The following is a 288,358-nucleotide window of genomic DNA, read 5'->3' on the forward strand; positions in this document are numbered from 1 at the left end:
ACATCAGTTTTCCTTTTTTAATACTTAATGATAGAGTCAGCTACCAATCCCAAACAGTTGAAGTCCTTCAGAGAAATGGGGAAATAAAATTCCAGGTAAGTAGCAAGGACAAGACTAAAAGACTAGTTTTAAAATGGTGGTTTTGGGACATAGGATGTCACAGATGAGAGTTTTACAAATGGATTTTTTTATTTTTTTTTTTTTAATTGGACAGACAGAGATCACAAGTAGGCAGAGAGGCAGTCAGAGAGGGGGTGGGGGGGAAGGGAAGCAGCCTCCCTGCCGAGCCCGATGTAGGGCTCGATCCCAGTCCTGGGATCATGACCCGAGCCAAAGGCAGAGGCTTAACTCACTGAGCCACCCAGGCGCCCCAGGATTTTTTTTTTTTTTAAGATAAATGTTTTCTTGAAAGTAGTTGGTACAGATGATGTCAGTGAAGAGGAGAGATAATGTTGGAACTGCTCTGAAGTAAAGCTTAGGTTAAATGGCACTGCAGGAAGTAAAAGCATTATTGTTTAAAATACACACTTTACTACTAAGAGCCATTAAGTTGACTGATTAACACAGGTGATATAACATGCTCTGAAAGATTTTTTTGTTCCAGAAAATTCTAAATAACAAATGCGCCTTCTCTTTTTTTTTTTAGATAGTATTTCCAGTGAAGTTAGACAAGGAACTAATAAAACATCTCCCAAAAGAAATTTTATTTAGAATTCTAGCAATTTTAGACTGAGTCTTGGTTCTGTGAATCTGCTTTCCAGAAAGTTCATTCAAGTTTCAGAGTCTTGTATTTTTTTTTTTAAGGGAGGTAAAACAATATTGATTTAAAATTATTTTCCTTCAGTTAGGATTTTAGCAGTTAAGTGTCTTTAAAAAGGATTTTAAAATTGTTTTGGTGCTTACATATGATTTTAATTGTTCCCATGTTTTCCAAATACCTTATTAAAATTTTAATGTAACTAACCTGTCCCATTAAAGCTGACTATAAAAGCAATTTCTTTAAAGCAAAATCTTGCTTTGCCATTATTTGCCATTATTGATTTGCCACCTTAATAGTTAAGAAAACTTGCTACTTGACTCTCCTCAAATAGCAAAAGTCAGGTTTTTGGCCTTGATCAAAGTAGTAAGATTCTGATCAGCCTTCTGGATGGTGAATGATGAAGTATGCCTGCATATTGGGATTTGTTAGGAGTTTTTGACCTCACAAGTGTTTCTTTTCCATTGCGGAGAACACTGTGCTGACCTACTTCTTATGGAGCTTTGGCTTGTGCCTGGGGGAGGGTGTCCTTAGTAGGGTACCCAACTTTATTACTCAGTCCTTTTTCTTTATTCATAATATTTGTATATTCCAGCCTAAATACTTTAAAAGTTGAGATTTCCGCTTATATGAAATAGGTTTTTAAAAAACTGTGTTTTGTATACTTTGGCCTAGAAAAAGAGATGAGATACTTAGGTGAATAATTCTCTGTTGTGGTATTTGTACAGTACAGACGACCTCTTGGGAAAAGCTTAACGCAGTATTAGAATTACAAAATTACTTTTAATTCTCAATTTAGATGATTAATATCACATTTTTCTCACATATATTTTATGATAGCACTGAATTTTCATAGAAAAATTACTAATGCAAACAAAGTTTGCAATCTTTAATATAAACCTAACTTTGGAATTCGTAAAGGAATGACTTAAGGTCTAATTTTTTAATGGTATCTGTAGGGATATTTTCTGCATCCTTTCTATGTTCTGGGTTAGTAATTCAGGTACCAGAAAGGAAATTTTATATGCATCTTGTCTGCTTCAAAATTTAAAACTTTGAATCTTGAACTCAAGTTCAAGATGCGTATTTTCATTGTTTAAAAATACTTAAACCTGAGCCCTTTAAATTTCATCATGCCCTTTAACCTAGTGCTTAAGTCCCTCCACTTCTGTTTGGAGCTCTGTTGCAAACCTTCTGCAAGCCAAAGTGAGCCACCCTTTGTCAGCACTATCCAAAGTGGATCACCATGTATTCACTACATTATGTATGATGCCTGGATTAATGTCCCAGTATTTCCTTATTGTAGTTTCCCCCACTTTTGAAATATTTGCAAGGTGATAAAAATCACCTTGCATTGTTGTAACAGTAGGAAACAAACTGCCTTGGATTTTTTTGTTTTTTTTTTTTTTCTTAAAGAGAAAAGAGGATACACAATTTTAGAGTCTCAATCCTTAACAATTGGACTCTAAGTAAAATGACAAATATAAATTTCTTCGTCCTCTTACTATCATGTACCCCCAAATAAGAGTCCCTCATATATAAGCTTTTTTCCTCATAGGAAAACTGTGGCAGCCTTTAAATATCACTCTGTTAGATTTGCTTTTGCTCCAGATAGAGCCAAATTACTGTATGAGATTGGATTTTTTTTTTTGTATTTTCATATTAAAAAGTGAATGAGTGATTCTAAATCAGCTGTTTGAATGAGATGTTAACTGGAGGTGATGGTGTTGGATTAGTATAAAGTTAGTAAGTTATCTTAAATGGTTTTTCTGAGTTGTATGCCCATCTGCTTCAACTTTTTCTAGTATTAATTGCTTTAGGTGGTGACTGTTTTTAACTCTGAAATAGTCATTACTGTATGTTGTGGGTAAAGAATATAGGGATTACCAAAACTTCTTTATTTCTTTTTTTTTTTTTTTAAAGATATTATTTGTTTATTTGACAGAGAGAGATCACAAGTAGGCAGAGAGAGAGAGAGGGAAGCAGGCTCGCCGCTGAGCAGAGAGCCCGATGTGGGGCTCGATCCCAGGACCCTGAGATCATGACCTGAGGCAGCGGCTTAACCCACTGAGGCACCCAGGCGCCCCCAAAACTTCTTTTTAAACATAGATACCTTTTCTTTGCACTTACCGTCCATCTTCTTTTCCCCAAAAGTAGAAGGTTCTTCTCATTACATTGTAATTGTATGTATTAGGCATCCAAATAATTGGAGTTGATGGAAAATAATTAGGGATTTTCTTTCATACCGATACCTATTTTTACTGCTTAATCATCACAGAACTTCATTTGTGTCATTTAATGCCGCAGATAAAACATGCTTCAGTGTGTAAATGTAACACTATTAATGGTATCTGAAAATGTTTAAGCATTAGTATCTGTGTGTTAAAATTTATACTCCTCTGGTAGTTTCTTTGGAAAATTCTATCTTTTTTCCTCAGGGGAGGGAGGAAATCTGTAGTAGTCAGCAGTTAAAGATACAACACTAGAAGAGGAAAACATTTTTTTAATTCAAACTTTCATTTAATCAAAAGTCAAATGAATACTTGATCAGTGGAATTTATGGAATTGGTGAAATAATCAAAAGATAGTAAATTCTTAAAATAATTATGTTTTATCCCATCTCATTGAATTATAACTTGGTTTCTTTTTATCATATCTGTAGTTTGTATCTCAATCAGTGTAGCTCAGAAATGTCATCTAGCCCTCTCAAACTAAAGATCACCAAGTGTTTTGTATCAGAGCTGGGTTGTGTGCCCTGGAAAGAAGTTCCCAGACCTTTAGGTGAGATTTGAAAAGATACTGCCCAGAAGAGATCCCCCCCAAATGCCCTTTATGGTGTTCAGAAAAATCTCAGGTAATACTGGACTAGAAGCTCCCCTTCAAGCCTTATGCACTATAACTATGTGCACATGCTTTCTGAGTATTACCAATTAATCTGGAAACTGGCCTTCCTTGCCAGTTTATGCTCGTGTAATTTTCTAGTAGTTGTGTTTTTTTTAGTTGCTGAGGCCCCAAATACTATATTTGAATAATATTCCATATTTTTAACATGAAATGCTGTAATCCAACATACACTGATTTCTCAAGTTCAAGAAAGTCAGGATAACAGTTATATTATTAATATAGGGATTTGAGAATAAATAGTTTTTACTAATTCATTGGTATTATACATAAAATATTTTTAAATAAAACAACACTTACTCTCTCAAGTGACAGTCTGTTAGTGAGGTCTCTCCTGCTGTACGTTGCACAGTTAGCATTGTGTAACTGGAATGATCAAGATACTAGCAAGTCCTGGTGGTCACAGAAGGGTAATCTTCCCCACTTCCCAGAAAAAGACTTTAACATTTACATTTATATTTAAAATTTTGCCTTCCTCACTGGCAAAGATCAGGGGACTGAATTTATTTATTTATTTTAGATTTCTAGCCTAGGACCTTCCATCAGTCACTCTCACTCTGAGGGCTGAGCAAAATAAACAAATATAAGGGGTTTGGTGACTTCAGTGAACAAAAAGGAAACTCCTGAGAGAAGGTTATCAGGAAAATGGGTGACTCAAAAGATTTAGAAATAAAAGTTGTCAGATTCAAATTATGAGAACTAATCTTACAAGCATAATCGGTACCAATGCAACTATGCTTGAGCTCTCCTTCTATACATAATTATTTACACCTAATTTTTTGTTTTGTTTTTTTAGATTTCAGAAATAGTTGAGGGAAGTGCTAGATGTGAATCCACTTTTCCAATTCTCCCAGCCTTCAACAGGTCTCCATGGTATAACAGAAAAGGACACTGAGATTTCAGTAGAGAACTATCTCTTTTACAGTATTTCTGAGGATGCAAAGATCATTCTTCCTCAACTTAATCTTGATTTTAAACCTTATACTGGATACCCCAGAATGATTCCAAGGTTAGAACTGCCTTTCTTTAGCATATTTCAACTTGTATCTTGTGTTCTTCCATGTTCATTGAGTCAAAATTAGTCCTCTGAAGAGAAAAAAAAAACCTAAATATGGACAGATAAATGTACTTTGGTGTTTTATATTCAAGGGCACAGAATGAGTATTAGGAAGCAATCTGGAAATTTTTCCTAAGATGTATGATTATAGGCTAGGATATGACTTCTCTCACTGAAATAAAATATATAGGTAAGAAACAGAGATGAAGACATGACACTTTGAGAGGTAATGAGCTTGGGTATATTCTTTGTTACTTCCTAATCTTGAGAACCACAGTTTGCTGTTTTAGAGGTATCCAAAAGGTTCCAGATAAAAGGAGTTTGCCGAATGTTCTTACACCTTAAGCGTGCTGGGTGCCCTAAAGTAGGAGAGGAATTTATAACAGAAGCTCACAATGAAGAACCAGACATTCCGAGCCATCTGAGATCTTGCAATGAGAAGGCGCCACGCGATGAGGAAGAGGGCAGTGTTAAAGAGGTAGTGAATATTTCGGAGCCTGGGGGACAGACATATAGAACCAAAGTTAAAACAGCACCGAAGACCTAAATGTGTTATCTGAAGCCTAAGTGTATTGTTTCTGGTTGTGACCAGCAAATTGTTAAGTGCCCACAGGTATGTGGCATGACCTTATGACCTTTTGATTTTTATAGCTCTTATTCCACAACATGCCTTCTGAATAATCAGATTTCCACAGTATTCCCTGACTAGTTTCTCTTTCCCGTACCTCTCCCTCCTTGAACTAATCTTACAAACATGACTAACATAATCTTTCTTAAATATACTTTGATCATATCACAAATCTTCGCTGGTTTTTGTTCAGTAGAAGGTAAGTTCTAAAGTTCTCAGCTTACTTCAAGGTTCCTCTCTGTTTGCAATTTACTTTTCCAAGCTTATAATCTCTGCATTAAAAGCCCTTTGCTTCTACAAGAATTATATCAGACTGTTCTGGTTCTTTGTCCCTTGTGGAATAAGGACTGAAAGGAATTTAAAGCAGTTTAAGGACTTCAAGACTGGTTGAGTGATTTGCTCATGTTAAAGAGCACAGTCAAGTTACGTGCTTGTTGGTATTCTTTATATCGCATTATGACAGGATGTGGTAGAAGAAACAGAGAAACTTGGATTCAAATCTGGTTCCTCTACTTCCCATGTCTTACCATGGACAAATTACTTAACCTTCTTTGAGTCTAAATAGTTGAATAAAAAAAAAATGGGTAACAAAATAACATCTCCCTCATACAGGTGTGGCGATAGCTAGGTGAAACAGTGTATTACAAGGGGAGAATATACAAGGAAGGACCTGTAATGTAGTAAATGCTCGGGAAATGTTAATTCCCTGGCTCAAATTTCATGTCTGGTGTAAAATCAGGTATTTGTGGTAAGTGCTTAATAAATATTAACTGACTAATTATGCTTACCTTTTCAAATGTTGTTTTGCTTCTGGGATCCCAGCCATATCCTCTTTCAGTAAGTACTTCTTAACTCCCAAAACATAATTTTCAATGTATTCCAACCAGTTCAACTGGCGCACATCAAAGTTGAATACCTGAAAGGCAAGATGAGATTATGGGTTGCCAGATTTTCACTGCTGGAGACAATCACCCTGTCTTTTTTGATGACGTTTCTTTTACATAAATGAGTGACGTTCGGTTTGAAAGACTTAGGTTGGACCCCTCCAAAGGAGATTATTAGAGCTGTTATTTCAAAGGCACTGACTATATGGGTTACCATTTACACAAATATTTAAGTATAGATCAAGCACAAATATTTAACTTTTGGGAAGTCTTGTGAGGCAAATTTAAAGGAACTGGCATTAATCTGGTGAAAGCTAATTTCATTTCAAGTAAATGGAGGTTAATTATTTCTAAAAGTGTTGGAATAATTTTGGTTAGGGAACAAAGCAAATAGTGCTTTTCTTTCCCATTCTCGAATTTTGGTGGTGTTCCCTTGGTCGACCATCATTTCCTACTTCATTTTGCAGATTAAGGTAAACTGTGGATAAGCAAAGCCTTAAGGAAAAGTTTAGCAGAATTTATATTCTGTATTTGTTTTAGAGGTGTTATCCACTATGTGTGCTGTTAAATGAAGCCCTTCAAACACATTTAGAGCTAAGTGGTATGAGTGAGGTGCTTGCTTCTCTTGGAACACTAGTGCATTTCCTCCTCTTGGACACAGAATGCCATGGAACTATATATGTATATTTTTAAAATTTTATTTATTTGACAGAAAGATCACAAGTAGGCAGAGAGGCAGGCAGAGGGAGAGAGGTGGAAGCAGGCTTCCCGCTGAGCAGAGAGCCCGATGTGGGGCTCGATCCCAGGACCCTGAGATCATGACCTGAGCTGAAGGTAGAGGTAAATATCTTACCTCTGCTAAGATATTTTGTAAGCATATGTTAAATCCGTAGCATGTTTGGTTTTTTCCACAAAATTTTTGGTTATTTTAGGTTAAAATAGTACTGTCTAAAAATGGAACTCTAAGCTTATTACCTTTTGAATTATTTAAAGATTTTATTTATTTGACAGATCACAAGTAGGCAGAGAGGCAGGCAGAGAGAGAGGGGGAAGCAGGCTCCCTGCCTATCAGAGAGCCCGATGCGGAGCTCGATCCCAGGACCCTGGGATCATGACCTGAGCCGAAGGCAGAGGCTTTAACCCACTGAGCTACCCAGGCGCCCCTACCTTTTGAATTATTTAGAGGGATGTATTCCATGGAGAGAATGCAATAAAAATAAGCCTACCTAAAACTTGAAGCTAATTTTAAGCATAATTTATGGTAGCTTTTTTTTTAAATAAGCTAATTTGATCATTAGCTCTACATTTCAAACACGTGCTTAGAATAATCTTTGTCGGGGGTGCCTGGGTGGCTCAGTGGGTTAAAGCCTCTGCCTTTCGCTCAGGTCATGATCCCAGGGTCCTGGGATCGAGCCCCGCGTCGGGCTCTCTGCTTGGCGAGAAGCCTGCTTCCTCCTCTCTCTCTCTCTCTGCCTGCCTCTCTGCCAACTTGTGATCTCTATCTGTCAAATAAATAAAATCTTTAAAAAAAAAAAAGAATAATCTTTGTCTAGACAAGGTATGTAAACGTTTCTGAAAATAGCTCTATTTCATGTCACGTTTAGAGAGGGTCAGCAATTTCAGTTAAAACATCCCTCTAAATCTCACCTGGTGTATTTACTGTAACATAGTGTTTGATTTACAAGTAACTCTTAGGTTCCATGACCCAAAATAATTCTAGAGCTTGGATTTGAATCATGTTATATGAGGCTGGAATGTAGGAGTAAATCCCTTAGCTGGCAAGTGAGGCAAGCTACTGCCTTCTAATGTTTCCCTCTCAATGTGACTTGGTCTCTTCTACATGCTGCCCAGTACTAGGTAACTCAAGAAATGCTTTTTTCAGGGCACCTGGTGGTGGTGGGCTCAGTCAATTAAATGACTGCTTTTGGCTCAGGTCATGATCTCAGGGTCCTGGGATTGATCCCATGTTGGGCTCCCTGCTCATTAGGGACTCTGCTTCTTCGCCCTCTGCCATTCCTCCTGCTTGTGCTTTCTCAAATGAATAAATACAATTTTTAAAAATGCTTTTTTCTTAATCAAGAGTGAAAACTTTAAAGTTTAATTGAAACCTAAGGCTTTGCTCTGGGAACACATGACTTCTTGAGAAGAAAAATGCTAGGAACATGTACAAAGTATGGAAGATTTCTGTTTGTGAATTTCAGAATATGGAAAGATCTCAGGACTTAATGTCTGCAACTGCCAAGAAGCTAATGTAAAGAAAGAAATGGCACTGATGCTAACCAATTAGAGTGAAGGCATGTTTTGAGAGACGCATTGTTGAAGACAGGTCATTAGAGGGAGAGAGAGGCTGTCTGGGTGTCAGTGTGCTAGAGGGAGGGAGAGAGGTCTTAGTGGGATGCACATGTGAGGAGGGTTTAGCTTTAAAAAGAAGGAAAGAACTAGCTTTGGAGATGCAGAATGATTTTGATTGAACAAGAAGAATGGATGCATTTATGAGTATTAAATTACGATTTTTTTTTTCATTGAAGTCCTATGTTGTGAGATTAGGGAAAATATAGAGGTTTGTTGAAAACAGCCTCCAAAGGCAAACAGAGATTGAAGCAAAGTATGTGAAATGTGACTGCAGAATAGCAGTGAGGATCTAACCAGTCAAGAAGCCAGGTCTCTTATCTACATTAATTTATATCCTGCAGTAATATCAATAGCACAGATTGGTTTTCTTAGCCCCCCCCCCCAAAAAAAAAAAGATTCCGTGTATATAACTAAAACTTCGTCAGATTTCCAGTTCAAAAAAGTTGCAAATGAGCAAGATTTTCCTGTTGGTTGTCAGCACTCTACTTACTCTCTGGTCTTCAGGACTCAGCTCAGACATCAGCATTTCCGTATTGTATGTGCTCCATTCCCAACTCCGGTTGATAAAATACTCCAGCATGGAAACTGTTCTTAAAAGCCGATTCATGACCTTTGTCATCCTGGGGTAAAGAGGTATCAGCAAATACCAGCACACCACTGCTGACTGCTTTCCTGTTACTGCTTTATAGGATGTGTGACAAATTACTTTTCAGAAAATAATTTCCCTCTTTCCCCCACTTCCTCATTAAAACACGTATTCTTTTTTCTCTGTCCACATTAACTGTTGAATGAAGGAATGTTGGCTCTAACGGAGTTTGTTTGATTAGTCATTTTACTACCATCGAACTCCTCTTCCTCTTTACTACCTTCTCTTTCTCAAGAGTAGCAAAAATTTTGGGGCACCAGGGTGGCTCAGTTGGTTAAGTGACTGCCTTCAGCTCAGGTCATGATCCTGGAATCCGGGGATCGAGTCCCACATCGGGCTCTTGGCTCAGCAGGGAGTCTGCTTCTCCCTCTGACCCTCTCCCCTCTCGTGCTCACTCTCAAGTAAATAAATAAAATTTTTTTTTTTTTTTTTTTTTTAGGAAACTAGCAAACATTTTAAAAGTGCAGCCTGATACCAGAAAAGAACTTACTAGGTGATAACCCCACTGTCTGGCACCATGCTGATGCTTCAAAAAATTATTGTCTCACCTAGTTCTCATAGCATCTCTGCTAGGTAGCTATGTATCTACATTTTATGAATGGGCAAAGTGAGCTTAAGATAGATTAAGTGGCCATGATAATATAAGCATCAAAAGGAAAATTCCAACCCAGTTTTGACCGACCTAAAAAAGCCTCTGCTTTTGTAATCTCACCACTCTTGTGTCCCCTTTCTTCGGATGCTGGCATCTTCCTGCCCTGTGGTCAGGACAGGGACCAGTTCACTGTGAACTTGAAAAATTTACAACAATTTATGGAAAACTTTCATATTTGATGCTCTTATTTGATCCTCACAGGTAGTAAAGATCTGTACTCTTCATCTTATAGAAGGATTAACAGGTTCAAGGTCACACAGCAAATGCAGCAACCTAGATCTTCTGGCTACAAATCACTTTAGCCTGTAGAACATTTACCTTAGGCCAGGTTAGCAGTGATTACTGTAGTTGACCCAATAATGACTTGTGATGCTATTTTGGGAATTTGGTCTTATTTCTGGTCAAATCCTAATACCCATTTACCTAATGTCTTCTGTGGGACTTCTCTCATTGTATCATGGGAAATTCTTAGGCGGAAGGTATACTCATTATTCCCTGATACAAGCATCATAAAAGGGTTCCATTTGGCTATTAGCATCTTACATTTTTACTATTGACAATATATCTCCCTCCCTCCTCTCCATATTCACATAGACCTATTCTCACCAATGTGACAGTATATGGAGAAGACTTTGGGAGGTGATTAGTGCCCTTTATAAAAGAAACCCCAGGGGTTTCTGGTTCAATGGGCTAAAGCCTCTGCCTTCTGCTCAGGTCACAATCCCAGGGTTCTGGAATCGAGCCCCACATTGGGCTCTCTGCTCAGCAGGGAGCCTGCTTCTCTGCCTGCTTGTGATCTCCATCTGTCAAATAAATAAAATCTTAAAAAAAAAAACAAAAAAAACCCAGAAATCTCTCAGCCTTTCCAGCATGTGAGGACACAGAGAGATGGCTGTTTAGGAACCAGGAAGCAGGTCTTCAGCAGATGCCAAATGGATAATGGCAATCTTTTTCCCTTCTACAGCTCTGTTGTCATTGATGTGATTTCAATAAATTAATTTTTGGGGCGCCTGGGTGGCTCAGTGGGTTAAGCCTCTGCCTTCGGCTCAGGTCATGATCTCAGGGTCCTGGGATCGAGCCCCGCATCGGGCTCTCTGCTCAGCAGGGAGCCTGCTTCCCCCTCTCTCTCTGCCTGCCTCTCTGCCTACTTGTGATCTCTCTCTCTGTCAAATAAATAAAATCTTTAAAAAAAAAATTAAAAAATTTTTTTTAATTTTTAAAAATAAGGATTGTAGAATGATATCCTATGTATAGGAATATGTCAGCATAATAGTATTTTTTCTTAGCATATATTTATGACTCTCAGGTACAGAAGGTATTTTTTTTTTTAAAGATTTTTTATTTACTTATTTGACAGAGAGAGATCACAAGTAGGCAGAGAGGCAGGCAGAGAGAGAGGGAAGCAGGCTTGCCGCTGAGCAGAGAGCCCGATGCGGGACTCGATCCCAGGACCCCGAGATCATGACCTGAGCCGAAGGCAGCGGCCCTAACCACTGAGCCACCCAGGCGCCCCCAGAAGGTATTCTTAACACAAAATGTAAAAGCCATAAAGGACTCTTCCTTTATTCATTTTATCATATAAAAACCTAAAGCTACTTTATTTTCTAAGATTTTTTTTTCTTTTTTTTTATAATGAGGGAGAGCATGCATAAGCAGGGAAAATGGCAGGCAGAGAGAGAAGTAGGCCCTGCTGAGCAAGGAGCCTGACACAGAACTTGATCCCAGGACTCTGGGATCATGGCCCGAGATGAAGACAGATGCTTAACCTATTGTGCCACCCAGTCATCCCAAAAACTTTAGTAATAACAGTGATTACTATATTCTATGTCCTGTTATATAAAACCTCATAAAATAGGTATGATTACTATCCCTTTTTATAGGTGAGGCAGTTAGGTATTAGAGACAGTAATTTAGGGCTCACATGGCCCTTGACTTGGTGAAGCCAGGATTTAAATGTGTAAGTCGGACTCTAAACTCCATGCTCTTAAGACTTACATTGTATGTGGCCTTCATGTATTAGAAAAAGACTCATTCATAAAGCTATGAGATAAATTGAGTTGGAGAAAATGCATTAAATATATATTTATGCACATAAATGAGTTTCTATGAATTAATAGTCGTCAATCCAATGGAAAAATAGGTGAGAAGCAGAGGCAGACAACTCATAAAGGAGAAACCTTGAATGTCCAATGAAAAAATGAAAGCCGAGCCCCTCCAGCAATTGGGAAGGCAAATCAAAGTAACAGAGAGATGCCATTAGTCTGACAATTCAAAAGACTTTTTTTTTTTTTTTTTTTTTGGTCAACTGCTGATGAGGGTAATTAAAAACATATTTTTACCCTTCTGTGCTGATGTGCAAATTGACAGAGGCTTCCTTTAGGGCAACCTAGGTAGTGACAAAATCCAGATAGCCTCCACCCCAGACCCAGTGGTACATTCTAAAAAAATGCAGGTGCACTGATATTCATTACCCCACCATAATAGGTAAAAACAACACTAGGCAGAAGGACTTAGATTTTCAAGGAACATTAGTGGAAAAAAAGTTGGAAAATATGTAGGCTTGATTTACATACACACATACACACACACCTCTCAAAGCAAAACTATATATATGTCTATATGTGATTGTAAATGCATAGAAGATTACACACAAACGTACCTGGGAAGGGAAAGAGTCTAAAAGCATTCTAGCATTTTTTGCTATAAAAATTTTTATTGGCTCCCTTTCGTCTTTTATCTTTTCTACTTGCAGAACTTTGCTCTTTATCCAGGTCTTCTTCCAACCCTGATAAATGTTAAAGTCTTCCACGTTTCTGCCTATAATATTTGATATTCCTCCTTTTCCCACCTTTATTTAATAAGCCCCATACAAATATTTACAGTGTCTCCTTTTCACCTTGCTCAAGAAGAACCTGATGATTACTGAGTTATGAGCTCTAAATAAGGTCTCTGGAAATTTGGATAGATGTAACACTGCCTAAGCTTTAGCCATTTGCACTACTAATAAGGATGGAAATTAAATATGCCGAGAGACTGCCTCCTATAAAGAGACTAGCATGGAAAGCTATTCATGCTTCCCACGCTTGCTCGCAGGGATTATGTTTGGTAATTACAATAATGATGTCTCTTCAGACAATACAAAATTCAAGGGAGACAGAAAGAAAGGGCTAGGTCCTGTCTTACAGCTAGATGGCGACAGAGCGGCCTCAGCGACAGCACATTTCATTCTACCTTGTTCCCTTTAATTTCTTTACTTGCCTCTAGATGGCAGTAACTCTAGTTCAGGTTTCTCCACTCTCCTCTTTTCCACTTCTACACTACTTTAAATTCTTCCTTAGCTTCTATTTCCTATTTGTAAAATTGGTGTTATGAGTACATCCTCTCTGGATTGTGCGAATGAAAACGAGATCATCCCACGTTATCGTGTGTGTGTGTGTTACCATCATTGCACAATTTTAAGATTACCTAACAGTTTAGAAAACCCCAGACTTATAGTCTCATTTGCTTTGCTTTTTGGATGAATACTTGCTGAATTGACCAAACAAGTTTCTCAACATTTACCTTCATTATGATAGAGGATTTTTAAGGTAGGGGTTCCTTTGGGACTTCTCATTAGTCCCATTACTACTGCTTCAGTTGGCCCTAAATTTATACAAGATTCAGTTGTCACCTTCAACCCCCAGATGAAAGGAGGGCTGTACTCTGGGGCCTCAGTCTTCCATGCAACAACACTCTTAAAGTCACTGGCTTGGCTTCTCACCTGGGCTTCCTTCCTGTGAGCCGCAGATAGAAGTCATAGATGATGGCAGGGGCCCGGTGGCTGACAGCATTCCAGTACTGGGTTGTGATGAGGTTGGTTGTGAAGTCTGCATTTGGCCTCCTAAAAGCTCTCTCAAACGGGGCTTTTTCAAAGGTTGCCAAGACTTGGAATCCTGGGGAAGAAAATAGAGTACTAAGTCTAGAAGCATATAAACCCACTGTAGTGGAGGGCATTTGCAATGGATCAAAATACCCATACCATATACTTTAATAAACAGAAAATAAGAGGTTTCAGCACGGAAGAAGACTTGAACTCCATCAGAAATGGAGTTTACATGTAGCATCTTTTTATTGACAAGCTTAACATAACTTGTTTGCTTCAATTAATGCCTCTTTTTATGAGTGATACCTTAATCCTGTTACTGAGGTAGAGGAGATGTATTTTTAATTCCAAATGTTTTCAGAATTACTCAGATATATGATCTAAGTAACTGGATATATGATCTAATGAGCTTTGATAGCAGTAGATAATTTCATTTTTTCTGAAATAACAACTTTACGAACAGAATAGCATAGGAGAGTGCTCTGAAATGAAAATCAGATTCTAACAAATTAAGTACATGTGGTTTTCGTCTATATCTAGTATCTAAGACTAGGTGATCTAAAATTTTCAGATATTTCAGAAAATCAACTAAATTGACAGTACAACACTGATTAGCTAATTTTCTATTACATGCAGGGTTAATTACTTCTATTCAATAAGATACTTTCAAGGTGACACTTATGGCTCACTGTATAAATCAGTGAAGAGTATTACTGACTCAGTAACCTATATCTACTTGTTATTTTTTTTTTTAAGATTTTATTTAGTCATTTGACAGAGATCACAAGTAGGCAGAGAGGAAGGCAGAGGGAGAGGAGGAAGCAGGCTCCCCATAGAGCAGAGAGCCCGATGTGGGGCTCAATCCCAGGACCCCGGGATCATGACCCTAGCCGAAAGCAGAGGCTTTAACCCACTGAGCCCCATCTACTTGTTATTGATGATCCCACAGTCTTGATGGTGTAGCTAGGGGACAAGGGATGTGGGTGTGGGAGCAGACCCCGCCTCAGCAGGAGGGGCATTTCCTCACTGATGTTACTTACAAGAACTGACTTTCACTCGGTTTTATGTATTTTAAAAAATCTTTATAGCCAATGAACCCCTTATTGCTTGCAATCATGTACATTATTCCCGTTGACCCCCCTTCTTTGATATTCCACAGCACATTCTAGTTAACTCTTACACATTGATAATTACTAATTCTTTTATCTTGTACTTATTTTTTGTCTTTTTCTCCCATTAGACTCAAAGCTCCAAGACACATTTTGCCACATTTTTCCCCTCTGGTAGACACTACTACTGTGTGGGCAGATGCTAATAGTTGTGTAGTTATATCTCTACAGGCACTTACCCATTTTGCCCCAATTACAAGGATTGAGGTTACCAGATGTACAGTGGTAGATTAATGTTGACTTAGGTCTGGAAAATGAAATAAAAATTAAATAAATACAACAAAATGGAGGACAAATGAAAGAAAGATAAGGAAAAACAACATGTGGGCAAGGATGTTTCAATAATTCCCATAACCAGGACAACACTTCCATTTTTTGTTCCTTCTTTGGGTAAAAATGCAAAATGGAAGAAGACGAGGAAGGTGTGTTTGTGCGTGTACATGTGAAAGAGATCTCAAATAAGCTGATGTATTTAGGGAGCAGATGGAGGTACCATGACAATGAGAAAGCAGATAATATCACTAACTTCTGGACATGTTTATTGGGCAAAATATAGGCTATGTTTTCTTCTAAGTCCAGTTAAGCCCTGTTGTATTGGAAAACATCTAAATGGCTGACTTCAAATAAAAATTTAATTCTGCTTGCCATTTACTATTAGAGTCAAATATACAAACAACCTTTTTTTTCCCCCCCTGTACTAGGAAACAGCCCCTTCCATGGTGATCTGAACTTTTGGCATATTGCAGGAAATGAGCAGTTGTATAAAATATAAAAGATGCCCTTATTTCACCCACTTTTATCTCCTTTGCCTTAAAAAGGGGAGCTGTATTTTAGACTATTGAATAGAAAGAAAAGCCTTTTTGGGTTATAAGAATTTTATGGTTAAATGATTTAGAGTTTGCTACTTTATACAAAATATGAAGCAGTATTTATAAAATATTTCCATGCATATGTGATAGCATATTTGGAACTACGTAAAATATTGAGACTGATCCTTTCTGACATTTGGGGTCTACTACAATCAAACGCACGTATTTTGAAACTAAGCCTAACATATTCACCCTCCTCCTCATCAAATATTTGAAAGCTGGCTTCCACATGCGCACCTGTGAACGGCTGTGTACCATCCCACAGCCAAAGTGAGATTGACGACTGTATCAACGGGAATTAAATCTGCCACAGCCATCGGAGTAGCTCTTATGGACCGAAGAAACCCTTTCCCGGCCTGCATAGGAAAAAAGAACAGTAAGTACTGAACCAAGTTTTAAGTAACAGCTGGGACAAATACTAAACTAATGCTGTTAGTTAACAACAGTTAACACTGACTCAGGGCTTACAGGTTATCATGCTAAGGCTCACTTCTCTCAGCCTATCCAACCCACCCTCACAACCAACCCCCCGCCAAGTCCATCTCAAATGCCGATTTCCATAGAGTCCCTCAGGTTCCTTTAGGGGTGGAGTTCCTCCAATTTGTGAGAGGTTAGTATGTTCAGTTAGTGAACAAACACCAAGAACAGTTCTTCTCATTTAAAAATTCATAAGATATCTTAAGAACTAAGGTTTCCCAAATTTTCCATTAATATTAGTTTACCATTTTATTTATTTTTTTATTTAACCTAAAGAGAGAGAGAGAAAGAGAACAAATGGGGCGCAAAGGCAGAGAGAGAATCAGGCTTTCTGCTGAACAGGGAACCCAGACACTAGAGCCAAAGGCACACACTTAACTGAGACACCCAGGCGCCTTCAATTTACCATTTCTTAAGTGATGTCATTTTCTGCTAGTTCTCACTACCTTACAAACAACAGTAGACCCTAAAAGTCTAAGAAACATTTTAAAGAATTAATAGAATTCTACCGTTCCATAAATACTCTTTATTACTTGGGGAAAGGCCACCACTTTTCGTTAAGTATCTTTGTTCACTTCAAAGATGTTATGTAAATGTAAGAATGGGAACTATTCACATTAATAAATAAGTCATACCAACAAATATATAGGTTAATAGTCATGTTCACTGACTTTATGAAGTTATTGATACCCTGCATATTTCCAGCATTGATTTGCAATGGTTAGCACTTTCCTACATTCCTAATCTCTATTTTCTTGTGACTGATTCCCCTTCCTTTTTATGTAAGAAATCAGTCTGAAAGATTTTAGAAAATCTGCATCCATGTGCAGCTTTGTAAATAACAAACCTCACTCTAGGGTCATGTAAAAATAATTATGTTCTAAGTTAACAAATGTTCACCCCAACTAACCTTTAAAGATGAAAGAGTTGGGGTGCCTGGGTGGCTCAGTCAGTTAAGCATCTGCCTTCAGCTCAGGTCATGATCCCAGAGTCTTGGAATCAAGTCCCACATAGGGCTCTCTGCTCAGCGGGGAGCCTGCTTCTCCTTCTCTCTCTGTCTGCTGCTCCCCCTGCTTGTGCTCTCTCTTCTCCCCCCTCCCACCATCAAATAAATAAATAAAATATTTTTTAAAATAAAAAAAATGAAAGAGTTGAGGACAGGTGGAGAAACAAAAAGAGAGGGGCTGCTAGAAAGAAATCAGAAGTTCTCTGCCGCTGTCTTTGACAAATAGTCATAATTCACTCTTATGTTTGTATGTTAGTTCACGTGGGACCTCGCTCTGAAGCACGGCATTTCTAATAAGATTTACACTCAGGGAGAGAAGTGAATTCCTATTCATCATCCTAAAGGGCAGAGAGGCGGTTCGGGTCCTATAGTGCTTCCTCCTGAACTGTGAGCTGGGGCATGCCTCCCATCACCTAGATCAGCCTTCACCACAGGGACCTAGAGGCTCCGCTGATGTTTCTCCTTGGTTGGGAGAGGAGTATTGGTGAAAAGCGTTTTCTCGATTCATTCATTTTTATAGGAGAAAAATTTTCTCTAATTGGTGGTTCTCTTTCTTGTATCTGTTGAGGACTATTTTTTTTATAATTTTTTATTTTTTTATAAACATATAATGTATTTTTATCCCCAAGGGTACAGGTCTGTGAATCGCCAGGTTTACACACTTCACAGCACTCACCATAGCACATACCCTCCCCAATGTCCATAACCCCAACCCCCTCTCCCGACCCCCTCCCCCCAGCAACCCTCAGTTTGTTTTGTGAGATTAAGAGTCACTTATGGTTTGTCTCCCTCCCAATCCCATCTTGTTTCATTTATTCTTTTCCTAATCCCCAAACCCCCCATGTTGCATCTCCACTTTGTTGAGGACTATTATTGATGTATTTTTATTATACATAAAATTTCTATCCATACACATTAACTCTTGAATGTGTTTTATAACGAAGAATAATCTTTGAGAATGTGATTTTTGTTGCCTCCCCAATTTACTGTATTAATTCAAGTTATTAATAAATAGTGAAAAGGAGGAAACACTCCCCTCTTGTGGTAATTAAAGAGAAATGCAGACATGGTCCTTGATGCTCAGACTTTCCAAAAATAAAACTCCTCAAGAGTAACTGATGATATCACAGTACTTCTGCTTTCCTGATAATAAAATCTACAAATAATAAAAGTAATTTCATCCTGCCTCTATTTCCCAACTAGCAGAATTGAGATTAAGTGGCTTCAATTGTAGTTACTAAAGTAACACTTACGGATTTGGATCAATGAAGCTAAACCAACACTAGGCATTTTATTACCATTCCTCCACTACCTTCCAAGGAGTTATTTCTACATTATTATACGTACCGCAATAATGAGCCCACTAGGTCCATTTAAGTTATCAACCCAGCCCTAAAAGAAAAAGATCTCTATTAATTACACATGTCAGAAAATCATTACACGTCTATGCAATGTGTGCAGTCTGATTTCAGTAGGTTTCAAACAAGAGCGCTGAGATCCCAGCTGATAGAATGGTCTCATCCAATATACCTAAGATCACAAACAAAGATCGCTGGCAAAGCACTGGATATTTCTGCACTTGTGCAAGAATGAAAATTCTGCCAGCATCTTTATTATAGGAGGGAGGAGTCATGGGGAGTTTCAGTTTGTTTTATAACATCTTAGAGGTTAAACTGAACCTTGACTTAATATCATAACTTGCTAACCGAGTCACTAGCCATCACTTTTCTTTACCTCAGGCCTGATTTTAACTCTCCAGGGGAACACTACATATCAAACATGATTTGTAGGAATGATCCATTTCTCGAAAATCTGAAAAGTCGAGTACCCATACTCTATTTGCATTAGCTTGCTCAGAGATGTTTGCGGGAAGAATATGTTATGGAGCTGTTGGAAAAGCGTCTGCTTGAGCTTGTCTCCTAAGCCCTAAGCAAGTCAGTTGACCTTCTTATGTCTGTTTCTTCATGTAAAAGTTAAAATGTGTGTTTAAATAGGAGAGGAGGGAGAATAGAGAAGAGGGAGGACTTAATATTCATTCGACTAGGGACCAGGCACTACACTAAACACTCCTTGTACATGGTCTCATTTGATTGGCTCTCCACCTGTGGGTCCAGTAGTGGGCTAAAGTAGCATGAGCCCAGGTTTATAGATGAGGCTGCTCAAAAGCCTGCATTTTCAGTAAGTCATAGAGCTCAATTTTTTTTGGCCCTAAAGCTTCACAGAATTGCTTCAAAAAAGATAGTATAATTCGATATACTTTCAAAAGGATACAGCAGTACACAGATGCAAAAATTAATTATTCCTAAACTGAGAACCTTCTGTGAACTTTGTGGTTCTTATTTACCCTGACAGTTATAAAACTACCAAAATGGCCACCAAGAACATTCTGGTATATTTAAACTATAGTGGGGAAGCCAAGAACTGAAACTATCTCCTACAGCAATTTTCAGACGCCAGTGAATGAGAGGCTAATGTAAGACCTCCATCCAACTCTGGGACAGACAGTATAACCTCCAGAGGAACCTCATGCTGGATAAATCCTGAACCAAATGTAGAATTTTGTCCTAATATAATGGGTTCGTATTTGATTTGCTGCATTCAGCTATATGTTCTGAGAAGACAGAGAGAGAGAAAAGGACCTCTTCGGAAAGTAATTGGGTGAAAAGGATGATGGTTTGGAAGCAAAGCAAGGAATCCAGGCAAGTGGACTTACTGGGAAAGGCTCCTGCCAGGTTGCTCCCACGATGGAGGGCCTTATGATGGCAATGTTTAGGTTCCCGCTCTCCTGCTGCACCACCATCTCACCCAAGGCCTTGGTGTACGTGTAAGTATTGGGCCGATCACCAATCAGCTTGGGGGTGATCTCATCAATAATAGCATCATCTAACCACCTGTGGGTAGTCAGAATCAAAAAGAATTCTAGTAACATGTTAGACAATAGACAGGAAGAAAGAAAGGAAGGAAGGGAGGGAGGGAGGAAAGAAGGGAGGAAGGAAAGTAAGAGGGAGGGAGGAAGGAACCCCCAAACAAAACACAATCAAACAAGACTTCCCCTTTCTCGCTTGAGTTCTGGAATTCAGAACAGTCACAGGATACCAAGGCTGAGTGGGCACCCGTCCAAACCCTGAGTGCTGAATGAGCTCTTGGCTCTGCACCATGAGGCCCGCTCTTACCAGTTGAGTCCAGCTTCCTCCCAACTAGACTGAGAAATTCAATAGCCATGCGATCTAACTACTTTATTACTCATGATCTCTAATTATCCTCAATTATTTCCTCTCCAACTGGCTCAGGAGTACACCCATGAGGACACCTGTGGGTGCCAGCCGTGCCCTGTAGCATGCCATGTGCTGTGTTCGTGGAGCTTGGAGGCTCCCACCCCAGCCTTCTGGGGTGTCCCTGTTCCTCCGGAGTTGTCCTGTTCACACCTAGTGCACCAGTCCTGCAACCTTTCGCTTTTTACTTTTAAAATTCCATTCAGTTTCTCAACAAATAAAAGCAATGACATTTGGCAGAGCTACAATCTGTTTTAGCAAATCTATGGAATGCATTTTGAAGCTATATTTACAGTCTATAGTAATAGCTCGGTAATTTTTTCCAGAGATTTCCCATGAATTCTGAGATTTTCTAGTAGCTATTAATAGTCTATCAGGAGGCACGATTATACTACTCTGAAGCAGCTCTGATAGTGACTGGAGAACACCTCTACTTACAAAAGGACTTGTATCATGAGAAACTGAGTTACCATGACAGCCGCCTAATCTCCTTTTTAAAGATGTCAGCACCCTTTTGATAATCCCAAAGTCGATCTGCCCTTCTCAAAGAAAGCGGTAAAATCACCGATTAAATATTTAATGTTTCTCTTAGTTGACAGATCTATTTGGTTAACCATTTGTTACGACATAAGTTTTCAAAAACCAGGCTACCTAATATGTTAGTGTGATTTTTATAATCGATGGGCTTGGTACATTTATTCCTACCTTAAAGGACTGAGCTCCGTCATACTCTTCTGATTATAGAAAAATCCTAGCTGTTACTGCTTTGCTCCCATGACAAATTATTGGACATTTACAATGTGCTTATGCCAGTACTTCTTCAGAGACACAACCCTCAGTTTTAAGAACACTCATTTGATGTTGGAGTGGGACAAGAGCACTGTCTATAACGTTTTGGTTTTCCTTGCTTTGCTGCTATTAGTGCTGAGTGTTTTCTAGATACTCAAATACCATTTGATTTAAATTGAATAGGGAAAGGTCAAGAAGTTCCTAGAACAAAAGCAACTCCACATACTTAGAAAAATGGAAGATTTTCTAATTGTACGGCCCCCCCGAGGCTAGGGAAAAAGCAAGTGGGATAATGTAGGCACCTCTCCATTTCATGATGATGTTACCATTACCTCATTTTATCTGATGGTCCACAGTGGATTAACTGACCTGAGACCATTTTCTTTCATGTGCAAACACACACAGATTGCAAAAACCAGGTCAGGAGAAATACAGCCTGATCAGGCTGTAAAGAAACAAATTCTAAGAATACATGAGAACATAACCAGGCACTAAGATGATACCTCACAGGGCTGGGACCAGCTGTTGTCATTGATGTTGGTGTGCATGGAAAGGGAGTTCACCTATCTTAGAAAATGCTGGTTTCAGGGCACCTGGGTGGCTCAGTTGTTTGAGCATCTGACTTTTGGTTTCAGCTCAGGTCATGATCTCAGGGTCAGAAGATGAGTCCCAGGTGGGGATCTACAGTCAGCAAAGAGTCTGCTTAAGGCTCTCTCTCTCCCCCCAGCTTATGCTCACATCTCTCTCTCTAAAATAAATTTTTTTAAAGAAAATCCTGGTTTCATAGATTACTAAGAACACAACTGTAAAAGAAGTTACTGTGCTCTGTGAATGACTTGCCTCTTCTATTTGTGGCTCTGTCTGTATCGCACTGAATTAGCTTCTTGATTCCTCAGTTTTTACTGGTGAAAAATGGCAATCATTATAGCTGTTCTAATTTTCAAGTTATCATGAGAACAAACAGGAATTTTCACAACTGCGCTTAAAGCTCTTTGATAAAGCCAAATGAGCCAATAAACTGAAAGAATTTTTGATGTTTGGTAAAAGAACCAAGGGGCATGTATCTACAAATGTAACAGTTAGTTTTAAAGATTATTTATTTATTTATTTATTTGACAGAGAGAGAGATCACAACTAGGCAGAGAGGCAGACAGAGAGAGAGAGAGAGGGAAGCAGGCTCCCTGCTGAGCAGAAAGCCCGATGTGGGCCTCGATCCCAGGACCCTGAGATCATGACCTGAGCCGAAGGCAGCGGCTTAACCCACTGAGCCACCCAGGCGCCCCCAAATGTAACAGTTTTAAATTATCTTTTCTGATGCAGGCAAACAGCCCTTGGCCCATCTCATCTAGCCACTTCCTGGGTTCAGAGAGGACGTTGGTATAAGAAGCACACACACCGGGCGCCTGGGTGTGGCTCACCCAGGGGTGAGCTCAGTGGGTTAAGCCGCTGCCTTCGGCTCAGGTCATGATCTCAGGGTCCTGGGATCGAGTCCCACATCAGGCTCTCTGCTTGGCGGGGGGCCTGCTTCCCTCTCTCTCTCAATCTGCCTGCCTCTCTATCTACTTGTGATCTCTCTCTGTCAAATAAATTAAAAAAAAAAAAAAAAAAGAAGCACACACACCCACTGGTTAAGTGGTGATACCCTTTACGAGACCTATACTCGGTTCATGCTCTTCTTTACCAAAGTATAATTTGCTCTTTGTTCTCAATTTTTTTGATGAACACTTTTAAAAAATGTATTTATTTGAGGAAGAGAGAGAGAGAGCATGTGTGTATATGAGCAGGGGGAGAGGCAGAGGGTGAGAAGCAGGCTCGCGGCTGAGCAGGAAGCCCGATGCCGGGTTCAATCCCAGGACCCTGGGATCATGCCCTGAACTGAAGGCTGATGCTTACCTGGCAGCCACCCAGGTGCCCATTCTCAGTTTGTTTTTAAAACAGTGAAGTTGGCATGGAAAAAGACACTCTATAAATAAAAGTACATTTCTAAAATTAACCAAATGCTCTTCAGGGTACCTGAGATGCTTTGAACCCATAGGTTCCAGATTCTAAACTTCTACTTACATTGCTTCAAAAGAAGGAAAAAGTTAGTGAAGATTTCAGAAAGCAATGTACATACCATATCCTGTAAATATTACTATCTTTTTCAGGGGGGCGGGGCTTGAAACTTACTGAATCAACCTAATATCATTAATGATTTCATAATTTAGGTACTTCCTAAACGAAATAGTAAGAGGAATATGTATTTTTCCTCCTAGTTTCATTAGACAACAGGGAGGCCAAGACTAGTGGTATTTCAGGTGAAGTTTTCTGCGGAGTAAGTACTGGACACACGGTCATGGTCATGTTTGCTCGCTCCTTCTCTCATCTGAATTAGGTTCTTCCCTTAATTCTTGCAGTGATCCTGCCATAGGTTCATATGTCAGTTGCCCCATTTTATAATGAGTCCCAGAGAGTAGGGATTAGGTTTCTTCTCTCTGGGTCCAATCACTTTATCCGCCCAGGCACCTACTCCCTGATTCCGTCCTGAAGGGCTCTCCCCCACCACAGTCTTGACTGGCCAGTTTGTGTTCTGAGTAACACTTTGGGAAGCTGAGATGGACATTGACAGGAGAGCCCGGGGGAACTCAGGAGGGGGTGGGGCTAGAAGGAGACTGTGAGGAAGGAAGGAAGGAAGAAGGAAGGCAGGAAGGAAGGAAAGAGGAAGGAAAGAAGGAAGAAGGCAGGAGGAAGAAAGGAGGAAGGAAGGGAGGGGATGTGTTTTTAGAGAATGAAGCAAAACTGGAAGTTAAAATATCAAGCTGGTAGTGATGTCAAGTGTTGAGAAGCTGAAAGACTACTTGTTGACTAATTTCAACGTGGCAGAATTGAATTTACAGAGCAAATTTACACTTTTTACAGGGGTCAGGGGTATTCTTGTGCCTAGTGCTGGTGGTGAGCTGGTCTCTGCATTTCCCCCTTGACTTCTACTGAACACCTATTCTGGCCTCCAGTGGCCTGATAATATGAAAATTATTCAATCTGTCTAGGAAGCAGTCTAACCCAGCTCTGATTTGTATTTAAAGCCGGATAACACTAAAAGTACACAGAATTTTCTGGGTTTTTTTTTTTTTTTTTTTTTTTTTTTTGTCTGCTGCTTAGATGCCATCTTAAACCTATACAATTCTGACAGTAAATGGACAAAATCAAAATGAGTATTTTCCTTTCCCCTGGAGTAGATACACTGTCTTAGTGTTAACATCGTGTTCTTCAGCACCCAGACAAGACTACTTTCCAACATCTGACTTCCTTTCATATTTCTGCCATAGCTGACTGCTGCCCACGTTTGATCAAAAACATCTTTTTTCACATGGGAGATTAACTGTGCTTCTGGAGGCCAGGTAGCTTCAAGAGCATGATTTTTAGTAGGTACAAATCTATCAGGAACTTTTCATCAAGGAAAGCCTCTAGGAATGGGGTTGGGGGATGGCAAGCGAGGAGGGGGGGAGGCTGGGGTGCATGGGTGACTGGAATATGAATGAACCTCGTGTCAAATGAGAGACATTACATGAAAAAGCACTTTGAGGCAGTTTTCCCCAAACTTGCCTGCTCGTCAGTAAGACTTATATGGGGCCTATGACAAAAGTTCAGCTCCCTGGGCATCATCTTAGAACCTCCAAACCAGTCTTCAGGGGTGACAGCTTGAGCACCTTGATTTGTAACCAGTGGAGTGGTGCTTGTTATGGTCAGGCAAGCTGAGGAATCACCAGTTTCAAAAGATGCCACTCCACAAATGTTAGCCTTGAACAAACTCTGAGAGAGGCATCACTTCTTGGAGTAAAACTTTCAGTAGACTTGAACTTTAAAGGATTTCAATCCTGGACACTAGAGATGGGATCTGAGGGTTGATTAGAAGGTATGTGCAAGCCGACGTGCAAAGCAGTAGCCACATCCCATTCAGTCTCCTGTCCCCGAACACAGAGGTGTTTTTGGTATCTGTTCTCACTCCCCAGTTCTCGGTCTCACCCTACAACATGGCAGGTCACAGCTGCCCCTGCCTCTGACGACTGCCCAGGCAGATCTACCCCCTTCCCTCGTGACCGTACTAACATTCCTAAAGCCTGCTTTCATCTGAGTCTTTTTTTGATGAAAACAAAATGGAAGCACCAACCAATCAAAACCACCCCCTCTACACACACATGCGTGACCTTCCTGCCATGGATCCCAATTTTCTCTAGAATTAAATACAGTCCTCCCCCACGGCATTCAAAACTCTCAGGACAGCCCCAGCCCTGCTTCCCTACAAATAACAACTGTGCTGCCCGGTGGATGGACGGCCTTACCCCCAGCACGCCTCCAGCCTTCCTGCTCCCCTGGCTGTGCCTAGTCTGTGCCCCCACCTCACCCCGCCACACTGCGCCTCCTCTCCCAAGTCCGTGTGCTGTGCCTGTCTCCACAGGGCCTTTCCACTGCTACCACAAACTCCATCTAACTTCTGCTACCACGCTCCATGTATAAAGCTACCCTGCCCTGTTTTGTGTTTTACTGGGAGCTCCTTGAGAACACAGTCTCTATTTTAAGAAAGCACCTTTTAATCTCTCATACAGTCAAGTGTGTGGGAGGATCGAAAAGGGCCGCGTGACCGAATCATGGGGCCATGGAGAAAAATGGTGTCCCTGTAACTTACTAGCTGGGAGAATTCCGAAGCCTTCCTCAACCTTTTGGAGCTTCTGTTCCTTTATTAGCCCAGTAGCAGCGACACATACCGGCAGCCCTACAATATTACGGTAAAGAACCGATGTCTGTGAAAGTGTCTTTACTCACAATAATTGCTCAGTGATGAATCAGAGCTGCCCTTCCCTTCTTAATGTGTACTTACTAGATTGATTTAAGGATGCTAACTAAAGCAGTAAATATTTACAGATCCATTTTTCTAGTTTCAGGCTCTAGTTATTTCCAGTTTTTATATAGGCACAAAAATTTTTTCCCTCTGTCTCTCCTAAGAGGAGTAAACATGAAACATGATCTGAAAAAGAGGGAAAGCAGCAATTTTTCCTGGTTGGTTAGGTGCACTTTAAAAAATAAACATTCTACTTGAGCCGTTATTCCAGAAAACTGGAATTTCATTGGTAGTCCCTCATTCATTTATGCACAGGAGTTTCTAAAGGTAAAAACCCCCAACTGCAGAAGCTAGAAATATGAAGACAGCGAGATGGGGAAGAATGGTGACATAATTCCATGATAAAATGCCTGCAATAGTTGGGACGAGGGCAGTGGACATGTGCAGGTGTGAGAGCTGGAGAGGTCCGTTTTTTAATGCTGATTCATGGCCACGATTATCATACCAATAAGAAGCATTAACTCCTAATTGGGCCTGGCCTCAGTTCAAAGGCTTCCAGAGGAGAGCTCTGATGTCAGAGTAGGAATTAACCAGGGAAGCAGAGGTGGGGGTAGTATCTAGAAACCGAACTGTCATAAGCCAAGGCAGAGCGGCAGGAGGGAGAGGAGTGATGACTTCAGTGTGACCGTAGCACAAACGTACACTGGGGGTTGGCGGAGATGAGGCTGGACAGGTGGTCCTGAATATAAAATTCTGAATTAATAAATTGTGGTTATGACTTTTCCTTGTTTTTAAAAAAGAAGAAAACCTTGGTTTCTTAATTATATGTAAAACGTGTTCTGTTGAAACAAAATTTATTTCATTTTTACTTCTGTTTGGCTGTATATTTTTCGGAATAATTATATTCCTTGGGGAGCAGTAAATGAGAGACATGAATTTTGTACAAATGCCAATTCCGGTTTGATCATCAATCATGTAGCTATCCCTGGCTTTCCCCAGGGGACACGGAGTGGGCAAGGATGGCAAGCGCAGGGCACCTGAAGAGAAACCAGCTCTTCTGGGAGGTGAGTTTATTCTTCTTGGAGACCTGGGGATCCTGAGGGGACGCAGTTTGGGAGGGAGGAAGTACTTCGGAGGACGGAGAGAGGCCGCTCACTGGGGCTGAACTGAAGCTTCAACTCCTGTTTCCTTTCTTTGGCAGTTTCTGCAAGACTTCCGTCCTGCCTCACATCGTGCTGTCATCTGTCAGCTGCTAGACGGGTCAACAGTGGAGGAAGACTCTGGGATCTCAGCACAGAGTCTGCAGTCAAACAGCTCTGCCCCTTTCCTAGGCATAGCAAATATGTACACACCACACGGACCAAGAGACAGCACTGTGAGAGGTCAGCTAACCAAAAACAAATCGATTCCACCCAAAAACATGCTGAGGCCTTCCACGTCCACTCTCCTGTACCGACTTGGGGCATCAGAGCCTCTTTTCTCCAGCTCTCCTGACAAGCTCTGTGCTCGGAAGGTCCCTTTGCACGACTTAAGCAAGTCACCGCTTATGAGCAACGTGAGGTAACCTCCAGGTCCTTTAGATGACTTTCATTCTTCTTTGTCCCGGATATTTTAAAATGACAGGTAAAAATATCTATTCTCAGGACTGTAGGAGATAAAAATGTTTGCCCTGAAGGGAATGAACTCTTGATTTAGCTAACTTCATTTTAAAGAGTCTATCTTAGAGATACAGTATTACTGAAATTAAAATCTGACAAATTTGATGGTGAAGTAGTCTATTTTCTCAGCTGGAATACCTTTTTGCAGTTGTTTTGTTTTTCTAAACAAGATAAACTTGTTAAACTGAACAGAAGAATGAAGACCCAGAAAATGAAAACACTTATTCTGAGACCAGGGCCAGTCCTAAGAACACAGTGGTTCCTGTTAGTAGGTGGGAAGAGAAAGATGCTACAGTTATTTTTCCTCCACAACAAGACAATAAGGAAGGCATATCTCAGCCTCCTAGACCAAGAGACGCACTTTCTGCCAGACCTGGGAGGATTTCCGCTTACCTATGAGGTCTTCTTCTTATTATTATTATTTACTCTTTAAAGATTTTATTCATTTATTTGACAGAGAGATAGGAGAACTCAAGTAGGCAGAGCGGCAGGGAGAAGGGGAAGCAGGCTCTCTGCTGAGCCGGGAGCCCAACCGGGGGCTCCATCCCAGGACCCCGGGGATCATGACCTGAGCCGAAGGCAGACACTCAACGGACTGAGCCACCCAGACGTCCCACCTCTGAGTTCTTCCTTATTAACCTTTGGATCAGCTGCCATTAAACACTCCCAAGCACAACAACTGCTTTCTGTCCCTCAACTTATCATCACTACAAGATGAGCACTGTTATCACCCCCATCTCACAAATGAAGGAACTGAGGTGCAGAGAGGCCAAGGAACTCACTCAGGGTCACACAGACCAGAAGCTGCAGAAGCCAGGTTGGACTGGCGCTGAAGGCTTGCTTCTTCACTTTTACACCGTACACTCTCCTTCCTTCAGGGACCATGCTGAGTTCAGTACAGAGTGACAGAAGCATTCCCATGTGCCCATTACAATCCTAAACTATTTCACAAAACTCTTCTGTGGCATTTTTTTTTTTTTATCATGTTCAGTTAGCCACCATATAGTACCCCATCAGTTTCTGACGTTGCGTTCAACCATTCACCATTTACTCATAACACCCAGTGCTCATCACCACTCGTACCCTCCTTGATACCCACCACCCTGTGGCATTTATCCATGCCCGTCCTTCCCCATCACCAAGCACCGTACTCTCCACGCTGGGATGAAGGGAACAGCAGGGATCAGACAGCGAAAGCTAGCACCTTTGCAAAGCACTCTGCTTCAAGAGTGTCTTGCTTTGTTACCTCATTAATGAATGACTACAAAGAATCAAAGAGAACCATGATCTGCCCACCTCCTGACCCCCTCATGTGACCCAACTTACTCCATGGAGTCGATGATTTTTTTTGGCTCCACAGGGCACGGGTAGATGACCTCATCGATGTGCTTCAGGTTACAATTTGAAAAGGCCGTGGAGATATGTATGAAGGCTTCAAGCTTTGGCATCTGACTGGCCATGAGCAAGAGCTGCTGGGTGGCAGTGACGTTTAGTTGCACGGCATGTCTGCAGGAGGTAAAGCAGAAGAAGTACAATGAGGCAACTCGGCGTCCTGCTTTGCTAGAACATCACCTACTCCAATAACGGGCACGTGCGTCTCATTTCTGTGGCTGCACCAAAGGCCCAGGAAGAAGAGCACAGATCATGGCTACACAGTTGCGATGCCTGGAATGCGTTATAGTTGATGCCATGTTCTGTGCACATAAATCCTAGTCGCTGAAGCACTGTTCGTATTGCATTTAGAGATGGCTTGGTTGTAAATCAACTGGAAGGAAAAAAAAATCACAATCTTCTGGATGTATAAAGGGGTTTCTTAAGCAGCCACTAAAAATATAAAGATACATAAATTGAGCGTCTAACTCAAGAAGCTGCAAAAATTCAAATGAATTGTAGGAGAGTAGCAGTAGAGAGAGAATGAGAAATAGAAATTTCTACTGCAGGGGTGCCTGCGTGGCTCAGTGGGTTAAGCCTCTGCCTTCAACTCAAGTCATGAGCTCAAGGTCCTGGGATCAAGCCCTGCGTTGGGCTCCCTGCTAGGCAGAGAGCCTGCTTTTCCCTCTCCCTCTGCTTGCTGATCTGCCTACTTGTGCATGCTCCTGCTCTCTCTCTCTCTCTGTCAAATGAATAAATAAAATCTTAAAAAAAAAAAAAAAAAAAGCCAGGGCCAAGAAGAATGGCTGCAATCACTACTACTACTTAATATTGCTCTGAACTTCCACCGGGTAATTAGAGAGGAAAACATAAGGAATTAGCAGATGTAACAGTTGTAAAGGCAGTCACAAAAATCCCTATCAGATTACATAATTGTGTATCTGGGGAACAAACAAAAGAGCTAAAAAAACCCAAAAAACAAAAAACCTACCCTGGGACATGCAATGATTCATTCAGTGAAGTGTCCATTTATAAAAGTTATGTTAATGGGAAAAAATGGAGAATATGGTAGAAGAAAGGCACATACTCAAAACAGAACATTTAAAAAATATATCCAGTTAAGAAAAAAGGAACAGACTATATACAAAAATAAAACTTCATTAAGGGTTATAGAAAAATTGAATAAACAATATATTGTTCTTAGATAAGAAGAGCCAATGTTTTAAATATGTTGTTTTTCTAAAGCAGTTGACATGTTCATATTCAGTAATCCTAATCAAATTCCCAACTTTTTAAGAAGCTGGAAAAACTATCTTAAGCAGATGAGAATAGTCAGGAAAATTCTATAAAAAGAGAATGATGTGTGTATACTTGCCTAATAAAGTAAAAAATTACTGTAATAAAATACTGTGGTGTTGGGAGAGAAAGCCTAAGTAATGGAACAAAATAAAGAGTCCAACATTGGAAATGCAGTATATTATAAGAGCTTCATTAAATAAAGGGTAAAAACAAATCATTTAATAAATGTTGCTTAAGAAGTAGCCATCTGTTAGAAATTTTTCAAAATCTACTCTATATTTACACCCACATCACTTTCCTTTTTATAGAATTTTCCTATGTCTCTTTATAGGCAAAAAAAACCCTCTAAATGGGTCAAAGATGTAAAGGAGAAAATTAAGCAATAAGAATTGTAGAAGAAATTATGAATAACTGAGTAAATAATAAAAATAATTGAGGACAAATGATAAAGTATTTTGAGCTTTGTAAAAGACCAAAAATCAATATGCTAACTATTCCAACAAGTCTTAAAATTGACAAGAAAAAAATGTTTCAGTAGAAAAACAGGCAAAGAGGATGAATAGGCATTTCACAGAAGAATAAGATGGCAATCAGCATTTCCACGCCCTCAACTGTTCTCATTAACAACAAAATCAAAATCAAAATACGGAATGGCATTTCCATTATATTGCCAACATTAAAAGTAAAGAATGATAATACAGTATGCCTGTGGGTGTCAGAAATGAGCATTCATGTGCCCTGGAACAACGGAAATCAATACTGCCCATGTGGAAAGCAATGTAGCATTATATGTCAAAATGTAAACCATTTCTAACCTGGGCACATCTGGTACATCTCTAACAATTTGACTTCTGGACATTTACCCAAAGTAAAGCACATGATGGTATAAAAAAAAATGCAAGCACAGAGATGTTCACTGAAGCATTGTTTATAATACTGAAAAATTAGAAAAATCCAAAAATATCCACCGATATAGAACTGGTGGAGTATACTACAGACACGTAAAATGGAATGTCATACAGTCATTAGAAATTATAAAGAATATCTATTCACAATGAAAGAGATCCAAAGATATAAGTGAGCAAGCTGCTAAAAAATTATCAGTATGATCCATTTTTTGATGAAGTTGAACATGAGTCTATTTTATTATGGATGTGTAAAGAAAAGCTGGAATGGATGCTCTCTATGATATTAAGTGATAGTCTCTGGGTGGCAAGATTTTTGGAGTTTGACTCCTTTGAATTTTTTTTTCATGGAGAATATACCTTTAAAAATTTTTTTTAATTTAAGTTCAATTTAGTTAACATGGAGCACCTTATTAGTTTCACGGGTAGAATTTAATGATTCATCGCTTGCGTACATCTTTTTTCTTTTTTAACAGAAACCGCAAGGAAACTGACATGCATGTGTACACGCACACACGTGCACCTGTGTGCGCCATGAGCAGGAAGTGGGCACGTACCTCAGATGATCGTCGAAGCGCACGGTGGCTGCACAGTGGAAGATAATGTTTGTACAGGAGAGAAGCTCTTCCATGTCCTCCTTGCTGATAGCAAAGTCATTATGATTGAGGTCCGCATAGATAGGTCTGATCTTCTCGTGCACGTTTGGACAAACTTCTTTGACTTTTTGAAACAGCTAAAACATAAATAGAAATCAATATGCACACAACGTCATCACCATCACATTGCTCTTATTTTTGTTGATGTGTCACGTTGCAATTCTCAAAAACTGGTTTTATCCGTAATACCACTCAAAGAAGGCATTTACTCAGGAGCCATTTGTTTTACCTCCTGCAATGTGGTCAGCTTGGTATAATTTCCACTCCTCTTAATTTGATAAACATTTTAAAAAGTCAGTTCTAATAACCAGTAAGGAGTGTATTTTGAGCCTTTCCTGCAGAGTTGAAAGAGTGACAGTGAGTCGTCCATATCCTGCCCCATCCTCTTTTCCCCATGTTTATACATGGTGATTGTTTCCATTTTTGGCTGGGAAATATGGCTTTCAGTGCAAAATTACCAGCCTTTGCAAATTACCAGCAAAATCACCAGCCTTTACAAGGGAGGTCTCATGGATACAAGTTCGAAACAACTTAGTTAACTGGCCCAGAGGAATAGTAGTAGGTCTTAGCAGCACAAACATAATTGGAAAATAACAAATTTGGTGAATCTGTAATGGGTAAAACAAATACAACTTTTATATAATCTCATTCCAATATCGATGGCAGTTATTGTCTAGTAAGAGAATTACATGAGCTCATGTACATTTTATGGGATATTAATTGATTTCTTAATATTCTAATTTCTTTATAAAGGAAAAGGAAAGAGCCCTGGCAGTTTTAGCTTTTATTACCCTTGTTCAGATGGAACAGTCTCTACTTTCCCCTCCACACACAAGTTCTTAGATTCAACTGGTATTTTCCATTTTCTCAAAGAATGTAATTTTTTAAAAAAAATGTTCTTGGTTTCAACATGTTTTGACAAAAGGAAATTCTACTGTAGTGTTGGCATGGGCTACTAGCAGTGAGGAAAAGTAAAGCTAAATGTTTAGGAAGGTTAGGAGTGGAGAAAATTAGTCTGTGGTTTTAATCATAGTAGAGTAGCAGAGCCTATTCCCTTCACCCTTTCTGCCCCCGAAGACAGTTTGCATGTCTTCCTTGATCCTGAGTAGCAGGCCTCTTCCCTCCACTGGAGATCTACCCTAGGCTCTTTTATTGGCTAATAAGAAATCGATCTAAGGTAGTAAGAGAAATCATGTCTCATCTGAATCAGGCAAGACCATGTTCAGAGGCCCTTGTGGGAATCCAGTGAAGATGATCAGAGAAGGAGGTCAAGTCCACATATTGGCCTGGTAAGCTAATACATTTCTGCTTTTGAGCTACCATTTTTTTTTCTCTGCAGGAGCAGCCTTGCATGGGACTAGAGTTCTGAAAAGCGTTTGGAGGTTAGATCAACCCTCAAAGGTTTTGTGACATTTGGGACTGATGCGGTGGATCCAGTGTCTGAGGGACATTTCTTCCAGAAAGATATTTAGCAGCTTTTGTAATCTGGATGAATCATGAGCAAGCTAAATATTGGTTTTCACCATCAAAGCTTTTCCTTCTCATAGTCCATGTTAGTCATAGGACAAATTGGATCTTTTTGGATAAATTTGTCTAAAATTTGCACAATTTCCCCTGTTTTTAATAATTTGATTTGTAGAAGGTTCTGTTTTGAGTCTGCATGACAGATTTTTTTTTTTAAAGATTTTATTTATTCATTTGACAGAGAAAGAGAGATCACAAGTAGGCAGAGAGGCAGGCAGAGAGGGAGAAGCAGGCTTCCCGCTGAGCGGAGAGTCCAATGTGGGGCTCGATCCCAGGACCCTGAGATCATGACCTGAGCTGAAGGCAGAGGCTTAACCCACTGAGCCACCCAGGCGCCCCTCTGCATGACAGATTTTATTCACAAGAAATTTATTTCAGGTTCTGTGGCGTCTTTGACTTTGACCTGTGATGATTTCTGGCTACCTTAGAGCAGTACGTGGAAAATGACTTCAGTGTCCATCCTTCCAGCAATGGAGTTCCTCCCACATGATGTAAGCTACCATACAGATTTTCTTTTGCCTTTGGTTTTTACGACTTTAAAAGGCAGAGAATCCCATTACACCATATTATACTTCCAGCCCACCTATGCAAATGTCATCAATGGAGATAATTACCATTTCAGGAAATAGTGTTCTGAGCTATATTCTATTTATTGATTATATTTTCCAATGACAGGGCATAGCTGAGTGCACATGGTGTAATTCTTTTTAAAAAGTCTAAGTTTTCTAATCCAGATGGGATTTATTATGGTCAATTGAAATAAATCGGAGAATTGGCTGCAGCAATTCAAACCACAGGGCTAAGTGAGGGTCACATTTTACTATGCTATCCATGCCCACTAATATGACTTGCCCCATCTGGCATCTCACCATTTTGCTCCAGCCTCTAACAAAATAATACCTCTTAAATGTTGCCACATCCTAAATAGACCGCTGAGATTACAGCCAACCATCATCCAATTGGTCAGTGCTTTTCAAAGTGTTACCCACCAAGCGAACTGGATCGGAATTACTAAGATGCACACTAAAAGTGTGTATTTCCGATCCCTGGCCCCACCCACTAAAGAAGAAATGACTGGGGAACACCCAGGAGTTTGCATTTCACATCAGGTTCCCTGGTCGTTTTTAACTGGTCCCAAGATGAGAACTTCTCCAGCTGGAATGTGAACATGGATTAATTGTTCATGAACAATGGTGTTTGGCTCATTTCTCTTTACAGGACATCAGTGGTTTTCAAACTGTGTAGGCGTAAGAAAGATCTAGGAACCAATTAAAAATGACTTCCTTGGGGCGCCTGGGTGGCTCAGTGGGTTAAGCCGCTGCCTTCAGCTCAGGTCATGGTCTCGGGGTCCTGGGATCAAGTCCCACATCGGGTTCTCTGCTCAGCGGAGAGCCTGCTTTCCTTCCTCTCTCTCTTCCTGCCTCTCTTGTGATTTCTCTCTGTCAAATAAATAAATCTTTAAAAAAAAAAAAAAAATGACTTCCTTACTCTACCCTCCGAGACCTTGACTCAGTAGGTTTGGCAAGTAACCCCAGCTCAAAGGATAGGTCTGCCAGTCCGGGTACCATACTTGGTGAAAGAAATATAATTTCAAAAAACTTGGTGAAACATTAACAGTGTTCATTTTTAAAGTCAGGGCTTGAATGTCCCCCTCTGGTTGGTAAACTCCTTGGTTCTTGTTTACCATTTTATGCTGGACAGCACCCAGTTCATTGAAAAGACTCAAATGTTGCTTGTTACATTGAAATTAATTACTGTAAGAACAGTGACAGAACCAGGAGTGGGAGCTTGATTCCTGAAATTGTTTCCTGGCTCTTTTGTGTTGGTGGGATAAAAGACAGCAGATAACTACCACAGGTAGAAGAAACAAAGTATTCCCTTGGGTCTCTGCATGATTGCAGATGGAAGCCGAAAAGGCTCAGAGCAGAACCTTTGCTTTTGTAATAATGACACAACCAAAGGACAGAAGAAATGCTGCAAATGAGTCCTCCTTGGACACCAGCTCTCAGAAAAGTCCCTGGGCTGATGTGAGACATTCATTAAGGGTAAGAAGAAAACAGATGGAACAGACATGAGTGAAGAAAAAATATATAATTTCAAAAATGTCATTGAAGGTCCACCAATAAAGAACTTGATATAGTTATTTTAGATTCTAAGAGTTCATCATATTCCTTTTCATATAGTCTTTATGGAATAGCACTGGACTGAGAAGGTGAAGAGTACAGTAGCTACCTGCCATTGACGAAGACTCAAGGAGGGACTACTCTGTTCCCATTTCCTGAAATCCTGTTCTTGACAGAGGCACGATGCTTATCTCTGGTCACTGAAAGATCACAGCTAAGAGGCTCTCTAGACATTTCAAACTTGGGGTGCCTGGATAAGCATCCGACTCTTGATTTCAGCTCAGGTCATGATGTTAGGGTGGTGAGATTGAGCCCGTGGTGAGATTGAGCCCGTGAGCCCTGCTTAAGATTCTCTCTCTCCCTCTCCCTGTGCCCCTCCTCCTCACTTTCTCTGTCTCCCTCAAGTAAGTAAATAAATTTAAAAATATATATATTTCAAACTGGTAACAAAACTATACATTTCTCTTGGGAAGTCTAGGACTATTCTATTGATTTGACATTACACAGCAAGGATTTCTCTCTCTTAATTTGTTTTAAACACAAGAGACCATTCCATATATGGTAATAGTTACTGATAGCCCAGACACAGGAGAGAAATTTTACATATCCCAAGTGAGAATTCAGCAGAAAGAAGACGAGGAAGAGAAATTTTCTGGATTCGATAAACTCCTTGGGTATGACTTTTGTAGCCAGACACTATGATTGCATTTTTATTAGAAGCGGGAACTGGGCAAGGGGTTGGGGGTGTAACAGTTATATCATGCTTTTGAAACAACGTAGAGGTCCTGAGCTAATGGATTTCTACCATTAGCTTGTTATCCACATGACCTCACTTTGTTTTTTCTCTTTTTAAAAAAGATTTTGTTTTTATTTATTTGAGAGAGAGAGCATGCCCACGTGAGCATGAGCGGGGCGGGGGGCAGAGAGAGAGGGAGAAGCTGACTCTGCCAAGTAGGGAGCCTGGCACAGGACCTTGGGTTCATGACCTGAGCTGGAGGCAGACACTTAGCGGACCGAGCCACCCACATGACCTCACTTTGGAGATACCTATAGAGGGTTCAGCCCCCACAGACAGACCGGTGAAAGTCAATTTTGTTTGTTTGTTTGTTTGTTTTAATTTACTTGAGAGAGAGCAAAACCAGGATCCTGGGATCATGACCTGAGCCAAAGGCAGACACTTAACAGACTGAGCCACCCAGGCACTCCAAAAGTCATTTTATATTTAATAATCTTGAGAGTCTGTGATCTTCACTATATTGAGTTCCTCTCTTTGAATATAACTACATTCTCTAGTTCCAGTAGCCCATCAAATTTTGCCTCATATTTTTAATTGGGAAACAGAAGGTAAGTTCTTTTAAGCCAAAGGGTGATCTCTGTGGAGTACCATGTGTCCTACAGCAGAAGAGAAGCTGTAACATTTGTCAGAGAAATTTGGGAGTGCCAAGTGAAAGCAAATGAACAGATTCTGCAAGGCATTAGCAAGGTAGATGCATAATCTAAGTTGAGAACCATTATATATCAAATCAGTGCAAGTAAATTAAGGCAGAAACTATCATACCCAATATAAAGATTCATGAAAACTTACAAAATGTTAAGGTTTTGCTCATTCCCTAATAACTCTCATAAGCTAGAAAGGATTAACCTAAAAGTTTTTATTATTTCAGTGAGGACCATTTCTATAGGACCATAAAGCAGTAGGGGTAGCAGTGTGATTATCGAACTTTGGCACGTAGAAGGGTAAACTAGAAAGTTATTAAAAACAAGCAAACAAACAAAAACCCAGATGTCCTGACTCTGGAGATTCTAATTCAGTTCTGAGTGGAAGCTTGGGCATCTGTACCTTGAACAAGCTCTCCTGTGAGCCTGATACACACTGTGAGAGCCACTGAGAAAGATCTCAGGCTCTTTGGAGTCAGGGAGGCCCAGGTTTGAATCCCAGTTCTGCTGTTTATTAGCTATGGGACTGGGGCAAGTTACTCACCTCTACGGGCTTTGGTGTTTTCATTTGCATATTTATCTAAAACGCTAATCGCTAAACTATCTCATTCTGTGTTCTCTGAGAACTCCTGTTTCAGCACATAATCTGCTATTCCTAAAAACAATTTTGCATTAAAAAGTCTTAGAACACTTTGCATAAAAATCTGTAACAAACACTACAGGGTGCTCAGCTCACTGTCTTGTTTTGTGCCCCCAAAGTCATTTTCACGGAGTTCTTTGAAACTAAGCTCCTAGGGCCCAAAAGGAGTAAGGGTAGCCAGGAAGAGGGAAAACAATCTGAAGATTACTCCCAACTCTCTAGCAGAATTGATGGCATCTCTGCATTATCCATGGGAAAGGATGGGAAAGGCCATGGTCCTAGTCCAGAAGCGGCCATCATTTTCCCCTCCTAAGGAAGTGGTCCTTGTCACTGGCAAACGTACCACCTGGCGACCAGGGCACGAGAATCAGAGCTTACAGGACGTGGTTTCTCAGGGGAGGCCATGCAAGGTGGTGGGGACAGCGTGAGCTTTAGAGGTAAGAGAATTGCGTGTAAATTCCTTGTCGCTTCCTTGGCATTTCCTTGGAGAGGCATCAACTTTCCTGGATGAGTTTCTCCTCTATGAGGTAGCAAGCATGCATGGCACAGAGGTTTGTGAGGGTGAATAGACTAATGAAAGTCAGATGCCTAGCAGAGTGCCTGCTGCTTAGTACATTCTAGAGCACAGGAAAACTCCATATATACAGCAGTGCTCAGTTTGCAAAAGCTGCTCATCAGACAGCTGTGTGTTCGTGTGTGCGCGCACGCGCGCGCATTTGTTGGGTCATCACAAGGTTTCTGATGTACCACGTGATGCAGCTATCTCTGCAAATTGTCAGATTCAGGCTAAATCCTGTGGTGTGGTGACTTTTTGAGTGAAAGGAGTGTAGGCAATTTGAAGCTTTGAAGAAAAAGACTTGAGGTGACTGTAAGAAATTGAAAAGGAAGGCAAGTGATCATGCCAGTGATCAAATTACCTAGTAAATTGTATTGAAAAAGAAAATAAGAGATTGAGAAAATAAATTGCTTCTGTTTCTGGGATTGTTATTATATCCCCAGGACTAAATCAATTTCTGTCTTTCTTCTTCTTTTTTTTTTTTTCCTTTTAAGAGAAAGAAAATGGCCCACAGTGGGGAGGCTTAACAGGCCTCAACTAATCTGAGTTGAAAACCTGTCAAACTGAAGGCCAGCTACATTCGCTTAAAAGTGTGTTTGTTAATCATCGGGAAATGTAAATTCCTGGCAAGATGATATCTCCTAGTTGTCCCGAGTTCATAGGAGCCTCTTGCTTTTTGTGGCCTAGTTTCTTAGGAAAAATAAAAAAACAGTAATGGAGCAAAACTGGCTTTGGGAATTTAAAATACAAACTTCTGCTTCTAATTGCCTTTGCCTTCTGTACAGACTTAACAGAATCATCAACATCAATCAGAATTTCATTTTGGAAGTGGCTGGCAACAAGCAGCTCTTTTAGACTGTAGCCTTGAACCAAACAGGGAAATGCTTTTCTCCTTATGAAAAAGTCTTTGAAAATTAACCAGGAACTTGTACGGAAAATGAAATGAACATTTCTGTTGGATGCTTCTTAGTACTCAACAACGTCAGATGCTGACCCTCCCTTTGCAGGTGTTACTTGGTTCAAAGTTGATCTAAGTGCCTTGTTTTTCTTCTCAGGGATTAATTTATCTAATGCATTCTAGAAATTACTACACAGAGACAGCCTTGTGAAAGGAGTCAATAAAGTATTTCATAAAATGTTCACTATCTTCTGTTGTCTTAAACCTGATTAGTTCTGTGAACTGAGAGCCCAGTGTGTGACCTGGCATGATTCATTAACCACCGCTCTCCAGGGTATTTCAAAGTTGATTTATCTCATGGACAAATGAGAGCTTATTGACTAATTCGCATTTTTCCAGAAAAGTTAACTTGAAATATCCAGCACAACCTGCCAAGCTCTGTCTTTGTTTATAAATCCATTTCCTGGTGACATCATACAAGATACTCCCACACTGGAAACCTTGAATTTTGCCTGGTCTTCTCAGATGATTAATTCTAAATCCAGCTTCATCTCATTGCAACCCCTCCCTTATTTGATTACTACAGATCAGTAGAAGAAGCCCAACCTTTTTCAGGATTCTCTCAATAAAAAATTTTTAGATACTGATTTCTCAAATACTCTTATTAACAACCTCACTCTTCATATAATTTCAAGGACCTGGTGTTTTCTTTTTCAAATATGGATACTGTCTCCTTGATATTTTCTTAAACAGTTGTTAAGAGTAGATTATGACCAATTTAACATACTAAATGGGTATAAATGGGACATGGTTGTTGGAAAAAGAAACACAGCTTTAAGGCACTAAAGAACCTCTCAACATTTCTTTGAACTTGGCAGCTGAATGATTTATTGGCAACTCATTATCTGTTGTCATGGGGAATAGCCATATCTTGTTAAGCAAGGCCATAAGCAATACAGCAAAATAAAGCATCGATCTCTTTCTCTAAAATTTTTTTGCTACAATGAAAAGCTGGTTGATGCATAATGAAATGAACACATTCTTCATAAGTAAGAGATTATGCAGCCAGCTCAGGGGCCCGGGACCCACAAGTTGAATAGCATGGACCTGGAATGAGCATGTTGACATTTTGGCACATGAAATCTTATTTTCCTTAGAAGTTTCTCAGATTTTAGGAAAGATACTAAAAGATTAAGAAAAGAATCATGTTGAATACCTGGAATCATATTTCTAATAAAAATAGAGCTAAATTATTTAATTTTGATAATCAGTTTCAAAACTCAAAATCAACTGGACTTATATCTGAGGACATAGTTATGGAAATTCATGATTGCTTTGCTGCCTTATTTCTTTATTTTAGAAAAAGTGGGTTTTTCTTCCCCCACTTGACTCGTGAAACGTTGTCACTGTATTTTCAAAACTTTGGAAAAGATTAAGATTACTGCTCTTATTTTTTCACTACAAAAGAGGGCACCTTTTTTCTCACCATAAAAATAAACATCCTTGTTATGATTGTAGTTTGAAAACTTGGAAGTGCCAAAAAAAAAAAAAGCAATAAAATTAATTCAAGATCCTAGCAGCATTTAAAGACATTAGTTGAGATTATACTGAATATGGTTTTGTATTTTTTTTGCACTGAATATAAGTATTTTCTCATGTCATTTAATAGTTTATAAAATATGAGGTTTAACGTCTTTATACTAGTTTAACACATGTATTATTGCTTATTTTATCTCTCCTTTATTATACAATATTCAGATTGGTTCCAGTTTTTGCTACCATAAATAATACTACAATAAGGTATCTGTATAATATTTGTGTGTCTCTGGTTGTTTTCTTAGAGTGCTTGCTTAATTATCTTTGTGAGGAAGTCCTCGAGAATCTGTCATTAATTCAGAAATCTTTCCCTCTATTGATAAGTTCCTTTAAGGGCCCTGAAAATACTTAGGAAACTTACTTATATGTGAGAAAACTGATCTGTTCTGATTCTCAAGCCCCAGTTCCCTGTGGCCCAATGATTTTAAAGAACCTTTTTTTCCAAATCATGTCCCACTTAATTGTCTCCCTCTGAAAGCAAGGAAACAGGAAGCCAGGAAGTGAGGGACTAGCTGTCCATACCGTGAAAGGAAAGGAATGAATCAGATGCTTAAGTTTTGATAGATACAACAGATGTTCTCTTGACTGTATTTCCTGGGCACTTAGTAGGAATCAAGGCAAACTGATAACATTTTAATTTATCATGTTTTAAAGAAATACTTCTAAGCTTCACACACCTGCTATGATTAAGCTACCTTTAAGAACACTGAATTAGGGCACCTGGGTGGCTCAGTGGGTTAAGCCGCTGCCTTCGGCTCAGGTCATGATCTCAGGGTCCTGGGGTCGAGTCCCACGTCGGGCTCTCTGCTCAGCAAGGAGCCTGCTTCCCTCTCTTTCTCTCTCTCTCTGCCTGCCTCTCTGCCTAGTTGTGATTTCTCTCTGTCAAATAAATAAATAAAATATTAAAAAAAAAAAAAAGAACACTGAATTACTTTAAAATGGGTTAGAGGTCACACATTACTATGTGCGACTGAAGAGAAATATTGCTTAAAGGTGACACCGGGCCCTACTTAGGAATAAGGAATGACTGCATGTCAGTCACTTTGCCTACATCAAAATAAAGTTAAATGACAGAATCTAAACTGGGTCCTGATTCATGGATATTTAATAAATATCTGCAGAATTAGAGACTTACCGGAAGTAATCCTAACCCAGACAGAAAGTAACACTAACCCAGACAGAAAGTAATACTAACCCTGACAGTAACACTAACCCAGACAGGAAACCAGAAGTGAGAGTGGCCAGATAATGGAACTAAGGCTTGGCCTGGGCCCAGGTAAGGCCACTGGAAAACTGGAAGGCACTAAACTTCTTCATTCAACAAATTTGGTTCATGACCTGTGGTTCGGTTGAGTGAACAGTAGTAACACATGTCCAAATTTGGTTGAGTGGACAGCGGTAACACAGAGAGTAACGACAATGGAAAGGTCTTAGACTTAAAAGTGAAAGGGAAAACACTGGGGTACTAAATGTATTATTGGTTTGGGCCAACTAATACACTTGGGAAAATGGTGTATTATCTGCCAAACCTAAGACTCTCTTACTCTCACTGGATCTGACATTAGGGGAGCATAAACGCAGACAGAATTACTAGGAAATCAAAGTTTTATGGGTGTATTCCCTGAAGTAGAATGCTGTCTTGGAAAGTCAATTGTGGCAGCCCACATATTTGGAATAATCGACTTGTAACATTCTCCCCAAATTCTAAGTGAATAGAGGAACATTAGAATCCATATGGAATAGTCTCACCTTTAAAAAAAGAGGATGCAAAAATGTTAAACTACATTATTTTGCTTTTAGGTAGAAGCCCAAGATCTGTCCATTCTGTGTGCCTCTATCCAATGACGTAAGTCAAACATTTATGAAAGAATAATGAATGCCTTTGCTACAAAATCAGAAATAGCTAGAAATATAAGACATTTCCATATTTTAATCTCTTGAGCATTTTGATGCTCTAGTAATTATTTCCTATTAAAACTATGAATCTCCAATAGTTTCACTATAAACAGTAAAATCAGTGTGGCTGCTGGGTGTCCATAGTGTGCTGGGCTAGCGGACACAGCTCCCTTAGATAGATGGGAGCCTTCCCACACACGGGAAAGGAGACTTTGTAAAAAAACAAAACAACCAACAACAACAAAAAAACCCCTTATTTACATTTTCCTTTTGTCAACCCTAAATGCCCAAGTATATTCCATACAGAACTCTAAACCAGACATGTGCCTTTTTTATTCAGCTCCCGTGGCAATCCTGGGAGGTCTCTGTGGTTGTTCCTATGTCGAACACTACAAACTGGAATGTATAAGGTAAAGTGGAATGAATTGAGAAGCCAGAATTTGAGCTCAGACATGCTTGAGACCAAAGCCAATACTACCTTCAAATTTGTAAAACATGGGAGGATATGCATAATCCTTTTTTGAAGGAGGGAGAGGGTTGGATACCCAAATGGTCATTTATACATATCATATTTCATTTTACATGTCTTCCCCTTAGAGGAACCTACAGCATCACAGAAATACCAAGCTATCCAGATCAAGTGTAGAACACCTAGACCTTGTGGAGTCTGGGCAACTGGAAGTATTATCACATGGCTACTTACTAACTGTATCTTTTTTTTTTTTTTTTTTTTTTTTTTTAAAGATTTTATTTATTTATTTGACAGAGAGAGAGATCACAAGTAGGCAGAGAGGCAGGCAGAGAGAGAGGAGGAAGCAGTCTCCCTGCAGAGCAGAGAGCCCGATGCGGGGCTCGATCCCAGGACCCTGAGATCATGACCTGAGCCGAAGGCAGCGGCCTAATCCACTGAGCCACCCAGGCGCCCCTTACTAACTGTATCTTATATACTAATTGTATCAGGATAGAAAAGAACAGATTATCCAAAAATGGGGGTGGTGCTGGAACTACCTTGAATTTAGAAGAAAGGTCGGGGCACCTGTGTGGCTCAGCCTTCTGCCTTTGGCTCAAGTCATTGTCCCTGTGTCCTGGGACCAAGCCCTGCATTGTGCTCTTTGCTTAGCGGGGAGTCTGCCTCTCCCTCTCCCTCTGCCCCCTGCTTGGGAGAGCACCCTCTCACAAAGAAAGAAGTAAATATTTTAAAAGAGAAGAAGAAGGAGAAGGAGAAGGAGAAGAAGAAGGAAGAGGAGGAGGAGGAGGAGAAAGGTTGGAAGGGGTTCCATTGAACGGTGATAGATCTCGAGCCTGAAGAGTCCACTCTGGGGGTTTTAGCATTTTGATTCTTTCTCAGTAATTTCCGGAACACAGAGTGTCTGCTCACCTGCCCTGGACAGGGCCTAGGCACTCCTCCTTCTTTTAAGGACAAAATCACAGATTTCTATGAGCTGTGGGTTGCCATCTTGTCCTGTCTCCTCTCCTCTATCTGCCCAGGCATCCTGGCCCCCACCTGCAGGTCTGTGGCAGTCAGGAAACATTATAGTGAGTCACCTTGTCCCAAGGCTCTTCCCCTATGGCATACCTGACTATTTAGGATCTGGAAAACCCTCTGCTGCGTTGTCTGGCCAGCCTTGGGTCGCACAAGGATGTAAACGACTTTCAGGTCGGGACTGGTGCGAAATAGCTTCTCCATCAACACTTTGCCCAGGAAGCCTGTGGCCCCAGTAATGAGAATGGACTTGCCACTATAGAAAGGTGCAATCATGGACATGATTCTTCCCTTGGTCTTTTACAGCTCCGGAAAGAGGTTCCTGAAAAGGAAGAGGAATAACAAAACTTTACATTCTCAGAAGTTCTAAAATGCAGTCAATCTAAAATGTTTCTGGCGCTTCCAGGAGTTCTGGATGCAGAAAAAGGTCACAGTGAGAGCATCATACTTTACTGACAACACGATTCATTTCAATCAGTATTTACTGAGCCCGTTTTGCATGCCAGATTTTATGTCAGGAATTGCAGGCCAAAAAAAAAAAAAAAAAAGAAGAAAGAAAAAGAAAAAAAACAAAGTAAGACATGGTTCCTGCTCTCAAGAGATTGCTCATAGACTAACAGAGGAGACAGACATCTAAATGGATGACTGAATACAATACGTGAGTGCTAAAACAAAGGGATTGCAGACACAGGGGGGACAGCAGGATTTAGAAATTTCAGAAAGGCCCACGGGTCTGCCGGGATGGGTGAAGGTGAGGTATACTGTGAAGGGAGGGCAGGAGCGGTGGGGGAAGGTGTTTCCAGCCCAGAGAGCAAGAGCAAAGGTGCAAGGTGTGGCAGGTCCTGCGGCCTGGAGGAAACAAAAGGACGTCAGTGAGACACCAGGAACATCAGTGATAAGGCTAGGAGTGGCCCCGTAACCCATGAAAACAAAGTTTAGAACAGCCATCACATTCTTTTTCAATTATGATATAATTAGTATTTCAGTTGCAGTTTTCTTTAGAAAAAATATTGGAGCAAATAACTTCTGGTTTTACTTGAATTCACAGGCCCTGGCCTACCCAGCCATTTCCAAGTAAATACATTTTTCTCTTCCTTGGGCTGAAAAGGGGTCTAGGGCCACCCTTTCCCCATGCGTTCCTCTCAGGGCTGAAACGCTGCAAAAGACAAAGGAAAGAGAAGGTTGAACAAGCGAGGCCAGGACGGGAGGCTTTGTTAAGCTCTGAAATATCACCGGATGACTGTAGGAGCTCCGTCCATTTAAGTCTGCTACTAGGAGCAGAGAGAAAGCAGATCTGGGAGTGGGAAGCCAGGTGCGGCCCTTAGGTCCTGGGCCTCCCAGAAAAGTGACCACATGCTATTGACATGCCACGTGAAGTGTCTGTCTCTTAGCTTGGGTTCAAAATGGTCCGTGGGAAGCAGCGGTGGAGAGCTTTGAATGAAACAGTGCAGTGGGCTGGGTGCAGACTTCCTCTCTGTCATAATAGGTCCCCTGAAACCTGCTGGATGACGGCGGGTGGATTGCACAGAACACAACTCCAGGGACCAGCCCTGCTGGTCTAGACCCCAGAGCTCACGAAGAAGAAGAAGAAGAAAAAAAAATTTTTTTTGAGAGTTAGCGCCCTGCCTTATTACCTCCAGTGAAGGTTCCCCTGCCAGTAACTCCTTAAAACTCCTTATCTCCTCAACAGTCATAATTTACAGATCATAATAATAGTCATAATTTAGACTGTAAGGATTTTGAGGCTGTTCTTGGGCAGCACTTTTTGCCTTTGAAGGATTCGTTCACCCATGAATTTACTCAACAAATAATTGTGAGTACCTGCCCTGACAGACTGTGCTGAATTCTGAAGATAAGCAGACGAATGAGGCAAACAGATCTCTGTGCTCCCTCTGGCAGAAGAGGCCAGCAATACAAAGATTGGTAAATACGTAAACAAGATGACAGACTGTACAGATGCAAATAAAATAAGGATCAATGACAGAAATCACATCCAATCATCGACCTTACCATTCAGTTTAGGAAATCTGGATTTCAAATCATGTTAGTTATATCCACTGAGTTACTATTTAAACTCTTTTACTGGGGCGGCTGGGTGGCTTAGTCGATTTAGCATCTGACACTTGTTTCAGCTCAGGTCATGATCATGGTTGTGAGAAGGAGCCCCATGTCGGGCTCCGTGCTCAGTGGAGAGACTGCTTGAAGATTCTCTCCCTCCACCCCTCCCCCCACTTATGTGCTCTCTCTCTCTAAAGGAAATAAATCTTAAAAAAAAAAAAAAGCCTTTATTGAAGGTTGAGGTGAAAAATATTACTTTGGAGAACACATTTGGATCTTGTGCAAAACAGCAACTAATCATAGTTTTTTTTCACCATGTTGCAAAATGTTACTCATATTGCAATCTACCCAATCACTTTCTAAAGATTTTATCCCTTGGGAAAAGTATTGAAGAGTCTTGCCTTGCTTGCCTGGAGGCTCAGAAAAGTGTGGAAGGCAGTACAACATCCTAGTTGAGCATGCAGGTTCTAAGCACGACTATCTGAAATACAATCCAAGTTCTGCCACTTATTAGCACTGTGACCTCAGGCACGTTCTTCCTCTCTCTGTGCTGTAGCTTGCTCATTAGTAAATGCGGATAACAAAAGTATCCACATAATAATGCTGTGGTAAGAATTATATGACTCAATATATTACTAAAACTCTTAGTAATCAACACAGTATTTGACTGACACAAAAAATACACACATAGGTCAAGAGAGTAGATCAGAGAGCCCAGAAATAAACCACGCTTACTTGACCAATTAATCTACAATAAAGGAGGCAAGAGCATAAAATGAGGAAAAGATGGTCTACTGATTAAGTGGTGTTGGGGAAACTGGACAGCTACATGCAAAAGAATGAAACTGGACCACTTCCTTATACCATACACAAAAATAAACCCAAAATGGATTAAAGACCTAAATCTGAGACCTGAAACCATTAACTCCTAGAAGAAAACACAGGTGATAATGTCTTTGCCATCAGCCACTGAAACATTTTTCTAGATGTATCTCCTCAGACAAGGGAAACAAATGCAAAAATAAACTATTGGAACCACACCAAAATAAAAAGCTTTTGCACAGCAAAGGAAGCCATCAAAACAAAACAACAAAGCAGCCTACTGAATGGGAGAAGATATTTGCAAATGATATATCCAATAAGAGATTAATATCCAAAATATATAGAGAACTCATACTAGTAAACACTAAAAAAACCCCAAATAATCGGAATAAAAATGCGCCGAGGATCTGAATAGACATTTTTCCAAAGAGGTCATATAAATGTCTAACAGACACATGAAAAAGATGCTCAACATCACTCATCATCAAGGAAAGTGCAAATCAAAACCACAGTGAGTTTTCACCTTAACACTTGTCAGAATGGGTAGAATCAAAAAGACAAAAAATAACAAGTGTTGGTGAGGATGTGGAGAAAATGGAACTCTTGTACACTTCTGGTGGGAATGCAATTTGGTGCCACTCCTGTGGAAAACAGTATAACGATTTCTCAGAAAATAAAAAATGGAATTACCATATGATCCAGTAATTCCACTACTAGGTACTTACCCATAGAAAACAAAAACACTCATTTGTAAAGATATATGTACCCCTATGATTATCGAAACATTATTTATAATAGCCAAGATATAGAAGTAATCTCAGTGTCCATCAACAGGTGGATGGATAAAGAAGATGTGCCATATGGAATATTACTCAGCTATAAAAAAATGAAATCTTGCATTTGCAACAATACGGATGGACCTAGAAGGTATAATGCTAAGTGAAATAAGTCAGATAAAGACAAATACTATATGATTCCACTCATATATGGAATTTAAGAAACAAAGCAAACAAAGACAAAAGAGACAATCAAAAAAACCAGACTCTTAAGTACAGAAAACAAACCGATGGTTGCAGGAGGGCAGGTGGGTGGGGAGATGGGCAAAGTAGATAAAGGGGATTGAGGGTACACTTATCATGATAAGCACTGAGCAATGTAAGAATTGTATCTGAAACTGATAGAACACTGTATGTTAATCATTTATCAATTAAAAAAAAACTCTTAGAAATATTCGTTACCCATACTATATACTCAATAAGTATTAGCTGTTAATATAGTCACTAGTTATACATTTTTCCTCTTAATAGTTCCTGGTTTTTCCTTTTGACATTTATTTTAAGTGCTCTGTCTTATGCATTTTATACACCCTCTTTTGGAAATAGGAGGTGATTTACAAGTCAGTCAGTCATCAAGCCAAGTAAACTGCTTTCCCCAAATGCAACTCTACTTGATGATGAACCTTGCCAGTTCCTTTTCCCACACCATACTCCTTTAGTATATTAGGTATAAATAAGCATGGTTGGCAGGAAAATACAGAAGAGAAACTGAGTTTGGATAGGGTTATTTCAAAACCTCACTTGTTCTGAAGATGTCAGATGCTTGTTTTGCACTCTTTTTTTATTTTCTTCAAAGATTTTACCCATTTGACAGAGACAGACAGTAAGAGAGGGAACACAAGCAGGGGGAGTGGGAGAGGGACAAGCAGGCCTCCACCGAGCGGGGAGCCAGACGCTGGTGATTCCAGGACCCTGGGATCATGACCCAAGCTAAAGGCAGAAGCTTAACTGACTGAGCCACCCAGGCGCCCTTTGTTTTGCACTCTTACATGCTTTGGTGGAGTCACATTTTCTAGAAATGCGAACATACTGTTCAGATATTTTGATCCCAGATACAGTTTTGTAACCTGTGATAAAAAATTTTAGGAAGCAGAAATGTATTTCTTTTTTTTTTTTAAGATTTTTATTTATTTATTTGTCAGAGAGAGAGAGCAAGAGCAAGCACAGGCAGACAGAGTGGCAGGCAGAGACAGAGAGAGAAGCAGGCTCCATGGGGAGCACGGACCCCGATGTGGGACTCGATCCCAGGACGCCGGGATCATGACCGGAGCTGAAGGCAGCCGCTTAACCAACTGAGCCACCCAGGCGTCCCCAGAAATGTATTTCTAATGAGCCCATTTCTCATGGGACAAAGAAGACTTAATATGTCCTCAAAGAATTGAATTTGCCTGCTCAGTAGGGAGTCCAAATACTTCTCAAGCAAAACCAAGCCATGGCAGAGTACGCTGAGTTCTTGGACAGGGAAACAAAACAAACCAGCATTCCACGGCCCTCATTCTCTGACTGTCAGAAGCAGGTGGCAGGAGAGTGTGGCCAAGGCTCTACGCAAGGCAAGTGATTCTGAAAAACATCTGAGAATTCCTCATCCTCAGATCAAAGCTGTATCAGAGATGTTTCTTCTACTTCTTGCCTCCACTCTCCACAAATGGCTTAGTTCCTGGCCGCAGAAACTCTTTTTAAAAATTTGGCTCCCAGGGTCCCTGGGTGACTCAGTTGTTTAAGGGTCTGCCTTCAGCTCAGGTCATGATCCCAGGGTCCTGGGATTGAGTCCCTCATTGGGTTCTCTGCTCAGCAGGGGGTCTCTCTCTCTCTTTCTCACTCTCTGTCAAATAAATAAATAAAATCTTTTAAAAAATGGCTCTCTGAATTCTGTTCCCTATATTAAACTTGCAAGTTCCAGGAATTATTAACCCTGAACATAATTCATTAAAATAATTCAGCTAATTATTTTAAAAATTACAGTAAACTCACATTCAGTAATGGATGATACAAACTCTAGAAGGAGGAATATGTTTAGGACCAGCTGACTGGTCATAGTTTGCCTTTCATATCTTGGGATTGCCAGTGCAGAGAGCAAAGGACAATTTGCTGTTCCTCATGCTCATGATATGGCTTGTGAGAAGCCTAAGCCACTTTTTTTTTTTTTATATTTTATTTATTTGACAGAGAGAAATCACAACTAGGCAGAGAGGCAGGCAGAGAGAGAGGAGGAAGCAGGCTCCCTGCGGAGCAGAGAGCCCGATGTGGGGCTCGATCCCAGGACCCTGGGATCATGACCTGAGCCGAAGGCAGAGGCTTTAACCCACTGAGCCACCCAGGTGCCCCAAGCCTAAGCCACTTTGACAATTTCCAGAATCATCCTGTATGAGGTAGGATATATGATGCTTGAATGAAAAAGGAGGGGGCCTATGAAAATCAGCCAGTGCATTTTTTTTTATAAAGGTTTTTTTTTTTTTTAATTTTATTTATTTGACAGAGAGATTACAAGTAGGCAGAGAGGCTAGTAGAGAGAGAGGAGGAAGCAGCCTCCCTGCCAAGCAGAGAGCCTGATGCGGAACTGGATTCCAGGACCCTGAGATCATGACCTGAGCCGAAGGCAGAGGCTTAACCCACTGAGCCACCCAGGCACCCCTAGCCAGTGCATTTTTATTGAATGTCTACTATGCGCCAGATACTGTCTAGACACTGGGAATAGTAGTGTCTAGGGTGTAGGCAGCAACTTAGATTCTTCCTTTCTTTTCTGGAGCATTTTTTTCCTCTTAAGATCATTCCTCATGGTCATGAGTAGAAATAGCTGGTTTTTACTCTTCTTTTGGTAGTAAAATGAAGCTGTTCTCGTTTCTAGAGAACAGATGTTAAAATACTGAATCATGATTGTTGTGCCAAGTTATACATTTTTTGCAGTTTTCAGCATATGGAAATTTTTCTTTGAGTAGTTCTTCCGAAAAACAAAAAATTGAGATTCAAATACTTAAGGGAGACAGGTTTACTGGTATTTCTTGATAGCCTTTTAGAGAAAAACATTTTAAAAAAAAGAAACAAGGTACTCTGTGCCTCGGGAAACTTACTTAACCAGGGTTTCTTGGTCTTGGTTCTATCAATATTTTGGGAGGGATAAATCTTGGTGGAGAGGTGTCGGGGTTGGGGCACTGTCCAGTACAATGTAAAGTGTTAAGCTGCATCCCTGGCCTCAACTCACTAGACGGTAATAATATCCCTCTTCCCCAGTCAGGTGTGACAATCCAAAATGTCTAGAATTTGCTAAATGTGCTCTTGGGAAAAATTGCCTCTTCTTCAGAGAAACATTGTTCTTGGACCTTCTTCAGTGCTCATTTTATAATATTCAGCACACACATTAAAATGTCAATATTCAAGGCTTAAATGTCTGCTTGTGAAACTAGGTACTAGATATGATCCCCCTGCCCCCCTATTTTCCCTACGCTAAATCCTTCATAGGTACGTACATTTATCAAGGAAATACATGCGTGGCATATCCTGATTGTGCTCAATGTGGAGATGAAGGAAGAATTCTTCAGAGAAAGATGTCCCACTTTTTATTTAACCAAATTTCTTTTGGTCTCTGTGCTTTAAGTTAGACTATGAACCCCACTTTCCACACAGACTGAGCCTCTCAATTTTATCCATCAAAACCAATTACAGGCAAATTTAGGAAAGAATGGCAATTGGACCAGCATGAGAGATCAGCTGAGGAAAAACCATTAGTATTGGTTGCTGTATATTAATAATTCTATGGATAATTGAGCCAATATCATCTATATGTAATTCTGTGCCTTTTTTCTGAAGATTCAAAGATGCTGTGTGTTAAGAGATAAGTTATGTTGGCAAATGGAGTGTTGGTTGGCAATGGACACAGTAATATGGGCTGATCTATTGAAGAAAACTGATGCTATTTTGGAAAATTCAGCAAATGAAAGTTGTTCTGCTTCATCAAAATTGAACACTTGAAATTCTTTCAATAAGTGTGCTGAATTAATTGCATAAATGCATTTATAAAATATTATTCAATGCATAAAAGGAGACCACAAACTTGTGAAAACATAATGTCCATTAAAAATCCCTATGGGAAAGACTGGGGTGGGGGGGCGTATGAAATAAATGACGGTAGCTGTATAACTGAGTGACAGGATTCAAGAGAAAGAATCTCATTTCATGTCTATAATTTCTTTCCATGATTTAAAAGGTAATTTAATAATACATTAAAAAAGAAGTTCTCAGAAAGTAATGGCTGCCAATATTTTTATAGTCTCTTCTTTTGCTGTGGGTACTGAAAGTACAAAGACATTATAAAACAAACCTTAGTTTAAAATGTATTTAGGGGCGCCTGGGTGGCTCAGTGGGTTAAAGCCTCTGCCTTTGGCTCAGGTCATGATCTCAGGGTCCTGGGATGGAGCCCCACATCGGGCTCTCTGCTCAGCGGGGAGCCTGCTTCCCCCCTCTCTCTGCCTGCCTCTCTGCCTACTTGTGACCTCTGTCTGTCAAATAAATAAATAAAATCTTTAAAAAAAAATAAAATGTATTTAAATTGTATATAAAAGTGTGGCTCAACTGACATTACACAATGTTGTAGACTGAATTATGTCCCTTCCAAATGCATATGTTGAAACCCTACCCCCTCAGTTAATGGTATTTGGATATGAGGCCTTTGGGTTACACAATGTCATCAGGGTAGGGTGCAAATTTGACAGGACTAGTGTCCTAATAAGGAGAGACACCAGAGAAAAGTCTCTCCTCAAACAGACACAGAGGAGAGGCTATGTGAGTACGGAGAGAGAAGGCTGTTGTCTACTATGCCAAGAAGAGAGCTCCCACCAGAAACTGAATTTGCTGGCACCTTAGTCATGGACTTGGATCCTCCCAAACTGTAAGAAATAAATGGAAGTTAAAGAGACCCAGTCTGTAGTATTTTATTGTAGCAGCTTGAGTAGACTAATGCACACACAAATACACATGAACAGAGACATCAACATTTCTGGGTGAGTAAAATAACTTGACAATATTTCTTTAAAGATTTTATTTTATTTATTTGACAGAGAGAGAGATCACAAGTATTCAGAGAGGCAGGCAGAGAGAGAGGAGGAAGCAGGCTCCCTGCAGAGCAGAGAGCCCGACGTGGGGCTCGATCCCAGGACCCTGAGATCATGACCTGAGCCGAAGGCAGCGGCTTAATCCACTGAGCCACCCAGGTGCCCCGACAATATTTCTTAATTTGGGAGTAAACCTGTGTCATTTTCCCATCATTGCAGATAAGGGTAGGATATTGATTCTTGCTATTCACATGTTTGTGAAAATATGGACAGGCCTTTGACAATAAGCTACAGAGACCTCATTAATCCAAGCTTTAAAAATCTGTATATAAGTCACATACCTCTTTGTCAGGTACTTAGCGAAAAAAAGTTTTCATCAGAGAGTTCTTTCTTTTTTATTTAGCGTTAGTTTCCAAATTATACAATTCAGCAATAAACTTAGATAACTTTCTGTGTGGGTTTGTTACACAAAGTCTTTCTGTGAGAACTTTCAAGTTCTTGATAGGGGAATACTGACCCTCAGGGGTATTGTAGGCAACTCTCCTTTGCGGGGGTGGGGGGGGGGAAGTAGTGCACAGCTCTCACTAATCAGATTAGCAATGGCCATAATCAAGAAAAACCAATTTGGAAAGAGTTCTGGGCAGGGATAAGGACAGCCCAGGGGAGCTTTAGTAACACAAAATTTACTAATTACTTCAACACACCTAATAACAGTCTTCCTAGTTTCCTTTTGCTTAGCTCTTTAGTAAGTCTTCAAAAAAACCCTCCAAATCTAACAAAAATTAAAAAGGAGGGGCCCCTGGGTGGCTCAGTTGGTTGAGTGTCCAACTCTTGCTTTCGGCTCAGGTCATGATCTCAGGGTAGTAAGATCCAGCTCCCTGTCTGGCTCTGTGCTTGGTGGGGAGTCTGCTTGAGATTCTCTCTCCCTCTGCCCTTTCCCCTACTTGCACACACTCTCTCTCTCAAATAAATAAACAAATCTTTTAAAAAATATAAAAGGAAAAGATACGAGCTAAACTCATCATTTCATCATAATTGATTAAATAGGTGTGCAGCCTGCCTACTATGAGCAACACTTGATGTCAGATGTGGATCATTAATATGTAAATATTCTCGCTAAATAGTAAGGCATTATGAAAATACATGGTATCATTGTTATCAATTACAGGTTAAGTCAAACAACAGGCAGCATGTGAAGATTCTAAAATGGTATCAAGAGAATCACAATCAAATGAAAATATTGATGTTTCCTATTTTGTCTTGATGAATTATAAATTGGGTCATGGTATAAATAAAAGAATGGTTGATTTATTAACACAATGACCAAAGGACCCCAACTGAATGGATAGTCAGCTAACCTACATTTTCCATGCTCTGCTTAGAACTAAAGATGTTTTGTTTTTAAGATGACATGACCTAGAATATCTATCATCTATTCTACCTACCTACCTATGAGACAGAAGGAGAGAAAGAGAGATAGAAAGGGAGGAGAGAAAAAGAGGGGGAGAGAAGGAAAGAGAGAGAGATGGGGCAGAGAGAAGGAGTGGGGGAGAGAGGAAGATGGGGAGAGAAATAGGGGGGTAGATTTAAGAAATTGGCTTGTGAGATTATGGAGGCTTGGTAAATCCAAAATCTGCAGGCTGGAGGCTCAAGGAAGAGCTGTAGTTTAAGATCAAATGCAGATTTTTTGGGGGGGGGGGGTGGGAGGGAGGTAGTGTTAGTTCCCTTAAGGCCTTCAATTAATTGGATAAGTCCCACTCACATTATGGAGAATAATCTGCTTTACCCAAAGTCTACTGATTTACATGCTAATCTCATTCAAATAACACTTTCACAGAAACATCCAGAATAATGTTTGACTGACATCTAGGCACTGTAGCCTAGCCACGTTGACATATAAAAATAAACATCATTAGTTCACTCTTGTCAACTTGGTGCCCATGCACAACTTTTTAAAACCATAATTTCCAAATAAAGATAATAAACTCATATTTCTGCCCAACATTATACAACTATCCTGAATACAAGTAAAACATACTAACCCTTTCCCCAGAAAAGGATGCAAAGTTTTGGGGTAATGTTTACTCTTCTTCTATTACTTAATAGATTACTTAAATACTGTATTTTGTATCCTCTTTGCCCTCCGCAAGCACATCAGCTGACCATGATTCTTTACCTGGTTGGGTAAAGGGTCTGGTCATCAGGAGCCTTCCCTGAACTGGGTTATTTTAGTTTTCCATTGACCTTAATCACAGGACATGGTAATACTCAGAGATACTTCTGTATTTCAGACATACTCTTCCTTATCTCCATTGTGAAGTAGCAGTCCAATTTCCCCTTGGTCATCCAGATCAGTCACCCCAGCCCACACCAAGACTCCCCCCCCACCCCTTTGCCTGTTGATTCAGAAACATGAGGAGTGCAAAGTGGCCAGGCCACCATCTTAACTTCCAGTTAGTTGCAATCAGTGCTGTGTTTCTGGGTGGAACCATTCTTCTCTTTGGAACTGAGATCTCTAGGCCAGCAGAACATAGGGTCATGGGGAGAGGGAGAACTTTTTTGCTAGTGGGCCACCTGGGTAATAATGAGTGGTGACACTCTCCTTTCCACCCCTGAACTCCTAGACTCATGAATCTGGGGTATGGGAGAAAATAGCACCATCTACTGGATACTGATTCACAGCATATACAGCCTTCTGGACATGCTTGCCTAAATCCTTCAAGGTTGTGCCACCCAGCTGGCACTATACACGAGGCTCCTACAAGTCATTTCAACCTTCTATTAAACCAGCTGCTTTGGGATAGTAGGGAACATGGTAAGGCCAGCGAATTCTATGAGCATGAGCCCATTGCCACATTTCATATGCTTTGAAGTGAGTTCCTTGATCAAAAGCAATGCTGTGCAGAATACCATGATGGTAAAGAGGCATTCTAGAAATCCACTCATGGTAGTTCTGGTAAAAGCACTATTTGCAGGCAAGGCAAATCCACATCCTCTATTTCAGTAAGAACAAAACACTGACCCACGACAGAAGTACAATTTGCCTCTAGGTAGCTGGCTTATACCCTGAGGACTCTGTGTTGGTCTCTGATGCTGGGAAATTGGGCATTCACCAGTGTATTTGTAGACAAGTTGGCCTTGGTGAGCCAAAGTCTATGTTGCTGAGCTCAACCTTTATCCCTGCCTCTATGACCACCTGGTTAATGAGCTATCAGCGCATAATAGGGGTAGTTGGGTATTCATAGACTAGGTCATCCTTTCCTATCCACTTGATTATTAAAATATTCCTTTGGTGAGGTCACTCTTTGGTAAACATTATGTGGTACACAAGTATCTTCATGTCTTCGCCCATTCCATATACCCCTTCCGTAGACTCGCTTGTCATCAATTTTCCAATCATGCTCTTTCAAAGTCCCTAACCACCCAGTCAAACCACTGGCCACAGGCCATAAATCAGTATACAGTTGCACATCGGGCCGTTTCTCCTTGCAAAGTGAATAACCAGGTGCACTGCTTGACATTCTGTTCACTGAAAGGTTCTCTCTTCTACTACTGTCCTTCAGAGGATGTCCCAGAGAGAAGCAGTTGTTCATCCCTCATATCATCTCTTCCATCAACAGACTATGGGGGCTTCCTCATGAGGCCATAGATGCAGGCTAAGGGAGAAAAGGTAGCGCAGCACCAGTGGGCACCATAGGCATTTGGGCCACTTCTTTGTGTAAATTACTGGTGTCTTGAGGTCTTTCTTGGGTCTGATCAGACATAAACAACACATCATGCCAGCAATGTAATGGGTCAAAATGATATCTTATGGAAGGACAAGGTGATCAAGATTCCTGCAAATTAAATTCTGGCAGAGAGCTGCAGAGCTGATAGACCCCTGAGGTAGAACAGTGAAGGTGTCTTGCTGGCCCCTGCCCCCTGAAAGCAAACTGCTTCTAGTAGTCTTTATCAATAGGGATGGAGAAAAAAGCATTTGCCAGATCAAAAGCCACATACCAGGCACCAGGCACCATTTTTCTCAAGCAATGAAATCACATCTCTCAGAGCAGCTGCAATCAGAGTCCCCACTGCACTAAGCTTATGACAATTCACTGTTACTCTACAAAATCCATTTGTCTTCTGCACAAGCCAAATAGGCAAGCTGAATGGGAATATGGTGAGAATCACCACCTCTGCATCTTTCAAGAGAATCAGAATGTGAGCAGGGTGGAGGGAAGGGGCAGAGGGAGACAGAAATAGAGAATCTAAAGCAGGCTCCACATCCAGCACAGAGAGCAATGTAGAGCTCTACCTCACCACCCTGAGATCATGATCAAAGCTAAAATCAAGAGCCAGACACTTACCTGACTGAGCCACTGAGGTGCCCCTCAATTACGCCTTTTTGAACTGAGGAAATGACAACAGAATGGGTTCAGACACCTACTGTGCCCACTGTGAGATGGTTCTAACCTAAAACTCCACTGATCACCTGACCTCCATAAACTCCTATTTTGACCAATGGACCACAGAGACATTTTGGGTTTCCTAGAATTACTGTCAGTTCAGAGCCAGGGTTAGTAATCCCTGAAAGCTGTCATTATTTTCTTTTTCCCCAAGGTACAGTTATCCTGGTTAAAGAATGCACGTCCCTTTGGGGATGGCTGGGAAAAAGATTAATGGAGTAAATTTTTAGCAATATTCAGGAGTTTCAAGGGGACTTGGCTTCCCCTTCATTCGGTCTATAAACTGGCTCATATCTGGGGATTGATGAAGGGGGTCGTAGCTCTGTTTTTATGATTCAAGTTAAATTTTGTTCAGTTGACCTAGAACTTTTCTGCTTCTACAAAGTAAGCAAAAATTTGGTGGGCTTCCCAAATATTTCACTTTGAGGAACACCATGATCAACCAGTCAATGACCTAGCCCTCTACAAGTCAGAATATTCTGATTTCAACTTTATCCTGCTGTCCATTATGGAACCATGATCACCTTGACTTTGGCATTTGAGGATCATCAGTTAGCTCCTGCCACACCAGGTTCTTCACTGCATTTAAGTTTCTCAATTTAATGACAGCAGTTCCCACTGTAAGTTCTGGCATACAGAGAAGAACGATCACTGAGCTCTTCAGGGATGCTGGGGCTCCCCTCACAAATTTACTTCTGTGGCCCAGCCAAATTAACACATAAAATGAACCATCACAACCATGACATTTTCTCCTAACACATTCACCATATGCAGGACTTCTGTCGCAAATTTTAATGAACAGAATCCTTGCTTGATGGCTTGGTGGTTGAACATTTAAAATACATATTGACAGGAAGGAAGTTTTCATTATTTGGAATTATTTCTTTTCTCTGTTTTTCAACCAAATTATTCATTACTGGTAAATTTTTTTTACCTCTAAACCGACTCAGCTTAAGTAACAACAATGAAAAAGTATGCGAGGTACGATACAGGCACAGTGAGAAGAACACTGGCTTAGGAATTAGCAGCAGAGCAGATTTTATTTCTAGATATTCTAATTGGTCATGTGACTCAGAATTTTGAATCTTGGCAGTTCTAGGACTCAACTTTCTCTTCTGGCAAATAATATTTTATCTAGTTCAGAGCCCTCTTAATAATCAAATAAAGTAAGAAACAAGTGAGATTATTACTCCAAGTGTCTTCTGACCAGAACAGAATGATGTTGCTTTTGCTCTGTATGTTGCATGCTATACTCTTTTTTTTTTTTAAGATTTTATTTATTTATTTGACAGAGAGAGATCACAAGTAGGCAGAGGCAGGCACAGAGAGAGGAGGAAGCAGGTTCCCTGCTAAGCAGAGAGCCTGATGTGGGGCTCGATCCCAGGACCCTGGGATCATGACCTGAGCCGAAGGCAGAGGCTTTAACCCACTGAGCCACCCAGGCGCCCCTACATGCTATACTCTTAATGCCACATTGACCCTGAGTCCAAATACCTCATGCTTCTTTAGTAATAGATGTTGAGGATACATCTTGTCACCTTAATTAGATAGTAAAACACTTGACACAGCTGTATGTATACATAGTACTGTGCCATGAAAAATCAATGAATGAATGACTCAGAACTGAAGGCCTGATTCATTTAATCAATGAATAAAAAATCAGGGGGTGGTTCACAAAGCCTTGTGGGTATTTGAATCATCTGGAAAGCTTACTAAAATGGCCCTTTAACCAGATCCCATTTTTTGAGATTCTGATTGAGAAAGTCAGAGGTATGGCCCAAGGATTTTTTTTAATTAATTAATTAATTAATTAATTAATTTTTTCAGTGTAACAATATTCATTGTTTTTGCACAACACCCAGTGCTCCATGCAATACGTGCCCTCCCTATTATCCACCACCAAGTAGAAGGATTTTAATGACTAGGCCACAGTTTCAGATGTCAGGGGGAAGAGAGATGCGGGTGTAGGGAATTTAACTAAGTGTGTTCTGGGATTCCCGATCATATTTTGTACCTCAGCCTTTATCTTTAATGTAAGCCTATGTTGTCCCTCTGACTCATTTTTTTCCTTAAAACAGTACATAAAATAACCTGCTTACTTGAGAATTCTTATTTCTAATAAGAGTGGGAGGGGGCAAACACAGTTAGAATGCTGTGGAGTGTGGCTACTGTCCAGCCAGGGCCTTTGTCTGAACTTAGTCTGCCCTCCTGCTGGCACTAAGGTAATTTTGATGAGAGACTTTCTACACGTTTACTACCAGATCTAAGTTCACAGGTGTGACCCACAATGACACATGTATCATAAGAGGTGGGATGGGGACACATCTTTTCAAATAAATAAACAAACCTTTATTTATTTATTTGACAGAGAGAGAGCGAGAGTGAGAGCGAGAGAGAGAGAGAGAGAGGGAAGCAGGCTCCCCGCTGAGCAGAGAGCCCGATGTGGGGCTCGATCCCAGGACCCTGAGATCATGACCCGAGCTGAAGGCAGAGGTTTAACCCACTGAGCCACCCAGGTGCCCCATTAACCAAACCTTTAAAATATTATTCTTTTCTCTGTGTTCTGGCTTCAACTAAAAGTTGAAACAAATAACTGTTTAAAGGAATTTTAAAATTATAGTTCAAATATATGCACAGATAGTAGAATAGCATACCAATGATAAATAAACATATTGCATTACCCCAGCGGGAGAAAGATTATATATCAAGGGGTCCTAACTTCCTAATAAGATATAGTCTGCCCCGTGTATGGGTTGAAAGACTTATTCAGACTCATTCAAGTAGAGTTTTGAAATGAGGCTGGAAATTCCTATCTCTCAGTCCAGACAACCATATCTCAACCTGTTTATTGAACCAGAAAAACAACATGCAAACAAAATGGTTGGAATATATAAAAACCTTTGACAGCAAGACCTGAGTAAATGGAGATCTACTGAACGTCATGAGCTCAATCCATCAAAAAGACAACTGATTCATAGAATAACATTGAGAAATGGCTGCAAAACCATAACACAAATTATTGTTTGCTCCCAAATATCATAATAGTAAACGTGACTGTTTTACAAACACGTGAGTTAGTGATATTTGCTACTGTCAAAGGTTAGAGGCAGTACTTATTAACTGTATCCATCCAAAGAAAAGACACAGCACTAGTCACTTCATACAGTGAGATTCCAGGAGTTTTGTCATTGCCACATACCAACTAATTATTCTTGAATCACATGGGAAATTATATTTTTGAAAAGGTTAATACGAAGGTCAGTTAATTATATATGAATCCATATGGTGAACTGGAAATCCTTATTTTCTGATGGAATTTACGGATCATAAACTATGCCAATAAATTGACAGTCTCTCTGCGAATATCTGAATAAATATAAATATACTATTTGGAAATGTGCAGTTAGGCCTTTGTAGGAGATTAATTCTGAATTAAGGCTGATGCTTTCCCTTTCCAGTTCTCTCCATAGGCTCTTACTGTGCACTGGAAATGCAGCAAGGCACAAACAGCACCCACTCTTCTCTGATAAGGTACAATGACTACAACTAAACCTCATCAAAAATTTTAGACATTAGTCTGTAAAATAAAGGTCCTTAGAGGTCTGAAAAAGTTACTTCATGTCCATATGAAACTGTGGGTAGTGGCTACACAAGACTAGAAGAAAAAGAACAGGTTTGGTACACCAAAGTGCAAGCCATCAGAAAGTCGCCGTCCGTCAGAGCTGCATGGGGTCAAGGTCCTTGGCCTAACTGTTTAATATCACTTTCACAGGTGAGAGAAGCACTCCGTTCTCTCCTCCAGTTACTATGCTATTTAAATGGATACGGACTGCATTGTACACTCTCTTTGACAATGTTCATGACTGTGTGCTCGCCAATCCAATCACCTACGTTTCACATGCTTTTTACAGTCTTATTGGAATATTAAACCCACTCTCTGTTCATTTTACTGTGGGCAGGGCTAGAATATCTTTCACGTTATTAAAGCTGCTGTTTCACAATTTGGACTCTGCTATCTAGTTCTAAATCTGAGCCATTATTTCAAAACGTATAAGCCAATGTAATTTATTGCTTCGTATCTACAGCAAACACCTACATCTCTTGCTCAGTCAAAAACAAATTTTGTTTCCCTGGTTTTTGTCTCTATGTCCCCCACCCCAAGTTCTACAAAAGATGTGGGGTGAATGAGAGGGAAGGTCTGAGACTCCCCGAGTCTGAATTCCTGCCTACCTTTTAAGGGCCTGCCTCTACGTAACACGTTCTATCTTGAATATCCGTGTACACGAGTTCTTTGCTGTACAAGAGTTGAAGTCCTTTAAGGACAGAGACCGTAATCGTTGTTTTGTGCCTCAGACATTATCACTGAATGCAAAAGTTCTGCTGGACCCTGTCTCCAGCTGCATGCGTGTTCATCACTGAGCTCACCTCGTAACCCTGAGCTCTTCCAGGGCAGGAATGGTAGGCTCACTTTTTATCCCGGTGGCTGAGAAACTCTACAAGGCCAATCAGTGTCACGTAAGGGACTGAATGGATGAATGGATATGTGAGGATGAAGGGCACACTAGATGCTAAGCCATATCTCTGGTCTTTGAACTCCTTGTCCCTGGGGACTCAGCCGTACAAAAGGCAAAAAGCTCTGCCTGTCAGGTTGACGTGTATGGTCTCTAAAAGCCTGTGTGAACCGACTGGCTTGGGATTAGTTTTGTGAAGTCATTTACATAACTAACATTTTTAAAGTTCAAATTTGGTACCACTTCACATGGGTGCTAATAAGAAGTTACTTTGAATCATCTTTCCTGTTCATTGAATAGTGCTTTAAAATTCCATTTAATGTGTTCATTTGCCATTCCTTTCCAGAATTCAGCATTTGGAGGAGGGGAAGGGGGAGGTGGCCAAAATACTCACTCATGACTAGGCCTATCATTATAAATTCTGTGAGTGATCATTCATTATATTTAGTTCAATCCTATTTTAGGAGTTCTGGTGAAAAAAAGAATGTACAGAAATATCTAAATTACATAGAAAGTAGTGGGCAAGGTGACACCTCTTATTTTCACAGTAGCTACTTGATGTAAGTTGGGAAATTCATCCATTCATTCACTGATTCATTCAACTGCTAGTTGAAAGTACATACTATGTTGCAGGCATTATACTAGGTGTTATAGAACTTCTAACACCTGCAATGGTTTTAAGCTTATTTGTATCCCCAGAATACATCCTAAAACTCAGATGAATTTAGAGACCCATAGGACCCTAGAGTTTCTTTAGGGCTTGGGCAGTTCCCAGAAGTGAAATGAATGAGATGGACAATTTCAGATTCTGCTAATGAATTCACAGGCGATTCACCTTCAACTGATATGCCATTTCAACCCTGACATAATTCCCCAGGGAAGGACCTACTTACACCAGCACAAGCTGGCTTCCCCCACATCCACCCCGTTCTGATCCGAACTCCGGCACTGATACCATGAAAAATGCACCGAAGAGTAATGGTTTCAAACATCTGTGGAGACTATACTTCTATTTATTGAGCAAGTGCTGTGTGATCACGCCATGATGATGCTTTTCGTGGGTGCAGCTGCAAGACTGACGAAACCAACGGGCAATGGCCAGAGCATGTATCAGAATAGAGCTTTGACCTACAACCTGCTGCACCCGCCCACGAACCCAAACCCTTACTGACAATAAACACCCTAGAAAGCCAACCTGATATACATCAGATTTGCCAGAAGTCAAATTGCTTATCTCTAGGAACCATCCACCCAGCTAAACTCTAACCTCTGGGATGGCTGGTCCAAAACAGCCAAGACATAATGAATAACTGGCCACTTCTCTAATGTTTGTCCCCGTTTCCAACTTAGCATCAACCAGCAAAAGCCAAATACATGTCACTAGCCAATCCCACAGGATGCCCTACTTCTTAGATGCCCACCTACAGCTTCTCTGTGTCAACAGCTCCCAATCAGGGGGCACCTAAAGCCTTCCCTCCTTCCACCACGAAGCTTTCCAGCTCCTTCGCCTGTTTCTGAGCCTGTGCCAAAATGCAAGGGCTGGTGCCTTCCAGACTCCTTTGCTCCAGCAAGCTCAGAATAAATAGCCTGTGAGTGTTTTCATTTGGTTAGTCTTCCTTTATTTCCACACAACCATTGTACTCATTTCACAGATAAGGGAAGTTAGAGATTCCCTTTGGAATGGAGCTGTCCAAGTGGCAGAGCAAAGTACTGAACCTGATCTCACTAATCCCAAAGTGATTCTATTCACCGTTACTCAAATGTAGAAAAGATGAGAGAAGCTTCTCCTCCACTGTCCTCTGCTAAACTTAATTTGTACTTTTGGAGTCCTTTTATTTTTTCTTCAAAGAAAGTGATCCAAATTTAATGAGTTATCAGTCTACCGGCCTGGTAGTTAAGCAGGGAAGTTCAATTCAGATGCAGAGTTTAAGGAGGTATCTGGGGTTGTAATGGTGACCCTAAGCCTGAATTTCATTACCATGATTTGACTACATGAACAGGTCTAGAGCCCAGTGGGTGGAGAGAGAGGAGTTGTTTGTGGGGGAAAAAGTCCTCTGACTGTCCTGTCACCGATCCTTGGGACCACAGAGCGGCCACCTCGGTGCATCTGACTGACTGAGGGCAATTACCAAATGTGAACTACTGTGTAACTTTAAAAGTGTTTAAAAATAAGAGGCTAGCTCTAGAATGCATCATTTTAGCGCATGTGTAATTATCAGTTTAGAGTACTGGCAAACATCCTAGTAAAATGGTGTTCGAGAGCAAGAGAGACAGTTGATTAATGATAATACAGTTCTAGGGAAAAGAAGTTTCCCTTTCAGTCACTACCTTTTGTCATTTTAAGCCACCTAGTTCTAATGGAGTAAAGGTTCCAAGGTTAAATAAGGTCTCAAATTCACACAGACTTTCCTCTCCAGTGCACAGAAATCCCTCAAGTTCTGTGTCCGAATCTGTGTGAATCCTTTTGTGCAACATGAAATGTTCTGCATTGCCACCGAGGCACAAAGATATCCCGAGGCAAGTCCATGCTGGGCCTTCAGATCCAGCCGCCAAGAACAGAAACAGAGGCCCCGCCCCAGCCGCATTCGCCATGATTCTCTGTTACTGAGTACACTGACTTCAGTGATTTCTCTGTGGGCTGGAGAGGGAGGGGAGTTTTCTCAGGACTCAGAGCAAGAGCACACGCCCTAGGGCACTTGGCCACATCCAGTGACTTTGCCCTCAGGGAAATCAACCCACTCCCTGGGACTAAGGTAATCCTCAGGGATGAAAGGCAGGAAGGACAGATAGCTGCCACTGGCCTGCTGCTGGAATTTGCAACAAGAAAGAAGAGACGACTTGCTTTTCATTTCAAATGTTGACCCAGGAAGGAAAGAAATAATTTTACAATTCATACTTTTTTTCTTTAAGAAGTAATTCGGAATATAACGTTAAAGGAAATGTTGGGAATATTATCTCGTTGTGATGAAGTCTGCAGAAACATGAAAAGTGAAAATAAAAAAAATAAAAGGATTGAGCTGGAGAGACAAGGGGTTGGGGGGCAACAATCTTTTTTTCCCTGAAGAGGACAGAACTGAGGAGTATATAAACACAAATAAGAACCACAGTTTTGCAGATTATCTAGGTAAGACAAATCTAAAATTTGCAGAAATTTCTCCTTCGTGTCCTTGAGAATGTATTTTTGGATTTCTGTCAAATATACAGTAAAAAAAAAATCACAGTACTACTAGAGGAAGAAAAAAGAAATGGGGAAATGCATTTTAGCATGTTTACATACGTACATAAACATAAACATACGTACATATACATAAACAGTATATCTGTACACATGTACATAAGCTTTATAAATGTAGTACATACATAACATCATCCTTCTTTAGTACAAATTCAAAATGGCATTTTCAAAACTAGCCTTTAAAAATTCAATGAGATTCCTAGCACTTCAGAGAAAGTACACGCTTGTCTATGAATAATGACATAGTTCAGTTACCCTTTCCAACGACATAGGATCTCCCTCCTGTCATCAAAAAACCATGTCTGGAATTGGTGTTGGCCTAGATGTTCTCAGAAGCTTTTTTTTTTTCCCAAAGATTTTATTTATTTATTTCAGAGAGCGAGAGGGAGAGCGAGAGCACAAGCAGGAGGAAGGGCAGAAGAAGCAGGCTTCTCAATGAGCAAGGAGCCCAACGCAGGGCTCCACCCTAGGACCCTGAGATCATGACCTGAGATCATGACTTGAGCTGAAGGCAGATGCTTACCCCACTGAGTCACCCAGGCAACCCTCTCAGAAACATTTTTAAAAAATAATAGTCTTTTCTCAATAAAAGCTTATAAAGAGAAGAAAAAAATAATGCTAATAAATTACACATAGAGAATTCTAATTCAGAGGAAAGAGGAAGGCAGGAAACTTCTAGGGAGATCCATTTTTTTCAAGAAAAGTATAGGCAAGTTTAGTCATAAGAACCATCGCCTCTCACCCAGTCTATGAAAGAGACAGAGAGAGAAGAGGAGGAGGAGGAAGTGCGGAGGAGGGGGAGAAGGGAGCAAAAGCAAGAAGAATTCCAGACTGGAGAGAAGGGGCCTGAGTATGATGGTGGGAGAAGGAACATGAACTGAAAAAAAATCTGTCCTTCTGTCCCGTACACAAGGAGGCATGAACAGTTAAGTGAAAAAACAAAAGAAACCAAACAAAAATAAACAAACCATTTTGTGCTATAATCTCTCTCTGTTACCCTATAACCTTAGGAAGAGTCTGCTATTCCTTTAGTGGAACTCTGTGGGGAAAGTGTCTGGAAGGAGCATGGAGCACTTGTGGTGAGGAAGTAGCAGAGACGTGAAGCATCCTGTGGGAGCAGGAAGTCAGAATGAGAAGCGAGCAGGAGCATGTCAGCCGGCCTGCCAGCAGTCCTTGGAAATTTGGGTGCAAATTCTGATTTTACAGAACATGAAAAGGGGCTCTAATCTATGTTATTTACATAGTAACGGGAAGGTGGACTCCAACCAGACACCTGGAATAAAAATCCCTGAAAAGGTACTTTGTGTAAGCAATGGTAAATCCAGTGATTCCCTGTTGGAGGATGGAGTTAGAAGAATATGAACATTTGTCTTCTTGATCTTGGAAGGACAATTTTGGAAGTTCTTGGAATAATGGAAGAGATAAGGCTAGAAAACTAGGGCAGGAGACACCATCTCAAATATAGGATAAAAGTAACACTGGGATTAATACCAAGATGACTGAATAATCATTGAGAAGAACTAACATACTGAACAAATAATTCTTTTTTTTTTAAAGATTTTATTTATTTATTTGACAGACGAAGATCACAAGTAGGCAGAGAGGCAGGCAGAGAGAGAGGAGGAAGCAGGCTCCCTGCTAAGCAGAGAGCCCGATGTGGGGCTCGATCCCAAGACCCTGAAATCATGACCTGAGCTGAAGGCAGAGGCTTTAACCCACTGAGCCACCCAGGCGCCCCCTGAACAAATAATTCTTAAATTATCTTTTTGTTTAACACAAAAGGCTAACTGTCCCTCTTTCATAGAAATAATAAATGAAATATTCAAAATGCAATGGCAAAACTTTGTGTCATCCAAAAGCAAGTCAAGGGAGATATATTATAATTATCTATTTGAAAGAATTTTCATGACCTCAGCTCACAAGTATAAAAGATTTGCCAAATTTTACATTGTAAGTGTATATTGTTGAAGGAGAATATTTCTCTGACTTTGCTTTTTGAAAAGTTATGATATCTTTGGTGATGATGACTTTGGTAGACAACTTTGTATTGGTCTGCCAGCATCTCTTTCTGCTTCAACTAGTCAAAACCTCCTTTTGGGGTAGCACCTCTCTCCCCACTCTGAGCAGTCCTTATGAGGCTGTACTCAAGATATTCTGTCCCACTTAGCCAAAGGGTAAGTTTTTAACTTTGCATAAAGGAACACAACATTAAAAAAATACATATGTACTGATATCCAAAAATTGATACCTAGAATAAATATAAAATATATAAACATAAAAATATATGGAGTTGATTCATCTAGTGGTGGCATGTTGACTAGTCAGTTAGTCGTTGTCTTCTTGATACCAAAGGCAAGTCTCTGATAGCTCTTAGGAAATGGAAAAGGCCTTCTTGCCCATTCTAAGGCTGGGTTTTCAGCCATTCCTTTCATTGTGTGACTACTTCATTTACTTTCAGTAACTTTCTTATTTGTTGACATCGCTATGGTAGGCAGAATTCTAAAATGACACCACTTCCCCCCACCCCATGACCACACCCTATATACTGTATAATCCCCTCCCCTTGGGAACGGGCAGGACTTGTAATTTGCTTCTAACCAACAGAATATGGCAAAGGTGATGGGCTCTCACTCCCATGATTACGTTACCTCATATGGCAAAGGCAAAGGGATTTTAGAGATGTAGTTGAGGTCCTTAACCAACTGACCTAATCATATGAGTGACTGTCTTCATAAGAGAGAGATCATTCTCCTGGGTTTGAAGAAAAAGCTTTCTTAGAAGAAAGAATTAGAAGAAAAAGAATTCTAAAACTGCATGGAAACTGTGAGATAATAATTACGTGTTGTTTTAAACTGGTAAATTATGGGTAATTTGTTGCATAATGGAAGACTAATCCAGTTGCCCTTGCTCATTTCTATTTTTTTTTTTTTCAAGATTTTACCTGTTTATGCTCTTGCATGCAGGATGGGGGCAGAGGGAGAAGCTGACTTCCCACTGAACAGGGAGCCTGAGGAGGGGCTCCATTTTGGGGCCCAGGATCATGACCCAAGCCGGAGGCAGAAACCTACCAACTTGTTGCTTTCAACCAAAGAATTCAGACTGATAAAGTGCTGGCTCACTTTAAAAATTCCTTGGTTGAAATCTGTGAAGCATATTTTAATCAAAAAACAACAAAACTGGGGCGCCTGGGTGGCTCAGCGGGTTAAGCCTCTGCCTTCAGCTCAGGTCATGATCTCAGGGTCCTGGGATCGAGCCCCTGCATGGGGCTCTCTGCTAAGCAGGGAGCCTACTTCCTCCTGTCTCTCTACCTGCCTCTCTGCCTACTTGTGATCTCTCTCTCTGTCAAAAAACAAAAACAAAAACAAAAACAAACAAACAACAAAACTGTTTCTATTTCTCTTGGGATTAAATGTCACAAAACACGCTGTCTTCTATGTACCTGCAGTTTTAGCATGAGTAAAGCAGTCCTTCTCTCATTACGACCAGCTAAACCAGCTTTGTTATCAAACTTTTTTTTGTTGTCTCCAAATCTCCTCATACTCCTAAACATTCTTGATTATCCCAAAGAGCTTGCATGTTGTTATATCCACCAATATTCAGCATATTTGAAAATAAAACTGAGACATATAAAAAATATTTACTTATCATATAAAACAATGGTAACAACCTATTAAATGCTAACAGAAATAATATATTTTTTTGAAAAGTGACTATATTTTCCATAATGAAAAAAATCTACATTGAGAGGATTGGCACTGTTTTACATTTTTGCAAAACTCTTTCATATATGCCTTAGCAACTAGCTTTTCATATCTCTTTCTGTATCCAATCTGTTGCTATTGTTTTGGTTGGATATATGAAGAAAATCTGGCCTCACACAGATACATAGTTGGAAAAGGGAAGAGTACTTTAAAATCCTTTCCAAATAATTGTGGATTTTTTTTATATTATACTAGAAACTTGGCGAATTGTAGTTTCTTAAAGTTTAGTACAATGGGGAGTCTAAAACCCTGTGAACATTTCATATTGTTACTTTAAGATCTATTAGTCTACCTCAATATTTAGATGGATCTTTTACTCATATGCATAATTTTACAACATTATGCATTGGTCACTTGGAAAATAATTCAGAGTTATGCAGATGTTCCAAATGTTGACACATTTCATTATATAATACCAAAAAATCATATTGGTTAATATTATCACCAATCACATCAGAGAAGTTTTTAAGTACTGGGAAGTTGTCAGACTCATAGTGACTGACACAAATCTTCCAAAACTCTAATCTTTATTTGAAGGCTCAAAGTTTGTCATTGTGAAAAAACAGCCAATTATTTACCCAAGTGACAGGTTCACTTAGTTTATTTTGAGGAAATGTCTGCCAAATACCCAAATCTGAATAACCATAGTTTGCCTGTGAGTCATTCTTGCAGCTAAATGGTGTTCTGTGAAATAGTCATTTGGTTCAGTTCTCAACCCCATCACACAGGTGCTTTTCTTTTCTTTTAAGATTCTTATTTATTTGGGGCGCCTGGGTGGCTCAGTGGGTTGAAGCCTCTGCCTTCGGCTCAGGTCATGATCCCAGGATCCTGGGATCGAGCCCCACATCTGGCTCTCTGCTTGGCAGGGAGCCTGCTTCCTCCTCTCTCTGTCTGCCTCTCTGCCGGCTTGTGATCTCTGTCTGTCAAATAAATAAATAAGAATCTTAAAAAAAAAAAAAAAAGATTCTTATTTATTTATTTGACAGACAGAGATCACAAGTAGGCAGAGAGGCAGGCAGAGAGAGAGGAAGGGAAGCAGGCTTCCCGCTGAGCGGAGAGCCCAACATGGGGCTTGATCCCAGGACCCTGAGATCATGACCTGAGCCAAAGGCAGAGGCTTTAACCCACTGAGCCACCCAGCACCCTCAAGTGCTTTTCTTTGGGACAACCAGCTTTTGGGATGAAGCAGAAGTTCTTTATATGTACTTTTCATGTCATCACATGAAATATTAATGACATGTAAGCAAGGGTTGAAATACAACTATTTTAACTGCTTCTTCAAGGACATTCTTAAATGAAACTGGTGATTTTTTTTAAGCTGTGAGAGCCTGACAATCAAGAATACAATGACTAGGGGGTGCCTGGGTGGCTCCGTTGTTAAGCATCTGCCTTGGGCTCAGGTCATGGTCCCAGGGTTCTGAGATCAAGCCCCGAATCGGGCTCCCTGCTCCCCGGGGAACCTGCTTCTCCCTCTTCCACTCTTCCTGCTTGTGTTCCTTCTCTCACTGTGTCTCTCTGTCAAATAAATAAATAAAATAAAATAAAATAAGAAAAAAAAGAATACAGTGACTATTAGTACAAGTTGGGGGTCACTGCCTTGATTTGTGCTTGTTTTACCCCTCATCACTTTGCACCTTCAGTGCAAATGTCAACACAGTAAAAAGGGCAGATAACATCTTAATATTTTTATGAAAGTAGGTTTGATCCTGTGGATTCCTGAAAGCATCCTGGAGACACAGAGATCTGCAGACCACACTTTTTTTTTTTTAAAGTAGGCTCTATGGTCAGCATGAAGCCCAGTGTGGGGATTGAACTCTTGACCCTGAGACCACGACCTGAGCCAAGATCAAGGGTCAGATATTTAACTGACCGAGCCACCCAGGTGTCTCATTGTAGACTACACTTTGAGAACCACTGATCTAAATTATTATGTGAGGCCCTACTCCAACCATTTTTGCACTTAGCTCAAGGTGGGTTTAATAATACTTTTCAGTTTGGGTTTAGAACATTTTAGGTATTTTCAAGTGGAAAAGAATTACTGGTAATATTCATGAGCACAGAAGTCCTTAACTTTATTACACAAATGTATTAAAACAAGGCAGGATAAAGAGCTTCTTTATATTTCAGATTGGGCTAGTAATTAGGAAGGGTCAGAAATACATTCTTATCATGATCAAGCTAACTAGCTTTAACTAAAATGTATCAGCAGTTTAACGTGGTTGATACTCTGTTGCTCTGGTTCTCCTGTTTCAGAGGTGTGGACATTTTGAATTGGTTGTTCCCCAAACCAGAAACGAAGGCACAAAGTTACCAAAGGATCCAGCTGTTCCTTTTTTCTTAGCTGTGTTCTGAGTCCCTCTCTGGTTCAGAGTATAATTCGGCATATCAAAAGGTTACAGAAAATTCTTTCTGAACGTTAAAGTTTTAACAAAAAAGCACCTCTGGTCCACCAGCCATGTGTCTCAATAGACTGACTCAATCCAAAAAAAGAATTCCTGTTTTGTAGTTCAACCTAGAATTCACTGGAATTATTAGAAATGCAACATGGTATTGACTAGCAGCCCTTTATTTCTTGACAAAAATATAACTCTTGTCTCATTTGCTCCCATCACCTACCACATATTTTTTCCCCTAGAGCGGGGTATAGTACCTTCTACCAGTGATGCTTTGTGCATTGTGGATGCCCAGGAATACCTGGTACAAGGGCCAGGGTGCATTCAGAAAAGATAATGTGTGATGACAGATTCTGGTATGGCTTCCAGGTTTATTCTAAGAGAAGAAAAGCCCAACCACTAGTAAATGTATATTGACTACAGATTTACCAGACCCGGACTCCACAGCTTACCTCTTATTTGACCACATGCTTCAAGACTTCTTACAGGAAGTGGCTCAGCAACAGTCAACTTTCCTATGAATGACTTGTGGAAAAGTACTGAGAGATGCACAAAGGTACATTTCCACAACACACAAACCTGCTAAACTTGCATTCCCAGCATGTACTACAGGGAAAATATGATGAGAGTTTTGAACTTGCACTGAAAAAATTCCAACCACTGCTTATTCTGTCATCCTGACTCAGAATCTTTATTTTCATCCTAGTCTATTAATCTTACCCAGCTTCTTCATGATCATCTTTCCTACTGCCTAAATACTATAAAGCATGGATGGAGAGAGGCCCCCAAAAGAGAAGAGAGAAATGCACATGCAATGCAAACCGAGTTCACAAATTAACTTTTGACAGGAGGAGAGACATCGATTAATTCGGTGCAAATAGTGATAAACACATGCAGGTACATGGCTGGCAAGGGGCGAAAAGAAGGAAGATGATGAACTGTGCAGTTTCTCCTTGAGAAGAGAAACTGACAGAGTTCCTATCTTGAGGCTTCTATTTTCCTTGGAAAGGGGAAAAGAAGTCAGGTGCTGAGAACAGCGTGGGAAATTACAGGGTGGAGGGCTTGAGGGGGACAGTGAAGGAGCGAAGGAACCATTGTAAACGCTGTAGGAGGAAGATGACCAGGGCAGGCAGAAGAATTGCTGAGCAAGATTGAGGGCCTAGTCAAAATTGGAGACAGTTCATAACATCAGGCCACATGCACGTGCAATTTTTTGCAGCTGAGCTTGGTGGTACATGAATTGGTACAATGAGGCTGGATGTGGGGGTCTTTCCAGGATTTGGATTCTGGAGGAGAAGTATGGAAGGTAGCTAGAAAACTGAGTGTATGATTAAGAAAATAGTTTAGGAGAATGATTAAACATTATACAGTCTATGCCAGTTAGGAGTGAAAATAAAGCCATGGTGGTTCTAGGCCTGATCAACTGGGAGAAAATGGAAGGCGGCCAGTCAAGGGACTAGAACACTCCTGGAGGTCAAGGATAGGTATAGTGAAGATAACACTGAAGGCTTCAACTTTTCAGGCACAGATTGTTTTTGGAGAGAGTTGCCAGAATTCAGGATTCCAGAGCTGAAGCAGCTGTGGGTGACAAGGTCCAGGTTGTGGCCATGGGAATAAATGTCCCTGAGGAGTTAACCTGAAGAATGTTGGAAATGAATAGGTCAAGGACATTGGAGGGGATGGGTATAATTTTTGGGTCATCCACATTGACGTTCAGAATCTGGAGTGAGGAGGGAGATGGGGACTCAGATGCCAAAGCTATGAAAGAGTATGGAGGAATAACTGTGATGTTGACAGATGGCAGAGGTACTAGGCAGAACACTAATCAGATGGTATGGCCTACAGAAAAGATGTCTGAAGAGACAGTGCTTAGGCCATAAGAGGATGCTGAACACTCTCCTGATCTTAGGAAGGAGAGAATGAACTACTTGAGATTGTCCCTAAAGAGATATTCAAATTACTTAAAGTAAGGAAGTAAAAGATGTAGAGATGATGAAAAGAGTACAAGGGAAGGATGTAGTTGGAAGAAGAAAACCAAGAGAAGGGAAGAAAGCACAAAGGAATGTGGCTATGAGAATGTGGAGGAGGACAGATGACTAGGGAGGTTTGGAATTTGGCCAAGGTAGAAAGAATGAGACCAGCCTGAAACTGGTTCAGGGTCAGTGCAGGGAGTGCTGGAAGCTTGAGGACATGCACGGGCTGAGTCCTTTGCTCTAGTTTTGGAGGAGAAAGTTCAGGAGATGCTGTCTTTAAAGAAATCTTACCCTAGAACTGCAAATGATTAGTTCATTCCTGGGGCTTTTCCTTTGTACTGGAAACAAAGACACTCTTTTACAAGTTTCACACTAAGTGGTTACATGCCAATCAGGATATCCACACTTTGGGGAAGATTCGGATTTTTTATGAGAATATGATGGAGAAAAAATTGGACTGAATCACTCAAAAAATAATCAATTGTGTAGCAAGTTTCTCAAATAGGGTTTTTGGGAGTACCTGACTTAAAAATAATAACTTGTTTAACATTTAAACCTTTAAAGTAAATGAAGCCCTAAATGAGGAGGTACCATTTTTCAGAAGAGAAAATGGAGACATTGCTTGAATATTTTACAGTAAAAAACTTGGTGGGGTGTTTTTTTTTTTTTTTTTTTTTGATGTTGTTTCATTTGAAAACAAAACAATCTATATCAAAGGTTGGACTATTAGGATATTTTGCTGAGGAAAAGGTAGATTAGGTTAGTAAAAGTAATAAGGCTTAAAAAAACCCACTCTTTACCTTTACCAACCTAATCTACCTTATGACCCTGCAATTGCACTGCTGGGTATTTACCCCAGAGATACAGATGTAGTGAAAAGAAGGGCCATCTGTACCCCAATGTCTATAGCAGCAATGGCCACAGTCACCAATCTGTAGAAAGAGCCAAGATGCCCTTCAACAGATGAATGGATAAAGAAGATATGGTCCATATATACAATGGAGAATAATGCCTCCATCAGGATGAATACCCAACTTTTGTATCAACATGGGACATGGATGGGACTAGAGGAGATTATGCTGAGTGAACTAAGTCAAGCCGAGAGAGTCAATTATCATATGGTTTCACTTATTTGTGGAGCATAAGAAAACATGGAGGACATTGGGAGATGGAGAGGAGAAGTGAGTTGGGGGCAATCAGAGGGGGAGACAAACCATGAGAGACTGTGGACTCTGAGAAACACACTGAGGGTTTTGGAGGGGAAGGAAGTGGGGGTACGGGTGAACCTTGTGGTGGGTATTAAGGAGGGCACGGATTGCATGGAGCACTAGGTGTGGTGCATAAACAGTGAATCTTGGAACACTGAAATAAAATATATAAATTAAAAAAAAAAACCCACTCTTTAAAAGAAAACAAAATGGAAGTCAATTATATTGGCCTTAGCAAAGTACCAGTGCAATATACATGGTTTGTGGCTATTATTCTGTCCTCCTGTTAAGTCTGGAATGGGGCAGGTATTAGTTGTCCTGGAAAACAAAATGCAACGTAAAAATTCCTAGGTAAAACATGCTTTTTCCCTGCAGTCAAAAGAATGTTGCTTTTTAGATATTTCCTTGGCTTACACTATTTTTTCTTATTTCATAGCATTCTTGAAAAATTGATGGCTTAAAAAAGTAATCTGCCCCAACGTTATCACTTAGAGACAGTCAATCGTAATATCCCCGTATAAAAGGCAAATGGCGAGAAGGATGATGTGGAAAGCCTTGGGTCAAATTCTGTAAATACACAGAGTATCTACTCAATAGAGAGGCAAACTGTGCAAGAAAAGGAACCTGCCTCTTATGCGTAATTTAAAATTGTCCATTCATTGTTCATTAACCCTAAGAAAGATAAAGGGAAAATTCATGTCAGCTGTCAGAAGTTAAATAAATAGGAAACCACTTTATCAGGGATAATGGATGAGCCACATCTGATTGTATTGACAGTTGTTTTATATAGCTTCATTGAGATGTTTCTATTTTCTTTAAATTCCCTTCTCAAAGTTTCCTAATCGGTTCTTTTAAATATTGCCAATCAAAATGCCTTGAACAACAGGTGTCCATAGCTCTTAGCCACCAAGGAGCCAGACCTGTTGACAAACACCGGAAGTCAGAAATCTAACAATTGCAGCACAAAGGGTGCCCTGCAGAGATCAAGGCACCTCGGTACTCTAAGGGAATCTCCCATTCTTTACCAGGACAGATAAAGTTACTTCCTTTTAAAGAAAAAAAGTGGCATTTGCTTTGAATTTTATGTTTGAATCATATTTTTTCAAGCTCTAAGTAAGACAAAAACATTAATTGTGTTCTATGCAGTAGTCTCCAACATCTTTACTCAAAATATCTGGTCAGTGGGATTCAGAGGCTCCACACACTAACTCCAGGCCAGGATGAGACTAGAACTAAAATGATTTCAAGGTGGAATGAAAAACAGTGTGAAAACTGGATATATATCCAAACCCTTGAGAAGAGGGGCAGAAGATACAGGCCTACTCTACAATACTACATCGTAATGATTTGGGATGTGTAAGGACCTATTTAGAAACTGTCCCTGCTCTCCTTCCCCCAGGAGATTTACTTGGAGACAAGTCCCAGAAACCAGCTCCACGTAACAGCCCAGATACAAGGGTGGGTCAGGCCAGGTGGAGACATCCAATCAGTGGGGGGTTGCATACTGTCTCCCTGGTTACCAAGGAGTAGGGACCCCCCCCCCCCCCACCGTCCTCTGGGTGCCTTTTTGGCACTAATTCTAAACAAGGTGTAATAGGCTGGTTCTAATGTCTACTAGGGTAAATTGTAATTCAATTGGTCACCTAGCATCACTGTGGAGTTTCCTGTGTGTGTGACAATTTCACTGGTCACCTGTGCGTGGCAAGGCCCGACCGCATGGCCTTTGCCCTTAAAAGCTAGACTGTGAAACAGAGAAGGGTCGTCCTCTGTATAGGGCCTCCCTGACCGGTCTATTTGACGGTCGGTCTGATTCTTGATGCTTGGCGCGAAATAAAGCTTTGCTTGACCTTCACTTTGATCAGTCTCGCTCCTTTAATCATGGACCCATTATTGGGATACCCATTATTTGGGCATAACAGGATGCAATAGAATTTTTTTAAAAAGATTATTTATTTATTTATTTATTTATTTATTTAACAGACAGATCACAAGTAGGCAGAGAGGCAGGCAGAGAGAGAGGAGGAAGCAGGTTCCCTGCCGAGCAGAGAGCTGATGTCGGGCTCGATCCCAGGATCCTGAGATCATGACCTGAGTGGAAGGCAGAGGCGTAACCCACTGAGCCACCCAGGCGCCCCTCGAATTTTATTTTAAAAGAAACTCACCATCATAAATAGGTTTGTGTTTCCAAAATAGTTTGGAAAAGGGACTTAGGGCTCAAGCTTATCCAGAGAAGGATTTACATATGAACTTTTCCTAATTAACTCCTTACAGTTACTTTAGTGACAAAGATCTTGCTCCGCTATTTCGTGAGCCTTCACTATTAGAAGTGAAAAGAGCAAGTGTTTAAAAGTCAAGGCAATTTTCAGATCGTGCGCTATTAAAATGGTGGAGGGAGCAAGTATAGAGACTTGACTATGGGTTTGGGGAACAAGACCTCTAATTTTCCTTTCTCTCAATTTCTTTGCTCTGAGTCAGCTTAATTCATGGATGAAACGAAATAGTAAAATAGAATGATATCTGACTTCTGTTAAAATAATTAAACAAGAGGCCATTAGACTGAGATGGCTTTTGCTTTCCTATCCTACACAAGCACACAAAACCTAAGCCTATAATGCCTCAAAGTTAAGAAATTGAAACCTAAGGACAACTAATCACAAAAGACCAACTCGGCTTTTCCATTAATGCAACCATATAAGCTAGAGCTAATCAAATGATTTCCTGGCTTTGGTTCTGGTTTAGCACTGCCCAATTCTAACTGATTTTTGCTCAGATAAGCTCTTAACATATTTAATATGCTTCTGTTCATCTCTTAACACTTCACAGGGCAAACAGCGTCCAACAAAATAAATAAAATGATCTCTAATATTTATGCAGCACTTACCATGGTACGGACAAATATCCCATGGGTCATATAATTATTTTCTCATACAATCCTTGCAATAAGTCCAGGAGGTAACAAATGGCAATTCTCAGCCCAGAAGCTTAAGGAACTTGTGCAAGTTGACACAGTTGTGTCTGACTGTTGAAGGAGGAGGAGTGGTAATCTGAACCTGGGAACCCTGTCTCCAGAGCCTGTTTCCTTCTACAGGAAGCCGGTAAGGTGATCTTGGCTCAGTCTTATCTAGGGTAGAGAGCATGCAGCTTCTCCTCCACGTGGTATTTAGTTTGGAAATCAGGCAAGTTGCAATCATTTTTGGTGCCGAGATAAGGGGAGGCCTAAGGTGCTCAAAGGTGTACTAATTGACAATGTTGAGCAAAACTGGTCCAGGGAGAATATCATTGCCATCATTGGCTGCTTAATTCCAAATTTCCACATCAACATTTGTCCAACATTCCACATCAACAATGGTCTTACTGGTCTTTAATCCACTGAGCCACCCAGGAGCCTCAACAATGGTCTTACTGGGTAGCCAGAAAGGCCTGTGACCTACATCAGCTCTGATCCTTCCATGAGACATCCTCCCCTCCCCACTAACATTATTATTCTAGAGCATTCCAAAAGCCCCTTCATCTAATTTTCCCACCAGGAAAATTAGATGCTAATGTTTAGAGCATGATGTATCTAGAGGTATCCTATAACTGTAAACTTTGATCCATAATAACAATAACATCAGTAGCTAAGATGCTTCCTATCAAGCTTTCTGCTAAGGGCCTCACAAGTAGTATCTCATTTAACCCCATGATAATTCTGTGAGGCAGACATGATTATTACAGATGAGAGAGCTGAGGCTCAAAAAAGGTAAGTAACTTGCCTGAGAGATTTTATTTATAAAGTTAACTAATTGTAAATTCACATTATTTTTATATCCCTTTGCTCAAAAAAGAATACAAAGCAATTAACCCTTGTGTTAATTTATATAACCACATGTCTTTCATACAAGGGCATTAATTCCACTTTGCAATTTCAATATACTATTAATAACTTTTAAAAACACTGTTTCGGTCTAATAAATCACTACTTTGGGATGCATATGATTTGACTATGTTCTATGGAGAAGCCAGCTGAAACAAAAAAGGAGGTGAAGTGTTTATAGAATGAAGGTCCCATTCAATTCAATCCAATTCCAATCTCATACCCAATGAGAATAGAACAGGCAGCCTTCTGCACTTTGGGGTTGATTATTTAAGCCCCCCCCCCACCCCACATCTATTGTTAGGCATGAGCTGGAATGAATAACCTCTGCTCTGAGTATAAAAATTAAATTCTGTTTTTTAATTGACTTTTCCAGGCAAATTTAATAAAATGATCAAATACAATTGAAATACCAAATTCTTTCCCAGAGCTCTCAAGTTCCTTTCTGCTATAATCCATGTTTGAATCCCATATGAAAACCCTTAGCCTTTAAATTGGCACCAGATGTGCCAAAGTGACACTTGGTCATGCACATACTCAGGGCAGAACTGAGTTTTGGAGACTGGGAACAACCGTCTCCATCCCTTCCCCCACGCGCCCACCCCCATCCCCACATTCATGTCATGGAGTTGCAGTAAAAAAACACTTTTTCTTCATCCAAACATCTAAGTAACTTGCAACAATCATTTGGCTTGTACCTCACGGCCAAAGTAAACCAGGAAATCATTTTTAACTAACATAGAACATTGCAGACTCATTGATTCTACTTCACAGGAAATTAGTCATCGATTTCTTAGGATAAATGAGTTCTGGTGAGCTACAGGGGAAACCAAGCCAAAGTGAAAATGAGGTCTCTCACTCCAACACTCACTTAGCTTGTCACTCCTACTATTAGCTTTAGCAACATCTGGGACTTCATTCATTGCTTATTTTTCTCTTACCTTCTCGTCCTATTTCTCTCACTTCTGATTTCCCCAGGACCAGAAGATATGAATAAGAGCCGAGCAGGAAATATGGCTGAAAATTTTAAACCAGGTCTGAAGAGCTATGGAAGGGGCTCCCAGAGCATCTCACGACCAGCAGCCCTTCAGGCAAGGAGCTCTAGGAACTCAGGAAGAAAGGCTCACTGCACTATTATACCCTTGTGCCTGAGGCCCAGCTCACGGCAAGCCGGTATTGGAAGGTTCTGTGGGCTGGGCTTCCACGCACACCTGCAACTGCCTGTGTGTTGTGAAATGCAGACGATGCCTTCTGTCCTAAAATGTTGCCATTGCAGGCCTTGTGAGCCAGAGTTTGAGAAACCTAACCTGGTAATCTCTTTGACAATCAGAAACGGAACATCATCTTGTAATTCATTTAATCACCTATTCATCTGAAAAAAAAAAAAAAAAAAGACTATTATGACTTCTTACGTATTAGGCACTGTGATAGGTGGTAGAAGCAGAGGGCACTGATATGAAGAAGGCTACAAAAGATATGGACTTCTATAAATACATGTCCATTCACTTCCCCCTCGCCCGTCTCCCAGTTTTACGAGTTTGCTTGGGGATATGGAGAGAAAGGAGTTTTACAGAGGCAGGAATGCACAGTGGTTCAGAGCAGCATCTAAAGGTCATGAAGTTTAAGTTCCAATCACAACCCTCACATATCTCAATTAAGTAACTTTGGACCAGTTTTATAACTGCTATGTGCTTCAGTTTCCCTGTCTGTAATCCTGGGATGATAAGAATAACAGTACTTCCCTCAGAAGGTTATAGCAAGGTTTAAAGAATTAATTTACAGAGATGATTCAGGAGAGAGCCTGGCAAATAGCACAACGTAATTATTACAAATACTCCCATCGTCCTCCCCGGCTGATCAGATTTCCTACATTTCATTTGGAACAAATTGTCAGTGTGTGTACAGTTCTTTTTCTTTCTTTCTTTTTTTTTTTTTAAAGATTTTATTTATTTATTTGACAGACAGAGATCACAAGTAGGCAGAGAAGCAGGCAGAGAGAGAGAGAGAGGAAGACTTTATTTGAGAGAGAGAGAAGGGTTAGGGGGAGAAGGAGAAGTAGATTTCTCACTGAGCAGGGAGCCCAATGCAGGACTCAATCCCAGGACCCTGAAACTATGACCTGAGCTGAAGGCAGATGCTTAACTGACTGAGCCACCCAGGCACCCCACAGTGCATACAGTTCTACTAAAAGATTTTGTTCTGATGAGGACAGTTGGTGTCACTCTATACTAGCATTATGAAGGACGATGGTGCTTATTTTCAAGAGCTACTTTGATACCTCTAGCATTCTAAATTAGGCCTTATTAGTGGGTAAATCTAAACTCAGATATGTTATGGTGACAAAGAATCCCTACTTAACCAAACTTTAGTCAGGCTACTCTGAGCCTTCTTCTCGACCAGGTCTTGATCTTGATGCGCTGAACCCAGTTTTAGTAGAAAATCCTGCCAGGCCAGTTTATTGAGATCCTCCCCACTGTTGATCCAATCAAACTCTTCTTCCTCTGCCTCTGATTTCCAACCAAGTTTGATTTCTAATCCACCCCCACTTACTATCTAAATAAGTTCCTTGTTAAGTTGCCATCCTCTCCCTCCTGCTGTCTACCAGCTAGAAATCCCCACTCACTCCTATTTATGTGTGGAGTTGAGTTCAATATCCCTCCTCAACGGCAACAGTCTTGGGTCCTATCCCAATAGTCACATAAAGTCTTCCTTACCATTTTCAAGAAGTGCCAGGATAATTTCTCTTTAACAATGGAAATAAGGAAATATGACTATTACTGAAATATGATTAAATCCCTATATACACCAGTGGGAAAAATATTAAATAGACTGGAAGAGTTTGTGATGTTTGGAGACAGACTGCCTTATGACAGTAGCATGATGAAGGTGAAGAGGGGCAGATTATGAAAACAAGCATAGATAACTTAGATTACTTCCTAGGAATCAACTGTAGATGTTTTTCCCATGTAAAATAAAAGATAATTACTTGTGTTAACCCTCAAACTGATTTTCTGATACTGCTAGTAATAAGTTATAACATTTTTAGGCACACAGCAGCATGCTTGATGGCAGGATTAAATAGGGGAAAAAACTGGCTACAAGTTAGATCATTTATCAAGAAATGTCAAAAATAATTTGATACTTTAGAAAGAAAAAAATAAATTTAACATATGGAATATTTAAAATGATTAAATTTGAGCTCAAGTTGAATATATTCTGAAGAGAGGAAGGAACTGAAAAGTAGTTAGGATAGTTGTATTTTTCTATGTGAAAATAGTTTTCAAAATATATTAGTCTTCAGAAATCTTAAATTGGAGATGAGAAAGAGGTGAGAGGAAATATTGATGAGCAGAGAAAATAATGCATACTTACAGTAGTCATCATAAATGATTTTTTACTTTCCTAGAGGTAAATCACAATTTTCCTGAAGTACTTATAAATAGTAAAAAGTTTGATTTTAAGTTCAAATTTTAGATTTCTCCATCTTATCAAAGCCATCTATTAGATGAATAAAGAAACACAGCAACTCATTTATGAGACTAAATTCTACCTTCCTTTAGAATTACTGCAAATTAAAAATTTTCCCTAATACTCAAAAAAATCAACCCATAGGATTCCTATCACTGTCGCTTCATGGGAAGAAACCAGTCTGAACCTCCCCCTGTATTCCCAGAAAAAGGTTTGATACTGTAATTTATCTATTTTTCATTAGCAAGAAAAAGCTAATAGAGAAGGGGCTGCATGGAGAAAGTGAGTGAGGCCTTTAAGGAAAAACTGCCAAGGCCACAGTCCATTAAGAATTCACCTTGATGTGGTCCATATATACAAAGGAATATTCCTCAGACAACACAAAGGATGAGTACCCACCATTTGCATCAACATGGATGGAACTGGAGGGAATTAGGCTAAGTGAAATAAGTTAATCAGAGAAAGACGATCATCATACAGTTTCACTCATATGTGGAACATAAGGAATAGTGTGTAGGCCAATAGGGGAAGGGAGGGAAAGCTGAATGGGGAGAAATCAGAGACAGAGATGAACCATGAGAGACTATGGACTCCAGAATACAAACTGAGGGTTTCAGAAGGGGGGAGGGGGGGTGCAGTAGCCAGGTGATGGGTATTGGGGAGGGCACATGTTGTGATGAGCACTGGGTGTTATACGCAACTAATGAATCATAGAACACTACACCAAAAACTAATAATGTACCATACAGTGGCTAACTGAACATAATAATAATAATAAAAGCAAAGAATTCACCTTGAATGTCAATGAAAAGCTCAGGTTCTAGCCCTGCTCTGTTACTAATTAGCACTATAACTTACTGAGCTCAGTGTGCTCACATGTAAGGTGTATGGATGGTGATTTCTAAGTACCCCACTAGCTCTAAAACTCTTGATTTATAATGAGTAAGCACCATAGTAAGAGATTTGGTCCTAAACATTTCAGACTTATAGGTTTCTAAATCTAGCTTGAATACTTCTTTTATTCATTCAATTTTTCAATCCCCCCAAAAGAAAAAAAAAAAGTTGTCTACATCTAAATTACAAAAAAAACGCTAAGGCTTTTCAGGAAAGGGAAACAAATGATGCCATTGCATTCATCCCCAAAGTACTTTGAAAATGAGAGAGATGATATATGCACTGTAAATATAATCATTTGCAAAATTACGTATATTATACAAATCATTTTTAAGGACGTAAATTGATCTAAATTTTAATTGTTCTTCCTTTTTTTGTTCTTTCTACTCAGTTGCAATGTAACACTATAAATTATTTTCAAGAAAAGATTTTCTCATCTCCATGGTGTGAGGTAATTTATTGAATATGTAGGTACTGTTCTAGGTGCTGAAGCATGCTGCAAACTACAAAGACCCTGTTCTCATGAAGCATACCTTTCACCAGAATTGTCCTGTTTAATAGTATTAGTTCATGATTGGAGAAAAGTACGAAGAAGAAAATAAATACCACCTATGTTAGAATGTTTGAGGTCCCATTTTTTCGAGCATTTTTTTTTTCCAAGAAAGACTGCAGCAATTTGCAGTCCCAATTACCATGTAGTTTTTATGTCACAAACACTTATTTAGAGTTTATTATGGGCCAGGTCCTGATCCAAGTGATTTTATAATATTAAGCCATGTAATTCTCATATAAGCCCTGGGTAATAATAGTACCTACCTCAGATACAGGATTTTAAGTTAATAGATTTTTATTTTCAACATTTTAAAGATATCATTATCTGCTGAATTCTATTGTTGCAGAAAAGTCAGTCCTTGTTCTTACTGTGGTTTTCCTGAATGTAACTCCCCCTCTCCACCCTTCCAGCTACTTTTAAGATTTTTCTCTTTATTTTTGTTTTATAGCATTTTCTAGGTGTCTAATTTTTTTTTAATTGAGTTCCTTCTTGGTGATCTGGCAACAAGTGAGGGCTGGACACAAATTTGGGGTCATGTGCATATGGAAGAAAGTACAAATAGATAACTTTATCAAGTGACAGCAAAAGACAAAACAAGAGAAGATACAGCATCCTGAGTAACCCTAAGTATAAAGATGAAAAATGGGTCAGAGAAAGAGCAGCGACAGAAGTAAAATAGAAACCAAGAGTAGAGGTCACAATCATGAAGAGGACCTAACAAGGATAGTAGTGAGCAGTGGTAAATGGAATAGGCAGGTCAGCAAGAATAAAGACTGGAAATGGGTCACCAGATATAGCAATTTTTTTTTTCTCAAGAGAACACATTTGTTTTGTTTTTAGGGCAGAGGTAGAAGTAGAAGCCAGATTTTTAAGTATTTGCCTTATATTGTTTCAGGTTCAGATTCATATATTTTTATTGTATCTTGAATGTATATTTAAGAAAGAATAAAATTTTTCTAAACATACTTTGGGAATTTCTAGCTACCATTTTAAAAAAGTGGTTAGCCAAATATTACTACCACAAACAGAGGACATGTCAACCACAGATATGGATATATTTTCTATTCAGGTTAAGTGAAGTCTTGTTGATAGGTCCTCAGAGTTCTGGTAGAGCCAGGGCACCCACCCAACAAATAGAAGGATGATTCGGGAAGGCCTGTATTGGCCAGTAAATTATATCCTTGACATTTTCTCTCCCTTCCTGGTGCCCACTTGTTTTCATTATCATACCTCCAAGGCTTCCCCCAATATCACTTAGGTTTTTTTATCCTTTACTATTTCCCAAGACCTGACAAGGCTGGTCCCATGCTCTCTAATTTTCTATTTTCTCTAATAGACTTTTGTCCTCGTTCATCATCGCATTGCTTCTAGTAGGAGAAAATACTGAAAACAAATATCTGGCAATAGGAAAATCAAGAAGTCAGCTTAGCCATGTAATGAAATACTATGAGGTTATTTTTAGACACACTTAATAATATGGAAAAAAGTCAATACACTAAGTGAAAAATATGTCTGTTCTGAATTCTGGTTCATAAAATAAGGATATTCTTGCAGAAATAATAGAATATTTGTAGCTGGATTTACCTGAAAATAACAAATGGCCATGAGCAAATGTTAAGTAGTTTGGGCTAGGGAGTCCCACATTATTTCAAAATAGACAATTATTTAAACAATATGCTGTAGTACTGGGCTACCCAAAGAGCTGTATATGAGTAATTCTTCACTTCTATGTTCTTCAAGTGATTTATAGAGAATGTCATATCCCACTGCAAAATTTAATTTCTCCATTAGATTAAAAAAAATCACACTGGCATTTTTCCCTTAGTTTAGTAGTAACTCTTCCGACAAAGACAAAATGGGAGCCCATTGAGTTGGTGTTCCTTACCATTTATGGGCTGTACTCTTAGTTGATTAACGTGGTTTCATTTTATGCCACTAAAATAAAACCCCTGGAACATCTGTTTTTATGTTGTTTTAGAATTTCTGATTGATATTTAGATGGAAAACTGAAGATTTATTCATGTTTCATTTAAAAAAGAAAAAGCTAACACAAAACATTTCCTTATTAAGAGGACTATAATTAAATTAATTTGATAACAAGGCGACTAAGACAGCCAAAGCATTTCAAGTAGAGAATTCAAGCTAGTCACAATATTTCTTGTGAAAAACTACTTAATTAAAAAAGAATCTGAAACGTCGATTTTTCCTGTACATAGAGGGTTCATGTCTCTATCAAGACGCTGTCAGACTTCGTTTTCCTCTAATTCATATAGTGCTTTATGAATATATCCCATCGGCCCTTTAATATCCCTGAGGGTCAAGGAGAAGAATTTTCTTCATTTAACACATAGAAAATCTAGCACAAGGGATCGACTCAATTATTTTAGAAGATTGAATAATTCATTGGGAAAATGGAAATAGAATGTAACTCACACTCTTTTCTCCTTTACATAAAAGTTATAGTTTTGGCTTGTTATATACATATAGGCACAAAACTGATCTCGTAAGTCACCACGTTATAATTATAACTACTAACAAAGGACTCAACACAGCCTTTTTTTATTAGTGTCAAAATCCTGATATGTAGTCATCTATAAATATGCATATGCATATGCATACATAATCTACTAAATTCATACACATACACTCCGTATTATATTAGCACCATTTTATAGATGGAGAGAACAGAGGGCTTAAATACTGTTCTGGAATATAAAGCAAGTCTTAGTTGAAGAACAAATATAAGTCAAGTATTTGAATGGCTATCTTTCTCAATGCTATTGTGTGTGTGCAGTGTGCAGAAGAAACAATTTGTAAACAGAAGATCTTTGCTGTCTAGATGATATGTGATGAATGGTAGGATTCTTGATTGGCTAGACGGTATTTATTCTCTGCCTGAATTTAACAAAACAAAGTACAATCAGTAAGTTTCTCTCCTTTGAATTAAAAACAAAACAAAACAAAACTGGGCAAGTTCAGGGGAATGCATGGTTTTGTATTAGTCTGTCTATCTATCAATCATTCATTCATTCATTCATTCATTCGATGACATGTCAACTCCTATTTTCTGCCAGGCCACTTATGGTACTTGATGATCAGGCCAGAGCTTATCATTATGCAGCTTATGTAGTGGGAAAGATAATTAAGGAATTTTAGTTAATTTCAGTGCAATATTACTGAACACTGTGATGATCCAAACCCAATGAATGTAATCTTAGGTGGCATTTATTTAAGAACAGCATCTAGGGGGCGCCTGTCAGTCAGTTACAAATTAGAGAGTCTTGATTTCGGCTCAGGTCACGATCTCAGAATTGTGAGATGGAGTCCTGCAACAGGCTCTGGGCTGGCCGTGCCTGCCTCAGATTCTTCCTCCCCTCTGTCCCACCCCCCCCTCTAAAATGAAACAAAACAGCATCTAGAATAATAGTGTATTTAATTCTAATCTGCACTATTTTGATTATAACCAGAGTTTGGATGTTCCATTCTAAAAACCATATGAAAAACTGGAACACATTTCATGAAGCTGAACATAAAGGTTAAAACACTAAAAACTATGTCATATGTGCAATAGTTGAAATATTTGAAAATAGTTGAAACTTAAGGGCAAGTTTGGGGAACAAATTACTTACAGAGGACATGATAGCTGTCAAACATCGAAAAGACTGACACATAAAAAGAATTAAATCTGGGGTGCCTGCGTGGCTCAGTGGGTTAAAGCCTCTGCCTTCAGCTCAGGTCATGATCCCGGGGTCCTGGAATCGAGCCCCGCGTCAGACTCTCTGCTCAGCGGGGAGCCTGCTTTCCTCTCTCTCTTTCTGCCTGCCTCTGCCTCCTTGTGATCTCTGTCTGTCGAATAAATAAATAAAATCTTTTTAAAAAAAGAATTAAATCTGTTTTTTCTTGTTTTAAGAAACTAAATGATCATAAATGGTTGAAAGCTGTGGATAGGTATAGTTCAGTTTAATAAAAGAAATCATATTTTTAAAAAATATTTTATTTATTTGACAGAGAGAAATCACAACTAGGCAGAGAGGCAGGCAGAGAGAGAGAGGAGGAAGCAGGCTCCCTGCAGAGCAGAGAGCCCGATGCGGGGCTCGATCCCAGGACCCTAGGATCATGACCTGAGCCGAAGGCAGAGGCTTTAACCCACTGAGCCACCCAGACACCCCAAAAGAAATCATATTTTAATCATCAGACATGCTAAAGATAGAGTGGTTTGCCTCAGGAGTTAGCAGATGTATCCAAGCAGAGGCTGAAAAACTATGCTGGTACATTGCTGAAGATCCATAATTATCCGATGGATGGCTAACGTAGGTGACCTTATTATTCCTTCCAGACATGAAAGTCTATTAATCTATGAAGCAAATTAGGGTGTATCAGGACAACAATTTCTTTAGTGCTTCAAACTGTTGGATTCTATCCAAAGATTTACTTTCTGAATGATCTCAATCAATGTTGCTGTTCAGAGGAAGACCTTAAATTTATTCTATGCTCTGGTTTATGCTATCTTGTTGCATTCTTTGCAACTCACTGAATTAGTTAAGTAGGGCTGTTATTAACAAAGTACTGTGGACTGGTTGGCTTAGCACAACAGAAATTGATTGTCTAACAGTTCTGGAGGCCACAAGTCCAAAATCAAGGTATTGGCAAGGCCATGCTCCCTCTCAAGATGCTGGGGAGCGTCTGTTCCAGGCTTCTCTCCTAGCTTCTGTAGAGCCTTGGCTGGGACAGCATAGCTCCAATCTTCACGTGGATATGTTTGTCTCTGTTTCCAAATTTCCCTTTTTTTTAATTATAAGATTTTATTTATTTATTTGAGAGAGCCTGAGTGTGGGGGGGGGGGGAGGAGGGAGAGAGAAGAGGAGGGAGAGAATCTCAAGCAGACTCCACACTGAGCATGAGTCCCATGTAGGGCTCAGTCCCATGACCCTGAGACCAGGACCAGAGGCAAGACCGAGAGTCAGACACTTTAACCAACTGAGCCACCCAGGCGCCCCCAGATTTCCCTCTCTTTTTAAGGACAGCAGTCAGTTGGATTATGGGCCCACCCCTCTTCAATATGACCTCCTCTTAACTAATTACATCTGCAATAACCTTATTTCCAAATATAGTCATATTCCGAGGTGCCGGGTTATGACTTTGACATGTGAATTTTGGAGGCACAAAATTCAGCTCAAAATGCTCATACAACACCATCTTTCTCAAACTAACTTCCTCAAGCTATGATTAGGGAAGCTCCAAAGGAGTTGACCATCAGGTAAGTCACCATTACAGCTAGGAGTCCCTTGACTGTGATGGCCCAGCCAGGGCAATAGCCATGGAACCAGGGGCAGCTGCCTATTAGACATGTCACTTACCTCCTCTGTATACAGTTTTCTCTACAAGTTGCTATTATACACTTACATGACGGAATTGTTGTCAGTGAAACACAATGATGTGCATGAACTTTGTAAATGTAAAGCACTTTGTAAAAGTCTGAGAAAGAGGCTAGGAGGAGCTTATCTAACTTTGCCTGGGTTGTTTAAAAATATCAGTAAGAAGAATGTGACTCAACAGAACCCAGATGAAAGATTAGCCCCATGAAGGGCAGTTTGGTAAATGAAAACTTACATATGCCTATACACACATACACACACACACACACACACACACACACACACACACATATCTCTCAGACTTAAAAGTAGTAAATCACTTTCCCTCCCCATATAAATGACACCCCTTTTATAAGAGTAAAATTCAAAAAATCAAATCTGGGCTAGCCAGCACACTCCTCTGACAATTTAGGATCAAAAACAAACATTTTAGTAAAAAGTCCAAGTTGCTGTGGAAGACTCAACCATTCCTATTGCCATCGCTAAAGCATCCAGACTCGAACATTTTTCATGTGTATAACTACTAAAGCCCAACTACTGCCAAATGGAGAGCTGGCCAATCATGACCGTAAGCTCTACCTGACCACAGGCGCCCCTGGCATGAGGTGGCCAGGTGTCTAGGCTCGGAAATCAGTCCTGGGCTCCACTTACAAGTGCCTGACTTTGGACAACTTTTTGAGGTTCTGTCTCCGTGTCTGTCTTATAGAAACACTTATCAGCTGTCTCACCTACAATAACAACTGCTATGACACTGGTGAGCTGAAGCAAGGGAAGTATATGAGAAATAAGAAGAAATTAAGTGGCTTATCAAGGTCACACAATGAGTGTCTATGAGTGAGTGTGGAGGGGACAGGGCTGAGTTTGAAACCAGCTCATTTGATTTTGAGCACATTGTACTTTTGCTTATGTGTGTGTGTGTGTGTGTGTCTATCTGTCCCTTCTTAGAGCAGAAAAGTCTTAATACAGTTTTTAACTAGTGGCAAGGAGGCTATTTCAATGCAAGACTGAATTCACTATTCACTTCCACCCACCCTGTCTAGCGCCTAACTTCCGGTTTTCTACCAGTAGGACTGACTGGAATTCAGCAGCAGTGAGGACTTCTTTCCAGAGTCTGAGGTGGCGAAATCACCACTCCCACAGCTGATCCAAATGGCCTTCAGGAACCATTAAGACATATTTGTTCTAAAGGAAGGCCTCACTGTCTGAGCTGCCCAAGTTCAGCTCCACATGACCTGGAGCCCCGCAAGTCATCTGACCATAAAGTCAATACACTGATGACTGACCTAATCCACCCCATCTATCAAACAAATGAACAAACAAACAAACAAACAAAAAGAAAAAGGTAGTGAGAGAAGACTTTAGAGGCACACACGTGTAAAGACAAAAGCAGTTCTAAAGGCAAAAATCTTTGCAGAAAGCACTGGTTCCAGAGGAAAACATCTTGTCATTCATTAAACTATATGGTCTCCAATGTTCCTTTTTAATTAGAAACATGATCATTGGACTCTTCCAGTGGAATTACTCTTGGATTGTCTCCTTTTCTGTCTGTGCAGGGCTCTGACCTTAGCTCAGGCCCAAATTACCTGCTGGTTGGATTTTTACAACAGCCGCCTAACTGGTCTGCCAGCTCACCTTGCTTTCCCTTGCAGAGTACTCTGTTCATCTTCTCTAGATTAATCCACCTAGTGCTCCTAGTGCAGATTTCTTTTCCCACATTAGGTCCTATTAGTTTCTTGCATTTGCCACTGGAACATCCTCCTGTGATTTCGTTTCTTTTCCTCCCACTACTCGGAAATTAAATTCCCCTCATTAGTCCAATCTCATGTTTAAGATAAACACGGCAGTGCACACGATCATTTCCTTTTCAAAATGTGGACTGCAGCTGTTGTAAGTATCTCTCATTTCGGTTGTATTTATTCTCTAATTGGCTCATGTTTTATAATTTTGTTTCCAGAGCGATACTGGCCAAAAAAAAAACCCTTTTGTCTTTCTCTCTTGCGCAATCAGCTCCAGACCTGAGTTCTCAATAACGACCTCCTAAGACCTGAAGATCAGACAACTGCATTTCTTCCTATGCAAGTAACCATAATAAACCTTTTGGTAAAATCTGATCGTAGAAGTGTAAATGAAGAATGAACAAGAAAATGAGTTTGAAACTTGTCTAGCCACATGTCACATCCTGTCAAGAAACGCTACACAGAAAAATTAAAAGAACATGCTTTGACTCCTGGCCTCTGATAAGGCCTATTTGTCCTGTTTCAATGGACTGAGTGGCAGGCTCAAGTCCCTGTGCTACTGACATTTGGGCTAAAAACTGCCTTGTCTGGTCTGCAGCTGCTCAGTAATGAGTAGATGAGTGTGAACAGATGGCAGAAACCAAAGCATTCCGTAGAGTTCACCAGAAGTGTCCAGAGTCTTCAAACTTCAATTTAGAGGAAGAAGCACAGGAAGAGGACTTCAGTTGCTTTCAAACTGTGGTGGGTTATTTGACTCCACCACTCCCCGAACCCGCCCCCCAGGTTGGGTTACTGTTCAAAGCTCTTGCTCAGCCAGGAAACGCTAAGCTTCTAGCTCAGTAGGGAGGAAACACATCTGATGATAAAGCACAGACTTACTTGAAACGGTCTTTGTAAGTTATTATATGAATAAGCAGAGTCTGATGGGTAATGTGCTGCGTTCCAGTTCTAAATTCAATGCAGTGGTGTGGAATCTACCTCCTTGGAGATCTGACAGACTTTTATCTGCAAAGGATCTTAAGAAAGGCCCGCTGCAAGCTCCATTTCCTTCTAGTCGGGTGGACGTCAGAAAAATTACCCATCTGTCCATCCTTCCCTCCATCCATGCAACCTCTCTCAGCCCAGTATCTGCAGTAATAGGATAGGAATTTTGCTCAGGCCTACCCTTCAAACAAGGAAAAAGAGAAAGAGACAGAGAGACAGCAAAACTAAGGGATTTTGCTAGGTGCAAGCATCTGTGAGATTCAGGAAGTACCAGCGCTGAGTCCCCTCATCCCGGGCGAAGGGAGGAGAGATTTATCCATGATACTTACCCTACAGGAGACACCAGCTTTGCTGTCTCAGTGGTCCCCCCTTCCGGCTATCACTCAAGAGTTCTTCTACACAAGTGGCTGTACTTTGGCATGAATCGCTACAGCCCCTAGTTACAGTGGGAATCCTGTATCTGAGAGAATGAGGTGAAGCATTAGCACATGTCTACACTTAATTTCTGTCAGACATAGCCTTTCAAGCAGGGGTGGAAGTGGGAAGTGAGGAGTTATGAGCTAGAGAGGAATTCTGATATCCTTCTCCAGCTGTAAAAATCAGGTGTTATGGCTAAATATACCCCATGATCCTGACCCAAATATGTTTCCAAAATTCCTTGGCCTGGCACACGAGGCTATTCAAAAATCAGATGAAATCTGACTTTTCTGCCTTCTTGCTTTTTCTCCTCCTACACTAACTTTTTATTGTGACCAAACAAGCTTTGTTTCTTTAAACTTCTTTTCCTTCTCATGGCACCCCCACTCCTCTTTTCTGCCTGTGCAGGCATTTTTGGCATTCCTTAAGCCTCCCCAGATGGCCCTCCTGTCCAGGGAGGGTTGAGAACCGCTGGCCTATCCAAGGCCCAAATCAGATCCTGCTTTATCCATGATACCTGCCTGGGTTCTTCCGGGATCCAGTCCTGTCTGCCAATTCCACCTCAGCCACAATTTAGGTCAATCCTCTGGCCTCTGCTGAGGGATCGCCTGTCATTTCACGTCATGGTTGTTAGCGCTTTCACTGTTCTTTCCCTTCCTTAAATGTCCGTGTATCTTAATCCCCCAATTAGAGGTGGAAACAGAGTTGAATCCCACTGTGACTTCCATTTAGTGAGGGGTCAGTAAATATTTTTGATTGCCTGAAAGGGGTCAAAGGGACTGAAGCAGAGTCAAACACGATTTTATCCATGACATCCCAAGCTTAGTGGGCAAGACGCACACCCCACAGGTTTGTGGGTACAGCTGTCAGGGTCTGCGTCCTTGTGTCAAGTTGAATACAAACCAAGGTCTAGGAAATTTGGCACAGTTTCTCAATCAGTCTCAAATTGGATGAGGCAAGAATCTGTGGTAGGTAAATCTGGGTGTCACTTCTAGTATACACCTTAGTTGTTCTGAGTCCTGAACTTTGTAGGAACCTTGCAACAATCTGAGAGACTTCAAATGGGGTATGAATGTCACTGTCATCCAAGACTCAAAACCTGATGAAAGATAAGTGCTAGGTCCCACTGTAAACAAAGGTGAGAATTGCCAGACCTTTTGGTGATTCATTTGCACTCCGTTCTCCAGAAAAAAAGGCAGACAACCCAGTGGTGCAAGACCATTCTAACTGGATGAGGATGTGTTCTCATGGAACACACTTGGAGTGGAGCCAAGTATTAGAGAGTATATCTGAGGGAAGTACCATTTAAGAAAGGGCATCTTTGTTACACTTCTACTTCTGGGGAATGTAATCATTAAAGACATGGTCTCTAGGCTCTCATCAGGGCAGAAGAAATTGATTTAAAAAAAAATCTTTTCATAATGTGCAGCTGGTAGCCACAAGTCAGAAAAAATAAAATACAGTCTTCTTTAAAGACAAGTGAAAGTAAAAATCAATAATCTCTAGACCACGAACTCCCTGCTTATACCTTCCTTTGCCGCTCAGCTACAGGACATAGTCGCTATTTCCTAGAGAATGAGACTTCTGAGAATGCCACTGGTCTCAGAGCCTTTCAAGCGCTAAGGAGGGCTTTGTTCTTCCCTTTATGTGATATTCTCTGAGTTTGGCCAGGACCATGATTTCATTCATATTTAAAGGACCATCTGTAGCTTTTTCTCCATTTCACTGGTCTCTGTTTCTTCAGAGCCTGCCCTGCACTGACTGTTCTTTTGCTACATACTTACCAAAACAGCAAGAGCTCAAATATCACATAGGTTGTTTCTTTCTTTTCTCCTTCCTTCCTCCCTCCCTCCCTTCCTTCCTTTTTCTTTCTATCTTTCCCTTTCCCCCTTCCTCCTTTCCCTCCCTCCCTTTTCCCATTTAATCATTCAACAAACAATGTGAAATGGAAATTTTGTCCTTTGAGATTAGCAGATTAGAGTCGGAGAGCAAAGGTTTGTATAACACATTGGTACACTGAAAATTTCCAGGTCTATTCTTTGCTGAGATCAGAGAAAATAAACATTTTATTCCTGTTTGACAGATCTTTCTCTCTACAACCCCCGAAAATCTCTGTAATGATTCATGTGAGGTAGGGGCCTGATGAACATTTTTGGAACACAGTAAAATGCATGAACTTCTGCTACATGCCCACTCACAGGTACATGGGGTGATGTTTGTAGACTGAAAGGAACGAATGAATACTTCCAAGTGAGAGGTTTCACTACATAACAATAATTTGATGGAAAGCCTCAAAGGTCTCCATGAAAGCAACAATGTAATACTTACAATATTACAAAGAATCATCAGGTGATTCTGCCTAGAAAAAAAGACCTTGTCCAAGCCTGTGGCAGCTGTGTAGGTACATGATGTCAGGGCCTTTGTATAGGCTGCTCCCTCTGTGGGGAACACATTTCACAAAGTTAGTTCCTGCTCTATCTATCAGGATTCAGATTAAATGCCACAAACCCAGAGAAGCCCTCCTGAATGCCCTATGCATAGTAAATGAGTCTTTGTCCTTGCTTCTCTCAGATTCATGTTAATTTCCTTCATAAAAGGAATGTATGGCATTTTTTATTGTGTTATCTTGTATGTACTTTTGGCAGCCATTCCATGAGAACATCGGGTCAACAAAGACAGGGTCCATGTCTCCATAGTCTTTCCCATGCCAGCCTAGTGCTGACTTAGTACAGACCCTCAAGAAAAAAGCTTATGATTTGTACTCATATGAAGAACAAATTTAGTTCTTCTTACGACACAGATCTGTTTCTCATTTGCTGCTATGCCCAAGAAACAAGGTGCTGTAGGTTGACTGTGGTATTTGTCCAGTTACGGATTATGAAATCAGGTTGGGTCTTAGCCCTCTGGATCCTACTGAAAGATTACATTTTACCTCTGACATATTGTCTGTCTAACTCAAAGTCTTCTGCTGATTGTAAAGTGTCGGTGGTCATCAAGGCCTCACCCATTTATAGCCTTCATTCCTGCACTAACACACACACACACACACAGTTTTCATGCAGACCAAACAAGATTGTGGGAAATAGTCTTTAGTAACCTTCAGAGATGGATGGCCATACAACTGCCGTGACTGTCAAGATTTTCTTGAGGCCCAAGTAGAAGTATGTAGATCCCTCCCACTAATTTATACTGGGAGCTTCACTCTTGGGGGTTCTCCAGTGGGAACCTAAGGACCAAGGAAACCTCTCTATTAATTCTCTGCAAAGAAGGGTAGATGTGCAGCATGAATTGCTTTCCGGCAGAAATGATAATGGAAAAATAATTACATGATGGTGGGAGAGTTACTATATTTCATTTATTTTTCTGTGGGTTAAGGAGGAGAGTCCTTGCTTGTTACAATGTCACACAAAACAAAGACCACAGCTTTAAGTCAAAACTTTAGCAAAATTAAATTTTAGAAAGTGCTTCTCTTCTCTGTAGAATACATCAAGTATCTGTTTTTTCTTCAGAAGTCATCTGTAAAATGAATTACAAAGTCACTTGTACTACCTTGTCTCCATGAATTTTCAGGTTTGAATAGACAATTTAACCAGAAGAGCCTCATCTTCTGGAAAAATATTACTGAGATTTCTTTCTTGTTTCTAAGACTTTCCATGAGGATATAGGTAGAATGGATTTGGGACTATTGTTATACTAGAATGTTACTTGAATGCCAGAACCTGTTTTTTGTTGGTAAGGAAATGAATGAATCTCTCAGTGAGTTCTTAAAAGAGTATAAGTATCTGGGTGCCTGGGTGGATCAGTGGGTTAAGCCGCTGCCTTCGGCTCAGGTCATGATCTCGGGGTCCCAGGATCGAGTCCCGCATCGGGCTCTCTGCTCGGCAGGGAGCCTACTTCTCTCTCTCTCTTTCTCTCAGCCTGCCTCTCTGTCTACTTGTGATCTCTTTGTCAAATAAAATAAGTAAAATCTTTAAAAAAAAAAAAGAGTATAAGTACCTAACTACCAACATGTTCATCAGTTAAATAAATATTCATTTGATAATACAAATAGTTCCTTGACAGGCCTAGAAGGTTTTGCCATTATCTTTTAAGTATACCCCAGGACACATCTGTATTTTACTTGGAGAAATAAAAATGTAATCATTGTATGGGGATTTCTGGGAGCCATTAAATCGTAGACTTTGGATCAGATAGGTGTGACTTTGGATTTTGATTCTACCACTTGTCCTCTCTTAACCTTATTTTCCTCATTTGTAAAATGGCAATGATAACATAGGATTAGTGGAGATTAGTTAAGATAGTGAGCATAAAATATTTAGAACACTTATAGATGCTGATTGGAAATATGTTATTATTATATCAAATAAAAAACAAGCAAAAATGGGCATGTGGGTGGCTCAGTCAGTCAAGCATCTGCCTTCAGATCAGATCATGATCCTGGAGTCCTAGGACTGAACCCCACATTGGGGTCCCTGCTTGGCTGGGAGCCTGCTTCTTTCTCTCTGCTTATGCTCTCTCTCTAATAAATAACATATTTAAAAAGAGCAAAAAAAAAAAAAAATCCTCTGTGTAGTATAACATAATTTGTGAATTCTTGCTGACAGACTTATTTCCTCAAAGTAATCATCAACAATGGAGAACCAACAGGAATAATCAACACTATTTTGAAGTTCTGCTGTCCCAACAGAACTTTCTATAATAGGGAAATGTTCTATAACTGTGCTGTCCAATATGATAGCCACTATAGCTATATGTGGCTACTGTACCCCTGAAATGTGGCTGGTGTGGCTCAAGAATGGAATTTTAGGGGCGCCTGGGTGGCTCAGTGTTTTAAGCCACTGCCTTCGGCTCATTATCTCAGGGTCCTGGGATCGAGTCCCACATCGGGCTCTCTGCTCGGCAGGGAACCTGCTTCCCTCTCACTCTCTCTGCCTGGCTCTCTGCCTACTTGTGATCTCTCTCTCTGTCAAATAAATAAATAAAATCTTTTAAAAAACAAACAAACAAAAGAACCCCGAACTGAGCTCTGCTCAGTACGAGACTGCTCCCTTAAGACCAACTGGCAATTTGTGGACAACTTTCAGACTCCATTTCTCTGACTCCTGAGTCACTATGGGCGGGTTGGTATTGACTGTTCTTCTGCCTTGAGGAACTCTGTTCCTATAGTTTCTAGTACCACTTGATGTCTTCTTATCTGCTTAGTGGTGGCTTCATGATCCTCACAACTGATATTTTACTGCTCGGCTCCACAGGGCACCATACACACTGTAGACCTCATACATGTGTCAACAGATGACAACTCCTCTGGGTGAAGGCGGTAAAGCTGTTCTCTAATTCACACAAAGGCATCCTATGGTCTAGAAGTTCCCTAATTTGGCCCCAAGGAAGACAATAATACTTCCCTTAGTTGCTGCCTTGGGCTTTTTGTTGTTTTCTTTTCTTTTCTTTCTTCCTTTCATAGATTTTATTTATTTAAGAGAGAGCAAGAGTGAGAGCACAAGCAGGGGGACAGGCAGAGGGAGAGCAGACTCCCCACTGAGCGGGGAGCCCAGGGGGGGGACTCAATCCGAGGACCCTGGGATCATGACCTGAGCTGAAAGCAGGCACTTAACCAACTGAGCAACCCAGGTGCCCCTCTTTGTTGTTTTCATTTTTAATTAGCTACTGATAACCTCCTTCATACTCATTGTTTCAACCACCACTTACATGCCATCTATATGGCTCTTGCATCATTCTATTACCCAAAGCCCAGATTTCTCTCCTGAGCCCTAGATTCATATCTAATTGGGTTTTAAACAGTTCTATTCCGATGTTTCAGTGGCACCAAAAACACAACATATTAAAAGAATTGATCCCCAATCCCCATTAACACCACCACCATCCACCTGGTAACTCAAGCCAACATGTGAGAAGTATCTCTATCTCACTCACTCCCCACATAACTTCAATCTATGAATCCTGGAGACAGACTCTGCCACAATTAACCCCTTCTGTGTACAAGCCTATTACCTCCTTACTGCAGCTGCTTGGGACCTCTTCACACTCCCCTCTAGTAGCCACCATCTTTCCTTCAATGTGGTCCATTCCACCCCCCACATAGCTTCCAGTGGGATCTTTCTAAGTTGCATACATGATTATGTCATCTCTTCCTAAAGCTACTTCAGTTTTCATGCCTTGTTAATATGAGTCATGATAAAGTCTGAATTTCCAATTGTGGCATACAATAATAAGGTATACATGAACTGGTCCCTGCGTGTTTTTCCATTTTCAACCTCTACCTCTCTAAATACATGCCTGTGTTTGAGCCATGTGCACTACATTTGGCTTTCCTACTAGACCCAGGGTAATCCCTCAGACTGGTCAGCGGCTCTTCCTAGAACTCTAGTGGTATTTACCAGGGCACATTGCAAGAGTTTCCAAATCTGCCTTTCTCTTTAGACTTTAAGTACCTTGAGAACAGGAATATGGTTTTATCTTTACATCTCTAGCACCTGCCTACCATCTTCTACTTTAGGATAAATGTTGGGCAAGTAGATGGATGAATGCATAGGTCAAGGAAAAAGAAAAGAGACGAAATTAATGAACTTGAAACACTTCTGGAATTTCAGGAAAAGTGAGGAGTGCGAAGAGCTGGGGTAGGAAAGAAAATAGTGACTGTGATGCAGAAAGTATCTTTAGATTAAAAAAATCACGCTGCTTTTTCTACCTTCATAGGTGAAAGTGCAGTCTTGAGAGCATCATTGTTTCATGGAGACACCTAACATTTTTATGCTTCAGTTTTTTAAAATTTTAACTTACAAAAGGGAAAACATTCAAAGGATTAATACTGTAAAGTCTTTGTCCCTTATGACAAAGTTGTGGATATTAGTGATAAACCTTAAAAGCCTTAAAATATTTCAATGTAAAAGAATAATGGGAGAGGATATAAATTGCCTTTATATAAAATTATTTCAAAACAGTAAGCATAAAAAGAAACTCTCCAGGGATATTTTCCTTTCCTTCTATTCTTTTGTTGTCGTTAAAAAAACTTTGTTATTCTGAAAGTACACAGCTGTTCACAGCTTTAAATGAGTTGGCAATGTCACATCTATTTGAAGTACACTTAATGTCACCATTAAGCTATATCAATTATTTCATATGTACAGACAAGGGTGATGAATTTTGGTTCAAAAAATTGTCTTGCATTAAGTCCGAGATTTTGTTTTGTTTTGAATTGAGATATCTGGGGTATGTCTGTTTGGTGGGCTGCCACTATTAACAGAGCCTGTGACAGATGACAATACTTCCTAAACGAACACCTGTAGAGTGTTCCAAGACATCAACTCTCCATTTCATTAGTTTGGGTATCATTAAACTACAAGACTGGAAGCTGCATTTCATAGTTTCAAACGTAGACATTTTGAAAATACAGTTATAAAAAAACAACTCAGCTCTTTATGCCAGAGGGGAGGTGGGTGGGGGATGGGTGAAACAGGTGAAGAGCATCAAGAGTGCCCTTGGCGATGAGCACCGGGTGACGTACAGAACTGCCGAATCACTGGATTACACACCTGAGACCAACAACACTATAGGTGAAACTAGAATCTAAAAAATTAAAAAGAAAGTTTTTGTTTTAAAAGCTTACGGAGTCCATGTTTTCTTTCATTTGCATCTTCCTCTACCGCGTCAGACAGTCGGGAAGTGCTCAGTGAATACTTAAGCAAATCCTTGACTCTAGGCCTCGGTTCACTCATCAGTGAATGAGACTAATAACCATCATAGCGTTGTTGGAGAACTGAGTAAGATAGTGCTTTGTACTCTGGCTGGTACACGGTAAGCATTCACTCCAAGACTGTTAGTATTGCTTGCATATCTGATCCTTGTAAGCCCGGTTACGGGGTCTTTGGATCTTCAACATGTTCACAGAAACACAAAACTACACATTTTATATTTCAGTTTCAAAAATGGGTTAAGAGTTCAGTAACAAAATACAAAGACAGGTTTAGAGACACACTGGAAACTGTAAATGAACACAGTCAGACAACTAAGAGAAATGGCTCCAGCAAGGGACAAATAGCTTATGAAATAAGTTCTTGCTCTTTGGAATGATTTTTATTTGTCACAAAGCATTAAGTTATTACTGAATAACATGATGTATGTTATAGGTCAAATGCAAATCTTGCTTCATCTGAATTTTCTCTCCACCAAGGACTTTCAGCAATTCTCCCTGAGGCCTAAGACTCCAAACAGATCAAGAACCATTGCTCTAAAAATAACAAGACAGGAAACAATGAATGCTGGCGAGGAAGCAGAGAAAGGGGAACTCTCTTACACTGTTGATGGGAATACGAGCTTGTACAGCCACTCTGGAAATAGTGTGGAGGTTCCTCAAGGAGTTAAAAATAGAGCTACCCTACAACCCAAAAATTGCACTACTAAGTATTTATCCCAAAGATGCAGATGTAGCGAAACAAATGCACCCCAATGTTCATGCAGCAATGTCCACAATTTAAAATATGGAAAGAGCTCAGATGTCCATCAACAGATGAGTGGATACAGAAGATGTGACTCATATGTACAATAGAATATTACTCAGCCATCAGAAAGGATAAACAGCTACTGCTTACATCAGCATGGATAGAACTGGAGGGGATTACGCTGAGTGAAAATAGTCAATCGGAGAAAGACAATTATCATATGGTTTCACTCATATGTGGAATATAAGAAATAGGGCAGAGAATCATTAGGGAAGGGAAGGAAAACTGAATGGGAAGAAATCAGAAAGGGAGACAAACCACGAGAGACTTTTAAACGTAGGAAACAAACTGAGGGTCCCTGAAGGGGAGGGGGCCTGGGGGATGGGGGTAACTGGGTGACGGGCATTATGGAGGGCACATGATGTGATGAGTACTGGGTGTTATATGCAACCAATGAATTATTGAACACTGCATCTGAAACTAATGATGTACTCTATATTGGCTAGTTGAATTTAAATAAAAAAAAAAGATTTAAAAAAAGGAACACTGCTCTAGACTATTATAGTCACATGACCTATTTTATTTCTTATACACAGATTTTAAAATACATTTTTAAAAGAAAACTCTTTAGAAGAGGGTTTTCTCTGAATCTGCCTTGTTTCTGCAGATATAAGTGTACTCTGCATCTTCCCTAGTTTTGGGTATATCCTTTTGTTTTCTTCTCAGTGGAGGTACAGAACAGTTGGTGACTATCATTTAGAATTGATCTCAATGTTGTTGCTTTACCCTGCATGCATTAAATAGTTGCAGGAATTTTCTCTGCTGTTATTAAGATTCCACAATATACATATTCTTTTCATTTCAAATGATGATATGGGGGAATAAGGTCAGCATTCCTGAAATAACAGGCAAGGTGAGCCTTCATAAACAATAAAAGGAAAATTCACTATCACCCAGTTTAGGAAAAAAAGAAAAAGTTGTTGTAGGTGGTGACAGTACAATTTCTTAGAATATTGTGAATTAAAATAATGCAATTATGCCCACAACACATGAGCTTTGCCAATCTGAAGAAATCACCAAAAAAGATATGTTAATTCACTGGCTAAAAAGCAGGAAAGACTGGGTCAGAAAATTTACTGAATTCTTTAATAACAAAGAATGTGTTCATGAAAATCTCATGAATAGAAGTAAGGAACAAGAAATTAGATTTTTTCTGCCAACAGTGGTAAAAAGATAGAGACATAAAAACCCGATGTACTGGAAGCCCGAGGGGCTTCAGCTTAGACTTCTCACCGCCCTCTGTATGAACCATTTAAAGCATATTCACTGCATATTGCACTAATTATGGTTTTGTTGTTGGTGGTGGTGGTGGTGGTTTTAGATTTTATTTATTTGAGAGAGAGAATGAGTACAGAGAGAAAGTGAGAGGGAGAAGCAGACACCCCACTGGGCAGGGAACCCAACGTGGGGCTTGATCCCAGGGCCCCAAGATCACGATCTGAGCCGAAGGCAGCCATTTAATCCACTGAGCCACTCAGGTGCCCTGCACTAATTCTAGGTTAACTAAATAATCTTTTTCTTAAAGTCTGAGGATACAATGTAATCAAGAGTCTTTCTCCATTATTTGATGTTTGACTACAGGTACTTTTCAAGACTTTCCCCACCCTCTACCCATTCTGCCTCAGATCTGGGCAAGCTGGTAAGAAAGCTCAAGTGCTTTGCCACCAGCAGTAAGTTCAAACCATGCACTAAAACCCTAACTCCAGTTCCAGTCCCTAACTACCATGAAAACTCAGAGCCAGTGTCTTTCCTTTAACAGCTCTTTCAAGCTATTTTCTGATCACCTTGAGAAGCCTGTCCTGCTCTCCCCAGAAAGCTTCATTCTGGGAATAAAAAACCTTTTCATAGTTCTTGGGTGTGTGTGTGTGTGTGTGTGTGTGTGTGTAGCATCATGGGTTTGGAAATCCAAACCACATTTGGGGTTGTGATCCATCCCAACTCTATGGAATGGTCACAACACCCAGTTACCATTATACCAGACAGAGAGTCCCTTTCAATGAGGACATAATCATTTTAGTACTAATCTGAGGAAGAAATCTGCCTCCAAGAAAAACCTAAAAACATCAGTTTCTTGTGAGTCCATATACTGGGAATCCATTCCATTAAACCTAATCAATGCTAACATGATGCCAAGACTAAATGTCAAAAACTGAGAAGTTGCAGACTCGTCTCGGGAATGGTAACACCTCCAATGGACCATTCAAAACATCTTCTCTTTTTGCTTTCATCTATCACATGGAAGCACAACTGTAAGAAACATGATGTGGAAGAACTAATAAACACTCCTTATGAAGGAACAATTCTACTTTATGGGAGGGAGACTAGAATGCCTGCAGGGGGCAGTAGTTAACTTAACCCGAGCAGGCAAGAGAAAATAGATATGCTAAGCTTTCCTATTACAACCCAAGAGAGCCTGGCTCTGTAACACTATTAAAAAATCCTTTACTGTGCTTTAAAAGGTAACACATGGCAAGCCTCTGAGCTGCTGCTGTAAATGCTAAGGTTCAAATGCTGCATAACTAGAAATACCAGTATTTTATTCCCATTGTTATCAAATTAAAAAAAAAATTCTTGATATCTGCAATGTAGATACTAATTTACAGGTTTATACATATAAATGAGAAGAGAGTGCCACTGAAGGAACCAAGGACTTCTTTCAACTCTCCCTTGCTTTATGTTCCATTTTCATTTTTATTTCATGTCGACCAGACTCTTACATGGCTTTAATTGTTATAAAAGCTGGCGTTCAATAAATGGGCCTCTCTCTTTAGATTTAGATATATTAGTTGACTTTGGTATTTCATGCACAAGGGCCATATTTTATGGAACCTTTGAGCTATCTGAAAAACGCATAACAAATATTCTTTGCTGAACTAGAAATTTGCAAAAACAAGGGTGGTTTTTTAAAGAACTCTAGTTCTTGGGAGTTCTCCAGAACTCCCAAGTTTCAAGTGTTGGCTCCACCACTGTGTGACTGTGGAAAGTTCGTTCACCTCAGCTATTCACGAAGAATGTTGTAAGGGTTAAATGAGATTTCATATGTAAGTATACATCACAGTACCGGGCACATGGGAAGTGCTTAATAAATGCTAACTGCTTTTATCTCTGAGTTAGTCTGGTCCTTTGGGTGTTGGTACTTCTGAAATGCTGTAGGTCTCTGGGAGCCTGATCATTCATAGTTACTCAGAACACTCAAACTGGCATACCCAGAAAGGACAGTTTCTTCGGTTTAATTTATGGAAATACAATAGCAAAACAACCAGGAAGAATTACTACCTGGTAGCTGGTGTGTTGACTCACCCATTTTTTAATTTGAGGTAAAGAACAAGCAGAAAGAATTATTGATTGTTATATATTTCTCATTCATGAATCCTCATGGGGGCCTCTGCTTTTCTGCTCATGCTTTCTGACAAGCCACAGGAAAACTACATGCTTATAGGACAGAAGCAATGTTCTCATCAACCAACACAAAAGACCAGGCAACTGCCTTTCTGATAAATAAAGAGTCCACTATTTACTTTGAAGGAGTAGTCTCTCTAGGGGAATTCATTACCTAGCCTCAGAAAGCACTGTCGCAAACTGATTCTACAGAAGGAAACTCTGATGCTAGCAGTGGGTAAGATTCCGAAAATAAATAAATAAATAAATAAATAAATAAATAAATAAAATAAAAATCAAGCTTTCTGCTTTCTTCCTCCCAACAATTTTTTTCTAGTTAATTTCCGTGAGCCTGAAACAAAGTCACTTATAAACACAAGGAAATGCAAGAGCCTGTTGATACAATGTATCAATCAACATACATGGTTGAACATGTAAATATATCAAAGGTCAAGTTTCAGTTACAGTTCCTATAGTAATTGTAACTTGGCCACTCACCACTTCAACAGTAACGACCGGAGTATCCATAGCCAGAGAAAACATTTCTGCAGCAGCTCTGGGACTTTCTGTCACTGAAAAGTTTGGGTTATTATGTTGCATTTGTTTTTGCTGGGTTTACTCACATCTGTATTTCGTAAGCATCACATTTGGTTCTACTACTGAAAGCTCTTCATTTTCTTTTAAAAATTATGTTATGTTAGTGACCATACAGTACATCATTAGTTTTTGATGTAGTGGCCCATGGTTGATTGTTTGTATATAACACCCCGTGCTCCAAGCAATCCCGGCCCTCCTTAATACCCATCAGCCAGCTCACCCATCCTCCCAACACCCACCCTCCAAAACTCTCAGCTTGTTTCCTGGAGTCCATAGTCTCTCATGGTTCGTCTCCAGCTCTGATTCCCCCCACCCCACCTTCACATTTTTCTCTCTCTTCTCCTACTGTCCTCTATGCTATCCCTTACATTCCACAAATAGGTGAAACCATGATTACTGACTTTCTGAAAGCTCTTCAAATTGGTCCTGCTCTTTAAGTGGCGATGGGTTCAGCCACATGTATCTTGCAATTGCCCCTTTTAGCCAATAGCATTTTAATGTGTCCTTAACTTTAATGGAGAAACACTTATAATAAATCCTCTTTGGTAAACTGGAAGGCTTTTGTACACTAAGATGTAAGTCAGAAAATTTAGGAATATTCACCATGCAGCAAATGGACTCAAAGTGGAAAATATATAAAAATTAAGGATCGAAAGACAGGAAGTGATGGATACAAAGCTGAGCATGCGGTTTTATGGGAACTACGGAAAAAACCCAATAACATAAACATTGGATAGATTTCACTTTAAAAGCAGAGGTACAAATGATTTTTAAATACATGTAGCAGGAAAACTAGAAAGACAATAAATATATTTTCGTATTCAGACAAGAATTAGTGACCTCTGAACTTTGTATTCAAAGCTCAGTAAAACAACTCAGCATGATCCCAGAATCATAATATGGGACCAAAATGGCCAGTCTATACAGTCAAAGTGAAGTGGATGATTCTAGAACTAGAACAAGGGCTAACAGACCATAGTCCATGGGCCAAATATAGTCTGAAATCTGTTTTTTTAGTAAATAAAACCCCAATACCTTGAAATATTGTCTAGGGTTGCTTTCATGCTAGAGTGACAGGCAGATGGAAGACAGAAACCACTGGGTTGGCAAAGCCTAAAATATTCACGATCTGAACCTTTATAGAAAATCAGCCAAAAAGCTTAAATAAAAGCAGACATAGATCCATCGCCTGGAATATAAACTCTCTATGTTCACTGAGAAATGGACAATTTAAAAAAATACACACAAAAAAAACCTGGACTAGAAACGATCACTTGTTTTTGTTTGTTTTTAGGCCATAGAGTTTCCAATTTCCAACTACAATGTGGATAAGTTATTCCCTTAAAATTTTTCAGAAAAAAATTTTCAAAAAAGTTGATATGATTTTCCTCTATCTAGTAATCTAAGCCACATTTTAATGCATTTTAAAATCTATATCTTACTGGATTTAAAGTTCAAATGTCCTATACTTGAAATCCAAATATTAAAAAGCATATTTGTGCTTTTTACTTTAGGAATATTCTTACTTAAAGTCAAGGAGAAATAAAACATTCACAAAAAATAATTATATGCTACCCAAGCAAAATGTTTATCATTTAATAACCAAGCTTTAGAGAAATGAGGAAGAAGGGATAAAATGGCTATTTCCAATATAGCATGGAAGAATGCCAGAAGGAACTTAGTGATACATTAAATTCATTTTGTTGAAAAAAATGAGTAAGAAATAGTTGCACTAGCTGAAGGAAATATGGTAATACTTTTGGAAGTTTCAGCAAGAGAAATTCAGGCAAAATACTTTAAAAAACAAAGCCATAAGGACAACTAAGCTGTGTAAAATTATGACAAGAAATCTGGAAACTTATGTTCAGGTAATATCCTGAATAATGAAAGCAATTATGGCAAATGGCAAAGGATTGAATATTTTTCAGAAAAAAAAGTCAAGCCTGGAATTATAAAATGGTCAATTTAGCTTCATACCTTAAAAAAAAAAAAAAAAAACCCAAGTGACTCCTCAAGAAATCAATTTTCAACTGCATATAAGATTCAGAAGATACAAAATACAAAATAATAACCAACACGCTTGTGGCTTTCTGAAAAACACTTTAGTCAGACCAATCTCATTTCTTTCTATGTTACAGTGACAGGGATAGTTGACGGGAGTCAACTGAGGTCTTCCACTCAGCTGCTTATGATATGCATCTTGTACGAAAGACAAAGATGGTTTAGAAAAAGACACAGACTCTCCTAGAACTGCAAGGCGGGAGCTACCAGATACAGGTGAGTTCAAATTGAGAGGTGCTATTTTTTTTTTCTTTGAAGATTTAGGCAAAAAACAAAACAAAAAAAAACACAAGGAAATAAACCCCCATATATATATATATATATATATATATATATATAGTTATAGTTATGATTTTACAGTGTGATATTATAAAACTCCTTTTTTTGTCTTAGTTTTATAAAAATTACTTTTTATTAATATATGAATGCAGTGTCTAATGACAGGGCTGCTGTATAAAACCATTCTTAGTGTTTATCCCATATTATTTTCTAAGTTCATAGTTTATGGTTTTTTTTTAAGATTTTATTTATTTATTGGACAAAGATCACAAGTAGGCAGAGAGGCAGGCAGAGACAGAGAAAGAAGCAGGCTCCCTGCTGAGCAGAGAGCCCGATGTGAGGCTCAATCCCAGGACCCTGGGATCATGACCTGAGCCGAAGGCAGAGGCCCCAACCCACTGAGCCACCCAGGCAGGCGCCCCTCATAGTTTATGTTTATTCACCTAGTGTTCTAGCACTTAGCACTTGCTGTGTTTTATTTCTTCATTTGTATACATGTCCAGGGCTTCAAGCAGGATCATAAGCTAGGGCAGGAACTGTTTCTTTTTTTTTTTTTTTTTTTAATTTATTTATTTGACAGAGAGAGATCACAAGTAGGCGGCGAGGCAGGCAGAGAGAGAGGAGGAAGCAGGCTCCCTGCTGAGCAGAGAGCCCGATGCGGGGCTCGATCCCAGGACCCTGAGACCATGACCTGAGCCGAAGGCAGAGGCTTAATCCACTGAGCCACCCAGGCGCCCCGCAGGAACTGTTTCTTACACAAACTTTCTCTCCCATAACATATGAATAATAGATAGCAGTGAAGTAAAGGGATCCAGGAGTCAGGATAACTTTCTGGATTGAGTTAGAATCTGGTGTTATTTAATATTTTCAGCAGTGACAATGGTGTTGGAATATATCATCCATTTGAAACTTAACCATATGCTACTTTGTGCAGTAAAAAAATTTCATAGAGTCAAACTTGATTATCCAATGTAAGCAGAATTATTTGAGGACAGAGAATTTTGTCTTAATGTGGTAATAATAATATTCAGATAGCATTTGAAAATAACTTTTGATACCACATACACTTTACAATTTAAGACCTGAAAGGATCCTACAAAGGAGAAATTATCATCTGAGGATAAGGAGATTGACAACGTGGTGACAGAAGTGTCAGAATTTGAATCTAGAACTTGAATTCAGGGCATCTGACACTGGACTGATGGTTTCTGCGTCACTTTATAGCACTGTAATGTCCCTTCCTTTGTATCTGTCCCACTTTGGGTTCCCACAGAAGTTGACCCCAAGGGAAGGATTTGGGTGGAAACTTGAGGAGGTGCAGAGAACATCTGAAGGGGAATAGAGATGTGATCTAGGGACAGAAAAGCATCCACTAAGGGATGACAGCAAGCCAGTTACTATATGCAAACAGGCCTTAATTTCTCAAGAGAACACTGGAAATGGCATAAAACCCAACTGTTATGTGCTGATGTGTATCTTCTCAAAATTCCTATGTTGAAACTTTAACCCCCAGTACCTCAGAATATGATTATATTTGAGATAGGATCTTGAAAGAGGTGATGAAGCTAAAATGAGGGCATTAGGGTGGGTTCTAACCCAATGTGACTCATGTCTCTATAAGAAGAGAAAATGTGGACAAAGATACACCAGCAATGTGCACACACAAAGGAAAGACCACATGAGTAACAATGAGAAGATGACCATCTTCAAGCCAAGGAGGGAGGCCTCATAGAAATCAGACCTGCCAAAACCTTGATCTTCAACTTTTAGCCCCCAAAAACTGTGAGAAAATAGATGTCTGTTGTTTAGGCTAAGGCTATGCAAGCTGTGGTATTTTGTTATGACAACAACAGCAAACTAACATACCATGACTCGGAATTTTCCCTCTCAAACAGTGAAGGAGCTGGTGTAGCTGTACTTGAGTTTACCCTCTGTATTCGTGGCTCTTCTGGACACGTGGTCTCCTTGTCAAGCTTAAGCCTCTGGTTGGGACCCTGACCTGGATCGTCCTCACTCGTCTTCCTGTCCCGCCCCCACCCTTGTTCTGTTCTGTTCCAGTACTGCTCCTAGCTATGCACAGTCAGCAACACATCTACATCCAACTGAATAAGACATTTAAGGATAGCCCTTCCCAGCAAGGACTCAGGTGGACGGATGTTTTGGTAACCGCATCAGCATTCAAAAGAGTCAGCAGAGCTGGAATGAAGGGAATAGAATGGATTTTAATAGCAAACACACAGGGAATTAAAAGCATTTCAGAGAGATAAGAGCCATCAGTTACAGCCAAAGATTTAGAATTCAGACTGAATCCTAAAGCAGAGTATAACACAATAACGCAATGCTAGTGTCATTATTGCAAGTAAAGAGCACAGGGCTGACACAGAACAAATGAGGGATGGGTGTGAATACACATTTTAATTCATTGCACCAACAGTGCTTGATGATATGAAGTTACTATCCATCTAGAGAACAAGAGGACAGCATGCTAGAAGAAATTAATTTTTCCATTACGCATCTGGGTAACAATTATATCTAGTTTGGAATCCTATGAAATGATGTGTGAAATGGAAGTACTGAAAAGAGGCAAGAAATGAATAATCAAGATGGTTTTAAAAAACCTTTGAGGAAAAGCTTATGAACGTTGGAGAATGAAGACCAGCAACACTCCTGGGAGTTTTTGAAGTGGTGCCTGCTGCATTTTCAGGTCAGCTGTTAACTATCCCTACTGAGAATTTAAAAGAGAAGAAATGAGTTTAAAAAGTTAAGGGAGGGGGCGCCTGGGTGGCTCAGAGGATTAAAGCCTCTGCCTTCGGCTCGGGTCGTGATCCCAGGGTCCTGGGATCGAGCCCCATGTCGGGCTCTCTGCTCAGCGGGGAGCCTGCTTCCTCCTCTCTCTCTGCCTGCCTCTCTGCCTAGTTGTGATCTCTCTCTGTTGAATGGGTAAATGAAATCTTTAAAAAAAAAAAAAAAAGTTAAGGGAGAGATTTAACTGAGCCTCACAAACTTTGAGGGTCAGAGTAAAATTCTAAAAAAGCCACAAAAGTTAAAAAAAAAACCACAAAACAAAATGAAAACCTCTCTCTAGGGGCTTTTTTTTTTTTAAGCTTAAGATTTTATTTATTTATTTGACAGACAGACCAGACAGAGATCACAGGTAGGCAGAGAGGTAGGCGAGAGAGAGAGAGAGAGAGAGAGAGCCACCCAGGCGCCCCCTCTCTAGGGGCTTTTAAGAACAAAGGTGAAGATCAAGCTTTACAACGGATCTTGGGAACAAATAATTCCAAAGAAGAACAGTTCTTGGACTCTGAGTAGTATTTAAGAATTCAGTGACAATTTAACTTGCCTACAACTTCTTTATTTAAAGCCTGACCTAATCTCTCCCAGAACTGCAGATTCAAATTTATTTCTGTGGCCTGGATAGACAATTATCCTGGTAGAGTTATGTAAGGTCCTTTTATGGAGGAGGGAGATAAACCTCTCAGAGATTTTCTACCTTTGTGTCAAAAAGTTGTTTTTTTTTTAATTGGGGTACAATTCATATAACGTAAAGTAAGCCATTTTAATGTGTACAATTCAGTAGCATTCAATACATCACAATGGAACAAAACCATCACATTTACCAAGTTCCAAATCTGTGTTGATATTTGCAATTAGGACAATCTTTAGTACACTTTCCTGTGAGGTTTGCTAGTAAAATAATGATGTGGTACAGAGACTGGAAATCTGAAGGGTTCCATTAAATTTTCATTTGGCATTAAAACAGCCACTTAGTACATGAGTGATACATGTTTATGCTTGCTAAATGAATGATAATAAAATAAGTTAGGGTGCTATTCACCACCAATGTAAAATTCCAACTAGAGAGTGCCCTAGGGAACAAATCCTCTCTCTTCAATTTAGCTTCTAAAAAAACATAAACATACTATATTCCAAAAGGTACCTTTCAAATAAATTTTGATTACTGTTAATTAGAGAAAATTCAATCTTTAATGGGTAATTTTGTGCATAAGCTTCAAGAAAACTAATCTAAAAGTCTATCCTTCAATGTTTATCAGTTATGTATTTGAGAAATGGTAAGCATAATGACAAGATAAACATTAGTCATTAAGTCAATAAAAAATGCAATTATATATTTTATGGAAAAGTACATAAGAATTAATGAACATGTAATGGTAATGAAACTAAATATAATGGGCCTTGACTATGCAAAAATATGTATGTTTGAAAAAGATAGTGAAAGGAGCTGTCTTCTGACCCCCCACCAAAAATGTAGGAAGAGGATATATCACAAGCTGCTATTCTTTCCGCACGTGTAAGGATTAATGAATAAGAAAGCCAATGGTCTCTCAGTAAATCCAAGATTTTCTAGTCTTTCATATTTTGTGTGATTTTTATAGGCAGATGATCGCTAACTAGCTAACTTTTAATAAACCCATTGAATAATACATATGACCTTAAGAAAAGACACATGATTTAATGAGAGGAAATATTCCCCAAACCAAGTATTTCTCCCCGGGAAGTCATCCGAGGCGTCTGAAAATACTATTTGAAGATAATGAAGTCTCTGATTAAATTGTATATATGCATTCTGGTTACAACAATTTTGCAATTAGTTTAATAAGAGTCCATTTAGTAGGGTCATGAGTGAATGGATAAATTTAAACGGAGGAACTCCCTGAAGGGCAAGAATGTAGAGTGAAGGACTTCCTGAAGACACAATAGTTTGAGGGGCTGGGTCCTTTGCAGCATAAGGGCACTGAAAAGCCATCTTGAAAGAAGCAAAGAAGAGCTCAGAGGCACTCTGAACCCCCTCGAATGTCTTTATGAGCTAGGGTACAACTGGTGGTACTAGGCTCTCACAGAGAAGCCTACTCAACCTTTATTTAGCCCTTATTACTTGGTAAAACATTTAGGATATTATGAATAACATTTCCTGTATTCCTTTTTTTGGATCAAGAAAACTGATACCTATAGTGTCACATAAGGTTCTCTTATTGGTTCAGCAACAGTGAATTTGCCTTGAGGTGAGCTATACCCATCACACCTTCTGCTGCTAATACTGAATCTTTGAAGGAAGTTTTCTTGTTTGGTTCCTCTGAAGCTGGATGATTTTAGTTTTTCTTTACTGATCTTGTAAACTACTTGACTATTTCAAAGTACCTCTTAAGGAGAATTTTCCATTGCAAATAAGAGATAATCTCTTTAATATTTAATATTATTACAAATAATATTAATAATATTTACTATTATTACTCTTCAGGGGGTGCCTGGGTGGCCCAGTCTGTTAAGTACCAGCTCTTGATTTTGGCTCTGGTCTTGATCTTAGGGTCCTGGGATCGAGCCCCGTGTAGGGCTCCACACTCAGTGAAGAGTCTGCTTCAGGATTCTCTCCCTCGGCCCCTCCCACCTCAAATAAATAAATAATCCTTTTAAAAAATATTATTACTCTTTAGCCCACCTACGTTGAAAAGCATGATATTTTCCATTAGCCCTTTTTTTCTTCTCGGCAGTAGACATAGCAGAGTGTTAAATTTTATGTGGACAATGGCCTGTTTCATTCCCATCAACAAGCTCCCACTGCAAACCTTCATAATTGACCAATATAACTATAGTCTATAACTGATTAATGGACTCAGATGACAGATCACCCAAATAGAGGAGACAGAAGGGCCAGGCTGGGTTTGGTTCTCTCTGAGTCTGTTTTCCCCTTGTAACAGGCAAATATATGGGCTGAACTGTAGCCTTACCCCAAAATCAAATGTTGAATTCCTAATCCCCAGTACCTCAGAATGTGGCCACACTTGGAAACAGGGTCATTACAAAAGTAATTAAGTTAAAATAAGGTCATTAGGGTGGGCTCTAATATGACTGGTGTTCTTAAAAAAGAGGGAGTTTAGGTACAAATGCATTCAGAGGGAAGACAATGTGAAGACACAGAGAGAAGGCAATCTACGAGACTCTACAAGCCGCAGAGAAAGTCCTGAGGCAGATCCTTCCCTCCCAGCCCTTGAACAGAAGCGATTCTGCCAGCATCTTGATCCTAGACATGTAGACTATGGAACCATGAGAAAGTACGTTTCTGTTGTTTATGCCACCCGGTCTGTGCTACCTTCTATGACAACCCTAGCAAATTCATATAGTTGAAATGATGCCTGCAAATTCAGTAAGCATATAAAGCAAGGAATACATTGTCTGCAAGGAAAGATAAGCTTTCAGAAGTCCAATGTGCTATCCATCTGCAACAGAGCCAAGACAATCTTTCAATAAGTTGTCCAGCATAGGGTTTCTCTAGCTTTTTTATCTTATATTCCAAGAAGCAATATGAAAGAACCTGGGCCTCACCATGCTGGGAAAACAAAGCTGTCCTCCCTTTTTATTCTTAGAGAAATATTTATTTTTTCCTTTATATAAGTTTTAAGAGAGAGTGGCAGTATTGGGAATCTATTTTATTGAGAATTTTTTCCGTAGTTGTTTTTACTGTTGTCATTGTTATACTAGACCTGCATCCACTTAGACCACTAGTTCTGAGGGTCGTTAATTTTACACTGACCACCAGATGAAAATTATTGGTTTAGACTCCATGTAGCAGACCATGAGCAACTATCTTATTGGAGATGTTACTGATTGCATTTTGAGACTTTGGAAGCAAGGTGTAGATTATCCACTCTTTTTAAGTCACCACTGTTTTTACATCATAGTAGCAGCATAGATAAATTCAATTTTTCTTCCTTCTTTTTTCATGCTTCTTGCTCATAAAGACAATCCACCTTCTGGACAGAAATATAACTACTGAATATTTTAGGCTTACATTACAATTGTTATGTAGTTGTAAGGTGGATGATTACCTGTCGTCTTGGGAAAATCTTGGGACGTATCAGTAAAATGAAGATAGTGATATCTTCTAGATCCCAGAGCCAATGCCCAATTGAGGTTCTGTCTGGCTGTGAGGGCTATGAATGTGTGAAGTTGTTGACAGTTCAGCTACCGTGTCACAGTAATGCCATTTCCATGCTTTTTCAACCCAATGCATTTTAATTATTTGCAAATACCTCCTTACTCATCCAATTGTAGGAAAAAAACCCAAGGACAGCCCTTTCTATGCTAATCACAGAAAATGTGGTCATATCGCAATTCTTGTCTGGAGAAATGTCCCTGTGATGGTGAACAGAGTTTCTGGCATCGTTCTCAATGGCCTCTTTATTCTATCCACATTTTTCCATTGAAACATTTGTATAATGATATGTTCTAGTAAAAGCATAATTAGAAGAAAAAAGAGTCTCCCTTAAAAATTTCTAATCAAGACAGCTGCCAAGAGTTGTCTGCTTTGCCAATGAGGGGAAATATATGCCACAGATTCTCCACCAATATTGCTACCCTGGATTCAGTGCAGTCAGAAAAGACTGGAATAAGACTGATGAAGTTTGCTCCAATGTCTGAATGTCCGGATGCCCTCTGAGGGCACGCAATGTCATCTCTAAGTGATTTGGCTCTGGTTCATTGTTGCATCACCATAAACATCTTCAGGCTCTCACCCAGGATTATTTAAAATTAAATACACTTCAGAAAGGTCTAGATAAGGTTGGCCATTGCTTCATGTTATGATGTAAGCACTGTGTGAAGGTCTATTTTGCTTAACTATGATCACAAAGGGTGGGATATCAACACAGCTACATGAAATTCACCGATAGTTGGTTAAAGAGTAATTTCACTGATGGTCTCTGTCTTCCCTACCACCAAATCTACCACTTTTTCTCTGAAAAAGGATTTAGGTGATTAATGTACCATTCCCTTTTTATCACTGGCTATGACACCATTGTGGGGAAAAGTCCATGCGAACATAGAGGCTATGAGAAAATCAAAACAGCCTAGATGATTCCATGCTGGATTAGAGATCTGGGGTAAATGTAACACACCTACATTGGGTGCATATCATATCGTTTCTTCAGTCTTCGTCATACACAGTTACACAGTTCGGAGTTTCTGTTCAGTTACCACAATTGCTACTACAAGAGTGACAGTTTGAGCCGTACTTACTATTTAGTTCTTCTCTAGGTTTTCATCTGCTTCATCTAAACTTCATTTTCTTCAAATAGAAATGAGGTGGGTTCTTTTTCCTGTTTAAAGAGCTCATTCTCTTCTAAGTTGAAGAAAATAATGCAAACCAAATAAAAATGTTCAAAATATTGTGTCTGCCACTGGTAAATCACTTGTCTGCTTTTGCTGTTTTCATCTAAACTCAGCTGGCGTTGCGAGGACTCTATGTCACAGAGCTTGGTGGCAGACCAGTGGCCATGATGACACAATGCACACCCCAGTGGTAAAATGTCTGAAAAAACAAACATCCGCCTTGCTTTAGTAGCGATGATTACCTTTGGCAATTACTAAAGAACGAAGAGTGTTTACCTATTAGGAATTTTCTCTTTCAACAAAGTTGCTAAACATTTCCCCGAAATTTTTCATGAGAGGAAAGGGCAGTTTAGGGAGTTTGAAATTAGAATTTGATAATGAAGGTCCTACAGAGTGGCCTCCTATGTTTAATGCTTTTGCACACTTATTAGGCACATAGTCTTCTAAAAGTGAAGGGGTGCAATATTAAACTTTTGGTTCTTTCAAGGTTCATAAATGAGGTCACCTAGTTTTTGCCCTTGATATTCAATTCTCATATTTTGTTTTATATTTCAGTTTTTACTCTAACATTTTTATGAGATGAATTTAAATTATTATTACTTATAGTTTGCATTACATTCTCTTCATTTCTTTCTGAGACTGTTCTCTAGAAATGAGCTCCGGCAGCATCTGGGCATGCCCCAGGGGCCGACTCCAGCAGCAAATATGCCACTCTCTACCCTCCACAGTGAAGTGACTAGGAATACTTTCAGGGTAACCTGACACTTGCTAATAGTAAAAGATCCTACCATCCCCTCCTAGAATCATAAATCTCACTAATTTCTGTCAATCGAGGTGAGAGTTCATCCCATTGCATGCTCTCCTTTTATGAAACAAGAACCAAAGTTCAATAACTCCCAATTGGCTTAGCAGGGAGCCTGCTTCCTCCTCTCTCTCTCTCTCTGCCTGCCTCTCTGCCTACTTGTGATCTCTGTCAAATTTAAAAAAAAAAATCTTAAAAAAAATAAAAGTTTGGGGTTTAGTGCTTGATATGAAAGCTGATGAAGACGTGAGGTCAAGGCGCTAGAGTGCTGCATGGGCTCCACATGGGTATTGAACTTGAGGAGACTCTTAGAAGTTGGAAAGGAATAGACACAAGTGAGTTACAGATTTGACAAATACCAGATAAGGATCTGAAGGTGAAAGGTACTAGAACAGGGACTGACAAAAGTTGCAAAAGAGGAGAGGCTTTCCTTTGGTGAGAATGTAGAGTTCCATATGAGCAACACGGAAATGCGGGACAACACTTGGGCCACCTCGCAGGGGTTCTGAGGGTCACCTGAAGTAATTGATGTAGAAGCCTTCCAAGGAGTGTAAAATAGAATTCAAATGGAAAGAGTTACAATTGTTATTATTTACTGTCATTATTTGTGTACAAAATTATACGTAGATACAGACATCAGAACCTACACACACACAGTGCCACAAAATTACTAGTCTTACATGCTATCAATCCTACTTTAACAGTTGCAATTTTTGTCAAATCTTACACTTTTATCTTAACTGTTTTTGAAGCATTTCATGTGCACATTTTAGTATTTTTTTCACAACCATCTGGGAGGTAAATAGTGTAGATGTTATTACCCAGAGAGGTAGGAACTGAGGAACTGAGATATGGAATGATTTGGCTAAGGCCAATTCCAGTGTCAGAGCTAAGACTTAAATTTTGATCAAATAAACAGTAGTCTCTTAACATCTGTAGTGAGTGGAAAAAAAAAAACAAAAAAACAACAACACAAAACTTTTCACCAGGTGTTCATTTGGTTCCTGCTTTTCCTATATAACAACATCTAGAACACAGAAACGCCTAATAACTCTCAGTTCTATTTTTTTTTCCTCAACTACTGTATATTAGAATATTAGAACTTCAGGAGCTCAAAGATACTGAATTTGTAAGGAGACAATCCTCAACAGCCAATTTCCACTCCAAGGCTTCAAATATTTACCTATTGGCATCATTATTTTATAAATGGTCTCCAGGGGCTAAAGACAAATCCATAATTCTGTTCCTGAGAAACTGCCGGTCAAAAATGAATAATCATTTCACGTTGATTTTCAGGAAAATCGGATGATACGCAATACAAGTGTGTCCACTACATCCAACCAATGGAAGTGTTTCAACACCAAAAACATTCCTCAGACTCGCTCTCAAAATAGATTTTTTTCTTTTTTAAGTAAGCTCGATGGCCAATGTGGGACCTGAACTCATGACCCTGAGATGAAGAGCTGTGTGTTCTCCCGACTGAACCAGCCAAGCACCCTTCAAAATAGATTTTTGAGTAAGAAGTGTCTCTCTTGACTAGAGTTATGCTTCAGTGATGACTGTATTTTTACTTTAATGCTTGCCTAATGACTATATTTTAAACAGGGTACGCCTTATTTGCTTCATCTGTAAGCTGCAATCCCCAGGACTGATATGAGATAGTGTTGTAAAGTGTCTACCTAGCACAGTAGCTTGACTCGTCAAAGATTCAGTAAACAATAGAAGTGATTTTAATCAGCCATTATTTCTTTTTTTTTTTTTAGATTTTATTTATTTATTTGACAGACAGAGATCACAAGTAGGCAGAGAGGCAGGCAGAGAGAGAGGAGGAAGCAGGCTCTCCACAGAGCAGAGAGCCCGATGCGGGGCTCGATCCCAGGACTCTGGGATCATGACCTGAGCTGAAGGCAGAGGCTTTAACCCACTGAGCCACCCAGGCGCTCCTAATCATTCATTATTTCTTAACCTGCATTTCATCATTTGAGTATTTCCCTCCTTTGTGTGAATACACCATTCATCACGCTGACACCAACAAAAGGAAATAGATCATGACAACCCTGAGTCCGAGAGCACAGTCTAATTGAGGAGGTGTTCACAAGCTAATTGCTTCACAAATGAAGTGGATAGGGAAGGATCTATTTAAAGACACAAAAATCTCAACACAAAAGAGAAGACATTTGGTAAATTCCCCAACAATAATAGTAAGAGAACATCTGTCCTTCAAAAAACACCAAAAAGAATGTAAAAAAAAGACAGTCATAAACCAGGACATAGATCAACCCAATAATGTGAATCATGTTTAATATATGGGTGACACTGGGCAATAACCAGTAAATGATTTTGTAAGGTTCTGTACTAGTACCACTTTTACTCAGGAAAGACATGTTTCTAGTTTTCTTTTTGATACTTCTCTAACATCTCTCTGCATCTCCGTTCACGTTCTGTTGGATCCTCTTCATAGAGACCCACTAATACCCATCAAAAGTCATGCAGTCAGAATGTGGCTCCCCAGCAGGCTCTGCCTCATGCCTGCTCCCCAGTTCATGGCTTAGGGTTGGCTGGGCTCCTTTTACCACCCTCTCAGGTCTTCCCTCTTCCGGCTCTCCTACCCAGATTGCTCCTGGGTGTCCCCCCTCCACTCACCCTCCATGCAGGACCAGTATGGTGTGTGGAATGCAGAGGGCCCTCTGATGGTGCAGGGCCGGTACCTACGCTACCAGAGGGAGATGGACCCTGGCCCATGGATGCCAAGGACTGGGCTGGGGAGGGTCAGTGGGGTTTGGAAGAGAAAAGAAGAGGGAAAGGAAGCTAGCTTCAACCTGGGAACGTTGGTGTTAAATTTCCCTTTGGAGTAGAAACCACGAAAAGTGCTGGAAACAAGACAAATGGCAGTGGGTTCCCTCAAGGAAGGTGCACACAATCGTATCCTATGGACGAGTGGCCTAACCAAGGCCTCATGACTGCCTGAACATACACTCGGGAAAGAGACATACGCAGTCATACCATGCACTGCCTAATTGTCCCGGCCCAATGAAACTTGGTGTAGGAGATTATGAACCAGACAAAGAGTGCTAATAATAAAGAAAATACTTTTATGTTACCTTATTGTGTTAAACACGGTCTTTTGCAGGTGACACACACAAACTCATTTATGTCTCAGTACAGCTCCTTACAAAGTATCTACTATAGGTTGAACTTGCCAAAACTCAACCATTTTGACCTACAAATGGCAAAAGTGCTTGGCACAGCCTGCATTTTGTCTGCATTTTATAGATGAAGGAACTTAGATGTAGAGCACTTAAGTAACTTGCTAGAAAGTGTCGAACTTTTAGGCCAGGCAACCAGGCTCCTGTTTCTGTGGTTATTAACTCCCAAAATACACTGTCTCTCCACCACACTGAATTAAAATTTCTCCTAAAAATTCTCTCCACGAATTGGTGCCCAATCATTCCCAGTCTCCACACACCAATCAGTTCATGACATGCCTACTTCTTTTGAAATGCTATCATTGCTCACCCAGTCACTTAGCTGGAAATCTCAGAATCAAATTTTTTTTTTCATTTCTTTTCCACAAGAATAAAAAATATGTACTGAGTCTCTGTCAGCAGGAGCTGCAAAATCATAGGCCACGAGAGCTGAAAGGGACTGTAGAGATAATCTAGTCATGTTCTAAGGCAGACGTAGTCACTGAGTGCTCAGGCTAGGATCAGATGAGAGTCTATATTCCACAGTTCTGGTCTTTTTTCTGCCTCAGCTTTCACATTGGATTCATGCTATAGATAATACCTCTTTGTTTCTCCAGAGATTCACGACCCATTTTAACTTTCTAACTGTTGCACAGGACAATAACTGGGCTCACCAAACACTCCCTCTGTACCAACACAGTCTTCCAGATGGTTCACATGCATTAATTCAGGCATCAGTGCAAGAACTCAATGGTATGTTCTATTATAAACTGTTTTACAAATTGGAGACTAAAGCACCAGATCAAGCCATTTGTCTCAGATCACTAAGCTCGTGGACTAGCTCCAGAGGCCATGCCACATACATTTGTAGACAAGACGCTGTGGCCATACAGCTTCATCCTGCCCTACCCTTCACTGGGCAAAGCTTAGTCTTAAATCCTTTGGGAAGCAGTTCCCAATTCTCCCCTGACTCTGGGCTGAGTTGAAAGTCTCATCTGCCCAAACCTCAGAGCCCCCATTCTATATTACATCGTATGTAATTGATGACTTATTGGTCTTTCTCCACTGTATTGCAAACATCCTGAGGACAGTGACTGTGTTTTACTGTTCATAATATTCACAGGACTTGATAGAGTACCTAATAGTAATCACCACATAAATATTTGTTGAATGAACACATAGAAGAATGGATGACCACCTAATTAATCTTCTTTCCTTCAATTTTTCATTATTCCAGCTCTCTTGTATCTTGAGGTGAGTTGGGGTAACTAGTAAGACATTTAACCTGTAAGTTAAATGAAGACAGGTGAACCCTTTGTTGTCTGCCTTATAACTAAAGATAAGCCTTTTTATTTTTTGTTCCTTAAACTCTTGTTTATAAACTTGTCATTCTATTAATATAGTAGTTTTTTCCATCCATATCTCAGATATAAATTTGTTTTAAATTTTATACTTTGAATTTTGAGTGTGAAATGAACAAATTTATGTTATTTAACCTAGCTCATTACACCAGAAATTAGGTCCAAATAAGCAGGTCAAATAAATACTTTGACCTTAACACTGCGGGTTCTCGAATATTCATAGTCACATGGGCTTCAGTTGTCATTACAGTGAGATTTTTTTTTACAAGATTTTTATTTATTTATTTGACAGACAGAGATCACAAGTAGGCAGAGAGACAGGCAAAGAGAGAAGAGGAAGCAGGCTCCCTGCTGAGCAGAGAGCCCGATGTGGGGCTCGATCCCAGGACTCTGGGATCATGACCTGAGCTGAAGGCAGAGGCTTTAACCCACTGAGCCACCTAGGTGCCCCGAGTGAGATGTGTTTTAAATGATTTTATATTTAAATGTGTTCATTCTAACTGAGGTGTCCTAACTGCTATTGTGTCCTCTGATTTGCAACGGTACTCAGAATTCTAACAAATAGTGCTGAGTCAATTGGACATCCAATTGGAAAATGCATTATTTCTCTATGTCATATAAAAATTAATCCCAGATGGATAGCAGATCTTAGTACAAAAGGTAAAACAATAAAGCCTCTAGAAGAGAGCATCTTTCTGATCTGTAGGTAGACAAAAAGCACTAACTATATAAGAATAATACTAGTATATTGGACTCTATTAAGAATCAGTGTTCATCAAAAGAAAAAAAATTAAGAGACTGAGAAAGAAAACCTCAGTCAGAAGAAGATATTCATAATACATGTATCCAACAAAGGAATTATACCTAAAATATATAAAGTATATGCACACCTAGTTAAGAAAAAGACAGACAGGGGAGCCTGGGTGACTCAGTGGTTTGGGTCTCTGTCTTCGGCTCAGGTCGTGATCTCGGGGTCCTGGGATCGAGCCCCCGCATCGGGCTCTCTGCTCAGTGATGAGCCTGTTTCTCCCTCTCTCTCTGCCTGCCTCTCTGCCTGTTTGTGACCTCTCTGTCAAATAAATAAATAAAATATTTAAAAAAAAAAAGAAAAGAAAAAGACAGACAAATGAGTGGGCAAGGACTTAGGTACATCTCAAGAGAAGAAATCCAAATGGCCAATAAGTATACAAAAAAGATTCTCAGTCTTGTCAGTCACCAAAGAAAGATAAACAAATCCACAATGCCAGACAATTACTCTCCCACCAAAATGGCTAAAATGAAAAGGATAGAAAACAAGAAGTGTTGGGGGTGCCTGGATGATGTGGTCAGTTAAGTGTCTGACTCTTGGTTTTAGCTCAGATCATGATTCAGGGATGATCTCAGGGTCCCGAGATGAAGCCCCACATCGGGCTCCACACTCAGCATGGAATCTTCTTGAGATTCTCTCTCCCTCTCCCTTTGCCACTCCTTCTCATGCTCTCTCTCTTAAATAAGTAAATAAATAAATCTTAAACACACACACACACACACACACACACACACACACACACCAAGAAGTGTTGATAAGGATCTGGAATAATGGGGTCTCTTGACTATTGCCCCTGGGAGTATAAAGTGCACACCATTTTGGAGAATTCTTTGGCAGATTCCATTGACGTGCTCTATGCAGTTCCATGCCTAGTTATACCCAGTGGAAATGCACATACATATTCAACAAAAGACATTCATGAGAGTATTCTTGGCAGCATTATTGCTAAGAACCCTGTAGTGGAAACTACATGTGTGTTCATCAATTGTGGAGCAAAAAAATCAAATGTGGATAGCCACAGTATGGAGCACCACACAAAAACGAGAATGAAAAATCTACAAATTCATACAATTTGGGTGAAACTCAGAGATCCAATGTTGAGTGAAGAAGCCAGACACAGAAGAATGTGTACTATAGGACTTCCTTTATGTAACTCCAAAAACTGGCAAAGCTAATCTATAACTTAGAAGTCAGGAGAGTGGTTAGTTTGGGGGGGGGGGGGGTGCGTGGCAGGGTAGAAGGACTGGATAGGAGCATCAAGAGGGTGTATGGAGTGCCCATGATGTTTTGTTCTTCTGAGCTGGAAGCTGGAATCTGAGAGATGCTTGAGCATGTTCATCTTATTATATTGATGACATATTTACTTCTCCACATGTAAGTTATAAAAATAATAAAATTACATGGAGAAGAAACTCTTGGTGAAGGGCAATAACCAATACATTATCACTTCATACATAAAAATGCATAATTTTTTAAGTAACATACAATGCATTAGTAAATTGTTTCATTACCATATTCCATTGTGTTAGTAAGAGTCAAGTGTCAGTTTTCTGGTATTAGGGACTGAATTGGGTCCTCTCCAGACTCATGAATTGAAGTCCTAAATCGCTAATGTGATCTTACTTGGAAATAGGGTTGTTGTAGATGTAACTAAGTCAAAGTGAAGTCTTACAGGAGTAGGGTAGGCCCCTACTCCAGTATGCTGCGTGTCCTTGTAAAAGAGGAAATTTGGACACAGCTAAGCATGTACAGAGGGAAGATGAGGACCCAGGGAGAAAATAGCTATATACAAGCCAACAGAAGAGACCTGGAACAGCTCCCTCCCTCACAGCCTTCAGAGGGAACCAACCCTGCTGACATCTTGATCTTGGATCTTGAATTTCGAGACTCCAGATTTGTGAGACAATACATTTCTGTTATTTAAACCATTCAGTTTGTGGTAATTAGTTACAGCAACCCAAGTGAACTGATTCACTGGGAAAACCAAAAGGGGAAGCAACGTCCAGCCAGATAACGGGAAGTCATGGTGGTGTTAAAGGATCTTCTGCAATAGGACACCTGCTGCCCACTCCACCACTACTTCAACTTGCACCTCACCCACTTGGTAAGGCTGCTCTAGGGAAGGAAGAATAATGGAAGGGGTTATGCAAGGGAATGATCCTTTTCCTGTTTTGAAGCAATGTAAAGCTTGGAGTCATGTGACACACTGAAGATGGAACATGAGAACCCAAGCCTCCGCAACAGTTCTAGAGACCCTGGCAAGAATCCTCAGAGAGGATTTTTCTGACCTGGCAGTGGCCTGGATCTGAAGTACTTTCTCGAGGTAAAATGGTCCCCTGGATTATTCCTAAAGCCACTAGTGGTTCCAATCACGCTTTAGTCAGGACCTCTTAGAGAATCTGTTGAAAGCCAAAAGTCCTTTCATCAGATAAACGCCCATATTCATCCAGATTTAAGAGTATAGGTAAGGATTTTTAAGGCAGAGGACTGGTTTTCGATCTCTCTTCTAGAAATAAAGATGGGTGGCTACAGATAATGGCTAAAGACAATTTCACCTGTCATCTCAGAGGAAGTTAGCAATTACTTGTCCTCTGCCAAGACTCAAAGGTATCATTCTGGAAACTTTGTAACTTTTCCCCCATGGGTTGGTTTTCTCTTCCCTTATCTTTTCTTCTGCAGTGACTAGCAGTTAATTACTTAAAATGCAAAGAGAACTATGTCTCTTTTCAGAGGCACAAAGGAAAGGGGAGGCCTGAGGATGCAACTCAGTCCACAGCCAGGTTTGGGGAAAGAGGGAATAACAGTGAGGAAAGCAGCACAGACTAATCAGTGCTCACCTGTGGTGAACAATGAAGAACATCATTTCCTTGGGGAAAATTCTCATTCTCTTCCCTGTGGAATTTCTAGTATTTCATTTCAACTCCATTTGCCAGCATACTTACGTTGACATTACCTGTGCAGGACTATGAGAAGTGAAGTCATTGACTGGGGCTGGTTTGGAGGGTGAAGAGGGGGAAATAAAAACATGCAAGTATTTTGTATTTTACACTGAAGATCTTTGCTGCGAAGATCACAAACCCCAAAGCTACAACTGGTTAAACATTGCTCAAAGAGTAGGAGGCACTCAGGTTTAAAGGCGGGTCCTATAATTTGCTCATCATCATATTTGCAGAGCTAACCACCCCGCCTGGCACATGGCAGACACCCCCAAAATCATGTGACTGTATGAATGAATGAATGAATGAATGAAGGCATAAATGAGTGAAATGGTCATGGGATTTGCAGTTCATAAGATTTGGATACTAGTGTACATTCATTCATCCATTAAATACATGTGTGACAGGTCACTCTGTCTTTGGGACTGGCTTTTCGTTTCTACAAAATGCGGGTCCTGGACTCCATATAGAGAAGGTGCTTGGACAATCTACACTTAGAATATGAGTATTAGTTAATTAGTTAATTATTATTAGTAATTATTAATTAGTTAATAAGTTAACTAATGAGTATGAGTTAATAGTTAAGGCAAAGCTATCTGCACTGCCCACTCTGTATAGTAGATAAGATGGTGTGGTATGTGCCGGACAGATAGTCTAAGAGTTTGCAGAAATCTAATTTGGGAAAGCTTCACTCTGTCCTTTGGAAAGTGAGACCTACATTTACCTAACGTGAGGTCCTGTGATCTGTAATGCACTCAGCGGCACTTGCGTAGCTATTGCTGCAGGGAGGACTGGACCAAAATAGGAGGAGGAAAAGAAGAGAGAGGCAATGTCAGAATTTTGCTAGGGAGAGGGTTTTGACAAGCACAACTGCTCATTTGGATGAGAGAAGTTAACTCTTTCAGACCATCAGAGATTCCCACGGCCTTGGTTCTCCGAGTCCTTCGGTAAGGGAATGAGTCCCATCGTTTACATCATCTGCTCATCTTCAGGGCATATACGTCCTGAAGGTCTTGCATAAACACAACATAACTGAAACATGATTCAATTCGGAATGAGACAACAGCTACAGTGTAAAAGAAATAAAAAATATACAGACTGACCGGAAATTGATTTCATTAATATTTATCTGATTTACACTTAGGTTTTGTGTGAAATTAAGGAGACAATTTCTCTTATGTTTTTGATAAATGGTTCTAGTTTTATTCAATGACTATTGTCCATCTTAAAGATGATTTTCTTATTGGGGCAAAAAAACTATGCTGTTACTATCCACACATCTTTTAATATTAAATGTCCTTTCTTGAAAATAATTAGCAAAACCTCCAATACATACACACATACTGAATTGTTACACACAACTTCTTTTGGTCAGTTTATCAAATCCTCCCCGCAGATTCCTCCAGGTTCTGGGCAGTGTTGTACTTTGGCAGATCTAACTCCACTAGAAGGACTTAAATGGTTTCAAAGGTGTTGGGACCAGACACAGAATTTAACGGGCTTCCTAATTTCCAACTATCCTGACCTCGTGGATACCAAGGCTTGTGAAATGTTTATGGGATATATCCTCTCACTGACCTGTGATAAATAAAGCATTGTTTTCTTTCTTTTTTTTTTAATGATCTAAAATGTGCAGTGTTTCCACAATGACTTTTTCTCATTTCTTGGCTCAGGAAATATGATTCTTGCCTCCTGTGGTCATCCTGTTATTCACCAGCAAAAATTACTGACCCCACAACTCCTCAGCTGAGGTAGAAGAACACAGAGAGTGTGGGAGAGGCCACAGTCTTGTTTTCTCCACACAGATTCATAGGGAAGTCTTTGCTTTCCCTTCCTTGCCTCAAATGGGTGCCTCAATGGTTTGAGGCCATGTCTGGAGGAGCCTAAGATGTTAAAATACCTCAAAAACAACAACAAAAAATAGTATGTCCAAAAGCCACAGGGACCACATGTTGTGAATGACAGCTTGGAAATGCTTTTGCTGGACTACAGACATTAAGGATACAAACTTATCTAGGACTTTTAAAATAAACCATGATGAAAACAATAGACATGTGCTATTCTTAGTGTTTGATAATTATACAGAGAACAATTTTTTCACTGCCTATTTAATCACATTGTTGACTACACAAAGAAATATATAATATTCTTTGCATTGGTATAGGTGTGAAAGTTAAAAAAAAAAAGCCTACTGAATTGAGATGTTATCTGAAATCAATTTTTTTTTAAAGGTAATCCTCTGAGTTAGCCATTAAAAAAAAAATCTCTTGCTCAGTGTGCCTGGCAAGGAGCCCATATTTCATACTGTTTGATGCCCACTGAATACACTGACCTGGAAGGATTTCATGATAACAGTAATAAACCCAAGTACCAGCCTTCAAGTATCCTATCTTCTGGTTCTTTTTTTTTTTTCTTTAAATATTTATTTATTTATTTGACAGACAGAGATCACAAGTAGGCAGAGAGTCAGGCAGAGAGGGAGGAAGGGAAGCAGGCTCCTTGCTAAGCAGAGAGCCCAATGTAGGGCTCGATCCCAGAACCCTGAGATCATGACCTGAGCCCAAGGCAGAGGCTTTAACCCCCTGAACCACCCAGGTGCCCCCTCTCTTCTGGTTCTAAGTCCCATGGAAAATACCTGGATCAGGTGTTCTCACATTCTGTATCTGAACTGTGCTGGTTATGTATGAAGCCCCAGGGGATTGTCGTGCCAAAAAATCCTGATTCAGTAAGTATAGGGTGGGGATAATAAAATGTGTATTTCTGTTACCCCTAAACTATCACCCCGAAACCATCAATATCGATAAAAACAGCCCATAAATAATAGATTTGCCTCATTGTTGAAATAAAAATTGAAGGTGATACTCTATAGTAAATTCGTGCTCAGATGTAGTAGAGTTCAACAACTAAGTAATACTAGAGGTAATTACCCTCCCTACTTCTTGGGGGTGTCACTATGTGTATCTGAGTGTCCATCCTTTATACAGGAGTTCAAATGTTTGAGTAACTCTCAAAAGTGACTACCTTCCACACTATCTTCTGCTCCTCATACTGGCATGTAACATTAGTTACCATAGTCAGACAACAAATAGTATTGCCAATAATAATGGAGGAGCTTCTAGGAAGTCAATTTACAATTTATAGACTGAACGTATGAGTCTCCCCAAAAGGTGTATGTTGAAATCTACTCCCCAGTTTGATGGTTTGGAGATAGGACCTCTAGAAGATAATGATATTGTGAGGGTGGAACGCTTATGAATTGATTAGTACCCACATATAAGGGACTCCAGAGAACTCCCTTGTTTGGAATATGGAGTATGGAGATTTCTCATAAAATTAAAAATAGAAATACCATATGATCCATTAATTCCACTCTTGAGTACATACCCAAAGAAAATGAAAACACTAATTCAAAAAGATACATATACCTCCTATGTTTATTGCAGCATTATTTACAATAACCAAGATATAGAAGCAACCCAAGCACCCATTGATAGATGAATGGCTAAATAAGGTGTGTAGGAGTGTAGGGGTGTGTGTGTGTGTGTGTGTGTGTGTGTGTGTGTGTGTGTCCACAATGGAATATTACTCAACCACAAAAAAGAATGAGATCTTGCCACTTGCAACATGCATAGACCTAGAGGACATCATGCCAAGTGAAATAAGTCAGGCAAAGAAAGACAAATACCGCATGATTTCACTTATATGTGGAATCTAAGAAACAAAATGAAAAACAAAAATCAGAAACACGCTCATAAATACAGAGAACAAACTGGTGGTTGTCAAAGGGGAGGAAGGTGGTGGAAGGGCAAAGTAGAGGGAAGGGATTTAGAGGTACAAACTTCCAGTTATACAATAAATAAGTGATAGGCCTGAAAAGTACAGCACAGGAATATAGTCATTACTGTAATAATGTATGGTGACAGACAGGAACTACATTTATTATGGTGAACACTGCGTAATGTACAGAACTACAGAATCACTATGTCGTACACCTGAAACTAATACAACATCGCATGTCAACTATACTTCAATAATATTTTTTTTAAAGAGAGAGAGAGAGACTCCAGAGAACTCCTTCACCCCTTCAGCCATGTGAGGTTACAATGAAAAGATGGACACTTACAAAAATGGAATAGGACAGGGAGCCCCAAAATAAACCCGTGTTTGTATGGTCAATTGATCTATGACAAGAGAGGCAAGAACATACAATGGGGAAAAGATTTGATAAATGATATTGGGAAAACTAACCAGCTACATGCGTAAGAATAGAACTGAAGCACTTTCTTACATCACACACAAAAATAATCTCAAAATGGATTAAACATCTCTTATCCTGAAACCATAAAACTCCTAAAAGAAAAATGTGCCTCAACCTCAGCAACATCTATGAGCCCAGGAATTGGGCTCTCCCAGCCACCCTAACTGTTAGAAATAAATTTCTATTTTTATAAAGCACCCAGTCTATGGTACTTTGTTATGGTAGCCTGAATGAACTGACTACCCCTTAATATGGAAAACAAATGAAAAACAAATCTATTAAAATTATGGCCAGTGAGTTTAATAGTCTAGAGCAAGGGTCGGCATTTTCTGTAAAGCGCCAGATGCATTAGGCTTTGTTGGTTACAACGACTCATTGGGTACAACACTCAAGTTCATAGATAATGTGATGAATAGATAGATACATGATCCTGGCTGTTTTCCAATAAAGCTTTTTTTTTTAAGATTTAATTAATTTATTTATTTGACAGAAGGATCACAAGCAGGCAGAAAGGCAGGCAGAGAGAGAGGAGGAAGCAGGCTCCCTGCTGAGCAGAGCCAGATGCGGGGCTCCATCCCAGGATCCTGGGATCATGAGCTGAGCCAAAGGCAGAGGCTTTAACCCACTGAGCCACCCAGGCGCCCCTCCAATAAAGCTTTATTAAGGGACACTGAAATTTGTTTTTCATATAATTTGCTTGTGCCACAGAACATAATTCTTCTCTTGATTTTTTTTCAACCATTGAAAGATATAAAAACCATTCTTAGTTCAAGGGATATATAAAAAAAATAGGCAGGAGCCAGATTTGGCCCTTAGGCCATAGTTTGCCCACCCCTGGGCTAGAGCACAAGGTCAGAGTCCATAGCTGTATGCACTTTCTTCTTCTCTACTGTTCTTTTCTTTGGCCATAGATTGCATTCCTGCCTCCAACCCACCCCTATGCAAATGCACTAGGGTCCTGGAGAGAAGATATATGAAATTCATTGCAAAATCATTGCTCCTACAGACATCCTGTGCATTCACATTGTGTTGCCCTGTAAGAGATACATTACGAACATCAAATAAGGCCCAGACCTACCATGGAACAAGATTGGCTCTGTGAAGTCTCCACTGCCTATGCTTATGGCTCCTCATGTGTAAATCTAGACTTGACAGAATGGGCCTCAGGGAGGTCCTGCCTGTAGCCTTGCCATGAACACAGAAATCAAACAACAACAACAAAACACAAATAAAAACTTATTTTTCACCAGACTGTGGGTCTTGCTTATGAATATCTTTTTATCTCTTATCCATATAGCAAAATAGGTTCATCATGAACTTAAAGCCCATTAACAGAGTTAGCTCTGATCTCCTGTTTCCTTCCAGCTAAGTAGCATGAAAGGGATGAAGAAGCTGATGGATAATAGAGAGCTGTCAATGTTAAAAGGTTTACTCTATTAATATAGGGCAACATTTCCCAAAGCGTGGTATGCTGAACGCTGACTGTTAGATGTTCTGCCAAAAAAAGCATTTCAAGGTCAAATAAGTTTAGGAAGTGTGTCATAAAATATCCCTTCTTTCTTGATTCTCAGCATGCATTTGTAAATTAAAGGCTCTGAGGATTCTTGCAATAAAACTGCTTACCTAGGTTAAGTCAAGTGTTTCTCAAACTTTCTCAGGAAACCTTTTTTTTCTTTCCTTCACTTAACTGTTATTAGTATGCCAAAACACTAATGATCCAGACTACCTTTTGGGAAACACTGATATAAACAAGAGGAAAGAATGGAAAGGTTTTAAGTAGGGAAGTGAATTATGTTTCAGAACAGACCACTTCGGTAAGGAGCAGACATTTCTCTCCTAATTTTTGTCATTTTAGGAAATGACCCTATATTCTAGTCATGTGCTCAAGCCAGCAAATACAGACACATTTGTTATGGTAACTTTTTAAGAAGTGATAAAATACACGATGGTTTAAAAATAATCCTAACAGTACACATGATGGTGTGAAAAGCAAATGATGGTGTGTGGCCACTCTCTCACCTCTACCCCAATAGTCTGGTATATTCTCCAGACGTACTAGGCAGGGTTACCAGCTTCCATTTCATTTTTCGGTTTTTGTAGCAACTCTAAATCATAGGCATGAGTCCATTGCTTTGGATTATAAACTTTCCGCAGCATCTACCAAAAGAATTCATTCTTACACTTCTTTTTGCCTCATATACCTCTTATATCAAATCTATCAACAAGTTCTAGCAATTCTACCTTCAAAATACATGTCAAGTCTGTCCACCTCTCTCCACCCTCCCTGTCTGAACGGTCACTGGCACTCTGTCCTAACTGGTCTTCCTTCTTCCAATCCTTTATCCTTCTTGTCTTTTGCTCTTATTACATCCATAAAGAGTTCCTCAAAACATAAATTAATGGTCCTAGGCTTCAAAGTTCTCAATGGCTTCCCATCAAAATAAAATTCAGAATCTTTTTCAAGATCTGTGAGGTTTTGCATGATCAGGGTCCTGCCTACTTCCCCACACTCATGTCCAGCCTCTCAGCCATCTCCTCACCAAACTCTAGCCACACGTGCTTCCTTTCTGACCGCTGAATATTTCCAGCCTTCTCCTCTCCTTACAGCCTTCCCATCTGCTACTTCCTCTGCCCAGATTGCTTTTTCTTACTTTTTTCCCAAGCTAAGCCCTATTCTTACTTCAAATATCAATTTAAATCTTTCGTTGTCCAAGAGACCTTCCCAAAACACCAAATCGGAATCAGTTCCTATTGTTTTGTTTTGAAGATTTATTTATTTGAGAGAAATATAGCATGCACACAAGCAGGGAGAAGGTGCAGAGAGAGAGAGAGAGTCTCAAGCAGACTCGCCGCTGAGCTGGGAGCCAGATGAGGGACTCAATCCCACAACCCTGCAATCATGACCTGAACGGAAATCAAGAGTTGGATGATAACAAACGGAGCACCCCTCCTGCTTTGCCCCCCTTTTTTTTTCAAATAGCACCCTGTTCTTCATTCTACTTCCAACAATTTGTTATTATGTGTTTATTTTTTTAAACGTCCGTAAGTTCCACAAGATGGGGAACGCATCTGCTTTATTCAACACTAACTGTGGAAAAATTGGCACTGTGTCTGGTCACAGAAGAGGCTTAATAATTATTTTTATATGAATGAAGCTCGCCATTGGAAAGTTCTCTGATAGTTTTATCTGCTGCCTTTTCCTTACATGAAAGTTTAGCGCCACCCAGATTTTCATTTTTTGCACACTAATCACCCAGAAGACGCATGCGTTCACCTCTGTGGGGAATGGAGCTCTAAGGGACATCTCCTGTAGCTGTCCTCTTAAGCTTCACTAGCCATTTCAGTTTATTCTCTTCTTGGGAACTCACTGTACTTATATTCTGTACCATTCATTTGGTGTGTACTCTTATATTGCCTTGTAACAACTCATCTACTATTGTTAATGAACACCTTATCTTTACAGCTTGTCTGGCCAATGATGTCATAAGTCTGTCGAGTACAGGGCCTGGTAGCTCATAATCTAAAGTACACAGCATGCCTCCACAGAGTAGTTGTACGAAAGGAGTCTCTATCCGGCACCTGCAGTGCCCCCATTTTAACACTTTTGTCTGGAGATTTGACTCATTTTCTTTCACTGCTTTCTTCTTCAACATTTTGGAGTGTGTTGCCATCATACTGGGAATGAAAGCTGGGATAAAGAGTAGTTAAGGGAGGAGAGTGGGGACAAAGAACTTGCCAGAAGTTTCTCATCTCCTCCCCTAGTGTTGAAAGAGGTAAAGACAACTGGGTAAAGGACTGGGTATCCTTTATACTGCTAGGGATCTCCTAGAATATTTAGAAGAATGACTTGCTCAAGACTTGGAAATATGGATTTTTAGAACTTACGTGAAACAAAAAATTTTCAGTCATTAACTCAGTCTCTTATCACTTGATTTTTGGATGAATTAGACCCAAACATCCATCTAATTAAGGAAGTATCTCTGGGACCAAGAAGTTAGTCTCGTTTACTTGCCAATTCCAATGTTGTCCAAACAACGGTTGTTAAGGAATATTTAAAATGCTGAATACCTTAGCTACTTTTTGCTTTATTTTCTTCCTCACCAAAATACAAGGGTTATTATGAAAGTTCTGCCACCAACCTTCCTCAAGCTACTTCCGAAACATGGAACAGGAAAGTTAAGCCTCTAACAGTATTATGTTTGTTAGCATAGAACTGTTCAAGGCAAGTAGACGGTTTCACAATGATCTGTTTACCTAGTGTATCTTCACAACAACCTTTTAAGGTGAACAGAGTAGTAGACATTGTTATCTTGAATCGGTCAATAAGGAAAAAGCATGAGAAAGAGGAGCTTAATGATATAGGTACCAAGTGGCTAACTTCCAAGTTTGTGTTGGAGAATTCACCTAAAATGTAGGATCACTATTATCACAACCCCTGTTATTCAGTAAGTTCTAGAACAAGATTGTTAACCTGGGGTCAGGCCTGGCGATGGAATTTGCAGGATCTAGTATAAAATGAACACTTGGAGCTCCTTCTTTGAACATTGAGCTGGCAGTGACAGCAGAACATTAAACCAAGTGCGGGGGCCTTCTAAGTTCAGAGTCCCGTGTAACTGCACAGTTTGCGTTTCTGTGAAGCTGGCCCTGCCCAAGGCCTCTGTACATCTAACATTTGGTTTGGTATCAGGGAGGCTGTGAACTCTGAAAATGTAGGCAGAATTTTTTCTTAATGTGCATGTGTTTGTGTTTCATATTCCATAGTTGTTTTTTTCCCCCAGATTCTTAAAGTGGTCTGTTAACAAAATAAAGCATAAAGAATGCCTCTTCAAGAGTAAAAAATGTTCTCACGGAGCCCACAATGCCAGGAACAAGCATGCTGGCTCCGGTGCATGATCCTTCTGGAGACTGCGCTTGTGAATGAGTGGGTTTTCATGACTGCATGGGAGTAAATGCAAAAACCAAAGAATTCTTAAGGCTGCCCAGATGTTGCCAGAAATACACTCAAAATGCATCTTCAGATGACAGGGAAGCAAATGGTGAGATGTTCAAGATGACCATATATTCGTTATAAACCCCAACGGGATACCCAAATACGAACTCTTTTGTTGAATTTTACCCCCTTAAAGAAAGCCTCTCCCTCTTCTGTAATTAGATACCAAATTCCCTCCTTCAGATAAAGGAGAAATACATCACTGCAAGATTTACCAACTTGTAGTGTAGGAGTCAGGTAGGAATTCATTAAGAAAACAGGTTCAGAAAATGCCCTCAGAAATAGAAAGGGTCCTCTGAAGACCAGCATCCTGAGAAACACTACAGGTGAAATACTTCAATACCCAAGTCGGCTGGTAAAACCTCACAGCCATCTCCTGGAAGTCTCACACACAACTATCCCTAAATGTGCGAGGTGCCAAAAGCCTGCTCTTTGCCAATTAGAGTGGTTGCCTTAAAATTTTACTTAGACCCTTTGCCCTTTCAGACTAAATAGGCTTGCTTCTCAGCCAGATCTCCAGCTCACATAAATGGGGGTCGGGAGATGAGTAACTGAAACCAGAGGGTAATTCTCAAATCTCCTTTCTCCCAGTGTCAAACTTTCATGATGCACTTCGAACAAGTAGAAAAGTACGATTAACCCGAGCTTCTTGGTCACCCTGCTGTCCCTGCTCTGTCCTTGCTCATGGTACACTGGGGCACTCCACATGATTCACCAGCCGCCAAAGCTCCTGCAGACCCATCCCTCGAGGACCTGGTTGCTCACACTAGGTACCTAATCCATCCAAGAGTAAGCGTTCATTAATTCTACCCATCCCGCAAGGTGAAACGGGAGGTTGGCAGGTGAATAGTAGGTGCGAGTAGCTTTCCTCTGATTTCTAGGATTAAGTTGGCTATTAATCCTTTTAATTGAATGTAATTGCCCCCGTGGGCAATCCTCCTCTCCCCGGGTGCGCGCAGCCTTCCTGCAAGCCATCTACTCGAATTGGAGTCGGCTGGTACCTGCTCCCCGGCTCTTCCCAGCACGCCCAGGCCACAGGGAGAGGTGGCAAACTTCCGACAGCCGCAGATCCCACCCGGGCGGCCCCTGCGCCCTTCAAGCAGGGGATGGGGCCTGCGCGAGGCCGGGCTGGGAGAGGGAGTGGGAGGGTCCCGGCGCGTGGCCGGGCGCGGGGCTCAGGGCGAGCGAGCACGCGCCGCGGGGCCGGGAAGCGCGCCGGCTCTCTCCCGCGCAGGGAGGGCCGCGGACCCGGCGCAGCTCCACACGTGGCCCGGAGTCGCCGCGCTCACTTCAGGAATAGCCCCAGGGCCTCAGCAGCAGCCGCCAGACCCGGCCGGGCGCCTACCTCCCTCCATCCTGGCTGCCCCGAGCGACTCTCACCTTAACCCTCTCGCGCCCGGCGCGGCCCGCCGCCGCGGCCACCCCCGGCGCGCGCCACCTCGGCGGGCAGTGCAGGCGCCCAGAGCGCCGGCCGACGGCTGGGGGTGGGGGTCGGCCGCAGGGGGGCAGAGCCTCCCAAACCGCTTTCTGGCCTCCTGCCTCCTGGCCGCGAGCCCACCCTCCCTCGGGGTCCGCGGGGACCCGCCCCTCCCGCGCACCGGCCGAGCCTGCCTCCCCGGCCGCCCCCGCCGCCCCCGCCCCGCGTGGCCTCCGGGGCGTGGGCTCGCTGAGCTCTGGGCTGTGGCCCCCAGAATACCTGCTCCTCCGGCGCGGGTGGGGTTCAACTGGTGGTCCTGTGAACCCCGCTCCTTCCCCGAGGCTCCGGCAAGTATTCCAGCCGAAGGGAAAAGCGCTCGCGGCTTTCGGCTCCCAAACGTGACACTCTATATATCCGGCTCCGAGACTGGGTGTGGGGCGGGAGGAAACCACCCTCCCTCCGACCTTCCCCGTCGCCGCCGCGGCCTCGGCGTGGGGCGCAGTGGCGGCGGCAGCCTCAGCCCGCGGCGGGAGGAGGGCGCAGGGCTGGCGAGGGCCCTTAGAGGCCGCGGGGCGACGGCACGGTGCGCGCAGGCCCGCCCGGCGGCTTCCATTCATTGAGCACCCAGCACAGATGCTCGCGCTATTACTCCCGGGCTTTTTTTTTTTTTTTTTTTTTTTTTTTTTTTTTCATTTTTTCCCCCCCTTTTTTTTAAAAGCTGGGCAAGGGGAAAGGGAACTGGAAAGACGCCCCTCTCTGGTCTGAGAAAGAAAAGCTCCCACACCTTGAGAGAGAAAGAGAGGAGGAAGTGGGGGGGGGGGCGGTGCGGGAAGAGAGAGGCAGAAAGTCTAAGGTTCAGGTCTGAATGCTTGGAGGACACACTTTCCCCCACCCACCGTAACAGAAAATACAGCCTCAGAATCCGAGTTCGCTGAGCTTGTGGGTACCACACACGCGTGGGAGGGATGCTCTTGTATCTGCTCCACTATGCGGAGGCGCCCTGCAATGACCAGCGCAACGTCCTTTTTAAAATCCGGGGGGTGTGGGGGGGGGTGGAGGCACGCTCTACTCAGACCCAGGGTTTGGAGGGCAGACCAGAGACGCTGTGTGGTGGGAGTGGGCAGGCGGAGAGAAGACTAGAAAGGACCAGAGATGCGCGCTGCAGAAACAGCAGCACTTCGACAGATTAAAAAGAAAAGGAAAAAAAAAATAATAAAAACGTTTGCTTCTTAGCCTGGTAGCTCTTTTGCAGATTTGGGTTGGTCATTGTTAATATTTAAACGGAAAAAACTGGATCCGTCGTGAGGGAAGACTTGTAGAGGGGCGGACAGGCAGGGGGGTGCTGCCGTCCTAGTCCTCAGCTCGGGAAGTGCTGAATGAGGGCCAACGCCCAACCTATTTCCTAGAACAAGGTGGAAAATAAATTCCCAAATAAATACGGTGTGTTAAGATAAAGCAAAATGAATATTGCCCTAGAAGCTGCCTTCACGGTCATTACAACAATCGACATACAAATAAAATTTAATTCATGAAGGGTGGAGATAATGAAATTAGCTTTTTTCTTTTTTTCTTTTGCACTAAGAAGAATTCATACCCATCTTGAATTCTCTTCTGTGGGGCTCTCTTTGGTTAAACGTAGCAAGTAAAGTGTAGCCTAAAGGCACTGTGGCTAATTTCTTCTGGTGACTGTCCAAAAGCAAGAGAAGGAGAGAAAAAGTTAGGACCAAGTAAATATACTTTTTTTGTTACCCCATCCCCCACTGAAGAATAAATTGGAATGTATTCTCAAAACGTGTGTGACAGTACTTGGAATGATAGTGTCAAATGTTGGTGAGACTATGTTGTAATCCCTCATTTCACTGGATAGAAGGTAAATTGTTACAACTCTTCGGAAAGCAATTTAGCAACACATTTCCAAGGCATAAAATGTTCAGTCACTCAAAAATGTTTATTGTTCTAAGCCTTTTGATGAAGAATTCCCATTTCTTAGAGTATATCCAAAGGAAATAACCCAAAAAAGGGAAATGCCTTATGGACAAAGTTACAGGTTTATTATAACATTGTTTATAAGGTAGAAAATAAACAGGCTTTCTGTGGAATGTTGGCAACTAAAATGCAGCATTATTGTAGATTACAAAATTGTAATTGGATTATCGCCATTTAAAATGACATTTATGTATAGATAATGTATTGGTCTGCTAGTGCTGTCATATTGAATGAAGTACACAGACCGAGTGGCTGAAACAACAGAACTCTATTGTCTTATAGTTCTGGAGGCTAGAAGTCTAAGAACAAGTGTCTGCAGGATTCTTCCTTCTGCGGGCTGTAAGAAGAATGTTTTAGGCCTCCCACCTAGCTTCTGGCGGTATGCTGGTAATTTTTGGCTTTTCTTGGCTTGTAGAAATATAATCTTTGCCTTCATGTTCACACGGTGTTCTCCCTGTTGCCCAAATTTCCCCTTTTCATGGACAGCAGTCATACTGGATTAGGGCTCATTCTAATGACCCCATCTGAGCTTAATTTATTACATCTGCAGCAACCTAGTCCCGAATAAGTTCACTCTGAGGTAACAAGGGTCAGGACTTCAACATATAATAGGGGAGGTGGGTGGAGAAGGGCCGGATTCAACCCAAAAGAGGTAAAAATAAAAAGGGGCAGTATAATAGGTTGAATGGTGACTCCTGAAAGGTATGTCCCTGGAGCCCATGAATGTTACCTTATTTGGAAGAAGGGGTCTCTGCATATGTAATAAAGTTAAAGATCTTGAGAGTAATTCATCCTGATTATCCAGGTGGGCCCTAAACCCAATGTTAAGTGCCTTTATAAAAGAGAGACAAAGGAGGATTTCAGACCCGTACATACTGGAAAAGAGATGTGGAGACAAGGCAGAGATTGGAGTGATGAGACAAACAAACACCAATAGCAACAGCAACAACAACAACAAAACAAGGAAATGAAGGAATGCTGACAGCCACCAGAAGATAAAAGATAGATGGAAGGATTCCTCTCTAGGACCTCCACAGGGAGCATGGTCTGCATCTTGATTTTGGATTTCTAGCTCCAGACCTGTGAGGTAGTTAATTCTTGTAGTTTAAGTCACCCAGTAATTTATTACAGCATCACAAGGAAATGAGTAGGAGAAAATCGTCTGTGGTGGAATTTCACATACTTGCTTTTTTGTTTGTTTCTCAAAAGAGTGATAATACAGACCAGGACCTTTCTGAGAGGATATTTTAATAAGGTTATCTTAAAATTCTCATTCATTTTTGAAGGGATAGGCAGGGGACATGCTAAAGATTTCACTGTCTTGCCAAAGCAACTCTCCAAGACGCTCAAGTACAGTAAAAATGACAAAGTGTTCTGATTATGTGAAATGTGTCCTGTTGTTCTGGATCCCCATACACGGTACATGGTCAGCTCCTGCTAATACAGAGTCAGCTCTATGTTGGTCTGATTAGAGGGCAGGCTTCAGGGTTTTATCTCAAAACCATCGTTGTTCGTGGTTGATGTTGAGAAATAGGCTATTACGACTGACCTCTCCTTTCAAAAAGTCTTTTCTCCCTCTCTATTGCTCAGGGACTTACCATTTCATTCACCCCCATGAAGTAAATGTTTATAAATCTGCCTGGAAGTCTCTATTTAATATGCAAAATACTTCCAGCCTGTGCCAGACCCAAAGTAATACGTGGGATCATTCTAATGACACTGTAAAGTGGGAAGTTGTGAGTAAAGCCAGTCTTACAAAAGAATGCTCTTTCTTTAAACACAAACTGTTTCTGTTGACTGATAGCATCAAGGAAACAGAGGTTTGATTTTCATCTTCAGTAGAATCATAGAAATATAGTATTCTGGAAATAGAAAGCTAGTCCTTGAGGCCCACTATCTTACTTTAGCATGGTAAAGCCTGGATTTCATGTTTTGTCTTTGGACACTGCATTAGTTTTCTGTTGCTGTATAGCCAATTATCATAAACTCAGTGCTTTAAAACAATACCCATTAACTATGCGGAAGTTTTGTAGGTCGGTCATCCAGACCTGAAGTCACTGGGTTCTTTGCTCAAGGTTTCACAATGCTGAGAGCTTCGTGTCAGCCTGGGCTTTGATCTCTCCTCTGTGGCTTGGGGTCTTCTTCTAAGCTTCTCATTGTTTGTTGGCAGGATTTAGTTCCTTGTAGCTACAGGTCTCGATGCCCCATGTTTTTACTGGCTGTTGGCCAGGGTTTGCTTCCAGCTCTTAGAGGCCATCTTCTAGTACTAACCATGTACACTCTCAAAGTACTTTTGTTTGCTTCTTTAAGGCCAGAAGAAGAAAATATTTCTCTCTTCACATATCTGACCCTTTTAAAAGCTGCAACTATGTGAGGCCCACCTGGGATAGCCTCCCTTTGGATTCAGCTGACTTGGGGCCTTCACTTTGCAGTCCCAGGAGTGAAACCCATCATAGACACAGTCCCACCTGTTTAAGGGGGTGGGGCTATACAGAGCATGTAAGCTAGACTGTGTGATTCTGGAGGTCTCTCAAAATCCTGCTACTCTCACTCACTCACTTAGATGGTAGGTGGCAGGGTCAGCACTAACAGAGTATTGTTTCTTACTCTACTGAGGAGTTTCTCTGGCATAAGGAAAATGGTTTTTCATTATCTGTCCCTTTTATGAAGCAGCTAGATATGGAACTTACCAATTTTTTCTTATCTTCTCTTTCCTATGCAGATATATGTCTTTAAAAACTATATAATACCTTTATCTATAACTAAAAACATAACAGGTGTGGGCTAGTATTTGCTGATTCCAACTATAGTATACTCTGAGTTGATGGTTTCTTAAACCTTGGGTCCTAAACATCAAGAGTCTTTCAAGAATGCTCTTGAGAATCCTATTATGAGAACACAAAAGGATTATAGCTGAAAAATTAAAGCCATGTTCTCTCTATGGACTATTACACAGACATTAAAAAGAATAAATTAGAGCTATGTCAGTTGAATTGTACTAATTTCCAAGACGTTTGGTTTGTGAAGAAAGTAACATGCTGAAAAACATGTGTGATATGATCACATTCCCGTTAAACCAATATCAAATAACTTTGACTATGTACTTGTGTACGTAGACATATAGGTCTCTGAAAGCATGGAGAAAAACATGGAAGGATACATGTGAGGTTGTTACCATGTTACTGTGGTTTTTAAAAGGCACTAATGCTTGTGGAGGAGGTTAGAAAGGAGCATATGACAAAGATGGACAAAGAAAAAGACTAAAATGTAAATTAAGGTATCATATGATCACACTATGTATTTATTTAAATACATTTTTCAACTTTTTTAATTCAAGAAGAATCCTCTGAGTTGTCATTCCATCCTAACAAGTCAAAAGCTGAATAAACTGAAAAGTAAACAACCCTTCTTAGATTTGTCAGAGAAGCAAAATCACAGGGCAGACATTTACCACGGAAACTGGAGAAACAGACAAGAGGACATAAAAAGTAACTGACAGGAGTAGAAATGAATGAGAGGAAACCTCCAAGTAACCAGTGCCCAGTAAGAAAACCTGAACTATAATTGATGAATTGCTGGAGACTCGGTGTGGACAACTCTAAATTAAAAACTCCAGGGGGCCCACTAATGAAATGGAAGGGTGACACACTTTTTTGTGTTTTACTTCCTCCACCAGTTCCTCACAGTGACTACTGGACAAAAATTTCCTGGTGCTTCCAGGAAAGAAGTAGGAGGGGAAAAGGAACCACCTGAAATACACCAGAACATTCTGTTCTTAACAAGGCTTACCCTCCCCAGAAACTACTATTTTACAGCCTCACCTGTTGGGGTTTTATTGAACCTAACTTAACTGTTGTAAGGGAATTACCCAACTCCAGCCCCTCCAGCTCTCTTACCCCCTTTAAGGGGAGAGGGGAAGGGACTGAGAAGCACTTGTTAAATTCACAGCCTAGGGGCACAGTTTCACGGAAAGACTGAGATATAACCATAGGAATATAGAAGGCTTCTCTTCTCCACACTTTTATCATTACATTACTAAATGTCTATATACTGCAGTTGCTTTTATCCAGTGCTCATGTCCAACTTTCAACAAAAAGTTTCAAGATATATGAAAGGCAAAAAAAAAAAAAAAACACAGTTTGAAGACACTGAAAAAGCATCAGAAACAGAGTCAAATATAGCAAGAATGTTGGGATTATCAGACCAGGAATTTAAAAACAAAAATAAAAACAAAACTTATGATTAAAATGCCAAGGGCTTTATTAATTTTTTCTAAGTGCTTATTTTAAGAAATCTCTACACCCAACATGGGGCTTAAACTCCACGAGTTTAACTCCAAGAGTTGCATGCTCTTCCAACTGAGCCAGCCAGGTGCCCCAAAATGCTAAGGGCTTTAATGGAAAAAGCAGATGACTTGCAAGAACAGATGGATAATATAAACAAAGAGACAATTTAAGAAAGAAACAAAAACAAATGCTAGGGAGCAAAAACATTGAAACAGAAATGAAGTCCTTTGATGGGCTCATAAACAGATGAGACATGGCTGAGGAAAGAATCTCTGAGGATTTGACAATAGAAACTTCCAAAGCTGAAGAGCAAGAAAAAAAAGGAACAGAATATCAAAGGACTGTGGGACAACTACTTAAAGGTGTAACATATGTATAATGGAAATACCAGAAGAAGAGAAAAAGGAACAAAGCAATCTTTGAAGCATTCATGATAGAGAATTTCCTCCAAATTAGTGTTAGAACCTAAGCCACAGATCCAAAAGCCTCAAAAAATACTAAGTAGGATAAAGGTTTGATAATAAACAAAAAAACCAACCAACCAACAACAAAACACACACACAACTACAATTGGGCATTTCATATTTAAATTTCAGAAAATCACAGGTAAAGAAAGAAATCTTGAAAGAAGTCAGAGGAAAGGTTGAGAGGAGTCAAGATGGCGGAGAAGTAGCAGCCTGAGACTACATCAGGTAGCAGGAGATCAGCTCGATAGCTTATCTAAACATTGCAAACACCTACAAATCCAACGGGAGAGCGAAGAGAAGAAGAACAGCAACTCTAGAAACAGAAAATCAACCACTTTCTGAAAGGTAGGACTGGTGGAGAAGTGAATCTAAAACGACGGGAGGATAGACCGTGGGGGGAGGGGCCGGCTCCCGGCAAGCGGCGGAGCAACGGAGCACAAAATCAGGACTTTTAAAAGTCTGTTCCACTGAGGGACATTGCTCCAGGGGCTAAACCAGGGTGAAGCCCACGCGGGGCCAGCGTGGCCCCAGGCCCCGCAGGGTCACAGAAGGATCGGGGGTGTCAGAGTGTCGGAGAGCTCGCAGGTATTAGAACGGAGAAGCCGGCTGCAGAGACAGAGCCGAGGACTGAACTCTCAGCTCGGGGTTACCTTGAACTGGTCGCGGGCTGGGTGAGCTCGGAGCGCGGCTAGAGGCTGGGGATACGGGAGTGATTGGGTGCTGTCCTCTGGGGGCGCACTGAGGAGTGGGGCCCCAGGCTCTCGGCTCCTCCGGGCCGGAGACTGGGAGGCCGCCATTTTCATTCCCGTCCTCCGGAACTCTACGGAAAGCGTTCAGGGAACAGAAGCTCCCAAAAGCGAACCCGAGCTGATTACTTAGTCCGGCCGCCGGTAAGGGCGGTGCAATCCCGCCTCGGGCAAAGACACTTGAGAGTCACTACAACAGGCCCCTCCCCCAGAAGATCAACAAAATATCCAGCCAGGACGAAGTTCATCTATCAAGGAGAAAGCAGATTCAATTCCTAAGACAGCAGAGCAATTCCAGAGGAGGAGAAAGCAAAGCACGGAACTCATGGCTTTCTCCCCATGATTCTTTAGTCTTGCGGCTACTTCAATTTTTTTTTCTTTTTTCAATTTTTTTTTCTTTTTTCAATTTTTTTTTCTTTTTTCTTTTTTCTTCTTCTGCTAAATTTTTAAAAACTTTTACCCTTTCTTTTTTAACGTTTTTTGACTAGTTCATCTAAATATATATATTTTTTCTTTCTTTTTAATATTTTTTTATTTGTTTTATTTTTTAAATTTTTTTCTTTTTTTTTTTTTCCTTTTTTTTTCAGAACCTGTTTTTTATCCCCTTTCTCCCCCCCACAATTTGGGGTCTCTTCTGATTTGGTTACAGCGCATATTTCCGGGGTCTTTGCCACCCTTTTAGTAGTTTACTTGCTCCTTCATACCCTCTTATCTGGACAAAATGACAAGGCGGAAAAAATCACCACAAACAAAAGAACAAGACACAGTACCGAAGGCTAGGGACCTAATCAACACAGACATTGGTAATATGTCAGATCAAGAGTTCAGAATGACGATTCTGGACATTCTAGCCGGGCTCGAAAAAGGCATGGAAGATATTAGAGAAACCCTCTCTGGAGATATTAAAGCCCTTTCTGGAGAAATTAAAGAACTAAAATCTAACCAAGTTGAAATCAAAAAAGCTATTAATGAGGTGCAATCAAAAATGGAGGCTCTCACTGCTAGGATAAATGAGGCAGAAGAAAGAATTAGTGATATAGAAGACCAAATGACAGAGAATAAAGAAGCCGAGCAAAAGAGGGACAAACAGCTACTGGACCATGAGGGGAGAATTCGAGAGATAAGTGACACCATAAGACGAAACAACATTAGAATAATTGGGATTCCAGAAGAAGAAGAAACAGAGAGGGGAGCAGAAGGTCTATTGGAGAGAATCATTGGAGAGAATTTCCCTAATATGGCAAAGGGAACAAGCATCAAAATCCAGGAGATGCAGAGAACCCCCCTCAAAGTCAACAAGAATAGGTCCACACCCCGTCACCTAATAGTAAAATTTACAAGTCTTAGTGACAAAGAGAAAATCCTGAAAGCAGCCCGAGAAAAGAAGTCTGTAACATACAATGGTAAAAATATTAGATTGGCGGCAGACTTATCCACAGAGACCTGGCAGGCCAGAAAGAGCTGGCATGATATATTCAGAGCACTCAACGAGAAAAACATGCAGCCAAGAATACTCTATCCAGCTAGGCTATCATTGAAAATAGAAGGAGAGATCAAAAGCTTCCAGGACAAACAAAAACTGAAAGAATTTGCAAACACCAAACCAGCTCTACAGGAAATCTTGAAAGGGGTCCTCTAAGCAAAGAGAGAGCCTAAAAGTAGTAGCTCAGAAAGGTACAGAGACAATATACAGTAACAGTCACCTTACAGGCTAATAATGGCACTAAATTCATATCTCTCAATAGTTACCCTGAATGTTAATGGGCTAAATGCCCCAATCAAAAGACACAGGGTATCAGAATGGATAAAAAAACAAAACCCATCAGTATGTTGCCTACAAGAAACTCATTTTAGACGCGAAGACACCTCCAGATTTAAAGTGAGAGGGTGGAAAACAATTTACCATGCTAATGGGCATCAGAAGAAAGCTGGGGTGGCAATCCTTATATCAGATCAATTAGATTTTAAGCCAAAGACTATAATAAGAGATGAGGAAGGACACTATATCCTACTCAAAGGGTCTGTCCAACAAGAAGATCTAACCATTTTAAATATCTATGCCCCTAACGTGGGAGCAGCCAACTATATCAACCAATTAATAACAAAATCAAAGAAGCACATCAATAATAATACAATAATAGTAGGGGACTTGAACACTCCCCTCACTGAAATGGACAGATCATCCAAGCAAAAGATCAACAAGGAAATAAAGGCCTTAAATGACACACTGGACCAGATGGACATCACAGATATATTCAGAACATTTCATCCCAAAGCAACAGAATACACATTCTTCTCTAGTGCACATGGAACCTTCTCCAGAATAGATCACATCCTGGGTCACAAATCAGGTCTCAACCGGTATCAAAAGATTAGGATCATTCCCTGCATATTTTCAGACCACAATGCTCTGAAGCTAGAACTCAATCACAAGAGGAAAGCTGGAAAGAACCCAAATACATGGAGACTAAACAGCATCCTTCTAAAGAATGAATGGGTTAACCAGGAAATGAAAGAAGAATTGAAAAAATTCATGGAAACAAATGATAATGAAAACACAACAGTTCAAAATCTGTGGGACAAAGCAAAGGCAGTCCTGAGAGGAAAATATATAGCGGTACAAGCCTTTCTCAAGAAACAAGAAAGGTCTCAAGTACACAACCTAACCCTACGCGTAAAGGAGCTGGAGAAAGAACAAGAAAGAAACCCTAAACCCAGCAGGAGAAGAGAAATCATAAAGATCAGAGCAGAAATCAATGAAATAGAAACCAAAAAAAACAATAGAAAAAATCAATGAAACTAGGAGCTGGTTCTTTGAAAGAATCAATAGGATTGATAAACCCCTGGCCAGACTCATCAAAAAGAAAAGAGAAAGGACCCAAATCAATAAAATCATGAATGAAAGAGGAGAGATCACAACTAACACCAAAGAAATACAGACAATTATAAGAACATACTATGAGCAACTCTACGCCAACAAATTGGACAATCTGGAAGAAATGGATGCATTCCTAGAGACATATAAACTACCACAACTGAACCAGGAAGAAATAGAAAACCTGAACAGGCCCATAACCAGTAAGGAGATTGAAACAGTCATCAAAAATCTCCAAACAAACAAAAGCCCAGGGCCAGACGGCTTCCCAGGGGAATTCTACCAAACATTTAAAGAAGAACTAATTCCTATTCTCCTGAAACTGTTTCAAAAAATAGAAATGGAAGGAAAACTTCCAAACTCATTTTATGAGGCCAGCATCACCTTGATCCCAAAACCAGACAAGGATCCCACCAAAAAAGAGAACTACAGACCAATATCCTTGATGAACACAGACGCAAAAATTCTCGCCAAAATACTAGCCAATAGGATTCAACAGTACATTAAAAGGATTATTCACCACGATCAAGTGGGATTTATTCCAGGGCTGCAGGGTTGGTTCAACATCCGCAAATCAATCAATGTGATACAACACCTTAATAAAAGAAAGAACAAGAACCATATGATACTCTCCATAGATGCTGAAAAAGCATTTGACAGAGTACAGCATCCCTTCCTGATCAAAACTCTTCAAAGTGTAGGGATAGAGGGCACATACCTCAATATTATCAAAGCCATCTATGAAAAACCCACCGCAAATATCATTCTCAATGGAGAAAAACTGAAAGCTTTTCCGTTAAGGTCAGGAACACGGCAGGGATGTCCATTATCACCACTGCTATTCAACATAGTACTAGAAGTCCTAGCCTCAGCAATCAGACAACAAAAAGAAATTAAAGGCATCCAAATTGGTAAAGAAGAAGTCAAACTATCACTCTTCGCAGATGATATGATACTATATGTGGAAAACCCAAAAGACTCCACTCCAAAACTGCTAGAACTTGTACAGGAATTCAGTAAAGTGTCAGGATATAAAATCAATGCACTTCTGTACACCAACAACAAGACTGAAGAAAGAGAAATTAAGGAGTCAATCCCATTTACAATTGTACCCAAAACTATAAGATACCTAGGAATAAACCTAACCAAAGAGCCTAAGAATCTATACACAGAAAATTATAAAGTACTCATGAAAGAAATTGAGGAAGACACAAAAAAATGGAAAAATGTTCCATGCTCCTGGATTGGAAGAATAAATATTGTGAAAATGTCTATGCTACCTAAAGCAATCTACACATTTAATGCAATCCCTATCAAAATACCATCCATTTTTTTCAAAGAAATGGAACAAATAATCCTAAAATTTATATGGAACCAGAAAAGACCTCGAATAGCCAAAGGAATATTGAAGAACAAAGCCAAAGTTGGTGGCATCACAATTCCGAACTTCAAGCTCTATTACAAAGCTGTCATCATCAAGACAGCATGGTACTGGCACAAAAACAGACACATAGATCAGTGGAACAGAATAGAGAGCCCAGAAATCGACCCTCAACTCTATGGTCAACTAATCTTCGACAAAGCAGGAAAGAATGTCCAATGGAAAAAAGACAGCCTCTTCAATAAATGGTGCTGGGAAAATTGGACAGCCACATGCAGAAAAATGAAATTGGACCACTTCCTTACACCACACACGAAAATAGACTCCAAATGGATGAAGGACCTCAATGTGAGAAAGGAATCCATCAAAATCCTTGAGGAGAATGCAGGCAGCAACCTCTTCGACCTCAGCCGCAGCAACATCTTCCTAGGAACAACGGCAAAGGCAAGGGAAGCAAGGGCAAAAATGAACTATTGGGATTTCATTCAAGATCAAAAGCTTTTGCACAGCAAAGGAAACAGTTAACAAAACCAAAAGACAACTGACAGAATGGGAGAAGATATTTGCAAACGACATATCAGATAAAGGGCTAGTATCCAAAATCTATAAGGAACTTAGCAAACTCAACACCCAAAGAACAAACAATCCAATCAAGAAATGGGCAGAGGACATGAACAGACATTTCTGCAAAGAAGACATCCAGATGGCCAACAGACACATGAAAAAGTGCTCCACGTCACTCGGCATCAGGGAAATACAAATCAAAACCACAATGAGATATCACCTCACACCAGTCAGAATGGCTAAAATTAACAAGTCAGGAAATGACAGATGCTGGCGAGGATGTGGAGAAAGGGGAACCCTCCTCCACTGTTGGTGGGAATGCAAGCTGGTGCAACCACTCTGGAAAACAGCATGGAGGTTCCTCAAAATGTTGAAAATAGAACTACCCTATGACCCAGCAATTGCACTACTGGGTATTTACCCTAAAGATACAAACATAGTGATCCGAAGGGGCACGTGTACCCGAATGTTTATAGCAGCAATGTCTACAATAGCCAGACTATGGAAAGAACCTAGATGTCCATCAACAGATGAATGGATAAAGAAGAGGTGGTATATATACACAATGGAATACTATGCAGCCATCAAAAGAAATGAAATCTTGCCATTTGCGACGACGTGGATGGAACTAGAGCGTATCATGCTTAGTGAAATAAGTCAATCGGAGAAAGACAACTATCATATGATCTCCCTGATATGAGGACATGGAGAAGCAACATGGGGGGGGGGGTAGGGGGATAGGAGAAGAATAAATGAAACAAGATGGGATTGGGAGGGAGACAAACCATAAATGACTCTTAATCTCACAAAACAAACTGGGGGTTGCTGGGGGGAGGTGGGATTGGGAGAGGGGGAGCGGGCTATGGACATTGGGGAGGGGAGGCGAACCATAAGAGACTATGGACTCTGAAAAACAACCTGAGGGTTTTGAAGGGTCAGGGGTGGGAGGTTGGGGCAACCTGAGGGTTTTGAAGGGTCAAGGGTGGGAGGTGGGGGGAACAGGTGGTGGGTAATGGGGAGGGCACATTTTGCATGGAGCACTGGGTGTTGTGCAAAAAGAATGAATACTGTTACGCTGAAAAAAAATAAATAAAATGGAAAAAAAAAAAAAAGAAGTCAGAGGGAAAAAATGCCTTAGCAGTAGAGGAACAGCAATAAGAATTACATCCTACTTCTAAGAAAACATGCGAGCAAGAAGAAAGTGGAGTGAAATAATTAAAATGTTGAGAAAACAAAACAACAACACAAAAAAAAACCCACCAATCTACAGTTCTGTGCTATGTAAAATTATCTTTTAAAAGCAAAAGAGAAATACAGACTTCCTCAGACAAATAAAAATTGACGCAACTTTCCACCAGTAGGACTGCCTTGGAAGAAATGTTAAAAGAAGTACTTTAGAGGGAAGGAAAAAGATTTAGGTCAGAAATTCAGATCTATATAGAGAAAGGAAGAGTGTTGGTAAATGAATACGTGAGAATAAAATAAAATCTTTTATTTTTCTTACTCATCATTGATCCAACAACTAACGGTTTTTCAAAATAATAATAGCCACATTGTATTTGATTATATGTGTTTATTCATATATATGTTTGTGGATATGTGAAATGAATGACAGCAATGATAGAGCAAAGAGATAGGAAGGAGGAACTGGAATGCTATGTTATTATAGGGTACTCACACTACCCATAAAGCTAGACAGTGTTATTTGAAAGTGGACTTGATTAGCTATAAATGTTTATTGCAAACTCTTGGGTAATCACTTAAAAAAATTAAAAAAGAAAGTCTAATTATTATGCTAAAAAGTCAAAGAAAATGGAATCATTTTCCAATAAATACTCAATTAAAACTACAAAATCCTCAATTAAAACCACAAAAGGTGAAACAAATGCAGAAGATAGAAACAGGAACAAAGAACAAGAGCAGCAAATAGAAAACAGGCACAAGTATGGGAGATACTAGCCCAACTATACTAATAATCGCCTTGAAAATCAAATTGCTCTAAATACCCAATTAAAAATTGTCAGAACAGATCAAAACACCAGGCCCAACTATATGTTAGTCTATAGGAAATCCACTTTAAATATAAAGATGCATAGAGATTAAAACTAAAGGGATGAAGAAAGATAGTCCATGCTAACTCTAAATAAAAGAAAGCAGGAGTGGCTATATTTATTTCGAAACAACAGACCTCAGGGAAACAAAAGTTACTAGAGATAAAGAAGGGTAGTAGTTAAAGATAATGCTGTGAGTCCTCCAAGAAGACATAATAATCTAAAAATATGGTGTTAAAATACATGAGCTTAAACCTGATAGTACTGGTAGGAGAAATTGATCAATGCTCTTACAGTTGGAGACCTTCACACTCCTTTATCAGAAATGGGCAGAATCAGCAGTCAGAAAATCAGTAAAGACATAATGTAACTCAATAACACCATCAATCAACTGGATATAGTCGACATCTATAGACTACTTTATCCAACAGCCACAGAATTTACATTCTTCTCAAGCTCACATGGAACATTCTCCATAAGAGGCTACATTCTGAGCCACAAAACACACTTTAACAGATTTAAAAGTATAGAAACCATACAATGTCTGCTCTCATACCGCATTATAGTTAAACTAGAAATCAATAACAAAAAGATAGCTGGGAAATTCTAAAATACTTTGAAATTGAAAAACATTTCTAAATAACACACAGGTCAAAGATGAAATCTCAAGACATTTAAAACTCATTTTGAACTAAATGAAAATGAAAATGAAGCTTATCAAAATTTGTGGGATGTCGTGAAAACAGTGCTTAGAAGGAAATTTATAGCATTGAATTCATTGTTTTAGAATATAAGAAAGATCTAACATCAACGATGTAAGCTTCCACTTTAGGAAATTTTTTTTTAAAAAGCAAATTATACCTAAATTAAACACAAGAAAAGAAATGATAAAACTTAGGGCATAAAGCAATAAAATTGCAAAAAATAAATCAATAGAGAACATCAAAAAGTTCTTTTTCTACTAAGTAAGAAAAGAAGAGAGTAGACATGAATTACTAACATTAGAAATGAAAGAAGGTAAGTTGCTATAGATCCCATGGATATAAAAAGGATAATAAAGGAGTATTATGAACAACTCTATGCCCACAAATTTGATAACCTAGCTGAAATGGATGAATTCCTTGAAAGACACAATCGGTCAAAACTTACATAAGAAGACACAGACAACAGAATAGGCCTGTATATATTAAAGAAACTGAATCAATAATTAATGACCTTCCAAAACAGAAATCACCAGATCCAGATGGGTTCACAAGTGAATTCTACCAAATATTAAGGAAGAAACTATATCAGTTCTCTAGAATCTCTTCCAGAAGTGGAGGGAATTCATCTTTAGTCATTCTCTGAAACCAGCATTACCCTAATACCAAAATCAGATAACGAATGACAAAAACAGAACAAAATTACTCCCAAAACTACTACCAATTGATTATCTCTCTTGAAACATAAGTGGAAAAACCCTCAACAAAATCTTAACAATTTGAATCCACATGTACAAAAAGAATTACACCCCACAACCAAGTGGGATTTATCTAGGTATGAAGGGCTGGTTCAACACATGAAAATCAGTTATTATGGTTCATCTCACCAACAGGCTAAGGAAGAAAAATCACATGATCATATCAATAGATGCAGAAAAAAATCATTTGACAAAATGCAATACCCATTCATGACCAAAAAACCAAAACCAAAAACAAAAACCAAAAAGCACCTTACAACAAATCATGAATTTAAGGGAATTTTCTCACCTTGAGAAAAGAACATCTACAATCAATAATTGCCATCATAGGGGCACCTGGGTGGCTCAGAGGGTTAAGCCTCTGCCTTTGGCTCAGGTCATGATCCCAGGGTCCTGGGATCGAGCCCTGCATCGAGCTCTCTGCTCAGCCAGGAGCCTGCTTCCCCCCTCTCTCTGCCTGCCTCTCTGCCTACTTGTGATCTCTCTCTCTGTGTGTTAAATAAATAAATAAAATCGTTTTAAAAAAATAATTGCCGTCATACTTAATGATGAGAAAATTGAAGCTTTCCCTTTAAGGTCAGGAACAAGGCAAGGATATTCCCTCTCAGCACTGCTTTTTTTTTTTTTTTTTTTTAAAGACTTTATTTACTTATTTGACAGACAAGTAGGAAGAGAGGCAGGCAGAGACAGAAGAGGAAGCAGGCTCCCCTCTCAGCACTGCTTTTTAACACAGTACTGGAAATCCTAGCTAATTCAATAAGACAAGGGAAAAAGGGTGCACAGATCGGGAAGGAAGGGGTAAAACTGTTTTGTAGATGAACTTTGGGTGAAATTCATGTGTCAATGTAAATTTATCGATTATAACAAAATTTTCCCTCCAGTGTGTGGTGGTGTACATGTGGGGAGCTGTTGTGGGGGGGGAGGGGCAGAGGGTATATGAGAACTCTCTGTTCTTCACACTCAATTTTCTGTGAACCTAAAACTGATCTAAAAAAAGTTTATTAATTAAAGTGCATTAATTAATTGAACATGATTATGTTTATTTGTCAAGTGTGGAATGAAATGGAAGATAGTTGTGGAAAGGCATGGGCTTTAAGGAAGAACAAAAAGGGTAACTGCAGAATCCTGAAGCAAGATCTGTGGTTTTCCACTTATTTTATCATCCCCCGAATAAAGGAATTCTAAAAATAAAGGATTCTAATAGAAGGACTTTGTGATAGTAGCTCAAATGGTTATGGTCTCAAATGGTTATTCGAGGATAACTAAATGGATAGTCTCAAATGGTTATGGGCCACAGAAGGAATCTCCCTTATGTGTCATGGGACAGAGGAGTGTGAGACTTAGTGCACTCCAAGGAATGAGTACTTACGATACTGATACTTTGTATCTCTGTACAAGCTTCAATCAACAGTATTTGCTTTCTTTCTTTCTTTTTTTTAAAAGATTTATTTATTTGACAGAAGGAGATCACAAGTAGGCAGAGAGGCAGGCAGAGAGAGAGAGGAAGGGAAGCAGGCTCCCTGCTGAGCAGAGAGCCCGATTCGGGGCTCGATCCCAGGACCCTGGGATCATGACCTGAGCCGAAGGCAGAGGCTTTAACCCACTGGGCCACCCAGGCACCCCTAATCAACAGTATTTTCCTGGGGCCACATTGTGCATGGGTATAGCTCGCACCAGTAGGGCAAGTCTCTCCAAACACTGAATCATGATTCTGTGCATTTTTACTTTGCTCCCAGGGTTTGTCTAGATTTGATAGTAATGCTTATGGCTATTGCTGCAATTAAGATTCAGCCAGTAGCACAGGAAAGAAGGTAGTAAGAAGAGAGGGGCTGTCGGGGCACCTGGGTGGCTCAGTGGTTTGAGTGTCTGATTCTTGATTTTGGCTCAGATCATGATCTCAGGGTCATGAGTCAGTGCTCCTGCTCAGGGAGTCTGCTTGAGATTCTTTCTCTCTGCCCCTCCCCACCTCAAATAAATAAATCTTAAAGAGAGAGAGAGAAGAGAAGGGCTCTAAAAAGGAAACCATAAGGCCACATCTACCTCTAATATTAAGAGGTCTATTGCAAAAGTCAAATGGAGTTTAAGTAAATATTGACTAACTTCAATAATCCAGATATGTGAAACCTAACTCAAGTTAACAAACTGTTATATAAGTTCTATTCTCCCATCTTGACAAATATATTTTCAAATGACAAAGCAATAATATAATGTGTAAAGCGAGGACTTTTCTATGACTTCATGTTGCCAAAGTGTCGAGATAACTAATTATAATTACTGGGCCTATCTGGATGTCCATTTGATGGGTTGACAGCATTAGGGTGAATAATAAAATAAAGGTGTGGTGTACATAATTCACAAGTTATTTCTTATTTATTCCCACAAATGGATTTTTCTTGCCCGCATTTAAATAAATCACTAATTCTGTTAAGATCAAGACAATAGCATTATCTGTATACTAATTTAGATTAGGATTAAAGAATAAAGTGAAATTATATTTAAAAGAGATGAAGTTTGCATTTTTCAAAAATGTGGATTAAATTAAATGGAAAATTTGAAAAAATAAAAGTATTTTTAATGTCTTTTTAGCCAAAACTTTTAAGTTATTTATTAAAACAAAGTCAAACTATGGGGCACCTGGGTGGGTCAGTCTGTTAAGCGTCTGACGTTGGCTCAGGTCATGACATCAGGGTCCTGGGATGGAGTCCTGCGTCAGACTCGGCACTCAGCTGGGGGTCTTCTTCTCCCTCTCCCTCTGCTTCTGCCCCTCCCACTACTCGTACACTCTCTCTGAAATAAATAAAATCTTTACACTTCAGATTACATTATTGAATATCAAAGGTTTTTTTTTAAGATTTTATTTATTTATTAGAGAGAGAGAGAGCGAGCACAGGCAGAGAGAGTTGCAGGCAGAGGCAGAGGGCGAAGCAGGCTCCCTGCTGAGCAAGGAGCCCGATGTGGGACTCGATCCCAGGACGCTGGGATCATGACCCGAGCCGAAGGCAGCCGCTTAACCAACTGAGCCACCCAGGGGTCCCATGAATATCAAAGTTTTAAATGAAAATTATTCAAATAAGGTAGATTGTTTTGAAAAAGCTAATATATATTATTAAGAATTTTTATGCCAATGGGATTATTATCAATTCTAGCATTCAGTGTTTCTGCGGTTGTCAATGTGAGAAAGAAAATATCAAGCCAGTAACATGCTTCATGCTATTCCTTTCAGATCTCCATATATACAATTTGGTTTTCAACTTTATATTTACTTCATCGCAATACAAGAGCCCTTTCCTCCATCTGGAGGAAACCACCCTTTTGGAGGGGGAGGAGGAGGTTGCCCACATTTTCCTGGACTTGCCCCAGTCAGTTCAGTCTTTCAAAGCTCATGCTGCACAGGGGTGGACCCCTGAGATGATATATAGGGACCTCAAAACCTCACTCAGGTGGCAGTGGGGATCCCTCAGAGCTGGCCCCCTCAAGCCCCAGGAGACCATGCACCCCACTGAGCCCTTACATGCTTTAGAGTAGTATGAGTTCCTTACTAGGAGGCAGAATGTTCCTCAGAGGTGAGAAGCAACTGTTGCCAAATTAGAACACAAAGAGAAACAGGGCATGTCAATTTCAGCACTACTAGGAAAAAGATACTTCATTATGCAGGAGTTTATTATACTCCTGGGATCTGAGAAACAGGATTTGGTGTGAATTATTTTGTCTTTTCTGTGTCTAAGTGCTTCTGCCGTTCAAATCTTCCTCACGTTCCAAAGCAGCATTCTTCACTGATACCAGCAATGGCACAACCCCAAACCTTCATGACATTCAGAAGCAGGCACATTGTGTTTTGAGGATAAATAGCAGGAGAGATGGCATTTTCTGAGCCCTGAATGACGTTATTCATGAGAGTTGATGTTTGGGATTGTGCCTCATCCTGTGCCACCCATAATGACTGCTGGATCCCCAATGACAAAAACACTCATGCATTTAATACGTTGGTGTGTGTGTGTGTGTGTGATATGTGGAACTCTCTGGAAGGCAGATCCTGGGGAAGGAGACCCTCTTGCTTGGCTGCAAAACCACTTTTAGATAGCACAAGGAAAAGAGCCATGGTGAGGGGAGGTACTAAGCATTGAGACATAAATTTTAAATCATTATCCTGGATAATGGGAACCTGAGAAGTGGTAGATGGGATAAGGAGAGGTAGAGACGAGTGGTGTTTACCAGGCTTTGAATCCTGCTCAAAGAAAAGCCTTAGTCAGATAGAATCTAGACAAAAATTTGGACCCAGCTTATTGTACAGTAGCTGATAACATCAAAAGAATAGTTACAATATTAATACAAGTTTTGCTTTGCTCGTTGCTGTGGTCATAGGCAGTGTAGTTTTCTTCCATGATGGTTTAATGTAGGTTTGGGTGGAAGAAGACCGCTGGGTTCATTCTCGTACATATTGGAAGGTACATGTTGTGGTTCCTTCCATAGCACCAACTCTGCTTACGCCCACTCTTGATACCCTCCTAGAATATGTTAGCCTTTGAAAATAGGAATGAGGAGGAAGGATAAACAGGCTGGTCCCCCACTAATGTGTCTTATTAAAGGTCGGGACAGGCTATGGAGAATATATTCTGATCTGGGCCTGAATTTCTCAGGCCTAGAATTCCAGTTGATAAGAAGACATCAATATAAATCATCACCTTTTGTCCTCTTATCTTTGGACCAGATGGGCTATTAAAGGTGTGGCCACACAAATTTTCTACTATCTCCCCTTCACTTTCTTTTTTGAGCAGGAAAACGGAAGCCAAGTTTTCAGTTGTTTGCTTAATGATTACTGTTTCATGCTCTTATGAATTTCAAATACTTAAAGACACATTTTATTTTGAGAATTTTCTTCACCTTCACCCTTTTACGCATTATTCCAGCCACCTAACTGTAGCGTTCGGCACGTCTAAGTCAAAAGGAATCCTGTCCCTCTCCACATCCCCCCACAAATAAGTATGGCCAAATATTGCTTTTCTTTAGAAGAAAAAAATGGCTCTACAAAGTAAAAAAATTACTTGGATTTCATAAAATATTCCATATGAGTCATTTTTGGGTAACATGCTGCCCTGATTCACCTTCAAAGTTGCAGTTAATCAGTCAGTTGTCTTTATGTTCAGGTGCTAGATAGTGTGCAAGGCAATGCCCAGTTTCTCTTTTTGAAAACTGCCCCTGAAACAAAAGGTGATCCTTCATCAATATTCATTCATTCACAACTATTCATGGATCATTTGCTAGGGATCAGATACTGTCTCAGTTTCAAAACTGGGACAAAAGAATTAAAATCTCTGCCCTCTTGTAAGTTAGAGATGGTAGAAGACAAATTTAACAAACTCTGAAACAAATCTCCATTTACAAATTTTGTTATGTACTGTGAAAGAATAGAGGAGAACTCTATGAGAGAGAATAACAGAGGAGACCTGGTTTAAATATGGAGGTTCAAACAACTCTGTCAAGTGACATTTAGGTTGATACTTAAGGAAAGAGAAAGAGTAATAGGGAAAGTTCTAGGCAAGAGAACACATAAAGATTTCAGGGGGGAGGTGTATTGAGCCCGTGGGTCTGTGGTTTGAGATGAATCTGGAGAATGGATAGGCATCAGAAGACAGAAGGCCCTGGAGGTCCTTGTAGGATATTTATACTTGATGGGAAGTACAACAGTGCCATGTAAGGGTTTTATTTATTTTTTTTAAAGATTTTATTTATTTATTTGACAGAGAGAGAGATCACAAGTAGGCAGAGAGGCAGGCAGAGAGAGAGGAGGAAGCAGGCTCCCTGTGGAGTAGAGAGCCCGATGCGGGGCTTGATCCCAGGACCCTGAGATCATGACCTGAGCCGAAGGCAGCGGCTTATTCCACTGAGCCACCCAGGCTCCCCCATGTAAGGGTTTTAAGCAGGATTTTAAGACCCTGACTTTGTGGTTGGAACTGACTTACCCAAGGGTGATCCCCTGACCTTAGCTAGATCAATCAGATTTTTCTTTCCAGGAATTTGGAATCTTTGACCCAAAAGACATAGATTTTGCAAGTTTCTGGAAGCTTACTAATTCCAGACAGCATTCTAGAGATTCCACAAATTTCTGCTATTGGAGTTTCCTAAGTTCCTGTCCTTCTTAAGGACTTTCCTGGAATGTAAATGTCACAGTACTCCCATAAAGTTATTTATTATTATTATTATTATTTTGCTCAAGTTAGGTAGATTTCATTTACTTTAATTTTAAAAAGCCCCTTAACTAATATAATTTATCAGTAGATAACTTTCTGCAGTAGATATATTTTGTTGTTTCTAGATGGCTTAACCAAAGAACAAATATCAAAGAAAGATGAGTTAAGAGGACCATAATTTTGGGGTGCCTGGGTGGCTCAGTAGGTTAAAGCCTCTCTGCCTTCGGCTCAGGTTATGATCCTGGGGTCCTGGGATCGAGCCCCACGTCGGGCTCTCTGCTCTGCGGGGAACCTGTTTCCTCCTCTCTCTGCCTGCCTCTCTGTCTACTTGTGATCTCTGTCTGTCAAATGAATAAATAAAATCTTAAAAAAAAAGAGGACCATAATTTTGATATTTACAGTCACCATTTTTACTTTGTGAGAACAAAGAAGTTTGAATCTGTTTATTGAGTATACTAGATAAAGGCCAAGTTTTTTCGATAAATATTAGATCCTTAAAAAGCGAGGATACCTCTCAACTAAATCTGCAAAGTTAAATAAAAAGGTTAAAAATTAGATAACTCTTCCTTTTCCTCCTTTCATGGCTTCAGTTAAGTATTTGGTTATAATGGAACAGTGGCATTAGCAAAGCCCTGAGTGTTTCTAAACTAGAAGGTACATGTCCCACACGATTCTCCGTTAAACCTTAAATCAACAGGTTCCAAATTGGTTCGAACTGAATCACGTTCAAAAGCAACATTAAATCCTTGCTCTGGAGCAATTCTGTGCCCTCATTCTTGGAAGACTCTAAGAGTCCAGCAGGAAGCAAAAAATGTCACAAATCGAACATTTACCAGGATTAAGCAGAGTAAACACTCCCTGGAAGGTTCTTAGAAGACAAAGGTCTACAATCAAAAGATACATGTGAAATTCAAAACAAAACACCGCGCTATTTCAATTATTTCATTGTTAACATAGAATTTATCATTTATAAAAATGTGGGCCAAAACAGTTTTAAAAATATAATACAATCTTTTGGATGCAATATTACAAGAGAAGTCAATAGTTCCAACTTGTCTCTTTCTCTTTCTCTCTGGCCTGTTTTTTTTGTTTGTTTTGTTTTTGTTTTTTTTTTTAAATTTTATTTATTTATTTGACAGGGAGAGCAAAAGGGCACAAGCAGGGGGAGGCAGTAGAGGGAGAAGGAGAAGCAGGCTCCCCCACAAACAGGGAGTCCTGGCTCAGTCCTAGGACCCTGGGATCATGAACTGATCCAAAGACAGACACTCAGATACCATCTGAGACACCCAAGCCCTTCATTGCTCGCTTGCTTTTGTTTTCACCCTTGCTCTCACTTTCTTTTCTCACCTGTAAAAATGGGGATGACAATATTAACTCAATAAGCTCCCCATGAAAAGAAAATAGGGAAACTATGTATATAATAACAAACAGCATAGTACATAAACTGTAGTAGCTTCTCAATGGAAATGCCTCTTTTTCCTCTGGCCACGTAAAAACTCTATCAAATTAGGGGTACCTGTGTGACACAGTTGGTTAAATGTGCAACTCTTGGTTGCAGCTCAGGTCCTGATCTCATGGTGGTGAGATCGAGCCCTGCATCAGATGCCAAGCTCAGCACGAAGCCTGAGAGACTCTCTCTCCTTCTCCCTTTACCCCTCCCCCATCCCAAGCACACCCTCTCTCTCTCCCTCCCTAAAATAAATAAAGAAATCTTTAAAAACAATGTACCAGATGAATTGCATATATATTAATTAGAAGAATAAATCTGGAACCAGAAATTGCATAGCATATAGAAAAATATCAAAGCAGATGCTTATTCTCCAATATAAAACTAGACTATGGAACTAAAAGACATGACAAATACATAGCAATTAATATTATTAATAGTTGTTTCTTTGCTTCGGAATATATTCTTTCACTGCTGATCGTTGTCTTTTTTAGGGACAATACCAGACCAGAACAATAGTTTTCTCCTTGAGAACAAAATGTCCAGTGTCGGCACAACTTGCTATTTTCTCAGGTTCTCCAAACCAAGAGTGTGCCTGAGTACCGTTGTCCAATAAACCAAATTGAGAAAGCTTAACCACAAGTTCCATAGAGAAATTTCTTAATCTTGGTGTGCATTTGGCAATTGGTTAACCTTGCTGGATGTGTGTCAGAAACAACACAGAGTCTAAAACCCCTCTAAAGGGAGAAATGGGCTGATTCAAGTCATTTTCTTTCTTTCTTTGTTTTTTTTTTTTCTTTTTAAAAATTTTATTTATTTATTTGACAGAGAGAGATAGAGTGAGAGAGAGAACACAAGCAGGGGCAGAGGGAGAAGCAGACTTCCCCAGTGAGCAGGGAGCCCGATGCAGGACTTGATCCCAGGACCTTGGGATCATGGCCTGAGCTGAAAGCAGACGCTTAATGACCGAGCCATCCAGGTGCCCCAAAGTCATTTTCTTTTAAAGTGAACAGTTAATTTTTTACAGCCAGTTACATAATGTTTACTGTGTTCCTAGCTCTAAGGACATCATACATTTAACATGTTTAGTCCTCATAACAACCTATGCAGGGCACCTGGCTGGCTCAATGTGTTGGGGCCTCTGCCTTCGGCTCAGGTCATGATCCCAGGGTCCTAGGATCCAGCCCCGCATTGGGCTCTCTGCTCAGCGGGGAGCCTGCTTCCTCCTCTCTGTGCCTGCCTCTCTGCCTACTTGTGATCTTTGTCTGTCAAATAAATAAATAAAATCTTTAAAAAAAAATACGAACAACAACAAAAAAAACCCACTAACCTATGCAGATGGTACTACAGTTGTCCCCAATTTCCAGATTAGAAAAATGAGGCACAGAGAAGCAACTTGCCCAAGTCACTGTTGAATGAATTTTGTTGGTGCTTCTCCTTACGTTCCCCATTATCAGTCTTCATGGTCTGATTCGTTGTGACTCATGACTCAGGTTTTTCCCTGTCATTTTGCTGTGTGCTAACATTCTTGGCTGTGGGCTTCTGGTTTCTGACACGAGCTTTCCCTCAGAATTTGGTCCTCTGGCTTCCCCATTGCATTCATCCTTAGGTTACCTATAGTAATGTAAGGTGCATGGAATGAACTGCCCATGTTCTATAAAATGCTGGGGGCTTCTGAGGTTCACCAAAAAGTGAGAAGCATCAACTTTAGCTGCTACGGATTTCCGCTGAATCCTAGGGCTTCTGGGGCCAGATGGCGCATATAGCAGATAGCAAGGAGAACACAACAAACAGCTCATTGCTGAACAAGATACAACAGCTCCCCAACTACTCCAGTCACTTTACTGCTCCCTCAGAACAGGCACCTTTTAACCTTGCTGCTTTTTCTGAATACAGTTTACTTCTAGTAATGGGACTGAGGACATTTTGTCAAGTTCTTATATAAAAGGACCTCAAGAGTGCAATTTGGTACCAAAACACCTCTCTGGTTGTTGACCCCCTGTACCAGTATCCGCTGCTGCTTTTGGCTGGGGCACCAACTCCTGGTGACCTTGACTATGGTTATGACTAAGGCTGCAGTATCACCTTAGCAAAGGCTTTGCGACAGCCCCAACAAAAGATTCACCTACTGCAACTTTTCTCCCAAGGGAGCTCTGGGCATGGAAGTCAGTCAGAGGGGGACAGCCTCGCCCACAATGCAGATTTCCAGAGCTTCATGTTGATCTCATTACCTGCCTGGCGCCTTAGGCAAGGGTCTAAGTTTGGTGCTGGTCCTATGGTCTCTACTGTTCTAATGGATTTTTGGATTCTCTCCATAGGATTGTAACAATCCTCTGATGATACTCCTAGTCATACTTCTTGTTTGAGGTATTAAAGTATTTTCTGTTCACACCAAACTCACCATGATCTTTCCCCAGACCTACTCTTTCTTCTGTATGACCTATAGTGGTGAACAGGGTCACCATCCTTCTAGTAGAGAAGGGAGAGACATTTTTAGATGAATTATTTTCCATATTCATTCAGCTTCCCCCATCTTATAAATGACATCAATTCAGCCCCTACTTCTCTATTTCCATTGTGTTCTCCTTAATCTGCCCTGAGCACACGGCTGAGCTCTGTTTCTGCCAGCTTCCATTAAATAAGATCCAACAATGCTTCTGATGCACAATTACACTTTACTCTTATGTGTGAATATTGTGGTACAAAATAGGTACTAGTAAGAGAATCTAACATGTTAAAGTTTCAAACAGGTCAGGCAATTTCACCATGTTGAGAAGCAATCCATGATCCTATTGTGGGGGCCATGATTACTCAGATATTTTGATTTAAACCATCCCTCCTGCTCTCCCCTTTCTTTTGCTTCTAAGGTAGGACCTGCTGTCATCCTGTTCTTAGCTTGTGTAAGTTCAGATCCCCATTTCCCACTTTCCATGTCTTCGTTCTATCTGCTGTCCACATGTTCTGTCCTCTCTCCTACCCTCAGTTTTCTGTTTCCTACCTCTTTTTCTCCTGTTTGGTAATTTGCTTTTCCTCTCCTATGGCTCCTTCTCTATACATCTCTGCCCAGCTAACCGGGTCCAGTTCCTTTCTCTCTCTCTCTCTCCTCATCCCCCCCTTTTTAAAAAAAATTCTGTACCTCATCTGTTCTTTGTCTATTCCCCAACCTCCAATTTCTTTGTGGGCCTCCAATTGGCCTAATTGAATCTAAGCCACTTAGGGCTTTAGAATACCTTCTTCATAGTATACGTCTTTATTTTTGGAGTAACACAAATGGGTTTTTGTCACTTTCAAAAAAAAAATGAAGACTATCCCTCACACATTTAAGATTCAACCTAGACATACATCCCTAGCTTCCTTGTATAATCATCTTTTTATGAAAATGAGCTTTTTAGTTGCATATAAACTCCTATTCGTTATTGACAGGGTTGGTTTGGTTTCCTACAGTCCATGCTTTTATGCCATTTGAGTTGTGGACATAAATCTCTGGGGAAATGTTCAGCTTCAAAAAATAGTAAAGCTCCTGGATCAAAAATAATTGTTAACTCTTAAATAACACCTAGCGTGTGTTGCATTATTGTACGTGTTTTTCATGTATTTGTTCATTTAATTCACGCAACAACCCTAGGAAGTAAGTACTATCATTATCCCCACTTTGCAGTTGAAATAACTGAAAAAATTAATTGGGGTGAATTATAGTTAGGATAGAAAACCCAAAACTGATGGTGGTGGGGGATGGTAGTAGTGTCTTCAATAGCCTGAAATGTTGCATGTGTGCGTGTGTGTGTGTGTGTTAGTTTGTGTAAACGTGAGGAAAACTGCATTTCTACATCCATGGTTTTGTCATAGTTATCGTCTTTGAAAATGACATAATAACTCTTATTTCACAAACAAGAGAAGAGAGGGATGTGTAATCTAATGGAGTGATTGATAAAAAAAATCTGTTGAAAAGTTGGGCTCTTAAATACCTTTTCCATTGGTGCTTGAACATGACATTTCTCATTTGAGACTTTATTGTGAAAGGAAAAAAAAAAAACGAAAATGCTGACTCAGCAGCCCGGCCTTCTGTTCCTGTGGGGTCGTCGCCATGAGGTCAGGGAGTACCTGGGTTCCAGACTATATCCTGAGGGCAGCGGACTTACTGTGGTCTTTATTTCTCCTTCTAGCTCTATTGTTTCCGTTCTGTGACTTATTTTCCCGTCTCTAGAGGGTTAATTTTTTCCCTCCTGACTGATAAAAAGGAAGAGTAAACATTCCAGTTCTACAAATTCTCTTTATTCAGTACAAATCAGGAGCTATTCATGCCTACAAGTTGAGGAGATTATTTTGCAAGTTCCTTGACAACAAGCCTTTCAATCTGTTTTAGAGCAACATTATAAACGTAGGGACTCAATTCTTCGTATTGAAGGAATGAATTGAAATTAAAGTCATCTGGGTTAATGTCAATACCATGATGTGACATCAACAGCTCCAAAGAACTTAAAATAGCAGGATTTTGCCTTGAAAGATGGTTTTCTTGGCCTTTATTTTTAAGTTATCAAGACAGTTCTATTATGGGCTGTTCCTCTCTTCGGGAAAATCGACACACTGAAGCAAGTGACTTATTAAGACCAAGAAGTAAATGAGCAGTATGAGGTTTGCACAAAAGGAGAAAGCATCATTAGATCACACTTCATTCTAAACAGAACTGAAGAGAAAAGTAACTCCGTAGCTCACAAAATGTAGCTGGTTTTTGTGTGTGTGTGGTTGTTGTTGTTTTTTGTTTTTGTTTTTTTTTTTACCAGACAGCTTTGGACTGAAACAGGAAGCCCGTTGCCTTAAGATTAAAGACTTGGCAGTTATGTGCAAGGCCGTGATGTAAAATAAAACGTGGGTATTTTCAGTTAAAAATTTTCTGAAGAAGGCATGGTGCAATTGAGGAGTTTCATTAACGCTGACTCCGTGCCAGGGTCCCTGTGTTTCCCAGCCCTTGTTCTATCTTGAAACCGAACGCTCCGCCTTAATACAAATCAAGCACCTCTTTTTAAGGATCGGTCCCACCTACAGCAAACAGCTCCGGTCCCGGAAACACAAAGGAGGCTCGGTGAGCTCCTAGGAGGTTGCAGACCTCAGTCTCGGCTCAGGGCAGTTGTGGTGCCCCCAACCTTCCCTCTTAAAGCAATGACTCAGGTTGAATGCCCCAGAACCTGGTTCAAGGACCAGGCAGATCACTGGGTCGCTTTCCCACCTGCCAGCTTCAGTCTCTTTCCCTCACTATCCAAGGTTTCGATGGGATTCAAAGTGAGTGCGACCTAGTCTGCCCTCAAAGAACCTGTAGGCTAGTGGGAGAGGCTGACCCTTGTAGGAAGGCTATACCACGCCCAGCGACATCAACACAATTCTAGGGGACCATCTGCTAGCGCAGAAGAGGGCGCACCGCCCAGTGGAGTGTGGAGTTCAGAGGAGTGTGTGGTAGGGAAAGAGTTCTTGGTGATAATGAAATTTGGAACTTTTGGGGTGTGTCAGCGAATGGCTAAGAGAATTCTTGAGACTTTTTGGTGATTTTCTTAGAGCATGAGGACAGGACCTGTAGGCAGAGAGAGCTGTATGTACTAGGGGCTGTGATGAGTGGCTGATTATACTTCTTCATTCGTGGGAGTTGGGGATGGCATTTAAGTCTCTAAGGGATTTGGAAGCAAGGCTTTCAGGACCTTGAGGGGTTAACTGATGTTAAGATAAAGTTACTTTTAGTCTTTAATAAAACATAAAGTCACTAAGGGGGCCATAGATTCCTTGAGGAAGGTCACGCTCTGCATGTCTCAGACATCTATCACTCGGCCGCTGGCTGTGAGGAGATTTAATTTAAGCTGCATCTCTCTTTCCTTTGTTTCCCTCATGAGCCAGAAGCAGGCAGTGTATCTCTGATGGAAGGACGCCTCGCATGGGAGAACTCCCCATGCAGGAAAAATAGCCTGTGTGTCTCAGAAACGGTATAAGAGACTGGGGAACATGTGTGTGAGAAACAAAACATTCCATGCAGTCATGTGTCACTGTGGGAAGGGAACGCTGAGGGATGGGAAGCCTGGATCAGCTCACATGGAGGCTCGCCTGCTGAGACACTAGATCTCATTCTACAAGGGATGCCGAAGCTTTGAAGGGTTTATGGGATAGATTTGAGAGGAGCAAGCCTGAAAGCAAGAGACCAGTTAGAGATCTGGAGTCATCTGGAGGTACTGGGAAGAATCCCTCAGTTTTAGTTTTGTGCCACTCAGGAGGAGATATTGCACTGAGGTGGTAGAGAGCACCGGCTCTGGAACCAGAGGGTCTGGGCCACCACTGTGGGACCCCGGGGAAGTTATTAATCCCCAACCTTCATTTCTTCATGTGTAACATGGGGATGAGAATAAAGATCTTTTAGCAGCTCCTATGAAAATTAAGCAAGAAAATCAATGCACGTGGCATAGCACAATGCCTGGTAAAATACAGTCGTCTATAAGTCTTAGCAAGGATCATCACATAGTAAGGAGAAAAATGAAAAACAGGTGACATAGTGAGGAATAGTAATGATGTTTGCAGATAATCTAACCACTCTTCCAACTAAAACCATAGACATTGGCTTTATTCCAGCAAAGATACAGAAAGCAAAGCAAAGCAAAACAAAACAGCAAACCCTCCATCAGAATGGAAAAAGTAAAGGGAAGTTAGTGTTTTCTACAAAGGACATGATTCTGGCCTTATTGCCATGCATCCTAGTTTTCAAGAGGCAAAGCTGTAGAGTTGGCATGAGCTTGCGTTAAGTTAGATAGAGAAAAAGTCAAAGAATGGCATCAGTATTTCTGCCATGTGTTCATTGATGATGAGAAACTTTTGATATCTTTAGTAACCTCTGATTCTATCAACATTTGAAAGGCTTCACTGCCCAGAGATGTTGAATAAAATCTCTGTTATTTCTGGCTGGCTTTGTCACATCCCACAGTATCCTTCCTTGTCTGTCTGATGACAATGAAGAGAAGTACAGATGCGAGTAGTTCATTTCATTCCACCTATTTTTTACATATTTAATATTTCTGATTTTTAGTCTTTTTATGTATTTATATTTTGCAATTTTATTTATTTTTCTGCATTTAAAAATAGAACTACTTCCAAATGTTTCAAAATATAAAAAGCATTACTGAGAGTTTAAAATAGCATCAATAGAAAATAATGACACAACTTTCCACAAAGCCTAACTACACACTCTTCTATGTCTGTCCTGGGTACAGCACTATCAAACGATCCTGTCCTCGGAAACCTCCTCTTGGTGGGTCTCCCTCCACTCGCTCTGCTTTCATGTGCTTTTGCCCCAACCTGGTCTGTCCTAGCCTTGAAAATGGTACCTGGACAAACACAGACTCCTTGGTAGAGTCAATCGTTCAGTTGTGCTAAAGATGACTAGAGTATAGGTCAAGTTTTGCCAGGAAGCATATCATCATTATTATAAAGATAATAGTTCTCTCTAATTCTGCCCCTCCACTGCACTCTATTTTTAACTAACACAATTAACAGAAGGGAACTAGAAAACCATTGCGAGAAAAAATACTAATTTTTCACAGATTTATAGACTGAAACAATCTAAATCCATAAAAGAAAGTAGAAAATAATTAACCGGAAAAGCCAGGCCAGAACACTTTTTTTCCCCCCTGGGAGTTTTCAGCTATTAGGACAAATGTAGTAGGAAACAGTACTTTAAAAACTGAAGTGTTAAACGCAAACCTATAAAACTCTTGGAAGGTAATATAGAAAGTCTAGGTGACTTTTGGTTTGGTCATGATTTTCTAGATTCAACACCGAAAACAATCTCAAAAAGAAAAAAGTTGATAAACTGGACTTCATTAAAATGAAGAGATTCTGCTGTGCAAAAGGCACTATTGAAAGGATGAAAAGACACACCATAGTCTTGGGAAAACACTTCTGCAAAAGACCTAATAATGGACTATTATGCAAATATATATTAAGTACTCTTAAAAGTCAACAATACAGAAATAAACAACTTAATCAAAAAATGAGCCAAAGAGCTGCACCTCACCAAAGACGAAATACAGATGTCAAATAGCATGTGAAAAGATGCTCAACACCCCATGTTATCAGGGAATTTCAGAGTAAAATAATGAGACACCACTCCACACCTATTGGAATGGCCAAAATCCAAAACACTGATAACAACAAATGCTGGCGAGGATGTTCCTGAATTGATGACGGTGAGTCAGAAGCACTAGGTTTTTCTCTTTGATCACTTCTGTCTCTGGATAAAAGATTTGTGAGTATAAATATACTCCACTTCTCCACCAGAAAAGATAAATTAAGGGGAGCAAAGCAGGATACAAGAGAATTTAGGCATCAGATTGAACTAATGCTGCGCAAGAAAAGGGAAACATAAAGCTAAGAACTAGAGGAAACCACACATCGTTCATTTGTTCATTATTATGTCTTTTAATTTTAAAACAAAAATATGTGTGGAAGGTGTTATACCATGTTGTGACATGTACCACAACAGATATATTTGCAAATCTTGCAATGATTCAGTATGAGCTTTAAAGTAAGATCCTGATTCATTTCTTCACTCTGTTATTTACTACATACTGATCCCAAGCAAATTGCTTAACATCCTTTAAGCTCCAATTTCTTTGCCTGGAAAAAGTCCACAGTGATATTTCCTAAGAGGATTATTGTAAGGAGCAAATGTGCTATTTCTGTTTTCCTCTAGCTTTATTGAGATATAATCCACAAATACAATTGTTATATATTTAAAGCATATAATGTGGTGATTTAATACACATATGCACTGTGAAAGGACTTCCACCGAGTTAACATACATCATCACCTCACATATTTACCGTTTTTTGAGAATATTTAAGATTTATTTGTTCAGTAAATTTCAATTACACAATGCAGTACTTAAACTATAGTCGCCATGTTTTACATTAGATCCTCACACCATTTTCATCTGTAACTGGACATCTGTACCCTTTAACAGCCTCTCTCTGTTTCCCCATGCCCACAAACCCCTGACAACCACTATTATCCTCTGTTTCTCTAGTTTGACTATTTTTTAGATTCCACATAAATGTGATACCATTCAATACTTGTCTTTCTGTGTGATTTATTTCACTTAGCAAAATGCCCTCCAGGTTTTTCTATGTTGTTCTCAAAAGCAGGATTTCCTTCTGTTTTAAGGCTAAGTAATATTTCATTACGTACCTACACCATATTTTCTTTATCTTTTTCTCTGTCAACAGACACAGGTTGTTTCCAGATTCAGCTACTGTAAATAATGCTGTGATGAACATGGGACTGCAAATATATCTTTGAGCTAATGACTTTGTGTCTTTCAGATAGACAGCCAGAAGTGATATTGTCATATGGAAGTTCTATTTTTAACTTCTTTGTATGTGGATTTCACTTTTCCCAGCACTATTGAGAAGGTTATTATTTTCCCCATTATATATTCTTGGTTTTTATGCAGAAAATTTAGTGTCCATGTATGCATGAGTTTATTTCTGGGCTCTCAATTCTATTCCATTGATCTGTGTGTCATTGTGCTAATACCATACTGTTTTGATTACTATGGCTTTATGATGTAGTTAATCAGGATGTGTGATACCTTTGTTCTTCTTAAGATTGTTTTGGCACTCCAGTGTCTTTGTGGCTTCATACAAATTTTTTGTTTCTCTTTTCAGTTCTTCTTTGACCCCTTGGTTGTTCAGGAGCATTTCACTTAATCTCCACATATTTGTGATTTTCCAGTTTTCTTCTTGTAATTTATGTCGAGTTTCATACCACTGTGCCCAGAAAACAATGCTTGGTATAATGTCAAACTTCTTCAATTTATCAAGAATTGTTTTGTGTCTTAACATATGATCTGTTGTGGCAAATGTTCCATGTGTACTTGAGAATATGCGTGCTGCTTCTGTTGGATGGAAGCATTTTTTTAAAACCAAAGATACAGCAAAGTTTCTATACCATTTTACTAATGATTTAACACCTTAGAAATTCAAGATAATGGGGGCTAACTAATATATTTGAATATTCCAATAAGTTGTACTGTTTGAGGATGTATGAATATTTTGTTCATGTGTCAGAAAGGGAGAAGCTCTAGTTTGAAGAAAATTAGATCACAGATATTGGCTATAATTTACCATAATTTTATCCCTACTCTTATAAATATTACTGTGGATTCAATTCTCCCAAGACCAACTTGTAGTCTGTCATACAGGATGTTCTCTTTTGAAGTTTCCAGTTTTAATGGAAGCATATCAGGAAAGTTATGGGTTGACCAGTGACAGAAAACATTTCACATTGAATTTTAGGCCTTTGAACAAAAAGACTGAGAAAAAGAGAAAGTTCACTTATTTGTCAAATCTTATGCCAGATCCAACCACAATCCTTGGGCGCGAGGATTATTCATATAATTGTTCAACTTGATCATACTTATCGTCACTGGAAACACAGATAAATCAAAATAACACAAAGGCAAGTTTTTCCTCTTTTTGCTTTTCTTATTGTGATAAAATGCACAAATCATAAACTTTACCATTTTAACAGTTTTTAGGTGAATAACTCAGTAGTATTAAGTGCTTTCACACTGTTGTGCAATTATCCCCACTATCTATTTCCAGAACTTCTACATCATCTACATCGATGAAACTACACATCATCATCCATTACTATTATTGTCACTACATTAGGGCTCACCCTTGGTGTTGTGCATTCTATGGGTTTTGTAAAGTATAGAGATACTGTGAGAGAGGGAACGCAAGCTGAGCAGGGAGCCTGATGCAGGCTCAATCCCAGGACCCTGGGATCATGACCTGAGCCGAAGGCAGAGACCCAACAACTGAGCCACCCGATGTCCCTCAGGCAATATTCTTGAAAAAGAACTAGCCAACAAAGTTTTGCTTACTTTTCTCACAATTAATCTTTCTTTATTTTCATAAATTTTAAAAAATCGTAAGACAAACAACAAATTTCTGGTAAATTACTATTTTAAGCCAAAATGCAATTTCAATTCTGTAAAGATGGCTTTGGTAGACTTCATTAAATAGTTTTTTTTAGAAGGCTTTATTTATTTATTTGAGAGAAATAGAGGAAGAGGAGGGGCAGAGTGGGAGGGAGAGGCAGAAAGAATCTGAAGCAGACTCTGCACTGGGCATGGAGCCCTACTTAGTGATTAATCTTACGACCCTGAGATCATGACCTGAGCTGAAACCATAAGTTGGATGCTTAACCAACGATACCCCCCCATTTAATTTGTTTTAAATTGATCTTAATACAATTTACAACATGAAAATTTCTTGACAATGTTGAACAGTAAAATGACCAAGCCATAAACTGAAGCTATAGGAATGAAAATAAAATCCAAGACAATACACAATACTTTGAAAAACAGTGTCTTACAAGTAAGCATGATAAGGCTCATAGATGTAGGTGTTTAAAAATTCTTATATAAGCATTCTTGATTTTTATAGAATATTTATGTATAAAAGGTATTATTTTTCACACTAAAAAGTGAAGAATGAAATTTATCTCTTTTTTGGTGAACCTTTGATCTTTGTTGCACAGAAACTCATTTCTGTGTTAAACTTAAGATAGGCACATACATATCCTTTTTAACTGACATGAGATTTCTGTTCTTGCTCTTAATGCTTGTTTAAACAAGACAGACCTGATTACACATGTTAAGAGTTCAAACCTACAGCAGAGTGTTCACTATTTTCCCACGATTTGCACGATAGTCTTCTTACCCTGAAATCCAGGACTTATCTAGGGCAGATTAGTAAGTCTTTTCTTTTGTCAAAGTCATGTTCTCGGGCTGAACAGAAGATTCAGAGAGAAGAGACTGAAAATATCATACAATTCCAATCTTTGGTTCTCCAGACTGGTTTTGATACTTCAAACTTGACCATATCTTCTCTCACTCTCAAGTCCAAGCAATGGTAGGACATTTTAAAGATTCTATTTTGCAACATGATTTTCCCAAAGATGGAGTATTCTTTAAAGTTCACGAATCAGGTCATGTGAAGCAAAAACATTTTCTCCAGGCTTTGTAGAGACTTGTTCAGCTGGGTTCTTTTTAAGTTTTCACTTAAATTCCAGATAGTTAACACAGAGTATAATATTAGAAACTAGCCTTCCCAGCAGCCATTTTCATCGCATGTATCAGCTGAACAGTAAGGAGGCTACTTTCTGGGGCCTTCTTTATCTTCAAAGCATTCAGCATCTAGTCTACTAGCTTCTTGAAATTGCTTTTGGACTTTATCTTCCAACGCAAATGACTCGTTAAGAACGCTTCATCAGTGAAGCCATCAGATTTCTGTATGTAGCAGGAAATTTATGTCTACATTTTCACAGTGGTCTGTTCTTGAGCAAACTGGTGTTTGTTCAGTAGAGCTAAGCATGTAACATCATCCAGGTGGTTTTTTGTTCTCACTCCAAAAAGTATTTGACCCCAGAAGCCCTCTGTGAAGAAAGAAATGTGTTGTGATGAAGTTGAAATTTTCGTATTTTTTACAAGACAGATGAAACCAGCACAGACTTTTTGTTTGATGTGTGCCTATGATGACAAAACATTCACTATATCCTGGGCTTTGCTTGTTTTGGGGAGCTCTTGCAGCAACCATCATTTCCTGAATTTTGCCAACCTATCCAAGTTTTACAAAATTTTATCTTACGAATTTTCCTTCCTGTGGCAACAATCTGCTATGCAATAACCTGGTCCCTGAGCTTTTTGTTGGTTTGATTTTGCCATTCAGCTTGACTGAAGCATGCTTGACAAATAAAAATTGCATATATTTAAGGTACACAAGGTGATATTTTCATATGTGTATACACTGTGAAATAATCGAATTGTGAAAATAATTACCGTAATCAAACCCATTAGCATATTCATCACCTCACACGATCAACTTTTATTTTGTGGTGAGAACTTTTGAGATCTATTCTCTTAGCAAATTTTGAGTATGTAATACATTATTATTAACTATAGTCACCATCATGTACCTTAGGTCTTAGGACTTATTCATCTTATAACTGAAAGTTTGAATACTTTGATTAATACCTTGCCTATTTCTTCACTTCTCAGCTTCTGGTAACCACCATTTTATTCTGTGTTACTGCTCTAAGTTTCACTGATTTTTTTTTGTTGTTGTTGTTTTTAGATTCCACATATAAGTGAGATCATGGGATATTTTTCTGTGTCTGGCTTATTTCACTTAGCATAACATCCTCCAGGTTCATCCATGTTGTTGCAAATGGCAGGATAGTCCCCTTTTTAAAATGTGAATAATACTCCATTTGAATATATGTTTATATGTATATGTATCAGTCACATTTTCTTTATCCATTCATCTGTTGACAGACACTTAGGTTGTTTCTATATTTGACAATTATGAATAATGCTGCAGTGAACATGGGAGTAGAGATACTTCCTTGAGATATTAATTTTATTTCCTTTAGGTAAATACACAGAAGTGGCATTGCTGGATCATATAGTATTTCTATTTTTAATTTCTGAGTAACTGCCATACTATGTTCCATAATGAGCATACCAATTTGCATTCCTACCAATAGTACAGGGTTCCCTGTTCTCCATATCCTCACCAACCCCTGTTATCTTTGACTTTTTGATACCAGCCCTCCCTAATAGGTGGGAAGGGATATCTCACTGTGGTTTAGGCTTACTTTCCCTGGAGATTAGTGATGTTGAATACCCATTTATATACCTTTTGGCCATTTGTGTGATTTTTTTGTTTGTTTGTTTGTTTGGAGATTTTAACAGCCATTTAAAATATTCACCATCTTTACATGTCTAATGGGTATGATAGGTGGATAAGAGTCTTTTCAATTTTTAAAATGAATCTTATTAAGGATAATTTACATCAAAAAATCCTGTGGTTTTTAATATAAAATTCTATGAGTCTTAACAAAAACATAGAGCTATGTGTTAACAGCTGTAACTAATCATGACATATAGAACATTTCTATTACCACCCAAAACTTTTCTTATGCTTTGTAGTGAGTCCTCATTTCTCATTCTAGAGCCTGGCCATCACTGTTTTCTGTCACTCTAGGTTGCCTTTGCAATATTTCACATAAATGAAATTACACAGTATATAGTCTTTTATGTCTGGCTTCTTTGATGTGACATGATGCTTTTAAGATTCCTCCATGTTGTTGTGTATATCGTTGTACATTCTTTTTCTTTTTTTAAAGATTTTATCTATTTATTTAGAGAGCACGAGAGTGGGGAGGAGGGGCTGAGGGAGAGGGAGAGAGAGAAAATCTTAAGCAGGTTCCTTGCTGAGTGGGGAGCCTGACATGGGGCTCGTTCTCAGGACCCAGAGGTCATGACCTGAGCCGAAATCAGGAGTCAGGCATTTAATCGACCATTTCACCCAGGCACCCCTGTACATTTCTGTTTTATTTTGGAGTGGTGTTTCATTTTATGACCATACCACATTTTTCTTATGTATTTACTATTTGATTGACATTTGGGTTGCTTCCAGTTTTTATCCTTCACATTTCTATATAAATTTGTGGGCAGGTGCATTTTTTTCCCTCCTGGGAAATACTCAGGTGTGAATTTCTGTGCTTTATTGGCATTGCATGTGTACAGTTTCAGGAGCTTTCTGTTTCCCAAAGTGTCTATCATTTTTCATTTCTATTGATGTTGTATAAGTAGATTCAGTTGCTCCACATCTTTGCCGATGCTTGGTGTTATCAATCTGTTTAATTTGAGATTTTAGTGAATATAGATTAATATCTCACTGTGGTTTTACTTTGAATTTCCCTGAAAAAGTTAGGTTGTTTGTCTTTTTATGATTGAGTTGTAAACATTGTTTTGGCGGTAGGTGGGGGGTTGGATTCTAGTCCATTTTCAGATAAATGCTTTGCAATATTTTTTTCCCCCTAATCTGGGGCTGTCTCTTCACTTCTGTAACATTGTTTTTTGAAGGATACACATTTTAATTCAAATGAAGTGTAATTTATTAACCTTTTCCTTTATGATTTATTTTGTATATGTGCACCTGGTTTAAGATATTTATATGCAGGGTGCCTGGGTGGCTCAGTTGGCTAAGTGACTGACTCTTTATTTCAGCTCAGGTCATGATCCCCCCTCTCATGGAGGGTGAGGGGGAGATCAACCTTCCATATTGGGTTCTGCACTGGGCATGGAGCCTGCTTAAGGTTCTCTCTCTTTCTCTCCCTTTGCCTCTTCCCTTTGCTCATGTGCTCTCTCTCTCAAAAAGAAAAATTTGTGCCAAGATTGGTGATCTTGACTATACGAGGTTCACAAAGACTTTTTCCCTGTGTTTTCTTTTAGAAGTTGTATAGTCCTAGCTCTTACATATAGTTAAGCAATCTAATTCACCTTCATTTTTGTATGTGGTGTAAGGTTAGAGTTGAGATTCATTTGATTGTATATGTATATGTAATTATTCTTTTTAAAAAATGTTTTATTTATTTATTTGACAGATAGAGATCACAAGTAGACAGAGAGGCAGGCAGAGAGAGAGAGGAGGAAGCAGGCTCCCTGCTGAGCAGAGAGACGATATGGGGCTCAATCCCAGGACCCTGGGATCATGACCTGAGCTGAAGGCAGAGGCTTTAAACCACTGAGCCACCCAGGCATCCCATGTAATTATTCTCTTTTTTAAAAAAGATTTTCTTTATTTATTTGAGATAGAGAGAGAGTATGAGAGAGGAGAATGTCAGAGGGAGAAGCAGACTCCCCATGGAGCTGGGAGTCTGACCCCGGACTCAATTCTGGGACTCTGGGATCATGACTGAGCCAAAGGGAGTTGCTTAACTAACTAAGCCACCCAGGCACCCTATATGTAATTATTCTTAATGATTTGCTATAAAGATTGTCACTTTATTCATTGAATTTATTGGTACTTTTGTTGAAAATCAATTCATTATACATTTGTGGTTTTACTTCTGTACTCTATTTTGTTGCATGATTTATATCTACATGTCAAGACCCCATTGTGCTATTTATTGTAGTGTTATAGTAAGTGTTGAAGTTAGTTACTATTAGTCTCCCAATTTTTTTGAACAATTTCTGTACAAAAGCCTTTGGGAATTTTTATTGGAATTCTGTTAAATATACACATTAATTTAGGGAGAACTGATCTCTTTACACGATCGAATCTTCTTATCCATGAACATAACGTTTCTTTATATTTATTCAAGACCTTAATTTCTCTCAGCAATGTTTTATAGTTTTGAATATACAAGTTTTACACATATTTTGTTTAATTTATCTCTATTTTATATTGTTTGATGCTGTTGCAAACGATATTGCCTTTCAAATTTCAATCTCCAAATGCTGATTGTTAGTATATAGAAATACAATTGACATCAACCTTGTATCCATCGACTTTAGTAAACTTACTTACTAATTCTAGTAGTTTTCTCACAGATTTTATAGCATTTTGTACACGGGCGATCATGACATCTGTGAATGAAGATGAGATGAAAATCCAGAACAGGAAGATAAACAGAAAACATTGCAGAACAGCCAAAATTTCAATAAACCCAATAAACATCACCAAGATACTTTAAAGAATCTTAAAAAGGTCTCACAAAATTAATTGGAAAAGAACAAGGACATGAACATTTTTGTAGAAAAGATATGTGTGGAAGATGATTAGGAGATCTAACTTTCATGTAAGTATTCAAGAAGCAAACTAAAAGCAGATGAAATTGAAAAAAGACATATAGTTTACAATGTTCCATTTTAGGTATATCTACTTAATTTTGTAAGCTGCCTAAATGATCTTTTGCTTCTGTGTTAGTATATCTTTGGAGTTAGATTCACTTGGTTCAAATTATTGCTCAATTTGTTACTAGCTCGGTGACTATGGAAACATTATTTATCTCATCCGGTCACTTGGTTTTCTCATTTATGAAGTGAAGGTAGTAATAGTACCTACTATAGAGGCTGGTCTTGATGTTTACATCAAGTGCTTACTACTATGCCTGGTAGCAAGCATTCAATGAATATTATCTATTACTACTAAATTTCTTTCTTGATCTCTGTGTTTCAATAAATGTAAGCCACTCAAATGAATAAATAATAAAAGAAAGTTGATTGGATCTTGAAGAGAGCAGGGAATGAATTTATCCAGTGTTAAAACTACATGTTCACATTTATCCTCTCTCTCTCTCTCTCTCTCTCTCCCCGCTCAAATTAGCTCCTTTTGTGGTGGCTCAGTTCTTAGACAAGAGCTCCCCTTATGGTAGTAAAATGGTTAGCAGCAGCTTCTAGAACTTCATTTTTCATTTACATGGAAATAGAAGAGTGAAAGGTTTTTCTAACCCAAACGTTGCACAGAAATAATGGCTTCATTATGAGGGGACCAATTTAGATCACAGGTCCATTCTTGTACCAACCACTTTGGCTGAAAAATTACCCCTAGCCAGGAGGGTGGGGTCATTTCCGTTCAAAGCACTTTGGTTACATGAGGGCAGGGTTGGTACTGTTACTAAGAGAAAAGGAAGTGGCTGCCAGGCAACAGACCAGCAAATATTTATGACAAATCCTAGCTCATTCATGTCTCTTCTAAACAGAGATCACAACATTTTTATATCATACGGAGAGCTACTCTTTATCTACTTTTTTGGGTAATTCCTCTATTTCCTTGGGTAAAATATGCTCCTTATCTGCCTTTTACATATGTGTGTGTTCTCTCTCTCTCTTTCTCTCTGGCAAAGCTTTTATGTATTGGCCCATGCTGGTTTCTACTTAATTATTACTCATTTTCCAATGGCAGCCAGGTACCAGCTAAAAATACATACTTGCATACATACATACATACATACATACACACTGTGGTTAAGAGTGGTTGAGGATAACAGCAAAGTCTTTTAAGTCACAAGCTCTGTTGTAGTCTGGCTATAAGTGCTTTTCCTCTTTCACCCACTTCACCTCCAGAGGTCATCCTTGGCTAGAATAGTATATTGTGAATCTTTTCCCTTTCCCTCCCTACCCCTCCCTTTCCCTTTCCTTCCGTTCCCTTCCCTTCTATGCTTTTCTCTTCTCTCTCTCTCTCTCTCTCTCTCTCTCACACACACACACACACACACACAGAGAGAGAAACACAGCTACCTTTCCCCCACCCTTCATGGCATATACATGCTGGGTCAACGTTTGTTCTTCTACTGCACCTTCCCTGCCTTCTGAGATGTCATCCTGGTCTCTGTAAAGACATTCCTCCTTTTTGTGGACTCCTTATACACACAGAGCTCAATACACTAATCAAAGGAATTTTTATGGTGATGACATGAACTTTGAGGAAGTTAGTTATCTTGGTCTAGATCCTAGGAGGCAAAGGTTGGCTCTCTGGGCTCTCTTTGCTCATCTTAGTCTAGACTTCAGGTACTTGGCAAATATGTTTCCTAGTTTGTGGGCTGTGGGTATGTCCTTTTCCATGTTTCATTGAAGATAGACCATTTTCACTCTTTTTTGTTTGTTTGTTTTTGGCGGAGTTTAAGGGAGTGGAGAGGAGTAAAAATTTTGCTACACCCTTTTCTTTAACCAAAAATCTTTTTTGGAATGATTTCAGTCTATCTGATATTTTCACTTGGATGTCCCCTAGACACATCAAAATCAACACATTAAAAAGTGAAAACATATTCCTTCTTTTCTTGTACCGCTGTTTTTTCCCTCCTTTAGTTTTTTCCTACCTCAGGAAGAGGTACCATTATTTCCAGTTGCCTTGACTCTGGAACTCATGGACATTTTATAGACATCTCCTTCTCTTTCACCTCAAACACTTAATGGAGGCTAAATCTTGGGGATTTTTTCTCTTAAATACCTCTCAAATGTATTTCCTTTTCTCAGTGATTGCTGCCACTGCCTGCATTCTAGATAACATTGGTTCTTATCTATTATACCTCAACAGCCTTTGATCTCCTTCTCTTCATTTTTATTCTCTTCTTTTTTTTTTTTAAAGGAAGACAGAAAGGCACTCTGGTTGTATTTCTTACTGCATGTCACATAATTTCATGTCGTTCCAAACTCACATCATGTTTGGAACCGTGTTCTTCGCTGTGTTGAAGACCTCAGAGGTTTTTAGCCCTTCATTAATGAAAATGATTTGTTTCCTTTTCTTTGGCTGTCCTTAGATGTCTCCAGTTCTGGGAAGACATTATCCAAATACCACTGAAATGGTGTGCAACCCAACCGTTTCCTCAGTTTCAACACGCTCACTGATGTTTCCGTAGGCAACAGATTTCAGACCAGGTTGTTGTAAAAAAAAACTGCTCCTTGTATTGGTCCAGCCAAACGTGCACCAATCTGAGATTGTTATAGGTCACGGATTTCATAAAACAAGGTCGATTTGGAAAGCACGGCTTATTGATGTGTCCCACTCGTGAGCAGGGAAGTACGAAGAGTTGGCCTCCACACATCCAGATCCTTAGTGAAAGTTCCAAATTTTCTGCTCCCGAGAGTTCCATGTCCCTGTCGTACTGTCCAATCTCATTAAAGTAATGCCTATTTATAGCAAAAATTCTTCCAGCCATTGTGGGTGACCAGATGGGTCTAGTGGGTCCTTCTGGTCCATCCATCTCATAAGAGAAAACATTATCCCATTTAAATTCTAGATGCCAGTTGAAAGCACCCCTTATGGCCGGAGAGGGCCTGTACTCTAGGGTCTCGTAGTCAATGGGATCTTTCAGAGGACACACCACCATCCTGGGGTCCTTGGCGATGGCATGCAGCAAGGGCTGCAGCCACACATGATTCACCTTGCAGTGGCTCTCCAGGAACACCAGCACATCCCCTGAAGCACAAGCGACTCCATTCAGCCTCCATCGGATCAGTCCCTCTCTCTGCTTGTGTCTTATGAATTTAATCTTTCCCCCCAAAATTTCCAGGCGATGGTCTAGTTTCTCTTTCAAATCATCAAAGTCGCTCATGTCATCGACCAAAACGATTTCTTCAAGGAGGTACTGTGGAGTGAGGTTTATGACACTGGACATGGTCCGAAACAAGGCGTTAAATTCCTCATTGTAGAAGCAAATAACCATGCTGGCAATAGGTAGGTTGGCTGGGTAATGTTTTTGAAGACACCTCGGGTGGGGCAGGCTGCTTAGCGCCAGGTCCCTCTCCCGGAGGAACTCGTGTTTCAAGACAGGCTGATGGGCCCAACTGCCGTTGGGACTTGGAATGATGCTGAAGACCCATCCAGCCCGGAGCTGCCTGTGGGGCTGACAGAGCTCCTTCCTGCGAGCACATCACGGTCTAGGCTCCTTCCCTTGTGAAACTAAAAGAAGGGCGTCCGAAGGGTGCAGCGGGAGTGCGCAGGCCCAGCGCTCTTTGCCCACTGCAGAGCCAAAGGGAAAGGCGGCACCTTGCACGGGACATTTTTATTCTCTTCTTAAATAGGAATATTGAAGTCGGTAGGAAATGAGGTGGCTTAGCCAAGAGGCCTGTAAGATGATTTTCAACCAATTCCAATGCCTTCCTCCAAGCAAATACATAAAGTCAAGAGGTATGAATTCAATGACTCCTTTCCAAGATGCACCCACTCTGTAATTGCTTCTTCTTTCAAGGCTAATCTTGTTGGAACCATTTTCTTGTTGCATTATGGTGCTAGAAAAAAAAAAGGGCAGGAGATGAAGAAGGTGTACAGTATAAATTGTCTTTTCCAAATTTGTTCTTCAGCAACTGTAAGATAAATCACCAACCAGTCTCCTGTACTGGTTTAATCTTTATAATGTAATAAAGGCCATACTTTTATTCCTGAGAAGAATGAGCTATTCAACAATATTTTTAAAAATAAAGAATAGTTTCCATTTTTCTAATGATTTTGTCTGTGTTTTAGCAGTGATGGCAAGAGGGTGACGTTCTTGTAAAATTTTATTTTTTATTCTTTTATAAGATTTTATGTATTTATTTATTTGACAGAGAGAGAGAGAGAGGCAATACAAACAGGGGAAGTGGGAGAGGGAGAAACAGGCTTCCCTCTGAGCAGGGAGCCTGATGCAGGGCTTGATCCCAGCACCTTGGGATCATGACCTGAGCCAAGGTAGATGCTTAATGACTGAACCACCTTGGTGCTCCCTGGTCCAACTTTTAACAAATTCAGCCAACACAGCTAAAGGGATGCATGAATAGGGAAAAATAGTTTCAGTCTATCCTTCATCAGCTCAGTGAAAATTATTAGTAGAGGACACCTAGTGGTGCTTCCTAGAAATTCATTTATGCTGAGAAATAGTAACTTAAATATTAATAGCACTCAATATACTAGAATCTTATAGTCAAATATAAGACAGAAAAGTATAAAACAAACCTGGTACATTAAGTCTAACTGTATTGGTCAGCATAGGCTGACTGCTATAACAAACACCTCCAAATTCTTAGTGGCTTAACATAATAGAAGTTTATTTTGCTCTCTCAAAACAAATGCTCAGTTAGTGACCTTCCATATGATGACACAAAAACATATTTGAGCACATGCAAAAACATACTTTATGCTTGGATAGGAAGATTCAACAACATAAAGATACCACTTCTGAAAACAAAATAAAAGAAACAAATCAAAACACAACTTTGTATATTGAAATTAGTATGGCTGCAAACATTTTTCAAGATCACCAAACTTATATTTAAGATCTATACATTTCACTATGTATGAAATATATCTCAATTTTAAAAATAATTTACAAAAGAATACCCTGTAGAAAGTTGATAGAAAAGTGGAGGGGGGGGAAGCCTTATATTAAAATTCACAAAAATCTCAATAATTAAAAAAGAGTGGTACTACAATTAAAAAAATAAACAGTTTTTATAAAGAGAGTGGTATGGACATATGAGTGAATAAACTCATGAAATGGAACAGAAAACCCAGAAATAGACCTACATGCATACAGAGATTTAATAAAAGATAAAATGGTCATCAGAAATCCAATCAACTATTCAGTGACTATTTTGGGGTAACTGTAAATACCTTATTCTTTGGTGGAAGGAAAGGAGGGAAGGAGGGAAGGAGGGAAGGAGAAAGTTAACTCATGCTTGAGAAAAATACCCTTGGGCATTGCATTAGTCAGGGTTCAAAGAGAACCAGAATCAATAGGAGGTATACATATGTCCGTGTGTTTATTTATGAATGTATGCATTTATGTATTCACTTATTCACTTATTTATTATAAGGAGCAGTGCCCACGATTATGGTGGTTAACAAGGCTCAAGAACTGCAGGATGATCTATTGGATGGATGATCCATTGGCTGGAAGTGTGGAGATCTATGGGAGCATACAGTGCAGCTCTAGTCCTTGTTCAAAGGCCCAAGAAACAGGAGACTCATGGAGTAGTTCCAGTCTGAACACCAGCAAGCTTGAGACCCAGGAGAATGGATGTTCCAGTTCAAGTCAGAAGGGAGGAAAAGTCGACGTGCCAGTTCAAAGACAGCAGGAAGGAACAATTCTTTTTTTTTTTTCTTTAGGAAGGAGCAATTCTCTTTTACTCAAGGAAGTGTCAGCCTTTTTATTCTATTCAGATGTTCAACTGATTGAACAAGGCCCACTCACACTGGGAAGAGAAATCTGCTTTACTCAGTCGACCAATTTAAATGTTAATCTCACCCAAAAACACTTTCACATTCACATCCAGAGTGGCGTTTGACCAAATATCTGGACCCCCCTTGATCCACTTAATCAAACACCATGGGTGTCATGGAAGAGTGACATACCCTGACTGTTTATTCTCTTTCCTCAAATCTTGATGTCACAAAGGATCATCGGATCTTGTCTGAAATGGACAACAGAAATGATACTTGTTGAAGAATTCTTCATCTGTGTTTCTAGTGTGTGCACAGTATTTCTCCCTCTTGGCATTCCTACTTCTTACTGAATATGGGTAAGCCTCAAATCTACAAGACATTTGTTTAGTGAACATAGAGGAACATGTGCTTTTTTTATATGGTGGAAGGGCATCAGATGATGTCATCTCTGATTGCCCACTAAATTAAAATGGTCACTTGCCATTGATATTTATGTTTAAGGGCTATTACTGTCTCTTGAGGCATTAGAATGCCCTGACAAATAGGGGTACACATTCCTCCTGACTCTCTTTTTTAAACATTGTCTTATAAGTAGGTTCCATACCCAGCATAGAGCCCAGTGAGGGGCTTGAACTCATGACCCTGAGTTCAAGACCTGGGCTGAGATCATGAGCTGGAGGCTTAACCTCTGAGCCACCTAGGCACCCTTCTCTTTTTTTTCTATACTAGGTTTGAATTTGATCTGTGCTTTGTGTAATCATTGGGGTTACATTACTCTGATATTTAACTTGCATGGATTTCGCAAGGGCAACTTAAATCATTCGAAGGCAGAAGAAAGAGTGAAATGGCAAAAATATTGTTGAGTGTAACATAGCACACATGTTTGGATTCTGCGTGGTCCAGAATCATCCAAGTTATGTCAGAATTTGGGAGGCTCTTAATGAGGCAGAATCTGGAGAAACCTTTCTAATGGTCCCAACCATTGTCACTTTTAATCACAAGGGCACCTTTCTGTAGTGCAGTTCAGTCCTAGAAAAACGAAGGACTGAATGGCCAACAGAGCTCACCTTTGCACAGTCTAGCTAACTGGTGTCAGGAGCTTACTTACATGGTTTTCTTATTTTGCATCTGTTTTTTCCTTTGGAGAAATTCAAAATTGCGTTCTTTGGTGTCTCAATTGAATCAAACTAAGAGAAATTCTGGCTTTGGAGGGAAAAGTCAGTAACCAACCTTCAATTCTCTGCAACATTCCATTCTCTGAAGTCATAAAATGATCAAGAATGAACCTTTGAAGTGACAAAAGGTCTTGCAATGTTAAGTTTCAATGACCATGACTGGGATATGTGTCTATTATACCAGAAACATTCTTTTGTTTTTCTTTTCCCTCAGTGCAAACATGTGTATCTATATGAAACAATGGAAGAAATCACCACTGGCTTTCTTCACTTGCAACTGCTTTCTTTGTTTCCTCCCCTATGCCTCCACCCCATGGAAGATGGAAGAAAATAAAATAATCTGTGTCTATATTAGAACTGCAAAACTGAAGTCCTTTTTGGGTTTACCAAGGTAGCAGCTGTTGAGAGATAATATGGTTCCTATCTCTTTCTGACAGGCCCTCAGGTGGAAGAGAACAGAATTGAACACTGTTCTCCTTGGTAATGGTAATGGATCTCGATGTTTCCGGGGAAGAGGACATTAAAGAGTTATTAGTCAATAAAGGAAAACATTTCCTTCCTTGTATAGGTTTACACGGTTCTGTCACTGGAAATTCGTATCTCTGCTGGATAAGAGTGCGTGTGTTTGGTTTAACAGGTTCTGTAGTTAAAGAAGTAGGGCCTGTGTGCATTTCATACTTCTCTGTATCACTACTGCTGTAGTTTGAAGCCTCCAAAATAGAAGAGTGCTCAGCCCGTGTAGGTGTTTCAACATTTTTCACAAGGGAATGATCACCTGTTTTTGTAGACTGATTCCTCCCTGATACAAATTACAATTACTCTATGTATATATATTCAGGCTTGAATGCTCCCATGTAGTGTTTCAGTAAGGGAAACAAAGTTAACTTTCCACTGTGAATTTTGTCCTCCTGGCCTTTTTGTCTTTTCTGGAGCTTTAGTTTGCTTTTAGTAAAGCGAATTGGAGTCTGCCCCTGCTCCCCTTCCCCCCACCCCCTCCTCCCTCCATGAAGTGCAGGGATTCATGGGTGGGAGACAGATGCTATGATTGAATAGAATTTCCCATCTGCTTGTGTTGAGGTTGACACAGGATGCTGAAGTTATACTATATTTACAGATAGTCTAAAAGCCTCTGTCCTAGGAGTGGTCAGATAGATGGGTTGTAGAATTAAAAAAAATTTTTTGGGGGGTGGGCAAAGCTATTGTATCATTGACTTTGTTTAGAATTTACCAGCATATGGCAATAATAAAAAGCAGTCCAACATTTAATCAGTTATATGACTGTTTTAAAATGAACTACAGACTGTGTGCACCTGTTTCTTGCCAGCACCTCGGCTAGACCACCTCTGCTCTGCAAGCTCCTGTTTCTAGGCTTTCTAATGGGTGCCTGTGATTCAACCACTCCGAGGAGCTCCCGTCTATCCTGAACTCCCTCTCCACCCAAGATGGCGTTCTCATCTAGAGTCTTCAAGGAACATGGAATAGGACCACTGAAATAGAGGCAGAGATAATATGGCAGGAATAAAGATTAGAATGGAATTAGACTTCATCAGCTCTTTCAACCATGTTTCTCTGACTGCTCTGCTCTCAGATCTCTTGAGATGTTTTCAGAAAAATATCCTGTGGATCTCTGTATTTCTTGCATGTCCACTGGAAATCCAAGTCGACTTTGGGTATGGCTTGTATCTAACGTTGTATTAAATAAAGTAAGAAGGACGTGGGCAGGGTGCCAGGTGGCCAAGATTATTCTGATGGTTCTGTGAGGGTGTTTTGGGATGAGATTAACATTTGTTTTATTTTTAACGTTAATTTTAAATTTTTTCAGGGTGATAAAATTTTAATGGATTTTTAGGCAGAAATGTTTCTATTTGAAGCAACTTTAAAAAAGCAGAAGGAATGCTATAAATAACTATTTCAGGACAATTTTTAGAAGATTCTGGTATTGATTTATATTTCAAAGATGTGGTAAAGTGTATTGAGTTGTTTAATTTTTCTCTTCACGTTTGCAACACAACTACAGACAGGAAACACGCAGGTACCTTCTTGGAGAAGTGTGTCACTGAGTCAATAATGAACATTGTGAGCGGCTTCTTTAATTCCTCCTTTTCAGACAACAGCACCAGCCTCCAGGTAACGTAAACAAACACAGGAGCATTCTGTCACACAGAATTTCCGTTACTTTAGTAGGAAAAAATGTTAATCTGATCAGGAAGTAATTTCCTACACTTGTAAAGGTCACTTTTCTCTCATATTATTTACTGTTATGCCCCTTTCTGAGTTTACCTAGCTTTATTTTATTTTATTTTAAGATTTTATTTATTTATTTGAGAGACAGATCACAAGCAGGCAGAGAGGCAGGCAGAGAGAGAGAGGAGGAAGCAGGCTCCCTGCTGAGCGGAGAGCCGGATGCGGGGCTCGATGCGGGGCTCGATCCCAGGACCCCAGGATCATGACCTGAGCCGAAGGCAGAGGCTTTAACCCACTGAGCTACCCAGGCGCCTCCGAGCTTTATTTTAAATAAAGAGGCCCATACATAAACAATGACTCTTGGGACACTGAAAAAATAAAATTAAATTAAAAATAAAGTAAAATAAACAAAGAGGTCCTGTCTATCCATTTAAAACACTATGTTATTTATTTCAACACCTGGCAAATGGTCAGAATACAGATCTGAAAATTCCTATCATGCTTAGAGGGAGAATGGGAATGATTCAATTTGAAGATAGGCCCTCTTTATTTAAAATGAAGTTCAATAAACTTAGATACCACATTATGTTAAATACCATAATCATATGTGCTCTAGCATTTGGGGTGAAAAATGGCATATTAAGGTCTGGTTATTTCCCTCTCTCTATGACATGTCACGAAATAAGCATCTCTAAATTATTTATAAATCAATCTCTCAATCTTGTCCTAAGAGCTGTTGTGTTCTTGTGTCCTACCGTGTATGTGAATTATGTGGCCTGGGGTGCAGGATCTGAATGTAAAGGGAGGGAAAGTGCATTACGGACATCAGCGGGCAGGACAGATGGTGTAAGAAGAGAGAGCCCTACAAAGATTTACACGAGAGAGAGGGAGCTAAGGGGAAAGAATTGGATGTAGGAGTGATTGCTTTTCAGTCTATTTGAATTTTCCAGGGGCTTATTGTCCTTACTTGCAATACTTTGTACTTTCGATCACATTATGACGACCATGCAATCTTTATTCCCTCTCCAAAGGAGGCCCAGAGAAGAGAAAGAGGTGACGATTCAAAATAATGTGCTTGAAATCACTATAAAAATGTTGTTAATGGAGCAGACAACACAACTGAAAATGCTTAGCAGTTTTTACTTAAATAGTCTCGGTGCCTCATTATCTTCTCCTTTTTTATTCTCATAAAGTATTTGATTACCATTCTTCATAGATGAGTCATTTACATGTAAATGAAAATGTTCTGTGTCTTGGCATCTGTGTATGTATGTGCACGAGCTTGTGTGTGGAAGCAAGTGTGTATTCATCAGCCAGGGGCCTGGCAAAAAACCAGAATTCATTCAGATGGTTCAAATCAGAGACTTCAATAGGCAAGGGCTGGCACACTTAAGAAGACAAACAAGGCATGGTTTGGCATTCAGACTAGCAACAACAAGAACCTATTATTCTTTTGAGACATGAGGAGGACATAGTGTGACCAGGGCCTGGGGGGAAGCTGTGCTTGAGAGGGAAGCAGCAGCCACTAGAAATAATGTGCCAGGCAGAGAAAAAGCAGGGAAGAAACCCCACATATCTCTTCTTCTATCTTCCAGTCATTTGCCAGTTCCTCCTGTTGGCCAAATCCTACTAGAAACCAGTCACCGGGGGAGCTCTACTGATACAATTCATAGAGGTCCGCCTTCTTGGCACAGAAAAGGCAAGAAAGGCAAGAGAATGCTTCTGAGTAAGAAAATGGACAGGCACTGATGTGTTCCCTAGTTTTGCCACATAGCATCCATTTTTGCCCTTTATTTAGAGAAGAAATCATCATCCCTGACATTGAGGAGACACAAAGTTCCATCTGCTACCATATAGTGATGGCATGATGTCATTCAGTCAGGATTTCAATGGGAACTTTAATCATAATATTTACCATCATCACAATCTTTCATTTAAGGTAACAGGGAAAGGGGAGAAAAATAATCAATCAACATGACATATACAAAATTTGTACAGTCCATGGCTTTGTATCTTGTTGCTAGGACAAAGATTACTGTCACAAATTTTTCTTCTACTATCGGGTTCACATTTCCCTTACCCTCCACTAGATTTTAGCTGAACAGGTGCAGTGTCTCAAACCTTCATTCCTGTAATGTCTGAGACCATAGTTCAGTCTTTATTGAGTTGCTGTAATTTTCTATTGCAAAAAATGGCTTGCATGTAGGTAGTTATATTGGGAAATGAACACAGGAAACAATAGTGGGAAATAAAGGGAGTAAAACAGGGAAGGGATGAGGATAGTACAAGGCGGGTGTTGCATTATCAAGTTGACTATGCAAGGAGTAACTGTGCTCAATCCTGCAGGCCTGTCTGAAGAGCCTTTAGAAGTTCATCTGATGGACATTAAGGAGGGCATGTCATGTAATGAGAACTGAGCATTAGATAAGACTGATGAGTCACTGAAAAATTATATTTTATAAAATTAAAAAAATATGTAGTTGTTAAAAAATAAAAGTTAAAAGAAATGCATTTAAGAACTGGCTTCCCGGGGCACCTGGGTGGCTCAGTGGATTAAGCCACTGCCTTCAGCTCAGGTCATGATCTCAGGGTCCTGGGATCGAGCCCCGCATCAGGCTCTCCGCTCTGCAGGGAGCCTGCTTCCTCCTCTCTCTCTGCCTGCCTCTCTGCCTACTTGTGATCTCTTTCTCTGTCAAATAAATAAATAAAATCTTTAAAAAAAAAAAAAAAAAAAAGAACTGGCTTCCCAAGGCATGAAGTGGTAAGAATGTATTCTTTGGTGCTTGTCCCCAAGTGGTCAAAGAATAGTCACATACAGGTTAACTTCTCTGAGTTGATGTGTGTGAGTACTGAGTGGATACCCACAGGTGACCCATGCATTGTGTCAAAGAAACCCCAGGACAAGAAGTGACAGGTACATAGCAAAGGCATGAAGTGAGGCACTACCAGTTTGCACTTGCACAAAGCTAGTCCATGACTCGTGACAGTGGTCCCAACAGCAGTGGCTGGAGTAAGAGGGGACTCCATGGAAAATAAGTGACAAGAGATATCTGATGAATCATATGATATAATGCAAATACCAAGTATAGAAATAATCAAGTAATGGCTAAATGTGTTGGGGGGTGGGGTCCAGGAAAATATCAGAAAGGCATTTAACCTGAATAGGGTTTTGGAAGATGATTACCAGACTTGGAAAGTTTTTCAGAGGGATCAAGATATGCGGTGGCCCACTGAAATGAAGCCACATAGTATATGAGAACATAAATTGAAGTGCTAATTTTCTCAACACACCATACCTGACTGCTCTTTGCATTAGATGATCTTTTAGCTGTATTTTAAGATTTTGAAAAATAATCATATCTTCAAACTATGTGACATTGGGTGAGCCTCTAACTATCATTTAGCTTCCATTTCCTCATCTACGCAACAAGCACCCTGGACCACGTAACCTCTATGATCTTTTCTGGCTCCCAGTTGTGTGCTTCTATACATCATTTTGGACATATTGACAGATTATTTATCAGCAGGGAAAATGAGTAGCTGTTATAAATCAGTTCATGTACATGTGTAAACAATTTGTTTACACAGTAGCAGTGACATGTGGGCTGTCTAGAAATGGATTCTGGAGGAATAAATGTGGAAAACAATATGGGGGCTTAATTATTAATTATTCCTTTTGCTTATCCACTTATCACTGACTGTAGAAAACTCCCCACTTGTAATATGTAAATACTATTGATTGCTCATGCAACACTATAAATATAACATATATTACAATTTTTTAAAAGATTTTATTTATTTATTTGTCAAAGAGAGAGAGCACAAGCAGGGGGAGCAGCAGGCAGAGGCAGAGGGAGAAGCAGGCTGCCCGTCAAGTAAGGAGCCCAATATGGGGCTGGATACCAGAACCCTGGGATCATGACCTGAGCTGAAGGCAGAAGCTTAACCAACTGAGCCACCCAGTCATCCCTACAATTTCTTGTTTTAAATTTCCTCACTTTAAAATTCTGTTTGCTTGGTCAGGTAGAGAGTAGATTGGTAGGAATCATTTTAATCCGGAATGTATGATAGTTTTGTCAAGATTCTATGATTCTCTGCTGTAACCTCTTGCCATGGAGAGAGCAGTAGGAGGAATAACCTGGCTTGCTTATGGGGATTGAATATTCTGTACATTGAAAAATTGAACATTTGTGTTTGGAAGCTTTTAAAATTGTTTTGGATAAGTGTAAAGATTGTTAAAAGGCATTCCTTTTCTTTTTTTAAAAAAAGATTTTATTTATTTATTTGACAGATAGGGATCACGAGTAGGCAGAGAAGCAGGCAGAGAGAGAGAGAGAGGAGGAGGAAGCAGGCTCCCTGCTGAGCAGAGAGCCCGATTTGAGGCTCGATCCCAGGACCCTGGGACCATGACCCTAGCTGAAGGCAGAGGCTCTAACCCACTAAGCCATCCAGGCGCCCCTAAAAGGCGTTTCTATATATAAACTAACATATATGTGATATACAGGTACAATAGGTTAAGATCCCACTTGCTCTGTATTCTATAAACTTTGTGGTCTCCTTCAGTCTTTCTCAGGTCCACTATATTTATAGTAAAAATGAATTGTAATTTCATTGTAACTTCTTAATCATTTCCAAAATTATTAATCAGTAATCAATACAACTCTTTCACTCATGGTGATCTGAACATTAACAGCTATCATAATTCATGTTAAAATATCTGAAAAATTCATCTTGTGAGCTTTGAAACCTCAGTCTCTGAAGAATAAGTATAGAATAGACAATATTCATAAAACATAATTGCACCTGAAGTGAAAGCAGGTAGGCTTTTTTGCTGCTACAAAGTCTAAATATCAGTAGCTTTGTTAACTGGCATTGACAAAATGTTTAAAAATATTATGGTGCTAGCAATTCAGAAGTAGAATTTGAAATTAAAAACACATTAGCATGCACATTGGCACCAAGAAAAGAGAAAGAAATACTTAGGCACAAATTTAACAAAATATATAAGATCTATAGGAGGAAGACTATAAAACTCTGATGAAAGGCATTGAAGAAGAACTAAAAAATGGAGAGATGTTTCAAGTTCATGATAAATTACTACTTTTCAATATTAGGATTTCAGTTCTTCACAATTTATTTGATCTATCGATACAATGCAATTTCAATAAAAGTCTCAGCAATTTTTTTTTTTTTTGGTATATTGACAAACCGATTCCGAAGAGTATATGGAGAAGCAGAAGACCCAGATGAACAACTCAGTATTGGAAAAGAACAAACTTGGAGGGCTGACACTACCAACTTCAAGGCTTACTGCAGTAATGAAGACAGTGTGATATTGCTAAAAGAATAGACAAATAGATCAATGGAACAGAATAGCAAGCCCAGAAATAGACCTGCATACAAACCATCGACGGATTTTTGACAAAGGAGCAAAGGCAATATGATGGAATAAATAAGTCATTTCAACAAATGGGTATTGGACATGTTAAAAACAGATCTATTCTAGGCACACAAATCTTATCACCACTAGACTTGCCTTATGAAAAAGGATGAAGGGAGATCTTCGACTTAAAATGAAAGGATTCTAAGTAACAACACGAAAACTTATAAAAGTATAAAATTCCCAACTAAAAGTAAATATATAGTCAAAATTGTAATACTCTAATACTATAATGGTGGTTTAGAAATCACTTATCTCTAGTATAAAAGTTGTAAGACAGAACTATTAAAAATAACTAATTTGTTGATGAATACACAATATAAAACGATGTAAAGTGTGACATTCGTAGCATTACATGTGGGAGAGGGAAAGAGGTAGAAGTGCAGTTGAAGTTGCTATGAGCTGAAAATAGACTTTCAATTATAAAATGTTTCATGTAAACTTAATGATAACTGTAAAGAAGAGAACTCTTTAGTAGATATACAAAAGATAAAGGAAGAGGAATCAAAATACACCACTGCAAAAAAAATCAACAAATTACACAGGAAGGCAGCAAGAGGGGAAGAAAGGAACAAAGGGACTACAGAACAGCCAGAAGACAATGAAAAAGATGGTAACTCTTTACCTACCCATAATTACTTTAAATGTAATGAATTCAATTCTCTACTCAAGAACACAGAGTGGCTGAATGGGTAAAGAAACAAGATCCAACTATCTTTTACCTACAACAATCTTTTACCTTTTCGTTTTAAGGACTCATATAGGCTGAAAATGAAGTGATGGAGAAAGGTATTTCACGTAAATCATGATCAAAAGAGAGCAGGGTTGGCTATACTTCTATCAGACAAATAGACTTTCGGTTAAAATCCATCACAAGAGATAAAGAAGGTCACTGTATTATGATGCAGGGGTCAACGTACTAAGAGGATATAACAGTTGCAAATACACACACGCACACGCGCGCGCACACACAGACACACACACACACACACCTCCAACACTGGAGCAACAAAATAAAGAAAGTGTTAACAGAAATGAGGAGAGAAACAGACAGCAATACCACAACAGGATAAAATATCCAGGCAGAAAATCAATAAGGAAAGAGCAGACTTGAATAATACTATAGACCTGATTGACCTAACAGATATATACAGAACGTTCCACTCAACAGCAGCAGAATACACATTACTCTCAAGTCTACATGCAATTTCTTTAGAGTATATTATATTTTGGGTCACAGAGCTTGTGTTAACAAATTTAAGAAGGTTAAAGTCATATCAAGTATCTTTTCTGGGCAAAATGATACGTGGAACTAGAAATCAATTATAAGAGGGAAATGGGACTAGTAACAAATATGTGAAATTAAACAATACACTTCTAAACACCAATGGGTTGTAGAGGAAATCAAAAGAAAAATCAAAAGTGTCTTGAGACAAATGAATATGGAAACACAACACATCAAAACTTATACGGCGTAGCAAAAATTGTTCTTAGAGAGAGTTTTAGAGTGGTAAATGTCTACATTAAGAAAAAAGTTTCAGATGAACAACCTAACTTTATGCCATTTTAACCTAACTTTATTTTTTTTCCTAGAAAAAGAACGAACTAAGCCTAAAGTTAGCAGAAGGAAAAAAAAAAGATTAGAACAAAAATGAATGAAATAGAGACTAGAAAGACAATAGACAAGATCAACTAAAAGTTGACTTAAAAAAAAAAAGATTTTATTTATTCATTTGACAGAGATCACAGTAGGCAGAGAGAGAGAGAAGGGGAAGCAGACTTCCCGCTGCGCAGAGAACCCAGAGGACCCTGGGATCATGACCTGAGCTGAAGGCAGAGGCTTTAACCCACTGAGCCACCCAAGCACCCCTAAAAATTGACTTTTTGAAAAGATAAACAAAATTAACAAACTTTTTGGTAGGCTAACAATACAATAGGACACAAATATATTAAATTATAAATAGAGGAAACATATAATAAAAGGGGAGACATCTGATACTACAGAAAGATGAAATACGAACAATGATATGCCAACATATTGGACAGCCTAAAGGAAATGGATACATTCTTGGAAGCATAAAGCCAACCAAGACTAAATTATGATGAGATAGAAACAGACCAATAGCAAATATGGAGATTAAAGCAGTAAGCAAAACCTTTCAACAAAGAAGACCACATGGCTTCACAGGCTAATTCTGTTAAACACTTAAAAAGTTAACACCAATCCTTTTCAAACTCTTCCAAAAAACTGAAGAGGAGGGAACACTTCCAAAATCATTTGGACAGCATGACCCTCATACCAAAGACAGATAAAGACACCTCAAGGATAGAAAATTACAAGTCAATAACTCTGATGAACATAGATACAAAAGTCCTCAAGAAAATATTAGCAAACTTAATTTGAGAGCACATTAAAATGATCATACACAAGTGGGATTTATTCCTGGGATACAAGGATGTTTCAACACAGGCAAGTAAAACAGTGTGATACACCACATTAACAGAATAAAGGATAAAAATGAGATTACATTTGTTCTTGTGAGAATTTTAAGGAGGGTCGTGTTAGTTGAAATTGTCTGGGTTGAATAATTGAGCTGGTAAATGATAAAAAGTCAGGACTAAGCTGGCCACATTTTGGTTAAGTGAAAGTAAAGCAGAAAAAGCTTGTGGGCAGAGAAAGAGGAGAATAAATCAGTCATAGGAGGAGAGGATGAGACAAGAGATCACGCAGGGACAAAGAAAGGGAAAAAATGCAGACTGTTTTGGCTCCTGCAGGTCTTTGGCTTAATGGTTTCTGTTTGGAATGAAAATGCTGTCTTATATCGGAGTTCTGTGATATATCTGTATATCCTTCCAAAAAACTCCTCCTGTTGCAAATCTTGAATAAGATCTACTTTTTGCGGCAAAATGATCTACAAGCCAAGAATAAATGTCTGAGCAACTACATTCCCACCCCCCTTCCAAATACAGAGTACACGGAGAGAAAGGGGACAAGAGGGAATAAGACGGGATAAGTAAAAGATTCAGAGAACAAGGTGGCATGACATACCAAGCCGATATAACTTATCATCCAGCCTGGAACACCACTGGAAGTGAAACAGAGTGCTTTTAGTAGTTATGTCGGGACACCAGCCAAACCAGGACTGTCCTCTGTCACCCAGGATGTATGGTCATTTAAGTCATGAGGGAATCTTGGATAGCTTCAGCTACAATGACAAGCAACATGACAAGAGGGAGACTAATGTCTGGAGAGAGGAAGGGCACTGAAGCAAGGGAGGTCCATTATCATGGGGAATCATTAAAGACAGGCAATCAAAAAACAAAACCACCTCATTGTCAATTAGCTGTTAACGTCTTAAGTTCTGTTAGACCTATTTTTACACTTAAGATCTCATGCTCTTGGTTTCCTGCTTAAAGAATACAACAAATAAGATTGATTTGTCACCATATAAAAATCCGTTGAAGAATACTGGGGTATTCCAGTACAACAGAAGCTTCTAAAATTAAATATATTAGAACTGCAGTTGATTATTAGGTAAAGTGGGTTAAACGGAATAATTCACACCTAATATGCATTTTACATAAACTTAAAACGTATAAATGGCTCTCCACATACAGTTTTTTCTTTTTGTAAATCTAAAATCTTTTCTTTGAGTATGGGTCCACTTGTTTGAAGTTCAGTGTTGTCTCCTGTCCATTAACCACGTCCATTGTGTATCGCTTTCAATGTTCAGGTTTTGTTTCTTTGCTGTGAAGTAAGGACTTGAAAAAGGGAAAAATATTCTAGGTGCAGAATCCTAGATTTTTATTACTTTTCTCCCTAATTTGTTTATATTTTCCTACCTCCACCTGAGTTTTTTATTGTCATTTATATTTATTGGGTCTTCCCAAAGCATTCTATTTAACTTTCATAGAAACAGCAACTTTATTTTTTTCACTCATGGTTCATAAGTTCTTGTAATAGTCAATTAAGTTGTGAAATAATAATAAATTTAACTGGCACAAACAAGTTTGGGATCACACAAATGTGTGTTGGTGCATATACAGTATGTAAGCGCCGGAATGAGCAGAGCTATTAAGCAAGCATTTGGTAAGACTCAGTTATTAGGAATCATGTATTTATACTGGGAATACAGAGCTCTGATTAACCTCATGAGCAGGTTAAGGGGAAGTCCAAGTCTGAGTTTTTAACCACATTATGTCAGAAAACACATCTTTATGTGAAGAAGATAGAAGGTTTTGGAAACCTATAATCCCATGTCTCTGATTTTAAATATTAAATATTTAAATATTATTTAAATATTAAATATTTAATATTATTAAAATTATTAATATCATATTAATATATTAGATAAATATTAATAATTATTAATATTATTAAAAATTTAATATTTGATATTATTTAAATATTTAAATATTTAAATGATGTAAAATATTACATCAGTGAGAAAAAGGAAGAAATAAAGCTAGCTGTCTTTGGTGGTGTAATAAACGACACTATGCAGATGTCAATAACATTGCATCATTCTCAAGTCTTCTGCAAAGATTATGAAAAGATAATATTATGAAGAAGTTCCTTTCACCAGCATTATTTTCATAGGCTTTTTTTTTTCTCCTTCGTGCTGAAAGTGAAAGACGTATCTAAATTTTATGTAAAACACAACATCCAACCATTGGGCAAGGTGTTTGTGCTTCATTGTCTAGTGGAGTGAATACTGTATTTCAAGTGGTGAGATGAAGTGTCAATATATCAGCCCTTTTCCCATTGGCTGAGGGCTGAGGGATCGTCTGTAAAGGTAGACCTAGGCGCATCTGTAACCCTCGAAATAGATCCTTGAGTAAGTTACTAATTCAGAGACTTAAGCATTGATGATCACCAACCTCAGAAAATAGTTTCCCAGGAATGCTTGCCTGTGTGGGTTCTCTGCAGCTGCTTTATACACTTGATATCCCCCAATCCTCCCAACACACATATGGCATAGGCACTTGGATCTCTACTGTGGGTTGAACAAAAAAAATGGAGGCTCAGAAAAGTTGGGTCAGTTGCCAAAGATCAAACAGCTAGTGAGGGCCTAATGCCGAGCCCAAGCTTTTTCCTTTCTCTACACCTGCACCCTTCCAGGCTTGAACTGTTCACGTGTGCAGGTCAGGAAGGTACAAATAGATTGAAACTACGTAGGCACTATCTTTTATAGGTTGGATGACCATTCCCTTTGTAGACGTCCTACATGCGATGGCTGTGATTTACTCAAGTCTTCAGAACTGGGAATGATAACAACAATGATAATTATCCTCTCAAAAATGATTCCTCGATATTCTGGTGTTAGTGCAGAGGGCAAAGCCTTTGAATCCTTGTCATGCAAATTGAAAATCCCTATCTAAATAATTAGAATAATGAGCTCCATCAATTTCCTATTTATTATGTTAAGACAGGATTATTCAGAGTTGTTATTTGTTCATAAGGCTATAATTAATTATGACTCGTATTACTGGTTTTGCTTATGAAATGAAATAAGTATTCAGAGTTGTTATTTGTTCATAAGGCTGTAATTAATTATGACTCGTATTACTGGTTTTGTTTATGAAATGAAATAAGTACATTAATGCCTAAGAACAGAAGTGTTGATTGGGAGCGCCTGGGTAGTTCAGTGGGTTAAGCCTCTGCGTTCGGCTCGGGTCATGATCTCAGGGTCCTGGGATGGAGCCCCATATCGGGCTCTCTGCTCAGCAGGTAGCCTGCTTCCCTTCCTCTCTCTCTGCCGCCTCTCTGCCTACTTGTGATCTCTCTCTCTGTCAAATAAATAAATAAAATCTTTAAAAAAAAAAGGAAAAAATGTCGATTGGATAATCTCTGGGGATCATCTTGAGGCTTCAGTTAAGCATAATGCTTTTCTCTTTATTAAAGAAATAAAACAAAGGGTTGGTAACTTCAGAGGGAATGTATAGAACTTATTTAATTTCAGCAAAAAGAAGGAAAACAACACAAAGCAAAAGGAGGCTTTCAAAGGACTGCTTTGCCTCAAGTGTATTTGCTATTTTAAAATATAACATGGCATATATAAATTAGATCTTGGCTCCCAATAAATTTTGAGTCTCATATGAAAAGTAATAGAATGAAGAACAATACAGGGACATTTAGCCCATGATAGTGTTGCCAATTCAGAGAATAGAAAATAGTCCATAGCAGTTTCCTTGATCTGTAAAGCCTGGTGTGAGCCGACACCCTTGGATGAACACTCACCTAAGAATTATTGATGCTCATTTTCAGATCCGCCTTTCTTCCATACCGTTGCTTACTCTCCCCAGGCAGACTGTCTTCCTTATTCTCAGCTCTATGAGTTGAACCCTTCATGGATAACTCATTATGAACCTCTTCCCTGAAGCCCTCTGTGAACACCTTACTTAGAAGTTCTCTCTCCATTCCTTGAATTTCTGGAGAATACATGACATTTAATAATCACATAATCTATATCAGGCATCGATCAAATATTTATCTAGGTACTGAACTCCTCTATTTGTAAACTCTCGGAGGGAAGGAAATTTTATTTCTAGTTCACTGTATTTCTCATCCTAACTTACAAAAATCTGTTCAAAGAGGGGATGTTAATACCTAGCTTATGAATAAATGACTGTGTATTGAATACTTTTTGCCTCTAATATTTTTCCGACTTGTCACTGATGCCCACAATCTAATCATTAGCGATACATTTTACTGTCTTAAGCACTGTAGACTTTTTCACAAAGACAAATAGTCCAACATTAGTCAGTTAGCTGTCACTTAGTGTGAATAGACATACATATATTATATAATATGTATTTTCTGTGACTTTGTGAGAAGATGAAGCTTTTGGGTAATGGGAAGGGGAGGGCTACTGAGAGATAGGGAGAGGTAGGAAAAGGGAGGCAGAAGTCTTCCAGACAAGCTGGGGCGGATCGATGGCTATGCTCTCTTTTAGCCCTGCTAGATACGGATTTTCTCATTAAGGAACTCTTCTAAGAAAACACTTTTTTTAAAAAAATAGTTTTTTTTTTGTTGTTGTTCTCAAGCCTAATTCTAACATGGAATTACACTAATCTAAGGCTTTCCTGGAACTTGGTAAGTATTGGCAAGCTTGATTCCTTCAAACCTTTTCAAACTGACCGGATTGTTTATTCAGAAGCAGCTAGACCCAGGATTTGTCTTTACCACATTAAAACATTTGTCATCCTTCCGTCAATCTGTGGCAGGACACAGTTGTTATGGCTGTCTTGCCAATTAAACGCATTTAGGGCTCTCTAATTGAAGCTTCAAATAGTGGCATCTGTTCTTCATCATTTTAATCTGTGGTCATTTTCTGGAAAGGCCAAAGATGGCCAATTCATCCTTAGACTGGAAATCAATATGCCTCTAACCTCATGTGGCCCAGATTTTATGAATAACATCCATGGTTTCATTCAGAAATGTTCCACCTTGCTTTGATGCTTGGAAAAATAGAGATCATTCTACACTCTGCTTTCCAGATGGTTCTGTCTTTAGCTGGCATTTAGCAATGAGCCAGAAGCTTGCTTATTAGAATAGACTAGTCCTGGGCGGTATACTAGTGCTAGATCTGGGATCATATCTTGCTCTTGGATGCCACCGGGAATGACTCTGTGCTTAAATGGAGATTCTGACAGGTTGAGCAATGACAGGCATCTCCAGGTTGTGAAGCCTGAAAAGATGTGCCATTAAAAGAGAGGTTTCAGGGACAAGTTAATCAGAGCTTTCTGATGCTGGCTTATATCCAGGTTAGATACATGAGATGCTGTTGCCCATCATCTAGATTCTATGCTCAGCCTCCTAGCCCTTATTGCCTATTCATCCATCTATCCATTCTACTCTTCATCCATCAGTTCATCTGGTTTGGGGATACATTTCCAGGTAAAAAGTCTACATCAGTACACTTCTCCCTAACTACTTCCACATGCTTAGATTTCAAAATCTGTTTAACAGTATTTTGTCCTTCCATGACATCCTTTATAAACAAACAAATTTGCAAATATTAAGGGAATATTTAAGGTTGTACCAAGGAATATATCCATGTAACTCAAACATCTGTCATGACTCAGAATACTACCCTCCTTCCAGAAACTTCTCTTACATCTCCTACCAGCTAATTCCTACCTGTGTTCCATGTTCAACCTCTGCTTTTTTTTTTAAAAGATTTTATTTATTTATTTGACATAGAGAGATCACAAGTAGACAGAGAGGCAGGCAGAGAGAGAGAGAGGGAAGCAGGCTTGCTGCTGAGCAGAGAGCCCGATGCGGGACTCAATCCCAGGACCCTGAGATCATGACCTGAGCCGAAGGCAGCAGCTTAACCCACTGAGCCACCCAGGCGTCCTCAACCTCTGCTTTGATTTTGTTCTATAATAGGTTCATTTTGGCTATTTTAGGATTTCATAAGGATGGGATTATACAATATGTATTCTTGTGTTTATTCAGAATGATGTTTTTGAGATTCATCTTGTATCAATAGTTCATTCCTTGGGGCACCTGGGTGACTCAGTGGGTTAAAGCCTCTGCCTTCGGCTTGGGTCGTGATCCCTGGGTTCTGGGGGGTCGTGATCCCTGGGTTCTGGAATCAAGCCCCACATCCGGCTCTCTGCTCAGCAGGGAGATTGCTTCCCCCTCTCTCTCTGCCTGCCTCTCTGCCTACTTGTGATCTCTGTCTGTCAAATGAATAAATTAAAAGAAATAAAAAAATAGTTCATTCCTTTTTTAAATTTTTGAGTAGCATTCCATTGTTTAAATAAATCACATTTTGTTGATTTAACCTTCTGTTGATGAACACCCAAACTATTCCTGATTTCTGGCCACTGCGAGTAGAGTTGTTGCGAACAGTCTTACCCAAGTCTTTCTACAGATTTGTCTTTGATATCTCTGGTAAAACCTAAGGGTAGAATCACAGGGTCACAGCTGTGTCTTTAATTCTGTAATAAACTTCCAGACCTCCTTTTCCCTCTATAGTTATTGTGTAACAATGAAAGAATGTGAGAAAATTCTAGTTTCATTATGGCTTCACCAACACTTGGTATCCTTTTTTATTTTTATTTTTTAATGTTGTCTTTGCTGGTGGCTCTACTTCATTGTAACTTTAATTTACATTTCTTTCCTGGCTAATAATGTCAAGTGTGTTTAAAATTTACTTACTGGTTATTCATATACATTACTTTGTTAAGTATTCAAATTTTTTGTTGATTAAAAAATTTTTGTTTGTTCTTTCATTATAAAGTTGTGCAGTTTCTTTATATACTTTAAACGTCAGGCTTGTGAATAGTTTTTCTAGACTAGCCTACTCATTTTTGTAATGACATCTTTTGTTATGCATACGTTCTTGGTAAAATCTAAATTGTCTTGCACTATTGGTTCTCTGCTTTTGGTGTTTTCCCTGAGAAACTGTTGCTTACACCAAACTAATAACTAATATGTTCTCTTATGTTTTCCTTTAAACTCTAATTAATCTGTGAGTGTGGTGTAAAAAAGCAGTCAAGATTCTTTTTCCACATGGATGTTCAGTTGTTCCAGAACTATGTTTTAAAAAGCCATTCTTTCCCCCTTTGGATTGTTTTGGCACCTTTGTAAAAAATCAAATGTCTATGTAAGTGTGGATTTATTTTGGAGCATTCTATTTTATCCCATTGATCTATTTCTCTCTGGTTTGGCCAATACCATACTCTTTTTATTACTGCACATTTGCAGTAAGTCTTGAAATCAGATAATGTAAATCCTACAAATGTGTTCTTTTTCAGGCTTTGAGTAGTCTAGGTTCTTTGCAGTTCTGTGCATGTTTTACAACCAGTGTTTGAATTTCTATAAAAAAATCCTGCTAGATTTGTGACCTGGATTGTGTTGAATTTATAGATAATTTGATGAGAATTATTATCCTTATAATAATGAGTATTCTAGGGGCACCTGGGTGACTCAGTGGGTTAAAGCCTCTGCCTTCAGCTCGGTTCGTGATCCCAGGGTCCTGAGATTGAGCCCCACATCAGGTTCTCTGCTCAGCAGGGGGCCTGCTTCCTCCTCTCTCTCTGCCTGCCTCTCTGCCTACTTGTGATCTGTCTGTCAAATAAATAAATAAAATCTAAAAAAAAAAAAAGAGTATTCTAATCTATGAACATGGTATGTATCTCATTTATTTGGTTCTTCTTTGTATTTTCTCAGCAATATCGTGTTCTTTTCAGTGACAACATTCTACATATCTTTTGTTTAATTTATTCCTAAATGCTTTATGTTACTTGATACTATTGTAAATGGAATATTAATTTAATCCTCAATCATTTCTCTTGGTATCTAAAAATGAAATTGATTTTTTATATTTTAACCTTGTATCCTATGACCTTTTAAATTTAGTTATTAGTTTTATATGTCATTTCATAGGTTCCTTAGGATTTTCTATATACCCAATGACATTCATCTGAAAATAGCATCAGTTTTGCCTCTTCTTTTCCAATCTATATGCCTGCCTTCTTTTCCTTCTGTTATTACAATCTTAGAATCACATTATAATACTCAATGAGTAGTGATAAGATTGGAATCCTGATCTTAGGGAGAAAATTAATCTTACCATTATGTGTAATATTGTACATATATATGCTATATATACCTATGCACACACATATACATATATAAATGGGATAGTTCTCTAAGCTTGATTTAGATTGTTAAGGATACATTCCTGAGAGTGGGGCTGTTACTAAAGCTGTGTGGAAGAAATTGAAATCAAAGGTTTATTTTGGAGAGAGAAAAGGAAGAGCTCTCACAATATATACCACAAAAAACATTATTACAATCATCCCCTTTGAGAGAAGGGGAAAAAGGAAGTTTAAGAGGTTAAGTAGCTTGCCAAAAGTACACAGTAGAAGATCCAGAATTATGGCACAATAAAAACAGTATTCATCTAGATGTCGAGAAACTTGTTATAACTTAGTTATATCATGAATATCTCTGGGCCCTATAACTATTCACTGAAACTCGCTGGAGCTCAGTTTTCCCCTTTCAAAATTAAGCTCTAAAATGAGCTCTATAAGTCACAAATTTTACAGTCAAAGACAGATTGCCATATCATGTTCCCCCAATTTTTATTGAATTGATTAATTTGCCATTTGTGACCTGAAGTATCAGAAAGTGAATGGCATTATCGATTGTATTGAAACATAAAGCTACTAGAATATTGATTTTAAGAAACTTGGAGCAATAACATCACTCGTCATCAGGGGAATACAAATCTAAACCACAGTGAGATACCACCTCACACCAGTCAGAATGGCTAAAATTAACAAGTCAGGAAATGACAGATGCCGGCGAGGATGCGGAGAAAGGGGAAACCCTCCTACACTGTTGGTGAGAATGCAAGCTGGTGCAACCACTCTGGAAAACAGTATGGAGGTTCCTCAGAAAGTTGAAAATAGAGCTACCCTATGACCCAGCAATTGCACTACTGGGTATTTACCCTAAAGATACAAATGATCTGAAGGGGCATGTGCACCCGAATGTTTATAGCAGCAATGTACACAGTAATAGCCAAACTATGGAAAGGACCAAGATGTCCATCAACAGACGAATAGATAAAGAAGATGTGGTATATTTATACAATGGAATACTATGCAGCCATCAAAAGAAATGAAATCTTGTCATTTGCAACGACATGATTGGAACTAGAGGATATTATGCTGAGTGAAATAAGTCAATCAGAGAAAGACAATTATCATATGCTCTCTCTAATATGAGGAATTTGAGAGGCAAGTTGGAGGGTTGTGGGGGTAGGGAAGGAAAAAATGAAACAAGATGGGATCAGGAGGGAGACAAACTATAAGACTCTTAAGCTCACAAAACAAACTGAGGGTTGCTGGGGGTGGGGAGTAAGGATAGGGTGGCTGGGTTATGGGCATTGGGGAGGGTATGTGGTATGGTGAATGCTGTGAAATGTTAAGCCTGATGATTCACAGACCTGTACCCCTGGGGCAAATAGTACATTATATGTTAATTTAAAAAATACTCAAAAAAAAAAAAAAAAAGAAAGAAAGAAAGAAACTTGGAGCAAAAAGAGCTAGTTTGGAAGCTGAGTTTATCTAGCATTCTGTTTTCATTTTCTTTTTGAAAGATCTTATGATTTGCATAGTTTTATATTTTCCACTATTTAATAACTCAAAGGCTATAAATAATTAAAGCATCAAGATTTAAAATTATGGAGGAGTGGGGTGACTGGAGGAGTGGGGTGCTCAGTCAGTTAAGCCTCCAACTCTTGGTTTCGGCTCCGGTCACAGTCTCAAGGTCCTGACATAGAACCCCATGGTTCTATGTGCTCTGTGGGCTCTGTGCCCAGCACGGTGTATGCTTGAGATTCTCTCTCTTTCCCTCTGCTCCTCCCCCTGCTTGCTCTCTCTCTCTCTCTCTCTTTCAAATAAACAAATAAATAAAATCTTAAAATTATGGAGGAGACATTATGGTAAGGGAAAGAGTATAAGCATATCTGAATTCTGCCTCTGATCGGAGAAATAAGGACAAATCATTTAACTTCTTGGCTCTCAGAATCTTCATCAGGAGAGAAGCAGGAGAGAGTGGTGAAGATAAAGACTTATCTCACAAAGCTCTATGAAACCAATGGGATAGTATAAGTAAAACTAATAGCAAAATATCTGTACCTAGGAGGTATTCAATAATTATTTTTCTCTCTCCCAATTGTGCTTATGAATGATGTTTATAAATGTGCTTCATAATACAGTGGGATATTTCTGGACTGGTCTGGACAACGTAGAATGGGAAACTTTGGTTGCTAAAGATTTTGGTAAAAACTGGGACACTCCTCTCTGTGCCAAAAATTAATCTATAGATAGAATGATTAAATGAGGGGCTGTATAAGTTGGAATTGTATGTTCATGCTTTTGTGTAATATGCCTCACTCCGAATGCCTTCTGATCCCAACCCCGAGATAAATATATTTAAAGACAAATTCTCAGTAAAAATTTCACAGTGGATTCCGCTGATGGCCTTTCATTATTAGGAGTACTTCTGGCTGTGAGTAACAAAAAATCCAGCTAGCAATGGTTCGAATAAAAAGAGTATGTTTTGGGGAGCACCTGGGTGGCTCAGTGAGTTAAAGCCTCTGCCTTCAGCTCAGGTCATGATCCCAGGGTCCAGGGATCGAGCCCTGCATCAGGGTCTCTGCCCAGCAGGGAGCCTGCTTCCTCCTCTCTCTCTGCCTGCCTCTCTGCCTACTTGTGATCTCTGTCAAATAAGTAAATAAAATCTTAAAAAAAATAAAAAGAGTAAGTTTTTCTCACATAACAAGACATTTGTGGCAACTAGTGTTGCTTCAGCAATTCAAAGCTCTCTTGACTTTATCTTCATTTTTAACAGGACTACTGCCACTGCTCTAGGCATTGGGTTCACGCTTAAGCCTTGAAGAGGCCTTGCGGGCTATCCTTGTCCCATCAATGAGGCCCAAGTTTCCCACTTGTTCCCTAGCAGACTTCCATTTCAGTTTCTTTGGCCAGAAGGATGTGACACAGTCATCTATAGCTATAACGGAGTCTAGATAAATCAGTTTATGAGCTTTAGCTTCTGTGGAAGGGACAAAGTTAGTTCATAATGGATATGAGCTAACCCAACAGCAGTAAATGCTCCAGTCTTCCCTACCACGTGTTTAAGAATTTCTTCCTTAATTGGATTTTTTCATCTTCTGCACAGTCTGAAATTTTCTCCCAGGAGGATTTACATAGCTGTGGGAGAAAAATGAATTCTACCTGAAAGGTTAAGATCCCAGGTGATAGAGCAGATTTCAACCTTACATGTACTAACTGATTTTAAGAATCTGAGAAGATTAATGAATATCTTCCCAAATTCTTCTTCGTCTACTAATTTATGCTCGAATTTCCCGTTTCATCCTTAATAGCCCTTTTATTCTAGTTAACATATACAGCGCATCTCTGAGGTAAGAGTGGAAGATAACCAGCGTTTTGCAATTACCTATGAAGTTCAGAGCTGCGGGGAGATCTCTCAGAGGATTAAGGAAAGCATTAAGGACTGAAGGTGGAAGAGTGTGGGAACCAAAGATGAATTTCATCCCCTCGACAGTTTGGTCCAGAGCTAAACTTTTTACGTAACTCATCATCATGTTTCACATATTATCTATTCATCCAGTAGGCAATAGTTGAATTCGATTCTTTGCTTTTTTTTCCCCCCCCCAAAGTGTAAATACCAACCGATACACATTCCATCTTGTCTCCTATTACTTCCCTATGGAAACCAATGTGACATTCTTGGCTAGTCTTACAATGTACTGTGCACTTGCCCGCTTCTACACCGTTGCCCAGTGTGTGTCCCCCTCCACAATGCCCTCACTGAAATTTTGCTCATCGGTCATTGCCATTGAAAATTACTCCCTGTGTTCATCCCTCTTAGCACACATCATTTGGAGTTTCTCTTTGTGGCACTAACCATATGCTAGCTTGTATGGTGCATGGTAGATACAGTGTTCCAGCCATATTAAATCCTAAAATCCTTTTTCTCAGAGACTGACAGTTAGTCATCTCTACAGTACCTCCCAGGACAACCCTCACGTTATAGGCACTTCTTTTTTAATGTATTTCATTTTTACTCTTTTTCACTCTACTTGTGGATAAATCCAGAGTAAATTGTGGAATAAATGAACACATGGAGTAATGCTGTGCCTTGAGAAATCACTGACCTGAACAATTGGAAAATTTCCCAAATCCCCTGAAGCACCATCACCAAGTGATATGTGATGAACAGCTTACTTCTGACATTTTATGTTTGAGTCATTGCTGCTGTTACATTTTGAGATATCACTGAAAATAATAAATGAAGGACTGTATTCTCTGGAATAGAGCATAAACAAGAATTCTGAGCATTTGGCACTAAAATATGACAGCCACTCATTTCTTTAGTTCTCAGGGAAATAAGTTGTGAATTTGATAACTTGTTATGACTGGTGCTTTTTGGTTCCATTGTAGCAGTTCTTCCATTTGGTGATGGCTGGTAGTTAAACTGGATTCTTCGTTCTTCACCAAGAAAGCGGATGACTTCATAAGACTGTAGTGTTTCTATATAATATTAATAACATGTCACTTTTTCCCCCTTGTAGCTCATTTGCTCCGAGCAAGAAGACTCATAATGTTGCCTTTCCTTCCCTGAAAATTAACTCAAAACAGAGTCACACTGAATGAAGAGCGACTCTGTCGAAAGATGAGAGCTAGCCATTGACCAGAGAACTACTGGTGGTTCAATGGTTCTAAGGACAGCTCAAGGACATATCACTCCCGGGTCCTACTGTCTAAAGATGTTGCTCATACAAAAATTGAAGCGGTCTTTTCAAATCATTATGAACATGAACAAAACATTAATATTTTAATTTAATATTAATTTTTAAAAAATGTAATACAAATACATGGTCATTTCAATATTCCTTCACTTAGAACATGTGTATCCTGACACTTCAACGATTTCAAGAGACAGACTTTGTATTTTAAAAAATAGATTTCTTTTTACTGTCTCCGATGCAGTTTTTTTTTTTTTTTTCACCCACAGAACCTAGAAATTCCATGATTCTAGGCCAGGAATAATATAATTGTTAAACATTCTACCAAAGCCTCAAATTTTTCTTGAATTAAAAGGATGCCAGATCTAACTAAAGGAGAATTTCCATCAGAGGCCTGAGGCCTGCTGTTTGCCCCTCTGGTACTATCAGTACTCCTGAGACTGTGTGGAAACCCCAAGGAAGATGCTGGAAAAAGTCAAATTAAGAGGGAGACCGTTTAGATCACTCCAAGAATTCAAAATGAAACTGAATCCTGCCCGTCCCCCTTCCCCCCAACAAATGAGGATCTTCTGATTACAAAATTTCCATCCAGTCATTTTTCCAAAATCCTAGCCTGCAGATTTTGTCTTCCCTTTCTCCTTGTTCAGGCTTAAATTCCCTTCAGATCTGTGATGCTGTCTTTATTTCAAGAAATCGAGATTCCTTACCTTCGGAAGACCGCTTTACTGATTTGAGAATGATCCTTCTTTTGCCAGGGTGTCAACAAATTGTCCAAGACTGTGTCTTGAAATAGCTGAAATCATTTTCAGGCCAAACTCCATAGACATTACATTTTATTATCCTAGAAAGAACCACAAGACATTAGTCACTGCTAGCTGCATTCCTATGCTATGAAAGACTTTTATAACATCTGTTACTATATTTATGAAAGTGTCCCAGTTTTCTCAGCATTATTTAGGACAACAAGTCATCATGCTCCTGTACTATCATCCATTCTGTGCCACAAGAAGTTGGATAAACTTAGTGGACATTTCTGAAGTGCCTTGTTCCGAGTCATCTGTGGCTTTGTGCCTTCTTTACCTCCCTCTGTTTTGTGGCCAGTGGCCAGGACAAAATGTTTCAGTTCTTCAGTTTCAGAGACATATGAGTCCAGGAATCCACCAGTAAGGTCCCTTGGCTCCACCTTCTTTAGGTGATTGTTCCTGTCAACAATCTCCTTCTGCTTCATCATGGTGTTCTTGGAAGGCCCTCAGTAAGAAGCCTACATAAAAAGAGACTACATCACCTTCTTCACCGAAAATGAAGTCACTATACACGTATAGACACTTTCACACTCTCTCTTTTCACACTTGTGTTTATACTGAGCATCTTTAATATCCTTGTTTTTATAAAGATGAGTTGGATAGTGTGTAAGATTTTAAAACATGACCGATGACACAACAATGTGTGTGCCAATTTATTTAAATTTTGATATTTAGATTTGTTACAGTTTTTTTTTTCAGTTTTAAACATAAAGTTATACTAAGTATCTTATTCTTAATGAGTGTTGGCGTTTGTTTATTTTTGGCCTTATCTTGGGTTTGTATATCTAAGTGGGTTCTTATTGGTTCCAGGAGAGAGGCTGCAAGGTGTTGACTCTCAGGGCTGCCTCATTTGGGAAAGGCAAGCAGCCCTCTGGGCAGTAAGACAGGTCTGAGAATCTTTGGTTTCATGAAGACAGTTGAGAAGAAAATAGGCACTCCTCGTTGTGAACCCTGAGGTAGAAACTGCCCTGAATCTGGTCTGTTTTGAAGTAGCATGGGAGGCTGGGGTGGCTCAGTCGGTTAAGCATCTGCCTTTGGCTCAGGTCATGAGCCCAGGGTCCTGGGATCGAGTCCCGCATTGGCTCCCTGCTCGGTGGGGCGCCTGCTTCTCCCTCTGCCTGCTGCTCCCCTTGCTTGTGCTTGCTCTCTCTCTCTCCATCTCTGACAAATAAATAGAATCTTTAAAAAAAAAAAAAAGTGGCTTAAGACCTTGGGTCAGACCATTGGGCGTAATTGTGCCCTGGTAGGTGAAAGCCAGTTTAGACAGTTGGTCTGAGTTTTGGCTGCTGCCCTGGGGGAAGTGGCTTTTCCATCCCTTCCATGGGCGATTCTATCCTTCTTCTTTACCCAGGACTTCAGTCCTCTGAAGCTTCTGCGTCCTTAGATGGTTTTTGCTTAGTACTACAAATGAATTCTCCTTTATGGGCCATATCACTACTTTATATAGCTGGCAACCTGGGTCACTGGCCCTGGCCTGCCTCTGATTTCAGGCCTCATTGTGGTGGAAGTTCAGTACAACCTTCAAGTTCCCTTGCACTGACAGCATCCGATTTCCAAGTACACCACATGTCCCTTTCCTTTCTGTTCCAGGGCTTTCTCCCTCTCTGCAGGGGCCTGTAAGATCCTGCTTGGCTTGGGCACAAGCTCAGTCCAGAAATTCAGGGTAGATAGTATTTGTCAATACAGGTGGGCGGAGAGCTAGTATATAAGGACCACACCCAACTATTCTTCATACCAGTGAGTGACAATTCTAGGAAATACCTTGCAGGCTTCTCTTGATGCCCTCATTACTCACTGCAGAGACTTTGGTAATGATCCAACTTCCTTGTCTCATCCTCCTCCTACCTCACTCCTATGTCTTAGGTTTGTATCCCAAAAAACTATCCTCATCCACGTCCCTTTCTCAGCCAATGCTTTGAGGAAGCCCAAACCAAGACAATTGGCACAGACTTGATCCTTAAAAGCCAATGATCAGAACTGGATGATAGAGCTGGCTCCCTCACCAGTCAGGAACAGTAAAGATGGTGTTGTCAGTGGTAAGTGCACTGGGAATCTCTAGGATGGCCGTAACTGCTGGCCAGTGAGAGCATTACAGTTCCTAAGATGCTCGCCTGTGTTAAATTCAGAGGAGGTGATGGTGTAAGGCAGGGCTTGGCTGACTGTCAACTGTGGGCTAAATCTGATCCATTGCCTAGTTTGGTATATAAAGTTTTATTGAAACACAGCCATGCACACTCATTTATGTATTGTTTATGGCTGTTTTTATGCTATGACAGCTGCGTTTAGTAGTTGCAACAGAGAACATATGGCCCACAAATCCTAAAATATTCACTATCTTGTCCCTTACAGAGGAAGTTGGTCAGCTCCTAGTATATAGCATGGGGTAATCTCAGCCAGACTGCGTACTTATTCCCAGAGTTGCCTGGAGAATAGTACTCTGTCCCTTGACTAAAGCTTCAGAGTTTACTAACTGAGATGAATTATATTTTATAACCATGAATCTGTAAGTTGTTTGGGGATGGAATGCAATTACTCCTTAACATTGTTTAGTAATAGTAATTGGATTTACCAATTATGACGTTGCAGCTGGTTTCAGTAGGACCCGGGGGTTTCAGTGTTTGAGGCTGGTGACGTGGCTGGAACATGTTTACATAAATAATTTGCTGAAAAAGGTGCCATGAACATAAATTAGTGCTGTTGGTGTCAGAAGCAGAAAGCCTAAAAAGATTCCTGACTCACTTTATATGGAGAAGTAGCTAAGACTGTTTCGGGGGAGAAAGAATAAAGATGATGTCATGGATTGAATGCTTGTGTCCCTCAAAATTCATATATTGAAACCTTGACTCCTAATGTCATTGTATTTGGAGGTGAGAACTTTAGGGGGTAATTAGGTTTAAAGGAGGTCTTGAGAGTAGGGCCCTCATAATGGGATTGATGTCCTTATAAGACGACGAGGAGAGACCAGAGCTTGCTCACACACACTCTCTCTCTCCATGTGCACACACTGAGGAAAGGTTAGGTGAATACACAGGAAGAAGGCGGCCACCTACAAGCCAGGAGAGCATGCTTTCAGTGGACCCTAGCTCTGCTGCACCTTGCTCTTGGAATTTCCTGTCTTCTAAACTGTGAGAAATAAACTTCTGTTGTCTAAGCGGCCCAGAATGCTGTTCTGTTCTAGCACCATGAGCAGACTGATACAGATGAGAAGAGATGAAAATGAGCTTTTTGTGCCTGAAATGGTTACTAAGTCGTCCTTGGTTTGAAATGGGAGGAACTTTGTGCTTTGTGTTGGGGAAAACTTAATGGTACTTAGAGATAATACATTTGGAGCCTAGGGAAATAAAAAAAAATGAACAAGAAGGATATGTAGATTGACGGCCAAGTGTGAATTTTGTTAGTCACTTCCTTGCTGCCAGATGAGAGATTACCTAGATTAACTTTTATCGTGCTTGGCCAGCAAATGAAGCTCCAGTCAAGGGAATTTGAGCAGATAAAATTTTAGAAAAAAGCTACTCTTGTTTGACCTGTAATTATCAAAGTCAGGATAAATATGGGAATGCTGTAGAACAAGAGAACATAGAAACTAGAGAATATACAGTTAAGCAATTGAACTACTTCATTGATGGGTGTAAGTGGTTCCCTGGGGAGCCATTGTTAAGAATGTTACTTAGAATTAGTTATCCATGTATGGATCCCTGGCTCTGGAAATAGCTGAACACGCTGAAAGAAAAATATATTTGGGTTAATACAGGAACTAAAATTAACAGCCATTTTTGAAGAGATGAAAACCTCACAGGAGGGATAAACAGACAATCTGTTGTGTTGGATTAAAGGAGGAGCACATCATCATATCCACAAGGAAGACTGGAGCTACCCACCCCACCTGGCTAAATTTGGCCACATTGTAGCAAATGTCTTACTACATGATTTACTTACTCCACAGTGAATGAGACAGCCCTGGGTCTTTACCTCTCAATTCCCATTCCATGTAAATGAGAATGGGTGAGGGAGAAGGCACTGAGACTATATTGGTTCCAGCAATATGGGTATGCTATGGACTTACTGGGAGGTAGGGACATTTGATTTAAAATAAATGGTAGTTGGAAGATAAAATAATTGCAGCCACGAAATTTTGGAGTATTTAGTCATGTAGCAATATGGGGCAATTAGGTAACTAATACAGTATCCCATGGTGGATTACAGTGTGGGGTCTTTAGCAAGTTCTGGTAAGAAACTCGGAGTTCATACCCTTAGGCATGAGAAGGAAGGCTATCTTTTCTCCGGTAGGGAATTCCTCTCATTTGAACAGCAGGTCCTTGTGTCATACCAGATCCTAGGAAATAGTGAATGTCAGGTCATGGGGCACCATATGCTTATCATGAGCTGGATACCCATGAAGTAACAAAATCAGATGGGCATAGAAACAATGCATTGTGCATATCTAAGATTGGATCTAGGCAGGTCCCGAATGCATAAATAAGTTCCTTGAATTGGTATCCCAGATTCCCATACACTTACATCTATGGAATAAATGTTTCTTCCTCAACTCACAATATACCTCATGGAAGGCTTCCTAATGCCAATTGAAGAAAGAGAGAGAAATTAGGGACTAGTTCCCAGATAGGTTTATGCAAATGTTCCGGTTGAAATTTGAATGCTGTATAACTGAAGCCCTACTCAGTAATGTCCTAAGACAGTGGTGGGGACATCCATCATGTGGGTAAATCTTTGAGAGGTGCACTTGGCATTTTCTTTGTGTGGTTATAGAAGCAGCTCATGGTAAAGATGGAAGAAGAATGCTGGCCAGTGGAAAGTAGATTAGAAGGAGCAAGATACAAGACCATGAAATCTGGGAAAGTAGCATGAAGGTAGATTTTTTTTTTTTTTTTTTTTTGCGAATGGGCACAAAGTCTGAGAAATTTGTATTAACATTAATGCCCATAGAGAGCATCTACCACTAAGAAAACAATTAAAAGTCAGGTAGACTAATATAGTGCATGTCAGCCAGTATCTATCCTCAGGCATTCCATCTTTTGCACAGAGGACCCATTAAGGTAGTTATGGTGGCAGTAATGGAGGTTATGCATGGTTCTGAAGCATGAGATCCCACTAATCAAGATGAATTTAGCTATTGCCATGGCTGCATTTCCAATCTGCCAGCAAAGAGGCCAATACTAGGCTTTTAATACGGTACGATCAACTTTCTATTTGAAACGAGTTGATTATGATTATATCAGATCCCTTCTACCCTAAAAAAAGGCAGTGATTCATCCTCAACAAAATGATATATTCTGGATTTGGGTTTTCCTTCTCTATTCATAGTGGCTTGGCCAGCACCACCATATGAGAGCTTATAGAATAAGTTATCTATTGAGATGATATCCCACACATGTTGTTTTAGACCCAGTGGCCTCTGTTATGGTAGGAGAGGTATAACACTGAGTACATGGCAATGGACTACTTATCTAGCCATATATCTCATCATCCTGAACCAAACCGCATATCAGGATTGCGGAATGTCCAATTCGAAGCTCAACTTTGGTGCCAGCTTGGTGCTAACACTGGCCAAATGTTGGGTATTGGGTTGGGGTGCTGTCTTCTAGGATACAGTATGTTTGTTGAATCAACAGTAAGTGTATGGGGGCTATATCTTCAGTAGGTTGACCAAACAGGTCAAATCACCAAGAAATGGGAGAAGATTGGTCTCTCTCACTTTTGGATACCACTTGTGGAACATGTATTATCTTTAAAACCTTAACTTCTGCTTGATCAGAAGCCCTAGTTTCCAAGGGATAGAGATTTTTACCAGAAGACAGAATGAGAATTCCATTGGTTCTACATGCCATCAGACCAGCAGGCAAAGAACAAAATGACTAGAAAGATGGCAGTGGTGAGCCTGATTTCTAGAGAGAGTTAGGGTTAGTTGTTTCTACAAAACGTAGACAAAGAAGAGGATGTCTGTCATCAGGTGCCCCTTGTGCTCTTTCTCTGCCCAGCATTAGAAATGAATGAGCCCTATGACCCAGCAATTGCACTACTGGGTATTTACCCTAAAGATACAAACATAGTGATCCGAAGGGGCACGTGTACCCGAATGTTTATAGCAGCAATGTCTATAATAGCCAAACTATGGAAAGAACCTAGATGTCTATCAACAGATGAATGGATAAAGAAGATGTGGTATATATACACAATGGAATACTATGCAGCCATCAAAAGAAATGAAATCATGCCATTTGCGACGACGTGGATGGAACTAGAGCATATCATGCTTAGTGAAATAAGTCAATCGGAGAAAGACAACTATCATATGATCTCCCTGATATGAGGACATGGAGAAGCAACATGGGGGGGTAGGGGGATAGGAGAAGAGTAAATGAAACAAGATGGGATTGGGAGGGAGACAAACCATAAATGACTCTTTTTTTTTTTTTAAAGATTTTATTTATTAATTTTGACAGAGAGAGATCACAAGTAGGCAGAGAGGCAGGCAGAGAGAGTGAGAGGGAAGCAGGCTCCCTTCAGTGCAGAGAGCCCGACGTGGGACTCGATCCCAGGACCCTGAGATCATGACCTGAGCTGAAGGCAGCGGCTTAAACCACTGAGCCACCCAGGCGCCCACCATAAATGACTCTTAATCTCACAAAACAAACGGGGGTTGCTGGGGGGAGGTGGGGTTGGGAGAGGGGGAGGGGGTTATGGACATTGGGGAGGGTATGTGCTATCGTGAGTGCTGTGAAGTGTGTAAACCTGGCGATTCACAGACCTGTACCCCTGGGGATAAAAATACATTATATGTTTATAAAAAAAAAAATTGGAAGGGGAGGCGAACCATAAGAGACTATGGACTCTGAAAAACAACCTGAGGGTTTTGAAGGGTCAGGGGTGGGAGGTTGGGGGAACAGGTGGTGGGTAATGGGGAGGGCACGTTTTGCATGGAGCACTGGGTGTTGTGCAAAAAGAATGAATACTGTTACGCTGAAAAAAATAAATAAAATGGAAAAAAATAAAAAAAATATATAAAAATGAAAAAAAAAAGAAAAAAAAAGAAATGAATGAGCAATGATAGCATTCACTTACTAACAAGAGAAAGACAAGGGTTTAGGTGTCTCAAGGATGCTATTCTAGACCACTTCTCCAGGACATATACATAAGCTGGGGGAGATGACAAAGGCAAGAAAAATATAAAACAAATAGTGGAGGAGGGAGATAGTGAATTGCCTTGGGTCAGTTGCAATAACTAGGACTTCAGTTTTTTTCCCACCTAATTCCCTTGTATTAAGTCTTTGCAGCTATTGTGGCTGGCATCCCCTTGAAGCAGACCTTGTGACACACTGGATTAAATGTAGAGCTTGAGCAGATTGGAAGGATGCAAGAGGTGGATTGTATCACACAACCCTCGTGCACAGTTTCATACATTCTAAGCCTCACATTGTACAACAGCCATTGTAGTGGCAAGCAGATTTGCATAAATTTTGGCAAGCTCCATGGAGTTGAAATTTGACAGTGACTCATTTTGGACTTCATGATATGTACTTCCTGCGTTTGGCTCCATGGTTCCTCTGATACAAGAGTATGGAGTATCTGTGGATATTTGCTCCACACCCACAGTGTACAATTAGAAACTGCAGGACACTCAGGTTGTTGGGGATACTCTTGACCAATGTAATATAGGAGCTAATGGACAAAAATGCATCTTCCTTTAGATTCCTGAGCAGATAGCTCTGAGACATTATTTCATAAAATTTTTTGGACCATTCCAAAATCAAGCAAAATGTGCATGAAGCAATGGCCAACTTTCTAATACATGCTTCATTTTTTCCCCCCTCTTCCCCTGTTCTGTCCCCCTGTCCTTCACCCTACTTCCTTGTTCATATTCACAAACCACTTGCATGCAAGGCTTTATCACAAAGTCAGTTTTAAGAGGGAGATACGTGTTAGAATTATTTATTGATATGCTTTGCTCTCAGTTGGACTATTAATTTCTTCAGGGAAGGGACCATCAGGTGCTCAATTGTTGTTTACTGAATGAACTCAATCAAGAAAAATTCAGCATGCATAAATATTTTCCAAGTATGGCCTTGGCATGATCTATTCTCATAACAGAGTAAAGCGAAAACATCTAAAGAAATTGAATTTGTTTTAAAAAGGAAGATTACTTATTAAAACAAAGTCGACTGACTTTACTATTGTCAATTGTCTAAAGTCTATAAGCAGGGGTAGTTATATGGATAGGTCGATAGAAGACGGAATATCTGAGGACTGGCTGCCATTATGTGGCTTTACTTGGGAAATAATTAAATATGACAAAAATAATTAAAATTAAAAGAAAACTTCCAGTTACTAGAGTTCTGTGGCTTTGTCACATATGAAGGTAATAGCTACTTTAATATAAATGCAACATTTACAATATTAACTGCCATTTATTGAGAATCAAGTATATGATAGGCACTTACCTAAGCATCTTCCATATATTCTATCGGTTAATCCTTGCAATCTCACACAGCAGAGACTTACAATTTTTTTACATGTGGAAACTTAAGTTTGGAAATATTAAGTCACTTGTCCAAGTTCACAGAGGAAAAATGAGTCAGGAAATGAACTCAAGACTCTCTTCTCTAGGAATTCTCTATCACTGCAGCTTAGCTCGAAGATATGTGTGAGTTGTCCCTCCATTCGTCACATGAGTTCAAGTTCATATCTAAAAAGTTGAATTAATATCATTCTAAAATCTCTGACCCCAAATTCCTGACTCTATATCCCAGGTCAAGAAGAAAGTAATATTTAACACAAATCAAAAGGTAATAAGGCTGATCTTAGATACAGAATACAGAAAATCACCAGGGTTTTAATTTTTTAAAAAATTTTCTCTGCTTTGTTTTTTACTAGAATATCGAATAGTAAAGGTACAAATAAATCAGTACGCAAAAAGGACTGTACCTAGATCTGCCCATGTTCTGAGCCTGTGCTTTTATTGACTCTACCCCATGAATATAATTTAATAGAAAAGATACAGTCTGGAAGTTCACAGACTTGGCTTTTAATTCCAGTATAGCTATCAATACTTAAAACAATTTACTGAGATTTCTGTGCTTTAGTTTTCTCCAGTTGTCACATGGCTACCTGCTCTCTCTTTAGCCACAGGGTTCTTACAAGGTTAAAAGGAATGTGGTTTGAGGAAGCCGAAAGTCTTATTTAAGTGTTTAGCACTATTAATCATGACTTTCCATCACTGAATTTATTATGCATCTGCTATATGACCCCACACTGTTCACTGTATAATATCATCTTTCTTATAATCAAAATAGTCCTCAAACCAAAAAATGTTATTATGACCCTTGGGTTAATGCAATATTTTCAGAGATGGCATAGTGAAAAAAAAATGCTTAAACCTTTGAGAATGCATAAATGTTTTCTTTTCCTCTATTTTCATATTAAAGGAGCCATTTAGTGTTCCAGACAAAATGCTCCTTTTGGGTGAGGTTCATATCATCATTGGTTCAGTTTCTCTTCCCTTGGAAACTTTCTGATGGTCTGTGTAACTAGAATCCTTAGAACACTCATTCATGATGTAGGAACAACGTCAAGTGTAGCTGCTGATCAAATTCCTATTTGTCTTCCAACCCAATTTATCTGCCACAAGAATGGTTAGGCTTCTCACAGACTGAAACGTGGGCAATTTCCACACACATGCTACACAAGGATACTGTGCCTTTGTTGTTTTCTTCCACCAGGGAAGAATGGGGAAAGGAAGAAATCTCCTCAGTGGGGAGAGAAATAGAGGCTTATGAGGCATCAAATTGAAGCTAAAGCAAATTATTAATAAATAAACTGATTTATTTGTACCTTTACTATTCAATATTCTAGTAAAAAACAAAGCAGAGAAAATTTTTTAAAAAATTAAAACCCTGGTGATTTTCTGTATTCTGTGTCTAAGTTCAGCCTTATTACCTTTTGATTTGTGTTAAATATTACTTTAGCTTTACTTTACTTTACTGTCCCATCTCTGAAGGGACAGGATTTTCTTTATTTCTTTATTCCCAGGATATAGAAAAGTGTATTGTAAGCATTTTAGCAAATGACTTTAGAGGAAAGAATAAACAGACATTTAGCCAAAAAAAACCCTCCATTCTTTTCACTTATTAAAAGAAATCATAGTGAGGTTGTAGTTAGAAAATTGGGATTCAAGTCTGACTTCTTCCCCTTAAAATCTATATATTTATTGAAATTCTTTTTAAAAAGATTTTATTTATTTATTTAAGAGAGAGAGCGAGAGAGAGAGCGAGCGAGCACATGAGCAGGATAAATGGCAGGAAGAGGGGGAGGGACAGCCTGCTTGATGTGGGGCTCAATCCCAGGACCCTGGGATCATGACCAGAGTCAAAGAAAGATGCTTAACTGACTGAGCCACCCAGGGGCCCCTATTTATTGAACTTTTGAGCATAAAACTTCTCATTTGCAAAATGGAGAAAAAACTAGCCTCCATTTGAGTGACAGAGAAATCTAAAATGCAAATCTAACCAAGGCACTCTTATTTTAACCTGATAGTCTCCAGGATCAAGTCCAAGTTCTTTAGCGAATCACACAACCTCTCCATGCTCTGGCCTTTCCTTTTTCTTAGACAAATAAACTCTTAAAGCGGCAAAGTGAAGTGACTGGGGAATCTAAAAGCCATAAGAGCCCGTTGAAAGAACAGTCATGAATACATAAGACAGGATAGTTCTTAGAATGTCAGGTCAGTGATGGAGCTCCAGACAGCCAGGTATTATTTGCATCATTACAGATAATAGAAACCCTACTGAAGTAGATGGGAAGTGACACGAAGTAGAAAAGCCCCAAGGAAGGAAGCAGGTTGGCATGCTCTAGGAAGGAAGAGCAACCAGAGAGGGATGCAAAACAATGGTAGAGAATAAGACAAAGATCAGACCGAATCACGTACAGTTCTCAATGCTCATATTGATCAGTTTGAATTTTGTGATACATAGCACGCGTTAAAAGTTTTTAAGCAGGTCAGACTAAATATGAGGCAAGAGAGAGGAAGGAATCAAGGTTTTGGCTTCACAACCATTTGAAAGGTAGGAACACTGACAACGTGGAGATGGTGGAGAGAAATGGATTTTGCTGATTGTGGGGGCAAAGGGAAGGAAATCAAGAATTTTATTTAGAAATGTTAGAGATGGCTATTAAACATTGCTGACCACAGCTTTAGTCAATACTAAATCTTGGAGTCTGAATTTCAAGAGTGACATGTAAGCTGAAGAAAGCCTTTCCTTCCCTATCAATTAGGCCATCTTTTTAATGTTTACCGCAGAGGACTTCAAACCCTTCTCCTGAAGAATTCCCAGGAAATATCACTGGGGCAACTCAATAAATTGAGGGAAAATGCAAGGGCATGGAGCTCCTTTGACAAAGCACCTCTTGTTTCTTTTCTTATTCTTTGAATTTGTTCTCTACATTTGGAGTCTGTGTAAGATTTCATTTTAAGAAGTGTCTGAAAGTTACATCATAATCATAGGTAGCAGGTACATAGTGCTTACTATCTGTCAAACACTGTTCTAGTATATATACATACATACATATATATGCATATATATACACATACACCTATTTCATAAAGGTTTTTCAAGGATTAAACAAGACATGTGTATATCTATCTATTTACATACACACATATACCAATTATATATGTATTAGATATATACACTAATTTAAATATCACAACAACCTTGTGTGCTGGACACCATCTTCAACCTTATTTTATGATGAGGAACCTGATACCTAAAGTATCATATCTAGGAAGTGGTGGAGTTGGAGTTCGGTCAGACTCCTCACCACTACCACCACAAAATAATATTGAAACTTTCTAACAGGGCACATAAAACTTTAACCTACTTTGCCGCCCCACAGCTTATAAAAATATCCAAGCCGCCCATGCTCCAACTACCCTGATTATGACCATTTCTCCATTTCTCATTCATACTCTTACATTTAATTCACCTTAGTGGGGAGAGAAATAGAGGCTTATGAGGCATCAAAACCCAGCTAAATAGACATGTTTTCATAGAGGCTTGCTTGGATCCTCACCTCTTAAGGGCAGAGAGAATCACAAGCTCCTTTGAACTTTGAGAATGCTCTGTTCACAGTCCAATTACATCAGTCGTGATTTGTGTGTGTGTGTGTGCCCTACTGCCCTCTACTTTTCCCACACAGAGAATGTCTCACCCACACAGAGATTGTGAAAGCTTTAAGGACAACCTCTTTTGTTTAACTGAGCTTCATAAGGTATCCTCACTTCTGAAACTAATGGTCTAGAAAGAAATATAGACACAGAAGCAACTCTAACCCAGTAAAAACTGGCATTTCACAGATTCTTAAATTGGGGTACTTAGGTTCAAATTTTGGCCATGCCACTTGCTTCCCAAACGTAGAGAAGTTATTTAGCCTCCATTTGTCTCAGTTCACGTGTTGGTAACATGCAGGTAGTATTACTTATTTCATAATGCTGTTTCAAGGATTAAACAAGATGTATTACTCACTTGGAACAATGACTGGCACGTAGTATATATTTGATAAAGGTTTCTTATTATTTTTACATTACCTTTATTATAGAAATATATCCCAACGTATCCCAGACTGTTATATTTTGTATTTCTAGCACTAACCAGGAATGTCATTTGCATATTTTTTGAATGAATGACTCAGTTGATGGATAGACCATATCCACTGAATTATTGATTAACACAACACATAGTGATTGTGTATCTACAATGTTCAATCGCTATGCTAGTTTCTGGGGTTGAACCACATAGGTAAGGTTTCTGCCCTCTCAGGAATTCTAGTCTGACTAGGATGGGGCATGTGTGGCACAAACAAATAAAGAGGCAATTATAAGATGAATTCAGGGATCGATCCCTCCAGAATGATGACATCATTCAAAATGATGGCAGACCTTGGGATGGAGAGAAAGACTTTAAAATGGCAACAAAAGTCCTTGGTTGATATGATAAAGCACATGGAATATTAGTAGAGGACACCAAAGGAGGAGTATTGAAAGCAGGTATAATACACAGTTCTCTGGGTTTTAAACATTCGGGGAGTCTATGCAGGATCCCAGACACAACCAAAATTTTAAGTATCCCTTTCGGAAGGAATGTGGGCAGGGTAGATAATGAAGCTGCACAATTAAATTCACCAGTGGGCCATATTCCCAGAAACGGAGTCCAAGCACACTCTTCATTCTCAGTACCCACAGGATGGGTCCACCAGGGAGCCTCAGATATCTCCTGTAGTTAATTCCTTCCCTGGCTTTGAAAAATTGGCACCTAAGGTAGGGAACACTGAATGTAAGAGAACAGGAAACGCCTAACGAGAATTTATTCTTTCTGAAAAGCATTTTTAAGACTAGGATTTTTTATTTTTTAGGAAGAAAATGATTCAAACTCATGCCCACTGCTCTGCTCCCCTTCCCTCCACTTTCAGAATCAAGGTGGAAGGAAATGCAAAAACAAATCAGTAAAAAACGCTGGAAACTCTCCAGTCCCTTGATGTGTTCCAACACAAACATCATGGGGGCTGTGGAAAACTCCCCAAGGAAACATTTCATAGGACCATAGCATTTTTGAGCTGGAAGGGACCCAGATCAAATGGACCAGTTCTTTGTTTTAAATAAGGATGCTCTGAAGAGGCCAACAGAATGGAAGGCAGTTAGGCTGGCATGTTGTGGATTAGGAAAGTAAATGCATATTTCTCATCAAATGACTTTTTCCAACTTTATTTTTAAAAGTGATAATTCTAATAGTTTTAAAAAGAAAAACATGGCTAAATTTCAGTATGGAACTGTAACCCTACTCAGAATTTTAACAACAATTCTATTGCTAATAAAATCTTATTCACTTAGTTCATACACATTTGTGATATAATCTTGACTCTGAAACTTTGAAACAGCGTTATAACTTTATGGGATGATGGATACTTTCAAATACAAAGCCATTTTCCTGTTAATGCAACGGTAAATCAGAAATAATATTAAATGGGAAGCCAAAAATGACTTATTTCATTCATGTTATAATGTTTTTCTATAACGTACTTCTATATTTAATGTGTAACTATCTTTCTCACAGTAATTGCACAATGGTTTAGATTTTTTTTCTTTCACGTAAATGTTTCATCCTCATATACCTAAAATGTATCTAACACAATAACTTAGAAAGAAGGGGAAACTCCCTTGTCAGTGACAAGGAATTCAGGAAGGTCTAATACCCTCTTCTACTCACCATCTGATACTAAGACATACATAATTTGTTTAATTATATCTACAATCCTATCTTGCTTTGGCTTTGTTCCGGTATCCTAAGACATTTTCATGTTTTTTTAAATTAGCAGGACTGTTTATTCAAATGAAGTCTTATGAACTATGTAAATAGATAAGAGCTGAAGTTCCAATTAAAATGGTGATGGCACATGGCCCCATCTCTGTCCACACACATTTTCACTCCCCACATCTTCTTCCATAGAGCTCTGAAGGAATTTGTGGAGCTGGAGTTGAAAACTAGTGCAGCAACGGGATCTATAAAAAGCTGAGGCAAATAAATATTCATAGACTAGTATATTTATTCACACACACGCGTGCACACACAAACACATCCCACATGTATTCACACACATATGCATATATGCTATATATATGCATGTAAAACTTTATGCATAAAGTGAGACCTGACTATTTAGAAAAAGTTAGCAACATAGAAACCAAATAGAAAATATTATTCTAATACAGTTGGAAATGTCAATGGAGAATGGATTTCAATAGTTTACAAGGGTTTGTCTTCCATCGAATGGTCTGGTTTACACCAATTGACACTGGCTTCTTTTGACCAAAGGCTGGATTTATTTATATTCTGGTTGGAACCTTTGACTCATATATCATACACCCACACAACCCACTTAGCTTAAAAAAAAAAAAAAAAAACCACCAGAGTGAAGAAGGTAGCTTGTTGTAGCCTCCTTTGTGGATTGTGGTTAGCGTAACAGGATCATGAACAAAAGGGTCACAAAACCACATGGTTTGGACAGAGAACACTTCAGAGCAGCAGCTGCCTTCAAACCAAAAGGGTTTATAAAGGCAAATTGAGCATATGGTTACTTAGTGTCCTAAGATGACTTGAGTGAAGACTGGACCCACAGTGAAGGGCGTTAAAAGAAAGCCATCATCTTTAGCCAGACAAGTACTGTGTGTCAGAGGTTTTCTACGTGTAGTCCCCTTTATCTGTAGGATGAAGTAGGTTATCTCCTGTTTATAGAAGAGGACACTACAGACAGGAGAGGTTGATTAATTTGTCCAAGAGTATATAAACTGTGTTTGTTTTATCCTATCACACTATCCTTCCTCTTCCACCAACGAGCTGAGCAGGCCTCTAGCCCAAGGCCTTTGCTATTTGCTCCTCTGCCCACAATTCCCTTCTCATGGATATTCTCTTGTCTACTCTCTTATTTCACACAGGTTGCTGCTCAACTGCACCTTCTTGGTGGGGCCTTCTCTATCTTTCATAAGATAACACTTCTTGTCCCTCCCTATCCACTTCCTTTTCCTTATTTTTTTTCCACAGCATTTCTTGCTCCCTGACATGATATTAGACATGCACTTATTCACTGGTTTGTCATTTGTCTTTCATAGTAGAATGTAAATCCCCTTAGGATAGGGGCCCTGTTTGTATAGTTTCCTACCCTAGCTTCAATACCTGATATAGCACGTGTCTGGTACATAGTAAAATGATCAATAAATACTTGTCGTTGAATGAATGAATTAAATAAAATAATTAAATTAAATAATAAATAGCAGGCAGAGAAGTTAAGGAATTTGTTCAAGTTTTAGCCCTTTGGGAATGCAGTGTTAGAATGCTCTTAGTAAATTGATTTGAGAGGATTCTTTCTACCCTCAGCAATGTGGATGGCTTTTTCTTGGTTTAAGTCAATCAGTGAAGACCCTGATTCTGGCTGATGTAGCCAGCTCAGAAGTGGTCACACATCCTGATTCAGGCCAATGAGATCAAAGGAATTTTTTCTTTTTAAGTGATTTCTTGGAAGAGAGCAATCTTATACTTCTGAGAGAATTATTAACTCTCAAAGACCTCTTTTCTTCTCTTTGGGCATGAACAGGTGGATGGGAAAAGTATAAACAGGAAAATCCTGAAGTGTGGCTAGGGTTTATTTAACTAATACTGAGTCTTTAACCAGTGTCATATACCACTGTAGTCACTGAGAATATAGTGGTTAATGAGAGTGACAAGGTCTTTGTTCCTTGGAGATTAATTTTATAGAGGAGACAAAATAAGTAATCAAATAAGCAGATAACTTCTATTAGTGATACATTGTATGAAGAAAATTAAACAGTATAACATAATGGAGAATATCGTTTATCTTGAGGTAAGAGGTAAGTCCTCTCTGGAAAGGGTTTTTAGTTGTCTATACAAATGCCTTATTTGTTTTAAATAAATAAGTACGACATTTTTGTAATGAATCAGTTATATTACTTTGACTTTTAGACAAAATCAAGCAAAATTTAATGTAAAATCATCAAACAAAAACAGTAGTATGTATTATAGTCAATAACACTGCCATACTACCATTTTATATCTTCCAAAATTTGGCAACTTTTATCATGTATGTCAGAAAATATCTTCTCTCATCTCATTGACATGTACTGAGTGAATGTTACTATCTCTAAGTCAGTCAGCTTGTTCAGGGTTATGGACTTTATTAATTGATTTAAGCCTACCCATGGACTTGAGGGTAGAGTAAATCCTACCAAAGTGTCTATCCAATTGACTGCAGTCAGAGAGGTTAAATGGTGTTATAGAGAAGGCATCATGAGAACAGCCAGAAAAATGGGGATTGAAATAAAATAGACCATGGAGCCTGCAACATCTTCTTCCCATCACACTCTATTAATACACGAATAAGCATAAGTCTAAGAAAAAGGTGAGATATTCTCAGATGTCAGAACTCAGAGGAAATTCAAGGTGGAGGCACAATCAGGAGCGGATAACGCAGCATTATAAAGAACACAAGTCCCAGATATGAGAAATGGCACAGAAGATAATATGGTCTTCAGTCCTCACAAGGAAGAATTTGAAACCAAGCTTCTGCATAGAGCTGGAAGCCTTTCAGTCTCACACATTGATGGGAAAGAAGACTGGAACAATTCCACCTACAGACCCAGGAACAGGAAACTACAGAATGCTTGTTATCCACCTGGAAATGTGCATAGGAAAAAAAGTTACCTCTAGTCATCAGCAATCCAGTTTGGAAAATTATTCAGAAGAAGTTAAAATCTTGAGGGTATTTTGAAGAATAAAACTCAAAACCACACCGAAGGGAATAGTTTCACAACCTGGGGCATATAGGACTTCCATAGGAGGAGAAAAAACAGTGACGATGAGTCAACAATCCAAGTTTAAATAACACACAAGGAAATGTACCACTTTGAAGGAGCATCACTAAGGCCAGTAATCACTTAAAAAAAAAGTAACAAAGACAAGCCTGCATTTTATAGGGAACAGGGCCTAGATATATATGGCCATGAGCTGAGGTGGGAATGCTTGGAAGCCAGACCAGTGTGGAACAAAGTCAATGTTCCAGAGGGCTGGAGCAATGGCTGGAGCCACTGAAGGAGAACTACCAATGCATAGCGGCAGAGACTTTATCTGGGCCAGTAGGCAGTGAGAATTTCCTTAAAGGTGGAAATTGACAGGTTATCAGTTTTCAAAAAAGCAAAGAAAGGAGAGAGAAGCTGAGTCTGGTACACTTGCTCTTAGCCCAAATAATTGAAAATTGTGAGATTGTTCCTGCATGGGAGTGTCATATGCCTGACAATAATTTGGAGAGTTTCTTGGAATTGGCTCAGAATAGGACTCTCACAGATGGAAGTAAGCATAGCTCAGAAACAAGATTGCCCAAAAAAAAAAAAAAAAAAAAAAGAGAGAGAGAGAGATGTCAAGCCATCATAACGAATGCTTGTCAACAAAAACAGGATACAAAACATGTAAATACTAAAGATTGACATTAGAATTGGCAGATACAGGATGCAGAAAAACAATGTAAGAAAATATTTCCCATACTACAATAAATTATGCACTTAAAATGATGAGTATCAAAAATACCAAGAATGAATTGAGACACTTCTCAAAATCAAGTAAGAACTCTAGGAGTAAAATTTATTGTGTATGGGTGTCAAGTGATTGTATACGAAGTTTAGGAAAAAAAAAAAACAAGCCCAAACCTACAGAATATACTGTATATGGTTAAACCCATTAGAGAAACATACTTTTTTCAGGGGAGGAGAAAGTGGGAGGAAAGCTTGGGAAAGCCTAGGTTCTCCAACAGCTCTGTCTCCAGTAAATCACTTCGGAAAGGATGTGTATTTTTGTCCTTTACTCTTCATGTTCTCCACTCCAGTTTTACCAGTAATAAGGCTGAATCTTGAGTCTGTTTTTTAGATTTACATTTTTGATACCCTTTGAATTTATTTTTTAATATTTTATTTTGAAAAATTTTAACCTATAAAAAGTGACAAGAAAAAGGCAATAAATACCTATAATACTTTTTATCTAGATTCAGCAATTGTTAATACTTTCACATATACTTCATCTCTCTATAAATATGTATATATTAATATAATTACTCCTTTTAGAACCATTAGCATGTTGATGATATCACAAATCATCATTCTTAAGTACTTCAGTATATGTATGCTGAGAACAAAGACATTGTCCTTCATAATTGCAAAACTATTATGGGGTTCAATTATTATTATTTTAAAAATTATGCCATGTTATTGTAGACATTGCTGCTATAAACATTCGGGTACACGTGCCCCTTCGGATCACTATGTTTGTATCTTTAGGGTAAATACCCAGTAGTGCAATTGCTGGGTCATAGGGTAGTTCTATTTTCAACATTTTGAGGAACCTCCATGCTGTTTTCCAGAGTGGTTGCACCAGCTTGCATTCCCACCAACAGTGGAGGAGGGTTCCCCTTTCTCCGCATCCTCACCAGCATCTGTCATTTCCTGACTTGTTAATTTTAGCCATTCTGACTGGTGTGAGGTGATATCTCATTGTGGTTTTGATTTGTATTTCCCTGATACAAAGTGATGTGGAACACTTTTTCATGTGTCTGTTGGCCATCTGGATGTCTTCTTTGCAGAAATGTCTGTTCATGTCCTCTGCCCATTTCTTGATTGGATTGTTTGGTCTTTGGGTGTTGAGTTTGCTGAGTTCCTTATAGATTTTGGATACTAGCCCTTTATCTGATATGTCGTTTGCAAATATCTTCTCCCATTCTGTCAGTTGTCTTTTGGTTTTGTTAACTGTTTCCTTTGCTGTGCAAAAGCTTTTGATCTTGATGAAATCCCAATAGTTCATTTTTGCCCTTGCTTCCCTTGCCTTTGCCGTTGTTCCTAGGAAGATGTTGCTACGGCTGAGGTCGAAGAGGTTGCTGCCTGCATTCTCCTCAAGGATTTTGATGGATTCCTTTCTCACATTGAGGTCCTTCATCCATTTGGAGTCTATTTTCGTGTGTGGTGTAAGGAAGTGGTCCAATTTCATTTTTCTGCATGTGGCTGTCCAATTTTCCCAGCACCATTTATTGAAGAGGCTGTCTTTTTTCCACTGGACATTCTTTCCTGCTTTGTCGAAGATTAGTTGACCATAGAGTTGAGGGTCAATTTCTGGGCTCTCTATTCTGTTCCGCTGATCTATGTGTCTGTTTTTGTGCCAGTACCATGTTGTCTTGATGATGACAGCTTTGTAATAGAGCTTGAAGTCCGGAATTGTGATGCCACCAACTTTGGCTTTGTTTTTCAATATTCCTTTGGCTATTCGAGGTCTTTTCTGGTTCCATATAAATTTGAGGATTATTTGTTCCATTTCTTTGAAAAAAATGGATGGTATTTTGATAGGGATTGCATTAAATGTGTAGATTGCTTTAGGTAGCATGGACATTTTCACAATATTTATTCTTCCAATCCAGGAGCATGGAACATTTTTCCATTTCTTTGTGTCTTCCTCAATTTCTTTCATGAGTACTTTATAATTTTCTGTGTATAGATTCTAGATGTCCATCAACAGATGAATGGATAAAGAAGATGTGGTATATATACACAATGGAATACTATGCAGCCATCAAAAGAAATGAAATCTTGCCATTTGCGACGACATGGATGGAACTAGAGCGTATCATGCTTAGTGAAATAAGTCAATCGGAGAAAGACAACTATCATATCATCTCCCTGATGTGAGGACATGGAGAAGCAACATGGGGGGTTAGGGGGATAGGAGAAGAATAAATGAAACAAGATGGGGTTGGGAGGGAGACAAACCATAAATGACTCTTAATCTCACAAAACAAACTGGGGGTTGCTGGGGGGAGGTGGGATTGGGAGAGGGGGAGGGGGCTATGGACATTGGGGAGGGGAGGCGAACCATAAGAGACTATGGACTCTGAAAAACAACCTGAGGGTTTTGAAGGGTCAGGGATGGGAGGTTGGGGGAACAGGTGGTGGGTAATATGGAGGGCACGTTTTGCATGGAGCACTGGGTGTTGTGCAAAAACAATGAATACTGTTATGCTGAAAAAAATAAATAAAATGGGAAAATAAATAAATAAATAAATGATTTCATTTGGAGAGAGAAAAAAAAATTATGCTATGTTAGTCACCATACAGTGCTTCATTAGTTTTTGATATAGTGTTCCATGATTCATTGTTTGCATATAAAACCCAATGCTCATTGCAATACATGTCCTCCTTAATATCCATCACCAGGCTAACCCTCGCCCCCTCTGCTCTGAAACTCTCAGTGTGTTTCCCATAGCCCGTGGTCTCTCATGTTTTGTTTTCCCCTCTGATATCCCCCCTTTCATTTTTCTCTTCCTTCTCCTAATGTCCTCCACACATAAGTGAAACCATATGATAATTGTCTTTCTCTGCTTGACTTATTTCAGTTAGCATAATCCCCTCCAGTTCCATCCATGTTGATGCAAATGGTGGGTATTCATCCTTCCTGATGGAGGCATAATATTCCATTGTATATATGGACCACATCTTCTTTATCCATTCGTCTGTTGAAGGGCATCTCATCTCCTTTGACAGTTTGGCTGTTGTGGACATTGTTGCTTTGAACTTTGGGTTGCATGTAGCCATCTTTTCACTACATCTCTATCTTTGGGGTAAATACTCAGTAGTGCAATTGCTGGGTCATAGGTTAGCTCTATTTTTATCTTTTTGAGGAATTGCCATACTCTTTTCCAAAGTGGCTATACCAACTTGTGTTCCCGCCAACAGTGTTAAGAGAGTTCCTTTTCTCCACATCCTCTCCAACATCTGTTGTTTCATGGCTTGTTAATTTTTGCCATTTGTAACTGTGTAAGGTGGTATTCTCATTGTGGTTTCGATTTGAATTTCCCTAATGGCTAGTGATGTTGAACATTTTTTCATGCTTCTGTTAGCTATTTGTATGTCTTCTTTGGAGAAGTGTCTGTTCATGTCTTCTGCCCATTTTTTGACTTGATTATTTGTCTTTTGGGTGCTGAGTTTGAGAGAAGTTCTTTATAGATCTTGGGTACAAGCCCTTTATCTTTAGTGTCATTTGCAAATATCTTTTCCCGTTCGTGTGTTGCCTCTTTTATTTTGTTGACCATTTCCTTTGCTATGCAGAAGATTTTGATCTTGATGAAGTCCAAATTTTTCACTTTTGTTTCCTCTGCCTTTGGAGATGTGTCTTGAAAGAAGTTGCTGTGGCCTATGTCAAAGAGATTACTGCCTATGTTCTCCTCTGGGATTTTGATGGATTCGTGTCTCATATTGAGGTCTTTCATTCATTTTGAGTTTATCTTTGCTTATGGTGTAAGAGAATGGCCGAGTTTCATTTTTCTTTATGTAGTTGTCCAATTTCCCCAGCACCATTTATTAAAGGGACTGTGTTTTTTTCATTGGATATTTTTTCCTGCGTTGTCAAAGGGTAGCTGACCACAGAGTTGAGGGTCCATTTCTGGGTTCTCTATTCTATTCTACTGATCTATGTGTCTGTTTTTGTGCTAGCACCTTGAATCAGGCAACATGATGCCCCTAGCTTTGTTTTTCTTTTTCACCATTTCCAGGTTCAATTATTGATACAACACTGTTACCTAATAGTTAACCCATCTTCCAATCTTACCAATTACTCCAGAAATGTCTTTACCACAACTTTTTTCCCCCTGATTTGTGTTCCAATACAGGACTGACCTTGCATTTGTGTCTTTACTACCCTTTAATCTGGAAGAGTTCCTCAGCCTTTGTCTTTCACAATGCTGACATTGTTGAAAAATAGAACTCAGTTTTTTAATGAATGCCCCCTTAATTTGTTATCCGGTTGTTTTCTCATGATTAGATTTAGATTTTGTATTTTTCTCTTTTCAGGAATACTATATAGGTGATCAGTCTTTCTCAGTGGACCACATTTGTTCCATTCAAGATGTTAACTTTGATCATTTATTGTGTGATGTTGCCACAATAAAGGAACCATTTTTCTTTGGCAATTAATATGCAGTCTTTGCCTGGATAGTTTGATCCCATTCAACAACAAACTGTGATGTATTGGTGTAGTTTCTACTGATGATTCTTGATTAAATCAATTATTTCCATATTGGTGGCTAAATGTTTTGTGTTCATCATCTTCACTGGATCAGAATCTGGAAGCACAAGTCATCTAATTTTCTGAAACTGGGTGCATGGTACATTAGCCTGGAAACCCCGAGAGATCAACATAATGTGTAAAACAGCAAGAAAATGTGTCTTGGAGTGGCATGGTGGGGAGGGGTTTGGTTTTGAACATAGGCCTTGCCAGTCTTGAAATTTGTGGGCTCTAGCCATTTATGGCTGGTGTTTGCAGGCATGTGACTGATTTTTAAAAGCATGGCCAGATTTGGAGGATTAACCCATTTTTGGTCTGATCTTTTCAAGGATGGGTCTCTGTCTAGATTTAACAAATAAAGTGATTCAGTTTAGGGATTAAAGTAATTAGGGCCTTTAATTGGTTGAGTAGATTCTGAACTCAGGAATAGACGGCAATTTCTTCTCATGAGTCAGAAAAGATTTTCTTGATTCTGGAGAACGAGCTTATTTTTTGACAATTTTGAAATCGTTTGGGGAGAAGAAACAGACACCTTTGCAGAGCTAGAAACTTCTCATCTCAAAAGAGGTGGTGGTTTCTGTATAGCATTGCTGTCAGGCCTGCGAGGGCACCGAGCTACAGAGGAACTTTGCCTCTTCATTTCTTTTGGAGTACTGAGCAGGAAGATATGAAAATGAAACTGATTGTTTTCTTTTAATCTCCCACCTGATTTACCTTGTTTTTCAGCTTGTGCTGAGAGACAGACCATAGAAGCTTTGGTTCTGCTGCAAAGGGTCATAGGTGGGAGACAGAGAGTTTCAGAGAGCCACAGGGAACATTTATTTTTTGTCTAAGGACTAAATGCGGAAAAAGCAAGATTTGGGGACAAGTATATGGCCTGGGTTTCTGCTTCTCGCTGGAATTCTTAGGAAACTCCAGGAGCAGCACTGGGGGAGCATACATGCGCTCTGCAGAACTGGAACATGTTGATTGGTGGCCATGGCTGAAAATGGTGACATAATTCCACTGTCATATTGTTTGTCTGTGTCCCTTCTCCAATGCATTACAAAGTCATGAGTTACTTCTCATAATCCTCCCCTGTTCTCCCAGAGTTACTGACAGTGGTTATCGCAGTGAAAATAGTCCAAAGAGGAATTCTAGAAGAATCAACATAGCAAGTTGTGTTCCCTTTAGCTTACACACACACACACACACACACACACACACACACAGACAGACAGACACACACACACACAGCTGGAGACAATGGAGTTGCTATTACCTTCTTAAGAAGAGCAGAGTTTGGGAAATAATAACTACCCTGTGGGGTAGAGTGCCAAGGACCTCCCAAGAATCTTCCTTGTGAAATTCATAGGTGTCTGTAGGAAACAAAGGTTGTCTTTATGTTTCCTAGCAGGATGACTGCTGAGCAGAAGGACATAGTGACCTGTGCAAGTACCACAGCAAAAGAGAAGAATCATAAGGAGAGAGGATGGAGGTCCCTTTTATCCTTCCCAAACCTCCACAGGAAAGTAGCTCCATCCTGTATCCATAGGCCCCAATTTAGGGTTATAGAAGATAGGTATTAACACTCTGCAGGCTTGACAGGAACTGCCACAGTATAGGGGAAAAGGCACACAAAACAGAGGAATAGAGACATGATGCCTCCATCTGGTGGCCAGATAGAACTTCTAACTACATCTTTCAAGAGGATTACTCAAAACAAGAAACGTTTGAGGGATTGGATCCCTCAGCCACCTGTACGTATAGAATCCACAGGAGGTAGATGAGCGGGGATCCATTCACTCAGCAAAGTCTTTACCGAGTACCTACTATTTGTAAAGAACTGTTCTTTCCAAAGGGACATAGTAGTCAATCAGACAGAGATTGCTTTTTATTCATTAAGAGAGATGGATAATAGACAAATGTATACATAAGTATGCAATACGAGACAAAAAGTAATTTTTAAAAAAATCAAAGGAGAGTAAACTTAACTCAACAGGCAGTTATATACAACAATGGCCACCCCCTAGATGACCCATCCTTCACAAGAGTAAGAAAAGAGGAGAAGAAAGACAAAGAGGATGAAAGAGAAAATTATACTCCAAAACAAAAGTTCTGTGGCTCAGGACAGCCTGGAATGAAGGGTGAGGGAAAGCTTTATAGGTAGAGAAGGAGATTTTGACCCAAAATGAGACTGAGATCTTAATAACAAGATTAAAAAAAAAAGTCATTGGATTACAGTTTATTTGCCAATTATAGTGCCATAAAGCTGGGGAAAAAAAGGTTATTGCATTGGATCAATGTGAAACATAAGAAACAATTGCAAAGTTTAAGCGGCCTCATTACCCATTAGGGTGAGATCTGGACAAAGCAAAGATGGTAATGATCATTGAAAATATGCAGAACTACTTCATGTTGATAGGCTGATGAATTGAGACAGATTGATCAGGGCCATATCCTCAAGAGTCCAATAAGTAGCTGCTCCAGTGTTTGACTGCATTCTTCATGTGATTAAAGGTTGTACTATGTGTGGTTTGGAAAATACTGTTTTGCTACAATAAGCATTTATTAAGCTTTTTAGATTTTCTTAGCATAAGGCTGGTCCTCTGATACTCTCATTTTTCAGATTTGTTCTTTAAATTTTTTTTTAAAGATTTTATTTATTTATTTGACAGAGAGAGATCACAAGTAGGCAGAGAGGCAGGCAGAGAGAGAGAGAGGGAAGCAGGCTCCCTCCTGAGCAGAGAGCCCGATGTGGGACTCGATCCCAGGACCCCGAGATCATGACCCGAGCTGAAGGCAGCGGCTTAACCCACTGAGCCACCCAGGCGCCCCTGTTCTTTAAATTTTTTTAAAAAAAAGTTGAAGATTTGATTAATTCAACTTTAAGATTCTTATTTATTTATTTGAGAGAGAGCGAGCACGAACATGCCCGCGCAAGGTGGGGAGGGGCAGAGGGAGAGGGAGAAACAGACTCCCCGCTGAGCAGGGAGCCTAACGTCAGGCTCAATCCCAGGACTCTGGGATCATGACCTGAGCCAAAGGCAGACATTTAACCCAGTGAGCCACCCAGGTGCCCTAGATTAATTCAACTTTAGAGATGCTGAACAAATCACCCCCTCTGGTGAAATACCTCAGTTGTCAGCTAGGTGAAGAACCCCAATTCTACCCAGATATTTAAGTAAAATCATTCTGGCTGGGACTGAATAGAGTAAGAAATGGGGAAATGAGGAAACAAAGTTTTTTTTTTTTTTTTTTTACTTTTAAAGATTTTGTGCTTTAACATATAAGAGGAGGAAGGATACCAAATTTTTGGCTTTCATTTCTTTCTAGGAATTTATTACTAGAAGGGTGCTTGTATTCAAATTTTAGGACATCTTAATATTGCTGGCATTATATTATTGTAATTTATAATAGTAAATGGGGGCAATTTATGTAGTCATTTAGGCTCATAACATAACTTCTCCTGAGATACTGGAGTATGTTGCTGGCTATTATTTGCAACAGGAGAAAAATAGGGATTTTTGGTCTCTGATGCAGAGTGGCTTTGTGGATGCCTTAATATATGCTCTGGTCTGATTCCTTTCAGAGCAGAGTCAATACATATGTCTCAGGTCTCAGGACAGTCCACAGAGTAGCAGTCTTTGGAACTGGAAGAAGGCCACATTGGAAGAAGGATGGAAGCAGTCCTGCTTGACAGACTGTGGGAACTCTCCTCTACAGAATCAGCCATAAACAGCAGGCTTGAATGCTTAAGCATATTAGGTTACAGAACAAAAATGATAGGAGCCCTGGGAGAAACATAGAAATTATAATAAATATAAGAAATAGGAATTTCTGCCCTCATGGAAATTGTGGGAGGGAAGCTGTTGTGTTTTCCTTGTCACACTGACTCTTCCTGAAGATCTCCATAGCTCCCTCCTCAGACCCACAGGCAGTCTGCATCCTCCTCTTTTCCACATGGGAAGCCCTCTGGGGCAGGCATGGGGAGGAGAAGCTGAGGTTGGCACTGACTCCGTCCAAGAAGGGCTAGGTTAACCCAATTCAGGCCAGAGAAGTGAGAAGCCCATTGTAGTCTTGGGTGCAAGCTTTGTCCTGCAATTCAGCTGATACCAATACTTTGAATCCCCTTGGATTCAGAATCCAGAGGGGAAAGGGAATAAGGATCCTTTGTAAACTATACCAATGACCTCTGAGAGAGAGAGAGAGAGAGAGAGAGAGAGAGAGAGATGGCACACAGGATGGAGGCACAGGGCATAGGGGCTGGAGCCCCGAGTAGGCATCCAGATAGACAGAAGGCTCTCCACACAATGATACACACCAAAGCCTGACAGATTACAAATGGCAGGCACTGTATTGGGGTTTTACCCATACTGTCATATTTAAACCTCTCAGAAATCCAGTGCAGTGGATATTATTATCCCCAAGGAGAATAGTCAGGTTTTTGTAAGGGTGAGTTGTATGGAAGAAACCCTTTGAAACTAGTGGTGCTGAAAAGTTTTGACTGTTCCCATAATACGAAATATATTAGATACTGAAGTGTCCAAAAAACAGTTGTTGCCATTACTATCTGCAATGGAATCTAATCTTCTCTTTTTTGTTTTATTTCAAAACATCTGGTTGCGGCGCTTGGGTAGCTCAGTGGGTTAAGCCTCTGCCTTCAGCTCAGGTCATGATCCCAGGGTCCAGGGATCAAGCCCCGCATCCTGCTCTCTGCTCAGTGGGGAGCCTGCTTCCCCCTCTCTCTCTGCCCGCCTCTCTGCCTACTTGTGATCTCTCTCTCTCTGTCAAATAAATAAATAAAATCTTAAAAAAAACACACACACCAAAAAACATCCGGTTGAAACAATTAAAATATTTTTAAGAGCCACTAATTATTCACGACACGTAATTTGAAAACCAACAAAAAACTGTTCTAAGTAAAGGCATGGCACATAGATCTGGGTTAAAATCCTGATTTTTTAAAAAAAAATTTTATTTATTTTTATTTTATTAACATACAATATATTATTTGCTTCAGGGGTATAGGTCTGTGAATCATCAATCTTACACAATTCACAACACTCACCATAGCACAAATGTCCATCCCAAATGTCCATCACCCAGCCACACTATTCTTCCCTCCCATCCCCCAGCAACCCTCCGTTTGTTTCCTGAGATTAAGAGTCTCTTACGGTTTGTCTCCCTCTCCATTCCCATCTTGTTTCATTTTTTCCCTCTCTTCCCCCATGACCTCCCGCCCTGCCTCTCAAACTCTCAAATTCCTCTTTTCAGAAAAATCATATGATAATTTTCTTTCTCTGATTGACTTATTTCGCTCAGCAAAATACCCTCTAGTTCCATCCACGTCATTGCAAATGGCAAGATTGCATTTTTTGATGGCTGCAGAGTATCCCATTGCATATATAAATAGATATCTATATCTATATCTATATCTATATATGTACCACATCTTCTTTATCCATTCATCTGTTGATGGTCATCTAGGTTCTTTCCATAGTTTGGCTATTGTGGACATTGCTGCTATAAACATTTGGGTGCATATGCTGCTTTGGATCACTACATTTGTATCTTTAGGGTAAATATCCAGTAGTGCAATTGCTGGGTTGTAGGGTAGCTCTATTTTCAACTTTCTGAGGAATCTTCATACTGTTTTCTAGAGAGGCTGCACCAGCTTGCATTCCCACCAACAGTGTAGGAGGGTTCCTCTTTCTCTGCATTCTCGCCAACACCTGTCATTTCCTGATGTGCTAATTTTAGCCATTCTTATTGGTGTGAGGTGGTATCTCACTGTGGTTTTGATTTGTATCTCCTTGATGCTGAGTGATTTGTCTGTTGACCATTTGGATGTCTTCTTTCCAGAAATGTCTGTTCATGTCTTCTGCTCATTTCTAGATTGGATTATTTGTTCTTAGGGTGTTGAGTTTGATAAGTTCTTTATAGATTTTGGGTACTAACCTTTTATCTAATATGCCATTTGCAAATATATTCTCCCATTCTGTTAGTTGTCTTTTGGTTGTGTTGACTGTTTCCTTTGCTGTGCAAAAGCTTTTTATCTTGATGAAGTCCCAATAGTTCATTTTGCCCTTGCTTCCCTTGCATTCAGGCAAGTTTCTAGGAAGAAATTGCTGTGGTTGAGGTTGAAGATGTTGCTGCCTGGGTTCTCCTCAAGGATGCTGATGGATTCCTGTCTCACATTAAGGTCTTCCATCCATTTTGAGTCTATTTTTGTGTGTGGAGTAAGGAAATGGTCCAGTTTCATTCTTTGGCATGTGACTGTGCAATTTTCCCAGCACCATTTGTTGAAGAGACTGTCTTTTTTCCATTGGACATTCTTTCCTTCTTTGTCAAAGATGAGTTAACCATAGAGTTGAGGGTCCATTTCTGGGCTCTCTATTCTGTTCTGTTGATCTGTGTGTCTGTTTTTGTGCCAGTACCATGCTGTCTTGATGATTACAGCTTTGTAACAGAGCTTGAAGTCTGGAATTGTGATGTTTCCAACTTTGGTTTTCTTTTTCAACATTCCTCTGGCTATTTGGGGTCTTTTCTGGTTCTATAGAAATTTTAGGATTATTTGTTCCATTTATTAAAAAAAATGGATGGCATTTTGATAAGGATTTCATTAAATGTGCAGATGCTTCAGGTAGCATAGACATTTTCACAATATTTGTTCTTCCAGTCCATGATCATGGGAAGTTTTTCCATTTCTTTGTGTCTTCCTCCATTTCTTTCATGAGTGCTTTATAGTTTTCTGATTATAGATTCTTTGCCTCTTTGGTTAGATTTATTCCTAGGTATCTTATGGTTCCATTTTTTATTGTACCTCATTAATAGCATTTTTTATTTTAAGTTGGTTAGATTTTAGTTTTTATTTCTCCAGAAAGGGATTCTCTAGTATCTTGTATGGTTTTTTCAAGCTCAGCTAGCACCTTGATAATCGTCATTCTGAACTCTATTTCTCATATATTACTAATGTCCATATTGATTAGTTCCCTACCCATTGGTACTGCTCTTGTTCTCTTTTTTGAGGTGAGTTTTTCTGCCTTATCATTTCATCCAGAGAAGAATAGATGAATGAGAGAACAAAATACTGAAAGGATAACAATGACCCAGGAAAATGTACACTAACCAAATCAGAAGAGACCTGAAACCAGGGAGAGGAAAAAAAAAAAGATATATACATATATTAAAATTGTATATATTAATATATATTATAATGTATGTTAGCATATTATATAACATATATTAGAATGGTGAATAGAACGAAGCTGCACACTTGATTTTGGGTTTATTTTGGCCTGTTAGAAGAAACTGCCTCCCAAAATTTTAAAGAAAGAAAAACTTATATATATATATATATAATATATATATGTTTATATATATATATAATATATATATGTTTATATATATAATATATATGTTTATATATAATATATATATGTTTATATATAATATATATATGTTTATATATAATATATATATGTTTATATATAATATATATGTTTATATATATGTTTATATATATGCTTATATATATTATATATATAAGTTTTTCTTTCTTATGATGAAGGTAAACACGATGAAGGTAAACACGATGAAGGGATGGAATATGACTGTGAAGATGAAAATTAAAAAAGATTCTGAAAAAGAAATTGAGAAGATAAGAAGTTGGTTGGAAAAAAAACGAATGTGATCAGGCTGAGACTAGAACAAAGCAATACGATTTAGTGTATATTTTGTGTATATAGATTTAGTGTATATTTTGATCTGCTTGAAGAAACTGTGTCTCAAAATTTTAAAGAAACAAAAACCTATATGTATACAAAAAATAAGGTTAAATACAATGAAGGGATAGAATATGACTATAATAATGAACATTTAAAAAGATTTTCTAAAAAGTATTGATAGATAAAATAGGTTAAAAAGATTAAAATAGGAAAGAGGAAAATTTTTAAAAAATAGAATAAGAGGGCGCCTGTGTGGCTCAGTGGGTTAAGCCACTGCCTTCGGCTCAGGTCATGAACTCAGGGTCCTGGGATCGAATCCCGCATCGGGCTGTCTGCTCAGCAGGGAGCCTGCTTCCCTCTCTCTCTCTGCCTGCCTCTCTGCCTACTTGTGATCTCTGTCTGTCAAATAAATAAATAAAATCTTAAAAAAAATAGAATAAGAAAAAAATAAAATTTAAAAAATTTAACTTTTAAATACGAAAGGATCATGGGAAAAAAGCCACGAGTTCTATGTGTTGCTTTTGCCTATGTCTGGATCTCTGCAGTTTTCATTGATCTGTGAACTTCTTCTTGGCTGGATGTTCTTGCTGGTATTCTGGAGGAGGCACTTCTTGCAGTGATTCTTAAATGTCTTTGCCCAAGTTGGAATTGCACCGCCTTTGCCAGGGGCCAGGCTAAGCAATCTGCTCGGACTTGCTCTCCAGAGCTTTTGTTCCCTGAACGCTTTCCGTACCACTATGGAGGATGGATATAAAGACGGCGGCCTCCCAATCTCCAACCCCGAGGAACCGAGAGCTGGGGGCCCGACTCCTCAGTGCACCCTCAGAGAAAAGCAGTCAATCCTTCCTGTCTCCCTGGTATCTGGCTGTGCTCCGTGCTCACCCGGCCTGTGACCGAGCATTTCTATCTCTGGCGCACGGCTGCATTTGGAGTCTCCAAACCTAGCAGATTCCTGCTGTGTGCTCCCAAGCTCCCAGAGAAGGAAGGTGAGTCTCCTTGGATCTGCCTCTTGTGGGGTCCCTGCTGGAAGAGCAGTGGACTGACTGTGCATTGGATCACAGTTTAAGGTAACCCGGACCTGAGAGCCCCTTCCTCGGCTCCATCTCTATAAGCCGGCTTCCCCCATTCCTATACCTGGCATCTCTGCCACACTCAGACACCCCTGGTCATTTTGTGTCCTCACGGGTCCTGAGAAAATACTGTCCCTGCGAGGATTCCAGCCCCCACTTAGCCTCTAGAGCAACATCCCTCAGTGGAGCAGACTTCCTAAAGTTCCGATTTTGTGCTCCACTGCTCTACTACTCGCTGGGAGCCAGCTCCTCCCCCCATGGTCTCTTTTCCCATATATCACCTCACCTTCACATCTCCCCACGTCCTACCTTCCAGAAAATGGTCGCTTTTCTATTCCTGGAATTGCTGCTCTTCTTCTCTTCGATCTCTTGTTTAGTTTGTAGGTGTTCAGATGCTTTGATAACATCTAGCTGAACTCCTGGGACCTGACACAACTTAGGTCTCCTGCTCCTCCACCATCTTGCTCCTCCCTCCCCTCAAATCCTGCTTTGATCACTATTAGCTGAATGACCTTGAAGAACTAACCCCTCAGAGCTTCTAATTCTTTTTTTTTTTCCTTTTTTTTTTGAGATTTTATTTATTTGTCAGAGAGAGAGAGAGAGAGAGCACAAGCAGGGGGAGCAACAGGCAGAGGGAGAGGAAGAAGAAGACTTCCTGCTAAGCAGGGAGCCCGACACAGGACTCCATCCCAGGACCCTGGGACCATGCCCTGAGCTGAAGGCAGAGGCTTAACTGACTGAGACACCCAGGTGCCCCAGAACTTCCAATTCTCATCTCTAAAATGGGATCCATCCCTCTGAGTTTGGTCAGTTAAAAAGTAATGCACCAGGGGCGCTTGGGTGGCTCAGTGGGTTAAAGCCTCTGCCTTCAGCTCAGGACACGATCCCAGGATCCTGGGATCGAGCTCTGCATCGGGCTCTCTGCTCTGCTGGGAGCCTGCTTCCCCCTCTCTCTGCCTGCCTCTCTGCCTACTTGTAATCTCTATCTGTCACATAAAAAAAAAAAAAAAAGTAATGCACCGGGAGTTCAGCTGAGCTATAGGAAGCTGAGGGAGACATCAGCTGTCAGAGCAGCTGAATAAAAACAAACCAAAGTGAAAGTCATGGTCAAGCCTTTAATTACTTACTGCAGTGGTGTAAGCAAGTGTCTAAAACAGGAAAAATCGTCGACCATTCCCTCTTCCATTTCCCTCCATGGAACAGTGCACCAGTCCAAGGTAAGTTGAATCTACACAGACGTGGGGGTGTGTCACTGAGGAGGTATCTGACCAGAAAGCTCCTGCAGTTTTTGGACCCAGGGCCAAGGGTTGAGGAGGACAACTAGGGGAAAACTAGGAGAGGAAAATTTGTTTTTGGGGTGATAGCCATTTTCACAGGTATGAGGTAATATTTTGTTGTGAATTTGGTTTACATTTCCCTGATGTTTAGTGACACCAACCCATTTTTAACATCGGATTGTTTGTTTGTTTGTTTGTTTCTTATTGGATTGCATGAATTCTTTTTATATTTTGGATATTAACACTTTATTGGATATATGCTTGGCCAATATTTTCTCCCATCCCTGAAACTGCCTTTCCAGTTTTCGATTGTTTCTTTTGCTATGCAGCAGCTTTTTAGTTAGATGGAGATGCATTTGTGGATTTTTGCTCCATGTGTTTTTGGGGTCACAAATAAAGAAACCATTGCCAAGACCAATGTCAAGTAATTCCTTTTCCATGTTTCTTCTAGGAGTTTTATGATATCAGGTCTTGTGTTTAAGTCTTCATTCTGTTTTGAGTTAATTTTTATGAGTGGTGTAAGATAAGGGTTCAGTTTCATTTTTCTGCATTGGGTTATCCAGTTTTCCTAGCACCATTCATTGGAAAGATTATCCTTTCCCCATGGAGTGAGCTTGGCTCCCCTGTCAACTATTAATTGACCATAAATGTGGGGGTCTATTTTTGGGCTCTCTATTCTGTTCCACTGGTCTGTTTTTTTTTTTTTTTTAATGACAATACCATACTGTTATAATTACTATACTTTGTAGTACAGCTTGAGTTCAAGAAGTGTGATGTTTGTGGCTTTGCTCATTCTCATCATGGCTTTGGTTGTTTGAAGTCTTTTGTGGTTCTATAAAATTTTAGTTTTTTTTTTATTTCTACAAAAACATCATTGAAATTTTTGTAGTAATTCTTTTTAGTCTATAGATGGCTTGGATAGTATGGACATTTTAACAATATGAATACTTTCAACCCATGAACATGAAATATCTCTCCATTTGTTTATGTGTTCTTCAATATCTTTCATCAAAGTTTTATAGTTTTTAGTATACAGATATTTCATTTCCTTGGTTCAATTTATTCCAAAGTATCTTATTGTCTTTGATGCCATTGTGAATTAAATAATTTTCTTTATTTTTCAAGTAAATTTTTTCCCATCGTTTCATTGTTAGTGTATAGAAATGCAAATAATTTCTGTATGTTGATTTTATATTCTGTAACTTTTCTGAATCTTTTTATGGTTCCAACAGTTTTTTGGTGCGTCTTTAGAGTTTTTATATATAAGATTATGTCATCTATAAATAATGACAATGTTACTTCTTTTTCCAATTTGGATAACTTTTATTTCTTTGTCTTGCTTAATTGCTGTAGCTAGGACTTCTAGCTGTTGGAAGCTGGAATGTTGAATAAAAGCAGGAGTAGGCACCCGTGTCTTGTCCCTGATCTTAGAGGAAATGTTTTCAATTTTTCACCTTGAGTGTATGGTTAGCTGTAGGTATGTAGCATATGGTATTTATTATGTCAAGTTATGTTCCTTCTATACCAAATTTGTTAAGGGTTTTTATCATGAAAGGATATTACATTTTGTCAATGTTTTTTCTGCATCCATTGAGATGATATGACTTTTATCTTTTATTCTATTAGTATGATGTATCACATTGATTGATTTGCATATGTTGAACCATACTTGCATCCCATGGGTAAATCCCAATCGGCCATAGTGTATAATCTTTAGTGTGTCCTTGAATTTTGTGTTAACATTTGTTGAGAATTTATTGCATCAAAATTCATTAGAGGGGCCCCTGGGTGGCTCAGTCATTAAGCAGCTGCCTTCAGCTCAGGTCATGATCTCAGGGTCCTGGGATCAAGCCCCATATCAGGCTCCGGGCTAGATTGAGAGCCTGCTTCTTCCTCTTCCTCTGCCTGCTGCTCTGCCTACTTGTGTGCTCTCTCTCTCTATCTCTCTGTCAAACAAATAAATAAAATCTTTAAAAAAAAGTCATTAGAGATAGTTATTCTACACTTTTCCTGTAATGTCTTTATTTGGCTTTGGTATCAGGGTAAAAATGGCCTGATAAAATGAGTTTGAAAGTGTTCCTTGTGCCTCAGTTTTTTGGAGGAGTTTGAGAAGGACTGGCTTTAGCTCTTCCTTAAATGTTTGGTAGAATTTGCTAGTACAGCCATCTGTTCTTGGACTTCTGTTTGTTGGGAGTTTTTGAAGCTGTTTCAATATCCTCCCTTGTAATCCATGTGTTTAGATTTTCTATTTCTTCCTTATTCAGTCTTCACGGTTTGTGTATTTCTAGGAATTTATTTCCTTTCTTTTAGGTTTTCTAATGTTGACATATAATTTTTCTTATAGTAGACCTTTATGATCCTTTGTGTTTTTTTAGTATCAAGTATAATGTTTCCTCATTTATTTCTAATTTTGTGTCTTCTCTCTTATATTCCTAGTCTAATTAAAGTTTGGTCAATTTCTTTTTTGAAGATTTTATTTATTTTTTGAGATAGAGAGCGAGAGTGAGAGAACAGGAGTGCAGGAGCAGAGGGAAAGGGAGAAGCAGGATCTCTGCTGAGCAAGGAGCTCAATGTGGGACTTGATCCCAGGACCATGGGATCATGACCTGAGCTGAAGGCAGACACTTAACCTACTGAGTCATCCAGGTGGCCATTTTATTTTTTTAAAACAGCTCTTAGTTTTGTTAATTAAAAAAAATGTAAAAAAGAAAATTAATCTCTGCACCCAATGTGGGGCTCAAACTCACAACCCCAAGATCAAGAGTTGCATGCTCCACTGACTAAGCCAGGCAGGCACTCTAGTTTTGCTGACTTATAAAATTCCTTTTCTGGTTTCTATTTCATTTATTACTTCCCTGATCTTGTTATTTCCTTTCTTCTGCTAATTTTGGGCTTAGATTCTTCTTCTTTTTCTATTTCTTTGAGGTACAAAGCTAGGTTGTTTATTTGAGATCTTTTCTATGTTCTTAAGGTATACATTTATCACTATAAACTTCCTTCACTGAACTGCTTTTGGAACATCCCATTGGTATTAGTATACTGTGTTTCCATTTTCATTTGTTTCAAGATATTTTAAAAAATTTATTTATTTATTTTAGAGAGTGAGAAAGAGCATGAGAGTGGCAAGGGTAGAGGGAGAGAGAGAGAGACTCTCAAGCCGACTCTGCACTAAGTGCATGCAGAGCCCAGCACTGGGCTCAGTCACATGACCTGAGCATGAACTAAAAAGAAGCTTAACCTTGGTGCTAACTGACTCTGCCACCTAGGGGCCTCATTGTTTTGAGATATTTTTTGAACTCCCTTTTGCTTTCTTCTATAACTCATTGGTTTTTCAGAAGTGTGTTTTCCTATTCCCACATATGTATATATTTTTTCTAGCTTTTCTTTCATTGATTTTTAGTTTCAAACCACTGTGGTGAGTAAAGATAATTGGTATGATTTCAATCTTCTTAAATTTGCTAGGACTCATTTTGTGTCCCATCATATGGTCTATCCTGGAGAATAATCTCTATGCACTTGTGGAGAATGTGTATTCTACTACTGTTGGATAGAATGTTCCATATATGTCTGTTAGGTCCATTTGGTCTAATATATGGTTCAAGTCCAAAGTTTCCTTATTGATTTCCTGTCTAGATAATCAATTCATTATTGAAAGTGGGGTATTGACATCTCTTACTATTATTGTATATTGTCCTATTTCTCCCATTAGATTTGTTAGTATTTGTTTAATATATTTAGGTGCTCCAATGTCGGGTGCCTTATATATTTATGGCTGTTACATCTACTTGATGAATTGACACTTTTATTATCATAAAATGGCTTTCTTTGTCCCTTGTTATCATTTTTGGCTTATAGTTTATTTTGCCTGTCTATATAGAAGTATAGCTACCCCTGCTTTTGTTTGATTTCTACCTGTATAAATATCTTTTTCCACCCTTTCACTTTGAGTTTATGTATATCCTTAAAGCTGTAGTGAGTCTCTTGTAGTTAATATATACCTGGGCTTGTTTTTTTACTCATCCAGTCACTCCATTCCTGCTCCATGCCCAGTGTGGACCTCAACGTGTAACTTGAACTCTTGATCTTGAGATCAAGACCTGAGCTGAGATCGAGAGTCAGACATTTAACTGACTGAAACATGCAGGCATCCCCCCTCTAGGCTTTCTGATTGGTGAACTCCAACTAATTACATTTAGAGTTGTTATTGATATGTAATGACTTACTATGCCACCTTATTAATTGTTTTCTGTTTTTTTTTTTTTAAATATTTCTATTGCTTTCACCTAACTTCATAAGTTGGTGATTTTCCTTGATGGTATGCTCTGTTTCTCTTCTTTAGTTTTTGTGCATCTACTCTAGCTTTTTACTTTAGGGTTACCATGAGGCTTACAAAATATATTTTATAAATAAAATGGTCCATTTTAAGCTTATAGCAACTTCAATTGCCTACAAAAGCTTCATGCTTTTACTCCCCCATTTTGAAAATAATTTTGATGTCATTCTTCATCTCTTTTTATATTGCATTCATTAACCACTTAGAGAAATTACTTTAATAATTATTTTTAATACTCCTTTCCTATGACTTTTGTACTACTTAAATGGTTAATATACCATCCCACTACAAATCAGAGCTTTCGAAGTTTAATTATATATTTACCTTTACCAGTGTGCTGTATACTTTCTTATGTTTTCATGTCATTGACTAGTATCTTTTTATTTCAGCCCACAGAATTCCTTTCAGCATTTCTTGAAAGGCTTAGTGGTGAAACTCTCTAAGTTTTTGTTTGTCTGGGAAATTTATTTCTTTTCAATAGCTGAAGGATAACTTTGCTGGGTTAAGTATTCTTTTTTTTTTAAGATTTTATTTTTTATTTGTCAGAGAGAGAGAGAGAGGGAGAGAGAGGGATCACAGGCAGACAGAGTGGCAGGCAGAGTCAGAGGGAGAAGCAGGCTCCCCATTGAGCAAGGAGCCCGATGTGGGACTCGATCTGAGGACGCTGGGATCATGAACTGAGCCAAAGGCAGCTGCTTAACCAACTGAGCCACCCAGGCGTCCCTGGATTAAGTATTCTTGATTGGCATTTTTTTTTTCCCTTTCAAAACTTTGAATATATCATTCCACTCCCTCTTGGCTTAGAATTTCTGCTGAGAAATCTGTTGTTAGCCTAATGTTTTTTTTTTTGTTTTTGTTTTTGTTTTTTGTAGGTTTTAATCTTTTTTTCCCCTGACTGCTTTTAGAATTCTCTCATTATCTTTGATTTTTGACATTTTCATCATAATGTGTCTTGGAGAAGGTCTTTTTGCATTGAAAGATAGGGTAATTTACTAAGTCATAAGCTGGGGTGTTCAGTTCTCTCCCCAGGTTTGGGATGTTCTCAGCTATTATTTCTTAAAATTCATTTTTTGTCCCCTTCTTCCTCTATTCTGGAATCCTTGTTATTCTAGAATTTATTCTTTGACAGTATTTAATGATCATGTCAGCTCACTCTTTCTTTCCTCCTTCCTTCCTTCCTTTCCTCCTCCAATTGGATTTTTTAAAAAGTCTATTCTCTAAGTCACTTACTGTGTCTTACATTTGTTCTGCTTTACTGAAAATGTTCTCTATTACATATTTCATCTCACCCACTGAGTTGTTCAGTTCCAGAATTTCTGCTTGGTTATTTTTCTCCTCCTCCTCTTCCTCCTTCTTCTATATGATTTTTATCTTTTTGCTAAATATCTCATTTTGAATCTATTTTTGGGGGGATCTTATTACACTGTATTTCTGAGTCTTCTTGCAGCTTAAGTTTCTTCATGTAGAAGGAAATTTATAGCATTAAATGCTTATATTAGAAAATAGGAAAAACCTTAACACAATCATTGCAGTTCTTTGTTAAGAACCTTGCAGATGTTGGATGATACTTAGCTAAAGAAATGAAGTAGAACCTCTGTCAGTTTCCAGAGCTTCCCATCAGTCAGGCTTCTCCTCTCTGGTACCTGCCTTACAAACTTTAGTCTCTACAGCCTTCCTGGACTCCCAGCTCTATGTCTTCTACTCAGGGAGACTACTAGGCTCTTCCTACATTCTCTTTTCCTTGTGCAGTAGCCTGGAAACTCTTGCTAGGGTAATCCTAGAGATCAGCTTATTTATTTTCCCTCTCTCAGTGGCCCTGCTGGATATCCAGTATCTGAAAACTACTCTTTGTTACGCTTTATCTATTTTTCAAAAGTGGTTTTAAGTTGGAGGGTAGATATGACCCTGTTTTTTCCACCTTTGCAAAGTAAAAATCCTGTCAATATTTAATGGAGAAGATGTTCTTCACTTTTGTTAAGAATTATTTGGGGGACTTTAAAAAATACTGATTTCTGGCCTCTACCTTATAGAGATCTCCTTAACCTGACTGGCAAAATTTGGGTATTTGCATTTTTACATACTTTCTTAAAGATTCTGCAGCAAATTGTCAGAGGATTAAAATTGAAGAAATACCTGGATAAGAAATTTGAAAGGAAATCAGTAAGAAAAGTCAGAATTCCCTTGTGGAAGATTTTACATCAATAATGAACAGTCATTTTAGGCTTTTGTAGTATTCAAGAGAAGCTTTATAAGACTATTCTGACAGCTTTCCAAATTAAAGCCATATTACCCAAACGTATTATCTTTAAGTATGATGACAAGAAATCCACATAGTTCAGATGAAACAACTACTCACGTAAATGAAGAATGAAGAAGGTTCTTTTTTTTTTTTTTTTGGATTCTTAGTGACATTTTAAAGTTACATATATTACTCAATTAAGATAAGATATCATTTTTGTGGTGTTTTATTTTTAAAAATAGCAGGATGGATGCCTTTAATTAAACCTCCTTTTGATGGATTTTATGTATTCAATTTTTCTTCTCTGTTACCAGTGCTTCTAAGAAGAAAAAAATAATAAAACTTTCTTTCTGATAAATACATCAAAGACCAAATATTCTTGGTATTAATTAGTAATTGTAAGAATTATTAACATAAGCCCAAACACTTATGAAGTAATTAAAATGCACAGATCACACTTTTTTTCAAGGCTTATACCATTGAATGAAACTCACTCCAGGTGAATATACTGCACAAACAGGGATGGGATATTAAGAAACTTTAACAGAGACTCTGATAATACTCATTTACCAAATGGAAAGTCTCTGCTTCAGTTTGATTGCTTAACATTTTCCTCTCCTCTGTCAGTGTGTTTGCTTCAAAATAACTTAAAAATTTCATAGATTCTGACAAAACTCAGAACATTCCAAAATTTACCCGTATTTTAAGTATGATTTCTGGTTCAGTCTGCCACCTTGAAAGAAAATAACTTTATACTTAATTTTTCAAATGGGGATAGCCATTATCATTTTGAAAGAGATTTCAGTAAAGTTCAATAGTTATGTAGGAGACAGAGAGATATGCATACTGTGCAATGTCTAATCAATAATTTTTTAAAAATAGTTTTTTAAGATTTTATTTATTTATTTGACAGACAGATCACAAGTAGGCAGAGAGGCAGGCAGAGAGAGAGGAAGCAGGTTCCCTGCTGAGCAGAGAGCCCAATGTGGGGCTCAATCCCAGGACCCTGGGATCACGACCTAAGCCAAAGGCAGAGGCTTTAACCCACTGAGCCACCCAGGTGCCCATCAAGTCAATAATTTTTGACATTGTCAGTATTTCAGGTATGTTTCTTCTGCCCACATTGGACATGGTCTTTCATCTTGCTTTACCAAGTTTTACCTACTTTAACTAATCACTTTGTTAGTCACTTGACAACTTTAACAAGATTGACCAACTGTGGTAAACTTCCCAGTGTTCTCAATTTTTATGTGAGTTGAATCTTGGACTCATTCCATTTTCTTGATTTAGAATTGCAATTGATATAATTTGTTGAATGCTTATCATTTTTATTTTTGAAGATTTTTTATTGAATTTGATATGTGAATACAATAAGTAGATTATAAAAGTGAATATCATCAATAAAATAGCTCATTACACAAATATTACCTATTTTGCCCTAGGCTAAAGCCATTAGGAATGAACATCATAAGCATCTTATTATTATTCAAAAGTCTTCTGTGATGCAGATTAGTCTTGGCATCACAGATGTTCAGAATTCAAGAAGATCTCAAAGAAGGCCTTGTAAACTCACACATGTGATCTTCAGATTCCTTGCACTACATCCCCAACAAACCCGGCTTGAACTTGAATGTCATCAGTGACTTTTAACTCACTTCTTTTAAAACAGTCTCTTCTATTCTTAGCTGGTTTTGAACTAGCACTGATTCCAAATCAATTCTCTGTAGCTTTCTTTATTTTATTTTATTTTTTCAGTGTTCCAAGATTGATTGTTTATGTACCACACCCAGTGCTCCATGCAATCATTGCCCTCCTTAATACCCACCACCAGGCTCACCCATCCCTCTACCCCCCTCCCCTCTAAAACCTTCAGTTTGTTTCTCAAAGTCCACAGTCTCTCATGGTTCATCTCCCTCTCTGATTTCTGCCAATTCACTTTTAGTTTCCATCTCCTAATGTCCTCCATGTTATTCCTTATCTCCACAAGAAAGTGAAACCACATGATAATTGACTTTCTCTGCGTGACTTATTTCACTCAGCATAATCTCCTCTAGTCCCATCCATGTTGATACAAAAGTTGGGTATTCATCCTTTCTGATGGTTGAGTAATATTCCATTGTGTTTATGGACTGCATCTTCTTTATCCGTTTGTATGTTGAAGGGCATATTGGTTCTGTAGCTTTCTTACACTGATTTCACTTCTCCACTGGGATTACAAAGAACTAGTCTCAAAGCTTTCCCACATGAAAGTCCTTCTCTGTTCTAAGAAAGCAGTACACCTGAGAATTCTTTTTTTTTAAATATTTTATTTATTTATTTGACAGAGAGAGGTCACAAGTAGGCAGAGAAGCAGACAGAGAGAGAAGGAGAAACAGGCTCCCCACTGAGCAGAGAGCCCGATGCGGGGTTCGATCCCAGGACCCTGAGATCATGACCTGAGCCGAAGGCAGAGGTTTAAACCACTGAGCCACCCAGGCGCCCCAGAGAATTCTTTTTGCAAGATAAAACATTCCTGGTTCTTTTAGCTGTTCCCACTTGTCATAGTTTCCTCATTCTGGTTGCTGTCTTTTGAATGAGCTGAAGTCTTTTGAGAAGAGAACACTTATTCTATAAGCCTTGTAGATAATGGTCAAACATTTGTTGATGAATAAATGAGTAAATGAAATTTATTGGTGAGGAAAGGTGAAATAGATAATAAAGCATATAACTTGGTCTACATATTGAATATTATTGCTAATTTCATTTTTAAGTTGGTGTCTTTTTAAGTTGGTGTCTGGGCAAATTTATGGGAAGCTGAACAAATATGCATCCTACTTAATCATCTATGCTAAAAAATTACAGTTTTTAAATGCCCTTGAAATTCAAAGTGGCTTCTTGACTTAGCACCTATTTGGGTACTTATAAGCCAAAAATTGGTGAATATTTTAAAAATGAATAAATGTCTATAGCCATATTTCAAACTTATCAACCCCTCTTCGAAAGTTAATACACAATAAGTTTTTGTTGTGGCATTAATGTATTCCTCCAAAAGAAGTGCAATGCTTTGTGTTTCAAGAATTATTGAATCTTTTCCATTTCAAATCCTTTCCACACTGTTCTCTGAATATTGATGAAAGGACATAGTAACTCTTTAGAGCAGGTCTGTTTAATAGAACTTTCCATGATGATGAAATGTTTGATATCGGCCCATTCTAACATGGTAGCCACTAGCCACATGGGGCTATTGAGCACTTGAAGTCAGGCTAATGTAACAGAGGAACTGAATTGTTTATTTTATTTACCTTTAATTAATTGAAATTTAAATAACTATATGTGGCTAGTGGTTACCAAACTGAAGCAGCCCTAGTTAATGGACACCCCCCCCGCCAAACCCTTGCTTCTTAGGCACTGTGTTCTGAGACATATTAACTGTGTTTAGATTTTTTCCTCCCCAGTTAAATGTGGTTTTTTCCCCAAATTTCTGTCATTGTGTGAAAGAACAATTTTAGTTTCAATGTTTAGGCATTAAAAACCATGGTATTTAAATCGTCTTTTTTTTTTAACTAATGACCTTTGCTTATTTTTCATGCATTGTCCAATTTTGTTTTATAATGTTTCTTTTAGTACTTAAAAAAAATCCTTGCTAGTATTTTAGATCCAGAATATAGCTATAAATTCAAAAGTGGCAAAATGGGCATTTTTTTCTTTTTTTTTTTTTTTCAAAATGGGCATTTTTAAGGAGGAGGAGTAAAAAGGGAAGAGAAGGAATCACTTATTTTTCCAAATTAAAAGGTCACATAAGTAATAAAGATTGCCTTGAATTTTAAAACCATTGTCTTAAAACAACAACAAACAGTTGGAATATGTCAGATATCATGTCTTGGGATATAAGGAATGTTTGCCATTGATTAAAGGTTGACTTAGACTGCTTTGTAAGTTTATATGCTGAAGCATATAAACATGAACATATGAAGAGAATAGAGGACTGGGAACTCTTTAGGTCTCTTTTGAGTGTTCCAAGGACATCTGCAAAGACTTTTTCAAAGATTTCACATGACCAGTTGTTTTAAAACCCCAGAAATCTCAGCCTTAGAGAGGTTGTAAGGAGTGTCTTTTAGTAATTCCGGGCATTTTCAAAGGCTTGTTGCTCCTTCTGGTGGAACTGGTCAGTTGGTTTCCTGATAGGTAGTTTAACTTTAGGTATCAGGAAGCAATAATCAGAACGGAGTGGGAAGGCAGAGGGCTAATGTTCAGTTGCTTGAAGACGTCACTACTACAAAAACATTTCCTACTCCAGTGATATTTCTTCTTCAAAAAAGATCTATGCTATTGTTCAAGGTCAAGCTCAAATGTCACCACCTATAAGAGGCTTTCTCTGATCATGTGCATTAAAGCCATCTCATTCCCCTCATTTCTATAGTGCTTTGATGATATTCATGGCTCTATCTACATACCGTCTTCTCCACAAATCATCTCTCATAGTCTTGGATGCCATTTAGGCAGGGCTTACATCTTAAGGATCTTTGTGCCAGTTCCCAGCAGGTAGCACCTGTTAATGATGTGAAGCAATCCTCATCCTTAAAATGGGAATGACACGCCACCAACTTCACATACTGTGCTGAACACTGTTGCTGCCTAACAAATTACCTCAAAACTTAGCAGCTTAAAATAATGATTTTATGGTAATAATAACTTGTGGGTGAGGCATTTATTTATTTTTAAAAGATTTAGTTACATCTTTAAAAAAGATTTAGTTACATCACAGCCCTGAGATCATGATCTGAACTGAAACCAGGAGCTGGATGCTTAACTGACTGAGCCACCCTGGTGCTTCTTGGGTTAGGAATTTAGACGGGGTTCATCTGGGTAGCTATTTCTTGGAGTCATTCATGTAAATATAGTTGGATGTTGGTTGGGGCTGGATGTCCAAGTTGTCTCACTCAGGACTGGCAGACAACCAGAGCACCAATCTGTGGCCTCTTCAGAGTGGGAATGGAAGGGTAGTCAGTTTTCTTACATGAGAGTTTAGGGTTCCAAGTGCAAGGTTCAAGCAAACAAAATGGAAGCTGCAGTGTCTTGCATGACCTGGTCTTGAAAGCTCATCGCATTACTTCTAATATAGTCTATCACTATAAGTGTTCACAAGTCACCCATTTTCAAGGGAAGAGAATTAGATTCTGCCTCTTGATGGGGATGTCAAAATCACATTGTAAAAGAACAAATGACGTGAGAGATATTGCTGCGACAATCTTTAGAAAATATAAGCTGCCACATACAAATAATATATATGAAAACACTTGGACCCCAAAGAATTATGGCCATATTCACTCCTATTTTTACCTTCTTTTAAATTTTTTATTTATCATACCACCTTTTGAACTTTGACCTATTGAGTTCTATGCCAGGTCTGCTACTTACCTAATGAGTCACACTCAAGGTCTGTGGCAAAAATGCTAATATGCAGAGATTGGGCAATAGTGCTCAGAACTTTGGGTTTGTCTGCCCTGCTGCTCCACTCTACTTTCTTTTACGACGCTTACTTGTTTTGTCAGCCTTTTATAAGACTGGCTCTATATGCTGCATTTCTCTTCATTGGTTTCTTGGAGGATCTTTATCTTCTCATATTGGAAGCAAGAGATTTTTGATAAATAGAAACATTTCTTTTTTATGAGAGATTTAATTTTTATCCCTCATTGTCCACAGTTAGAAAGAATTATTATCTTAGCCTAAATCTCCTTAGTTGAGATTTTGTTCATTTGTTTGTTTTTGTCTTTAGGCAAGTGAAAAAGAGAGCAAGGAAAAAGAGAGTGCCTCTTTTTGCTGGGGTTGTGGGTTAATCCCAATAAAAGTGCCCAGGAGAGTATCTGATATAATAGACCCTGAGGAAATATTTGTTATAGATAGAGTTAAACAAATCAACATTCACCTGGTGCTGACTACAGATTAGATAGACACTAGTTAGTAGAAGCAGAGAAGTATGAAGAGCCAGCTAGCTGGAAAGACAGCTCTTCATCAAAGAAGCAGACAACTAACAAAACAGCTCTGTTCTATAAGGTCCACAGCTAATGGTATAACCATAAGTTATAATCTTGGGAAAAGTGGACAGAACTAGCATTCTTAGGACACCTTCCATGTTCTAGTTGGTCGACTCCCTCATTTCACTGAATTCTTACAACAGGGCTGCAGGAGGGAAACAGAGAAGGGAACTGACGGAGCAGAGAAGGGCATAAAGTACCCAAAATCTTGCACTTTGCAAGGGAAAGAACCAGAACAAACTTCAGCAGCCAACATCAATGTCAACTGACTTTCCCTGGCTGTGACCCCTATCCTTAGAATAGCGAGTCTCCCTTTCCTCTTCTGAGAACTTTTCCAGCTTGATCTTAGAGGCTGTTGCATGACTGGAGCTAAGTCAGAGGCAATTCTGTGCTGTTGACTGTATCTTTCTAAGAGACTATCTGATGCCCAAACTGATCAGGGTTCAATTTTTCCAATGGCCACTGGAGGGCTCCCCACTGTAAGCTTTCTAGACAATCACCAGGTGTTACTGTAACATGCTTTTTGTCGTTATTGTTTTTATGTTGTTGTTGTTCTCTCTGAAGCTTGATTAATTCCAGGCCTTTGGGAGTTGGTAAGTGAGTGCGTCACTCTTAAAAATGAGGGATGAAGAACATTTGGCTGGAACCAGATTGAGTCAACTTTGGGCAGAGGTCATGTAAGGATCTTGCCACATAGTTCTTCATGCAACCCTGAGGCTAAGCTGCCCACACTTTGTTTCTCAAGTCCCAAGCCCACACAGAGTTCAAGCAATACACCTGCACTTCTGACCTACAACACTGCATCTACGTTTGGCCTTCTTTGCTGACCAACAGCTTTTCACTGCCCTCCAGGTTGGACTCTGCCCTAGGGCCTAAGACCTATAATTTATTTGCTGCTGGAGACTTGGGATATTTTTCCAAGTGAGCCTCTAGGCTCTTTGCCCCATGTTGTCTTAAAACAAGGAGAGGCCGGTAAGAGAGGATCAAGGACATTCCAGATTGCTGTCAAACAAAATGCATTTGGGGCACCTGGGTGACTTAGTGGGTTAAGCCTCTGCCTTTAGCTCAGGTCATGATCTCAGGGTCCTGGGATCAAGCCCTGCATTGGGCTCTCTGCTCAGCAGGAAACCTGCTTCCTCCTTTCTCTCTGCCTGCCTCTCTGCCTACTTGTGATCTCTCTCTGTCAAATAAATAAAATCTTAAAAAAAATTAAAACAAAAACAAACCAAAATGCATTTTCCACTCCTACAAGTTTTCCCTCCTGGTTGATATATCACCTTGCCTGGTGCATTTACAGTTTAAAGCACAGAGAGAGAAGGAAATGGTGAACTCAGTGAAATATGTTGTGAGGGCAGAATTTCATATCACAACAAGATGACATTTTTCAGCAAAGACGTTGGAGCCCTCCAAAATATACCAGAAAGAATGACACACTGTGGTTGCTCAGCTGTTCATGGACACTTGAACTTTTGAATAATGATTTCAGAGGACTTAGCCCACTACAAAGTTGTTTGGAAACTAAAGAGTGGAACTTTAAATAGGGTCTTCTCAATGAAAAACACTGCCAAAGTTTAAGCAAGAATGATTTTGTTTGAAAGAAAATCACTCCAACTCTGGAATGATTTTCAATGGAAGAAACCAGTAGAGGGTAATGTGCTTCATGACAGACTTGGATAGACACAAGAACTAGTTCTGTGCATCCCCATTGTGTCAAATCTGATACCTCTGACAAAAATTGAGAAAGCTGGAATGCTGAATGTCATGTTCATTGTTGTGTTTCAAGACCAAAAACTCATGAAAGGCATATCTCCACTGACCAAAAAAATGCAAATTGTCATTTGGAGGTAATTGGTCTCCTTAACCCTCCGGGACCTCTAAGAGTTGAAATCATTGTTTTCCTCTTAGGGATGGAAGGGCAAAAGCATACAGCAGGCACACAGTTGGCTCCGGTCTGCCAGATTGTGGTTATGGTGATGAAAGTGGCTTGGTTCATGTCTTGGTTCATGCACACTCATGTTGAGTAACTATGTCCCACCTGACACTGTAGTTTCCATCTTCACCTCCTCCAGCAATGTCATTGGATGTGTGAAGCCTTTCGGCAAGATTAGGTGGTAGGCTTTCTATAGAAGTCTTCCGACCCAAGCTGTTTAATGTTCTAAATCACAGGAGTCAGAGACGAGACCGCTAATCAAAACTGGAGATTAGAGCAGACACTCCCATTGGCTCAGATTTGACAAGTCCAATCAGAAGTCAAGTGAATACCCACCAACCCATAAGCCTGACGGCAATTTTCCACCCTGGTGGGAGTAAGCAGCAGCGTCTATGTGGTTTGGTTCTAATGACATTAAATTGCCAACACCAAGCTCTGCAGCTTTTATCTCAGAAAACTCCACCTTCCCAAGTCCATGGTCGGCAATTCCACCCAGGGCCTGAATTCTGGGATTCTGCTTGGGTGGTATGTAGAGTAAGTCCTACCCTGGCTAGATCCCATCCCCTGCCTGAGCCTTGATCATGCCGAAATAACTGGAGGGGGGAATGTCCTTTAAGATGTGGGCTGCTATGTGCGAGGCAACTGCCTCTGTACCACTTAGTATTAATTAATTGACCAACAGAGGAAGTAGATATGTAATACCCAGAGAGCCTTAGCCTTATCTTAGTTTCAATTTAAGATCATCATCCGTCTTTCTGGAAATGCCTATGTGGGTTTTCTCAGTAAGTGCAGTCAGCCAGTCTGAACAAAGCCCTCCTTTGCCGTCTGACACGGCTGTGTTTGGGCTCCTATCCTATAACACTGCATGACCAAGATGGCTTTGCTGGTGCTCCGGGCCAAGTGAAATTGTCTCAATGGCAAACATATGCCTTTATGAAGGAAAATAGAAATTTCTCGGATGGAAAAGAGTCTGAGAGAATTGGGTCCTCCCTCTTGACCTGGAAAGAAACTAGACACGGAGAACATACACTCCTCAATGATCAGGGATGAGGAATAAGGGAAACACTCCCAAGTGGAGATACAATGGAAATTGATAAGAGGAAAGACCTCTATAACACAACCCACACATACTTAGACAAGGTGAAGAATAATTTTTGTTGATTCTTGGCACTGCTTTATCATAGCATGGCTGGAGACTTTGCTGGATACGGAGTCTGGAGTGGCATCGAAGACCAGAATCATGCCGAAGAGCCTCTCGAAACAGTTTAAAGATCCTGGGGTTTAGAGATAGAAATTGTGATCATTCGCAAAATTCATTCTGCCAGAATCATGTGCAAAGTGAATGTGAACTCAGAGCCTAAGATCTAAAATCTGGAGCAGTACTGGCTGTTGCCAGTGAGGTCGAAATAAGGCACCAGGTAGGATAAATAAGTTTGTGAATTATATGGTGTCCTTTTCATTTCCATTAGAGGGCATTCTTGCTTCACAAATTCCTGGGTTTTCTGGTCATCAGAGAGCCTTTTCTTCCAAGGCAGGTCTGCATGATAGGTGGTCTGACCTGGCAAATGGCATGCCAAGCAAGGTAAGAGAAGTTGAGAGGAAACAATATGGCATTTCTTTTTTCCTGCTTTCAAATCAAAAGTGCATACCCAAGGTTAACAGAAAGCGCTTGGGTCAAAACTGTTTTCCTGGGAATTTTTTTTTCATTTCATAGACCTTGTACACAGTACTTCCATGGACTGCCAGAGCCTTTCCCGGGGGAGGCTGAAAGGGGAGACAGTTGATTTTTTAGAGAGATTGTGCAAATGCAGCCAAGCAAACAGGAAGGTGCCTGGAGTCCTAGACGGGGGCCTTTCCTCCTGATGTGCAGTCACTGGGGCTCTGTGTGTGGGGGATGAAACCAAGGCTGAAGCAAACTGAGTACCTTCCCCAGCATCTCCAGCCTCTCCAGCTGGCTCACTGCTTCCCCTGTCCTGATCTGGTCATCGTTGCATGTACAGTGATTGTGTGTAACTAGGCATGGCAAGGGTGTGTGTGTGTGTGTGTGTGTGTGTGTGTGTGTGTGTGTGTATGTGTGTAGTTTAGGGCATGCACACATCCCTAAATGAGAGCTCAGCGCATGCACATGGTGCCGGAGCCATTACTAGGGTGTTCCAGTTTTGGAGAAGGAGCCACATGGAATGGTGTTGACAGAGTGGTTGATACTTCCCCAGGCCATGCTCTGAATGAGGGAGACACATGTAGAAAGTTAGGGTTTTTGATGGATGGCAAAGCACCTGGGGACAATACAGGTATTTCTGAAGGCACATGTCGGGTGGGCATAAGACACAACAAAGAAGACATTGCTGCCTGCCAGAAGGGGCTGGCAACTGTCTCCTAAAGACAGAGGAGAGCACTCTGCTGCCTGGGGAAAAGCTGCCTCTCAAGACGTTTCGATTCAAGCTGCTATAACAAAGTCCTGGTCTCTATAAACAGGAAGAATTTACTTCTCCCAGTTCTGCTGGCTGGAAGCCTGCGATCACAGTGTGGTCAGGTGCTGGTGGGAGCCTTCCTTCTGGCTGGAGACTGCTGAGTTCTGGATACATCCTCCTGCGGAATGGGAGCGAGAGCTCTCTCTGGGTCCCTTTTGTAAGGGCACCAAACCCATTTGTGAAACCTCTGCCTTCACAACCCAGTTAATTCCCAAAGGTCCCACCTCCAAATACCATCACACTGGGATTACAGTTTCAACCTATGGATTTTTGGGAGACACAAACATTCAGTCCATTCAACGATGGGAGAGCTCAGGCGGGTGAGATCATAGGAACTTTTGAACCCTTCCTGGTTACCCTCATGTGGCTCAGGATTAAGGCAGAGAGTGATGAGGATTCTTTATCAAGGCATTGGGCTGGGAAGCCAGTTTGCAAAAACAGGGGTGCAGACGTGGGATATAAAACTCTCTACCTTGGGCCTTAGGGGACAATAGGTAGAGTTGTCCCAGAGCTGAGCAAAAAAGAAAGAAAAAAAGGTAGCTGTCTTTTACCATGATGAAAAGGGTTCCATGTGCAGTGGTTGTAGAGAATCATGTCGGGACGGTAATAGATTTTACGAGATTCTTAAAGTACAAAGTTGGCAGAGGACTGACGGACTGATGAATTTTGGGAGAAACCAGATGACTAAACTTGTATTAATGGGCTTCGGTTCGAGACCCTGGGTAGGAAAATGAAACCTGTAGCAGGACGGCGAGAGGGCAGGTCCTGCAAGCAGTCCCCTTGGCAAGGCCTTGATGCAAAGTCATAGTAATTACCGCCCCGGGAGGAGAAAGCCTTGTTCTGTCCTGCCGCCTGCAGCTCCTGGTTTTACAACTGAAGCTCCTGGCCCTGGTTTTCATTTGGGCTCTGCAGCAACAAAGCACCTTTGGCCCAAATCTCTCACTTTCTATTTTTTTTTTAAAAAAGCAAGGATTAAGGCATCCAGAGGAACCTATAATTTACCCAGCACTTGAAACAATCAAACCCGCTCCAAGGCATGGATAAAGCTCAGGTCCTCCCGCACGGATTCGGATGGTTCTCCACAAACACCGAAGGATGTCTTTTCTGTGAGGTGCAGGACCCCTCATTCCCTTGTTCCGTGTATTTTCTGTCTCACATGATGGAGCAGAGGAGTGGGCGTGCTCACAGGTAGAAAGTGGAACCTAAAGCAAGTTCTGTTTATAGGCCTTCGGCTTGCAAAAGAGGAGATGGTTTGCCAAGTTTAGAACCCCCTGGAAACCTGTGGATTTGGAACTCCAGATAGAATTCCAAGGTTTTTTTTTTTTGAGTTTCGAGCTCTTTCAACTTTTGGCATCAATGTGACTTCCTGTTTCTAAGAAAAAAAAGCTTTAAAAAGTTCCATTGAAAGAACTTCTCAAGTGCCCTGGACATCCAGTGGTTTTCACAAAACAATATTTTGATGAGTTAAGTGTAAATGTATCAGAAACATATGGATTAAATTTCCCTTGAAACACACAGGGGTTTGAAAAAAGGAGGGGAGCAAGCAGGCCAGACACACTTTAGGGTTTTACAGAACCCAAAACATCTGAGAAGTACTTGGAGGTGTTTGAGTGAGTCCCAGCCTCTAGCACCGGCCCACCCCGGCTGGTGACGGCCAACTCACAGCCAGGCAGACACCCGTTTCCCAAATTGTGGTGGTGTTTGTACAGTTGGAGAAACGTGACACTCATGGAACCCAAGCAGGGTTCCCAACCCCCACCAGGGCACATGCCTCACCTCTCTGCCCCAGTATTCCAGCCCCGAGAAGAGCAGTGGGCAGTGCCTTTGGGAGGGGGACCCAAGCACAATGGCTTGGGCACGAGATTGCCATAAGCTGGAGTCCGATGAAATGAGAACCAACTGAGGCCTCCACTCCAAACTTTAATGGGATCCGTTGCTAGGAATGGTGGTGTTTCCCTGGCTCTATGTTCCTCTCTTTCCCTCTCCAGTTCAGCTCCTGTTTTGTCTCTCTGGTCTCTGCAGACACTAGAAGCAAGAGATCTCAAACTCACCTCCAGGAAACATGTTCTCACACGATATCCACCTCCAATCACTGGAGGCAGAAGTTTGAATGCAGTTCACAGAAACACCACTATCTGGAGGGTTTGTGGGGGGTGGGAAGGGGAGCAAAAACGATTCCTGGGAAACATCGACTTGTTAAGGTTGACTCGGGCATGTGGATCATGCTGCCCAGAACAACGGCCTTGGAAAGGGAACAAGGGACCCAGACCAGTGAGGCAGCTGAGCAATTCAGTTTTTCCAGTAAACCAAGAATTCCCAGAGAGGGTAAAGACAGTTCTCCTTTTTTCCCCCCCTCATCTTGTTTGCTTTCTTAGAAGATGATGTAGGTCTTCTCCTTCTGTTTCTCAAAGATCCCTGTTTATGGCCATATACCCTGCACCCAGTTATCTAAGAGCTGGTCCCCTTTTTGTGGGTAAGTAGGGAAATAAAAGACTGAGAATGTTTCCGATTTCTGTCATGCAGGGACTGTCTCAGAGTTCAGGTCCTCTGAGTCACATGTGGACTTCCGTCATCTCGTTTTCAGCCTTTTAGGGGATTTCCAGCAGTGGGACTATTTATTGGTAGGCAAGTTCAAGTAACAGGAAAGCTGGAAACCTGAAGTTCTTGGCCCTTCCGAGGTCAAAACAGATTTGAACTAGCTTTAAAGAAAGCATCTTTTAATTGGAAGACTATTTGGCTGGGCATCAAAAGGGATGGGCAGAGGCTGGCCTTTGTATTTTTTCTATAATTAAGCCTGTATTTTTAGTTCCTCAGTTTCCCCATATTCCAGGAAGGAAGCATGTGTATATTACCTTGATAATTGGTGGGAGGATAATACGAAATGCTTCAAACTTCTTGAGGGCAATGTTGTCAGATGAGAAAAAAAAAACTACATTATACAAAGCCTAGAATTCAAGTATAGCACTGAATGTATTAGGAAAATTGCTTCATTCTTCTCCCCCCCACCCGCCGTAGTCTACAACTAATAATAGTAATTATTTATGTGGCACTTGCTATATGCCAAGTATTTTAGGTGTTCTCTGCATATTAACTCGTTCAGTCTTCTCGATGACACTAATAAGTAGGTTCTCTTATGATCCTGATGGGGAGACCAAGATAAGGATAAGTAATTTGCCCAACTGGCCAGCATAGTTTTGGCAAAGTCAGGCTTTGAACCATGGCAGTCAACTGTGGGACACATATTCTTAAGCTCTGTAAGAGAAGGAATTTTATCTTCAGGTCAGGTGATCCCAATCCCAGTGCTAAGTTCTCTGATCTTGAAAAGACCCTCATGAAACATTTCTCCCTCTCAAGTACTTTTACAAGCAAATAATTATGTTGAAGTAAAGCAACACACACACACACACACACACACACACACACACACACACACAATTTCCCTGTAATTTGGCATCTCAAGACACAGTGCCAATGGAGAGTCCTTCAAACAAACATGCTTTGTAACATCATGTGGAGAAACCACCCTCTAGGTTGATAGACCTATTTCAAAAAGCTTCAGGAGGGGAAAAACAGTCCTTTAATTAAAAGCAAATTTCTGAAGTCTCTGGGAAAGCAAGGAAAGTGTATAGATACCTATTGAAGCTGGGGTAGAAATCAATGCTGAGGAAACTCTCAAGATGAGCTTGGGTTCTTGGAGGAAAAACAAGAAAGCTGGAAAGTTGGGTTTTATCAGGAGAAACTTGTTGCCTGCTGCCTAGGTGACTGTCGAGAGGGGTGACTGGGGCTGGTTGCCAAAAGCTTGTTCTCCAACCAGCAAAGCCCCAACTGAGCAGGGTAGGGGTGCTCTTATGATATCCGGGGCACAGAAAGCGCAAATGGAAGGCTTGGCATGTAGGTCTCCCTAGGAAAGACAAGAAAGGGTCTGCCCAATGGAGTCTAAGCTTCAGGGTACTGCTAAAGCCTTGGAGCCCTGGAAGGCTATTCTGACTTTAAGGAAAGGCTTGTGGTAAGTTTTGTTTCTATGGAAACAAAGCAATTAGCTTAAACAGCAATTGAAAACTATTTAGTGAAAAAGATTCCCAATGGCATTTCATTTCACTTGACACTAAATCCTGTATGATTGTCTCAGTTAGCAACTAGAGAGCAACACACATTGATGCTCCTTCTTATTTTTAATTAAAGGTTTCATTTATTTTTAGAAAAACAACACAGATTGGACTGGGTACCCGAAGGTGAGACCCAGTGATATAGCCCGAGGAAAGCCTTTCTGGGTGATTTTTGCAACTGTGTGTGAAACATCATTGTTCTGTTGAAGGTACCTTCTGGAATTTCAGATTGAGAGTGACATATTCGGACTTGCCTTAAAAACAACAAAGTGCAATGTGTTGATTACTTTTTACTTTTTACTTTACTTTGCTTTACTCTTGACACAGGCTGTAAGTAAGGTTGAGAAAATGTCCTCCAATTCACAAGAGTTTCACCAATGACACGCCTCCCTTCTGTGTCATTATACGGTGCCCCTCTTTCCCCCTTTTATGGGATGGCTATAGGATAGTGTTTCTCAGACAGTTGACCTGGGCTTCATGTGAAAATGCAGCTTCTGAACCTATAGGTCTCAGATGGAGCTCAAGGTTCTGCATTTCTTTTCTTTCTTCTTCTTCTTTTTTTTTTTTTTAAGATTTTATTTACCTTGGGATCATGACCTAAGTTGAAGGCAGACACTTAACAGACTGAGCCACCCAGGCACCCCAAGATTCTGCATTTTTAACAGGTGCCCAGTGAGGCTTATGCTTCTGGTCCAGGGATGGACCCTTTGGATATCAAGTAGATTGTGACCAAGTTCTCTCTCTCTGTGCGTGTGCATGCGTGTATGTATGTGTGTGTGTGTGTGTGTGTGTGTGTGAATGGCTAATGCTTATAATGCTTAACTGATTTTTCCTCCTCTTTTCAAGTATTCAAATCTGAAAGTTGAAATTTAAAAAAAATCTCATTTTCCCAGTCCCGGTGCCCAAACACAGTGGATTAAAGCAATCAAACTGAGCAGCCAGGAAGGAAGAGGCTCTTAAGAGAATCAAGCTGAGGGGCACCTGGGTGGCTCAGTGGGTTGAGCCTCTGCCTTCTGCTCAGGTCATGATCCCGGGGTCCTGGGATCAGCCCCCACATCAGGCTCTTGGCTCAGCAGGGAGCCTGCTTCCCCCTCTCTCTCTGCCTGCCTCTCTGCCTACTTGTGATCTCTGTCTCTGTCAAATAAATAAATAAAATCTTAAAAGAGAGAGAGAGAGAGAGAGAGAATCAAGCTGAATTCTCACCACTGAGCAATGTGTAATTGGGCTCTCACACTTGCTTAAGAAATGGTGCTGAGAAAATTAACAGGCCCATCAAAGGTACTGAAGAGTTTGAGAGGCTTTTCTGATATATTTCCTCCTACAGCATCATTAACAATGTTACCTCCCACCTCCTCAAGTCTTCCAAATTCTTTTCAGTACCTGCTTGGGATAAATGATGCTCCTGTACCTAGAGCTGTCTGTCATTCCTCAACTCTGGCCTCTCATCATACAAAACTTTATCGCCTAATTTTTCCCTGATTTGAACATTTACCAGTTCACTCTGATACAATTATGTCAGTTCTTTTTATCCCTGAGCAAATTCAGAGGTTCAAATAAAGGGCAAGTTATACTTTGATTCAGCTTTTCTTAATTTGCTCAAAGATGAACTGAAAAAATATTTACTCAGTTTTTCCATTTTCACTTTCTTTCTCTCATTCTCAATACTCTATCCTCTTTTTCCTATTAACAAAAACAAGTGAGAGCATACAAAATAATCTGTGCAAGAGGAATATATTATTTTATCTGCTGTTGGCCAGTGAAGAGACAGACAGACTATTCTGCACCTGATGATTCAGGAAAAGAGCAATTGGGGCCTGAAGGGGGTGAGGTGAATCTTTCCTGAAATTCTTAAGCCCTGAGGTATACTGATTGCTTATTTAACATTCCACCTGCTGACAAATGGTCAAAGGACAGTAACCCCATGGGGGAGGGGCAGAGAGAAAGGGAATAGAGGGATGTAGAGGGGTGGAGGCTGGTCCTCAGGGAGGACTAAGCAATTCAGAGAGGGAAACAAAGAGGGTTTGTAACATGAAAACAATGACCTAAAAGTGGCAAAAGAAGGGAAGAGGGACAAGTAAGAAGGAACTTTTATAACTTGGCCCTTAAATGAAGCTGAATTTGTGTGTGTGTGTGTGTGTGTGTGTGTGTGTGTGTGTGTGTGTGTGTGTTAGAGCATTTATTTATTTATTTGAGAGAGAGAGAGAGCACAAACAGGGGGAGGGACAGACTGAGAGGGAGAATAAGACTCCCCACTGAGCAAGGAGGCCCATGTGGGACTCGATCCCAGGACCCTGAGATCATGACCTGAGCTGAAGGTAAACACTCAATGGACTGAGCCACTAAGATACTCCCAGGTAATTGGATTTAAGCACACAATTTTGGCTAAAAATGGATTATTGAAAGAGATAAGTTTTTATCGCTACTGGGGCCACAATGGAACACTTTTCTAATGAGCCAGGAATTTAGACTAGAAGTTCTTTAAGAATGCCTGAGGTATAAAAGAAAGAAATGTTTCCCAAAGTTGGCACAGACCTGCTGGTTCTGGGAAGGGATAGTGAAGAAGGGGGATGGAGAGAGGGTGCTGCCTTTGGAGCTCATTCCTGCCCAAAGCTTCCATAGGAATTCAAACCCATACTGGGTGCCATGTTTTTCTAAACTGTTTTATTTATTTATTTATTTATTTATTTATTTGACAGACAGAGATCACAAGTAGGCAGAGAGGCAGGCAGAGAGAGAGAGAGAGAGGGAAGCAGGCTACCTGCTGAGCAGAGAGCCCAATGTGGGGCTCGATCCCAGGACCCTGGGACCATGACCCGAGCCAAAGGCAGAGGCTTTAACCCACTGAGCCACCCAGGTGCCCCTTACTGCCTGTTTTTTAAGATCTCTCTTCCTAGAAGGCACTAATGTGATCAAACTCTGAAAAGCAAAGCATAAAAAGGAGCTCCATTCTCTTGATGTTCCAAGTTCTCCTCCTAGGTCAGGCTGAGAGCATCTTGATAAATCAGAGAAAAAGGGGAGTCATTTTTCCAAAGCCTTTAAAAAATAAATAGTTATTTGGGGACTCTTCTGTCAGGTTTAGATGTTGCAAATATCTTAGAGGCAATGTGGTTTGCTGCACTTATTTTATAAGGGAAAGAGGGATGTACCTTGCTGCTGGTCACATGGCTGGTGATTAGATTTGAACTCGGTTATTGTCCTTTTGTGTGTGTGTGTGTGTTTATTATATTATTCCTTTTCATAAAGCTCTCAGCACAGTATTTTCCCTATGCCTTCAGAACATGTGTATGCTTCCTTTCAGTAATATTTAATGATGCGTTCTCTCAAATAAGAAGGGTCAAAGTGAGAAGGTCCACATAAAGGGTGCTTCTAGATGTTAATGTTGCTCTTCAAACAGTGATGCTTTTAGGGGACATTTAAGAGTCTCTCACAATGTTCAGCACTCCAGCTGCCTGACCAATCTTCCTCAGTGATTAATTAGGAAATGACAGAGGAAACAAAAAACCAAGGCGCTGGTTTTGGGAGGTTTCCTAGTGATTCAAACGATCTGTGTGCAGTAGGACATTCCCATTGGTCAATTCTGACCAGGAAGGATTTGAGCTTGTGAGCCTTTTTTTAGTTCAGACTTGTATCCTCAGCCAGTTACCTGTGAAAACTTCTGCAGGAATCATTGATGATCAGGACCACATCCATTAGGGGAGGATGGATAGATTCAAAGAGCACCGTTCTCTGCACGGAGCAGTAAGGCCCTTGGGACCTCAGCTATGCTCCAACTTGGAGATCACTTTGCTGTTTGCCTTCCAGCAGATTCCAACAGCAGATACAATCTAGAGCCTGAAAGACAGGGTTGGAAACAAAAGGACAAGTTGGCTCTCAGGATTCTGGGCTTGAACCTGCTTTGGCATGGGGGCGGATAAGATGACCTCATAGGTCTTTTCCATCTCCAATTTCTGTGAACCATTGTTCTTGGGAATAGATGATTTAATAGGCTAATACATATTTGTGTTTGCCCACTCTGCTGTTCCTTGTATTTGTTGTATTTTACTTGGTTACCCTGGGAAGAACAAATCCATTATGTAAGTCCAGAGACACTCAGAGGTCAAAATCTGCAAAGGGCAGAGTTTGAAGGGATGTGGTCAAGAGAGACATGGCGGTGAATAGGAAACCTGAGCTCACAAGTGCTTTCTAGATGTTCCCAGAGCAAAGTCTGAGGAAAAGTACCAGGATGTGATGTCTTCTGGTGCAGTGGAAAGAGTATAAATATGGAGACAGAAGACCTAGTTTAAACTCTGACTTACTGGCTTCTAATGATTTCAGCTTCCACAGAGATAATGGATTCAACAATAGCTACCCTGTTTATTTAAAGAGGGTTGGTTTGAGAGTCATATGAGAGAATATGTGTCTGTGTATTACAAGTGTAAAGTGATATATAAATTAAGGATATTATTATTATTATTTAATGAAGTGATTCTTATGCTCAGAGTTGAATAGAAAAGTTCCGTGTACAAAGAGCCATGCCAAAAACAACTATGTTTTCTGAAAGCAATTTTGGAAGAAAGGACGAGAAACTGACAATAGGAAATTAAGTTTAATCAGTGCACAGGAAGAAAGAGAAGTAAAACCTCAAATGTTCTTGTCTTCTAGTTTGTTTGGCATGTAAGCAAAAGCAGATTTCAAAGTCTGAGAAATATTGAAAATCACCATTGATCTTTTTCTTATGATGAATGACTCCTAGATATTCTTCAAGTAATACTCTAACTGGTCTAATATTCAAAAAGTTGATTGAAATAATGTAATTCAATATAGATTTTTCTGAGCAGCTTCTATGTGCAAGACCACAACCCAGGCTTAGAAAGAAAAAACATTCCCTGCCTCCAAGAATTGCAATTTAAAAGGGAAAAAGGAGTTCATAAATACATTCAGTGTTTTTCAGAGGTTAGAAGAGGATCGAAATGATTCTCACAAAAGAGTGTTTCATTGGCTCTCTATTTTCTCTCAGATAATTCAGTGGTATCCGGGAGTGACACACTCACTAAGCCACTGACCCCCATGTTGTGAGCACCATTTTGGTTCTCTCCCATACCTGTTCATTGTGGTCATGCCTCCTGGCTTCATCAAAATCCACCGAGGTCCCTGTTACTGCTGGCCCTCAGAGATGCCTCCTCTACTGGCCCCAACTTGATCTGCTGTTGCTGCCCCTAAAGATATTAGTACTGCACAAGGCACACTAAATGAAGTCAGATAAGTCTATAAACAATGTGTAGTAGGCAAAATGGGTGAAGGGGAGGGAGAGGCAGGGGCTTCCAGTTATGGAAAGAGTGAGTCCTGGGAATGAAAGTTACAGCATATGGAATATAGTCAACGATGTTGTAATAGAAATACCTGTAATAGGTATTGGCGACAGACGGTAGCCACCCTTGTGGTGAACACAGTGTATGTATAGAGATGGTGGATCACTATGTTGTACACTTGAGACTAATGTAACTAGTGTGCTAATCACACATCCATTTAAAAAAGTGTAGTAGAAATACCCAGTAGGACTCTCTTGATTCTGCTCAGCTTGGAATGCTTTCTCTTAAAGAATACATTTATTTTTTTTAATTTTTACTTTAATTTATTTATTTGAGTCGGGGGAGAGAGAGAACTGGGAAAGGAGCAGAGGGAGAGGAGGAGGGAGGGAAAAGAATCTCCAGCTGACTCCGCACTGAGTGCAGAGCCTGACGTGCAGCTCAGTCTCTCGACCCAGAGATCATGATCTGAGCCAAAATCAAGAGTTCGTTGCTTACCTAACTGAGCCACCCAGGAACCCCAAGAATGCATTTATTTTTTTAATATGAAGCATAAATAGATGTCAGAAAGCAGGAGAGAAGGACATCCCAGGATTATGGACTATATAGACAAAAACATAGAGATGTAAGAGTATATAACATCTAGTCTAGGAAAATAAAGTAGGGCTTTCTCTCAAAAGCAGCATAATAGGGTATTAAGAATAACAAAAAGAAGTTAAAACAAGGGCCAATCATATCTATAAAACATGGGATGCACATTTTTGCTTTCCCACTATTCTACTTCCTACAGTAGAATAAGAGATAAAGTTGATACTATTTCCCTTCTCATTAAATAATAAAAAAGGATTCAAAATAAAATCCCTCTGAGTGAAGTCTTGAGGTGAAGAAGGCACATAGTGAGTTCCAAGAATAAAGGAACACATTATCAAAATGCCTAGACACCTAATCACTAAGGGCTCAGAAAACATAACTATAACCAGCAAGTCTCTGGGTAATAGTGAGTATAAACTAAGTGCAGTGTTTGAGACTTTCTTTCTTTTATTTTTTATTAGTATATAATGTATTTGTTTTGGGAGTACAAGTCTATGATTCATCAGTCTTACACAATTCACAACATTCACCATAGCACATACCCTCCTCAATGTCCATCACCCAGCCACCCATCCCTTCCACCCCACCCTCCAGCAACCCTCAGTTTGTTTCTTGAGATTAAGAGTCTCTTATGGGGGCGCCTGGGTGGCTCAGTGGGTTAAGCCTCTGCTTTCAGCTCAGGTCATGATTCCAGGTTCCTGGGATCGAGCCCCACATCGGGCTCTCTGCTCAGTGGGGAGCCTGCTTCCTCCTCTCTCTCTGCCTGCTGCTCTGCCTCCTTGTGATCTCTCTCTCTCTCTCTGTCAAATAAAAAAAAAATACACACGTTTGAAAAAAAAAAAGAGTCTCTTATGTTTTGTCTCCTTCCCTGGTCCCATCTTGTTTCATTTTTCCTTCCCTTCCCCCCTACAGCTCCCCACCCCACCTTTCAAACTCCTTATAGCAGAGAGATCATATGATAATTCTCTTTCTCTGATTGACTTATTTCACTTAGCATAAAACCGTCTAGTTCCAGCCACATCATTGTAAATGACACGATTTCTTCTTTTTGATGGCTGCATAGTATTCCACTACATATATACCACATCTTCTTTTTTTTTTTTTAAGATTATTTATTTATTTATATGACAGAGAGAGAAAGAGAGAGAGAGGGAGAAAGGGAGCACAAGCAGGGGGAGTAGGAGAGGGAGAAGCCAGATTTCCGACAGAGCAGAGAGCTCAATGTGGGATTCAATCCCTGGATCCTGGGATCATGATCTGAGCCAAAGGCAGACGCTTAATGACTCAGCCACCCAGGCTTCCCCCCCTTCCACATCTTCTTTATCCATTTATCTGTTGGTGGACATCTAGGCTCTTTCCATAGTTTGGCTATTGTGGACATTGCTGCTATAAACATTTGGGTGCACATGACCCTTGGATCACTACATTTGTATCTTTAGGGTAAATACCCGGTAGTGCAATTGCTGGGTCGTAGGGTAGCTCTATTTTCAACTTTTTGAGGAACCTCCATGCTGTTTTCCAGAGTGACTGCACCAGCTTGCATTCCTACCAAAAGTGTAGGAGGGCTCCTCTTTCTCCTAATCCTTGCCAACACCTGACTTGTTAATTTTAGCCATTCTGATTGGTGTGAGGTGGTATCTCACTGTGGTTTTGATTTGTATTTCCTTGATGCCGAGGGATGTGTCTGTTGGCCACTTGAATATTTTCTTTGCAGAAATGTCTGTTCATGTCTTCTGCTCATTTCTAGATTGGATTATTTGTTCTTAGGGTGTTGAGTTTGATAAGTTCTTTATAGATTTTGGATACTAGTCTTTTATCTGATATGCCATTTGCAAATATCTTCTCCCATTCTGTTGGTTGTCTTTTGGTAGTATTGACTGTTTCTTTTGCTGTGCAAAAGCTTTTTATCTTGATGAAGTCCCAATAGTTCATTTTGCCCTTGCTTCCCTTGCCTTTGGTGATGTTCTTAAGAAGAAGTTGCTGCGGTTGAGGCTGTCTGGGTTCTCCTCAAAGATGTTGGTGGCTTCCTGTCTCACATTGAGGTCTTCCATCCATTTTGAGTCTATTTTTGTGTGTGGTGTTAGGAAATGGTCCAGTTTCATTCTTTGGCATGTGGGTGTTCAATTTTCCTAGCACCATTTGTTGAAGAGACTGTCTTTTTTCCATTGGAGATTCTTTCCTTCTTTGTCAAAGATGAGTTAACCATAGAGTTGAGGGTCCATTTCTGGGCTCTCTATTCTGTTCTGTTGATCTATGTGTCTGTTTTTGTGCCAGTACCATACTGTCTTGATGATTACAGCTTTGTAACAGAGCTTGAAGTCTGGAATTGTGATGTTTCCAACTTTGGTTTTCTTTTTCAACATTCCTCTGGCTATTTGGGGTCTTTTCTGGTTCTATAGAAATTTTAGGATTATTTGTTCTATTTCTTTGAAAAAATTGATGGTATTTTGATAGGGATTTCATTAAATGTGCAGATGCTTCAGGTAGCATAGAAATTTTCATAATATTTGTTCTTCCAATCCATGATCATGGGAAGTTTTTCCATTTCTTTGTGTCTTCCTCCATTTCTTTCATGAGTACTTAATAGTTTTCTGATTATAGATTCTATACCACTTTGGTTAGATTTATTCCTAGGTATCTTGTGATTTTGGGTGCAATTGTAAATAGGATCGACTCCTTAATTTCTCTTTTTTTCTGTCTTGCTATTGGTATATAGAAAGGCAACTGATTTCTGTGCATTGATTTTATACCCTGATACTTTACTGAATTCCTGTATGAGTTCTAGCAGTTTTGGAGTGGATTCTTTTGGGTTTTCCTCATAAAGTATCATATCATCTGCAAAGAGTGAGAGTTTGATTTCTTTGCCTATTCAGATGCCTTTTATTTCTTTTTGTTGTCTGATTGCTGAGTCTAGGACTTCTAGTACTATGTTGAATAGCAGTGGTGATAGTGGACATCCCTGCTGTGTTCCTTACCTTAGGGGAAACTCTCTCAGTTTTTCCCCATTGAGAATGATATTCACTGTGGGTTTTTCATAGATGGCTTTGATGACATTGAAGTAGGTACCCTCTATCCCTACACCAAGAAGAGTTTTAATCCAGAAAGGATGCTGTATTTTGTCAAATGTTTTTTCAGCATCTGTTGAGAGAATTATATCGTTCTTTTCTTTCTTTTATTAATGTATTGTATCACATTGATTGCTTTGGGGGTATTGAATCAATCTTGCGGCCCAGGAATAAATCCCACTTGGTCATGGTGAATAATCCTTTTAATATATTGTTGCATCATATTAGCTAGTTTTGGTGAGAATTTTTGCATCCATGTCCATCAGGGATATAGGTTTATAATTTTCCTTTTTGATAGGGTCTTTGTCTGGTTTTGGGATCAAGGTGATGCTGACCTCATTAAATAAGTTTAGAAGTTTTCCTTTGATTTGTATTTTTTGGAACAGTTATATATATATATTTGGAATATATATATATATATATATATATATATATATTTATTTTTTTTTTTTTCACTACTCTATTCACCAGTCTCTGAGACTGGTGAATAGAGCAGAGCCACACACTTGATTACTTGATTTTGGGTGTATTTTGGTCTGTCAAAAGAAACTGCCTCCTAAAATTTTAAAGAAAGAATAACATATATATACAAAAAAAAGGGTAAACATGATGGAGGGATAGAATATGACTGTAAAGGTGAAAATTAAGGAATTTTAAAAAAGGAATTGCTAAGACAAGAAGTCGGTTGAAAAAAGAAAAAAAAAAGGAAAGGATGTGATCGGGCTGGAGAATAGAACAAAGCCATATGCTAGATTTAGGGTATATTTTGATCTGTTTGAAGAAACTATATCCCAAAATTTTAAAGAAAGAAAACTTATATGTATATAAAAAATAAGGCTAAATACAATGAAGGGATAAAATATGACTATAACAGTGAAAATTTAAAAAGATTAAAAAAAGTATTGATAAGATAAAATAGTTGAAAAAGGTTAAAATAGGAAAGAGGAAAATTTAAAAAATTGAATAAGAAAAAATAAAATTAAAAAAATTTAACCTTGAAAGATTAAAGAATTATGGGAAAAAACCAATGAATTCTGTGTTGCCTTCCCCTAGCTCTGCAGTTCCGCAGTTCTCATTGATCAGTGAACTGGTCTTGGCTGGATGTTCTTGCTGATCTTCTGGGGGAGGGGCCTGTTGCTGTGATTCTCAAAAGTCTTTGCCCAAGGCAGAATTGCACTGCCTTTGCCAGGGGCCAGGTTAAGTAATCTGCTCAGGTTTGTTCTCAGTAGCTTTTGTTCCCTGAATGCTTTCCGTACAGCTTTGGAGGATGGGAATGAAAATGGCAGCCTCCCAATATCTGGCCCATAGGAGCCGAGAGCTCAGGGCCCCACTCCTCATTGCACCCTCAGAGAAAAGCAGTCAATCACACCCATCTCCCTGGTCTCCCGCTGCACTCTGTCCTCACCTGGCCTGTGACCAAGCATTTCTATCTCTGGTGCATGGCCCCATTTGGAGTCTCCAAACCCAGCAGATTCCTGCTGTGTGCTCCTGTGCTGCTCCTCCTGGAGGACGAAGGTAAATCTCCCCAGATATGCCACATTTAGGAGCCTTGCTCAAACTGTAGTGGCCCCACTGTGCCTCAGATCATGATTTAATGTAACCTGAGCTGAGAGCCCACTCTTTGGCTCTGTCTCTGCAGCTGGCTTTCCTGCTCTGATACTTGGGAGCTCTGCCACACTCAGATACCCCTTGTCTTTTTGTGACTCCCTGGGTCTTTTTGTGTCTGTCTCATGAGGGCTCCACTCCCCACTTAGCCTCTGGAGCAACGTCTTCAGTGGATTAGACTTCTAAAAGTTCCGATTTTGTGCTCTGCTGCTCTACCGCTTGCCTCCCCTCCATGTTCTATCTTCCTGTATATCGCTTCGGATTCCCTTCTCCACACATCCTTCCTTCCATAAAGTCGTTGCTTTTCTGCTCATAGAATTGCCATTCTTCTCTTTTAACTCCTGTTGTGTTTGCTGGTGTTCAGAATGGTTTGATAACTATCTAGCTCAATTCCTGGGGCCCACTGAAATTTAGGTCTCTTTCTCCTCCACCATCTTGCTTCTCCCCCTTGTCCAAGACTTTCAGTTGAAGTCTCTTTACCACAACTCATGAATGTTTAGCATAGTAATTAGTAAATTTGTTAAATGGGATTCTAAATACTGCTACATTTCCCCCCAAATTAAGTAGGTTCAATTGAAGGTTCTGGTTAAATACACAGAAAACAGGTTTTATTCCAAAGTGTTACAGTTGGTGTTGGGACCCATAGTTCTATATACACATAGTCTTTATTCAATGTAAAGCAGTCTGATTTTGTGGAACCATAACCATCACACTAAGAAATCTTGAAGACAGTCTTTTCATATAAAGAAGATGACTGTTTCTTCTTTTGACCTACTTCCCGTGATCCCAGGGTCCTGGGATCGGGTCCCGCATTGGGCTGCCTCCTCAGTGGGGAGCCTGCTTCTCCCTCTCCCTCTGGCTGCCTCTCTGCCTACTTGTGCTCTCTCTCTCTCTCTCTGTCAAATAAATAAATAAAATAAAAATCCTTGACCTACTTCCCAAACTGCTCCGTAGAACATTGGTATTGATTTATACTCTCCTATGGCTACTCCTGCATTGCTGCCCTGGTTGGTTGTTTTCTTTTGCTTGCCAGTGTGTCTGATATCGGTTGTGCTCTGAGAGGGTAGGCACTAGCATGGCATTTTTTTTTCAAAATGACTGTGAATTAATGCCTTTAAAAAATGACAAGCATAATGATGCTCTCTTACACTCGACATCAACCACCTTGGGAAGTCAGTGTCAACAAATGCATCTTGTGGGGAAGTAGAGGATCTGAGAATCTCCCAGAAATTTCAAAGACAGTCAGACTTCTCCGCTCATGTATCCCCAGAGAATCTCTCATTGTCTTCTCTACCAGACTTATATATTCTCACAACACTTTGCCATGGGGCAAAAAGAAAAAGATGGTAAAATTAATGAAAATAGTGTTGGGGATATACTATGTATTAGCAGTTTCTATAGAGATGACATTTATGTCATTTATTCATTCTAGTACTTCAACAATCCCCTCAAAGAGGCAAAAATTGAGGCTTTAGACTGGTTAAGTCAATATCCCAAGGTCATATGGTGACAATGTAGCACAGCTGGGACCCAAACCCAGGTCTGCTTGTCCCAAAATCCATGCTGCTCAGCAGGAACACTCTCAGTCTCTTCCATTCAAACAACATGGTTGATCTGTGACCGGGGAGGATAGGGCAGGGGTTATCACTGCTGATCTTAGGCTGCTGTTATCCCATCTTCTTTCCAATGACATGAAGGATAAATGTAGAAATTAGCTCAAAAGGCTTCTAGATGATGCTCTGTTAAGACATTGATCATAAAATCTTGGAAGATTATTTTTTAAAAGGAGATATACACAATATTCATAATGGAATGATGGTTCAAGGATTTAATCCAAACAGTGAAATATAAAATAGGGAATGACTAATTAGCACAAGCTAATCTGAAAATGATCTAGAAATAAAGCATATATTTGAGTTATCTTTCTTTAATAAAGATTTTATTTGTTTATTTGAGAGACAGTAAGGCTGAGAGAGAAAGCAGAAGAGCACTAGGAGGGGGAGGGGGTAGAAAAAGGGAGAAGCAAGCTCCCCACTGAGTAGGGGCCCAATCTGGGACTCAATCCCAGGACCCTGAGACCAAAACTTGAACCTAAGGCAGACGCTTAACTAATTGAGCCAACAAGGCACCCCTGAATTACCTTTTTTTTTTAAAGGCAGAAAAATAAAAGTGTTAAGATAGTCTATGTTATAGAACTGAACAGAGAGAGACTAGCAAAATGAGATTTTTTCATATACCCAGAATTTTGCAACTAACATATTAATTACAAATTTGATTTACACTTAAACAAAAGATAGAGAGGTAAAGATGATTTAGAAAAAACTACCAAAAGATGGAAGAAATTGAAGACAGGAATCATGGGTAAATGTTAATGGCATTTGAATTGTTCAGTTTAGAGGAAAAGATCGAGTACCACTCATGGATACCTAATATCATTATAAAAATTACAGTTTTTCGTTGGCTCCTACTTTTACAGAGGGTAGAAGGATTAGTTTGTGTTCCAGATTTACTTCAGTTTAGGCAAAGAAGTTTTCTCTTCTGAAAAGTTATATGTAAATTAAGAGTGTTTACCAAAATCAAAGTATGAGCTAAAGAGCAGGAGGAATTCCATTAATAGATTCAAGTCTGAAAGAAATTAAAACTCCAAATTATTCTTTTCTGTGGCATTGTGAACAAACCACAGGTCCCCCCAATCTCAACCCTACTCTCCCCCAAAAGCCTCTGTGAGTCAGTTTGAGCTATGACTGACATTATAAATTTTTCTAAGCAATTGAAATGGAACAAAACCAGAACACTGAAATACTCTCCAAGCCCAACTTGACCGACCTGATATTTCACTTGGTTTGAGTCCCTGGTGTTTAAAAAAAAAAAAAAAAAGTTTTTTGAATCATACTTTAAATGTACCAGACAGCTCTCCTATTTAAAAAAGAAATCCTATGGTGGATACTTTAGAAAAATAGACTTTTGTGAAATGAATGATCACCCACTGATCTATTTGTTTTGAAAATGTTGATTTTGGGGTTGGGGGTCTGATATGCTTAAACTACCTGACTAACTACAGGTTTTGATTATCATCATGTGGCCAAACTGGTTATAGTGGAAACGAGTTCAGTTACTACACTTAACAACTATATGGACAGGACATCCTTACACCTGAAAGGAATGTAACACTGTGTATCAATGATACTTCAATAAAAATAAGTAAAATTGGAACCAAACAAACCAAAAAATAATACAACCTTGATGATTATTTGACATTAAAAATTAATTATATGATTTAGGTAACCAGTAGGCATGTTTTAATCTCTTTTACACAGAGAAAGGTCTAGAAAATTGACACCTTAGATGCTAGGAACTTCAAGAAGTCAGAATTGGCCCATTCCTTTTTAGAGCCCTACATCAATGTCCATTATGGTTATGCTTGTAAGATATGTGTGTTAGCCCCTTCCCCTTCCCCAGGAAACCTGGGCATCCCTTCTGGAGACAGCCTCAGCCAAGGTAGTGGAGATGCCATGATTGGTTTTCCTTTATCTCACCACTGGGATGATCCTTAATACTTCATAGACTTCATTCCCTCAAGCTTGTGTCCCTTACTTCACGTGGAAGCAGAATATTGCACTTATTTTTCTTAATAGAAATGGGAAGGACTCTTCAGGTCTTGGTTCCTGTTTCTTTGAATTTGATTCCCTCGTAGGGTCCTGGAGATATTAGAACCCCATTATTCTTTAAGTTTTGAGTTATACTTAGAGGCTAATTTAAATCAATCCCCCAGTAACAGCTAACTGGTGTGTGTTAGGTGAGAGGGAAGAGTGGTGGTGGTGGTGGTAAACCAGGGATGGATAAGTGTAACTTCTCTTCTAAGGAGTGAATCCATTTATCTTTACCCCTTAGAAGGGTGCATGTAAAAGCCACTAATAGCATGTCCCTTTCTATCCATGTTATCCTTTCTGCCTATAAGTCTAATTGTAGGTCTGGATCCACAAGGAAATGATTGGGAGTTGGGGATGGATCTGCTACTTAGATATGCAGTAGGCAGGAAATGTGAAACCAACTGAAAAAAAAAATGGAGTCTGAGAGTTTCCCTGACCCTGAAAAAAAAGGGGGTGGCGCTATTTTATAAAACAGAAGGACAGATATACATGGAGAATGTCTCAAATTTACTGCCAGACAAATGACCTTCAAAATATCTATGAAAAAGAGGTCTTTATCCTAAAGCAAACTGTTGGATCTTGGGCAAGTTATTTAACCTCTCCTATGGTGTTTCCCTAATATGATCAGTTAGGAATTATCTTTACTCAATAGCATTATTTTGTGGATTAACTAATGTATAGAATAGGCTGATGTGGTACCTGAAGCATAATAGAGTGAGGGAATATAATTTCTCTTCCTTTTCATGAACGTAACTGTTAAAGCACCCAAGTGTACAATAACAATTTTATTACCCACTTACTGAGTGTCATGAAGTGACTGTTAAATACTAGGAGCTTTACATATTTTGCCCATATTGTATGATTTAACTTTTCCAACAATCCTGTCAGGTAAATACTACTAGTCGTTTTATGGTTGCAACTGTTGTTTACAGATGAAATACTTGAGACACAGAGAAGATAAGTAACTTGCCTAAAATCTCACAGCTGGCGAATGGTAGATTCAAGATTTGGACCCACACACTATGACACAAAAAGAGTATTACACTCTTTTTTTTTTTTTTTCCTCCAAGTCTGCTAAGCAAGCATGCACAGTTCCCTCTAGGGAAAAGATCTATGCTCTACTTTAGACATATCAAATAGAAACAGTGTTTTTCACTCAATGACCAAGAAGACTGATCCCCCCCCCCCCAAGTTACTTTAAGAAACCTTGAGCGATCTGCATAATCTAGAAAACTTCTGGTCACTTACTCTGTGAGTGTCCTGTTAAGATAACACTACAGTAATATAGTGTATATTTTTTTGTATCTGACTTTTTTTCATTCAACAACATATTCGTGAAGTTCATTTAAGTTGTGCAAGCAACTGTAGGTCACTTGTTTTCAATGAGGAATGGATTTCCCAGGAAGGATTGTATCAGAACTGGGTCTTTGGAAAGTTTTCAGCTAGAGCTATGATGAATAATGTTATGAATATTCTTGTTCCAATCTTTTGGGGCATATGTGCTTGTGTTTCTGTGGAGTAGAGCTGTTGGATTATAGGATATGTTTATGTTCAACTTTAATAGATACTAGCAGTTTTCCAAAGGGGTTATATGCCTTACACTTCACCAGCACTGAGTCCCTGTTGTCTCCATCCCCATCAACAACTGTTATTGTAAGTCGTTTTCATTTTAGCCATCCTGGCAAGTGGGTAGTGGTATTGCATTATGGTTTTAATTTGAGCTTCCCTAACGATAATGAAATCAAGCTTTTTTATATGTTTATTGGCTGCTTGTGAAGTATTGTTTCAATCATTTTTTTATCAAGTGGATCATCTTTTTATTGATTTGTAGAACTTCTCTCTATATCCTGGATATGAACCCTTTGTTAAAGATTGTAAATATCGTCCTTCTTTCTGTGGCTTGTTTTTCCCATTCTCTTGCTGTCTTTTGAAAAATTGAAGTTTTTACTTTTAATAGAGTCCAATTTAATATTTTATTTCCATCAAGGATAATGCTTTTTATGCTCTAGTTAAGAAATCTTTCCTTCCCTTGGGTTATGCATATATTTCCCAGTATTTTACTTTAGAACATTCTTGTTTTGCCTTTTCATGTTTAGATCTACAATCCACCTTAAATGGATATCTGCATGTAATTTGAGGTAAATGATGTTTCAGTTTGTTTGTAAGTAGGTCCAATTGTCCCAGCACTATGTATAAAAAAGATAATTATTTTTCCACGGTCGTATAACAGTAACACCATTGTCTTCAATGTAGTATCTACATAAGGGAGGGTCTGTACAGACTCTACTTTTTTCCAGAGATCTATTTGTTAATCCTTGAGCCTATATCACACTGTTGTTAACTACTGCCACTTTATAATATGTCTTGTTATATAGTATCCAGGAGAACAAATTCTGTTACTGGGGTTTCCCTCAAATGGCTCTTGAATAACTTTGACTTTGTTAACCTTTTAATGTGTTTTAGATTCAGCCTTTCAAAATCCACCAAAATTATTGAAATGCTTCAGGATTTTTCGGGGGGGGGTTGCATTAAACCATTACAATCAATTGGGGAAAACTGACATTTTAACATAATTCTTCCATTTCATAAGCATGATATATCCAATCTACTTATTTATTTAGGTTTTCTTTGATTTTTGTGCTATATACTTTATACATTTCTGTGTAGACATCTTACACACCTTCCTTTAGATTTATTCCTAGAAACCTGGTTACTTGATACTACTGAAAATTACATCTTTTTAAAACTTCAACTTCCCATTTTGTTAGTTGCAATTCAACACAATGCAATTGATTTTTTGTATATCGATCTTCACCAAGCAATTCTGCTTATTACTTTGAATTTTCTGTATATTCTCAGAATTTGGTTTTTTTCTCTTTCAATCTTTACACCTCTTATTTATTTTTCTTATAACACTTGCCTTTCTAGCACTTCCATGATGATTTTGAGAAGTCGTGATAGTGAGCATCTTATTCTTATTCCTGATCTCAAAGGGAAATTTCAAAATTTATTACCACAAAGTAAGGTTTGCTAAAGGTTTTTTGTAGACACTGTTAATCAGATTAAGAAAGTTTACTTAAGGGGCACCTGGGTGGCTCAGTGGGTTAAAGCCTCTGCCTTCGGCTCAGGTCATGATCCTAGGGTCCTGGGATCGAGTCCCGCATCGGGCTCTCTGCTCAGCAGGGAGCCTGTTTCCTCCTCTCTCTCTGCCTACTTCTCTGCCTACGTGTGATCTCTGTCTGTCAGGTAAATAAATAAAATCTTTAAAAAAAAAAAAGAAAGTTTATTTAAGTTCACTGGGAATTTTTAAAAATCACAAATATGTATATTGAATAATTTCAAATGTTTTTTGCAAATATTGAGATAACCATATTTTATTTCCTTCTTAATTCTCTTAATGTGGTGAAGCACACTGATTTATTTTTTAATATTAAACCAACTTTGTCTCTTTGGTCTAAAAGCAAATTAGTCATGATTTGTATTAACTTTGGCAGGACTTGCTCATACAGTGTTTAAGAATTTTGTTTCAATGTTCATGAGTTAGATTTGTCTGTAATCCCCTGCCCCCCACAATATCTTTGTCAAGTTCTGTTATAAAGGTTATGCTGGTCTTATAAAATAAAAATAAGAAGTTCTTCCACAATCTTTTTTTCTCTGTTCGTGTAAAAATGGCATTATTCCTTCCTGAATGTTGGCTAAAATTCACTGGTAACTTTTCTTGGTCTGGAGTTTACTTCCAGTGAAAGCATTTATTTACTGAGTTTATTTATTTAATAGTTATTATAGTGTTATTTGTTTTTGATTTCTTCTTTCATCTTTGGTAATTATGTATATATTAAGATTTTGTTTATTTATTTGAGAAAAAGAGAGAGACAGCATGAGCAGGGGGAGGGGCAGAGGGAGAGGGAGAAGCATGAGCAGAGATATTCCCCACTGAGCAGGAACACTTGATGTGGGGCTTGATCCCAAGACCCTGGGATCATAAGGGAGCAAGAGGCAGACACTCAACTGACTGAGTCACCCAGGAGTCCCAGTAGTTATATATTTTTAAGTAAGTTGAATTCTTTTGAAATTTACTAATGTCAATTTTCAAGTTCATTTTCTTTTAAGTTGTTTATGATTATAGTGACCATGTAATTTATAATCATACTGGAAGACTTTTGGGAGTGAGGAAGGAAGTGCAAATAATTAAAATTGTGTAATTTTTGAACTATTTCTTTCTTTTTAAAAAATTTTTATTTATTTATTTGACAGACAGAGATCACAAGCAGGCACAGAGGCAGGCAGAGAGAGAGGAGAAAGCAGGCTCCCTGCTAAGCAGAGAGCCAGATGCGGGGCTTGATTCCAGGATCCTGGGATCATGATCTGAGTTGAAGGCAGAGGCTTTAACCCACTGAGCCACCCAGGCACCCTGAACTATTTATTTCTTTAGTTAAAATTGATTTTGTTAGTTTGGTGTATTATAAAATTTTTTTTTAATAAAATGGTTTTATTGAAAATTTATTTTCAAAGGTAAAAGACTTTCTATAAAACATAAATAGCATATCTATTTTATTAATACAAAAGAAGTCTTAGTACTGAATACCTAACAATTATAAAATGGTATAAAAATATTTGTTTTTAGTAAATATTCATGTCACTTAATTGGTTTCTTGGCTGTATTTATCATTGATATTATATCACTAACATTTCTGAAGAATATATTTTTCACAACATTGTCTTATTATTTTTAATTTTTTCATAGAATTTCCTGCAGTGTTTTCAAAATTGAATTTCATCTTTCTAAATTTGCAATTGTTGACAATTTCAATTAATTTTTTAAAAAGATTTTATTTATTTGACAGAAAGCAAAAGAGGGGGAGGGAGAGAAAGAGAGGGAAGAGAGCACAGGCAGAGAGAGAGAGGGAGAAGCAGACTCCCACTGAGCAGGGAGCCTATGTGGGACTTGATCCCAGGACTCTGGGATCATGACCTGAGCTGAAGGCAGATGCTTAACCAACTGATCCACCCAGGAGCCCGAATTGATGTTTCTTTGTAGATGAAGATATTTTTAATTGAGAGTATTCTTTTTCTGCAGGTGTTGGGGTACCTCAAAGCTCATAGTAGTTTACTAAAATAAATTTTATTTTTTTCATAATGAAATGTATAAATATTTCAGTCCAATATTTTCACAGGTTATGTCTCTTTGCTTCAATTCAAAGTACATTTCACTGGAAAATATTTTTGCTTGGCAAAATTCATCCAACCAGTTGTCTATTATTATGATTCTTTGAGTATTCACTACCTTTATATGGTGCAAAATTGTGGGCCTCTTCAATTTCATTCTACCCTAGTTCAGAATATAAGTTTATCCAATTAAAAATAGGAGGTCCATCAAAAGGCTCTTATGACAAGTTAACATCACAAATCTCAATTATGTTTTAATGTTAAATCTTGCATACCATTTGAGTTCTTATAGTTAATTTCTCCAGTTCCTTCTTATTTATGAAAGGATATATTTCTATTTCTTTCTCTCTTAAAGTTTTGTTACTTACTTGCAATTAGTAACTCTAAGAGCTAAAGCTTTCTGTTGTTCTATTTGTTGAACATTTTCATTAAAGATTTACAACTGATTTTGAGAAAAATAAAACCAAATTTCAGAAGTCTTGTGTTTGAAGAATTTCAAAAGCTTTGCAGGTCATTGAGGTTGAATTATTAAGGAGCTTTTCTTCAAAGGCTTGAACAGTCCTAAAATCTGATGGTGAGTGGCAAAGGCAGCACGTGTGCCTGGCCGTGACAGTATGTGTATTTGTTTTTATTTATTTATTTTTAAAAAAGATTTTATTTATTTATTTATTTGACAGAGAGAGAGATCACAAGTGGGCAGAGAGGCAGGCAGAGAGAGAGGAGGAAGCAGGCTCCCCACTGAGCAGAGAGCCTAATGCAGGGCTCGATCCGAGGACCCTGAGATCATGATCTGAGCCGAAGGCAGAGGTCCAACCCACTGAGCCACCCAGGCACCACCCCAGTATGTATATTTAAACTTAATAACAAATTTATCACAAAATTTTTGTCATTCATTGTTAAAATTTACATATATCTATGTAAGTATTGCCAATTAGGACTTTTATTTCAGTTAGAAGATTATAGTAGCTTCTTTGTGTATAATTATAAATCATGTGTGTACCACAACTAATAATGAGATACAATTTGAAATTTAGTAAGAATTTTATCTTTTTTTATAATTTTTAAAAATTTTTAAATCAACATATAGTGTATTATTAGCCCCAGGTGTACAGGTCTGTGAATAGCCAGGTTTACACACTTCACAGCACTTGCCATAGCACATACCCTCCCCAATGTCCATAACCCCACCACCCTCTCCTGACCCCCCTCCCCCCAGCAACCCTCAGTTTGTTTTGTGAAATTAAGAGTCTCTTATGGTTTGTCTTCCTCCTGATCCCATCTTGTTTCATTTATTCTTTTCCTACCCGGCAAACCCCCCATGTTGCATCTCCACTTCCTCATATCAGGGAGATCATATGATAGTTTTCTTTCTCCGATTGACTTATTTTGCTAAGCATAATACCCTCTAGTTCCATCCACGTTGTCACAAACGGAAATATTTCATTTCTTTTGATGGCTGTATAGTATTCCATTGTGTATATATACCACCTCTTCTTTATCCATTCATCTGTTGATGGACATCTAGGTTCTTTCCATAGTTTGGCTATTGTGGACATTGCTGTTATAAACATTCAGGTGCATGCGCTCCTTCAGATCACTACGTTTGTGTCTTTAGGGTAAATACCAAGTAGTGCAATTGCAATAGGGTAGCTCTATTTTCAACTTTTTGAGGAACATTCGTGCTGTTTTCCAGAGTGGCTGCACAAGCTTGCATTCCCACCAACAGTGTAGGAGGGTTCCCCTTTCTCCACATCCTAGCCAACCTCTGTCATTTCCTGACTTGTTAATTTTAGCCATTCTGACTGGTGTGAGGTGGTATCTCACTGTGGTTTTGATTTGTATTTCCCCGATGCCGAGTGATGTGGAGCACTTTTTCAAGTGTCTTTTGGCCATCTGGACGTCTTCTTTGCGGAAATGTCTGTTCATGTCCTCTGCCCATTTCTTGATTGGATTATTTGTTCTTTGGGTGTTGAGTTTGGTAAGTTCTTTATAGACTTTGGGTACTAGCCCTTTGTCTGATACGTCGTTTACAAATATCTTCTCCTATCCTGTCAGTTGTCTTTTGGTTTTGCTGTTTCCTTTGCTGTGCAAAAGCTTTTGATCTTGATGAAGTCCCAATAGTTCATTTTTACCCTTGCTTTCCTTGCCTTTGGCGATGTTCCTAGGAAGAAGTTGCTGCGGTTAAGGTCAAAGAGGTTGCTGCTTCTGTTCTCCTCAAGGATTTTGATGGATTCCTTTCTCACATTGAGGTCCTTCATCCATTTTGAGTCTATTTTCATGTGTGGTGTAAGGAGATGGTCCAATTTCATTTTTCTGCATGTGGCTTTCCAATTTTCCCAACACCATTTGTTGAAGAGGCTGTCTTTTTTCCATTGGACATTGTCGAAGATTAGTTGACCATAGATTTGAGCATCTATTGCTGGGCTCTCTATTCTGTTCCACTGATCTATGTGTCTGTTTTTGTGCCAGTAACATACTGTGTTGATGACGACAGCTTTGTAACAGTGCTTGAAGTCTGGAATTGTGATGCCACCAATTTTGGCTTTCATTTTCAACATTCCTCTGGCTATTTGAGGTCTTCTCTGGTTCCATATAAATTTTAGGATTATTGGTTCCATTTCTTTGAAAAAAATGGATGGGATTTTGATAAGGATTGCATTAAACATGTAGATTGCTTTGGATAGCATAGACTTTTTCACAATATTTGTTCTTCCAATCCAGGAGCATGGAACATTTTTCCATTTCTTTGTGTCTTCCTCAATTTCTTTCACAAGTTCTTTATAGTTTTCTGAGTATGGATTCTTTGCTTTTTGGTTAGGTTTATTCCTATGTATCTTATGGTTTGGGTGCAGTTGTAAATGGGATTGACTCCTTAATTTCTCCTCCTTCTGTCTTGTTGTTGGTAAAGAAATGCAACTGATTTCTGTGCACTGATTTTATATCCTGACACTTTACAGAATTCCTGTACAAGTTCTAGCAGATTCGGAGTGGAGTCTTTTGGGTTTTCCACATATAGAATCATATCATCTTCAAAGAGTGATAGTTTGACTTCTTCTTTGCTGATTTGGATTCCTTTAGTTTCTTTTTGTTGTCCGATTGCTGAGGGCAGGACTTCCAGTACTATGTTGAATAGCAGTGGTGATAATGGACATCTCTGCCGTGTTCCTGACCTTAGCGGAAAAGCTTTCAGTTTTTCTCCATTGAGAATGATATTTGCAGTCAGTTTTTCATAGATGGCTTTGATGATATTAAGGTATGTGCCCTCTATCCCTACACTTTGAAGAGTTTTGATCAGGAAGGGATGCTGTACTCTGTCAAATGCTTTTTCAGCATCTATTGAGAGTATCATATGGTTCTTGTTCTTTCTTTCATTAAGGTGTTGTATCACATTGATTGATTTGCGGATGTTGAACCAACTTTGTAGCCCTGGAATAAATCCCACTTGGTCGTGGTGAATAATCCTTTTAATGTACTGTTGAATCCTATTGGCTAGTATTTTGGTGAGAATTTTCACATCTGTGTTCATCAAGGATATTGGTCTGTAGTTCTCTTTTTTGATGGGATCCTTGTCTGGTTTTGGGATCAAGGTGATGCTGGCCTCATAAAATCAGTTTGGAAGTTTTCCTTCCATTTCTATTTTTTAGAACAGTTTCAAGAGACTAGGAATTAATTCTTCTTTAAATGTTTGGTAGAAATCCCCTGGGAAGCCTTCTGGCCCTGGGTTCTTGTTTGTTGGAGATTTTTGATGACTGTTTCAATCTCCTTACTGGTTACGGGTCTGTTCAGGTTTTCTATTTCTTCCTGGTTCCTGGTGGTAGTTTATGTCTCTAGGAATGCATCCATTTCTTTCAGATTGTCAAATTTGCTGGTGTAGTGTTGCTCATAATATGTTCTTATAGTTGTTTGTATTTCTTTGGTGTTGGTTGTGATCTCTCCTCTTTCATTCATGATTTTATTTATTTGGGTCCTTTCTCTTTTCTTTTTGATAAGTCTGGCCAAGGTTTATCAATCTTACTAATTCTTTCAAAGAACCAGCTCCTTGTTCTGTTGATTTGTTCTATAGTTGTTGTTTTTTTGTTTTTTTTTTTTTTTTTTTTTTTGGTTTCTATGTCATTGATTTCTGCTCTGAATTTTAGTATTTCCCTTCTCCTGCTGGGTTTAGGCTTTCTTTGTTGTTCTGTCTCCAGGTCCTTTAGGTGTAGGGTTAGGATGTGTTTTTGAGACCTTCCTTGTTTTTTTTGTTGTTGTTGTTGTTGTTGTTTATTTACAGAACAACAGTGTTCATTGTTTTGGCATCACACCCAGTGCTCCGTGCAGTACCTGCCCTCCCTATTTATCCACCACCTGGTTCCTCAACCTCCCACCCCCCCACCCCTTCAAAACCCTCTGGTTGTTTTTCAGAGTCCATAGTCTCTCATGGTTCATCTCCCCTTCCAGTTTCCCTCAACTCCCTCTCCTCTCCATCTCCCCATGTCCTCCATGTTATTTGTTATGCTCCACAAATAAGTGAGACCATATGATACTTGACTCTCTCTGCTTGACTTATTTCGCTCAGCATAATCTCTTCCACTCCCATCCATGTTGCTACAAAATTTGGGTATTCATCCTTTCTGATGGAGGCATAATACTCCATTGTGTATATGGACCACATTTTCCTTATCCATTCATCTGTTGAAGAGCATCTTGGTTCTTTCCACAGTTTGGCGACCGTAGCCATTGCTGCCATAAACATTGGGGTACAGATGGCCCTTCTTTTCACTACATCTGTATCTTTGGGGTAAATACCCAGCAGTGCAATTGCAGGGTCATAGGGAAGCTCTATTCTTAATTTCTTCAGGAATCTCCACATTGTTCTCCAAAGTGACTGCACTAACTTGTATTCCCACCAACAGTGTAAGAGGGTTCCCCTTTCTCCACATCCTCTCCAACACACGTTGTTTCCTGTCTTGCTAATTTTGGCCATTCTAACTGGTGTCACGTGGTATCTCAATGTGGTTTTAATTTGAATCTCCCTGATGGCTAGTGATGATGAACATTTTTTCATATGTCTGATAGCCATTTGTATGTCTTCGTTGGAGAAGTGTCTGTTCATATCTTCTGCCCATTTTTTGATATGATTATCTGTTTCGTGTGTGTTGAGTTTGAGAAGTTCTTTATAGATCCTGGATATCAACCTTTTTTCTGTACTGTCATTTGCAAATATCTTCTCCCATTCCGTGGGTTGCCTTTTTGTTTTGTTGACTGTTTCCTTTGCTGGGCAGAAGCTTTTGATCTTGATGAAGTCCCAAAAGTTCATTTTTGCTTTTGTTTCCTTGGCCTTTGGAGACATATCTTGAAAGAAGTTGCTGTGGCTGATATCGAAGAGGTTACTGCCTATGTTCTCCTCTAGGATTCTGATAGATTCCTGTCTCACGTTGAGGTCTTTTATCGATTTCGAGTTTATCTTTGTGTACGGTGTAAGAGAATGGTCGAGTTTCATTCTTCTACATATCGCTGTCCTGTTTTCCCAGCACCATTTATTGAAGAGACTGTCTTTTTTCCATTGAATATTTTTTCCTGTTTTGTCGAGATTATTTCACCATAGAGTTGAGGGTCCATATCTGGGCTCTCCACTCTATTCCACTGGTCTATGTGTCTATTTTTATGCCAGTACCACGCTGTCTTGGTGATCACAGCTTTGTAGTAAAGCTTAAAATCGGGTAACGTGATGCCGCCAGTTTTGTTTTTGTTTTTCAACATTTCCTTAGCAATTCGGGGTCTCTTCTGATTCCATACAAATTTTAGGATTATTTGCTCCAGCTCTTTGAAAAATATTGGTGGAATTTTGATCGGAATGGCATTAAAAGTATAGAATGCTCTAGGCAGTATAGACTGCATATTCTCAGATCACAATGCTTTGAAACTGGAACTTAATCACAAGGAAAAGTTCAGAAGGAACTCAAACACCTGGAAGCTAAAGACCACCTTGCTTAAGAATGCTTGGATCAACCAGGAGATCAAAGATGAACTTAAACAATTCATGGAAACCAATGAGAATGAAGACACTTCGGTCCAAAACCTATGGGATACAGCAAAGGTGGTTCTAAGGGGGAAATACATAGCAATCCAAGCCTCCCTCAAAAAAATTGAAAAATCCAGAATACACCAGCTGTCTCTACACCTTAAAGAACTGGAGAATCAACAACAAATCAAACCAACTCCACACGCAAGAAGGGAAATAATCAAGATTAGAGCAGAGATCAATGAGGTAGAAATGAGAGATACAGTAGAACGTATCAATGAAACTAGAAGCTGGTTTTTTGAAAGAATCAATAAGATCGATAAGCCATTGGCCACACTAATCCAAAAGAAAAGAGAGAAAGCCCAAATTAATAAAATTATGAATGAAAAGGGAGAGATCACAACTAACACCAAATAAATAGAAACAATCATCAGAAATTAATACCAACAGTTATATGCCAATAAGCTAAGCAACCTAGATGAAATGGATGCATTCCTGGAAAACTACAAACTCCCAAAATTGAACCAGGAAGAAATTGACAACCTGAATAGACCGATATCTAGTAACGAGATTGAAGCAGTGATCAAAAACCTCCCAAAAAACAAGAGCCCAGGACCTGACGGATTCCCTGGGGAATTCTACCAAACTTTCAAAGAAGAAATAACACCAATTCTCCTGAAGCTGTTCCAAAAAATTGAAGCAGAAGGAAAACTTCCAGACTCTTTTTATGAAGCCAGCATTACCCTGATCCCCAAACCAGGCAAAGACCCTACCAAAAAGGAGAATTTCAGACCAATATCACTGATGAATATGGATGCAAAGATTCTCAACAAGATCCTAGCAAACAGGATCCAGCAGCACATTAAAAAGATTATCCACCATGACCAGGTGGGATTCATCCCTGGGTTGCAAGGTTGGTTCAACATTCACAAATCAATCAATGTGATAGAACAAATCAATAAGAGAAGAGAGAAGAACCACATGGTCCTCTCAATTGATGCAGAAAAAAGCATTTGACAAAATCCAGCATCCGTTCCTGATGAAAACGCTTCAAAGTATAGGGATAGAGGGAACATTCCTGAACTTCATAAAATCTATCTATGAAAGACCCACAGCAAATATCATCCTCAATGGGAAAAAGCTTGCAGCCTTCCCGTTGAGATCAGGAACACGACAAGGATGCCCACTCTCACCACTGTTGTTCAACATAGTATTAGAAGTTCTAGCAACGGCAATCAGACAACAAAGAGGAATAAAAGGTATCCAAATTGGCAAGGAAGAAGTCAAACTCTCTCTCTTCGCAGATGACATGATTCTTTATATGGAAAACCCCAAAGACTCCACCCCCAAACTACTAGAACTCATACAGCAATTCAGTAACGTGGCAGGATACAAAAAGTCAATGTACATATATCAGTGGCTTTCTTATACACTAACAATGAAAATACAGAAAGGGAAATTAGAGAATTGATTCCATTTACTATAGCACCAAGAACCATAAGATACCTGGGAATAAACCTAACCAAAGAGGTAAAGGACCTGTACTCGAGGAACTACAGAACACTCATGAAAGAAATTGAAGAAGACACAAAAAGATGGAAGACTGTTCCATGCTCTTGGATTGGAAGAATAAACATTGTTAAAATGTCTATACTGCCTTTCTTGTTTTTTGAGAAAGGCTTGTATCGCTATATATTTTCCTCTCAGGATTGCCTTTGCTGTGTCCCACAGATTTTGAACTGTTGTGTTGTCATTATCATTTGTTTCCATGAATTTTTTCAATTCTTCTTTAATTTCCTGGTTGACCCATTCATTCTTTAGAAGGATGCTGTTTAGTCTCCATGTGTTTGGGTTCTTTCCAAATTTCTTCTTGTGATTGAGTTCTAGCTTCAGAGCATTGTGGTCTGAAAATATGCAGGGTATGATCGCAATCTTTTGATACTGGTTGAGACCTGCTTTATGACCCAGGATGTGATCTATTCTGGAGAATGTTCCATGTGCATTAGAGAAGAATGTGTATTCTGTTGCTTTGGGATGGAATGTTCTGAATATATCTGTGATGTCCATCTGGTCCAGTGTGTCATTTAAGGCCTTTATTTCCTCGTTGATCTTTTGCTTGGATGATCTGTCCATTTCAGTGAGGGGAGTGTTAAAGTCCCCTGCTATTGTTGTGTTATTGTTGATGTGTTTCTTTGATTTTGTTATTAATTGGTTTATATAGTTGGCGGCTCCCACATTAGGGGCATAGATATTTAAAATTTTAGATCTTCTTGTTGGACAGACCCTTTGAGTATGCTATAGTGTTCTTCCTCATCTCTTATTATAGTCTTTGGCTTAAAATCTAATTGATCTGATATAAGGATTGCCACACCAGCTTTCTTCTGATGTCCATTAGCATGGTAAATTGTTTTCCACCCCCTCACTTTAAATCTGGAGGTGTCTTTGGGTCTAAAATGGGTTTCTTGTAGATAGCATATTGATGGTTTTTTTTTTTTAAATCCATTCTGATACCCTGTGTCTTTTGATTGGGGCATTTAGCCCATTTACATTTAGGGTAACTATTGAGAGATATGAATTTAGTGCTATTGTATTGCTTGTAAGATGACTACTACTGTATATTGTCTCTGTTCCTTTCTGGTCTACTACTTTTAGGGTCTCTCTTTGCTTAGAGGACCCCTTTCAATATTTTCTGTATAGCTGGTTTGGTGTTTACAAATTCTTTTAGTTTTTTTTTTTTAAGATTTATTCATTTGACAGATAGAGATTACAAGTAGGCAAGTAGGCAGAAAGTCAGGCAGAGAGAGAGAGAGGAGGAAGCAGGCTCCCAGCCAAGCAGAGAGCCCGATGCGGGGCTCGATCCCAGGACCCTGGGATCATGACCTGAGCCGAAGGCAGAGGCCTTAACCTGCTGAGCCACCCAGGCGCCCCTCTTTTAGTTTTTGTTTGTCCTGGAAGCCTTTTATCTCTCCTTGTATTTTCATTGATAGCCTAGCTGGATATAATATTCTTGACTTCATGTTTTTCTCATTTAGTGCTCTGAATATATCATGCCAGTTCTTTCTGGCCTGAGTAAGAATTTTATCTTATATTGGTGTCATATTTCACCAAAATTTGTGTTTTTATCACAAAACAAATAATCTTGTCTTTACTGTTAAACTTTTTAAATAAAATTTAGAAAAATGTCTCATTCTTTCAACAGAAGGAACTCCCAAGCATTTCTGTATAAACAACAGAAGCATTATTGAATTAACTGATTTTCTGTTTGAAGTGTCTGATGACAGTGGTATAAAGCCAGTGTTTACATGTTTGGGAAGTTGTTGAAGTAATGGAGCCAATAAATTCATAGCTGTCACTTTACTTTTCATATGAGTGCAAGAAATCTTTTATTAACAAAATGAGTGGAATTAATTTAGAGCAGTTATTTGATCTAAATGAAAAGTCATGCTTCACAGAACAAGATATAAACATACCTTCTGCAGCTGCTTTTGCTCATTTTTGTTTTCAGAAATAATCTCCTCAAAATAAATATTAATTTAGAAATAAGAAACTGATATATTAGCAAATTTGTGTCTTCTGTTCTTTTTGTGTGTGTGGTCAGGAATAACACCTTGATTCCCATGATGACTGGGTAAATGTAAACTAATATTTTGTGTAGTTCACATGTTTATAAGCAACATCCTTGAGAAACTGAAATCTAGTACTGAATTTTTACCAAATAATTCTTTTTTAAAGTTCAAAAATAGTTTTTTTGGAAGATTTTATTTATTTATTTGACAGAGAGAGAGAGTGAGTGAGCACAAGCACGGGGAGTGGGAGAGGGAGAAGCAGGCCTCCCACTGAG

General features: G+C 39.5%; 2 protein-coding genes across 3 annotated transcripts; both read right to left on the minus strand.

The window, feature by feature from the left end:
- Window positions 1-276: 276 nt before the first annotated feature.
- FAR2 (fatty acyl-CoA reductase 2) lies at window positions 277-135,161 on the minus strand. 2 transcript variants are annotated; one of them, XM_046012391.1, is made up of 13 exons: window positions 134,741-135,161; window positions 91,659-91,789; window positions 44,273-44,501; window positions 31,928-32,103; window positions 29,122-29,301; window positions 19,974-20,151; window positions 18,608-18,652; window positions 16,015-16,133; window positions 15,088-15,155; window positions 13,638-13,809; window positions 9,070-9,199; window positions 6,132-6,259; window positions 277-5,212 (listed from the first exon to the last, which is right to left on the minus strand). In XM_046012391.1, exons 3-13 carry the CDS (start codon window positions 44,459-44,461, stop codon window positions 5,050-5,052), a joined length of 1,548 nt encoding a protein of 515 aa, XP_045868347.1. In that variant the 5' UTR covers window positions 44,462-44,501; window positions 91,659-91,789; window positions 134,741-135,161; the 3' UTR covers window positions 277-5,049. The 2 variants fall into 2 exon arrangements, with proteins under 2 accessions (XP_045868347.1, XP_045868346.1); XM_046012390.1 differs by lacking the exon at window positions 91,659-91,789 and having other exon boundaries at window positions 134,741-135,160.
- Window positions 135,162-176,948: 41,787 nt separating this feature from the next.
- Window positions 176,949-203,371, minus strand: LOC123946358 (inactive polypeptide N-acetylgalactosaminyltransferase-like protein 5). Its single transcript, XM_046011803.1, is given in 8 exon segments — window positions 176,949-177,050; window positions 177,053-177,124; window positions 177,126-177,176; window positions 177,178-178,156; window positions 178,412-178,525; window positions 195,521-195,665; window positions 202,648-202,818; window positions 203,224-203,371. Coding segments are annotated over 8 exon segments (1,782 nt in total).
- Window positions 203,372-288,358: the final 84,987 nt, after the last annotated feature.

Source organism: Meles meles, chromosome 7 (assembly GCF_922984935.1).
Source record: "Meles meles chromosome 7, mMelMel3.1 paternal haplotype, whole genome shotgun sequence".
NCBI classification, from domain to species: domain Eukaryota; kingdom Metazoa; phylum Chordata; class Mammalia; order Carnivora; family Mustelidae; genus Meles; species Meles meles.

Bases quoted from the DNA above. Each gene is read 5' to 3' on its own strand.
- FAR2 (XM_046012391.1), bottom strand. From the start codon at position 44,461: ATGTCCATGATTGCACCTTTCTATAGTGGCAAGTCCATTCTCATTACT. The intron at 32,104-44,272 runs GTATGCCATAGG...TTTATGTTTTAG, and splicing joins TCCAGATCCTAAATAGTCAG to CTGTTTCAAAAAGTCAAAGA. The intron at 5,213-6,131 runs GTAAGCATAATT...TCTGTCCCCCAG, and splicing joins GCAAAACAACATTTGAAAAG to GCTCCGAAATATTCACTACC.